The 288,358-nt window shown below is 40.8% G+C and overlaps 3 protein-coding genes across 4 annotated transcripts; all 3 read left to right on the top strand.

Moving 5' to 3' along the window:
• The first annotated feature begins 52,931 nt into the window (after positions 1-52,931).
• Positions 52,932-82,594, top strand: LOC131827113 (myosin-IIIb-like). The gene is made up of 4 exons (XM_059167071.1): positions 52,932-52,979; positions 72,289-72,368; positions 79,517-79,594; positions 82,167-82,594. The coding sequence occupies exons 3-4, from the start codon at positions 79,562-79,564 to the stop codon at positions 82,476-82,478; spliced, it is 345 nt and encodes a 114-aa protein (XP_059023054.1). The 5' UTR covers positions 52,932-52,979; positions 72,289-72,368; positions 79,517-79,561; the 3' UTR covers positions 82,479-82,594.
• A 7,773-nt stretch (positions 82,595-90,367) lies between these two features.
• LOC131827937 (myosin-IIIb-like) lies at positions 90,368-239,428 on the top strand. Its single transcript, XM_059168873.1, has 11 exons — positions 90,368-90,478; positions 99,269-99,431; positions 100,982-101,062; positions 115,134-115,235; positions 126,691-126,775; positions 152,564-152,624; positions 153,527-153,626; positions 233,978-234,078; positions 234,453-234,499; positions 235,291-235,464; positions 238,790-239,428. Exons 1-10 carry the CDS (start codon positions 90,368-90,370, stop codon positions 235,427-235,429), a joined length of 990 nt encoding a protein of 329 aa, XP_059024856.1. The 3' UTR covers positions 235,430-235,464; positions 238,790-239,428.
• Positions 239,429-282,167: 42,739 nt separating this feature from the next.
• Positions 282,168-285,471, top strand: SP5 (Sp5 transcription factor). 2 transcript variants are annotated; one of them, XM_059167069.1, is made up of 2 exons: positions 282,168-283,005; positions 283,718-285,471. In XM_059167069.1, exons 1-2 carry the CDS (start codon positions 282,955-282,957, stop codon positions 284,858-284,860), a joined length of 1,194 nt encoding a protein of 397 aa, XP_059023052.1. In that variant the 5' UTR covers positions 282,168-282,954; the 3' UTR covers positions 284,861-285,471. The 2 variants fall into 2 exon arrangements, with proteins under 2 accessions (XP_059023052.1, XP_059023051.1); XM_059167068.1 differs by lacking the exon at positions 282,168-283,005 and adding an exon at positions 283,015-283,524.
• Positions 285,472-288,358: the final 2,887 nt, after the last annotated feature.

The raw sequence follows: 288,358 nt of genomic DNA, 5'->3' as shown, positions 1-288,358 counted from the left end.
TATTTTTTCTGTATGAGTGAGTATATTCACCATGCTTGAGAGAATCATGGGTTTGGAGATTAAGGACATCATTATTTAAATAAATCAACATACTATTTTAAATATTTAAGACTGGTAAAATTTAATATATAACTATATCATATGCTACATGAATGTATATTATGATAATAATTAACTTAAAGATTACTATCTTTTTAAATGGACTTGCCAACACCTAGATTATTTTGCCCTGACATGTTCCATGTCATGTTCCATGACCACTTCCTCTAAATTAAGCCCTCACTTCCCTCTTGGATTACTCCTCATCATCCTGGAGTGCTTCAGGCAAATATTTCTTTAATTTTTACCTGAAGCGGAGACCTTTCAAAGAAACGAAGGCCAGTGCCTGGTTTACTGGCTCAGTCTTGAGCTGACCTGCAGCCAACCTCAGCCCCTTATAGAGGCCCCAAAGGTAGTGGTGTGGCTGCTAGAGGGGAGACTCAGTAGCACTTGCAGGAGCATCGAAGACCCAAACCCTTGAGACTGGCAGCTCTGCAACCCGAGAATGGGAGCCATCCCAGGATTCCCATGACCCAGAGATGACTTTCCCAATGCTTTGAAGCAGAGGGTGGGATTTGAACAGCATGACCCAGAGATGACTTTCCCAATGCTTTGAAGCAGAGGGTGGGATTTGAACAGATTAACAGTCCAATAAGCAAGTCACTAAGCTGTGCAATGATGTAGCAGTTCATTTTTTTGGAGGCAACCTGACTGAACTATATGGCTAGATTTGCCTGGAAAAATATTTAATCGCAATGTGCTTTTCACAACCAAGGAAGAATGAAACAAAACCAAAACAAGAAGGTGGTGGCTTGGGGCCACTGGTTACAGTTATTAAGACTGCCTTGGTTGTAGGACACAAGTATCAGGACCTTTCTTGGCTATGGCATGTCCAGGGGAGGTCATACTCATCTTGGTTTTCTGCAGCTGCCATATGATTCTCTGGAAGCACAGATTGAATAGTAGGAATTTCAGTAATGACTATGATAAAACCAGCACTTCCCCTGTCACCTATTCCATTGACTTCTTATGGACAGACTTTGTGGGCCCCCAACTCCATCTAGACTTGATCTTTGCCTTTGACCTGGTTCCACTTGGCCTTTCTCCTCATTTCACCTCTTTGCTTGGCACTTTTACTCCTTTTTCCTCCTCTGCCATTATTTCTGCCCATTGTCCATAGTATATTTTGTCTCCCTCCATGCCTTCCAGCGGTGACTCCGAGCTAGTGCCCCAGACAAGCAGTACTTGAGGATTCTGTCTTTTGGCTTCCACCCATCCTGTGCTTTTTCTCTGGTTGCCTTCTTCACCTTTGAGCTTTCTCTGGGTGAGAAAAATTTTTTCTTCTCTGTCTCCAGCCTCAGGTTCCAGGAAATGCAGTGTTGGACATATGGTGCTGCTCGCTTTGCTGGAAGCTTGGGCTGACTTACTGACTTTCTAAGCCTACATCTGGGTTCTCCTTGCCCTGGTATCTCTAGCAAGGTGGCAGCTGCCCTGTTGTCCTATAGCCTGTTGTCTCTCTCTGACTTTGCCACACAAAATCTGCACCTGTTAGCCCATCTCAAAAGCAGACTTAGCTTCCTGTTCTAAAACCCTCTGTCCTACCTTCTCAGGGCTTTTTTCCTTTTAGTGAATACTGTTTCTCTCTGATTAATAACTACAGGCCTCCCTCACTGACTAAAGTGAAGGCAATTCTGGTTCCCACCTATCTGTTTCAGGTTAGGAGCCCACTTTCTCACCCCAGGTGTGAAGTTAACATGCCATTCCAGTATTTCCAGCACGACTTGAAAACACAACACGTGTCGTATTTGTCAACTTCATGAAAATTGAAATGCAGTTAAATAGTCCACCAAATGGAGAGGTGATGTTTCACTAAAATAACATATGCATTGTGAAGTTTCTTAGCCTGCCTTCTTTGGAGGCATTAGTCATCTTGGGAGAATGCCTGTGTTTGTCATAGTCCTGTCTTCCAGAATGGAAATTTCCTTCCAAGACAGAGCACCACAGGCTCCAATATTTAACCTATAATTAGTATATCCCCTAGAGGATTTTCTCCTTTTGATGCAGAGGCCTCTTTGTCACTCAGGCTTCTGTCTGAGGATGATAGGAACTGCAGGGCAGCAAGATGTGTCACGGGGCAGGCAAACGTTTGCTCAGATCAAAAATGTTTAGATATTCTGTACCAAAGCAAACATTTCACAATCGAAAACTGCAAGAAAACAGCAGAAAGCATAACAGAATATTAAAAAAGAAATGCGAAGAGACTTAAATCCCAAGTTCTGATCTAGTTTTGCATGGAATAAGATTGCTTTATGCTTCTCCTTTTCTCAACCAGTTCACCAGTATTTTTAGTTTTTGACTTTTCAGCTGCTCTTTATCAAGTATGTTTTACTCATTTAAACATCTGCCTGGGACTCTTGATAAATAGCTTCCTCTTGCAGGCATCTGATTTTTTGGTTATGAAATGACAGTTTGCAGCAACAAGGCAGCTGTGTCTTGACAGTGTTATCGTTCGGGAATGGAAAGAACACTGGCTGCGTGGGCTCTGGAGTGCAATGCATGAGCCCGACCTTGTTTCTTGCTAGGAAACGTCTTCTTTTGGCCTGTCTCTGGCAGAGGCTGGGCTGGGAGATCCCAGCAAATGGCTGCAGCAACCTGTGTTTAATGTGGTGACACTAATGAATTCTGAGAATTAATCTTCAGCTGAGAAAGTATGATGGAAGGTACTAGAATTTCAAATTAGGTAATGGATTGGTTTCCTTCAAGACTGGAATTTGCTTCCTTTTCCCTCTGGTGGACTTTTCCTTCCTATTCAGACCACCCACTATGGCTTTATAAATGCAAGAAATATATCTTATGGTAGTTAAATTTTTTTTTTAAAGATTTTATTTATTTATTTGACAGAGAGAGACCACAAGTAGGCAGAGAGGCAGGCAGAGAGGGGGAGGGGAAGCAGGCTCCCTGCTGAGCAGAGAGAGCCCGATGTGGTGCTCGATCCCAGGACCCTAAGATGATGACCTGAGCTGAAGGCAGAGGCTTTAACCCACTGAGCCACCCAGGCACCCCGGTAGTTTAAAATTTTTAATTTATTTGTTTTGTTCTGTCTTTTAACACAGAGATAACTACACCTAAATCCAGATTTTTAAAAATGATTAAAAACCATCTAGGAGTGAAAGAATTATTTAAGACTTTGGAAAAAAGTAGTATCCCTAAATCTAGTCCTTGTTTAGTTTTTTTCCCAGGGTTAAGGACTCTGGAAAGAACTGAACTTGGGAAATGTATTTCCTTTGCTTGAGATACTGACTTCTACAGGAACAGCAGCATATAGGTGTCTCAAATGTGCTGTTGACAATCAGGACTTTGTGTGTTTCCTCTCTGTCAACTGAGATGAGGACTCTGCCACCCATTGTGAGGGTCTAGTACTGATTTCTCACAACAGCTTTTCAAAGGATGTCATTTGGAGGGCTCTGCATTGATGCAAAAAAGAGTTAGTGGACAAGTCAGTTTGAAAAGATCAAGTTATTTTCTTTACCCCAGAAGTTCTAAGAACATTTAATATGTACATGTACATTATAAAACTCCAGACTTAACTTGTTTAGACAATCACTGATGTTTCTCAGACCTTTTTGACCAGAACACTAGTTTCATTTTTCAGTGGAATGTGTTATATGTCTAGTGTTTCATCCAATTCACCTCACACTGGCTGGACCCTCTTTCCCATTCAGAGATCAACATTCTGTGCATTTGTTTATAAAAACTGCTCAGTCCCTGGCTGGGAGAAAATATTCTGCATCTGAAATTTGCAGTTCCTGGTTTAAAAAGCAATCCTGAAATGAATAAGCATATTATAACTCCTTAGTTTTCAATATTTGTTCTCCAAGTCAAGTTGGAGGATTCTACCATGTTTTCATGAAGGACATGGAGGCTGTCAGGTTTTCTTATGGACCCCAGTAGTTGGTTCTATCTTAATCCACTAAATCCCTGCCTGGATGGGGAATAAGACAAAAATGACAAGCTGAAAAATGTAAACAGTATGGATTTGGAGTCTTAAGCAATAAAGAATATACTCTAGTTAGATTTGGAAAAGGGACTAAAGCAAAGAATTCTTGTTAGGCTTTTAAAGGAGTCAGCTTAGGGGGTACAGGGAGATGTTCTGGTGGCCTTCTGTGTTCCTGGCTACACAGCTTGCCCAGTCTGGCTTCTTGCCTCGCCCATCCAGTTTATCAACTTTGAAATGTCTTCTACCTCTTCAACAACTGAGTTCCGTTTAGTCCCAAAAACATCCTCTTGAGTCAGCTTCACTTCTCACCTCCCCCACTAAGGCCTCCCTGACTGACACTCCCTGCCCCACCTACTGTTCTGTGCTGTTGCATCTGTGCCATTTTAAACAGTATAGTGCAGAGGAGGAAAGGTTCTCCCATGGGAATCGAAGTGGCCTCATCTCTGTCAGGACTTGATCTGAACTTCCTCACCTCGTGACAAAGGGGGTTAGAATAGAAAATTTCAGCCCCTTAGCTCAAAACCCTATACTTTTGTGTTATTATTTATTATTCTGAATATAGACGCAAACACTGGCTTTTTCTGTTTCCTGTGTTCCTCTTTTGCATCCATCTTTCCAGTTAGATTGTAGATCCTTGAGGAAAACGGTCTTGATTCTTTATGAATTAATGAATTTTGGCTAATTATGGCTGTGTAATAAATGTTTGCCGAACAAATGAAATGATATATGATTCCAGTGACCTAGTAATGTGTGACTTTCAGCCATATCTGTTCCTAAGGTAGTACTGTCCTCTATCAGTAAAACACTAGTTCCATTTCAGTCTGGCTGTTTGCTCCCCATGAGAGAAAAGTATGCAGAAGTGTTTTAGAATAAGGCTATACTCTCAAGGTCTTTATACCCTTCTCCTAAAAATCCTCCAGTGCAGCTGGATATGTCACAAGTCTGTTTAGCATTCTTCCCATATACACTCATTTTCAGTTTTGCTGATCCAATGATATGACATTCAGCCCACTCAGGTCTTACTGAGAGAACTAACAAATCCTTTTGAACATTACTTCCACAGAGTAGAATATCTACCATCTTCATTTTGGGGATCTTCAAGAGATAGTAGATTCACTTGTTAGTTTCTTTTCTGTCTGATTATCTCCCTTCATGATTTAGTTGCCATTTCTTACTCCCTCTGTGATATAGAGTGAGTTCCTCTTCAAAATACCAAATGACCCAGCAATCTTATTGGTAGCCTTTCTCCCCCCCAGCTGGATGCTGAAATTATGAAGCAAGATACAACACCTTTAATTACATCCCCAGACTCCAGTAGAGACCTATTTTCATAAAACTGCACTCTGGGTTTCTTGGCCTCTGTCAAACCTTATCCAAAGAGCTTGAGTTATTGAAGTACCAGAAGGACCTTATTTCTAGGTCTCATCTGGATTGTCTCCCAAGGCCTCTAATCTGTGGAGGAAAGTAAAGGAAGTTCCATCCCAATTTCTCATTCACGTGCTCTGAATTTTTATTAATGGACATGGCTCCCACACTCAGTATCGGACCTGACACTCATTTGAAGTGTTGTCAGTAGACAGCAGGCGGTTGAGGGCTGCTTTAGTTCTTCTTCTCAGGCAAGAAAGATGTAGTGTTACCTGCCCTAGATCACTGGGCAGGCTTGATTCCTGGACTTCCGCCCAATGCATGCCCTCCAGGGCTGTAGGGGGCACGTGAAGTCACCATGTGCATCTGTCTGCAGTAGGAACTCTCAGAGGACACAGACTGTTTTGCATTTTAGGAGTCTTCATCTACCATCCCTCCAGCTAGAAGGACAGGGCCACTACACCTGTACTACTTACTATACAACTACCAGGAGGTTCCTTATTTTCTAAGTGCTTAGGGAAACCACATTTATTTTCCTTTGGTAGTCACATACACATGTACAGATGAATATACATGGAATCCAGAGAAGACTGCTAATATAAAGACATGAAAATAGTATTTTTTTAAAGATTTTATATACTTATTTGACAGAGAGGGAACACAAGCAGGGGGAGTGGGAGAGGGAGAAGCAGACTCCCCTGTCAAGCAGAGAGCCCGACACACTGGACTTGATCCCAAGACTCTGGGATCATGACCCAAGCTGCAGGCAGATGCCCAACCGACTGAGCCACCCAGGCATGAACATAGTATTTTTTTTTAAGAATGTGCACTTATTTCTTTTATTTTTGGTGGGAAAATAATAGATTATACGAAAGTCCCCTGAACCCATAAAAGTCATATGATTGATTTCTTCCCATGGCAAGGCAGAGGTGGTATTTATAGTCATGCAGGCAGCAGAATGGAGATAATCTAGGTTCTTTTGCCTTTTCTAACTGAAAGCTCCAGTTCCAATAGATAGGAAATCCCTTGCATCCATTCTAAAACTGACTGACTGGGAAATTTACCTTCAGGACTAGGAGGTGTGGGATATGAAAGTGGTTTGAAATTTAAACTGCAAAGGTAAAGCCATTTTGTAAATCCAACAGTTAAGGATTGTTTTAAGAACTCTGCTTAAATGTTTGAGAAGATGTTCAAGGTGACGCTGATTTTTTTTAGACCATTTGTGAGTGCATTTCTTTATTTAAAATATGTTGTGTTTTAGATGTTGCTGGTATATCACTGTTGGGGAAACTGGAAACATTTGTTTCAGAGTGGGCAGAATGGCATTTAGCATTTATCCTAAGCTTCCAAAATGAACTAAAGGTTGATAGCTTAAAAGGGCAGTTGTTGAAATTTCTTTCTCCTATCAAGGGCAGCTACTCAGAATGGAAATGCAGTGGTAATTGGAGGGGTATTCATCAGATTCAATTTCACTAGAAATTTCCTTGTATCAGAATCATCATGGGTAACATCGGGCATACAGCAAAATATACTAAATCATTGTTTTCTTTGAAAAGGGCATTTGAATCTGAAACGGAAAGTGGTTACACCAGTGTGGTTTTAACCAATTAACAACAGAGGAATTTAAATGCAACCCAATTTTTACCATTTTCAATGGTCTTTTTGTTCCCTGTTTGCATAATTCCATTCCAGTTCATCTGAATTATATTGTAGTCACTTCCTGTTCTGAGGTTTTTCTGCTTCAGAAAACATTAGAAATCAAGGTGTTGGAGTTTCTCTGTGACGGTTTCTTTATGATTAGTTTCTTTCCTTGCAAACTCCTAAATGCATTTTCCCTACCATCAAGTAGTGGACATTTCATCTGTTAGGATTTTATTTGGGTGACAGCATATGTTTTTATATGTTTCTAAGGTATATAAACTTACCAACTTGACTCCACTGTAAACATTTTTCTGTAGTGAAAGTTCAGACAGAAAATTCAGTCTGATCAGTCTTTTTTTTTTTTTTTCAGTGATTTGAGTATTTCACATTCAGTTGATGGCAAAAATTTTACTATTTTCAACATGGATTTAACCCAAACTAAAATAGATTTCTGATGTAATTAATTCAACCAGCAGAGAATTATTATTTTTTTTTACCCTCTGATACATATGAATAAAGAAAGAGTTGTGTCAGGTTAGTGATCAGGTTTTATAAATGAGCTTTTTTGCCTCGTCTCTCTCATATTGACAGGGGGACCAGGTATCTAAAATTGTACTTTGGATTGTTTGTTGGTTTTCGCAAACAGGTGTCTTATTAAGGATTTTGAAAGGCGGCCTTCTGTCACACATCTCCTCGACCACCCATTTATTAAAGGAGCCCACGGGAAGGTTTTATTTCTGCAAAAACAACTGGCCAAGGTCCTCCAAGACCAGAAGCATCTAAACCCTGTTGTTAAAACCAGGTATGGTAGATGACATCTTCCTACTTGTTCTCTCTGGTTATTTGTAAAAATGGCATGTCATGTGTTTTGATTTGCTCAGCATTAGTGCTGGTAATTTTCACATCCCTGCATTTTTGAGAGTTTCATTTACATGACATTAAGTACTCCATACTCCGAGGATGAGATCAGAAGAGCTTTAGGAACAAGCTGTTCGTTTGTGCTCTTAGGCTAATATCTCTCAACTGTGGCTGAAATCCCACTCTGCCCTCATGTTCTAGTTAAAAACCAACACGCATCTATATTTATATTTAATAAATGTCGGAATTTTTTTCAAACCAATAACGGTAGCTGTATGAAAACAACCACGGCTGAGTTCGTGTGAGAAATCTTACTTAGCCGTTGCTGATTAAAAAGCAGAAATGTAAGCTGTAGCATGATTTTGGAAAGATTACAAGTTAAACATGGAGGATTTTTCGCTAATGTGCTCTGAGACCCTATTTAGTTAAAAATTCCTTAGAGGCAATTTAGTATTTTTAAATGGTCCCCTCCCACAACATAGGCCAATATCTGTGCCATCCAAATCAACTGTGTTTCTCCCTCCCTGCCCCGTTTTTCTAAAGGGTAGATTTAAAGAAATAAATGTTTTCAGTTTCTTTTTTTTTTTTTTTTTTTTTTTTTTTTTTTATTTTATGTTTTCAGTTTCTTAAAATGGTATTTTGTGGCAGTCTCTAAGAAATAGATCTTTGGTTTCTGTCCAGAGGGTGGCAGAATTTCTCTTTAAAAAAATTTTTTTTTTAAATGCAAATAAACTTGCTTCCCAGCTCAGCAATTATTCGGTTTTATAAAACTGGACAGGATGCAGATAAGCTCTAATCCATTATTATTAAAGGAACATTTGAAGGACTGGAGATAAAATATCACTAGTCACAAGGAAATATTCATGTATTCTGCAGAACACTGTTTACAAATCAAAAAAGCATGGGAACTCTTGGAGCTGAAGGCATAGTTTCAAGGTGACTATATCTTGCTGATTTTCTTTACCACATCAAGTTTCCTTTCGGATAGTTCAAAACAAGTTTTTTGCTACTCTTTCCCCCTTTCCCCTCTCACTTGTGTTTCTATGGCTTGCCCATAGGGTAGAGAAATTCTTGTAACTTGGTACCTTTCTGAAGAACACTCTTGAACTTGTGTTTAAGCCCCAGGGAACTAAAATCCCTTTTCTTCCCCTGTTTTTCTTCCTGTACACCAGCCACTGTCCCAAAACCACACACCACTCCCCCAGGACAGACAGCACTAGCACCACAAATGAAGATGAAATCAAATCAAACAGACCAAGCCAAAAAACAGACCCAGCATTTCAATGCTCTAAGTTGAATCAGTCTTCTCCTCCTTTCCTCTATGTTCTGAAATCTGCTGCTGAACAATTTCTAAGACTTAGGTTGCAAAGTTATCCATTTTTTCACATTTGCCTGATTTTGCCTGTCCAGACGTATATTCTCTTTTTAAAGATGTTCCTTCTTTTAGCATTAAAAATCAGACTCCAGTCTCTCTCACCCAGTTTCTCTCATTTCTTTTTATCTTTAAACTTCTTTGCTATCAGAAGCCTTATTTGGTTGCAAAGGCTTATTACAGGGGCTTTATAATCTTCAGTTTCACTCAGGAGTTTGTGTTTCTTTCAAAGTCATTAAACACACACACACATGCACACACACACACAACCATTGGTGCCTGGCTGGCTCAGTAAGTGGAGCATTGCACAACTCTTGATCTTGGGGTCATGAGTTAGAGACTACTTTGGGTGTACAGATTACTAAATGAGTAAATAAATAACAAACCCACAACCTCACAAATAAGAATCAAAACTTTAAACAGCCCTCTCCTTAATAGGTAGGAAAATTAATTCTAAAGGGAACACAGTACCTGTAACTGACTGTTAACCTGCCACCTGTCCCACGTTGTTACATCCTTGTAGCAACTGGCAAGGGGTTGGCTACATAGGTGTTTTTTAAGCCCACCCAGAAAAGCTCTGCAATATCTTTTGATGCTGGTGACTGAGTATATCTGAAGTTGTGAGGTTGCAAGAGAAGGTGGAGCAGAGAAAGAAGATTTGAGGCAAGTACATAGATAAGTGAGGCAAGAGAAGGTGGAGCAGAGAAAGAAGATTTGAGGCAAGTACATAGATAAGTGAGGCAGATGCCCACCTACCACTTTTTTGTACAGTTATCATCACCTGGCAGGCAGCGTGGTGTGGTGGTTGAAGCCACTGGCCTGCCAGGGTTAAACCCCAGCTTAGCTACTCAGGGACAGGTTGTTACATTGGTCTGTTCAGAGGTTTCATCATCTTTAACATGGCGGTTCTTTTGAGGGTGAGTCCATACATAAAAGTGAGTCCATACATAAAAAATAAGTAGAATAGCTCTTGATACAGAGTTAACCCTCACAGTGTTATCTGTGATAGAAGTAGCATACCAGGGTTTGTTTAATTCGGAGTCCTTCATTTCTGTTAAATACTACCTACCGCTTAGCCTTAATTTATATAAATTCATCTCTAATAATTCTCTATAAATTCATCATAAAAATAAACAGTACTGAGGTACTGAATGTTAAAAACATCAATTTATATCTCATTTAAAATATAATTTATTCATTTATTCATTCAAGAGACATTTGTATGTGTGCATGTGTCAGGCTGTCTGCTGAACAGAAGGACTATAAAGGCAAATCAGATACAGTTCCTGATAAAGAACTCATAGGCGAGTATGTGAAACGGACAAGAATCAGACGAGGACATTTCAACATGAAAAGTACCTGGATAAAGGGATCCTGGGATACTTCCCAGAACACCCAGGAGGATAAGACCCCTGGAACTGGTGGGAAGATGATCCTTGAAGCATCCTGAAGAACAAATAGAAGAGTTGAAGAGGGAGATTATTCTAGGTAGAAGGGAATAATGAGCAATGAGCAAAGGGCAAAGGCACGGAGGCTGGAGAGAGCTTAAGGAATTTGGTGAATACTTAGTGTTGGCTTTGCTGGAACTTGGCATGGAACAGGGGGTGGGAGAACCAAGGCAGACAGGGGCCAGGTCATGATGGGCCAGGGAGCTTGGATTTGTTTCTTAGGCACTCAGAAGCCACTGAAGGTTTTTAAGCAGGCGTGTGCTCTAGGAAGGTCATTCTGATTGCAATGTAGAGAATGGATTGAAGCTGGGCAAGGCAGGAGCCAGAGAGACAAGTGAGCAGATTATGGCAATTACAAATAACAGAAGATATTGAGAAGTGTTATCCCAACTGGGCAGCCTCTCTGCCATGATTAAGACTGCAATCAAACAGAAATTATAAGACACTAAGAGACAGAGATCAGTAAAGAGATTTTGCTTCCTCTTCTTAACCTACCAAATGCAATGCCAAGTACTTCCAGCTATTACATAAAGTTTCCAGCTTTCTGTAAGGGTTCTGCTGTATTCCAGACAGCCCTGGGTCCCCCAGCTGGAAAGACTTGTTTAGTTTTGAGAACTAAATACAGAGAAATGAGGCCTACAGACTATAGGGAAAACTGTCTTACTGTTCCTGAAAAGTCAGGGAATATTCTGTCAACTTTAGTATTTTCTCTATGGGAGAGGGACGTTAATGGTTTGAGGGGAAGAAGATAAGTTCTTAAAGGATGGGGCAAACTTGGACAGCTGAAGAGGAGGATCTTATATAGAGGAAGCAAGAGGAAGTGGGAACAAGGGCCTAAGAGGAGGGTTGACCTTAGGAAGAATGTCTAGGTTGATGAAGAACATCTAGGGTTAGATGAAGCTATCCAGAAAATGTGAGGGGTGAAGGTGGGGATAGGGAGAGGAGGGGTCCTATAAGGCACCTTATGGTGATGGCTTTTGTCTTTCAAAAAAAATTAAGGTGGTTCAAAGTTGGGAGTGGGCTGTGGACACCAGAAAAATGTTAACTCTTTAAGAGAGCCACCAAAAGGAATATTATAGAGGGTCCACTAAAGATGGACATGATGATTGCTCGGTAGCACAGAAAGCCCAGGAGGAACTTAACTGAATAGCATTCCATTGTAGTGAAGTTAGTCACTGTTTAACATAACGCATGTAGAGTATTCAAGAGAGCATTCAGCACCAGAACCTCTCAAAAAAGATTACCATCACCACCACTGCCTTTCCTGTCTATTATCTCTAGAAATTCTTAGCAACAAGGGGCAGGAGTAGAGAGAGCAGATATTCTGGTCTTCCGTCCGGAGACTAGTTTAACAGACATGATGGGTGGACAAGGGAGTAGGGGAATAAAGATGAGTAAGAGAGTATCCTTGGGGTCTTTTTGAAATTTGGAAGAAAGTGAAGTCAGAAGTGGCTTTCTAACTTTTGAGGCCTCATCTGGGTCAAGAGACTGGCAGTTGCAGTGCTGAAAAAGAACAGATTCCATGAGTGGATGATGAGAAAGGAATTGTAAAACTGAGATCTTGGGAACTTTTTCTTTTTTAAGATTTTTTTTATTTATTTGCTAAAGAGAGACACAGCAAGAGAGGAAACGCAAGCAAGGAGAGTGGGAGAGGGAGAAGCAGGCTTCTTGCAGAGCAGAGAGCCCCATGCAGGGTTCAATCCCAGAACCCTGGAATCATGACCTGAACTGAAGGCAGATGCTTAATGACTAAGCCACCCAGCCCCCCCCCCCCCCTTTTTAGGGAACTTTTCAGAAGTAACTGGGAACTAGTCATATCTGAACTTGTGGACAAATTCAGTGGCACTAGAAATCCAAGTTGTTAGAGAGTTCACAAGTTGATGAACCCTGAGATCAGCATGTGGAAAGAATTAACAAAGTGATTGGTGGGGGGTAGGGAAACCAAAAACTGACACCCGGGAAATGGATAGAGAGAAAGGAAAATGGGGGTCAAGTGCTGGAGGAGATGATATATAAGGATGATGTGACATTTTTAAAAGGGCAAGATTGGTTAGGGAGAAGCACGGCTGAGAAATGCAGAGGGGAGTAGGGAGGATGCCCCTTCCCCTACCTTTTCACCGTGAGTAGGTGGGAAATGAAACTGGGGCAAGAGTGTTACAGGGCAGGGGTCTACTTCAGTTCTGTAGAGGTAAGTGTTCAAGGGCCAGGCTAGGGATCACTGCAGCTTGTTCACTATAGAGTAGGAGCTGCAGTGTGCCTGAAGAAGGGCTTGAATGCTGAGGCCCCATCTCCCTTCTCTTGGATCTAAGCATTCTTCTGAGTGGTCTAGTTGTGTGAAAAGTGAGGCCATGATCCATTTCCCTTTCACATTATGTATGTGAGGCAGCTGTGGAGAGCACCATTGTGTTGAAATTTGATACTAATTTCCTAATGCTGATTAAGGTGTATGAGTATAACTGTTGGAATTTAAGTTTCTCCAGTAATTTATAATTTTGCCATAGCATACATTTGATTCAGGTATGGTAGAGAAATTATAAAACCAAGGCTAACTGTCTCAAAGGAAGTTAAAAAGCCCTGAAATCCTGTAAACAGTAGTTGGGGGCTCTCTTTTTTTACTTACTTGTCTGGGGTGCTTTTAAACAATTTGGCCATTTCCTTTACATCAGCTTCCATTCCTTGGTCTTCAACAGGAATTTCCCCCCAAACCAGTTTTATAAATCCCTGACTTCATCAGTATAAGCTAGTATCTTATATCATCATTAACGTTCAGAGAAGTAGACATGAAAATATGTTTTGTTTTAATTACCTCACAAGAATTAGTGGGGAAAGAGCAAAACTACTGTCTGGAATGTGAGTAGAGGTAGGGAAGGTGCTGGGTTGACTGTGCTGTGATTGCCTCCTACTTCCCAGTCTCCTGTTGTGGGCTCGGCAATCCTTAGTAAAATTACAAGATCCAGCATGTCTTTCCCCTGAGAGGGCTTGGGACTGACTGAAACCACAAATATTAAATCCTTAAATGCCAGGGGGCTATTCCAAGTATTACTTGGTAGAAGAATTAAGTTGCTCATTGTTTTCTGCTCTGTTTAATGGATTTTTATTCTACTCTTGCAATTTGCCTGAGGCTGATTAAAATGATGACCTCAGCTTTTTTGATTTTCTTTTCAACCTGCAGCAGTGACCTTTAAAAACAGATTCTCACTGTTTAACTGTCTAGCCTTCCCCAGTAAGCCTTGCTCACTCACTTCCTCTTTTACCTGCAAACATGAACACACATCCACGTCCACCATGTTACATACACTCATGAGCGTAAGTGAATGACTTCTAAATGATTACTTTATCAAGTGCTGAGAATGCTTGACATAGGAGGTGAAATATCTTTCTGTGGCCATGACAGAAAGATCTGTCCTCCTAACAGACACAAAATAAATCCACACCAATATAAGTAGTATCTGCTGTCTATCTATATGTCTGTAACTGAATGAATAGATTAATACTTAATTTTTTGATGTTGTCACTGATTCTTGCTGCCTAGAGAAGGCGAGTATATCCAATTCCGTTTAATATGATTGATGATAAGATGCTAATTAATTGGAATTCTGGCCCAAACTGTGCTTTGATGAACAGATAGGGAGATATTATAGTAATTTCTCCCCCCAACAATTTTGTTCTTTTAGTCTGTGTATTGTAATGTTTGTTGGATAGATACAAACTTACATTTTAGGTCAAGATAGAGCTCATGTAGTAGTTAAAGTTATCTAGGTGGTATCTCTATCTATACTTGATTCTTGGTAAAATGGTATCACACCTAGATGGTCTGCCATTGTTTTTCTCATTCTAGGTCCATGATTATATAGTTAGAGTCAAATAGAAATTTTTCTTTCATCAACTTTGTTATCAAAGGGTATATTAAAATGTTAATAATGATTTGGAAGAAATATAATAGTACTCTTTCTCTAGTTTTTAGTAATATTTTCTTCACTATATAGACTCCACTGAATTGGGTGATAAGGGAGTTCCTCTGATCTCTCACGTACCTCTGATCTATTCAGCTTGTCAGTTTGTTCCTGAGCTCTGTCCATGGCCACAGAAGCCTTTGTCTTAGAGTCTTGAGGACCACCACCTTTGAGCCTGGACCTTTTCTTACTCCTTCTCTTCTCTTCCCCCTTTTTTCTCCACCATCAACAGATTTTACTTCTTTTAGTGTCTGGAATCTGATGGGAGACTTAGTCATTCTCTACTCTTTCCAGTTCCACTCTTGGTTGGAGGGAGGGCTCTGAGCCTGAGTGTGGAGGAGCTGACAGGGAAGTATCCTTCACAATGGTCCTGTCACAGTGTGACTGTCCCCAAAATACCATCAGGCATTTCTCAGTGCAATGTTTAATTTCTCTTACTAGCACAGCTCCTGTAATTATTAGGCTAAAACATTTTTATTTCGTTCCCATCTTGAGTTATGCTTTAGAGTGCCTCCTTTTGCTTTGTTCTTCATCATAGTTGGAGATAAAGGAAAGAATGCACTACACCTATGTGAAGCCCTGTTTTCACCTACCTACATGGAAGTCACTGTTTCCACAGGCATAGTTGACAGATAGGAAGAGGCTAAGGGATGAAAGGATTACTTTCAGACAAAATATATAATATTTGTCAAAATCCTTCATAGGGCCAGCAGCTTGAACAAAGAAATCTGTAGCCCATTGATGAGATATTAAAGAGCATGCATGCACAAATGGTTTTAACTATAAGGCTGGCATAGAGATGAAACTGTAGTGAAGATAGCAGTACTTCAGGAATTTATTCCAAGAGAACAATCCCCCCAGTGTCTGAGCCAGTTTGGTACCCACTACGGCTTGTTTCTCATTCATGGGCTGGGCCTAAGACATTCCAAAGTCTCTCCCATGTTCTGTGATTGTGCCTACCTTTGTACCTTCGTCTTACCGAACTTTTAACCTCTGCTTGTCTCACCCACTCTTCAGATCTAGTTCTTACTCTCCACCCATTTCTTTGGGCTTGATGTTTCAGACTTGCCCTTGTTCCCAGCTCACCTAAGCCAAGGATTCTGACACCAGTTCCCTCTTTTCCTGATCCCTGAAACCTAAGGTCAGTCCTACTCACTATCCTGCATCCCCCACGAACTGACACTCCAGGAACCAGCCCAAGCCAGGACTTTGAGTTTCTTCCATTCTAAGCTTTAACTCCACAAACTCCATTTGTCAAGGAGGCCAGACTTGACAGCCAACATACTTAGAGCCTCATAAAAAACAAGTAAGAATCTAGCCAAAAGCAGTACAGACTTTCCTGGGATTTGAAAATGACTTTTGAGTCATTAAAACTTATCCTCTTGATTTAATAGAATGCCTTTCACTATTCATCCATCCACTTATCTATCTATCCATTTCTCTGAGCTTTGAAACATTCAATTCAAGTACCTTGTAGTTGGAAGTTCATAATTTTCACATTAAGGAATTCTTCAGCAAAGATTGATAATATATGCTATTCTCAAGTAAGGCACTAGATGGAGCATGTGAATTTAAAGGAAATGTAAACTGGTAATTGCCAGTGACAACAAATAATTTAATGAAAGAAAACTAAAAAAATTAAACCAAGTTAATTTTATTAATTTCAACTAAAAATAAACAAATGTTACATACACTCATGAGTGTAAGTAAATATTTTTTAGTAATATTTTTTATGAGTGTATGTAAGGTCTAGGATAATTTTTAAAAGAACAGATAAAAGCTGGAATAAGTAATTTTTTATTTATTTATTTTTTTTGTCTTCAGTAGACTCTACAAACCCCATAGCCAGAGGAAAATGAAGTAGGTGAGAGCACTAGTTGGGAAAGATAAAGATGGGGCTAAGAGATTTTTTTTTTTTTTTTTTTTTTTTTTTTTTGCTGGTAGAGAAAATGAAGTGATTTTGATAGAGTGGAAATACCTTGCATCAACATCAGCTTCTAGATTGCCAGCTTCAATTTTGGAAGCAAACAAGTCTAAGCAATTTGATTGCCAACAAGCATGGAGAGAGGTGATACATGGCTAATCACAGCGGGTAAAATCTTTCAAAAGTTGTTTATAAAATATTATAAGGGGAAGGTTCTTATGAGAATCAAGCTCAGATTTGCAGATAGCATATGCATGATTCCTGGAGATTAAATCTGTGTTGGCAGATAGACAATCTTCTGCAGGGTTCAAAAGATGACAGTTTCGATCCTGGTGGTATATTGCATTGTACATGTTCACCTTGAAAGTCACAGCTTTCTCTAGAGTTTATTTATTTTTGATATTGCAAGTGAGGTTTTGTCAGTATTTCCATTTTTGGTTGGCTGTAAAAATGTCATCCAGAATGAAGCCTGACATCCCTGTATGTCGTTTGTACTGCCTTTAAGTTCAGGTCAGGAGTTACTGGAGGAAAAAAATAATCCATGACAAATTTGCCATTGATTCAGTAGTATTTCAGACTTTTATTTCCCCAGTCTTCCTGTTACTGTTTACTTCTCAAAGTCCCATGCATTCTCTCTAAGGCATTTAGTTGCATTCAGTAGGGAGGCAGACTGGAGAGAGTTTACTCCATCTTGACTGGAACCAGATCTGTGGATGATTTTTGAATTCCTCATTTTCATTGTTGAAGATGTATAGAATAAACTCCAACTTACCTATTTCATACAATTGCAGGGTAGGGGTTTAGAAAGGGGATAAGGTAACCATATTTAATATGAGAATTTAATTATTTTTTTAAATGTATATTTCATTTCATGTTGAGCTTCAAGGGAAAGTATGCTTAAGTTTTACATGAAGAGGATTTGGCCAGAAATAGGCACCCTCCTGATGTTTTATTTAGCAAAGTGCCTAGCTAGAAGTAAGCAGCTCTGAGTTTTAGTAAAAATTTGTATTTCAGTTCAATCTGATTTCTCTTTGACATCACTAATATGTTAGGACACAGATGAACAAACCCTTCTGTTTAATAATTTTAAAAATTCTTAGGTTATAAATTTGATTTTATTAAGTAAAACTAAGCTTTCTCTATCTTGGATCTCTATATGGATTAGCAGCAAAACCAGCTCTAGCACTGGAAATGACTAATACTACACTTCAGATACCCCTTCTTCAAATCTGTCAGTGATGCGAATTAGGAAGTAAAATTTAATAGGCAGGAAGAGGGAAAAAATTCAGTGTTTTCTTTGGCCATTTCCTTCACATTATGAAGTCAAGATTCAATATGTAGAGTTGTTGAATTTACTTCTTCCTTTTTACCGCCTGTGAAACGCATGTAGCAAGGGACAGAGGGTACAGCGGGATGCTATGACGCCCACCCGGCACATATAGCAACACATTGGGTCAGACTAGCTTCTGGAACCTGGCAAAATAAAATTGTATCCTGTATCCTATGAGCATAGCAGGTGACAGCGAAGGACCATGCAGTGATGCTTCGGAACTGACTGCCTGGAAGGGATCTTACACATGATTTTGTTCAGTATTCTAAGTAATATGTAGAGTAGTGCAAATTGTTGATTCCAAGTTTTGACAATACTTGGTACATGTTTTCAACTCTTTTGCATTTTTATATCCATGACCATATTGCTTTCAGAGCCCCTGTGAGACAGACAGTTTTGAGAGGTTCTGTTTATAGATGAAGAAAACTGAGATGCAGGCTGATTGCTGAGTGGCCCACACATTCCTCAGAACCCTGAGATGAGGACCCAGAGCTTTTAACTTCTAAGCTGTTGCTTTCCCCCTACACCACACTGACTAGTGATACCTTTATGAAGGAATTACAGGAAGGCCTACTTTGACTTGAACTGATTTTATACCTTAAAGAACTATATTTTAGTATGCCAAAGGAGATTGGCGTTGTTTGCCAACCAAGTTTTTGTTTTTTATTTTTGCCAATCAGGTTTTTTAAATGCCTGTGGAGTAAAGCCCCCAAGAGAAAAATCTCACATACATAGACAAGGGGATACATATAAATATATTCAGTGTTGCTTTATTTAAATAGCAAAAATCGGAATCAATCTAAGTGTTGATAATCATAGGACTGAGTAAATAAATTGGTATATATTTATATAACGTAACATTACCCAGTGATTGAAGTGACCGAAATATGTATATGTATATAGTTTAAAAAATCATAATGTTGAGTGGGAGAAAACAATTTTGCAGAATGAAACAGTATATCGTTTTTATAAGCAACATACAGAATATGTATATGGCTCATGTGTATGATCAGTATTTAAAAAATAGACTGGAAGGACACCCACCAAATAGTCGTCATTCAGGAAAGGGGAGTGGGATGAAACGTGGGTAACAGAGATTTCAAATAAATAAGGTAAAATGTAAACATTTTTAATTTATTGATATTTGCTTGCTTATTCTCTCAGTTTTAAATATTTTTCAAAAAGTTGGGGTTGATGCTGGTGGATAGCACGAGGGGACCTCAAGGGCAGTACCTGGGTGAGGACTATATTCCTCCCAATGAGCAGAAAGAACATGAGATACTTATTTCTGGAAAAGCTGTGGTTGGCATTTAAGAAAAGCAAACAGAGGTATTAGATGGGCCCATTTGGCAATATTCCTCACTGTGGTAGAAAGGAGGCTTGAGGTTTGTAGGTCACCTTGCCCTGGATAGCTCTACAGCCACAGAGAGAGGGCTCTAGGGCTTGGGGACCTGGACTGCACTTGCTCTTTCTGTCCCCATCACTGAAGTCTCTGAACACATGTGGGAAGATTGTGAATGAAACATTCTCGTGGTCTACATTCTGCTACAATTTTTACTATATTAATGCTAATGTTCTCTGGATACATTTCTAGGCATGAAAGAATGCATACCAGACGACCCTATCATGTGGAAGATGCTGAAAAATACTGCCTTGAGGATGACTTGGTCAATTTAGAGGTTCTGGATGAGGTACTAAATATTTAGTAGGCAATTCTCACTGCTGACATTTGTTTCATGTGAATGATCTGACCTTTTTCTTGTAGACCATGTTCTCCTAAGGTCACATGAAAATTTAATTGTTTGTATAGCCTTGAGGTGAAGCTCACAGAGCATTTGGTTGCTGTGACTGTGATCCTGTGTTGTGTTCATTTATAGTCCCCCAAATGTCCTAAATGATGAAGAGGAAAGGATTTGAATTTTTTCCAATAAAGCCCTTTATATTATAAGCCTAAATGATTTATTATATCGCCAGGAATTGTTTTCTGTTTTAGAGGAAGTGCAGTTTAACTCTGAAGTCAAGATAGGTGTTTGTCAAAATCTTGCAATTTGCAAGGATGTGGATGGAACTACAGGGTATTATGCTAAGTGAAATAAGTCAGTCAGTGAAAGACAATTATCATATGATCTCTCTGATATGAGGAATTTGAGAGGCAGGGCCAGTGTGGGGAGTGGATCTTAGGGGAAAGGGAAGGAAAAAATGAAACCAGATAGGACCAGGGAGGGAGGCAAACCACAAGAGACTCAATCTCAGGAAACAAACTGAGAGTTGCTGGAGGCAGGGGGATGGGAGGCATGGGGTGATTGGGTGATGCACACTGGGGAGGGTATGTGCTATGGTGAGTGCTGTGAGTTGTGTAGGACTGATGATTCACAGACCTGTACCCCTGGGGCAAATAATACATTCTATGTTAATTAAAAAAAAAGATAGTTGTTTTTTCTTCATAAAGAGTAGCTTTATTTAGGGAAATAGTGGAGGATAATACAGCTTGAGTTCTAAATTTAAAAACTGTGATAATCTCCATCTAAAGTATGCATGTTTAATAGAGCTGTTAATTGCACTGGATCTGCTTTTGCTGATTCTAACTCCAGAGACCTTTAACTACAATGCATGAATCACTAAAGTGTAACATAGAAGTGTTCAATTCCATATTCCCACTACATAAATTTTAAGTGTAATGCTTTTAGAAAAGAAGTTACTATTTTTTCTATAAAATTTTTTTTCTATTAAACCAAATTCTAAGTAGAGCATTTTGATTCGATAAGACAGGTTCTTCGTAATAACAAATAAAACCCTGTTGGCTATCTCAATGTCCTTTAGCAAGTCCTAAGTAGGCCTTATTCTTTCAGCATATTTCTATTTTTTTTCTTCTTCCAAGCCAAATATCTTCATTGAGGATCCTTAGGGTCACTGTATAATTTAAATTGCTACTTTCCTCTTTTAGAAAAAAAAATTCTTATGAGACTAAATTTGTTATTTTGAGAATTCTTTCTTAGTTATAAATAGTGTTTACTCTCAGTACTATCTATCCTCTTCTTAGGATTCAATTATTCGTCAGTTGCAAAAGCGTTACATGGACTTGGTGATCTACACATATGTTGGAGACATCTTAATTGCCTTAAACCCCTTCCAGAATCTAAGCATATACTCTCCACAGGTAAGGGGTGCTGTAAGAGCATGTTACTCCTTAATAGGAAATTAAAAAACCACAAGGGAAAGTGAAAAGAAGGGAAAAACGAGAATAAACTGCTGCTGCTTTTGCAGTATATACCCCAACCTGCAGATGATAAAACAACACAGATGGCATTCTTCCATTTCGTGGGTAACTTTTCAGAGCAAGATATAATGGTAATAGCAAACATTCAGTTAGTGCTTTCCACATGCCAGAAACGGGCTTATCTCACTCACTCCTTGTAATCTTATGAAGCAGGCATGATGATTAAAGCTGTTTGGCAGATGAGGAAACTTAGCATGGTGAAGTTAACTCCCATGCAAAAGCTCATGAAACTTGTAAGTGAAGAGCTGGGATTTGAACTTATGCCTGCAGACTCCAGAGTCTGTGGCTCAATAGCCTTTCTGATGCTATAATTCCCCTAACAAGTAACAAAGCCTTGGTTTCATGGGCAACAGGTACTGGTGCATTAGATGTCATCTTTAAATTTATTTTTTTTTCCTTCAGTTTTCCAGACTTTATCATGGGGTGAAACGTGCCTCAAACCCCCCCCACATATTTGCAACAGCAGATGCTGCTTACCAATGTATGGTTACTTTTAGCAAAGACCAGGTAAGAACTCTCCTTCCTTCCCTACCAACTCATCCAGTTGGACGTGTACTGTCTTCCTCTGCAGCTCTTATGTCTTCCTGAAAACTCCATTCTGGTTGCTGGTGCTGATTCAAGGAAATAGAAAATGAAACAGTAGCTCAGTGATACAGGAATGGTGGTAAAGTTACAGCAGGCAGAGAACGTGAAAATTCTTTTGGAGTTACATGAAGCATTGGTGTCATAAGCACTCATTTTCCCTGATAAAATGTAGAAAGTGTTTCTACTATGATATGAAAGCATAGAGCCAACAAAAACCTGATTACATGACTACAACTGTAATAAAAACAGCATGTAGAATGACATAAATGAAATTCCTTCTTATTAAGGTCTTGGAATTTTCATGGTTTGATATTTTTTGTATGAAATATTGCGCACAGGTTGACTGATCAAGCCCCACACCATTTAGCTAGTGAGAAATTGTGGTGGATTTGGTAGAGACTGAACAGATTTTAAATTCAATGCTAGTTAACTACAAAGCTCACCCATAAAGCTTCCCTTTCTGGACCTTCAAGTCAAGGTGGTGATATATCCAACCTTAACCCTTCCTTTACTTTTACTATGCATATTTTCATTTGTGTCTTTAGTCTGTTTGAAATACAAGTAATAAAGTGGGTAAGAAATTTTTTTGAGAGAGTTACTGTGTGTAAATTTTCTGACATCTCTGAGGTCCCAGCTTTGGGTTTGTTAAGGAATAGATGAAACTATAACAGCGCGAGTTACAAAATAGAGTCTATGGATTCACTTTCAGGTTAGAAACTTGGCTTCTCTGCATTCCGACCTTTCCCAAAGACTTGTGAAGTGTTCATAGATTTCATAGAAAGGGAGTCAGTGGAGAGAGACACATGTATTTCTAAATTTGAGAAGTTTCCCCACTGAGTTTTTTCTGACACTGAAGGTTGTGTCTTTTCCAGCACCAACCAGTTCTTCGATTCTCCAACAGTAATTGGATGCCCAATTGTTTGATTCATTCAATTCCGATACTCATGTCCCAGAGTTAGCACAGATCCCACATGGTCAGGGCTCAGCCCCAAAGACTGCCCCCATCTCAGATGCCAGCCACAAAAGAGGTACCCAGGCTACCCACACTTTTCTGCCCAGCCTACAAATTCAGGGGTTTCCACAACCACCCTCAAGTCTGACAATTCACTAGAACAACTCACAGAACTCAGGAAAACACTTTACTTAAATTTTTTTTTTAATTTAATTTTTAAAATTTACGGTGGTTTCGCTGGATAGTAGGTAGGGACAGTGGGAATCTCGTTCATCCATTCATGCGCGTCACTAATTAGATGACGAGGCATTTGGCTACCTTAAGAGAGTCATAGTTACTCCCACCATTTACCCGCGCTTCATTGAATTTCTTCACTTACACTTTACTTAAATTTACTGGCTTAGTATAAAGGTTACAACCCAGGAACAGCCAAATGGAAGAGATTATCCAGGGTAAGATATAGGGGAGAAGGGTGGCGCAAAGCTTCCATGTCCCCTGTCAGCCTCTCAAAGTGTTCATACCAGAAGTTCTCTGAATCTTGTTGTTTTTGAATTTTTATGACTCAATCAATCTCTAGTCCTCCTCTCCCCCCTAGAAGTTGGGGTGATAGGGCTGAAAGTTTCTACTCTCTCATGATGTATTTGGTCTTTTTGGTGACCAGCACCCACTGGGAAGCTATCTTGGGCCCTACCTTGAACCACCTGATTAGCAGTTAGGTTTGGTTGAAGGGGACTTTTTTGTGACTAACAAAAGATGGTCCTACTGCTGCTATGATTCAGGAAGTTCCAAGGGTCTTAGGAGCTCTGTGCCAGGAACCAGAGACAAAGACCAATTACATGTTTTTTTATTATACCACACCCACTAATCTTCTTGATACATAAAGAGCCCCTAGGAGTGAACCAAACAAACAGGCAAAGGATATGGGCTGGTCACAAAAAAGAAAATATGAATAACTTTAAACATATGAAAATATCTCAGCCTCACTCATAATAAAATAAATGCAAGTTAAAACTACACTTGGTCTTGAAACCAAGACTGTTCTCGTGTGTTTCCAATTGGCAAAAACCCAACATACCCTATTAGTGAGGCAATAGGAGAACAGGCACTTTCAGGGATTGGTCCAGTCCTTAAGAAAGCAATTTTGTACTACCTATCCTATTTATAAATGTATTTATCCTTCACTTCAGCAATCCATTTCTAAAAATTTATTCTATAGAAGAGCCTGCATGTAAATAAAATGCCCTACATATAGGGTTATTCATTGTAGTATACTCCTTATGTATCCATCAATACGAGACTGGTTAAATTGACTCTGGTACATCTGTCCAATGGACCAAGCAGCGGTGAAAAGGTTGAAGAAGTTCTCAGTGTACGGAAATGGAAAGATTCCGTAGATAAATCATTCAATGAACAAAAGGAAGGTGTATAGTGGTGGATATTATATGAAAACCATCCCTGAACATACTGTGCTATGAATTCCTCACTCTCACTCCTTTTTCTGTGTCAGTGCATTGTCATCAGTGGAGAAAGTGGCTCTGGGAAGACAGAAAGTGCCCATCTGATTGTTCAGCATTTGACTTTCTTGGGAAAGGTATCGACCACCTGTTTTATGTGTCATGGCTAGAATCCTTGCCAGTGTAACTGCATATTTTATAAATGATGGAATGACTGGTTTTTATTAGTTGTTATGTAAAAGCCTTCCATCTTTATTATGTTTATTCCTGATAGCGAGGCCTCTTAAGATGTCAGCATGCCATCCCTCTCTCAATAGTGAGGAAAATAATGCCAGCACGAATTTACTAGATTATCAGCAATTAATTTTTTATGTTTTCAATGTAATAGAAACATTTAGCCATTAAGTAGCAAAAGTGGTTAAACACTAGGAACAGTCTCAAGGAAAGCCACTAAGGCGATTAAAGGATTGGAAAACAGAAATCTTTGAGCAAAACTTGAAGGGAATGGAAATTTTTAGCTTGGTAAAATGGACATTGAAGGAATGACTTAAAAATAGTGTAGCAGTTTCTTAGACTCAGAATTAGTGTATTATGAGACTAAGAATTTAAGGAATATTTTCTACAGATGAGGTTTATCGAATGTTATAATGGATGACTGAGAAAAGTTATGGGATCTCTCTATTTAAAACTCTTTCTAAACTGTGTAGGCATTTTATCTGTCAAGGATTTTAAGTGAAGTGTGACTGGATGTAAAAATTGAAAACCTAATCTAGCCCCATCTGATACCCGTGCACCTGGGGAGTTGCTCGTCTGAGAAAACAGTGCTGGTGGTTGATGCTAATTTCCCCAAGTGAAGTTCTTCCCAAAAGGATAATGTGAATTTGTGGGGGGCAGGGAGGGGTGCCTGGCAATTTTGCTAAGATCATATTTCTGGAAGCTCCTCTTGACTGTTGTCTGTTTGGCACAGGCCAGTAATCAGACCTTGAGAGAGAAAATTCTGCAAGTCAACTCCCTGGTGGAAGCCTTTGGAAATGCATGCACTGCCATCAATGACAATTCCAGCCGTTTTGGAAAATATCTGGAAATGATGTTTACACCAACCGGAGCTGTGATGGGGGCAAGAATGTCTGAGTATCTCCTTGAAAAATCCAGAGTTATAAAACAGGCAGTGTAAGTGCATGATTTTGCCACTCAATTTTTGCTCTGCAAGATAGACCGGGCAGCTTTGGTCATCTTAATGGCCCTGTTTCACCTTTTTCTTAGCATCCATGCCCCAAAACCCACCCCCAGCCTGTCCAAGAACAAGGAATTATTTAAGCAAAGGATAAGTGATCATTTTTAACCTTAAAGATATTTGCGGACTAAGTACAAGGGTTTGGGTGGGAGTACTTTGGAATTAGTATCCCATATTTTGGTTATGCCAGGGAGAATTTAAAACATTGTGAACACTTTTAAAAATCATTAGGTACCAGGGCACCTGGGTGGCACAGCTGGTTGAACATTCAGCTCAGGTCACGATCTCAGAGTTGTGAGATCAAGACCCACTTCAGGCTCCACACTTGGCATGGAATCTGCTTGAGAGTCTCTCTCTCTCTCTCCTTCTCCCCCTCCCCTGCCCCCATTCTCCCTCTCAAATAAGTAAATACGTCTTCAGAAAAAACTCACTAGATACCTTAAAATTGAACTATTAAAAAAAGCATTGGTCATATTCCACATACCACTTTTGTCCCTAGATTGAAAAGGAAAAAAAAAAAATGATTTTGTTTTAAGAAGAGCAGTCTAGCAACAGTGATCAATAGTATGGAATTTTCTGGATTCAAATGCTGGCGGCTCTGACATTTACTGCCCTTGGTTATGTCACTTAACCTCTCTGTGATTTACCTGTGAAATGGAGATGCCAGTAGTACCTACCTCATGGGTTTGCTGTGAAGATTAATGATTTCATGTATATAAAGTTAGTTTAAAAAGTGCCTTGTGCAGTACAGGTTATTAGAGGGCTATCCATGCTTTTTATTATTATTGCAGGATCCTAGACTTCCTTAGGAACATGGTCCATTCATGTATTTTCAGTAATTATCTACTGAATGCTTGTTGTTTGCTAGTGTTGTGCTCCTTGCTGGAGTTGCAGGAGTAAGCAAAATAGACAAGGCGGCAGTATTCATGGAGCTCAGAGTGGGTGGGGTTTGGGGAGGAGGGAGGATCACAGGCATTAAACAAATAAATAAACTTAAAGTCAGAAGGATTAGGATAAGTCCTAGGAAACAGTAAAAGGTGCTGTGAAGGTAAGAGAGGAGAAGGAAAGGCACATAAGCTAGACCAGGAAGAGAGGGGCTCCCTCTGTATGAGACAGTTAATCTGAGACTGAGGATCACTACGGATTGGCAAACAAGGTGGTGCTCCTCCCAATAAGGGAGACAGGTAAAGATGAGCCTGAGACCAGATCATCTGGTCTAGGCTTTGGAACCAGGCTGGGGATTTTGAACCTTATTCTAAAGGCAGTAGGGGTATGCCTGGGTGGCTCAGTCAGTTAAGTGTCTGCCTTTGGCTCAGGTCATGATCTCGGGGTCCTGGGATTGAGCCCTGCATCATCAGACTCCCTGCTTAGTGGGGAGCCTGCTTCTCCCTCTCTTTCTGCTGCTCCCCATGCTTATGTTCTCTCGCTCACTCTCTCTGTCAAATAAATAAATAAAATCTTCAAGAAAAATAAAGGCAGTAGGAAGCCATTTAATGTTTTCAAGCAGAGGAGTCACAAAACCCAAGTTACATTTCAAATGACTGCTCTGGCTTCAGTGGGGAGAATGGATTGGAGATGCAGTAGGGATCCTGTTGAGACCATTAGGAGGCTGTCTGTTGCCAGATCCCTGTGAGGCAGAATGTTGGCCTGGACTGAAAGCATAGCAGTGGAGAGAGGTGGAAAGAAGTCGATGAATCTGAGAGCTACTGTGCAAGGACAGTCCACAGCACTTGTTCCAGGGTCAGAGCTCAAGCGTCCTCCTCTGTCATACATTTGCAGTTTCCTCACAAAATAGGGGCTGGCGTGCAAATTAAACAAATGAACAAAAAGACAGAGTGAGAGTTATTTTAGCTTCCCTGTGGCTTCTTGATTAATTTTTATGATGTCCCTTGCTTCTTTCTCCCCAAATTAGGGTGATTTTAAAGTTTATGGAGCTACCTCTGACATAATGGAAAATACAGTTTTCTGGGTACAAAAGTAAAGTGGTCTTTTGCAAAGATAATATGAAGAGGGTTCCAATCACAGCTATGTCATTTGTTGTATATGTCACTTAATATAATATCCTCATACCTTACTTTCCTTATATGCAAAAAGGGCATAATAAAATCACCCATACAGGGCTATTATGAGAATCAAATGAGATATGTGATTTATATCAAACACAGAATCTGAAACATAATAGGTATCTAATATACCATAACATTATGATTATTAAATTTATTCAATACGACAGCAGTGCTGAGGTAAAATAGACTGAAGATATTGGATGAGGGAAGAAAATGGGGCTTGTGAAGGTCCTGTTCACCTAAGCTTTCTTGTCTGCTCCCTTCCAGCACATGAGGGATTTCCCTTTTAGGTATGCTGGGGTTAGATGTGGTCATATGGCCAGTTCTAGCAATTGAGCATTTAATGGCAAGACCCTCTGGCAAAGTGTGAGATGGTGGCTGCTTCATAAGCCTGGGCCCATGAGTGACTATGATGAGCACAGCCCCCTTCCCTTTGCTAGCCCTCAGTGGACATGTACTCTGAGCAAGAAGTGACCTTCTGCCACTGACATTTTTAGGATGTTTGTTATTGCAACCAAACCTAGCCAAACCAGATATATACAGGGAAGAAAACTAAATTGAATTTATGCTAGGGGTAGATATTGGTAGGCAATGTTCAGAAGAATTCAGAACTAGAAATATCTGCAAAAAAAAAAAAAAAAAACTATAAGAAGGCAAGACCAATTTGGGTCAGCCAAAGCCAGCATGTTGTTATCAGAGCTTAAAAAAAAATAAGTGGCATTTGTACCAGGCATACTGATTCATAAAGCCCTAAAAGGGCTTTACCATCTCTGTGAATAGATGTATAGTTACTAGAGGCTCAAGTTAGATACCTGGGAGGCAGAATCCAGATCCCTTTCCCTCACTGCCTTCATTCATTCTCTCAGGATGTTCTTTTACTTATTCCTCAAAATAGACCTTTAAGCTTACCCTTGTTCCCCATCATCACTAGCATTGCTACCTATCCAAGTCACTTGCTGTCTCACCTGGACCTCCTGATTGGTCTCCTTGTATCCATCCTGGCTTTTTATAGTCTAGTCTTCATCCTGCAGCTAGAAGGTACTTTTTTCAACATGGATCTCCTCATGCCATATACTTACAGTGCAATGTGGGTCCAGTTTAAAATGCTTCAAAGAATTCTGACTGCTGAATTAACAAGGTCCTCATTATGGCCTAACAAGGCTTGGTGTGGGCTGGCCCTGCTCACCTGCCCACCCCCTTCTCACTAGCTTTTTTTGTTGTTGTTGTTCTATGTGGGTATCATGCTCAGAGCCCTTGTGTATATGTTGCTCCCTGTCTTTGGAATGCTTTCTCCCTTCTTTCTGTAGCTCCTTCCAGGCCCTTCTCATGTTTCAGTGTTTGGCTTAAGTATTATTTCCTTAGAGAGTCCTTCTCCTGACTTGACAAAAGTAGGCCTCATCCCCCAACACTGTTCTTCGTGTCAGCCTTTTGTTTGTTTCAAAGCCCTCATCATAGGTTTCCTTGTTTCCTCAAACTCTGTCACTAGAAGGAAAGCTCCAGAAAGCATGAAATCTCCTAGTCTTGTATTCCTGGCACCATGGTGTCATCCAACCATGATTGGCATTTGGTAAACTTATTAGTTGAGGGAACAAATGAGTACGAAATGGCAAGCAGAGGCATCTAGAATATAGGACAGGAGTAAGAATACAGGGGAAGAGCTTTGATACAATAAATAACCAAAGGAAGACCAGAATACCTAGGAGAAACTGAAGGGAAGAGTGGGGCCCATGTCACAGAAGAGAACAAGGGAAAGAAACAAGATTTCTTTCCATAGAGCTAAGTTGGCCAAGGTGAGGATTTGCCAAATCTAGGGATATCAACAAAAGAGACTGTCCTCCAGAGGAAGGAAAGGGACCCAGAGCAGGGCTTTTTCAAACTGTCTGTGCCAAAGGACCAGTTAAAAATTTCTCAATCCATTATGAACTAATACCTTGTAAAACATAATGGAAATGAATTATCCAAAAAACTATCATACTCATGGATGTCATGGCAATGTCGCATGGTATAAAATATCTAGACATGTACACTGACAGCAATCCACAGACCACACTTAGAGTAACACAGATCTGAAAGGACCTTGGCCATGATGGATAAAAGAGGGTGGACAGCAGGAGACCAGGAAACTGGTGCATGCCACTTTGAAAGAATATAGGTTTGAAAGAGTGGAGACCTCAGCTGTGGGACCAGTTCTGCTCCTAACTTGCCATAGGACTGGAGACCCACTTCTTGTCTGGGGCCCCAATAAAATAGGGAGATTGGTTGATAGCTCTCTAAGCTGGATAACAGTTGTCTCTTAAACAATGTGGACTACAAATAGAAAGTAAGTGGCACAGAGGCATAGTCATTTGGGCTATACTAGAAAGATCTCTAAACATGTGTAACCTGAGCTGTTATGTGTGAATGTTCCATTCTCTGAAACCTCCTTCTGTGTAAAGATAAGTGTGTTTAATAATGTGACACTGTGACAATTACTAAACTAATCCTATCACTATTCCTATTCTATAATTGGGTTGTGGCCTATTTAATTTGCATATTTAAAAATGCAAATTTGCCACAGGATAATATTTTTCATAGAACAGAAATGGTATAAAATACTTGAAATGCAGAAGCAGAATATGTTATTAATAATATACCCTCTCCCCTTTTTCAGGGGAGAGAAAAATTTTCACATATTTTACTACATTTATGCTGGTCTTTATCACCAGAAGAAACTTTCTGAGTTCAGACTTCCTGAGGAAAAGCCTCCTAGGTAAGTGTCAGGGGTTTTAGTTGTTGATTTATAATGAATGTGTAACTAGCATTTGAGAAAACTTAGAAATAAATGGAACTGTTTTTCCTAACTGGATACTGATAGTCTCTTAAGTTGAAATACCCAGGATAAGATGGCGGGAACTATGTCTCACCATTTTCATTTTCAAGAAAGTTCGGAAACTTAACTGTAGCCATTTTACTCAGCTGTGTGTGCCATTATCCTACTTCACTATTAGACTGAAAGGGAATTGCCCTGGTGAAGAAGGAGCCCAGTGACGGCCTGGTATTCGGGGGCCATTTGCCAACACAATGCTCATTATATTTGGTCCTACCCCATTTAGGTATATAGCCGGTGAAACTGGAAGGGTGATACATGACATAACTAACAAGGAGTCTTACAGAAGAAAATTTGAAGCAATTCAGCATTGCTTCAGAATTATAGGGTTCACTGACAAGGTAAGTGATTGCCAAGAGAAAAAGAAACTCAAGTGTTCATATTCTTGGATCAATGTGAGTGAAGATGTGAATGTTCTCACTTGGAGGAGGATCCTTTCTTTTCCCCCGTCATCTGATTCTGTATAAGTTCTTGCTCCTCAGAATATGATTGGAGGCCAGAAATACTGTCTTCACCTGGGAGTTTGTTAGAAATGCAGACTCTCAGGGTACCTGGATGACTCAGTCAGTTAAGTGTGACTTTTGATTTCAGCTCTGGTCATGATCTTAGGTTCATGGCATCAAAACCCAAGTTGGACTCCACACTCAGCGGGGAGTTTGCTTGAGATTCTCTCTCTCTCCCTCTGCCCTTCTCTGTCCCGCATGCTCTCTCTTTCTCTCTCTCTCTCTCAAATACATAAATCTTAAAAAAAAAAAAAATCAGGCTCAAAAATATAAAAGGGGGGGCGGTGCCTGTATGACTCAGTTAGTTAAATGTCTGACTCTTGATTTTGGCTCAGGTCATGATTTCAGGGTCGTGGGATCAAATCCCATGTTGGACTCCATGTTGGGTGTGGAGTCTGCTTAAGATTTTCTCTCCCTCTGCCCCTCCCGGTCCTCCCTCTCTAAAAAGAAGGAATGCAGACTTGTAGACTCCCAAGCCCATCTAAGAATGGCTGAACCAGAATCTGATTTTAAACAAGATGCACAGGTGAATATTAAAGTAGAAATACTGTCGTAACAGCCTCATACCTGCAAATTGTTCCCATTGTCACCAGTTCACTACAGCTATGATAACAAACACCAAAGCAATACTGCCCTTTTCTTGAGTTGAGGTTGTTCCAGGCATTAAAGTGAATTGTGTAATAGAAGTATGGGGATATGTAAGTTACACCCAGCCACAGAAATACATTTATGCTAGTAGCTCCTTCTGCACCAAAACAAATTAATCTGAAGCTTTTCAACTTTCTTGCAGTCACTTCCTTCTCTGTGGTACACAGATGCACATGACTACCTCTAGCTCTAAGTATTGTACTATTCTAATCTTTCTAGATACAGGCTGTCTCTATTAAATATATGCCAGGGTGACAGAAGATATTTATAACCCTAGGTTCAAATATTATTCTGTGATACATTTATGCCATAGTTTCTGGGCTTCATGCCATCAATTTGGCAAAATACACAGATTCTTTTACTTTTCCAACAAAGGTGGTGAATGATTAGGAGGTAGGTGAGATTGTTAAATCTTAAGGGATTAGATTACAAGACACTCCAGTTACCCTGGGACAGCCACTCTGGGTAAAGGATTGCTTCTGTAATCTAATGAGTTTGGCCAGCCCTTCCCTCCCCAGCATGGCTGATTTTAGTCATAATAATACCTTCCTTTTTTCTAAGCAGCTGTTAATTTTCTCTTTTGGCCTCCCACTGACTTTAGACTGACAGACAGTGGAAAATCCCAAAGGACAGATAAAAACAGAACTGTATTTCCCTTGGCTCCTTAGAGGAGAGCAATTAAACAGGTTCAAGCCTTATTAAAGGGCCTTTATAGTTATTAATTTATGGAGCTGGTTATTATCAAGATGCATCACCAGAAGAGTCCAAGCGTGGTGGACATGGCAGTAGAGCAATTTAAAGTCACCTGGGTCATGCCAAAGTGTTCAGGGGCATACTGTTTTAAAAGGGTACAGGATAAAAGGATAGAGAGTTAGCTGTAAGGTTAATAATATTTGGCGTTCTGGGTGCCCTCGTGGCTCAGGTGGTTAAGTGTCAGACTCTTTATTTTGGTTCAGGTCATGATCTCAGGGTCGTGCTCCAGGTCAGGCTCCATGCTCAGTGTGGAGTCTGCTTGAGATTCTCTCCCTCTCTCTCTCTTCCCTCTGCCCCTCTTCCTGCCTGTGCGCATGCACATTCTCTTTCTCTGAAATAAATAAAAATCTTAAAAATATTTTGCTTTCAATGAGTGTAAAGATAGTTATAGAATACTGTGAAGAGATTGGTCCTAGCCCTAAAAGAGGGTTATAATGGCTCTTTTCTAATAATAGAAATATAGTGCAAATAGTAATCAAACAAATGCTATTTTAAGAAAACAAAATTAAAAACAAAAATTAAATATGCTACATATGTGTCCTTGAAGTAAGCTGTCTCTAACCCTTGTGGAAGAAAAGTGGAGTAGAAATGAATGAATGAATGAATAAATATGAAAAGAAAGAAATGTAAAAAGTGGTAAACATACTTGATTTCTGTTGGATCTGGACTGTAAAATGAATAACCAGAATGTAAGTGTATATATATGCATTAATGTTCACCATGTCCCATATTAATTCATATTGGAAATAAACTTACGTCAGTTAGCAACCTTGGAAACGGAAGGAAGAGGCTGGTTCATATCTCCCTGACCCTAAATTTTTTGGTTATATCTTTGTCTGTGTTTCTACAGACAACCTTTTTTTGCTGAATTCACTCAATTCACTTTATAAACTCAAAATAGTTTGGCTAAATTCAGAAAGACTCAGTAGAATGTAGTCAGGGAGCATATGCCAAATAGCTGATGTATCAGAACATTTTCTTAAGTTTATCTGAGGGACATTTCTAGACAGAGCTTAAATGAACTGGTCAATTTAATCAAAATTATGGTCACCCTTCTTTCTTATAATGTCATTAGTTCCCTGCAGAAATGTTTCTAGTATTACTCAGATTCTTCCAAACTCTTACAGCAAAATTATATTATGAGTAGCACACCTCAGTGTGGACTCGGGAGCATGAATTTTAATTCTGGGACACCAGCCAGTATCTTTCAGTGTATCTGAAAGAACACTTGACCCTGACTTTATTGTAAAGAAGCCTCCCTGGTAGAAGGAGACTTCCACTAACAATGATGGCTCTTTGCAGGGTATCGGGCAGGGGTGAGGGGTGGGGTGGGATTATACCTAAAACCCTATTATGAAGATCCAGACTTTTGGAGTCCTATTTTTTTGAGTCAACCATATTATTTTGCTTAATAATATGCTTGTCTTACTGGTATATGATTTATCATAACATATTTATATTTAATACTACATGAAAACATTTTTGGTAGATGATCTGCATGATGGTCAACACTGGATATTTACTACAGATGAAGAAATTAAGAAGGTTTTGAGATTAGGGCAGAATTTTCTCCCTTTCTTCAAGATAAATGATGAATTTGGGAGAGTATTGCTGAAGAGAGACTGAAGGGTTATATGTGAAAATATAAATTGGGGATATCCAATGTCTTAATGACAGAAAATAGGACTTAGCATTGACTTTTTTTTTTACACTACTTTATTGATGTATGATTGATACACACCCCACCCCCCAATTTTTTAAACCAGTCATTGGCTTTCAAGATACAAATATTGTGAGCCTTTGAAAAGGAACCTGAAGATAGATGTTGGGATAGAGCACATAAGGGAGAAAACCCTTTAATTGGATCTAATGTACTTAGGGCAGAATTGGTTAAAAAAAGGAGAGAGAGACCTATAAAATGGAAACAAGGTAAAAAAACACTGAGAGGGCAGGTCAGTTCCTAGGAAGGTATTGGGAAACAACTACCATGAAAGGGCTGTAAACCATGCTGGGAGCGATTTCTTTAATCAGCTCCAGGCTAACAGAAAACCAAGGTGCTTTTCAATTTTCTACTTAGCCTCAACTTTATTGAAAGAATACCTAAAACAGTGAAAGGAGTGTCTCCTGAGAAAAAGAAAAAAGGAGGGGCACCTGAGTGGCTCAGGTCATGATCCCAGGGTCTGGGATAGAGCCCTGCATCGGGCTCCCTACTCAACAGGGGGTCTGTTTCTCCCCCTCCTTCTGCCTGTCACGCCCCGTACTTATGCTCGCTCTCTCTCTCTCTCTCTCTCTCTCTGTGTGTGTGTGTGTGTCAAATGAATAAAATCTTTTTAAAAATCTTTAAAAAGAAGAAGAAGAAAAAAGCAGCAGCAGCAGCAAAGATCCCACTTCTACTGATTGCTGGTGAAAACCAATTCATACTCACCAGCAATGAATTGGGAAACCAGCTAGAGAAGTCATTAATCTTCTTGATAGTATTTCCTGTCCTGAATGACATTATTTTGGTTTATCATATAGTAAGTTGGAAGCCTAAGAAATAAAAAGATAAGAGCATCATAGCAAGATTTGGTAGCAAAGGCAGGGATGCCAGGAAAGGCTGCATAGCTGGAGACCAGGCAAGAGGAAGTAAGCAAAGTGAGGAAGGTGAAAAATCAGGCTAGTGTAGGAAGAAAAGAAGAGGCTTGATCAAGAAGTTCTGTGTGGGGGTGGCGGGGGAGGAGAGGTGTAATCCCTCAGATGAACATACTACTGATTATCTTCTACCATACAGCACATGGCTGATGTATTGATCAAGGTAACGAGGTCTGTCATGTTAAAACCAGACTAGTCCCAGAAAACCCATTTGGTAGATGTTCTTCTCCAGTCTTCAGTTGTGTGATTAAAACAGTGATTTTTGACACACAAAAAAATGACATCTTGCCTTTGATTTAGAAGGTTGAAGAACAGTATTTATCTGTAGTAGAAGCCTGGTTAAAATCCTTATTTGTCTTTGTAGCATTATCAGGTATCCAGCAGATGTCACTATTACAGTCTGTGTTCAGTGGAGGGCTCACTTTGGGAACAGTCCTTTATCAGTGGTCTAATGAGAGTTCCTATTAGTTTGCTGCTATGTATAGTACTAAATCAAGTTTCTCACTTGAGTGTATTTTGTGGAAGTACTTTTCTCCATCTATAAGAATAAGATGCAGAAATTACCTGGCTGCATATTTGTCTCACCTATAGGAAATGCATATGTTTAAATAAGTAAATACACTTTTTTTTTTTAAAACCAGTAATGCTACTTATGTATTTAACTTTCGATATAAAAATAGGACTTAGATAATCTACATTTACTCACAATACTTCTGACATAAAATGCATGGAGTTTTTTCCCCCCCTCACACCAATTCTCCTACAATTCAGTTCATTTCTGATACTGTCTACCTGGCGTTAACATCAGATCACACAAGTCAGGGGCTCCGTTCCACAAGATTGTCCCCACTTCTGACACTAATTGCAAGCCCTAGGGTTCACCTACTGACCAAGTGGCTACAAAATGAGAGGTTTAGAGTGCCAGGACCCCAAACTTGAGTTTAATAATTGGATAGAAGGACTCAAAAAATTTGGGAAAACAGTTTACTTAGTATTACTGGTTTATTATAAAGGATGCAGCTCAGGAATAGATAGCCAAATGGAAGAGATGCATAGGGCAAGGTCATGGGAAAGGGAGTACCACCTTCTCTCACCACTTCTCACAGCCTGAAAGTATTCTGGACCTCATCGATTAGAGATTTATTCCATTACATAGGAATAAATGATTAAGTTATTGTCAGTTGGTGATTAACTCATGGAAGTCCATGATTCAGCTAAAAATTCCAACCCACATGTGTGCTCTCTAGCAACCAGCCCCATTCCCCAAGAGTTACTTCATTGGCACAAACTCAGTTACGGTTGAGGGGCTTATTGTGAATAAGAGGATACTCCTTTAACACCTGTTACTCATAATTCCATGGGTTGTCTAGCTCTTGTGCAAGAAATCAGTACGAAGACCAAATGTATGTTTTTATTATATCACAATATCACAGATAATTTCTAGTGAGTCAGAGTATTTCTCGACCTCATTCATAAATCTGTACTCCATTATTTAACTTCAAATTTTCAGTGTCCCTGATAACTATTTCATAAAAGCTATATTCAAAAGTGGAAAAGGAAACTCCTCTCTTTCATTTTGAAGAAAGAACATACCTGAATTTAGAGCTGGTATTAGTTAGGGTAAATGGCTAAAAGTGGCTTAAAGAACAAAGAAGATCAGTGGTCCCTTATGGAAGCATTTCAAAGTGAGAGGTTCATGTTGCAGAACAACTTTGTTCCATGCAGTCATTGGTCTCAGGAATCCTAGACAACTGTGTGGGAGGCTGGGTTGTTGGGAGGTCCAGCCAGCAATAATGGGAAAGAAAGCATGGAGGAGGCATGTTTGCTTCTGTAAGGCTAGGCTCTGAATTCACCCACATCATCCTACTTGCTCCTTTGTTGGGAATTGAGTTCCACTGCCTAACTGCAAGGGAGCTCAGGAAAGAGGGGGTGTTGGACTTAGGTGGACAGCTAGCAGTGCTAGTGGTTTGTTGGTTGGATTGGCAGTGACCAAACACAGTTCTTGCTGTCCTTTTCAGGAGGTGCACTCGGTGTACAGAATTTTGGCTGGGATTTTAAATATTGGAAGCATTGAGTTTGCGGCTATTTCCTCTCAACATCAAACTGATAAAAGTGAGGTGCCCAATGTTGAAGCTTTGAAAAACGGTAATTGTTTGATATCTGTGCCCTGTGTAGCCAAATTGCATGTTTCTTTCACTTTGGTAGTTTTCATCTTGGTAGTTTCTTGAGATGCTGTGAAATATAGTGTGAGTGTTTTCACTAACTAGGATTTTCCAAAGGATGACTTGTGGAACATCAATATTCTTTCCATAAGCTCTGCCAAAAAGAATTCCATAGCAGGTCTAGCAGTGGTGTCAACATTGGCTACTTTTGAAAATCATCTACAATTTTTTGAAAAAATGCAAGTGGTGGACCCCTGTCTGAATCCACACTGTATCAGCAGCTGCAGGGGACAAGCAGGCACCTGTTTAAAGTTCTAAGGGTAATAATGATGACACAAGGAATGAGAATCCTGAATTAGAAAAAAAGTGATTTAAATAAACACCTGCAGCATCTTTCACTGCTTTTAATAAACTAAGATGCTTCATGACTCTTGAATACAGTCCCCAACTCTTTGACCAAAGATCATCTCCTCTCACTTTTTCTCATCAAACACCTGTGAAGAGCTTTCAGAACCACTTGGGAGATACTGTATCCACCCAGATACTTCTTGGGGTTAGGGACCTGGCTTCCTTGCTTTTGCATCTGAAGTGCCTAGGCAGAGCCTGGCACATTGTAGATGTTGAGTCAGTGCTGGCTGAACGGATGGGTGGATGGGTGGATGGATGAGTACATTCTCTGGTGTCATCATTACCCTTTATTGCAGCTGCCTCCGTTCTCTGCATCAGTCCTGAAGAACTCCAAGAGGCCCTTATCTCATACTGTGTGGTCACCCGTGGTGAGACCATCGTCCGAGCCAATACTGTCGATAGGGCTGCGGATGTCCGAGATGCTATGTCCAAAGCGCTGTATGGGAGGCTCTTCAGTTGGATTGTCAATCGCATCAATACACTCCTGCAGCCAGACAAAAGCATATGGCAAGTGCCCTCGGGAAGCAGAGGCCTTGGGAGAGCTGTCAGTGGCCCTGATGTCTCTCAGGATGTGCAAGAGGAAGTGTTAGGTCCTCTCCTGAGTTTCCTTTAGTGAAGCTCTCAGGTCTTTCCCTTTGAAAGGAGAAGGGGATCCAGGAGAATGGAAGAGGCACATGACTGACAGCTATCATAGTGTAGTGTTTAAGAGAACAGGCTTATCTGGGAGCTGGGCCAACTGGGTTTGCATTTTAGCTGTATAGTTTGATTGGCTCCCATGTTCTAAGTCACAGTTTTCTCCTCTGTAAAATGAGGGGCATAATATCCTCCTCATAGTGTTGTTTCATGAAAAGTTTTAGAGCTCCATGTCTTATAATATTACTGCTGCTGCTACTACTACCTTTTGTTTCCTAAGCATTAGTGGTTTCTATGTTGTGGAAGAATTAACAACATCAAATTCTAGAGTATTCTTCCAATTAAGTCCAATGGGTGGGAAGGTCGAAGAATGAGTGGGCAGCAGTTCTAGCCCCTTCCAACCGAGTGGTTCCTCCCTAATCTCTATAAGGAGCTTCTGAATGAGATTTTAAAGGACTCGACCGCTTAAAAAAAAAAAAAAAAAAAAAAGTTGGAAATACTGTTGAAAGACTGTAGGAAGGACTGGTGTAAGACAAACTGTTTCTTCCCTTAGAGTCAGCTGAATGCTGCTTTCCACAGGTGGTTCTGTAAGTTGGTAAGCGCATGGGCCCATACATTTTCATCATCTTGAGATGAATGTTTCCTCCCCTAAAAAGCGTTTTTCTTCTCTCTCATGCAGTAGTGCAGATGATGGTATTAATGTGGGGATCTTGGATATTTTTGGATTCGAGAACTTTCAGAGAAATTCATTTGAACAGCTCTGCATAAACATCGCCAATGAGCAAATCCAGTACTATTTCAACCAGCACGTTTTTGCTCTTGAGCAGGTAACAGTGAACTCTGAAAGTAATTAAACCTGATGGGGAAGGTGTCTCCAGGCTGCCCACAATTTGAAGCAGAAACCCTGTTAGGCTGACAGGTAAAAGATTCTAAGGAAAAAACACTGGTGAGACAGTCTGTCAAAATAAATAGCGGAAATTTGCCAGAGAAAAAGTCTTGATTTCTGTGGAAAGTCACATTTTCTCTCTTGAGTGGAGCTGGTGACAAGCCAGTTATTTAAATATTGCTTCCAAACTATTTCATGCACATTGTCCAAAATGCTACATTTTCTTCTACTTTATTTGACTAAAAGCATCTATGTTGTGTCCAGAATGACACAGGATGGACTTGAATTCAGGGCACAGATTCTTGTGTTTCCTAACTCCCAAAGAGGCCTTCTCCACCCCCCATCTCCTACACACCAGATCCCACAGTGACTTGGGAGGGGGAGTGGCTCCAGGGACTTGGGAGGGGGAGTGGCTCCAGGGAAGCGTAAGCTATGTTCTTGGTTTTCTCCAAATGAAAATCTTTCCCTTATGAGGTTAATGGTAAATAAAACAGAGTGTGAAGCTCATGTGCCCAAAGGCTAGGAGGACTTCCCCTCCACCCCAGTTTCTACCACAACCCAAAACTTTGTCCTGTATGGAGTAGTTCAACAATGAAATATTCTGACTGAACCCTTTGCTTTAGGAGCGAAGACACGCACACTGCACTGTGATTACATAAACACAAGACATAGAGTAAAAATATCAGTATTGGATTTATCAGTGGAACTGGATAGAGCTCTATCACTCTCCTCTCCATTCCTACCCTGCACAAAACTCAACCTCTTTTCACTCAGCTCCTTGTATTTATTCCCTGGGAAATCTGGAGTTTTCTAGTTTTTCAGTCCGAGATGATTCCATTATAGAATGCTTTACAGAAAATTAAAGTCTGCTTTCTTCCTGGTTTAAGCCATATTTATCACCAAAATAATTTTTTTTTCAGTTGCCCTTCTATTCCATGTCACTTTCTAAATTATGACTAACTGAGTTGGTGTTTGGGAGACAGCACTGTCCCTTCTTCTTTTGCTGCTTCAGCTGTCTGCCACAGGCTGCCTGTAGGCCAGACTTATACCCAAAGCTTCAACAGTGGGGTATGCAGAAGAGCCTTTTACTACAGTCCTAAGACCGCCTATTTCCCACATACAGTCAGCATTGCCAAACACAGAAGTGCACACCGAAGCAGCCTGGTGCTACATAGGCCAGTTTCAGGCTGGAGAGACTCACAATCTGTGTTCCTCCAGATGGAATATCAGAATGAAGGCATTGATGTTACACCTGTGGTGTATGAGGACAATCGCCCACTCCTGGACATGTTCCTCCAGAAACCCCTGGGACTGCTTGCGCTTTTGGATGAGGAAAGTCAATTTCCCCAAGCAACTGATCAGACCCTAGTTGGTAAGTGTCTGAAAAGGCATAATACACTCAGGAGAGAACTTGTTTCATTGGTATTTTGACTTGGTATTCTGGCCCTCCCACTAGGTTGTGCAAGTATAGAGCCTGTTTTTAATGAATTGATATCTTCAGCAGATGTCCTCATAGATTTGTGTTTTAAGGCAAACCCATCACCAAGCCCTCCTCACTGTCCTGTTGCTGCCAATATCATTTTTATACCTTCTTCTCCCTTATTTCCTATAATCAATACTTGCTTCTTGTCCTTTTCATACCCTTCTGTCATGTATCTGCTTGGACCCATCCTTGTCTAGTCCAGGTTTGTATAGAAGACTCTTCTGGTCTTTTGGCCTCTATATTCATACTTACCCACTCTACCCTAAACATCCCAGCTTATTTAGTCTTTCTAAAACCTCCTTTTCATTAAGTTACTGTTGTCTGTAGGATGCTGATAAGACACCTCCTCCTGACATTTAAAAGGCCCTCTACATTTTATCCCCGTTCCTCTAATCATTGGTGTTCCACACAGTCTCATCCCACACTGAGATTGTGAGATGTTTTGGGCAACAAAGCACCAGTCTTTGCATCCCTTCAGTACTTAGCACAGCTCCTCACACAGAGTAGACCCTGAGTTACAACAATAGCAAAAATTATATATTGAGGGAGGAACAGAAAGCTCCAAGCCTTTTTGCCAGATAGAAAATTGATTGGTGGGAGAGATTCCCTTCTAGGCATTGAAATTGTCACACTTGGTGGTTTTCTTTTACCTATAAAATCATCAGAAGTTGCCACAATAAGTTCATGCCAGGTTGGCTTGACTTCCATGGGATATCTTCATGGTTCTAAAGCTAATTGACCAGAGTTTTGGTGTCATCAGTGTCCATGCTAGGAGTTCTTAGAAGAAGAGGTCTTAGGGCATAACCTGACACTTAAGACAACATGAAACAACTAAGCAAAGACTTGACTGTAAGCCTGTGTCCTTTTTCTCCATCGTTGTACATACAGTGATAACCTCAGGTTGCCCTGAATATCCCTTATTCTGGGTCACTCCTGGCTCAAGGAGCACTTCTTTGTTTGAAGGAGCTGACAGTTCTCATTGTAACTTGTAAACATGATAATCCACACAGATAAATTTGAAGATAATCTACGAAGCCAGTACTTCTGGAGGCCTAAGGGAGTGGAGCTGTGCTTTGGCATTCTGCACTACGCTGGGAAGGTGAGGCCAGTGTGTGTCTGTGTCAGTAAACCTGAACTGGACATGGGGTAAGTGTCTATGCTGCTCACAAAATTGCTTGCCAACTTCCTTCTCCTTTCAGTTCTTTAAGAACACATAATCATAATTCCCAAACTTTCTCCATGGTTCTGCTTTCAAAAAGTCGCCCCTAGCCAAAAGCCATTTCTTGCTGGGCTGGCTGCGGCGCTGCCTTCTGCTTCTCACCTGAGCTTTGGCCTAGAAGTGACAGCTCTCCAGAGGGAAAATGTGGTGTCGCGTTCACAGTGCTTAGCCCTGAATGTGCACATTCTGAAGTCACTGGGAAGTGTGCAGGGAAAAGAGGAGGGTTAATATCACAGTGGGGCTTGGTTTTTAGCACTTTCTGTGTCTACAGGGCACCAAAAATGTCTAGACAGAAAGGAAGAAAATTCCCTTCATCATCCAGATGTTACGCTTTTTTAACACTAACCAAAATTTCCACCTTTCATTATTTATGCCTCAGTCTCATTTCAAGTTTCTGAAGCAGAGGAAGCATAAAGTGACTAATTTGGGAAATTCTCTGGTTCTGCAGCCAACAACTCATTGCTCAAGTTACTCTCAGAGGAGTCATTGGAATTATGGCTAATTTGTTCTCGTGGGGTGTGCTGAGGACCTGGGTCCAAAAAAAGGGTAGCAGTTCAACAAAAGATGCTTTGGATTATATTGTTGATTCAATAGTAAGATTTATTGAAATTATTTTTTATATTCATATAATGGTATTAAACTGAATTTTATCTGACTGGAGGTTGGCTGAAAGGCAGTTCTAATATAAGTAAAGAGAATTGTTTTTCTTTCCACATAGTGCATAGAGTATATTTTGGATCTTTGTTAGAAATTGCAACCCATTCACTGTAGCACTGATGTCTGACCATATATTAACGTCCTCCATGTCTGGGATACCCGAATCTATCCTGAGCCCTGCCCCCGTTCCTGTCCTCTTCCTCGCACCTGCCCGTCTGTCTCTGTGTCCTTTTACTCCAATTTCCTATTCACCCATCTTCCCCTTCTCTCTCTTCTTTCTTGATTTTAAGGGAGGATGGGAAAGGATTGTTTTCTTTCTGGGCTTCGTGTCCTTTCCTGAATTCATTATTTCTCTGGAGTGTTCCTTAAAATTTCTGTGACCTGGATCCCTTCTGTTGTAAGAGCTGAAAATGGCTCCGCATCCCTGAGCAGTCACTCACGTGCAGTGAGTACCTTGGGGAGCTACAACAGTCTGGTGATTATGAGCAGGGAGCCCAAACTGCCTGGGTTTGGAAGCCTGCCTGCCACTTGTGAGATGTGTGACCACAGTCTGTCATTCAGTTTCTCGCTGAGTCTCTGCCCACCAGTAAAATGGAGATAGGTGTTTTATGCACATAGGGCCCAATCTGTTTTCATAGTTATTCTCACAGGATATATCTTTGTTATGCCCCTTTTCTTCAAAGCACACCTGAATGAGAAGTTAAGATAAATTGGCTTGTCAGAAATTACAGTTTTTTCCTCCTTATCTCATGGTCTGGATTTACAAGCATGGCTGTGTCATGATAAAGTCAAGATAAAGTCTCTAAATGGGTGGATGAGTGACTGACCTCAGACAGCTTGCCGATGTCGCCGACAGTGCACGACACTGGCTAGTTTGCTATTTGCCGTTTCTGTTGCAGGTATTGTATGATGCTTCTGGGGTTCTGGAGAAAAACAGAGACACGCTCCCTGCTGATGTGGTTGTGGTCCTGAGAACGTCAGAAAACCAGCTTCTGCAGCAACTCTTCTCAATTCCTTTGACCAAAACAGGTACATGGAGCCCCCTGACCTCCCTGGGCCTGACGCTTCCATAGGCACTGCTGGCATTTCCTTGTCTGTGTTGAAATTCGGCCAGGGCTGCACTACTACCGTTTGGAACTTTAAGCAGGGGTAAAAGTCCATTTAACTAACTTCAAGAAAAGGAAAGTGATTGTTTCTTTTGCAGTGTAATCGCACAGCATCAGTGTATATGTGCTATGTACACACACACACACACACACACACTTTTTTAACGTTAACTCTTAGACTTCTCATTTTCTCTGCTTGCCTCTTTTCATTCTTCCATTTATAAAACCACATGTTATCATTCATTCATGCTAAGCACTCTAGGGTGGTCTCAGTTGACCTAGAATTTTTGGGAAGATTATTTCTGTTCATGTATGATTCTAAGTGAAGGGAATGTGGGGAATCCAAAGGTCACCCAGTTGTGGGCTCTCAGAGGTCACCTGGCCCAACTCACTCCCCAGTCAGTGACCCCACCCCCCACTCTCCTAACCAACCTAGCATAGGTCCATCACTGGCCTGCATGCCCGGCCACTCACAGCCACCTCCTGCTTAATGACTTCTGTTTAGCTTCTCATTCAGTTCTTATGATGGGAAGCAGGAAACTAGGGCCAAAGAACAGAACTTCCCTGTCTTTGCTGTTTTGCCAAATACTTTCCCATTTGGTCAAGTTCCTTTGATTTACCTGGGATCTGCTGCCTTTGGCTGGGCAGCCCACTAGGCCTTCTCACAGCTTTCCTCTCAAGGACATTATGTTCTGAGGGTCTGTCTGGAAACAGCTGTGGGTCTGGAAACAAAGTAGGAGGAGAAGCCTCTTTGTCATTGTTCATTATTTCCTTTTCTTTCTTCCCATGTCCCTCTTGAAGTCATTGGCACCATGTCTAGTTTGGGGCCTTTGTATGTTAAAAGGGAGTGGCTGCCAGGTCTGATTTTTAGCAACAAGCAGAGGAATGAAAAGCTTGGCTAAGAAAAAAGCCGCAGTCCACAACCTTTGCATCATCTTTACTTGGAAAGAAAGTTGAAAACAGTTCTTAACTTTCTTCAAACATGCTCCTTTAAACAAAAATAGTAGGGTGCCCATGAGAAAGCTGCCTCTGCCTTTCTTTCCATACCTCCCTTGGGCAGAGCCAGGACTTGATTCATTATCTCCTTATGAAGAACTTTACCCTCAAACCTTGGTTCTAAAGAGATGGTGCCGGGGCGCTTGGGGGCTCAGTGGGTTAAAGCCTCTGCCCTCGGGTCATGATCTCAGGGTCCTGGGATTGAGCCCCACATCGGGCTCTCTGCTCATCAGGGAGCCTGCTTCCCCCTCTCTCTCTGCCTGCCTCCCTGCCTACTTGTGATCTCTCTCTGTCAAATAAATAAATAAAATGTTTTTTTAAAAAATAAACCCTGGGTATAGAAATGTATTACATGTTTATAAAAAATAAAAAATTTTAAAAAAGAAAAAAAAAATAAAGAGATGGTGCATCCTACGTTAGAGTTCAGGGTGGTAATCAAGCTTCTAAATTGTAAAACACTTATTTTTGGTTTTAATGTATTACAGCCTTTGAAGGTGGGAGGATTTTATTGGACAGAAGTGGTTTCTTTTGTTTTTGCTGAAATTACAAATACTTGTTTCAGAGTGGGCCAGATGTGAGCAGGGCTCCCTCACCAGACACTTAGGTCTTATCAGGAAACTTACATGCAGGAGCAAAGATACAGCCATCACTAATACCCCTAATACGTATACTTTGAAGTGAAATCTATCCAAATGACTTGTCAGTTGGCATTTATACTCTCTCATAAATATGAGTAACGATCTGTCAAATCTGTTAACAACTCTGGAATTTCCAGTTTTTCAGCCATTGGCAAAATAAAAACAATTTCGCAGCCTGGGCCACTAGGTGGCGTGATGCAAGAAGTCAGGCTCTGCCAGCAAGCCTTATGTTTGCCCTTGATCGCCTAAGAAGAACCAAGAACAAAGAGATAGCCTCTGCTTTTTCTTTCTTCTTCTTCTTCTTCTTCTTCTTCTTTTTTTTCCTGAAAGAGCTTTCCTCCTATCTTGTAACTTTGTGAATCTTGCCTTCAAACTGCATTCCATACCTCCTGAAGGAAATAAAAGTAAAAAAGAAGACTGGAAAGAAATGTTTTCCTAATAAGCTTCCTTGTACTCCTGAGTCATGCATTGTGTATAATAATTTCCTTTTGAAATCCTAAGCTTTATTTTCTCCACATTTTGAGTACAATTTAGAAGCCACAAAACACATCAAAACTAATAAGCATAATTCTTTTTTCTTTTTCTGAAATTATTCATAAACAAATCCCTTCAATCAACATTTATAGAACAGCTTCTAATAATAAGACACCATCTAGGCAGCAAGGAGATAAAGATAAAATGGCTTTGCCCTAAAGCAACAGTAACTTTCCTTTCCTTCACTTTCTGTCTAGAATTTATGTCCTTATGATGATATTTGCCTCCAAAATCAGTTCTAAGGAGATTGTGTATCCAGTGTTGAAGGACAGAATATTAAGATTCTAAGTTTTAAAACATCCATATTCTATATTTTTTGGTTTTAGAATATTACAGCCTTTGAAGGTGTGAAAACCTTCCTGGACAGAAATAATTCGTGCTGTTTTTACTGAAATTGCAATTACTTGTTTCAGCACGTGTCTCTTGTGAAAGCAGATATGGGCTGTTCATCACAGTATTCTTGCTGGAAGCAAAGTCCCTCAAAACCTGAATATGCCAATATTTTCAGAGCATGAGAAACCATATTCCTTGCTGGTTTTATTTTTATTTTTACCCTGCTTCAAACCTTTAAATATTTGTTTTATTAAAATTAAATGGGTCACTAGTTCAAAGAGCGTTGATATGGGTAGTTACTTTTCAAACTTCTTTAGGAGATGAACTACAGAGAGGAATGGAAAAAAATCAAAGTCGGGATGCTTAGGAGGATGTTAGCCCCAGACTTTGAAAAGAGGTCCATTGCTGGACTCCTTAGCTTTGAGAGATGAGATGTTGGCCGTGCTCTGGCTCCTGCTCCTTGTGGTGGTCACATCTACCTTTGCTTTATAATATCTGTTATGTTGTACATTTGTTTTGCACACTTTTCTGTACATGCATTCTGTCTCACAATAGCACTTTTTTAAAAAAGGTTTTTATTTATTTATTTGACAGAGAGAGATCACAAGTAGGCAGAAAGGCAGGTGGAGGGAGAGGAGGAAGCAGGCTCCCCGCTGAGCAGAGAGCCCGATGTGGGTCTCAATCCCAGGACCCTGGGATCATGACCTGAGCTGAAGGCAGAGGCTTTAACCCACTGAGCCACCCAGGTGCCCCCACAATAGCACTTTTATTTTCCAGGAGATAGAGAGGAGAGCTTAAAATGCAAAGAAAAACTTCCATTGTCTAAGATTTCCCATTGTGTTAAATTGAGGTTTCCTGGTACCTAGACTATTGCCGCCCTTGTTTTCAGAAGCAGGCATCAAAGAACTCCTGGTTGACAGTCCTGTCTCTGGGCTGCTGGGCAGGTAACAAGCCCTTCGTTAGTGTTTATAAAACAGAATTATTGGTTCTCTTTGTCTAATCTCTTAACAAGGCTGAGAGGATTAACCTCTGTGTGTCTTGTGTGAAAAGGTAATATAAAAGCAGAGAGTAATCCAGTTGACCATTTCCTGTTTCCTGTACCCACATTCCTGTTCATCCCCAAATCCTAAAAAGGTTAAAAACAGACCTGTACCCCTGAAACAAATAATACATTATATGTTAGTAAAAACAACAAAAAAAACACATGAACATCAAAAAATATATAGATTCCATTGTCAATTATACCTCAACAAAAAAATTTTTTATAAGGAACAAACAAACAAAATGTGGGGTGTGAAGTCAGAAGGCAAAGGGCCACCAGGAAATAGGGCTCCTCCCAAATTTCTGTAGCGACCTTAGCAGCAGCCCCTTCCCCTGGCATGCAGCTGCGTGTGGTGAGAGAGAGATGCCTGTGCCTGACAGACACACTCCTATTCCAGGGAACTCACTGGCCATCAGGCACACGGAGGCAGCTACAGGCAGTATGGATTCAGAATTAATGGAAGTCTCTCTTGCCTCTAGATGGGCCACTTCAGACGTGGTGAAATTTTCTTTGTAATCCTTCCTATTGATAGGAAGTTCTCTGAAGGTTTCGTGGGTGAAAATTTGATGTGGCAGTAACATTGCTTTCTAACCCTTCAGCTGGGACTTTTCAAACTGCACGATCTAGGTAGAAAGACATTAAAAGGAAAGATGTTATAACAAGGTTTCATCACATATTTTCTTGTTTGGGGGATGTTCCTCTTGCTACTAATAAATGAGAGAAAAGTTCAAAAGGCTCAAGGAAAGAAAGAGAAGAGGATGTTTCAAAAGGAACTTAAAAAATCCATTTCTGTCTTTGAATTGTGAATTCTGACTTCCAAGTAGGGGTTTGGGTTTTTTTTTTTTTTTTTAAGATTTTATTTGTTTATTTGACAGAGAGAAATCACAAGTAGATGGAGAGGCAGGCAGAGAGAGAGAGAGGGAAGCAGGCTCTCCGCTGAGCAGAGAGCCCGATGCGGGACTCGATCCCAGGACTCTGAGATCATGACCTGAGCCGAAGGCAGCGGCTTAACCCACTGAGCCACCCAGGCGCCCCGGGGTTTGGGGTTTTAAAGGAGTTCGAAACTTGGAAGAAACTAGGGGAAAAAAAAAAAAGAAAGAAAGAATATTCCCTCTGGGAATATTCTCTTAGCCTCCAACTCTGATTTTGCTTTAGAATCTAGAACTGAATTTGGCTCTGTTTTCTCCTGTCCAGGCTTTCCCAGATAGTTCCCTTGGAATTTGATTTGAAGTGAAATCAGCAGTAAGTTCTCTTTATCTTGACTCCCATTGGTTCCTCTTTTTATTTGGATGAGGGGGCAAGGCAAGCCCCCATGTTATATCTGTAAAGGACTAACACCATCACTGCTGAAATACTTGATGATTAATATACTGAAATTCCTGATTCTGTCACTCCCCAAATTCAGCATTCAGCTCTGAAGAGGATGCCTTTTGGTCACTATCTCTGGAAGTTTTCATTTTCCACTTATGGCTTCTCCTCCCTGCTGGCAATTCAGAAAATGGTCTAGTAGGATGAGCTGACTCTAAATGACAAGGTTCCAGGGTCACTGACATGGACAGTGTTTGCTTCCTCCTGAAACAGCAGATCTAATGGGCCGACCCTATCAGGAAGCCCTGAGGGGTGAGTTCCTACTCACACAGAGGTCTGCTTCTTTCTATTTAATTTGAGAGTATCTCAGTCAGTAGATAATTATATATTTAGGGTCTGTCTAGATATGGTGTTGTGCATAGGTGCTTTCTAGAAGGAATAAAAGAAAATCCCAATTCGAATAGTCACCGAAAGATTGTGTGTCCTAAATGTATAAAGTATGCACAAAATAATGTAAATTCTGAATAGGCATATAAATCAATAAATGGAGACAATATAAGCATTGTGTCTATTGAAGTAAAAATAGAAGGAAAAGTCTTAGAAATGCATGTCAGGACGGGATAAAACTTCTTTTAATTACAAAGACTTCATGGAAGAGTTTTTTTGTTTTTTTAATTTTTCAATTCTTTTAAAAGATTTTATTTGAGAGCAGGAGAGAGAGGGAGAACATGGTGGGGAGGGGTAGAGGGAGAAAGTGAGAGAGAGAGAGAGAGGCGGGCTCCCAGCTGAGCAGGGAGCCCCATGTGGGGCTCAATCCTAGGACCCTGGGATTGTGACCTAAGCCAAAGGCAGACACTTAACCAACTGAGGCACCCTGGTGCCCTTGAAAAGTTTTTGTTTGTTTGTTTGTTTGTTTTTTGTTTGTTTGTTTGTTTCTCTCCTCTTTGTTTGTTTGTTTTAATGGAGAGGAGAGAAAATTGAGCAGTCTGGGAGTAATGAGGCATTGTAAGCCAGGGTCTACAGCACTGAAAAGGAGAGGTAGGCAGTGAGATAATTAAGTGAATAGTGCATGAGGGAAGGATTCAGGGCAGAGAGAAGGAAGCAAGATGGATAAATGATGGCAGTCTACTGAGTCAAGGATAGGCTTCTGATGCCAATCTGATACTCCGGGTGGTCAGAGCATGCTCTTGGAGAGAAGAGTTTCAGGATGAGAAAGGAAAACTTGTGCAGGGGTGTTATAAGACTGACTAGGGAGAACAGGGTATGCCCTACTTGTCTGTGCGAAGTGTGTAAGTAGATGCTCAATAAATATTTCTACATTTTATATTTAGATGTAGAATCCATTTTGAGTTAATATTTGATGAGGTATGAGGTTGAAGTTCATTTTTCTTTCCCATAAGTATGTTCAGATGCTCTAAAACTGTTGAAATGACTGTGTTTTCTTCATTGAATTGCTTTAGCATTTGTCAGAAATCAGTGGTTATATTGTGTGGGCCTGTTTCATTGATATTAGTATTTAATTCTTCATCAATACCACACTGTCTTTACTATTGTAGCTTTATAGTAAGTTAAAACAGGTAGTGCGATTCCTCCAACTTTATTCTTCTCTTTCAAAATTGTATTGGCTATTTCAGTTCCTTTGCCTATCCATGTAAATTTTAAAAGTAGTTTGTCTATATCTATACAAAATCGTGGTATGATTTTGTTTGGAATTGCATGAAACTTATGGACCAGTCTTGGAAGAATTGTCATCTTCATTATGTTGAGACTTTCATTCTACAAACACAGTATGTCTTCTTGTTTGAATCTTATTTAATCAGTACAGTTGGCCCTTGAACAACATAGGTTTGAACTGCATGGATCCACTTATATGCAGATTTTTTGATAAATATAATACAATTCCGCAAACATGATTTTCTTAGTAACATTTTCTCATTTTTAGCTTACTTGATTGTTAAGAATATAGTACATAATATATATAGCATACAAGATATGCGTTAATCAACTATTTATGTTATTCAGTAAGGCTTCCAGTCAACAGTGGGCTATTAGTAGGTAGGTTTTGGGGGAGTCAAAAGTTATTTGTCGATTTTTGATCATGTAGGAGTTTGGCACTTCAACTCCTGTTGTTCAAGAGTCATCTGTATTTTGTTTCACATACAGATCCCGTACCTGTTTTGTTAGATTTATACCTAAGTATTTCAACTTTTGGAGCTAGTTTACATTTTTTGTTTGTTTGTTTTCAGTTGTCCAGATAGTATACAGAAATACTGTTGATTTTTGTGGATTGACCTTATTTCTCTTTGCTAAACTCAGTAGTTTTTACTTTTTTAGATTTCTGATGGTTTTCTACATAGACAGGCATGTTGTCTATAAATAAGAACATTTCTTTTTCTTTCCATTCTTAGGCTTTTTATTTATTTGTCTTGCCTTATTTCACTGGCTAGGACAGTATAATGTTAAGTCGAAGCAGTTAGAGGAGAGACATCCTTGCTTTGTTCCTGATCTTGGGGGGAAAGCATTGAGTCTTTCACTGTTAAGTATGATGTTAACTACAGGTTTTATGTAGGTGTACTTGCCTTGTTATTCCCTCTATCTGGAATATTTTCCTCTAAAACATACCCATACCTAGCGCCTTCATTTTCTTTAGGTCTTTTAATCACAATCTGCTCTTCTTGCTAAAATTTTAACCTACTCAATATTTTATATTCCTATTTCCTGTTTTATTTTTCTCCGTAACACTTACCACTACTTTATATACAATATACACTTATTTATCTTGTTTATTGTCTGCCTTCCTCCACCATAATGTAAGTTCCAAGATGGCAGGGATTTTTGTCTGGTTTGTCCATCACTGTATCCTACCTGACATGTAATAGACATTCAGTTTATGTTTACTGAATAAATGATGGATGAACTAAATCTCTTTCTATTTCTGTCTTCCTTCCAAAGGACTGGACTATGCCTGCCCTTATTATAGGCCAGCTCTCCACTTGTCCTCTCTATTCCTTCCCCTTTCATTTTGATAAGGACTTTGATCATGCAGTTATTCCTCTTCTCTTCTGCATCATCTATTTACCCCTCTTTTTTTTTTTTTTTTAAGATTTTATTTATTTGACAGAGAGAGACACACACAACCAGAGAAGGAACACAAGCAGGGGGAGTAGGAGAGGGAGAAACAGGCTTCCTGCTGAGCAGGGAGCCTGATGCAGGGCTCGATCCTAGGACTCTGGGATCATGACCTGAGCTGAAGGCAGATTCTTAACAACTAAGGCACCCAAGAGCCCCTGTTTATCCCTCTTAATGTGATCATTCTCAACAACATAGTGTTTTCCATCTTTTTCACTCCTTGTTGTATATTAAATTGTGTGTCCCCCCCACACCACGTCCAAGCCCCAACACTTCAGAATGCAACTTTATTTAGAAATGAGGTCTTTACAGAAGTAATCATGGTAAAATGCAGTCATCAAGGTGGGTGCTAATCCAATACATTCGCTGCCATTACAGAAAAGAAACATTTGGACCTAGAGATGCACACAGGGAGAGTGCCATGGGAAGATGAAGGCAGAGAGCAGGGTGGTGCTTTGACAGCTTCTCTCACCTGAACCTCTCAACGAAATTCTGTTTCTACTCTTGCCTTTTACAGCCTAACAGCTAAACTATCTTTTCAAAAATATAACTCTGATCATCTCACTCTCCTGTTTAAAGCTTCCAGTGGCCCCTCATCACACCTAGAATAAAATCCAAACCTCTGGGGCACCTGGGTGGCTCAGTCGGTTAAGTGTCCAGCTCTTGGTTTCAGCTCAGGTTGTGATCTCAGGGTCCTAAGATTGAACCACCTGTGCGGGTCCCCACTTAGCAGAGAGTTTGCTTCCCCTCTCTCCCTCCCTCTGTCCCTCCTCCTGCTCATTCACTCTCTCTCTAAAATAAACAAATGTATCTTTAAAAAAAAAAGTACCGACTCCTTTCCTTTTCTATAAACTCTTCCATGATTTGTCCCTGCCCTTCTTTCTGTTCCTATCACTTGAACTTTACCCCTCACTTTCTGACTTCCTTCTGTTCCTCATATATTCCAAGCCTTTTCCTCACTCTGTAGGCAGCTGCTCATTCTGCCCGGAACATTCTTTCTCCAGATCTTTACAGCTCTGTCTCCATTCTGTGATCTAGGATCCTGCTCAGATGTCACCTCCAAAGGGAGGCCTTCTCTGTCCACCCAATGGAGAGTGACCCCACACTTCTTACTCTGTTATGTTACCCCTTTAACTATCTCCATTGGGATCTAACATTATTTTCTCTGTCTATATATCACCTCCTTCCCCCATCCCCTATGCCACACTGTGAACTCTTTGAGAACAGAGACCTTATCAACCTTTTTTTTTCTTTTTTTTAAACCATGGTATACCTAGGGCCCAGAGCAGTGCATAGTCAGTCCTCAATAAATGTGTGTTAAATAACTTGGTAACTCCTGCAAGGTAGAAACTAAAGCTAAAACCCAAATCGTGACTCCCACTTTAAGGCTATATATTAATTTACAAGGGCTGCCATAACAAGGCCACACAAATAAAAAGTGACCTTGAACAACAGAAATTTATTGTCTCAGAGTTCTGGAGTTTAGAATTCCAAGATTAAAGTGTTGGCAGGTTTGATTTCTTCTGATACCTCTCTCCTTGGCTTGCAGGTGGGTGCCTTTTCAGTACCCTCACATGGTCACCTTTGGTCTGTGTGTATATGATGTGTCCCAGTCTCCTCTTTTTACCAGGACACCAGTCAGATTGGATTAGGGCTTACCGATTTTACCTTAATCACATTTTTAGAGGTCCTATCTCTAAATGCAGTCATATTCTGAGGGAATGGGGGTTAGGTCTTGAACTTATGAATTTGGGTGAGGGGATATGATGCAACATGTAACAGATCACTAGAAGCTGAGGGAGCTGTTAGATATGAGCTCTTTCCCTGTGGGACATGTTGGGGCTACCACCTTTCCCCAAAGGACAGCTGTGACCTGCCAGAGAGTGTTTGTAGCCTCACCCAGTCAGGGAAGGAGAGCTCTGTTCTCTCCCTTTTCCTTTCACATAACATTCAGCCTAGAGCACAGGTGGAGGTGAAGACTTCTCCAGACTAGATACTCTGGAGAAGAGAGAACATTCCCCAAGCCATGAAGACCATCAATCCAGTCTGGAGGGAAAGGGAGAATGGGAAAAAGAGCTTTGAATTGGTATGATGGCAAAAGTTATAAACAAATAAGAATGAATCTTTAAAACCAAAAGTAATCTCAAATAACAGAAAACATCTGAAAATCTATGACCTGGGGCAGAAATATGGTTAAGGGAACTGCCATCCTCACAGAAAGGCAGGTCAGCGTGGGTGAGGGAAATAACAGGAAAAGGCAGATATGTTTCTTGTTTATCCCCAGTGAACTGAGATGCCTCTGTATGCTGATTTCATGCTCCAGGCACAGCAGAGAACCACAAAGCTTCCTGTACATGTGACCTTAGGAGGCTGGCAGTTTTCATCACTCACTGTGGATTCCTCCCAGCACCAGCCTAGAGCGGGTCAGAGTCAGAGTTTTGTCTCAGGAATAGGGCAAGTGTCATTGAATAGGGCAAGTCACTCATGAAGAACAGAAGCAGCAAATGTTAATTACATGGGTTCTTCATCTCCCAACCATCTGTCATCAGAATTGCAGTTCAGTACTTGGTCTACCCAGCTCTGCAGTTCTGTAACCATCTTGTCTATCTGAGAAGACAGCCAGTCCCATGAGAACAGAGAGTGTGTCTTCTGTTTTATGTATATAGAGACCATGTAGTTGGGATAGTTCATAGTATTTCACAGCTCCACGCTGTTGCCCACCTGTGTTCTGCTTTCTGGAGTTGCACCTGTCCCCTACCCCCAGTGCTCATCATCTCACCATCACACCTTCCATCCTTCCCCCTCTCCTGCCTCTGAATATATATATATTTTTTTAATCTCCAGAACTCAGCCCTAGCCTCACCTCCTCCAGGAAGTTTTGGGTTGTGTCCAATTCCTTGCACCACTAGAATGTAAATTCCACAAGGATAGGATATTGTCCGTTTAGTCAGCTCCTCTTTCCAACTCCCAGCGAAGGCCCTGGCCCGTAGGAGGTGCTCAGTGGACTCTGTCTGTTCTGGCTAGGCAGTGCCATTTAGGACCAGAGTTTCCTGGTGGTCCTGAAAGCCCTAGAAGCTGTCAGAAATATTGGACCATCCTGTGATTTATGGCATCAGTTGGAAGCCCATCATCAGACATCTGTGTTCACAAGTTGTGAAATTCAAAGAAGAACTCCACTTAGAATTGTCTAATCTGAATCTGGAACAGGTGTGGAGCCCTGTTTGGACTCAGGGACCACGGAAGTGCAGGTGAAATTGCAGTTACATTTGGCATCTGCAGTGGATTGCTAGCCCCCTTCGTCTGGAGGGTGATGGAGGGGGCTGTCCCAGAAGCAAACAGAAGCAAACAGCACACACAGGATTAATGGACAGATTGTGCTAGGAAGCATGAGATCCATGCACTTGCTCAGAAATGTGGCCATACCTTACCTTACTTACTTTACCTTACTTCTGCAATCTCTGTTGCTTCCCTTACCTTACTGCTGCAATCTCTGTTGCTTCTGTGAGGTTCCACGAGGGCAGCATCCTCCTCTGCCCTTTGACGGGCTGGAGGAGGAGGCAGAGTGTCCTGGCAACAGTTAGACAGCCCCGGGAGAAACTTCACACCTTCTCACCTTCCCCTTTGTCAGTGGTTTTCAGCCAAAGGCCTTGTTGAAGACAAAAATGCATGTGTAGGGCAGTGGTAGTGGGCAGAAAGCATCTCTTGTAATTCTAGTTTTTTTTCTCCTATCCCTGAATGCTTTTAGGTTTTGAGTTTGCATTCTCCAGGAGCTGTTTTCTTTGTGTTTAAGTGTAAGCAGCTTAAGTGTTTCTTTTTTAAAAGTCCACCTTCCGTTTCTTCTACCCCATTAGCCATGGTAGAGTGAGGAGCCCTGGACTGTAAATCAGGTGACTGAGATAGAGATTGCTCCTTTGTACCCCTCAGATTTAATTCTCTGCTTCCCATCTGCACATTCCAGCTTCCCATCTGCACATTGAGGGGTTTGTGTGAAGAGCGTCACCTGATTAGATGGAACCTTAAGGTCCAACAGACAAACCTCTAATAATCTCTAGCCCAGACCTTCGGTCTGGAGTTTGAAAGCGCTCACTGGGCCCTCTTCTGCGTGTTGGTCTGTAGAACCACACTGTCCAATGTAATGTAAAATGTTCTATTATCACATTTTAAAATGTGAAAAGAAGCAGTGTCTTAGTCTGTTCAGGCTGCCATACCAAAATACCCAACTGGGTGATTTATAAACAACAGGAAACTTTCTAAGAGTTCCGGTGGCTGGAAAATCCAATCTCAAGGTGCCAGCATGTTTAGTGTCTGATGAGAGCCCATTTCCTGATGCACAGAGCCTTTCTCCTGTGTCCTCATATGGTAGAAGGGTCAAGGGAGCTCTCTGGGGCCTCTCTTGGAAGGGCACTAATCCATTCCTGCCTTCATGAAGCCCCTGATCACCTCTCAAAGGCCCCACCTCCCTGCTCAGAAACTCCGTCTCCCTGGGGGCTGGGGGGTGCATGGCTCTCTCATCACAGTGGAGGTTAGGATTCAACATAAAAATGGAGAGGGACATAAACATTCAGTCTAGAGCACAGGTGGAGGTGAAGTAATTTTAATAATGTATCAGTGTATCCAAAATAATATCATCCAACATATGATCAGTATAAATCTTACTAATGTGATAAGTTTTACTTTTTTTGTTGTACTAAGTTTTCTACATCTGGTATGTATTTTATGCTTATGGCACATCTTACTTTGGACTGGCCACATTCCACGTGCTCTGGAGCTGCCATATTGAGTAGCTGTTGCTCTAAAGGATCGCTGTCCTGGCCACAGAAGTGCCTCCTTGTTCCTGCTTTCAAAGAGAAGTGCAGAGATGACAAAGAGCTCTTCTTGCTGGTCCTCCCAAGGAAAATGAAGTCTTGTTTCTTCATAAAACAATATTTTATTGTGTCCAGATTGGACGTTAGACTATTTTCCTGAGTATGAGAAAAATCAGTCTTCTGGATTTGCCAAGTTCTAGCACAAGCTTTTAAAAATTTCTCTTGACTCTGTTGGCAAAGACAGAAATATTCCCATATTATCAGTAGTGAGAGCAGTATTTCCCAAAATGTGTTTCATGAAGTACTGGATTTGTGGGATATAAAGAGGTGTGAGGTGAATAAGAGATTTCCTGGTCAGAAAGTATGGGAAATACTGATTGTGAAAATCCAATATATATCTTTATTGCAGAAATGCCAAGAGATGTTTCTCATGCACAGGGCTTCCAAAACCAAGAAACCGCTTTTTCTAGAAAGCATCTTGAGGGTCAGGAGTCAAGTGGGACCTGCTGAGGCGATGCTGATCAGAACATTTTCTCCCTGACTTCCTTTTCCAGGGCAACCTTGTTGTGTGGGTTTTAACTCCATTCCCAAAAGTTTCTTGTGCTTTCTTGGCTCTAGGGATCCTGTTGATGCTATGTTCTTAAGAAGGAAAAACTGAGCTCAATAATGAGTTGCGATAATGGCTCTAATATTGGGAACATTAGTATCTATTGTGAATCAGATCTACTATCTTTCCTCAACACATTTTAATAGTTCTTTCATAGCTCCTAAATGTGACAGTGAATGTACATTTTACTTTAAAGTGGCAGTTCAATTTAGAGACTTTCTGCTTTATTTCTTTAATGATCCTGTCAAGTATAACAAATGTGGCAGCTGTGATTTTTTTCAAAGGGTCAAAAATGCAAGAAAAGTAGGTTCTGCTGCTCTCAACCAGCATCCTTCTCATTCATAGAAAAGAAATATGTTCATATTTAAGATGAAAGGTTCTTTGGTTTTATTTCATAGCTCATATTGGAGAAAAAGTCTCAAGGCCATTTACAGTTTATTAATTTATCCTACTATAATATCTCTTTATAATAGGGCTTTCAGGTCATTTTAACCCTCCTCCTCACTTCTCTTACTAAAAGATAACTCCAGGCACTTCGAATCAAATGAATTAGAAACAAAGCCATTATAATTATAATTATAATCTCTCTACTTAGAGATGGATCACAATTTAACACTTTTTCCCCAGGAATTTGGGTCATATCAATAGAAACTGTATTTTTCTCTTTAGAATACAAGGCTAGCTTCTGACAGTCTGGTCCATATGTTAGAAGCATATAAAAGTTAATCATTTGGCTGTGGTGCCAGCTCGTGTGCTAAGAAAAACTGTAAACCACAGCTGTATGGAGTAACAATTGTGAACTTTACTGGTTTGCACATGTGAGACATCAGTAAACCAAATAAAATGTCACTGAACTGAACTTGGGAGTTGGAAGTGGGAGAGAGGACTGCTAAGATTTAAGGTTTGTACTTAGCAAAGTCGCTCCATTCTTTGTGTTTCATAAGGGTAGTTCAGGTTACCCAAAAACTGAATCAGCTGTTTCCCAGATGATTAGGTTTGGCTTAGCCACAGCAAAGGTGATTGCTTAGTAATCATTGGGATCACTGGAGGTTGACCTGGTTTGGTGTGTAAATGACCAAAAAAATCCAGACATCATCTAAAATCAGTTGGGTTCAATCAGTTTGGTCAGGCAGCAGTCCCATCAATTACTCGGTGGTCTGCCTTGGATACAATCAAAAACCCTGTAACTACTGCAAAATCTTCAGTTAGGCCATCTCAGATGATGGGCTTTCTTAAGTGTTCCTGCTCAGTGCTCTGCACTGCTGATATTCAACTCCAGGCAAGAAACTTGAATACTCTCTGCCTCAGTTTCCTTTCCTTATAGATTGGAGGTATTAATGTGACAAAATTGTCACATTAAATAGTTCATTTCATACACTTAGCACAGTAGCTACTGTCCTGTAAACATTCAGGGAATGTTAGTATTTAAGAATTGTTAACTCTTGGGGCACCTGGGTGGCTCAGTGGGTTGGGGCCTCTACCTTTGGCTCAGGTCATGGTCCCGGGGTCTTGGGATCAAGCCCTGCGTTGGGCTCTCTGTTCAGCGGGGAGCCTGCTTCCTCCTCTCTCTCTCTGCCTGCTTCTCTGCCTGCTTGTGATCTCTGTCTTTCAAATAAATAAATGAAAATCTTAAAAAAAAAAAAAAAAAGAATTGTTAACTCTTTTCTAATCTGTGGCTAAGTGACAAATATAGGGCCAGATAAGTGGATTTCTACATTTGTTTTCTTATCTCTGATGCATTTTTTTTAAAAAGAAGGATGTTATTACATAGTACTGTGGTCTATCTTTCTTTCTGTTGAGAGTTTGTGATTTCTGTGTTTTAAAAATAATAGCTTAAGAAAATAAACAGAAGAAAATAAACCCTTAGTCTTAACTCTTAAATCCTCAGTTTGTTTGCTTTCTTTTCTAGTCAAACAACCCTACATTTAATGAGGCTCTGGGCCATAGAAAATTGGATAGTTTATAAAACTGTGATTAACCAGAATCCCTAATTAATATTTTTGTAAATCTCAAAGGGTATGCTGAAGAGATTGTCACTGAGTCAAGTTATATGGCTTTAACTAAAACTCCTTGCCCACTAGGATTTCTAGGAGTTCCATGTGGCTCTAATCAAATCCCCTATACCAGCAACATCTGCATCTCTGCTCACCACTGAAACTCTGTTAACTATAAATTTAATAAGAACACTTTGTTCCCAGAGCTCAATAAACATTTGTCCAGCCCTCTGGATGATAAAACCCAGATACAAAGAAAGTAAGTAACCCATTCAAGCATGCCTAACCAGTAAGGGGCAGAACTGAGACAAACTCCAGGTAGTTTGACCCCAGAACTCAAAGTCTTTACTTCACCTCTGCCATAAGACCTCAAATAAGCAAATGAGCAAAGGTCTGAAATATGAAAGGAGCATGGCATGGACAAAGACCAGCAAAAAGGTCAGGATGCTTGGAGGGAAGTGAGATGAACTCTAGGGGCTGCTCTTAGAGAGTGTTAGAGGTAATGTTAAATAAAAATTTAATGCACAATTTATTCACTCTAATTCACGTGCATTTGAATGCTTACTCTCTGCTAAATAGACCACTAGGTATAGAGTGGTAAATAAAATACACCTAGTGTCCTCCCTCATGGAGCTTAGACTCCAATGAGAGATGCAGTGTTAATTAGATTCATGGGTAGCTTTCAGTGTAACATCAAGGAACACTTTTAGCTTTGGTGAGACATTCTCTAGAAACATTTAAACCATAAATCTGTTTCATTCAGATTCATTACTCATCTGTGGTGCTACATAACTCTGCAAAATGGTTCACAGTCAATTGCTTATCTCCTTAGGATAATGAGCCATGGCATTCTTGGATGAGTGAAGGAAGAATCGATGATACTGCAGTTTGACGGGAGGTAGTAGATCAGATCCATCTCCAGAAGGCAAGGGTAGAAATCACCTATATAGTTTTTCTTTAGTGTCTACTATGTGTAGGACACTTTGCCAATCTTTAGCAGGTGCAAAAGGAATACTTTTTGATGAGACATTCTCTAGAAACATTTAAACCTTCATTGAGAATAGAAATACTTGGTGTCTGGCTTCCAAGGGCTTATAATCTCTATAAAGAATCATTCCTAAACAAAAATACTCACATAAGGTAGAATATTTATTTTGACTTGAAAAGACTTAGACACAAGTACACTGACTAGCTGCAGCCTCTAGAATTAGCACAGATTATGATACTTGTAGGGTTACTTCATCAGAGAAAGAATCTTTTTTTTGCTGACCTTTATTCTTAATCGATTCTGTTCTTTTAAAAACAGTAATTATGGCATCTCTAGTATGTAGGATAAAACTTGAATTTACAAAGTTTTTGAAATAAAATTGTTATTTTTTATGCTATATCATAAGGTCAGGGTCTCAAAAAGGCTATGCCTGTACTTAAGAAATAAAAATAGATTAATTTTATCTTTCACCACCATGATGCATATGCGGTTCAGTAGAACTTTCTGGGCACTGTCATTTTATGAGTTGGTAACAATAACAACAACAAAATAAAAATCCTACATATAAGAGAGAAATGTGGAGTGTGGATGTTCAGAAAACACATGGCAGTGTAGCTTAGATATGAGTAATGCTGGCCGCTTAGGTGTGTTGTAAGTTTTGTTGCCTGCAGAATGCGGCCTTTCCCTGTATGCTTTTCCTTATCTTCTGGACTCTGTAGTTTTTCTCAAAGATGTGCACCTAGATGTTCAGACTAGGTCCTTTAAAAAAGGAGCTGGGTGATATGGAATAGTCATTCTTTGGAGTAAAGCAAAATAACTGGTAAATGTGAAAAACAGACTTGGGTAACTGCAGATTGAAAGTTAACCTCGGATGCTTGCAGAGACTCAATGGAAAAAAGATTTATGTAAGTGATGGTTGCATTCATATTAGTACCAGTTCTTCAAAATGGTGAGTATTTCCTAATGTCGAATCTAAAAGAAGGTGGATTTTTTTTTTTTTTAACTAGAAAGACTGTATATTATGAAGATGTTAAAGGTAAGCACGTTGAATTCCTTAATCTTAAATAATCTTAAATACATTGTGGAGAAGAACCTAAACTTCTGTCTCCTCTCTCATGTGCTAAGAAGAGTGGTATAAAAATTGGGGATCTGAATAAGATCACTGTAGCCATAATAGCAAAGTAAAGGAGGAAGAACTAAAGAGATCACAGAATCAGAACCATTGCTATTGCTCAGGGTGATCAGCTGTGAAGAGAGCATTGACAAATTATATACCTAAGTCTCAATAAATATCATTTATGCTTCCTCCATTTATCTAAGCAATGCTATCATCACCACCCCCTCTTCCTTCTGTTGCCTACCAAACTGCCAAGACACAATAATACATTGTGCAGATTTTATTTGTGTCTTTCTTATCTTGTTCTTTCTTATTTCCCCCACCTCAGGATTCTTTTAAGATTTTACAACTGTAGGTAGAATTTCAGAGCTGAATGGAAGCCCAACATTATTTGATCTCTTTTACTATAATTTGCATCCACAATTCCTACTCTTACTCATTTGCTTGTTGGTCATTATGATGTTTGTTTTTTTAAATAAAAAAACAAAACAAAAAAAAACTTTACTTTTTAAGAGCAGTTTTAGTTCATAGTGATATTGAAGGGAAGGAACAGAGATTTCCCATATAACCCATGCCCACACATGCATAGCTGCCTTCATTATCAGTGTCTTCCACAAGAGCCATACCTTTGTTACAATGGGTGAACTTATAATGACACATCATTATTACCCAAAGTCCATAGTTTACTTTAGGGTTCTCACTTGATGTTGTACATTCTGTGGGTTTAGACAAATGTATAATAACATGTATCCATCATCATGGTATCATACAGACTATTTTCACTGCCATCAAAGTCCTCTATGCTCTCCTATTCATCCCTTCCCCCATCTCCTGATCTTTTTATTATCCCCATAGTGTTGCCTTTTCCAGAGTGTCATGTAGTTGGAATCACACAATATGTAGCCTTTTCAGATTGGCTTATTTCACTTCGTAATGTGCATTTAAGGTTCTTCCAAGGTTTTTCATGACTTGATAGTTCCACTTCTTTTTAGTACTGAATAATATTCTGTTGTCTGGATGTACCTTAGTTAATTTATCTGTTCACCTCCTGAAATACATCTTGATTGCTTCCAGTTTTTGGCAACAGGAGTTTGTGTGGACATTAGTTTTCAATCCTTTGGGTAAATATTGAGGAGTGGGACTGCTGGATCACGTGCTAAGAGGATGTTTAGTTTTGTAAGAAACTTCTAAACTCTCTTCCAAAAATGGCTGTACTGGGGCATCTGGGTGGTTCAGACGGTTAAGTGTCCAACTCTTGGTTTCAGCTCAGGTCTTGATCTCAGGGTTTTGAGTTCAAGCTCCACACTGAGCATGGAGCCTACTTAAAAAAAAAAAAAGAAAGAAAAGAAACTTCACCAATAGAAGATATACAGATGATAAATAAGTATACATAAAGATGCTCCACATTACATGTCAAAAGGGAAATGTAAATTAGAATAACAACGAGATGCCACTTCACGCCTATGAGAATAGCCAAAATCAAGAACAACTGATAATATCAAAGGCTGGCAAGGATTTAGAGCAACAGGAATGCTCATTCATTGCCAGTTGGATGCAAAATGGTATAGCCATCTTCTTCTTCTTCTCCTCCTTCTTTTTAAGATCTTTGGTCCATTTTGGGGTGCTTGGCTGGCTTAGTCAGAAGAGCATGTGACTCTTGATCTCAGGGTTGTGAGTTCAAGCCCTACCTTGGGCATAGAGATCACTTAAAAAAATAAATAAATAAAGTTTAAAGAAAAAAAAATCTTTAGTTCATTTTTCAGCTGTGTTGCTTTCTTAGTGAATTTTAATAATTTTTAGTATATTTTGGGTAACAGCCTTTTGTCAGATCTATGATTTATAAACAATTTTCTCTGATGTTGCTTTTTGAACAATGTTGTTTATTGCCCTGACCAGCTCTCTGATTTATAGCCCAGGTAACTTTCTCATATATCCTGGCCACAGATGTCACATAATCTCTTTCTGGTACCAGGCTGACATTATGCAGTTCTTGTAGTTACCCCTCAAAAAGGTTCTACCCCTCTTAACACCACATTGCCTGGTATTGATCTAAAAGCTGCATAGCCACAAAGAATTTGCTTTGTGGGTGCTGTGGCAGAATGCTAGGGCATACAAGTAGAAGACCACTAATATACTTGGACTCCTCATTTGACATATAATAAAAGTGAGTCCCAGAGAGTAGAGTGATATAAAGTCAATGGCATGCTTGGGATAAAAATAAGGATTTCTCACTCTCAACTGTATCTAGAGTCCTTTTCATTGCTTCCATGCTGAAGAGGAAGAACCAAAGGAACATTTATAGTTTCAAGTACCCAGTTGTTATCCTGCACAATGGGAGTTAACAGCATCTTATTTCTCGAAGCCCTCTTTGGCTTTCTCTGTCTTCACTGAAAACACAAAGAAACCCAAGTATTGTGCTTCACACAAAGAAATCATGCAACAGACTCATCATCAATAGATAAGGTGTATTGAGCAGAACTTCTAAAGGGGATTTAAAAATCTACAGTGATCAGTTTATTCTCTCCTGCCTGGGTATTTTACTTAGGATTCTAGTCTTAGATATGGAACGTCACTTTTCTCTGCATCTACTGCATCCACATTGAGATTTTATTCAAGACTTTGGTCTCATTATTGCTTGTATCAACTAACTGATATGAGTCCCCTGCTGGTTTACATACAAACCATCCAACTTTGGCCATACAAATGGTTGGGGACTACCTGAAGGCCTGGAAGAGCAAAATAGCAAAGATTTTGTCCATGGTCTCAGTAACTTATGAAACCTTAAGAGAGCTTTCCTTTTCCATGTTTTCTTTCCCCAGAACTTGCCTTCATAGTATTTTCATTGGTAGGAGGGGTAACTTGTGTTTATGCTTATAAGGGAAAAAAATATTTTTTGCTATTATTATATGTCTAATATAAAAGTGAGGAGCCCCTTGGGAGTTTGATGAATAGGGTCTCTGAAAGTCTCTGTAATTTTTATTAATAAACTTATTTATCTTTAGTTTTTATTTATTTAAGTAATCTCTATACCCCACATGGGGCTTGAACTCATGACCCCAAGATCAAGAGTCACATGCTCTTCTGATTGAGCCAGCCAGATGCTTCAGTCTCTGGAATTTTTAAAGACCTCTCTTCTCACTAAGCGCCCGCATCTTCCAGGTAGAATCCTATCCCCTTTCTGTCAAACTACTGTTAGTCCCCAAGATCTAGCTCACTTATTGCCTACTCTTCAGCTTTTTTTCTCATTCTCACAAGAAAACGTAGTCTTCCATCCTCTCATGTCACTTCATTCAGGTTTATTGTAACACTTTCTGCTCAAATTGCAATGAATTGTTTATAAGTCTGTCTTTTCCCTTCCCCCCCGCAGCTTCTCTGGGCTAGCCTCTCCTTGAGACGAAGAACTGTGTTCTGCTCATCTTAGATGAACCACAGAGGGCCCTTACTATTTTATTTCAAAGCATAAGTAACTTGAGCACCGTTAACTGAAAGTGTCTTTACTTCCAAACTACCCTCTTGACCAGAGACTGGCTAGTCTATAGGTCCCTAACATTTTCATCAACAGAATCATTCTGAGAATGTTTTGTTCCTAAGAAGGCTTTCCATATCCTGCAAACATCTCACCTGAGTGAAGTAATACCATTCTCTATCCATGAACAAAGGAGATCTGCATTAATTGTCAGAGGAGAATAGTAACCTGAAGATTTGGAACATGAGGTTTGATGGAGGAAGTCTATACTGCCTGGTCAAGTTCAGGAGTGGGACAAGGAGTAGGGGATCTAGCTGCTGGAGTAGGGAGGAGATACAGCCTTAAAGCCATGTGGGCCTCCAGAAGTGGAAATGGGGGTGTGAAAAGGAATGTGTGGAACTTGAATACAACCTTTGCCTAAATTACAGTTTGTCCAGGACCAGCACTGGTTGGACTCAAACCTGTTCTGCTGCATAGGGATGTTGCTCTGAGGCTGGAATAAATGTCACATGTCAGCGATGCGTCGGTTCTGGCAGAGAGGTGTATGTGAATTTCATTTTTTTTTCCCCCTGGATGGATTAGGTCTTCTTTGATAGATATCAACAGTCTAGGTTCTAGTACTTTTGTGAACACATGTCATATCATTTACAAGCAAACTGCATCAGAAAACATGGAGAAGGCAGGAAATATGAAGAGCTTTTTCTTCTTTTTAAAGACTTTATTTATTTATTTGACAGAGAGAGACACAGAGAGAGAGGGAACACAAGCAGGGGGAGTGGAGAGGGAGAAGGAGGCTTCCCGCGGAGCAGGGAGACTGATATGGGGCTCGATCCCAGGACCCTGGGATCATGACCTGAGCCAAAGGCAGGCACTTAACCGACTGAGCCACCCAGGCACCCTGAGCTTTTTTTTTTTTTTTTTTTCTTTATATGGCTCTACTAGTGGGGAGATTCTTATCATGAGGATGGACTGAACTAACAGCTTCTGCCAATGTGGCAATAAAATGCAGAAAACAGAGGGCCTCTGCTCCACTATTGACCAAATTAGGAAAGGGAAGCCTGTTGTCTCCTTGAATTCTGATGATCCAGTACAGTTGTTTGGTGGGCTGATACCCTGTTCATGAGTTTTAAAGCTTAAAGGAGGAAAGAAGGAGTTGCTATTTTTCCTCAGCTCTACAAAATTTTGAAATCGCTGGGTCACCAATCTTTAAAGCTATAGTTCACATTCTAAATGAAAAAGAAAAAAAAGCCATCTCACAAAACAAACTGAGTGTTGCTAGGGGTGGGGGGGATGTGGAGAGGGTGTTTGGGTGATAGACATTGGGGAGGGTGTCTGCTATGGTGAGTGCTATGGAGTGTGTAAGCCTGATGATTCAAAGACCTGTACCCCTGGGGCAAATAATACATTATATGTTAATAAAAATAATTCTTTAAAAAGCAGCAAAAACATTGGTTTGGCTTCCTTCTAAGCAGATAGTCCAGAGGTGTTAATTATGCAGAACTTCCTAAGATGCCAGACAACTGCCAATTAAAAGTCAATACAGGAATGAGAGAGGGGTTTCTTTGGGCTTTGAATTACCCATGTGCATGTTAAAGGCTGTGCACTCAGAAAAGAGAGTGAATTTGTTATGTGTGTATCTTTCTTCTATAAAAGAGCTGGGAGGACAGGCTGGTGTTTTATTTACTCTTGTTGCCTTCCCTCCACAAAACTACAGCCTATTCGATATATTATCAATGTTCTTTGCTTGAGAGATTAATTACCCACCTCCCCACTGCCCATTTATTGATATTCACTCTCAAAGCCATAGATGAATGCCAGGGGAGAAAGTGAAAAACTTGCAGAACAAAATCTAACAACACCCTTTTTCTTTTGGCCTCCTCCAACTGTTTCTTTTTTTTCTTTTCTTTTTTTTTTTTTTTTTGTAGCTGTTTTAAGTTATCTCAGTGTATCAGATCTAAAACAAATCCTTATTATTTTTAGGATCGGTAGGTATATAAAAACAAGCTTTTTTGCATACAAAATACTATGGTGTGTTTTATACAACTACTGAATTTGACTCCGTGCATTTTTATGAGCTGCGGTGTTATGGCTGGAATTAGAACACTGCGAGCACAGCAGGCATCACACCAGCCCTGGTCTGTCCCACATTGGCTTTGTAAACATCATCCACACAACCTGTTGATAAGACAAAGTGGACTTCATTACTTAACACAGTAATGGAGACCACCACCTCTCAAAGTTTTGGCAGTGTCCTGGAGAAGGAAAAGCAGGATCAGAACATTCTTTTTTTTTTTTTTTTTAGACTTTATTTATTTATTTGACAGACAGAGATCACAAGTAGGCAGAGAGGCAGGCAGAGAGAGTGGGGGGGAGCAGGCTCCCTGCTGAGCAATCATGACCTGAGCTGAAGGCAAAGGCTTAACCCACTGAGCCACCCAGGCACCCCAGGACATTCTTTTTTAAGGTGGGTCTTTCAAAGCGAGGGGGCTTGATAAGGGTTGGGTAAGGATCACAAAACAAAAGTCTGCGATTGATGGGGAGAACAAGGTGAGGATTTTTGAGCCCAGGGATTCAAAGAATCCTAAAGGGTAAATTGCTGTTGATATTTTCCATTGCAGAGTTGATGGTCTAAGATCTTGGAGGGAGTTCCGGTATTGAATACTGGAAAAAGAAATCCATGCCAGTGGAGAGTCATTTCCCTGTAGACAGTATGGTGTGGTTTAGGTTCTCAGTATCCAGACAGACTTTTGGATCGATGGTTTCAGTTCTCAGATCTACTCAGATAACTTGCTCTGGTAATAGATGAACTGAAACTGATTTTTTTCATTTGCAGCTTCTTTCTTAGCAGCAATTTGGCGTGAGACTTTATATTTCAGCATTGCTTTGCAGTAATTTATTGGCTGAGCTTATACCTTGTTTTAGGGAAAATTTAAACAGGAAAATTTTCCAAATGCCCACTAGCAGTTACCACGGGAACCCTGCAACAAATTCTGTAAACCCAGAGAGGGCAGCAGAGGGAAGCCGAATTCTGTGCGTGATTATTTAAACAACAGCCATCATTTTGGACAATTTTTAAGAAGGAACTGAAGATGAAATCATGGGTCCTGGGTACTTTCCAAGAGAAGAAATCCTCTGAAGCAGGCAGGAAATTGCCATCGTTTAAAAGTTCCAGCTCTGTCTTCAGACCACTTGTCTCTTTCTCTTTAAGTTGGAAACAGAGAGATTGTGTGGGATCATTGTAAGCTCCATTTCAGATTCTTTCTTAACCCAGTTCCCACATAGGATATAAATTCCTTTAGATGGCTCTGACTTCCATTTTCTCTTCCCAACACACGTCAGTAGTCACAGTTTCGGGGGCTCTGGGGGCAGTGAGGCATCCTTAGCCAAAGAGGCTGTCGAGGGCTGAAGCTGGGAAGATGCTTTGAAACAAATGTGAACACTGTATTTACATTTAAATTAAAATGGGGAACTTCTAATAGGTTATGCTTCTGCAAGGTGTGTGCAGTGCATCTGCTGAGGTCTATTGTTTATTCATGCTGTAAATCCTTTGAAATGTGTTAAAATGCTTCCCACTCATTATAAAGCTCCTGCCACCCCTGGATTATGACTTTGATGTCACCAATCCTGCTTCAAAGGGTTCTTTCTGGGCTATTAATCACAGTTTAGCCTCTGAAGATATCGCCAGAGAAAACATTTGGACATCTTTGTGCTAGACTTGCTAAAAACTTTGAGATCTCAAGTGTCTTGCATAGGCACAAATTGCAGCATTTCCTTTCATTGACAACTTTTTATTTTGCTACAGAATCAAATGACATCGTCAGTAAAGTAGCAAACAAATCTTCAAGCACTGAGTTTGGGAGGCTAGGGATAGGAGAGGAGATTAAGAGTAGGTGGGTGGTGAGGGGAGAAGAGTGTCTGGACAGGCCACTGAGATCCGTTAAAGGTTAAAAAAAAACATTGGGAATCAGAGTGGCCAAGACATGGAGGTTCAAAGTAGAGGTTGCCTTATCATTAGTTTTTAGACTGACCAGTTCTCATAGTAGCAAATTAGTAAGATTCCTTAGTATTCTCTTGCCTTCTACTCTCTGTTTTGAGACCTGTGTGGATGGACTATTCACAGCAAGTAATGATAATAATAATATTAATAATAATCAGTGCTGGCTAACATGAAGTGAGCGCTTACCTTGAACAAACTCTGCATTCACAGTGCTTGTCGTGAATTACCCTCATGGAATGCCCATAACAACCGTCAGAATGAGGTAATACTGTCTTCATGTTATAGATAAGGAGACCAGGGCACTGAGATATTAGCTAACGTGTTCACACCCCAGGCAAATGCAAAAACCCATCAGTCCCCAAAACTCAGTGGCTGATGCCCATGCTCTCCGTGTCTTCTGGTCTACTGCATGGCAGGCTTTCTCCCCGTGTGCCAGGGGGCCCATTCTTCCAGATCTGCTGATCAGTGTCTATGTCTTAAAATTTTACAGTGGGGTTCTCAATTGCCCAGTTTCCTTTTTGGGAAAATTCCCAGCATCTTTTTTCTTGCTTACCCATCTCTTTCAAATTCTTAACAGTATCCTAGTTCGAAAATTTTTTTTTATTGTGATAAAAACACATAACATGAGACCTGCCCTCCTAACACATTTTTAAGTATATAGTACAGTATCATTCACTATGTGCACATTGTTGGAAAGCCGATCTCTAGAACTTTTTCATCTTGCATTACTGAAACTCTACCCACTGAGCAAAAAATTCCCCATTTCCCTGCTCTCGCAGGCCCTGGCAACCAACATTCTACTCTCTGTTTTTATGAGCTTATCTGTTTTAGATACATCATATAAGAGAAATCATGCAGTATTGTCTGCAGCATAATGTCCCAGGTTCGTCTGTGTTGTCTCAAATGGCAAGACATCCTTCTTTTATAAGGCTGAATAATATTCCATTGTACACATCTACCACATTTTTTTTGTATCCACTCATCCTTTGGTGAATATTTAATTTGTTTTCACAGCTTGGCTGTTGTAAACAATGCTGCAGTGAACATGGGAGGCACATACCTCTTCATGATTCTTTTTCCAGTTGTTTTGGATAAATACCCAGAGGTGGACTTATTGGATTACATGGTATTCTATTTTTAATTTTTTAAGAACCTCCACACTATTTTCCATATTGGCTGCACTACTTTATATTCCTACTAGCAATGAGTGCACCAAGGTTCTAGTTTCTCCATATCTTTACCAATACTTGTTATTTTTCTGTTGTTACTGTTATTGTTTTATACAATGACCATCCTAATAGTATAAAGTGATATCTCATTGTGGTTTTGATATGCATTTCCATGATTCTTGGTGATGCTGGGCATCTTTTATATAGCTGTTGGCCATTTTTATATCCTCTTTGGAGAAATGCCTATTCAAGTCCTTTGCCCATTTTTACTTTGTTATCCTTTTTATATTTTTTTTAAAGTTTCATTTATTTATTTTGTAGAGAGAGCATGCATGCACACACACACAGAGGGAGGGGCAGAGGGAGCAAGAGAATCCCAGGCAGACTCCCCACTGTTTGTGGAGCCCAAGGTAGGGCTCAATCCTACAGCCCAGAGATCATGATCTGAGCTGAAATCAAGAGTTAGATGCTTAAACAACTGAGCCACCCAGGTACCCCTCCTGTGTCCATTTTTAAATCAGATTATGTTATTTTATTTTTTGCTGTTGAGTTATAGGAGTTCCTTATAGATCTGGGAAATTAACCCCTTCTATGGTCTGGAAATATTTGGTCTGTAGGTTGCCTTTTCCCTCTGTTGATTGTTTCCTTTCCTGTGCAGAAGCTTTTGATTTGATGTAAATCTGCATGTGTATTTTTGCTTTTATTGCCTGTGCTTTTGATATCCTATCCAAGAAATCATTGCTAAGGTCAGTGTTATGAAGCTTTCCCCCGCCCTTCCCCCCCCCCCCCCAGGAGTTTTATAGCTTCAGGTCTTACATTTAAGTCTTTAATCCAGGAGGAATTGAATTTTGTGTAAGATAGGTGTGCAGTTTCTTTTCTTTCTTTCTTTCTTTTTTTTATTTTTATTTTTTTTGCACTTGGATATTGAGTTTTCCAAACACAATTTGTTGAAGAGACCACCCTTTCCCCATTGTATAATCTTGATATCCACCTTAAAGATGATTTGACCATATATACATAGATTTATTTCTGGGCTCTGTATTCTGGTCCATTGTCCTGTATGTTTTTCTTTATGCCAGTACCATTCTGTTTTGATTACTGTTACTTTATAAAATATTTTGAAATCAAGAAATATGAAGCTTTCAGCTTTTCTTTTCCTTCTCAAGGTCATTTGGAGTTTTGGATCTTTTGTGGTTCTAGAAGCTGAATTTTAGGGTTTTATTAATGTTTCTGTGAAAATGCCATTAAGATTTTGATGGGGATTACATTAAATCTATAGATCTTTTTGAGTATCATGGACATTTTAACAATATTAGATGTTTTAATCCATGAACACTTAAAATATGCCACAAAAAATGTGCCACCTTGGCATAAAGATTATTTGAGCCGAAGGTAATTGAGAAGATGTAGATATAAGAAAAGCTCCCTGCCTTCCCTGTTTACATAAAAGCAAGACATAAATTTTTAGAGATATCCCCCCACCCCTCTCTGCCAGGAAAGACAGAAGTTAATCACCAGAGACAATTCTAGACCTTTATCAGCCCAGAGACAGCACCAGAGGAATCTGTATAACAAAACTTTACTAACTTGACCTTACTTTCCATTAGCTTCCTCATATATTTACTTTCCCATAATTTATTGCCCCTAAAAACTCAAAGATCTTTGGTCACTTACCTAGAAATTTATTGTTATTTTGTTAAGATACTTTGTGAGCCCAATTCTTACTACCGCTTGAGTTACTTATCACCAAATACTCCTGTGTGTATGTGTGATACATGCATTAAGAAACCTCTGTTTATTTTTCTCTTGTTAATCTGTCTTCTGTCAGTCTATTTGCCCTAGGAAATTAACAAAAGATGGGTAACATAAGATGAGTAGAGGAAAAAGATTCTTTTCCTCCCCAAGAACAAGGTGTCTTTCTATTTATTTGTGTGTCTTCTTTAATTTCTTCCAGGAATGTTTTCAGAGTACAAGTCTTTTACCTCCTTGGTTAAGTTTATTTCTAAATATTTTATTCTTTTTGATGCCATTGTAAATAGGATTTTTTTAATTTTCTTTGCAAATTTTCATTGTTAGTGCATAGAAATACAACTGGGTTTTGATGCTGATTTTATATCTTATAAGATTGCTGAATTGATTTATTAGTTCTAACAGGATTTTTGGTAGGATCTTTAGGTTTTCTATATATAAGATCATGTCTTCTATGAGCAGAGATCGTTTTACTTCTTTCTTTACAATTTGGATGTCTTTTATTTCTTTTTCTTGCCTGATTGCTTAAACTTGAGTGCTAGTTGAATAGAAGTGGTGGAAATGAGCATTCTTGTCCTGTTCCTGATCTTAGAGGAAAATGCTTTTGATCTTTCACTGTTGAATATGTTAGCTGTCGGCTTTTCACATATGTCCTTTTTATGTTGTGGCAATTTCCTTCTATTGCTAGTTTATTGAGTGAATTGGGGAGTTTTTTATTATTTATTTTTTGCTTACAAGACTAATATAAATACAATTTCTATTATAAATCACAATTTATAAATTATTATAATTTATTTATAATTTATGTCATTCAAGTTTCAAAATTCAAATTCTTCTAAATTTTTCATATTCAGAGAAGATCATTTGGAAAATTAATAAAACTACCAGGACATAAAGGGAAAATATTACTCATGATTCTGTTCCTTAATTTTTCCTTCACTTTAGCTTTTTGTCTTTCTTGCTCAGGTAACTTGGCCCAGACAAGAGCCAGGATAACAGCAGCCTCAAGATCTTTGCCTCCACATTTCAGTGCTGGGAGAACCAAAGTGAGTAGCAGGTTTGGACTCAAAATAATGTGGACCCTGGGGTGCTCCTGCCTTGGGGATAATCCTAGAGTAGGCGACTTTAGTTTCTCTGGCCCATGGGAAGTCTGGTTAAGAAATGGAAGGCATTTAGGAAATAAGAGGTTAGGAAATTTGAAACAACAGCATGGAATCTTTAAAATCCTGTGTTACAAAAGAAAATGTCTCCTGTACCATTTTAACTTTAGTTCTTTGGGGACTGAATTAAACTCAACCTGAAAGAGTAACAGAAGAAAAAACAAATTTTAATTATATATACACACAGGAATTCAAAAAATTCACTTAAAGGGGTAGTTAGAATTTGAGGCTTATATACCCTCTTAATAGGGGATGAATGGGGGAGAGGGGCACTTGTGGGAGAACAAATGACTTTTGGGAAAAACAAATGGTCCCTTAGGAGAATAGATGGGAGATATGATAGTTTTGTGATAGTGTCTGTTTAGGCAATTTCTTGGAAATCCCAGTGCTCATTTCTCATCTCTGGTGATAGGAGTCAGTCTTCCATGGCAGGCTGTGAAACTGCCAGGGAGGAGATTTATGGCAGTTGGATGATCTTGAGAGGCCCTGTTTTTAGCCAGATAAGGGGAGTTCAGAAAAAGCCTCTTCTTGCAACTGTTGATTCTCAGATGTTCAACTCAAAATAATACCTATGCCACCATGGCATATTCTGGACCCCTTCATGTGATTCTCAGAAAGACCACTTAAGATACAGAACAATGACACTTGAAAGTAAAGTCTTTCTAGGAAGAGATGAAGTGCTCTTCCTTGAGGCTGTCACCAACCTACAGAGGAGGGTAACAGGGACCAAATAGAGTCAGCAGGGAGGAAAGAAATCAAACCATTTCCTGTCGTTCTGCTTTGCTCTCTGAAATATAAGGAATGTACTTGTCTGTGCAAACGGAATGTTAGAAGGGTTAATAAATATCCCACTGTAAAAATTTTTTAAAAATATTTTATTTATTTATTTGACAGAGATCACAAGTAAGCAGAGAGGCAGGCAGAGAGAGAGAGGGGGAAGCAGGCTCCCTCAGGGAGCCTGATGCGGGGCTCAATCTCAAGACTCTGAGATCATGACCTGAGCCAAATGTGGAGGCTTAAGCCACTGAGCCACTGAGCTACCCAGGTGACCCCACTGTAAAATATTTTTAACTATTAAATTCTTCCAGCTAATGTTTCACAAGGATCTCAAGGATTGGCTGGTTAATGATCATTGTACATACTAACACCAACACCCAAATATCTAAAAGGTGATAGAGTAATAAAATAAGTAGATCACATTTCTGAATTTTCATATATTTTTATTTACATTGAACATTGAATTATTTAATAAAAAATAACAACTTCAGCCACACAGAATACTGTTGAATAGTCTCAAAATTGATACAGACATAGATATTGATATTTAACTTTCTTTGAGAATGAAAAATTTAGCTCTACATAATAGGGACTCAGATCATTTTTGTTAACAATAATGTTTTTACCCACGTTGCTATTATAAACACATGTATTACTTTTTCAGTCTTGTGAGTTTGTAGCAAGATATTAGGACTATATAACATGGGTTATATGGACCCCTAGGAGAGATTTACATCAGAGTTTCATTGGTTCTAATAGCCTCTTGATATTATTACATGTAAAATTTGTAAACACAGTTGATTCTTATTCTTCATGAAATTATGTTCTGTCAAGTTGCTGTGAACACTGAATCAGCCAATACAGAAGAATTGCTCCTAGGGGATTTATGTGGTTAGGTTCCCAAAAGCCTCTGCTCACAATATTGTTGTCAACCAATTAGTATATAATCTTGTTTCATGTGTGTTTCTATTTAGAAGCACATTATTTAATATATATTTCTTGAAAATAATTATATGTAGTATTTTTTATATAAAATAATATTTTATTTTTTAAAAGATTTGTTTCTTTATTTTAGAGAGCGGAGAGAGAACTAGAGCAAGACCAAATGCAAGTGGGATGGGGGCTGAAGGATAGGGAGAAAATCTCAAGCAGATTCCCCATTGAGCATGGAGCCTGATGCAGGGTCCTGAGATCATGATTTAAGCTGAAACCAAGCTTAACCTACTAAGCCACCCAGGAGCCCTGAAAATAATATTTTAATTACAGTATTTGTGTCATTGAATAAAGGCCAACAGCACTATAACTCATGCCTGAATGAAGCTTATCTGATGCACATATGTTCTCCAAGAGGTATTTAATAGCCTTCTTGCACTTAGAAAGACAAGACATGCTTGGAGGCTATTTTATTTATTTATTTATTTTTTTAAGATTTTATTTATTTACTTGACAGAGAGAGATTACAAGTAGGCAGAGAGGCAGGCAGAGAGAGGAAGGGAAGCAGGCTCCCTGCCGGGGAGAGAGCCCGATGCGGGACTCAATCCCAGGACCCTGGGATCATGACCTGAGCCGAAGGCAGAGGTTTTAACCCACTGAGCCACCGAGGAGCCCCTTGGGGGTTATTTTATACATTGAAATCATTAGCCAAAAGCACAAAAATGCAGAACATTTGGCACTTCAATAACCCAGAAAAGGATACTTGCTTATAGCATGAGAGCTAAAACAGGAAGGCAGAGCATCACGTTGTTCAAACTGAGCTGGAAACACATGCATCAGGTGATCAAAGTTTTCTCCACTCCGTATGTCTATGAATGATCATGAAAGCATTGCAGGTACTGATTTGGGGGTTAAAAATAAATTTTAGAAAGTAGGCACATCCACAAATACAGGATCCACAAAGAATGAGGAGCAACTATATTTGTTTTTTTGGAAACACTGGCTCCCACTAGATTCTGAAAGAGACCATGACACAAAAAAATTAAAGACTCCCCTGTAATACTCTTTATCAGCCCACATTACTGTCCTTCCTTCAGTTTGATTTTGTGGCTATTGGATTCTGCTAGGACCCTGCTCCCTTGCCCTCCACACCCCGAATACCAGCGCACTTTACCTTTCTCTAAACTGCCTCCTGTTGTTCAGGCCTTGCCTGTGTGACAAGTGTGCCCTCTAGTATATGGCATATATTTACATCATTATAATAATAATGTATATCATTGAGATGAAAGTAACTCATGATTTGGTTTCATCTGGAAGAGGGATGAGTTGAAAGTTCTAGTTAAGGCACCAGAAAATACGTTTCACGATAGCAATAGTTTTTCTGTCTTGGCCAAGGTCCGATAACACAGGTGGTCTTTTTAGGAAGCTGGCCTCCAGCACATTCAGCAGCACCACACTGTGATGCACGGATAGTGTCAATGCCAGTCTTGCTTTTCCATTCAGGGCTGTGCAGGCTTTGAGAGGAGTGATGCTGTAGGACTTTTTTCCTTAAAGGGTGGTTGGATCACTTGATAGCAGTAAAAATTCTTGACAAAGATGCTGTCAGGAAGACAAATATAAGCCCCTGTGAGGTTTCAGGATGCAAATAGTGGGCACTTACTGAGATCAGGAAAAAAATCTTTCTGTTTTTTTCGGCAATAACTGAAATCTAGATGGTTTATGGGACTTCTTGGAATCTGTCTTTATCCTAGAGTAAATTTTGTTGACAGATGAGGCAAGTAATTTTAGTAATACCATGCTTTCAGACCCATGTTGTAAGTAATATCAAATCACATAGAAAGGCAGTATATAATGTTTAAAAGTAAGGTTTTGGAATCAGAACTGGGTTCATATGTAGGCATGGCCAACTACTAGTTGCAAGACTGGATAATTTCTCTAGAATCTCTGAGCCTTAACCTCCTATTAGGTACAATAGGAATAATAATAGTACTTACCTCGTAGGATCATTTTGAGACCTCATTGGCATAATATAGGCAAAGTGGTTACTGCGGTAATTTTTTTTTACCTTGGAACAATAGATGTTTTATTGCTCTTGTTTTGATACCCATCTAAAACTCCATGTGTGGAGTCCATACGTATACTGAAACTCGCTCATTTCCTGTGCACTTGGAGTCTGTGTTACAGTTTGTAAAGCTGACTCAGGACTACTTTAAACACTAACCAGTGCCTCTTACAAGGAATTGGGCAGGACATTTGTCATGTGGGCAGAAAGCAGGCTTGCTCATCTCTAGTTGACTTATATCGTTGTATAAATTGGCACTGGATGAGAAAGGATATTGGGTTAGACATACAATTGTTTGATCCCGAATATTGGTTCTGCTGATCATTTTGAAATTGGTTTCATTGGAAGTATTTTCTCTGCCAATAAGTGAAAAGATCTTTTTGCTGTGTTGCATGGGCGCTAGTACTTGCCATCTTGCCATTGAAGAAAACTGCATCTTTGACATTCATCACTAGACTAGAACTAAGTCAATCATGGTAATAATGGAAGGGAAACTGATACACTTCTTGCATGTGTGTGAGGTGGTAACATTTACTGAGCAGTTTTCCTAATAAGGAAAACAGAGGTTTTGAGAAGTTGAATAGCAAGTCCAAGTCCATACAAGAAATAAGTGGAGGAGCCAGGTTTTGAACCAGGATGTCCAGTTCCAAAACTCTGTGTTCCATGGCATATATCCTCTAAACCCAGGAAAGCTTTTCTAGGGTCTTTTCCCCCTATCTGAGGTAAAAGCTTATCAGATCCTCTGGGGAAGACTGTTTCTTGGGAATGCCCTATCTTTGAGAAGAACTATATGCTAGATGATGTCCCTAAAGAAATCTATTTTCTGGATTCTTTCTAAAAGATTTTTCTTTTTTAATTAAAGGAAGCTACTTTTAACTAAATTAGCTCAGGATGACAAACTTTTATGTCAGACCACAACCTTAACTTCTGTTTTGGTTTGGATTTTTTTGGCATTCTTTCGGGTTCATGATAGACCTGGTGCAGACAGAGGTGAGGTTTGTGCCGAGTCTCCTTGTTTGAAGTACCAAGAGACTCAACTTCTGCTATGTCCCTTGTCCAAAGTCCCTCTTTCAAATCCACTCCATGTTCAGGACAACCTCGTGACTATACTAGAAGTCCTTGACCAATGTAAGACCTTTCCACATTCTTAAATTAGCAAGTTATTTATTCATTAAAATTCTTTAAAATACTAACTATGTAGGTGATAAACTGTGGACAAGCATTAGTACTTCCAAGCTGTACGTAATGCCAAACGGGTTTTTATTTCCTTCCCAAGAGTTACTCTGTATGTGAGTAGAAGGACAGCACTTGGTAATGCTGGGTAGTTAGGGGAGCCCAACAGACTTACAACTTTTGGAGTGCAAATTAGTGCTTCATTCTATATTTTTCCAGTTTGCTGCAGAGGACAAGTGCTGGTCTTGAAAACAGTTCTTAGTATACCTTTTAAATTATGTAACAGCACAATTAATATCCACCGAGGATTTTCTGACCACTAAACGGTTAAATTATCAAATGCCAAGGGCCCATTGTATGTTCTGAGGGAAGCTAACAGGTAAATCCTACTAATAGAGAAATATGGATGTGTTTTTAAGCTGCCTTTTTACTGTGCCCTAGGGCTGCCCTGAAGGGTTGGCACTCCCTGACTATTTTGAATAAAAAGAGAAGGAAATGAGGGAGGAAAAGCAAGGTTCAAAGTAAGACAGGGTTCTTCAGGGAGTGTCTCTGAATAAAAGGAAGTGGTAGAGAAATTCCCAAGTTTAGAATGTATGTGTGTGTGTTTCTGTGTGGGAGTGTGTGTGAAGGTCAGGTTGAGAGGAAAGAAATTAAAGAGAATAAAAGTTCAAGAAAACTTAGAATTTACAGTTTGGCAGAAGGCAGGCCCCAACCAACATCCTCTTCCCTTTAATCCTGATTTGTGACCCCAAACCTCACCAGCTCCGAACTCCATCCTCCAGAGAGGGATGGGATGGGCAAAGAAGACTTCCAGAATGCAGTATAGTCTCTGCACGTGGGGCAGCTGGTAGTGTCTAGTTTTCCCTTTTCTCTCTTAGAATAGCCTTCCTGCTCAACACCAAGCTTTCATTTCCTCCTTCCTCATTAAAAAAAATGAAAAAATCAAACCATAGGCGGCGGTACCATAGCTTCAGCTGCATGCATATGAGCTGATGGCTTTGGAAACGCATCCAACATGCAGCCTAGGAAAGGAAACCGCCCTGCCCCCCGTCATTGCCTCAGAAGTGATAGCCCCATATTCCTGCTCACTATGCAGGTTGCTCTTCTAGTTCTTAAAAACTTAGCTCCCCATTTATTCCTTTTCATAAACTTTTCTTGAAGCCAACTGAAGCATTTCCTTCCACTATGCACCATTTCCTAACTACCCCTCAAGGTAGGTCTCATTATTTGTCCCCACCCTCATGCCCTCAACCCTTCTAGCACCCTCTTCGCACTTTTGCTGACCGAGCTTGCAGACATCCTCACCCCATGGGGTGTTCCATCCAAGCAGAACACACTTGCTGACCGCGGCATCTCCAGTTCAGACATTCCTGCTTCGTCCCCTTGCCACCTGTTCTGAGCAGATGGGAGGCTGCCATGGCAGAGGCTGGCGCTAAAATGCCACTCGTGCACTTTGCAAACCAAATAGCTTATATGTGCAAGAGTGGGGGTTTTTATTGTTGAGGTACAATAACAAAACAGGCTGTTTCCTACAGTTGTTTTTATTCATAAATTTCTTCCAGTCAGCCTAGGTGGTTGGGATAGATGATTGGGAACAGGTGTATCTCAAGCTCCAGTCTCCAGTGAGCACGTGGGAGCTGTGTGATGTGGGAGGGTGGCAGGAAGGGGACTACAGCTCATCTAATTCCCTGCAGTCCAACCTGGGCTGTGAGCCCATGTCTTTGTAATCACCCAGCCTCATGGGTCGTTGCCCAGTTTTCTTTTAAGAAATAGTTTGGTCTCATGCATCCTTATTGGAGAGCTTAACAGGGGCCCATTAGAACATCAAGAAATACAGAAATAATAGTGACGGGAATTTATACCAAGACTTCACAGTATGGTACTTCACAGAATGGGGTCCATTCTTAAGCGAGTAGGATAGTGCAAATTTTGTTTTTCTTTTATAGGTCTTCAAACTTCTCCCATAGTTTTCACTATCGTGTTCTGAACGTCAAGGTCCCTTGGGTATTTAACCAAAAAACCTTTCAGATTTTGGAAGAACCAGAAAATGCCTATACCCTAAAACTACTTCCCTTTGCCTCTGCTCTAGGTGGACACTCTGGAGGTGATACGACATCCCGAAGAAACCACCAACATGAAGAGGCAGACCATGGCTTCTTACTTCCGGGTACGGAGTCCTTTTGATCTCTATTCTACCTGTTTCCAAAAAGGACTGCCATCCCTTCCTGTGAGAGGCCCAGAGATGATGGAATTAGTGAAATAAGAGCAAAGTACAAGAGTTAGTTAAGAAAGGTGGGAGTGTGGGGAGAGAAAAATTAAAGTGGAGAGCCCACCTCTACGTATACCTTTTCTGATTTCAGAAAGATAAAATGAAATCCCATGTGTCTACAGACGGGACACTCTCTGTCACTGGCACAGAGCCTGTCCATTCAGTGTGCTGATTCTGTTAGTATTTGAGCTGCTCCTTAGCCTTAAAGCTACTGGAATCCACCGCTTTTAAAGCTACTGGAATCCACCGCTTTTCCAGCATATTTACTGAAAAATAAAGTGAATAAAATTCCAGAAGGTGGCTTATTAAGTTCACATCCTGAGGGAATCTGTCTTTGTTTTAACTTTATTTTCCTAGTTCAAATTGACCCATTGCCAGACACAGTTATTTCCCATCTCTGCTGCCCCAATTCTTGATATTTCATCTAGTAAAATGACTCCTTTGAGTAAAATTGTGCCTAGAAGGGCTCTGTTAAATGCATATTATATAGGAAAGGTAAGACACAGACACTTTTTACCAATTCACACAGATTTGTTTATCTTCAAATTATAAAGCAGTAGGGTTGGAAGCCCCTTAGAGTTCATGTCCCACTGGGAACTAAGGTCTAGGCAGCTTTGTGGTGGAGATGCTATTGGACCAAAGACAGAATTACTGATCTCAGGTTGTAGGGTGGAGTTGGGATAGGAAGGGACTCAACAGGGATGGGAGTTGAGTGGTCGTGAGCTGGAGTTGCTGAAGCAGGCTGGAGGACAGGACCTGGGAGCCAGCACCATGGGGAAGTCTCCATGGAAAGCCAACAGGTTCATTTAGCATCCAAAGCCAAGAAATATGACCTCATCAGCTGTATACTTCAGAAGTAGACTGAAATTGGGCCCAGAGGGTGTGAAGTGGGCCCAGAGGCCTTTGAGTCCAGCACTCCACCTTCATGCTAATTCTTGCTACAGCTTCTCTGACAGGTAGATATTTAGATCCTATTTCATCACTCTAATGGCCGGACATTTCTAATTGCCATATATTTTTTACCTTGAGACCTACCCTAGTCCTGTCCACTTTAGTGGCTGTATCCTCCTAGTGTCTTGGGGGACAGGGTGTGTGTGTGTACGTGTGTGCATGTGTATGTCCCTGTTCTGGGAGATTTGGAGACTTTGAGCAGCCCTGTGGGATCAACTTCAAGATCCTAGAGGCCCTCTCTCAGATGAAGCCACCTTTGCCTTATGATTTTTCAGAAATATATCCATGACAATCAGTTTGGTGTCCCCCAAAAGTTAATTCCAAGAAAGAGAATACAGTGGCAAGCTAGGTAATACCATTTTGGATCAGTGAAGATGTGATTATGAAATAAAGGGACTGATTTCCTGTGTAGCTGCAATTGCCCCTGAAGGTGTGTCCACAGAGAAGCTCCAAAAGCGGCTGCCTCTTATGAGAAGCTGAGACAGTCCCACACAGCAGTGCTTCTCCATGCGCCCTCTTTCTGTGGGAGCCCCCTGCCAGCCACTTGATGGATGTTAGGTGACCTTCACAATAGTCTCCTTTTCTTCAATTTTTCTTGTTTTCTTTGTCCTTTTTCTCTCTTGTTTCTCTTCTGCTTTATTACCAGTGGTATCCGTAGGATTTGCTTAGACTTTCTGGTGGTTCTTAGGCTGAAGAAGAAACTGACCCCTTTCCTAAAAGCTAGACCTTTTACATTACAGATACAGTTTATGGAATACTGTGTTAGCATACCACATGAGCTGGTTCTGCGATGGCATTACAGGGTAACCTAAGCATGTTCTTCGACAGCTAAGCTTCTGCCACATAGGGATATTGCTTGGCACTTGGTGATATTTATTTATATTTTAAAGATTTATCTATTTGTTTTCTTTATTTTTAAAAAATTTATTTATTTGTTAGAGAAAAAGCATGAGCTGGGGGGAGGGACAGAGGGAGAGAGAGAGAATCTCAAGCAGAGTGAGGATCCTGCTGCAGGGCTCAGTCCTATGACCCAGAGTTCATGGCCTGAGTCGACATCAACAGTTGGATGCTTAACTGATGGAGCTACCTAAATGCCCCTCATCTGTTCATTTTCAGAGAGAGAGAGTGTGAGTGTGAGCATGCGAGCAAGGGGGAGGGTCAGAGGTAGAGAATCTCGGGTGCCTGGCTGAGCAGGGAGCCTGACACAGGGCTCAGTCCCACCACCCCAAAATCATGACCTGAGCTGAAATCAAGAGTCAGACGCTCAATCAACTAAGCCACCCAGGTGCCCTGGCCCTAGGTGATGTTTCAAGAATGCTTTTGAATTCACAGACAGCTATAAGTACTTCACAGAACCTATATTATCACCCCCTATAGCTGGTTTCTTTTTCTGCCTTATAAAGGCCTGTGAGTTGTTTACAAGCCCACAAACTGCTCTAGAGGGCCCCGTGGGCCTGTGCCGTAATTATCCATTATGTTTGTGGTAACCTCATTTCCTGTGTATTTTTCCCCCTGGTAGTATTCTCTGATGGATCTGCTCTCCAAAATGGTGATCGGACAGCCCCACTTTGTGCGCTGCATTAAACCCAATGATGACCGAGAGGCCCTGAAGTTCTCCCGAGAGAGTGTGCTGGCCCAGCTCCGCTCCACAGGGATCCTGGAGACAGTCAGCATCCGCAGGCAGGGCTATTCCCATCGCATCCTCTTTGCAGAGTTTGTGAAAAGGTCAGGCCAGCATCTTGGGAAATGCATTCTGTTAAATATAGCTGTCCTGTGGCTATCCCTATCCCCTGGGACTGCTCCTCCTGCTTGTTTGCCTCCTAACATGTAACCGGCTAGTTACCAGCTACCATTTACTTGCTGAAATGTTGCATTTTTATTGTGCTCCATCTAAATTGTTGTGCTCTGGAAGACAGGGTACGCACACTTCTGACCACTTTTTAAAAAATAAAAACATTCATAGATATTTATATATTACATATATCCTTAGGTTTCAGAGCCTCCAGATATTTAACTGACATGTTGAAAGGGTTCCTTCTTAAGTGGGTCAAGTTTCTAGTGGATGTGAAATACACCCAAGCAGCCGATCCTCTCTTAGGCTAAAACAATGTTATTGGTGTCATAGGATAGTTAACATTTATATAGCACCTAGAATGTCCTAGATGTATAATCTCATTTGATCCATAGAAAAATGCTGTAAGCTATGATCTGTTATTATTCCCATTTTACAGATGAGGAAATTTTGAGGCACAGAAAGAAATGTAAGTGACTTTTCCAAGCTAGTAGGTGGTAGAGCAGAAATTTGAACCTGGGCGGTCTTCAGCATCCACATTTAATCTCCTCGGTCCATTGCATTCATGCAATGTTTATTGAAATGTTTTGGAGTTTTTTAGACCCAGAAATTGACTTTATCTATTAGTGAAAACCTGTTCTTGTCTATACAAGGCCATAGGGATGGATTCTGTGTCATGTGATTACGAGTAGGAGTTTTACAAAACTTTCTGTGAGGAAATAGAGGGCAACAATAACAAAAAGCCACCAGTGAGATACACTGCTGTCTGAAGACACCAGAGAGGAAAATTAAAACCCATTTTAAAATTTGCACCCCATTAGCCATCTCTCGTTTCTTTTTACCTCTTTTGTGAAACTTGTGCCCAAGGTCATTTTTCCAACTTTTTCTCCAGGAAGAATGGATTCTAATAGGTATCTTGCTTCATCGAGGCTTCAAAATACCACTACATTCCATGGAGAAGAAAGGGCAAAGAAATTTCCTTGCAGTTAGAGTTTTCCAATTAAAAATAACAAAATGGCTTTTTAAAAAAGAAGTGTCTTTGAGCTCCTTTTTCCTCTTAAACTTGGAGGTAGAAGGAGAAAAAAAGAGACTGTTTTAGCACATGAATGTGACTAGTCAAGTATTTTTAGCCACTAAGTGTGGAATACATAAAAATATTTAAGAAAACAGGTCAAATGCTAAACAGATTGGCACTTCTTTGTTCGTAATCAGAAAGCCATTAGGCAAGTATGAACAAGAATTTCAAAATGTCAGTAAATCTGAAGGAATCAAAGATTTCTGAGCCAGGAAGTTAATTGGTATTTTGATCCTTTTGAGCAATTTCACAACAAAATATATGAGTTAGCAGTTTTCTTCCTTGATGTTTATTCAACAAATAGGTGCGCCTCTTATCTTCCTGTTTGGGAATGCTGTTTTGTAAACTCTTAGCGGAAATAAGCAGACAAAACAATCAAAGGCAGGGAACAGAGTCATTTAGGTTTATTGGGTAGAGGTAAATAAAAGGTAAAGCCTTTTACGTTATTCTTTACCTTTTTGTACTTTCTGGCATTTGGGACAGAATCCAGAAAGACAGTGTTTAGGGGATTATGTTATTGGGTTCCAGAATGAGGAAGTATTGCCCAGGTTACCCAAATCTGCCACTTGGCCAAACCTAAAATACTTTCTCACCCCATCGTCTTTGAATTTTTTGGCAAAATCACTTGGAAGTGCCCTTTCTGTTTTCTATTCATGGAGCCTTGGGGGAGAGAGGTTGTTCCCAACACCTTCTCATCAGTGGGACCAGGTGGGTTGGAAGTTTTTATTTATTCTCATACAGGTATGGAAGAAGTCACCTGGCAGCACTGGGCAGGTAGCTGAAGCCTCCTGAAGTTGTACTGTTCAGGGACATCACAGAAAATGACTGAATGTTCATTGGCTTCATGGTCACTGGTCAGAAGCATGGTCAACAGAAGGTCTTTGCTGGGGCAAACACATAGAATAGCATGTGTTGGGATGTGTTCTGGCAAATGTCTGTAAGTTAGGACTGCACTTTCAGTTCAGAGTCTTACCATTTGTTTATTAAACTATTGCAGTGAAGAGTGCAACTTAGTAATGAGATCAGGGTTCTAATCTACTTTTGGATGTAGTGTTTGGCACATTACTTGACATTCTGTAAAAAATATTTCCTTGTCTGCATGAGAAGGCAGGATTACAAAGAACCCATATTCTGAAGAGTTTCAGGGATCACATGTAGATTCCTTGGCCTAACTTGGTTTCTGAGTCCTCCAAAAAGACCACTCACCCCCAGTCAAGCTCACAGGCAGGAGAACAATATGTCCCAGGTCCCAATTCATAACAGTTGCTAAATCAATGTGTTAAACAGAATGACCTTTACTTCCCTGACCCAGGACATCACAGTTTTGTACCGCATGATAAAGGGAATTTCCACCTTAGAAAGATTACTTGTCTTACATTTGAAATTTTTTATACTGTGATCATAGGACTATTTGAGATCTCCCTAATGTACACAACACCTTAAATTTTCTTTAAGATCTTCCCTTTCAATAGTTTACTATTTCTCATTATTCTCTTCCTGTGTTTTCCCTTTGTAATTAAAATGAAATCACTAAAGTATTGTAAACTTGTAGAATTTCCTGGCAGTGGCAGAAAACGTATACAATTACATAGTAGAGTTTGGGTCTAAATGTGTGGCTTAATGGAATAGATACTGGTTTTTCATAATCATTGAGGGTGGGGGGTGATCCTCTCAGCAGCTGCATAAACAAACCTACATTATTTCCAACAAGTCATGCTGTTATTCAAAGTATTTATTTGGACTTTCCTTCAGAAAAAAGCACACAATTATTTTATTTGACTTCTGCGAACACCCAGTTTGACCACCTTTTTTATTAGACTTGATTCTGAATTAATCTTAGCTCTTTTTGAAAATTAACACATGTACATGACAAAAATTTACCAACTTGGAGGCTTTTATTTATTTTTTTAGGATTTTATTATTTGAGAGAGGGCACATCCACGTGTGTAAGAGAAAGAGAGCACAGAGGGAGAAGTAGACTCAGAGAGCCTGACATGGGACTAGATCCCAGGACCCTGGGATCATGTCCTGAGCCGAAGGCAGATGCTTAACTGACTGAGCCACCCAGATGCCCCAACTTTGAGGCTTTTAAGTGGAAGTTCAGATATAGATTCTATAAATGAGTCCTAAATATTTATGGCAAAGAGAGCATGTAATGTCCCAAGGAGCTGGAGAATGAGTGATTTTTAAAAGGAACCACAATTATTAGGACTTTTTTGTTGGTTTGGGTATGACCTTTTTGTGAATGAGTTACCTGATTTTATAACCACCTTCCAAGTAGTAGCAGAATTTCTAGCAGCTACAGAGAAGACTTATGAATGCCAAGGATTATGGACACAAGAGTTACCTCTGAACATTTGTGAAGAATCAAAGTGCCCTTGTGAGAACTGTCTCATAAAGTCATTTATACACCTCTGCCTTTACGTGTGTATCCATATCTTGAATAGAATGCCTGGCACAGAGTAGGTGCTCAAAAAATGTGGATCGAATGATTCTAAACCCAATGATGCTGAAGGCAAGAATGTGCCTAATCTGTGTTCTTAGCACCTTGTATGGAACTTGCCATATAGGTAGGTTCTCATTAGACGTTTTCTCTTGATAACATGGAGGCTGTATTCACGGCCAGGAGCTAAGAAGTCCTGTAGGTGACATGTATGTCTACCTCTTGGTTTCATCCTGGGACCACTCTGGAAAAACCCTGAAGGAGTGCAAAGTTAAGGGTCAAAGTCCAAATATGAAAGACTTGAAAATCAAGGTCAACTTTAAAAATGTCTGGTTGGGGGGGTACCTGGGTGGCTCAGTAGGTTAAAGCCCCTGCCTTCAGCTCAGGTCATGATCTCAGGGTCCGGGGATTGAGCCCCACATTGGGCTCTCTGCTCCGCAAGGAGCCTGCTTCCTCTTCTCTCTCTGCCTTCCTCTCTGCCTCCTTGTGATCTCTCTGTCAAATAAATAAAATACTGAAAAAAAAAAAAAAAGTCTGGATGTCTAGACACACTCCAGAACTTCCACCAGCAAGAATACCTGGGTCTCAAAGGATTGCTCTAGAATCCAAGAAAGTGAATTCTTCAGCTCTGGAGATGCCCTCAGTAAGGAGTCTTGTGTGTCCTTTTCCTTATAGTATAAATAAATAAAAGCGGTAAAGAAAAAAAATGACAAGAATAAAGTACCTTTATGGAGGGCATGAATTACAAAAGAGCATATGACACAGAACATCCTAAACATTTATTCTCTCCTTTTTACTACTCCCTGCTATACCTTTCAGAATACTAAGGGTAGTCTCCTAACTGAATTTGGGAGAGCCTCCAAATATGTCTTTCTAACTCCAATCTGTTTTTTTTTTTTTTTTAAGATTTTATTTATTTATTTGGCAGATCACAAGTAGGCAGAGAGGCAGGCAGAGAGTGAGAGAGGAGGAAGCAGGCTCCCCGCTAAGCAGAGAGCCCCATGTGGGGCTCTATCCCAGGACCCTGGGATCATGACCTGAGCCGAAGGCAGAGGCTTTAACCCACTGAGCCACCCAGGCGCCCCCTAACTCCAATCTGTTTACTAGCCATTCCTTACACTGCCACTAGTTATGTTTCTAAAAATGTAATCCTGTCATTCTTGTGAATGAAATTCTGTGCCTGCTCCTCACTGCCTACAGGATAACATCCAAAGCCTTCAGCTCAGTAGGTAAGGCAGGCGTTTCTCAGTAGGTAAGCTCCAGCCAACCATTCTCATTTTTCCCCACTGTTCTCTCTCTCACACCCTAGAATGCTGTCAGTCTAACCTTGGACCCTCCAGGCCATGCACAGTGTTGGCCTTTATACCTCTTTACGCCTTCTCCCCACCTCTCAATCTCTAGCCCAGTCCTCTTCCCTCTGAAGCTGGCCCAGGCTCCACAGAGCTGGCAGGTCCTGCATCCTCTGGCCCACATCTGGATGTTGATGTCTCTGTATTAGAACATGTACTTTCATTTTTATCCAAACATGTCTGTCTAGCCCACTAGACTTTAAACTTCTGTGGGCATGGAGTGGACTTCACTCATTTTTTTTTTTTTTTTTGCTTCTCGCATCTTGCCTGGTATAATGTGTGCTCCATGGTGTATGTTTTGCGTTTCCCAAATGAGGGAATGTATCAGTCAGGAATGCATCTGATTGTGAATAACAAACATTTTTAGTGCTTGAACCAGGGTTTCTCATTCTCAACATGCTGACATTTTGGACCAGATAATTCTTTGTTGTGGAAGGCTATGCCTATGCCTAGAAGAATGTATAATGTACCAGTAACATCTCTGGCTCCTACCTATTAAGATGCCAGTCACCTCTTCACCACCCCCAAGTCATGACAATAAAAAACTGTCTCCAGATATTGCCAAACGTCCCCCAGGAACCTAATTTCTCAAATTTAAAACCAGTAGCAAATAGGTTTATTTGTTAGTTTCCCACAAAAAAAAAAAAAAAAAAAAAAACCAACAAAAAAAGAGGTAAGCTATTTTTCATATTAGTTCAGCTGTTCACTGATGTCACCAGGAACCTGAATATACCTTCTGACCTTCATTCATTCCTTTTTACCATCTTTATTATGTGGGTTGGCTTATAGTCTCATGGTCACAATGGGGCTGCTGTCTCTCCAGTCATCATATCTATAGTCAAAGAAAGAAAGGGGCAAGAGGAATGACTAAGCCAGCTATATTTGTCCCACCCTTTATTAGGAAAGAAAACATTTTCCCAGAAGCCATTTCATATCTCACTGGCCTGAACAGAGTCACGTAATCATTCCTAGCTACAGAGAAGGGCTTAGAAAGTAGGACAGAGGCCTGGGGCTGGGAACATTGTCACCCAAAAGATAGAAACTACTATTCTTTTAGCCAGGAAGAAGTGGGAATAGAAATGAGAGACACATTAATTATGCTTATCACAGAAAAGAAATCCCATGTTTATTAATTGAATGAGGGAATAAGTAAATAAGAGGCTGAATGAATTTGAATAAATACTTTCTGTTCCCCGTGACCCACTCATTTTTCATTCTTTGCTCCCTAGCTTCTTGCTCAACATGGTAGCTTAAGAACTAGCAATAGGTTCAGAAGTGCCTAAGTAAAAATAGGCAAGAGACTAAGAACCCCTTGATTCCATTGCTATAGAAAGGTGTGTTTGCAATTTTAAGCCTGCAACAAATTCTTTTACCTCTTGCAAAATGAACTGAATATCATCAGTTATCACTGTGAAAACTCCACCTGAAGACAGGGTCGCTGAAATTCCCTTACAGAGAGCCAAGGTTAGCACTGGCTCATAGGACAGGAAATGGAGGAAAAATCAACGCACAAAAGAATCCAGACATCTCAAGAAGGGCTGAAATTCTGAAATCCCAAGTTTCAATTTTCAACTAACAAAGCTTCTACTTTTTTCTCTGAGTATTAAGCAGTGATTAGAAAGGCACAAATCCTCCAAGAGCTAGGATGGTGATACCATGCCTTGTTTCTTACAGGATATTCCTGGATTTCTTTTGTTTTTACCTGTAGCTACACAGGTGAGAGCCTGACATCAAATAGATCTTAGTGTGCCATTCAGATAAACTAGTAGATTTGCAGCAAAGTGGAAAGAATCCTTGTAATTCCTTGCAAATTGATTTGCATCGTAGTGAAGGACACATTATGAGAATATGTAAGGAAGATAATGGACAGCTTCAACATTGCGAGTAAGCATGTCGCATAGTCATGTGAACGGTCACTGCATTTATCTTCTAAGGGTAGCAGTGGAGTGGTGGCATTCTCTGGGAGGGGTCTCTAACAGCTGCTGCCCTTGTATACTGTCTTTCCTGCCCATTATTCTGTGTTTGAGAGAATGAGTCAGCCACCCCGCCCCAACTACAGGTGAGACCTTGGATGACTTCTCTCTCTTAATTCTTACATTTACCATTTTTATAATCTTGGTTAGTGTACTAAATTTAAAAAAAATCAAATGAAGAAAACTTTAAAAGCTCCTTTTACAATATCACTGATAGACTCTAACAAGTAGCCCAGTCCAATTTTCCATTTCAGAGATGAGGAGGCTGAGGTCGGAGAGGAGAAGCAGCTTTCCCAAGGTCCCACCTCTAAGAGGTTGGCAGTATCAGTCTCTGTGACCACCTCTCTCTATTCTTAGGGGACAGAATGAGCTCTTATTGGTCTTGCCTGGGCTGTGGGTTCTTCCCACCTTGCCTAAGGCTGTGGATGATTCAAAATCCCAAAACCCATTCTTTTAAGGTCCTGTCTTTCTCATGGAGCCCACATTGTTGACAGCTGTCTTTCACTATTCGAGTAGCGGAAAAATCATTTCTGTAGTTGATAGCTCTGCAAATTCAGCCTGAAATTTGTAGTGGTGACTTGAGAAGTTGAGACAAGAGGTAATATCAGTCAGACTCTTCTCCAGAGGCTCTGTGAAGAGGCTGTAATGATAATAACAAGCTGTCTTTCCTTATTTTTCTAATGCCTGCACTGTGGGCAGACTCATGAAATAATCCATTCATAGGAAACAACCCAGGAGGACGTAGAAACACAGCAGGCAATGGCTCTGCTGTGGCAGCAGTGCAGGAAGAAATAGCAAAGGAAGCAAAGAAGAAAGATGTTATGGAGTGTTAGTATCCATGTTGTTGAGAAGACCACCACTCTGGACCTTTGGATTGGCTGCCTGGCTTACTCTGTGAAAATCAGTGGCTGAATTAAAACTCTATGTCCCTACTTGGAGGTTTCTTTAAAAAATCGAGTGGGACTGAGTTATGTTAAGTAGTGATAATGATGAAGCAGCAAAAACAAATAAGAATAAGGAAAATAATGAGTGGAAAGGAGAGAAGGTGGAAGAGGAGAAAGGAGAATGTGAGGAAACCTCACACGGAGATGGCAGATGAGCAGGACATCTCTCTCCAGCCCCAGCTACAGACCTGGCTCCTCAACCAAGGCAATGGCCTTCACAGCCTAGAATTCCTGGCCCTGGAATTCCCCAACACGGTGCCCTAGGAAACCATTGCCCAGTCCATCAGCTGACCCACGGTTGAACTTGTGCTCATTTGAACAAGTTCTGTTCAGTTGACAGTAAATATCTGTCCACCCCTGAGTACCATGGTTTAGGGATGACTCAAAGGAAAGATTGCTAGCCACTCTTTTATATACATTTGGGAAAACATCTTTGCCAAAGAAAGGGATGAAGATAGGAGAGAGGGGTATTTATGAACTACCTACTGATGGTAGGCTTCATGTTAGTGCTTTCAGACATCATCTCACTTAGGGGCACCTGGATGGCACAGTCAGTTAAGTGCCCGACCTTGATTTCGGCTCATGTCATGATCTTCGAGTCCTGAGATCACACCCTGCATCAGAATCCATGCTCGGCAGGGAGTCTGCTTGGGATTCTCCCTCTCCCTCTGTCCTTCACCCCTCTCTTACTCACTCACTCTCTAAAATAAATAAAACTTGCTTATAAAAAAAAATACTGATAATATCCCCCCAAATACATGAAATTATTTCAGTTTCACAGATGAGGAAAATGGCTCAAAATCACACATAATGTGTTGTATAGTCAGGATATGAAATAAGAGTCTACCTGATTCCAAAGCCCATCTTCAAAATATTTAAATGAGACCATTGAACATAACCCAAATATTCACTGTGAAATCAGTCTATAGAATTCAATTGCAAAAATAGTAATGGGGGCACCTGGGTGGCTCAGTGGGTTGAGCCGCTGCCTTCGGCTTGGGTCATGATCTCACGTACCGGGATCGAGTCCCGCATCGGGCTCTCTGCTCAGCGGGGAGCCTGCTTCCTCCTCTCTCTCTCTCTGCATGCCTCTCTGCCTACTTGTGATCTCTCTCTGTCAAATAAATAAATAAAATCTTTAAAAAAAATAGTAATGTAAATATGTAATGTAAATATGTAAAATAGACTGATCGGTTTAAAGTTTAACTTTCTATTACAAATTTGTGAATAAACTCAGCCTCAGTCTTGAATTCCCACTTTATTTTATTTTATTTTTTTTCCTTTAGAAAGCCTCCCATTTAAAGCTTATGTGGAGGCAGCAACAGCATCAGAAACATTTATTAAGCACCTATTGTGTGTGCTAAGTGCTGCAGTAATACTGAATTAGAAGGAATTTACAGTCTCAGGGCTTCCACAATCTAAGAGCACAGATCAACGTGGCTTCTTATCCCAAGGCCTAAATTTAAGAGTCTTCCTAAGAATATAATGGCTTTTTTTTTTCTTTTTGTAGCAGATGGTGGCCAGCTGTTCTGTCTTTACTGAAGGCCAAACATGAAGGGAAAAAATTAAAATAAAGGGGCTTATGGTAAATATAAGAAAGAACTTAAAAACTAAATCTGGATTTTCATACACACTAAAGGGAAATGGGCAATTGGGGGTAATTATCAAATTATCCAAGCCAGAATAGCTCAGTTTCCTCCATTATCGACCTAAGAGAAAATTATTTATATGGGTTGAATTGTTCAGATAATTGTCCTGTATTTTGGATATCTGAGTAGACAGTCTGGGTGGTCACTAATGTTGATTGAGGGTCCCTCAAGGATTATTTTTAAATAGGAAAAGGGTTGATACTTTTGCTGCCTGATTGGGGATGTATCCACTTAGATGCAAGTGATAGTAACCAAATTAATAGATAGATGATTCTTTGACCAGGATAGAGGCATATTGTCTTTTAAAATTTTAAAAATCTACTTAATGTTTGAAACTAACTTTTAATTACAAAAATAACGTGTGACTACCTTTTCCTGTAAAATTTTTAAATATTACATGTAAGACTAACATCTTTCTTTGTGCATCACAAATTGTATTTCCCAGGATCCTACTTGCATGATGGCGCTTCCCTATGTAGTTAACTGTTACTCTTTTGGTAGTGTTAGCCTTTCAGAATACACACATACATGCATACACACACATAGGGGGAAGAAAGAGATCAAGCAAGGGAAAAAATACGCTACATGTTTAGTTTAACTCAAATCACGTATTTTATACCATTTGGTAACTTCCTTTTCTATTTAGCAATACGTATTAGAGATAAAACTATGTTGTTCTATAGCTCCAATGCATTCCTTTTTAACTCTGTCTTTAAAGTTGGTAATATTCATGTAGCCATTCTTCTGTTAGAGGAAATTGACATTGTGTCCAGTTTTTTGCCATCAATGCTCAAACAATCTTACATATTGAACACCTGTGAGAATTTCTTTAGGGTAGATTTTGCAACTAATTGACCTTTCAGGGGAAATTGATGTGCTCCAGAAAGTCATTTGGTCCTGACAAAGAAAAGATCATGAAGAGACTTGGGAGCCAGTTTCTTTCCTCAGATGGATTGTGTCATTTTAGGCAAGTCACTCTGTACCTCGGGGTTCTGTTTGTCTAATAAGTCAGTGGTTCTTCAGCCTTCCCATACATGAGAATCTCCTGAGGCCTTCTTAAAACACAGACTGCTGAGCCCTACCTGCAGAATTTTTTGTATAATTTTTATCTAACATAGGTAACTCTCAGTTCTTGCTCTTCTCTCTCTCTCCTCTTCTCTTCTAGGAGTATGGGTAGTCATTAGGAGAACATAGAGAAAGGAAATTCATTGTATGTATTGTCTATTGTCGGAGGACTTCTATGAAAACAAAAGGAAAATTCAACCTCACTAATAATTAAGGAAATGCACATTAAAACCACACTTAAATTTATCATTTGATACTTACTTTGGCAATAACCAGTAAGACAGATAATTCCTTGGATTGGCATGGTATAGAGAGCAACAAGACTTTGAGGCTCTTCTGGTGAGGTATTTATGTCTGATCACTTTGGAAGCAGCTTGGCTTTTTTAGTAAGCTCCGACATGAACATTATACTAACCAGTGTTTCCACTTTAGAGGTTATTAAGTAGAAAAGTGGCCATGTTTCTGAACCTCTGGATCTTTTAAGATTGCTTGGTAGCAGTGGGTCTACCTAAGTGTGATGACTTCCTGCCTCAACCTGCCCCTGGGTTTGTGCTCCTTTGGGTCAAATGTCTACAGTCTAGATTTTTGTACTTCTTTATTCCTCTTGTTAAAAGATAATTTCCAGAAGGGTAGCATCATGAGTCACATATGGACGTAAAGATGGATGTGTTTAAAGAATATATTTTATTTATATGATATGAGGGAATCAAGCAGATATTATCATTGGTTCAAAGGAAAATTTAAAACTGCATAAGCAGTTAATTAAATTTAATTTAAGAGAATGTTGAGGTGAATTGGAAATGGAGATGAAACTGGATTTTCCAAAGAGGGAAGTAAAAATCATCACTGGACTAGATAGGGTGTACATAGCTATCAATTACCTACAATTTACAGAGTTGCAAATTAGCTCAAAGAAGATGAACAGGGCTAGAATCTGATTACCCAGAAGGGTGTGCTAAAGATGGTGTATGCAGTTTTCCACCTAAGTACCAATGCCTTACTGACACACTAGTTAAAATAGAATATTGTTTGGATCCCCACACGTGTCAAGGAGCACTTGACAGCTGGTGTTCAGATGTAGGAAATCAATACTTCACCAAAGTCAGAAGCCCAATATTCCAGATTGCTATAGACACAAGTTCTAATGAGCTGAAAAGTGCTCGAGTATCAAAGGTCCTTGTTAGAAAGTCAAAGACATGACCAAGGATATAGTAAGAGATAAGAGTGGACGCAGGTTAGATGAATGTAAAGAAGCCTGAATGTGGAGTTAAAAGACATGGGCAAACCTCAGGCCTCCACTTACTAATTTGTGATCTTGAGCCAATTCCTCCTCTCTGGCTTTCTCTTTTTTACAAAACAAGAATTTTGTTGGTGACTCTTTAAGTTCCTTTCAGGATCTGAATGTTTTTTTGAGGAGCAAGCCAGTCCCTTCCACAGATGGCCCTGTGGGAATGCCTAGGCATGAGGAGCTTTGACAGAGGGCAGGGCACATCTGTTTGTGAACATGAGGAAGAACAGCTTGATGGGGCAGGGGTGTCCTAGATTCCCAGTGTGCAGGGAAGAAACCCCAGCATCTATGGGAAACTTGAAAAGTACAGTGACAAAGCGAGAAGAAATGTTAGAGAGGAAGGAGGTTACTAAAGAACAGCCTATACCATTATAGGAAATGTATTACCAAGGTTGGCTCTATCTCCACTCAGTGGGGGAACCAGTACTGCATTAGTCAGGGTTCTCCAGAGAAATACAATCAATAGGGTGTGTGTGTGTGTGTGTGTGTGTGTATGTGTGTGTGTGTGTGTATACACTGAGAGAAATTATAAATGATAATTATTTTTAAAATTTAAGTTCCCAATTTGTTGTTTTTATATATAGAAATACAGTAATTTCTGTATATTGATTTTTATCCTACAACTTTGCTAAACTCACTTACTAGAACTTATTAGTTCCCATATGGGTTGTTTTTTGTTTTGTTTTGTCTTGTAGATACCATTGAATTTTCTACATAGACAATTGTGTCATCTTTGATTTAAGACAATTCTATTCATTTTTAATACAGACACCTTTTCTTTCTTTCTGTAGTCCCCTTGCAGTGCTAGCACAATGTGGTACAATGCAGAAGTTGCAAGTATGGACATCCTTGCCTTTTTTCCTAATCATTGGGGAATAAGTGTTCAGTCATTCACCATTAACTCTTTTAGTTTTTCATAGACTTGTTAACATTAGGTTGAGGAGGTTCTCTTGTATCAATCTGTTTTTTTTTTTTTTTAAGATTTTATTTATTATCTGACAGAGACACAGAAAGAGGGAACACAAGCAGGGAGAGTGGTGGGAGAGGGAGAAGGAGGCTTCCCGCTGAGCAGAGAACCCGATGCTGGGCTTGATTTCAGGTCCCTGGGATCATGACCTGAGCTGAAGGCAGATGCTTAATGATTGAGCTGCCCAGACACCCTCAACGAACTGCTTTTAGTTTAATTCATCAAACTGCTTCAGGAAATAGATGTGGAATAGATCTTACCAAAAAGACCCCTCTTGCTGAGAGATCTTTTTTTCTTGGTTCCTGTCAGTTTTGCCCTTATATTGATGCACATAGGAGCTCAACCAAAGTGCTTCTTTAACCATGGTACCTGTTGGGACGCCTGGGTGGCTCAGTTGGTTAGACGACTGCCTTCAGCTCAGGTCATGATCCTGGAGTCCCGGGATCGAGTCCCGCATCAGACTCCCAGCTCCATGGGGAGTCTGCTTCACTCTCTGACCTTCTCCTCGTTCATGCTCTCTCTCACTGTCTCTCTCTCAAGTAAATAAATAAAATCTTAAAAAAAAAAAAAAAAAAAAAAAAAACCATGGTACCTGCCAGAATTCAGAACTACTCCATGGAGGGAATCCATTAGACTTATCTGACATGATTACTACAGACATTTCACTTACATGTTTCTTCAGTACTTTTTGAAACCTTCATTTCTTTGCAATATTGTTACCCATCTCTTTCTGAACTAAGCCAAATGTGAATATTATCATCATAATAAATTAAGAGATTTGGGTTAAGGGATCAGAAATCAAAGTTAAGCTCTAATATTTATGTTAGTTCAGAATTCATTCTTGCCTACTTAGAAATTAAAAATTGCTGGGAGCCATCTAGAGATGCCTGATAAACAAGTAGAAATCCGTGATTGGAGAGCTGGAACATATCTTGCGTTCCTCTTGTATCTTGCACAGGACGGGTCATTCATTAGATTCTCTTTAAATACTTCATTGTCAATAGTATCGAGCCTGGGCTAATTAAAGCTAGGGGAGCTCATGTTATAAATGTGCCTAACAGAAAGAATATAGGAATTCCTGGTTTTACCTCTGACTTTTATACTTTAAGCTATCTGTACTTCAGCTTTCCCAAAACATTCACACATAGAGATTTGCCATCCATTCCCACCATCCCGGTGTGCTCCAGAACACAGTCTTTTTACTTCAGCAGGAGTCAGGTCAGAGAAGGCCTGACTGAAACAACAGTCCTGGAGAAACTGAGGCTGAAGAATCTGTGCCAATGCCATGAACAGCCCAGATAGGCCTAAGCCGGACTTGCAGTTGTCCCTCCACCCCCTACCTCCAGTAGGCATCTTCTGTGAACAGGTTCCTGGGCTTGGTCAAATGTTCTAGCATGGTCCTGGCTGCCATTCAGGGGATCTGTGAGAGCACTATCCCTTCTCCCTGACCAATGGAAACAGACTCCAAGCCTTGAAAACATTCCCAGGATCTCCGAATGCAAACATTTCTGGCAAACTCAGCATTATATCCTAACCTATAAAACAGTCTTATGGCACAAAGATAAAGTGAAATGACTGAAGTGCTAATCAAGTATGTTCAGTTTTCCAGAAACTGAAAGATAGGGAATATTTGGCAAGAAGAGGAGTCATATTTTGTATTTAGGTGATTTTTTTGAAAAGTAAAAGCAGCTCTACATTTAAAAGTACAATAATTCTAAAATAACAGATCAGCCTTGTCTGAGGAATGGCAGGAAAAGCCTTTGACACGGAAATTAGGTTTATTTTTAAACTTCCAAGGGGTTGAATTTAATTATAGATGGCAGCAAAGAGCAGAGAATAGATCCTTGAAAGTTTTTTAAAGGAAAACTAAGGTAAGGTGTTTGTTCTATAAGGGTAATCTATTCCACTGTGTGTGTGTGTGTGCGTGTGTGTGTGTGTGTGTGTGTGTGTGTGTGTATGTATGTATTTTAACAGGGAGAATAAAGAATTAAAAAAAAAAAGGGGGGGGACCCTTTTTGCGGTGGTTTTTCAATCTATACAGAAAGTATGGAAATTCATTAAAATGAGTAATTTAGGAAAACAGATGTGGTTTTGGTGATTGTATCAAAAAACATACCTACTCCTGGGGTGCCTGGGTGGCTCAGTCAGTTAAGCATTTGACTCTTGGTTTCAGCTCTGGTCAAGATCTCAGGGTCCTGAGATTGAGCTCCACATTGGGCTCCATGCTCAGTGTGGAGTCTGCTTGTCCCTCTCCCTCTACTCCCCATCCTCTGTCCCCCACTGTCCCCCCACCTCTGGAATAAATAAAATCTTTATGAAAAAATATACCAGGCACCTGGGTGGCTCAGTCAGTTAAGCATCTGCCTTCAGCTTGGGTCATGATCCCAGGGTTTTGGGATGGAGTCCCCCATTGGGCTCCCTGCTCACAGTGGGGTAGAGGGGGGATCTCCTCCCTACTTGTGTTCTCTTTCTCTTCTCAAATAAATAAATAAAATCTTAAAAAAAAATACAAAACAAGACAAAAAACCCATACCTACTCTATACCTTGAAATCGACATGTATATCAGCATACTGATTCAGTGGTATTAGACTATGATCACTTTTGCTATCTATAGATTCCTCTAGAGGGGACTTTTCAGAGCAGAGTCAAAATTTATACAATGGGATTACAAATTATTTTATAACAATGCTAACACATAAAATGGTAACTTTCACTAGAAGGGCTGTCTAAATTTAAGTTTTCTTAAAGGATTTTGATACTTTGATTTTGCATGAGATACCAAATATTCATTGAACATGAATTATAAAGCAATATTAAAAGGGAAATACCCATAACAGAAAATATAAAAGTAAGAGCCAAGTTAATAAGCATAAATTGTATACCTTTCACTACCTAGTATGCTAATATTGGTGCTCAAGAAATATTTGCTATTATAAAAACAAGGCATGACAGTGGGTCCAGAGAATATCTACTATACAGAATCAAATGATAACTAAAAATGTTTTATTTTACTCTTTTATTTCGTAGGTATTATTACTTGGCATTCAAAGCACATGAAATGCCTCTTGCTAGCAAAGAGAGCTGTGTTTCTATCTTGGAAAAATCCAGATTAGATCACTGGGTGCTGGGAAAAACAAAGGTAGTTCTTTCTTTTTTATTCAAATTGTCACCTGTGATGCTCTACAGTGTACCTTTGTCTCTTGTCAGTGATATGAATGGCTTTGTAAATTGTGTGGCTTAGCAGACAACACCCCAACCTGACGCTGATCTTTGCTGGTCTTGGGTCAGGAGTCCTCGGACCTCTGGACAAGAGAAGGAGGGTTTGTTTCCTGTTCTGCATGTAGTTTGAGAGAACCACTTAGCATTTCTAGAATGAGAACTTGGATTCTTTTAAAAATGTCCTTTTTAAATGTTGCTTATTCCAGCAACTCATGGAAATACACAAATCTCACTAATGACAATAATGAGTATCTTTTACAGTTTTGTCCATTTTTCATTAGACTCATGTTGTGTTTTTTACTGTGCACCCTGGTTAGTTGTCTCATCGTGTGTAGCTTTTCATTTGGGGAACATCCCATCCGTGTCCCAGATTTTTACAATCTGTTCTGAATTGCCGTACAAAGCCAATCTTAACCTGTGTGTGGATAGCAACACGGTTGTTCCTCAGCAGGAATTACATCACTGTGGGTCATTTAGGTCGTTCTCCTTCTGAACGTCCATTGTTGGCCACGGATCAGTTCTATTGGTTAGTGCCTCCATCAAAGGCTGTGGAGATAGTAGAAATCAAACTGAGAAAACAGAACTCCTGGCAGATATAAGCAGACTTGGAGAGTATTTGGGATCTCCTCAATCCCATTAACCTCATCATCTATTTATATCAATAATCAAGAATTGGCTGAACCTTAGAAGGGGTATTGTGTTTGCTCCCAAGAAGTCAGTAATGGTAGCACAAAAGAAATCGCTGTAAACTTTATGTAGATAATGGTTTTAAGATTTTTACTAAGAATACTCTGCAGTAGACTAAATTTCTGTTTGGGAGCCCATATATAATGCTAAAACTAATATCTCATTTCAGGTTTTTCTCAAATACTATCATGTCGAGCAGTTAAATTTGCTGCTGCGAGAAGTCATAGGCAGAGTGGTTGTGCTGCAGGCGTATGCCAAGGGGTGGCTTGGAGCCAGGAGATACAAAAGAATCAGAGAGAAGAGAGAGAAGGGGGCCATTGCCATCCAGTCAGGTAAATAGTCCTGAATCTTGGCATTTCATCAACCACTATGGCCACTCACATGTTGCTTTTCTCAGTGGCTTCTTCTCTTTTTTCTACCCTTCCTTCCCTTCTTCCTTCCTTTCTTCCTTGCTCTAGCAAATATTTATTGAGTGCCTATCACAGGCCCTATGGTAGATGCTGGGAATATAGCCATGAGCAAGAAAACCTCAGTCCCTCTGACCTCCACATGAGCAAACAAGCCATCACAACACACTGTGGTCAGTGGCTCGGTAGAAGTAGCGTGAAGTGAGCAGAGGGAAAACCCAAAGCACACAGACCTGTGCCCCTTCTCCCAGATGACTGATGTAATATACATTTCAGGCCCATCACCAAGTTCTCAGCATCAAAATTATTATAATGCCCTTTACCAATGGCTTTCTAGTACAGACAGAGCTTATAAACCAAGGGAATAAATTACCAGGCTCTCTCATATGCGCAGCCCATTCAGTGTTTCTCTGTTCATGTGTGTGTCATTTGTGTTACAAACAGCATCTGAGCTTCTGTGCTATTGATGAATGGTTAGGAAAGCGTCAAATCTTGAACATAGTGGACAATTTCCTTCATACTCTCATAACCCAGTCTCCCGTTGTCCACTCTGGACTTCATGACCGCACTCAGCAATTGGAAAGCTGTGATGCTAATGGGAGGGACAGAAAGATAAGGTGGTCATGCCCCTGGTGGACAGCTTAAGGCCCCAGTCCTCTGTGTATAGGACTCAGCACACCCCCAGAGATTTCTTCTCTCCTCCTCATCCATTTTCCTTGCCTTATGCCTTACTGTTGCATAGTTTCTTCTCCCGAAGCACAGTTCTTGGGCCATGGTTCAACTTCCCAAATGCAGGTGTTGTGCTACTAATTATTCCCTTTGACCCCCTTCTTATTTATTTGCTTATTTATTTATTTATCTAACAGCACAAGCAGGAGGAGTGGGAGGGAGAGGGAGAAGCAGACTGTCTGCTAAGCAGGGAGTCCAATGCGGGGCTTAATCCCAGGATACTGGGATCATGACCTAAGCCAAAGGCACATAGTTTACCTACTGAGCCACCCCAGGCTCTGACTCTGTTCTTCATTTTTCACTTCTTCAAATTTCATGTTCATACCTTCCTTCCAAACAAGAACAATCGAACTGGTCAGGATATTCCATTCTTTCCTACCATCCCAACAAACCACCCTTCTCCCAAGTCCTGAACACAGAGCTTTCTCCAGGGATTAGAATGACAGGGAACTGCCTCACCTGGGATAGAGGTCCCCAGTGATTCGTAAGTTGCATCCAGAGTGTTCTGGAAACTCACTGCCAGAACAAAAATAACTCCTTCTCAGAAGCATCTTGGAGGTCCAGCCAAGAGTACAGAGAGGCCCCTTTTCTCCATCATTGCTCACGTTTCGCTGCTGATTTTGTTCAGTGAGAAAGCAAGAGGGAGTACAAGAGGGGTAATAGATTGGAGGGAAAACAGCTTATATCAATTCACTGGCACATTCTTAAATTAATGTCATTCCTAGCACATGGTTTTATATTTTTAGCCTGGAGAGGATATGATGCTCGGAAGAAATTTAAGAAAATAAGCAACAGAAGGAGTGAGTCTGTGGTTCCTATTCAAGCAGGTAATTAAAACATCATTTTCATAGCATCCACTTGAAAATATTCTGTGATTGAGTTCATACAATTTTAGAAAGCTGAGAGGTGAATAATTCAGGAGCCCTGGAATTGGAGTTGTGAGTTCTAGTGGGGGTTCTGGGGCTTGTTCTAATACACCCCGGGTGTGATGTTGATAAGGCTGACAGTGTGCATTTGCTGCTTGCCATCCTTGTGTAAGGAGCCTCTCAGTAAGTGCTCTAATATCCCTGAGTTTATAGAGAGGGCAACTGCGGCACAGAGAAGCATAGTAGCTTGTCCACAGTCACACAGCTGGTCAGTAGCAGACTCAGCATCTGAACACAGGCAAGTCAGATAAAGTCAACTTCGTATCCTGCCAACGGAAAAAAGCCCTTTCCTTTTTGTCACACCTCCGTTATAGCTGTGAAATGGAGAGCGCAGGCCCAAGTCTGGTTAAGTCTAGAAGGTTGGAATTCTCCGATTATGCGCAGCACTCATCGTTCAGCATCAGAGAGATAAGAATTGCTCTGGGACTTTCCATGCAAATGGGATTCCCCACACACCAACCTGTATGTGGCTAAGGTGGTCCTCTGGGCCCCATGGAGTTGAGCTGGGCTCAGCTTGGGCCTGGCTGCCTGAGTGCTTCAAGGTCTGGTCCTGCCTCACCCGACCTGTTCCTGGTTCCTCGGTGACTCTGCTCTTCTGTAAATGGCAGTATCTCTGGTGCCTGCCAGCCTGGGTTCCTGTCATCATTGGAAGCTGGATATGCCCAAGTGAGGCCCTGGGAAGAAGTGGTCCCCAGAGCATGCCTGGAGCTCAGAGAGTCCAGAGTGCAGAAACAGAGTGAAAGAGCATTTGCCAGTCCATTGACTCTGCAAGCCTGAAGACGGGTAGGGTTCCAGAAACTGCTGCTTTGAAGCAAACTCTCAAATAAAACAGCTGCAGCCTCTTTGAGGCAGTCCCTGCCCAGAACCTGGCTCCAGGAATACTTCTCAAAACTCTCTTCCGGCCACTGTAGAGACCTGACATCTTCATTCAGGACCAAAATATTTGGAAGGAAGGGATGTCATTGAGATGCAAATGTGTACGTTTTAACACCATCTCCTAGGAATTCTAAGCTCTACAACTTCAAAGAGTTCAATGGAAGAAGGATCCACTTCTGGTTGCAGCTTAAGAAAGAGTACTCAAGGTGCATTTGATCCTTCCTTGCCCACCTCCACACATCACACCACAAGGCGCACGCACACGCATGCACACACCCCTCTCCCCACAGTCTCCTGGACTGATTTCTGATCTTGCATTTTGGCCCAAAGCCCAACATATGTTTTAAAACATAAACTTTGGGTTATATATTGTTGATCCACTGAGTCCAGTATATAGGATTATAAATCACCTTTTCCCTCTCTGGAAATGATCTTTAAAGGATTCCTTGTTTGCACTCTGTTGTTGCCAAGTGAGAGCTGCATGAAAACAGAGACAGGTTTCCTTCGTCATCAGCCGTGATGGCATCTTTTTGGTAGAGCACCTTTGCGGTAGGTACCATGGAAAGATAATCTTGCTTTGTGAAACTGGAGAGAACACATGTCTTCAAGGAGCTTCTTTTTTTTTTTTTTTTTAAGCTTTGCAAGTACCTCCTCCCTCCCTCTTCTTTTTAGTCCAGCAGCTTGTGTTCCCACTTATCAAGTGGCATAGGGAACTTCCATTAACCGAGTCCACAGGGGCTTGGGCCGAGAGGAGGACATTGAGGGTGGGACTAATGCCACCCCTCCCTCTTGGAAGTAGTGTGGCAGCCAGAGCAAAAGCAGACAGTCTCTTTGCTCTTCAGCCCAACACCACAGATGTGAGTTGAGGTGCTGGTATTGTGCTAGCAGAAAAGATGCCTGGATAGGGTAACAGCATTTGCAATTTTATGGGCAGTTTACTTTCTCGTGAGAATGTTTTCCTTATCTTTATATTGGAAAGCATGGTTCTGTTGATCTAAAAAGCAAAGCAGTTCATTCCAACTTCTCTGTTTGGGTGGGGGTGTTGGGGGGTTTTCTTCCCAGAGCATAATCTTCTCATTACAAGCTCTTCTTCCCACTACTAGGATGTTTCTGAGTAGAACAAGCCCCAGACCTAGCAGTTCCCTTACTTGGGAACCCTACAGGAAGTGGCTTAAGGAGGTTATCCTAGTAGGACTGTTTCTGATTGTTTTCAAAACTTACTCTTTCATTTATTTATTATTTTTTTCCAACAAATCATTTCACTTGAAATTTAGATTCTATGGAATGCATTTCTTTGTATTTCAAGTTCTGGCCCATTGCCTTTCTTTTTCTTTAGTGGTGTTGCTAAGATATGTTATATATTTTTAAAAGAGCGGCCCTTGAAATTTAGGAAGCATTTGGCCTACATGTTGCTACAGAGCAGTGCATATGGAAATTTGTTTTCCTTTCATCTCCTTCCCAATAAAAGCAGCCGCACAGCTTATCCCTTTAGCTTCCTCAGAACTTCCTTTCAGAATTCCCGATCTATTACAGCACGTTCACATACCAGAAACAAGATGCCTTTTCATGCTGTCAACCTTTTTCATCTGAAATGTAAATTAATTCTTGCTGGTTTGCCTTGACAGAGATCAAAGTCAGGGTATTAACCTTCCTGGGCTTTCTCCGGGAATCTGTCCCCAGGACTGGGCTGTGGCTGTTAAGAGGCCAGTGTCCCTGTTATAGGGCCCTCCTCCAGGCAGCCCTCCATGGAGATCCACCATTTCAAAGGTGCAGAGTCCTTTAGTAACTGATCTCATCATTACTTTAAACTAGGTGAGAAATGATCTGCCTGGTTAATTCCTGAAATAGAGAGGGAAGGAGTTACACACATACACATACACACACACACACACACAGGCCTGTTCATTTTAATTGTGGGCCCTTCACTCAGATTCCTGGAGCTTGTTTAAGTTGTTTTGACAGCGAGTGATCTCGGTTTGATAGAGGGAGGGACAGGGCTCCAGATTGGAAACCTCTCCCCTTGCTCAGTGGGTCATTTCTTGCCTGTCAGTCTTTGAGGTAGGCCACATTTGCATTTTCAAAATAAACAGATGCCTTTCAAATACATGAGCTGGTGGTCTAGAGATCTCTGTGGGCCCAAACAGTTCACCAGCCAGTGATCAAATGCTGGAAGAGAAAACAAATGAAAAAAAATACCCTAGGTAACTACGCATCCATTTCCTATGTGTATAACATTGTACCAGCAATAAAGGGCCTCTGAGATGTGAGGAATCTCCGGGAGAGAAAGCTAGGGATCCCAAGCAAAAGCCTAGTTTATCGGCAAAAAACTTTTTTTTTCTTTGCCAGGGGAACAGCTTTGAATGTCATTTGGGTGAGAAATGACATGTTTTGTATGTTTTTATTATTTGTTAATGCTAAAAATAGGCTCTTGCCAAAGGAAAACATACTCTTTTAAACACCAAAGAATTTTAAATTTCATATCTTTTTAATTAGAAAGATAAGATGACACATACTAGTTTTCAGATAGATGGGATATTCTAAGTAAAAAGTAAGTTATATGTCATTCCCTTTTAATGAACTCTTTGCTATCACAAACTGGATATAACTAGATTTATTCAAATAAAAGTGCATCTATTCCTTAATAAATACTATCAAAACACATAACCTGCAGGGAATTTTTAAAAGGTCTACAGTATCTCATTCTTTAAGTTTTTGAAAGCACTGTCTTGAAAACTGCTCCCCTAATTCAAGATCTGTTCTTTAAATGAGAGCAAAGTGGTAGGCTTCCCCATCTCAGAGGGAAAATGCCTCAAGTAGGTGACAGTGGAGCCTTAGGGGCTGGGACCAGAATTTCAGAGTGTCTCCAGGAAGGAGTAGCCTCTTCCAGTCCCCCTTTCCCATTCTCTCCAGATGCCTGGGTGCAGGAAGAGCCCATTGGTTTACAGCACATTGTCATCTAATTGCTTCAGTGCAGTGGAAAATGTTTCCCCTCTCTGTCCTCCATCAACGTCCCACTTACCCCCCCTCCTTGGCCTTTCTAACAACCCAGATAAGCGATGGCCATTTCTCTTTCCAATGCCTTTTGAGGAGAGTGCTTTCTGGAGCCTCAGCCATGACTGTGCTAAGACTTGGGCTTCCTTGAGCCTGTGAACAGGCATTTAAACCAGATTCAGCTGGAACTGCCAGGCACGTCATGTGACACTGGGCAATGAGAGTTATTTTAAATGCTGGTTCCAGAGGGGAAAGCAAGCATCATGCCCAGAGAGGTTCCAGCACACTCGGATACAATTTCAGATGGGAACCTATCAGAGGCTATTTAAACTTCTTTTAGAAACTTGACCCTACTTCATAACAAAACCAGATTTTTGTGTTTAAAACTGCCTGAGCTTGGGGCACCTGGGTGGCTCAGTCAGTTAAGCATCTGCCTTCAGCTAGGTTATGATCCCAGGGCCCATGGATTGAGCCCCGCATTTGGCTCCCTGCTGAGCAGGAAGCCTGTCTCCCCAGTCCTCCCCAGTCATGCTAGGTTTTCTCGCTCATGCTCTCTGTCGCTATCTTTGTCTCTCTCTCTCACTCAAATAAATAAATCTTTTTTTGTTTTGTTTTTTTAAACTGCCTGAACTTTTAAATCTGTTTTAGGTAAAGCCTCATTCGGGTCTTTTCTAACTTCAAAAGGTTGGTTCCTTTAGCACTGTTAGTGAGTTGGCACTGAATGGGTGGTTGCAGTCATTTCCTGGAACTAGATTTCCAGAAGTATCTCTAGGTTTGCAGGACAGCTATATTTTAAATTTGGAAATGTCTCTCTTCATTCAATATGTTTTTAGTATCTACTGTATGCTGAAGTGACCATGGTGAGGATGGGATTTAATTTGGGGCATCAGATTTCCCATCTCCAATACAGAGGGCGATGAAGCATGCTCTTCCTCAGAGAGATGCTGTTTGTATAAATCAGGTACTCTGTGTAATGTCAACACATACTGGGAGGGAGTTCTAGAAAATTCTAGTATAATACAAAGAGTCAAAATCATTCTAAAATATGGCTGAGGATATACAGTGAAATAACCCATGTTTCTTGAAGATGAAGATGATTGCAGAAGATAGTTTTCATTCTGACAAAGCTGTGCATAAGCAGATTGTTGATTGTAAGCCAAACAGTAGAGGAAGGTCAAGTGAATGTACCATTGAAGGCAAAGGTCCACTTTGAATTAATAGAAGGAAATCAAGTATACTTTTGATCACTCCTCTCCTTTTATCTCTATTTGCCATTCTGCCTTTATTCTCTTGTTTCTTCACTCACTCCACTTCTGCCTCTTAGAAAGATTCCTGGTCGCTTCACACAAAAGCTTACCTCCTCAAAATGTGAGAGAAGACATGTTCCACTATTCTTGGCCATTGGCCAGGAACCAGCTTCCTCTCTTTCTTATTGTTTTAAGTTGTATCATATAAGAGTAAAGTAACATCTAGGTGAAAGCGTTAGCTGGTGTATGGACGCTTGAGATGAACTATGAGATACACAAGAGCTCCACTGCCTTCTATATCTTTGTTTAATAGAAGACAGAGTACCTTCAGTTTCGTGCAAGGAGTCCGGCCCAGTCTACCTGCACACTGCCTGGATTTCTCTAGCTCTCTGTAAGTGAAAAGTTGGGGCTGATTTCTGACAGCTATAGACTTAACATTTTGGAGAGAGGAAATGTTAGTAGGGACAAGTCTTGTCCTTTACTTTGGGAAAATGTGCCCTGTTTGTGACAGGATACATGCAGACACATGTAAGACATACAGAGCTCCTGAAGCTTGGTTTAAAGGAAATGGTGTATAACAGCGAGAAGGCCTGGCCTGTGCTTCAGGGTTTCTTCAAGAAATGGGCCCTGCTAAACCTCACTTAGGCACAAACAATGGAATTCTTGCCATGAAAAACTTGGAATGCAAAGGAATGTCCTTTGCTATGAAATCAAATTATTTTCCATGTTAGAATGAAATGCCCAGAGTGCTATTCACCTAATTCACAGAGAGGAAGTTGTGAAGAGCCAACATGGGCTTGAAGATTGTGACTGATATATTAACGGCATATATTGTGCTTAAGATGAAACTTTGGTGCAGCAGTCTGCACCCCCAAGACCCAAGATTAAATTTTCAGAGGAAGTCCAGGAGTACTTCAACTTTGAATCTGCTTCTCCCTTCTGGACCTCGTACAGAGCTCCAGAATCTGGCTATAAAGAGGTGCTGCCCAAAGTGGCATCTTTACCACCTCAACCTGTCAACTATACTCAACCTGACTGTGCACTCAAGTTGACTTTATTCTAGATCTTGAGATTTTTTTCACGTTTCTTTTTTTTCATATGGAATCATGGTTATTTAGGCTATATCCACATAATAATAAAGAAACATTTAGGGACAAAATTAACTGCTCTGGCAAGAGTGATTGGACTTCTTTTCCTCGAAAGACTCCTGTGTGTGGAAAGACAGATTTTGTTTTCCCCCTTAACAGATGAAACAGAAGCACAGAGAATTTAAGTAAGTTGTCTCTTGTTATGTGTTATGTGAGCTTAAGAATTGGCTGGGCTCCTCAGTGGCTCAGTTGGGTGAGTGTCTGACTCTGTTTCAGCTGAGGTCATGATCTCATGGGTTGTGGGATCGAGCCTCATGCTCAGTGGGGAGCTGGCTTGAAGATTCTCTCCTTCTTTCCCTCCTCCTATGTGTGCTCACTCTGGTGCTCTCTCTCTTTCTCTCTATAATAAATCCTTAAAAAAAAAAAAAAGAAGAAGAAGAAGAATTGGTGTCAAAGCCCTCTTCTCAGTCTTCACCCAGTGCTCGTTCCTGTAGACCACAATCTGTCATTTGTTTCTGTCTTGGATATGGCACATGGATATAGGGTACCAGCCAAAGCTTTGGAAAGAGTTTCATATACCAACCTAAGCAAGTGGACTTTGGAATCAAAAAATTTTACTTTAACCAAAAAACTCTGACCAAAAAATGGGCAGAGGACTTGACATACTAATAGCCAACAAACACATGAAAAGATGCTCAGCATCACTCATCAGGGAAATAGAAATCAAAACCACAATGAGATGTCACTATACATCTGTCAGAATGGCTAAAATCAAGAAGATAAAAAATAAAAAGTATTGGTGAAATACATGGAGAAAAGGGGACCCAGGTCCAGTGCTGGTGGGAATATAATTATTGCAGCCACCATTGTAAACAGTAGGGAACTTTCTCAAAAAATTAAAAATAGAAATACAATATGATCCATTAACTCCACTATTGGATATTTTCCTGAAGAAAATGTTTTCATTTTCTTCAAACTCAAAAAGATATATGCACCCCTGTGTTTACTGCAACATTATTTTCAGTAGTCAAGATATAGAAACAACCTAAGTGTCCCTTGATAGATGATCAGTTAAAGAAGAAGCAGTTCACATACACAATGGAATATCATACAGCCATAAAGAAGGATGAGATTTCTGCCATTTGCAACAACATGGATGGACCTAGAGGTCATTACGCTAAGTGAAACAAGCCAGACTGAGAAAGACAAAGACTATATAATTTCACATATATGGAATCTAAAAAAAACAAAACAAATGAATAAACAAAAAGTAGAATCAAATGTATAAATACAGAGAACAAACTGATGGTTGCCAGAGCAAAGCGGGGCAGGAAGATGGACAAAATGGCTGAAGGGGACTGGGGGATATAGGCTTCAGTTATGGAATTAATAAGTCATGAGAATAAAAGGTACAGCACAGGGCATATAGTCAGTGGTGTTGTAATAGCCTTGTATGATAACAAATGGCAGCTATACTTGTAGTGAGTATACCGTAATGTACAGAGATGTTGAATCACTGTGTTGTACACCTGAAACTTATGTAATGTGTGTCAACTATACTTAAATTTTAAGAAAAAGGAAAGAACAACAAACAAAAAGCAATCAACTTGAAATCTCTGCTGTGCCATAATTTGTCATATGGTTTGAGGGAAAATTACTTGACTTCTGAGTTTTAGATTCCTCACCTATAAAATGGAACTCCTAAAGGCCTAGTTTTCAGGACCATTGTAAAGGTGATTACAGATATTACGTGCAAAGCGTGGTACCTGTCCTGTGGTAGATAGTCAGTAATTATTAGTTTTCTCTCTACACCCCCTTCCTAAATATGAATTTCACAGGGAAATAAATCTGTCTGTATATTACTCTTCATGGATGAGCATAATAATAATATAACTTCAAACAGATGAAACCATTTCTCTTACTTTTGGAGAAAAAAAGTAGTACCTGTCAAATCTTAAATACAGTTACAGTATAGCCTTTATAAAAGAGAATTTTCTGAATCTTAAGTCTTGCTTATCTAACAGAGGAAAACTAAACTACAATAATATCATATGAAAGATTTAAAGTGGTTTTGTTTTTGTTTTTGTAAAAAAACTGTGCTCCATTGTGCCAAGAGCTTGATTCATTTATGTAGATAAATTTTTCACTGGCCTCAAATGTGTTAAGATTTAGGTGGTATACTAATGACATCATTTTTCCTGTCCACTGGTTTGAGGCCCTTCTGCAACTTGTAATGTAAAATTCCAAGTCCCCCCCTCACCCCCTTCCATAAAGTCAGAAATTCTAAAATCCAGGAGTTAAATATCACCCAGATTTGCTGCCTGCTGGTGTGAAAAACAAGTTGCCTTTCAGATGTCTAAGGAGTTGGAAGATCTCAGTGTGCATATCATGCTTAACCCACAGTGACGGGTGATTGGCAGCCTAACAGCTGAGCGACAGCCATTTGGCTAGAAGTTCAAACCCCAACACGAAGAGCCATAGCAGGATCATGGCTTGATTTGCTGTGGCCATGAAGTCTAAATCACCAAGCACAGAGGTGGAGGCAGAGGTGACAGCTGGTAGCCATTCTCATCAATAAAGTTGTGACGGTTGAGAGGTACAAGCAACCAGAGCCTGCTAATTTTGTAGACTTTGAGCCAAGTACTTAGTGTCAAAACCAGCTATGGTCAATGATACAAATGGCTGTGAAGGGTCCCTCATCAACAGCAAGGCTCTCCCCACCAGACACTTCCCTCCTCGTGGGTTAGAAATGATTGGATCCTGCTTTCTGGGAACAGTCAATTTGAGGAGACTTTATCTTTTAATTTTTTTATGTTCTGGTAATTTTTAAAAAGTCATATTTATTGAGGTATAATTTATATAAGTAAAACTCAAATGGTTTGATAAAATTGGTTGAACACAGTCAGGTAATCCCCTTCACAATCAAGAAAAAAGAAAATTTCCAAAAAGCTCTCTCCTGCCGTTCTGTGACCATCTCCCCACACTCTTAGCTCCCGGGGACCACTAATGGATTTTCTGTCCCTATAATTATGCCTTTCCCAAAATGTCATAGAAATGGAGTAATACAGTATGTAAACTGCATCTGGCTTCTTTCACTTGATATAATACTTTTATGATTCATCGGTATTGATGCATTTAAGAGTAATTTGTTCTTTTTTGTTGCTGAGCAGGTTTCTAGAGTATGGGTATACCACAATTTTGCCAATTACTTGCTGAATGAACTTTGTTTCTAGTTCTGGGTGACTATGAATAAAGCTGCTATATACATCTAGAACTTTATCTTTTTAGGAGAGATTTATAGGAAAGTAAATAACTTTGATTTATGGGAAACCAGAACTATATAGGCTGGAATGATCATAGAGGTGGGAATTATTTCCTTCTTAATTAACAAGCAGAAATACTTATTTTCCTAACATGCTATATTTCTGCATAGCAATTCCTAGTTTATACAAGGCAGTTTCACTCACCTTATTTTTGTAATTATCTCCGAAACCCTAAGAAGTAGATTGGGAATCTTACCCCTTTTTACAGATGGTGACTGAGAAACCTCCCTGCGGTACAGACTGCCTAACTCTTGATCTGGTGTCCTTCCCCCAAACATTCTCTGAACATCCTCTCTGTGCAGAACACACTGCTAAATGCTTTTGGGGTGGTCACAAAAGCAACATAAAATTTATTTTTTCCCCAGGAGGGGGACAGTCTGATGCTCTACATCATGTCAGCAGGCAAATGTAAATTAAAACAACAATATACTGTTACACACCTATTAGAAGGGCCAAAATCTGTAACACTGACAGCATCAAATGCCGGTGAGGTCATGGAACAGCAGGAACCTCATTCGTCACTGATGAGAATACCGAATGGTGGTGCTACTTTGGAAGACAGTGTGGCAGTTTCTTATAAAACTAAACATACTCTTACCATATGATCCAGTCTTCACGCTCTTTTGTATTTACCCAAAGGAGTTGAAAACTTACGTCCACACAAAAACCTGCACACAGATGTGTGAGGCATCTTTATTCGTGATTGCTAGAACTTGGAAGCGACCAGAATGTGCTTCAGTGGGTAAATGGATAAATAAACTGTAGTACATCCAGACGATGGAATAGTATTCAGTGCTAAAAAGAAATGAGCTCTCAAGCCATGAAGAGGCATGCAGGAAACATAAATGCATCTTACGAGGAGAGAGCCAGTCTGAAGAGACTACGAACTGCATGATTCCAACTATGTGACATTCTAGGAAAAGCAAAACTGTGGAGACTATACAAAGATCAGTGGTTGCCATGATGTGGGAGGGGGTTAATAGGCAGAGCCCAGAGGATTTTTTACAGCAGTGAAATTACTGTATGACACCAGGATGATGGATATATGTCATTATAATGTGTCCAGACCCATGTCATGTACGACATCAGGAGTGAACCATAATGTAAACTATGGGTTTTGGGTAATTAAGAAGTGTCAGTGTAGGTCCATCGATTGTAGCAAATATGCCGCTCTGGTGGGAGGTATTGGCAGTGTCTGCATATGCGGGAGCAGGGACTATATGGGAAACCTCTGCAACTCCCTCTCAGTTTTGCTGAGAATCTAAAACTGCACTTAAAAATAAAATCTTTTAGAAAGGAGGTGGGAGAAACAGTCTCAAATGGAACCAGGACAGACACATCTGCCCCAGGCTTAAGAGGAATGCTAAGCTAGAGACAACTAACACAAGCACAAGAAACAAACAATCTATGAGGCTTGCTCTGGTCCTTTTCGGAAGCAGACGGGGCATAAATTATAAGAAGTAAATCCCACCCAAGGCTGCTGGGAGTCAGAAGAGAACAGTGACAATCCCTGGGTGCTTGAAGGCAAGGGGAATTCCCCAAACAGTGATGTTCCAGAGAACACAAGAAACTGATCTTTAGGATAAGGGAAAACCTTCCTCCTTAGTTCCCAAGTTAGAGAAAACAATTACCAGGCAAGACTTTCTTTGAACTCCGCCAAAGTCTGACCAGGATAATGACTGGCATTAAGCACAGGAGAATCAAAGTGGAGAATGTTCTCGTAGGCCTGGAATTACCAGAACTGTTTTATGTTGAGACCAGGGTTTCTGATGTGGCTATTGAAAAAAAAAATCTGTCAATGAGATTCTGTTCTTTAGAAAAATAATTTTACTTTCTCATTGCTGCTTTTGGTGGCATTTGCCTGTCAGACCTCCCACAAGTTGGCCTCTTTCTGTTCTGATAAGATGGCTGTTGACCAGCTGTCACTCCAGCCAGAAATGACATGGGCTCCTGCTGCAATTGGCCAGCAGTGGTGAGGAGGGGAAGGTTGGGCTTTTGTGCCTCATCTGTATGCGCCTCCTCTGCCAGATACAGTAGGCACTGTTTGCCAGACCCATTATGAGGCCAGAAAAGCTTACCCAGCCTAGATCTCCAACCAAGAAATCTACCTAGACAGTGCCCTTGCTGGAAACCTTGCCTCTGGGTCTGTCCTCCAAGCAGGTCATCAAATGCCAGTCCAGCCCAGAGCCTCCTCCCATAGCACCTGATCTGTGGGACCTTAGAAGCCCAGGCACGTGAAAGAAAGAAAGTCTGAATTCTTACTGCCACTTATAAAGGAAGAAATAAGAGTAGAGTTTAATGATTTTTTAAATGTCTACATAAATGGGACTGTACCATGTAATATTTAGGAATTCAGGCTTTAGGGCAAAACTGCTAGGATTTGAAAACTGGTTCTGCCACTCTCCAGCTGTGAGTGACTCTTGGCAAGTCATTTAACTGCTCTGGGCCTCCGTTTCCTTAACCATAAAATGGGGAAAATAGTGGCCTCTACCTTTTAGAGTTACTATAAAGATTAATGAGTTAACATTTATAAAGGGCTTAGAACACTGCATGGAACATAATAACCTATACATCTTTGTTTGTTAAATGAAAATAACGGGACATTTCCCTAACTCCTGTTCTTAACATTCCCCCAACCCCCAACAAAATCAAGCTGAATACATGTACCTAATCTTTTTCTTCTGTTTCTTTTTTAACATCTGTCAGCTTTACCTCTTCATGTCAGTTTCCTAGGGCAGCCATAACAAATTACCCCAACTTTGTAGCATAAAACAACAGAAACTTATTCTCTCACAGTTCAGGAGGCTGGAAGTCCAAAATCAGCAAGTTTGGTTTGTGTTGGACACTCTGAGGGAGAATTCTTTCCATACCTCTCTCCTAGCTTTCTGTAGTTCCTGACAATGTTTGGCATTCCTTGGCTTGTAGACCCATCACTCCATTCTTAGCTTTCATTATCACTGCATTCTGCCTGTGTCTCTGTCTTCACATGGCCTTCTTATAAGGATACTAATCGTTGAACTTAAGACCCACCTTATTCCAGTGTGACCTCATCTTAAACTAATTACATCTACAAAGATCTTATTTCCAAGTAAGGTCACATTCTGAGGTTCTAGATAGATAGGAATATTGAGGGGACTCTAGTCTACCCAGCTCACCCTCTTAAAAGTTTTAGGGTGTTTTTACATCTGTTATCCCTTTTTATTCTTACTCTCTGTATTAGTATGAAAGCTCCATGAGAGTAGGGACAGTATCTTTTTAAGTATAGTCTGAGGCATTGCTTAATGGGTTTGCTGGGCCACCTCAAGGGACTGGAGAGACATGGTGCCATCAGGCTAGGTGTAGGAAGGTGATATTTGAGGTAGGAGAGTCACTCAGAAGGAGAGAGAAGGACAGGATGGAAAAAAAAAAATCCCATCCAAAGAAATAAAAACAGAAAAAGGTCAGAGATCCCAAATATTGTAATATGGTATATCTGGAAATACTACCAACATATTTGAAACAGCCAGAGTCAGAAAGAAGTTGCGGGATGAGAGAGAACAAAGTTTATATCTCAGGTCAGAGGAAAAGGAGATGGGGCTGCCTAAGGGCAAAGCCTGCAGCATATCTCCTCTGCAGGGATTAGGGGCCCTGCTACCAGTGTGGTTTCTTCTAGAGCCAAGGGATCCAACTGGAAAGAAGCAGCCCTCTTCAGATACCTGAGGTAGTCTGAGGTGGTAGAACATCTTCAACCCATCATGCCCTTGAGGGTCATGGAGAGTGGAAGAAGAGATGTGACCACCAGGACAGACCCTTCAGTATTTTTCCACTCAAGTCATGAGCTGTTTGGTAGAGAAGTATTTAGGTATTTATCAACATGAGCTAAACTGACTGGACAATGAAAAGCTGCAATTGTGAGTGTCCTCATCCTAGTGGAATATGTAGTCGATCTTTTTCATGACAGCATTATTGGTTGTCAACCCACAAACATCAGTGAACAGGACTACAGGATGAAAGGAAAGGACAGACATGAGTAAGGGGCAGAGATGTGGAAGAAAGGAGTAGACCTTATCCCTCCTTTTACTTTCCTGGTGGTACAACTGAAAAGGAAATAGGAAAACCATGCAGGTGTCCAACCAGAAGCCCTATCCTGGTACACTTAAGCTCCCTGTTTGACTAACACAATCATTGAGACAGAGCTTATCTGAATTATCAAGTCACAAAACTAGCAGGGAGTCCAGTCAGGACAGTTAACCACTTCCCTTATTTTCTACCATTAGGCCCTCTACAGCCACACTGTATTAAATCTTAAAAATAAGCCCCGGATCTATTGGTGAGGTTTATCATGTTGGTGCCTAGAACTGTGAGACAAGTGTGGGTTTCCCTAGCCACACTGTGTCACCCACTTGGGTAGTGAATCCAGGTGTGGGAGCACAAGTTTGATAAGTTCCTCCTTTGTTTCATTCCACAGGGCACCCTTCAGACCAAAGCAGTGATCTGCAGCCCACTGTCACAAGGGAAAGCAAGGGAGGTGTCCAGGATCAAGACCATGGTGAACCTAGTGACCACACAGGTGAGGTCATTAGAGTTTGGGGATGGGTGTCTTGTATTCAGAGACATTCCAGAGAAGGTTCTGGAGATGGAAATGACCACCTGATATGGACTCTCTGTTTTTCTATAGGAGACAGCTGGTTAAATTTAGGGGCAGCCTTACAGAGGATCCCAACCAGTGATTTCACAAAAGGGAAAGAGTAGACAGAAATACTCTCAGCTTCCCCCTCTGCCCACTGACCTGTTTACTGGGGAAACTGGTCTAGTTGTGGCTCTCCTTACCTATTGCCTCTCCTCAACTCCCCCTCTTAGAGTGGACATGGACACATTTCTGTCTGATCTACCTTGGTTTGGCTTCTTAAGGTCTTTCTATGACTGTCACATTGATACATGGATCTCAAACCATAAATGCAGAACATTTATGGTGGGGAGGAGCACCATGGACAAGAAATTAAAACTTGAGTACCTGGTCTAAGCCTCCCTCCATTAGTTAACACCATTATAAAATGAGAGCAGTTGATGGACTAAACCAATTTTTTTTTTTAAACATTTAAAAAATACCAGAATCTTTCCTTTTTGCAGTTTGAAGTTTTTGGACTTCTGCTGAAAGAAGCTGTGATTTTCGAAAATATGGCCTTTAATGCTAATGCCAGCATTTTCTGAAACATAAAGATGAGTTGCTCTGAATTTCACAGTAGACTTTGCAGTTTATCTGCCAGGCCCAGTGAAGAATTTCTGGGCACTTTCCACTGCTTTGGAACCTGCCACCCAGCCTCTGTTTAGGAAATATAGAACTGGGACTTTATCTTGGAGCAGGGAAGTTAGGGAGTGGTAAGATGGGGAGCCCAGGGAGCAGCAGGGTTTCCTGAATTTGAGGAGACCTGTGGTTGGAGACAATGACACACTTTCCATTTTCAGAAACAGGATGCCTAGCAGTTACTGACTCATGACCTTGACACTTTCTACTTAGCAGAAGTCACAAATAGGAGGTCTTCCAGTTGTAATCACCATGAAGGTGTGTTTTGTTTGGCCAGACACAGTTTACCAAAACTTTGAACCCAAAAGTCTCCATGTGAGGCATACATTCTCTGGTTCACACAAACCCCACCACTTCCCACCCTCTTTGCCTGACAGTGCACACATTTATGTTACCTGGGATGCCCCAGAGGCATTTGAGTTTACACTGCCTGCTCCCATGTTTTCAGCCAAATGCCTTTCCATCTTATTCCAAAATGGTCCAGTGGAGAATTGGCTTGACTTTCCTGGGAAATATGAATGACTCATTGAGTTCAATTCAACTTTGGAAGGATTCAACTCCTTCAGAGAAGTCCCTCCTCAAACTGATTCATTTCATTGAACCGAAGCACTTAGGGATGTTCCTCTAAGGAGAAGAGACCCCATCTGGAGAAGCCTCTGTTGCCCCACCTGTATGCACCTCAGGTCGGCTATGCAAGCTCATCATTGAATTTTTTTACCACCATCTCACTGCTCTTATTCCTTCACTTACTATCTTCACTTGGAGTGACCACCCTATTTTACCTTTCTGGTTCTCTCTGTATCTTTGTTTCTCCAATCTCCTTGTTCAGTAATTAATTTGCCAAAGAGATGCCAGATGATTCCAACTGTCACCAGGACATACTTAAAAATATTTCACAATTTTGGGTTGCTTTCAACTCAATAGTTTGGCCTCCTTCTTATTTAAGTTTATGTTTTTACTCTGACTCAAATCCTTCTCCCTGATCTTCAGGCAAAGCTGGGGGATGAAGGAACAGACTTCATCTAAGCTTTATTAAGAATATTCTGAAAGTTTTCTGTTTGATTTTTATACTTCAAATAACTCCTAAAAATCAATATTTTGATGACTGAAGTGTAAATGAATAAGAAACATGGAGTAAGTTTTCCCTTTAATTACATGAACAGAAATTCTGTGGGTTTTTATTGGAAACCCAGACAAAGTAACTGGGAACATTTGCTAAGTTCCAGGGAAAGATGGTGAAGCTTCTTCTCTGGAGGCGGACGTAGCACCTTTCTCTTGAGAGTCCCAAACCAAAAGGGGCTTGATGATCTTTTCTGGCATTGTTCTTTCCTCTCTGAATTACTGTTAAGCTGTTACTCCTTCTCTTTATTCCAAAGATCTCAGATAGGTGGAGACAACAGCAATCTCAGCTTTCCACCTGGGTGACACCATTTGGGCTTTGATCAGTCCGTGGTCGCTATTGGTTCTGCCAAATTGGGCCAGAGCACAGGGGTAAAGATTATTCCTGTCAACGTTCCTTCTTAATAAGGAAGCAGAGTTATTTGTGCCCTGAAGTAGGCTCCTCTTTCTCCTTTTAAAGTCAGTTCTTGCTTTTATGTTGCTTGTCATAGTATTACAAGTGAGATTAGGCCAAACAGTGTTTTAGAATCTCCAGGAGGGGGAACCTGCCTGATCCTCTCACTAGAGGAGTTGGTCAGTCAAGGGATGGCAGGGAAGGGAAGGAAGGGAATCAGTTAATGAAATTCTGGAAGGCTGCAGCTAATTTTCTTGATTTCTTTTGCTGCTTCTTTCAACGTTGTTGTTTCACTGTTTGGTCGTAATGTTTTTTTGTGTAATAATAAAAATATAATAATGTTCCACTTAAAATTTTATCTTTATTCTTTTGGTGTTTATAGCAATAATAATAACAATAACAGATGGTCTTATCTATCACTGATAGCTCGAAGAATTACATTTCTTTTACACATGAGATATTTATGTTTAAGGAACCAAACTAATAACACAGAATCAGAGCTTACCCTTCCCAGAATAGACAACATAAAACAATTGATTTATATATTTCTTTCTCTGTACTCTTTGTCATGCTATATGTTCAATCATCATAACGTCAACCTTATAAGTTTTTTAAAGATTTATTTATTAGAGAGAGAGAGAGAGAGAAAGAGCCCCAGGATGGGGGAGGGGAAGAGTGCAGGGAAAGGGAGAGAAGAGTCTTAAACAGACTCCCCACTGAGCACAGAGCTCGAGGTGGGGCTCCATCTACCAACCCTGAGATCATGACCTGAGCTGAAACCAAGAATTGAATGCTTAACCAACTGCACCACCCAGGCACCCCCAACCTTATACATTTTATGCATCTTCTGTAGTATGTCACAGTTGCCAATTTTACAGATATCTTCATATTTATATTTTGGTTTGGCTGCTTTTAGATGACCTGAAATAAGGATAGCAAATAGATGCACTCTCTCCCCTATCCCAACTGATTAGTAGTGACTATGTGAAACTAATTCTCAGCCCTGGCCAAACGGTAAAATCATCCGGAGAGCTTCTTAAAATTAACGCAATCCTACCCCAGGACAATTTCAGAATCTCTAGGAGCTGGGTTTAGGTATATTTAAAATCTTCCCAGGTGATTTGAATATACAGCCCAGATTAAGAATCATTGATCTGGAGCAGTGTCTGTCAAACTTCAGCATGGATCCAGATCACCTTGAGGGCCTATTAAAAACAGGTTGCCAGAGGAGGTTTGTGGTCAAGATGGCGGAGAAGTAGCAGACTGAGACTATATCAGGTAGCAGGAGATCAGCTAGATAGCTTATCAATCCATTGCGAATACCTACAAATCCAACAAGAGACCGAAGAGAAGAACAGCAACAATTCTTTCTAAAAGGTAGGACCAGTGGAGAAGTGAATCCAAAGTCACGGGAAGATAGACTGCAGGGGGAGGGTCCAGCTCCCAGCAAGCAGTGGAGCAATGGAGCACAAAATCAGGACTTTTAAAAGTCTGCTCCATTGAGGGATATCGCTCCAGAGGCTAAATTGGGGTGACGCCCATGCGGGGTCAGTGTGGCCCCAGGTCCCATGGGGTCACAGAAGGATTGGGGATGTCTGAGTGTCGCAGAGCTCGCAAGTATTACAGCAAGGAAGCCAGCTACAGAGACAGAGCCGAGGAGTGAGCTCTCAGCTCAGGGTCACCTTGAACTGGTCACAGGCTGGGTGAGCTCAGAGCGCAGCCAGAGGCCAGGAACACCAGAGTGATTGAACGCTTGTCTCTGAGGGCACACTGAGGATTGGGGCCCCGAGCTCTCCACTCATGTGGGTTGGAGACTGGGAGGCCACCATTTTCATTCCCGTCCAACGGAATTTTATGGAAAGCGTTCAGGGAACAAGAGCTCCTGAAAGCGAACCAGAGTGGATTACTTAGCCCGGCCCCTGGTAAGGGCAGTGCAATTCCGCCTGGGGCAAAGACACTGGAGAATCACTACAACAGGCCCCTCTTCCAGAAGATCAACAAGAAATCCAGCCAAGAACAAGTTAACATACAAAGGAGAACAGCAGAATTTCAGAGGAGGAGAAAGCAAAGCATGGAATTCATGGCTTTCTCCCCATGATTCCTTAGTCTTGCAGTTAATTTAATTTTTTTTAACTATATATCTTTTCTTATTCTAAATTTTTTTTAACTTTTACCCTTTCCTCTTTTAACGTTTTTTAACTAGTTTATCTTAACAATACCTTTCATTAAAAAAAATAATCTTTTTTGAACCTTCATGATTGTAGTCATATTTTATCCTTCATTGTATCTAACTTTATTTTTTGTATACACATAGGGTTTTTTCTTCTAAAAAATCTGGGGTACAACTTCTTCTAATAGGTCAAAATATGCCCTAAATCTAGCTCTGGGCCTGTTCTAATCTCCAGCCTGAGAATAATCTCTCCGCTTTCTTTTTCTTTATTCTCCCAACCAACTTACTTTATCAGCTCCTTTTTTAGAAATTAAAAAAAAATCTTTTTTTCATCTTTATAGGCATATTCCATCCCTTCATTGTGTTTACCCTTATATATGTTTTTCATTCTTTAAAATTTTAGGAGGTAGTTTCTTCTAAGAGACCAAAATACTTCCAAAATTAAGTGGGTGACCCTGTTCTAGTCACTAGTCTAATATATATTTTTTCTTTTTTATATTTTTTAAATTTGTTTTCTTTTTTTTTTTTTTAATCTTTTTTTTCTGAACTTCTTTTTATCCCCTTTCTCCCCTGCCCCCAATGACTTGGGGTCTCTTCTGATTTGGCTAAAGTGCATTTTCTTGGGGTCTTTGCCACCCTTTTAGTATTTTATTTGCTCCTTCATATATTCTTATCTGGACAAAATGACAAGGTGGAAAAACTCACCACAAAAAAATGAACAAGAGGCAATACCAAAGGCTAGGGACCTAATCAATACGGACATTGGTAATATGTCAGATCTAGAGTTCAGAATGATGATTCTCAAAGTTCTAGCCGGGCTCGAAAAAGGCTTGGAAGATATTAGAGAAACCCTCTCTGGAGAGATAAAAGCCATTTATGGAGAAATGAAAGAACTTAAATCTAACCAAGTTGAAATAAAAAAGCTATTAATGAGGTGCAATTAAAAATGGAGGCTCTTACTGCTAGGATAAATGAGGCAGAAGAAAGAATTAGTGATACAGAAGACCAAATGACAGAGAATAAAGAAGCCGAGTAAAAGAGAGACAAACAAATACTGGACCACGAGGGGAGAATTCAAGAGAGAAGTGACACCATAAGACGAAACAACATTAGAATAATTGGGATTCCAGAAGAAGAAGAAAGAGACAGGGGAGCAGAATGTATATTGGAGAGAATTAATGTAGAGAATTTCCATAATATGGCAAAGGGAACAAGCATCAAAATCCAGGAGGTGCAGAAAACCCCCCTCAAAATCAATAAGAATAGGTCCACACTGCCTCACCTAATAGTAAAATTTATAAGTCTTAGCAACAAAGAGAAAATCCTGAAAGCAGCCCGGGAAAAGAAGTCTGTAACATACAATGGTAAAAATATTAGATTGGCAGCAGACTTATCCACAGAGACCTGGCAGGCCAGAGAGAACTGGCATGATATATTCAGAGCACTAAACGAGAAAACCAAGAATACTATATCCAGCTAGGCTATCATTGAAAATAGAAGGAGAGACAAACAAAAACTGAAAGAATTTGCAAACACCAAACCAGCTCTATAGGAAATATTGAAAGGGGTCCTCTAAGCGAAGAGAGACCCTAAAAGTAGTAGATCAGAAAGGAACAGACAATATACAGTAACAGTCACCTTACAGGCAATACAATGGCACTAAACTCATATCTCTCTATAGTTACCCTGAATGTAAATGGGCTAAATGCCCCAATCAAAAGACACACAGGGTATCAGAATGGATAAAAAAATAAAACCCATCAATATGCTGCCTACAAGAAACTCATTTTAGACCTGAAGACACCTCCAGATTTAAAGTGAGGAAGTGGAAAACAATTTACCATGCTAATGGACATCAGAAGAAGGCTGGGGTGGCAATCCTTATATCAGATCAATTAGACTTTAAGTCAAAGACTATAAAAAGAGATGCGGAAGGACACTATATCATATTCAAAGGGTCTGTACAACAAGAAGATCTAACAATTTTAAATATCTATGCCCATAATATGGGAGCAGCCAACTATATAAACCAATTAATAACAAAATCAAAGAAACACATCAACAATAATACAATAATAGCAGGGGACTTTAACACTCCCCTCACTGAAATGGACAGATCATCCAAGCAAAAGATCAACAAGGAAATAAAGGCCTTAAATGACACACTGGACCAGAGGGACATCACAGATATATTCAGAAATTTCATCCCAGAGCAGCATAATACACATTCTTCTCTAGTGCACATGGAACATTCTCCAGAATAGATCACATCCTGGGTCATAAATCAGGTCTCAACCAGTATCAAAAGATTGGGATCATTCCCTGCATATTTTCAGACCATAATGCTCTGAAGCTAGAACTCAATCACAAGAGGAAATTTGGAACAAACCCAAATACATGGAGATTAAACAGCATCCTTCTAAAGAATGATGGGTCAACCAGGAAATTAAGGAAGAATTGAAAAAAAATCATGGAAACAGATGATAATGAAAACACAACTGTTCAAAATCCGTGGGACACAGCAAAGGCAATTCTGAGAGGAAAATATATAGCGGTACAAGCCTTTCTCAAGAAACAAGAAAGGTCTCAAATACACAACCTAACCCTAGACCTAAAGGAGCTGGAGAAAGAACAACAAAGAAAGCCTAAACCCAGCAGGAGAAGAGAAATCATAAAGATCAGAGCAGAAATCAATGAAATAGAAACCAAAAAAATACAATAGAACAAATCAACGAAACTAGGAGCTGGTTCTTTGAAAGAATTAATAAGATTGATAAACCCCTGGCCAGACTTATCAAAAAGAAAAGAGAAAGGACCCAAATAAATAAAATCATGAATGAAAGAGGAGAGATCACAACCAACACCAAAGAAATACAAATAATTATAAGAACATATCATGAACAACTCTATGGCAACAAATTTGACAATCTGGAAGAAATGGATGCATTCCTGGAGACATATAAACTACCACAACTGAACCAGGAAGAAATAGAAAACCTGAACAGACCTATAACCAGTAAGGAGATTGAGACAGTCATCAAAAATCTCCAAACAAAAAAAGCCCAGGGCCAGACGGCTTCCCAAGGGTATTCTACCAAACATTTAAAGAGGAATTAATATCTGTTCTCCTGAAACTGTTCCAAAAAATAGAAATAGAAGGAAAACTTCCAAACTCATTTTATGAGGCCAGCATCACCTTGATCCCAAAAGCAGACAAGGATCCCATCAAAAAAGAGAATTACAGACCAATATCCTTGATGAACACAGATGCAAAAATTCTCACCAAAATACTAGACAATGGGATCCAACAGTACATTAAAAAGATTATTCACCACGACCAAGTGGGATTTATTCCAGGGCTGCAAGGTTGGTTCAACATCTGCAAATCAATCAATGTGATACAATACATTAATAAAAGAAAGAACAAGAACCATATGATATTCTCAATAGATGCTGAAAAAGCATTTGACAAAGTACAGCATCCCTTCCTGATCAAAACTCTTCAAAGTGTAGGGATAGAGGGCACATACCTCAATATCATCAAAGCCATCTATGAAAAACCCACCACAAATAACATTCTCAATGGAGAAAAACTGAAAGCTTTTTCACTAAGGTCAGGAACACGGCAGGGATGTCCATTATCACCACTTCTATTCAATGTGGTCCTAGAAGTCCTAGCCTCAGCAATCAGACAACAAATCGGCAAAGAAGAAGTCAAACTATCACTCTTTGCAGATGATATGATACTATATGTGGAAAACACAAAAGACTCCACTCCAAAGCTGCTAGAACTTGTACAGGAATTCAGTAAAGTGTCAGGATATAAAATCAATGCACAGAAATCAGTGGCATTTCTCTACAACAACAAGACAGAGGAAAGAGAAATTAAGGAGTCAATCCCATTTACAGTTGCACCCAAAACCATAAGATACCTAGGAATAAACCTAACCAAAGAGGCAACGAATCTATACTCAGAAAACTATAAAGTACTCATGAAAGAAATTGAGGAAGACACAAAGAAATGGAAAAATGTTCCATGCTTCTGGATTGGAAGAATAAATATTGTGAAAGTGTCTATGCTACCTAAAGCAATCTACACATTTAATGCAATCCCTATCAAAATCCTATCCATTTTTTTCAAAGAAATGGAACAAATAATCCTAAAATTTATACAGAACCAGAAAAGAGCTCGAATAGCCAAAAGAATATTGAAAAAGAAAGCCAAAGTTAGTGGCATCACAATTCCAGACTTCAAGCTCTATTACAAAGCTGTCACCATCAAGACAGTATGGTAGTGGCACAAAAACAGATACATAGATCAATGGAACAGAATAGAGAGCCCAGAAATAGACCCTCAACTCTATGGTTAACTAATCTTCCACAAAGCAGGAAAGAATGTCCAATGGAAAAAAGATAGTCTGTTCAACAAATGGTGTTGGGAAAATTGGACAGCCACATGCAGAAAAATGAAATTGGACCATTTCCTTATACCACACACGAAAATAGACTCAAAATGGATGAAGGACCTCAATGTGCGAAAGGAATCCATCAAAATCCTTGAGGAGAACACAGGCAGCAACCTCTTTGACCTCAGCCGCAGCAACTTCTTCCTGGGAACATCGCCAAAGGCAAGGGAAGCAAGGGAAAAAATGAACTATTGGGATTTCATCAAGATCAAAAACTTTTGCACAGCAAAGGAAACGGTTAACAAAACCGAAAGACAACTGACAGAATGGGAGAAGATATTTGCAAACGACATATCAGTTAAAGGGCTAGTGTCCAGAATCTATAAAGAGCTTAGCAAACTCAATACCCAAAGAACAAATAATCCAATCAAGAAAAGGGCAGAGGACATAAACAGACATTTCTGCAAAGAAAACATCCAGATGGCCAACAGACACATGAAAAAGTGCTCCACATTACTCAGCATCAGGGAAGTACAAATCAAAACCACAATGAGATACCACCTCACACCAGTCAGAATGGCCAAAATTAACAAGTTAGGAAATGACAGATGCTGGCGAGGATGTGGAGAAAGGGGAACCCTCCTATACTATTGGTGGGAATGCAAGCTGGTGCAGCCACTCTGGAAAACAGCATGGAGGTTCCTCAAAAAGTTGAAAATAGAGCTACCCTATAACCCAGCAATTACACTACTGGGTATTTACCGTAAAGATACAAATGTAGTGATCCGAAGGGGCACATGCACCTGAATGTTTATAGCAGCAATGTCCACAATAGCCAAACTATGGAAAGAACGTAGATGTCCATCAACAGATGAATGGATAAAGAAGATGTGGTATATATACACAATGGAATACTATGCAGCCATCAAAAGAAATGAAATCTTGCCATTTGCGACGACTTGGATGGAACTAGAGGGTATTATGCTTAGCGAAGTAAGTCAGTCGGAGAAAGACAACTATCATATGATCTCCCTGATATGAGGAAGTCGAGATGCAATATGGGGGTTTTAGGGGGTAGGAAAAGAATAAATGAAACAAGATGGGATTGGGAGGGAGACAAACTGTAAGTGACTCCTAATCTCACAAAAAAAACTGAGGGTTGCTGGGGGAAAGGGGGCTGGGAGAGGGGGGTGGGGTTATGGACATTGGGGAGGTTATGTGCTATGGTGAGCAGTGTGAAGTGTATAAACCTGGCAATTCACAGACCTGTACCCCTGGGGATAAAAATACATTATATGTTATAAAAAAATTAAAAATTTTAATAAAATTAAAAAAAAAAAAAACAACAGGAGGTTGCCAGCTACCACCACTGGACATTCTAATTCACTAGGTCTTGGGTGGGGCCCAAGAATGTGCATTTCTAACAAGTTTCTAAGTGATGTTGATGCTTCCTTTGTTGTCCTCATGAAGTCATGACCATGTGGCACCTGCACCAGGGGAACCTCTGATGTAAAACATGTTAAAAAGGAACTTGAGGGGCACCCAGGTGGCTCAGTCAGTTAAGTGTCTGTCTTCAGCTAAGGTCATGATTGGGGTCCTGATCCAGGTCTCTGTTCAGCAGGGATCCTGATTTTCCCTCCCCTCTGCCTGCCATTCCCCCTACTTATGTGTGCGTGCTCTCTCTCTCTCTTTGTCAAATAAGTAAATAAAATATTTAAAACAAAACAAAATAGAAGAAGAAGAAGGAGAAGAGATTTGAAGCTGGAGAGCCTGGGTGGCTCAGTTATTTGAGTATCCAACTCGGGATTTTGGCTCTGATCATGATCTCATGGGTTGTGAGATCAAGCCGCATGTCAAACCCATCCCCTCCCATGGGCTCTGCACTCAGTGGGGAGGCTGCCTGGGACTCTCTCTCTCTTTCTCTCTCCCTGTCTTTCCCCCTACTCAAGTAAGCTTACACTCACTCAAATAAATAAATAAATAAATCTTTTTCAAAAAAAAAAGGAACTTGAACCTGAATTAAGATTTAGTGGAAAAGAGGGGCATGATTGATTAGGTAGGGCTAGGCACCCATGGTCACAGAAAGGAGAAACTGTATTTGTTACTCCCACTCTTGAGAAATTTATCAGTGAATTGCCCTCCTTCACAGTGTAGAAATGGATGACTCCAGAAGTGATTCCCTAGTTAGTGTCCGTCCTATCCACATTGGGACAGTCCATTCCCTGATGAACATTCTGCATCAGCACCAGCCCCACCCTGCCTAGCTGGAACTGGAAACTGGCCTGCTGTCTAGCCCACTGCCATTCCAACTCCTGCATACCACTGTGGCAGTTGAGCTCTCCCGGGGGCTTCTAATCTCTGCCCACCATCTCTATCTCTTGGAGAAAGGTAGCTTGTTTTCCCGTACCTGTGAATTATTTTACCGAGTTTGCTGGCTGGGATCACAGAGCAGGTTAGTCTTGATGATGTGTGTAGACAAAGGCTGTAGAACAGCAAGAGGGCAGGGAGAGGGGTGCTGTGGAGTATGGATAGGCACTAAAGCCTAACCCTGCCTCTGAACCTAGCCATAGATCTCTAAGTTTTTTGTCTGTTTTTTGTTTGTTTTCCGCCCATTCTGAGGGGCTCCCATAGATCATAAAAGAAGTCCACAAACAGAATTCAACAGTGGCCATGCAGAGACTTCAAGCAACTCTCCTGTTGTCACTGAGAAAAATCGGTGAGTCATTTCCATACTGTTCTTAGTCTTACACTTAGGTGCTCTGTGCCCAAGGACACTGAACAGAAGTATTTCTGACAATGTGTTATATTGAAGAGTTGGAGAAAGTAGAGCCAAAAAGTGTTTTTTATCAGATTCTCCCAGGTCAGAGGTCATTCCTCTGTGGGCAAAAAGTCTTCACTCTGCAGGGCAACCTGGACACAATCCTGCTTTTTGGGTTCTCTTCATAGTAAAGCAGGTGCTTGGCCTCATTCAGTTAAAGTGATTTTTCTCAACTGGGGACAGTTTTGCCCCTCTTTCCTCTGGGACATTTGGCAGTGTCTGGAGATATTTTTGTTGTCACAGCCTCAGGGGGAGGAGTTGTGCTGATGTCATCTGGTGAGCAGAGGCCAGGGGTACTGCTGAACATCCCACCCTGCACACCACAGCCCCCTCACAACTAAGAATTGTCTAGCCCAAAGTAGTCCAAGGTGGGAAAACCTTGGGTTAAGATAAAGCAAAAAGGGAGTATAATTGCCCGTTTACCCACAATTTCTAGTTAAATATAACTCAAAATAAGTAGAGCATTATAGCTCATCTTCATGGTACACAGGACCTGCTCGGGGCTGCAGAGGACAATATCCGTGGCTCACTGTAGGCTCAGGTCACTTTAAGTCAGCCCAGACCAGGCCAGGACATCAAGCACGGGAGACTCAAGGAACACCCAGGCTTCCAGTTCTTCAGGGATATCTCCATAACCTACCTTTTCCCAGAAAATGTTTTTAGGTTCTGTCATATCTGTCACCAGGAGAGGATGCAAGTACAGGAAAGAGCAGACTGTGGCAAAGGGAAGGTCTAACTAGCATGAAGCTTGCCTTTCATATTTTCCTCTAAATCAGTTGTAGGGACTTTCTCATTAAAAATTTACGCCAGGATTTGGAGAAAGAAGCAGATCATTAGAAACTTCTGTGCATCTTTTCACTTGGAAAAAGAAGTGGTTTTGATATGTAATTTTAAAAAATATTTATTAGTTTTTTGAGATTTCTTATTAATATTTTTGAGACTTGACGAATTACATTATCAATACTTCTCTAGTGGTCTCAAGCTGTTGTTGGACTGCTCATAAAGTAGACTAGTTTCCCAATAAAACAGCTCACTCAAGGGCACTTGAGGAAATATTATAGGCCTCTCACCTCATACTAGAATAACAAAGTTTAGAATTTCTGATGCAGCAGGAAGACCACTGACCTTTGCAGATGGAAGACTCGGGTTCTGGTCCTAGTGCCATTTTCCAGCGCTTTGACCTTGGATGACTCAGTGACCCTGTTTGGTAAATGGCTCTGGCTCCAGCCCAAGCCTGACCCCGCTCAACCTCAGCTGGTGGCTGACTTTGTACAGTATCATGGTAGTGCTGTGAGCAACTTCAACTTGGTTTCCTGAATCTCAGAATCTCTCTCTTCAGCTGCTCTTCTTTCCTTTGCTGTTATCAAAAGAGTACAGGTCTTTTCCTTGAACAGGCTAACTAATGCCTTCATTTGTGGTCCTTTCCTCCAGGCCCTGGAGGACACACTCACTTCCACAGCTTTCATTCTCTCCTATCTCTTTTCCCTTTGCTTATACCTTTCCACATCCTACAAAAGAGGCTACTCTTAGCCCTGGCCTCCCTCTTACTTTTACTATCAGACTTTCTTAGACTGATATCCAAGTCATCTACTTCATTCCCTCACCTACCCCTCCCTTTTTGATCCTAAAATCTGATCTGTGCCCTCCCCATGTTTCTACAACTGCTCTTGGGAATTTCAGCTCCCAGTGGCTAGAACCTCATCTTCATCAGACTCAACAGCATCCATTCCATGGGCCATGCTGGCTTCAGGTTGCCCTCTTCCTTGGGTGTCTGTGGACCTGGGGACTTCAAGCTCTTCCTCTAGGATACCCTGGTCTCTGTCTTCTCTGGCTCCATTCTCCTCCTCCACCCACCATTAAATGAGGCAGTTCTCCAGGTCCTTGACTGGAGCACTGATGAGCATTGAGGTCATCATGGAGGAAAGGGCTATGACAACGTATCTTGATGAGATTGGTAAGAGCTGAACAGAAAGACATGAGCAGAGAGAACAGAGGTAGATGCATTGGTCAAATAGTAAGTCTGACCGCACAGGGTGCATATTGGGACAAGGTGGAGGTGAGTCTGGAAGACAAAGTCCAGCAAGACAGAGAGAGGCTGGATATGGCACACTGAGAAGTCTGAACCTCTTTTGGTCTAAAATGGGAAGCCATTAAAGTTCTTTGAAAAGTCAGAATATGCTTAAGGACAATTGATCAGGTGTCAGAAATAAAAGCTGCTCTATAAAGACAAGAAACAAGAGACAGAGGGGATGAGATAATGGCAGGCCCAGACCAGGGAAGGACTCTAAGAAAATGACTGGAGGTGGAGATGCATGAGAGGCAGGGATCAAAAATGACTGCCAGAAAGAAAAACTGACTGCTCGAGACAAAATAGTGAACTTTTATCAGAATGTAAATCAACCCATAGCTTTCCTCATCAAGAAAGTTTGCTGTGTAAAAAATATCAGTTCAGCTAAATAATGTACTTGGTGATAAGTTGATTTACATTCTGCCAAAAACTCCTTAGGATGTTGTGAGCAGTAATAGCTCACAGTCAGGGCTCTGGTGATAAACAGACCATGCTTTGGTTTATTGATCTCTGTCGCTTTTCATGTATTGCCTGGTGTTGTGGTTGACTGTATGCTAGCAGGTCAACTTCTCAAAGGTGAGGACTGAATCTTACTTCTCCCTGTTTCCAGTACGTGCAGTAGGTACTCAGTAAGTCTCTTGACTGGACTTCCAATACCCCTCCTAAGGCTCAGATTTTTATGAAAGAAGTGTTCTTCTTGCTCCATCATTGGGTGGTGGCAGCAACAATAGGATACTGAATAACTCATCAGCTAGGACATGCCTGCCCCAGGGAGCTAGAAGTCTCATTTTGCCCTCTGTGTTTGCTGATCACCTGAATGCCCTGTGAATCAACCCAATGGTTGACAGGAAGGAAGCCAAGGGGAAGGAGATGCCAGGGGAAGGAATGGGCAGAGTAAGAAGAAAGCTAAATCATGCCAATGTTGATGTTCTTAGCAGCAAATTAACAGACCCTCCAACCAGTATACTTAAGAATCCCTCAGGATAGAGTTCTAAACACAAAACTTCCAGTGCTGGTTCAGCTGCTTGGGGATGTCATTTAAGACATGGGCCCTCTTCATCTCTCAGCTACTTTCAGTGCATCAGCAGTGCTCCCACTTAGGGTCACAAGGTGGCTGAAGCAGCACTAAGCATTACCTCCTCACCAGGCAATGTCCAAAGAGGAAGGAAGGGCTGGATGGGAAGGAGGCGCTCTTCAGGAGTCTGTCTCTGTTTCCCAGAAGTCCCTAGGACACACTTGCATCTCACTGGCCAGCAATTGGCAGTTTGCCGGGGTGGCCCTGCCAGGGAGCTGCAGGGCAAGCTGAGAATGTGAGGATGGGCGTTTGCAGCTTTGTAAGAGAACATGCCAGAAGAGTCCTGGAGGGGTAGTGTAGGGAGCAGATAGGTACCAGGGAAAGATAAAGGGCAGGCAGAATCAGAGGGAGGAGTTCATAAGGAAGACCCAAACAAGACAAGAAATATTGCCAGGAATAAAAACAACATAATCATTCAGATTCACTCAACATTTTTTGTGAGTCCAGATCTTTTCCCACAGTGATCTCACGTGTTTCTCATTCTTGCCTTTCTGGTGGTATCACTGACTCCATGTTACTGATAAGTAAACCAAACAGGGAGGGCTAAGATGAGTAGGTCCCACATGCTGGTCCAGAGACCAGTGCTGAGTTGTACGTATCAGATTTACCTACTCCTGCCCCTAATCAGCTCGTCGGGAGGGTCACCCAGTGTCACACAGAGAATAAATGCAGGTCTGGGTTTGAAATCAGAACTTCTCTCTCCATCACTAAAAACAACTAACATTTGACACTTACTAACAAATTCCTGGGCACTGTACTAAGTGTTCTACATATATTACCCTATTTAATCCTCATGTAACTACCAGATGAAAGAGGTCCACTTTTTATAATTTCTAACATCAAGTTATTATGAGTCATTTGCTCTCTGGTGGCAGAGTCTGGAGAAGCCCTGCAGAAATGGCCCCTTGAAGGGGAAAGAAAAGAAGGAAGAACAGATCCTCAGCCTTGGACCTCAGGTAGCTAACAGAGAAAATGAGTGTGGTATCTGCCACATCTTTGTGTCCTTCAGTGACACTTCTGTCCATGTTACCGATCTTTCTGACAAGGAAACCATCTGCCATGTAACTGGTGGGATGAAGGTGAAGGCTAACCCAGATGAGTCCTCTCCCTAGGCTGCCATGTTGGCTGCCCAGGGTGTAATCCAGAGGGTCACATCTCTGGGCATCACTGCCCTCCACATCAAACTCCAGGTCACAGGAGGAAACAGAACCCAAACCCCAGGACCCAAGGCCCAGTCAGCCCTCAGAGCCCTTGCTTGTTCAGGAGTGAAGGTCAGGTGGGTTGAGAATGTCAATCTCACGGCCCCACCCCATCCCTCCACAACACTTACAGGAAGCGGGGTTGCCGTGGTCGCTGTCTATGAACAGGATTCCTCAAATTAATGTTTTCTGTTAATCAGTTGCCTTTGTGGAAGCTTAAAAAAAAAAAACCAAACAAACAAGTAATTTGTCAGCGTGGCTTAATCATGTGACAGAGTCAGGATTTGGATGCAGGCCTTCTGACTCCAGAGCTGACCCTTTTGAGATACTGTTACATTCTGCTGTCAATCTAGGTTCCAGGCTCCAGATGCTTAGCCCATGGCTTTTTCCTGCTCTGTGTTCTTTGTCACTGTCATTGTAACAAATTGTAAATCACAGCCAGCTAAGGAATAAACCCTGACTGGCATAAAACTGTCATCCTGTGATGGGTGGAAAAAATGTCAGCACTGAAGTCTGGGGACAAAGCCTCGTGGAGAAGATAGGTGCTTCCTTCTGTGTCCAGTGGGGTGGGAGCTAATATGGCTAAGGAGAAGGCAACTCCAGGTTGAAAGTAGAAATCGGTGGCTAGGGTGTCACTCCTCCACCCCACTTCCTCCGTGAGCCTGTAATTGTGTACAGCAAATGACAGAAAGGAAATAGTCTTTTATGTCCTGGGGCTTTGTTCCCCTGATGGTGATCCTCTATTTTAATGCTGATAAGTACAATAGTGAGGATTATGCTCCTTAATTTAATTTGGCCCACATATGGCAAAGCTCTCCCTAGGCTTTTATTTGACATTTTTTAGCACAGCCGGCCTGTTGTAGTATAAAAAGAAGCCCCTATCCTATAAGGGAGGCAGAAGATTTCTGCCCAGCAGCTTGTAACACACCTCCGGAGAAGCTGCTTCGTGGGGGCTGCCTGAGTGAGGATTCAGACTCAGAGTGATGGGAATCGTCACGACTCAGGCAGCTCGAGCAGAGCTGGCACCTCGCGAGGGGAAAACAAGCACATATTTCTCCCGTGTGTCATCCTTGCAGCTCTGGGGCTTGGAGCCAATTGGGCTGACCTCAGAATCGATGAGCCAGAGGAACAGCCTCCCAGTCAGGGCCGACTGTGGGCCAGATTTTCATGTGGGCTGTGAAAGTACAGATTGCCACATCTCTTGACACACAGTCTGCGTGGGGGGTCATTGCAGAAATATGTGGCATCGCGAAGAAGATGAAACGAAACAACTTTTCTTACGTATCAGGAGGACCTTTCCTCTCCCACCCTTCAGTCCCCATGCTCGGTTTTCCTTCCACTTCCATTTCACCCCCTCAGGAGGCTAGTGCCCTCCAGCGAACTTTCTACTGCTGTGGCCAAGTCAATGCACTAAGGCATTAGAGGACCTTATGAGGACCCTGAAGGAGATAGGCAGTAGGCATGGGAGCAGTGGTGGAGGCGGCGGCCTTCTTCAATGAAGCTCTGGTGATGTGAAAGATAGTCTGTGTGTTATCTCATCTGGGTGGAAAGCAGATGGGCCTTGGGGACAGTCCTGGTTTTAAACCTTAGTTCAATGCCTTATAAGCTGTGAGTCACTGGGCACATTCTTTCATCTTTCTGAACTTCAATATGCTGGGCTGCAAAACGGCAATGAGTGTGGATTAGAGATGATCTATGTAAGAGAACTAGTGTAGTTCTAGACATACAATGAATGCTCAAGGGATGAAGACTAGCTGCTGTTGCTTGTGGTGGTGGAAGTGGTAGCAATAATGGCAGTAATGGTATTTAAAAGGTTACTGTAGGGGCACCTGGGTGCCTCAGTCGGTTAAGCATCCACCTTTGGGTCAGGTCATGACCCCGGGGTCCTGGGATGGAGCCCCGTGTTGGACTCCCTGCTCAGCAGAAAGCCTGCTTCTCTCTCTCTCCCACTCGCCCTTCTTATGTCCCCTCTCTAATATAAATAAACAAAATCTTCCAAAAATAAATAAAGGGTCACTGTAAAGCTAACCTGATATGAAGGGTCAAAACCCCTCTGGCTTTGGTCTAGGGCTTTAGATTAAAATAAACATTGAGGATTCCAACACTTTAGAAACTTTGAACAATGCTTACTCTCTGCTTTAACTTGAGAGCCAAATTTTATTTTTTTGTATTCCTGGCTGTTATCTCAGGGATAAAACTGAGGTTGACTTTGGGCCTGACTCACCCTTGCCAGTATGACCAGGATTCCACTGGCACACCCTTAAATGATAACTTTCAGAGCTTACTCAATTATTAGGTTCTTCTCTGAGTTTCTTGATTTTTAAAATATTAATTGGTCACATTCATTTTCAAAACCTTTTTGAAGCCAGAAACCTTATCACTAGCTAAAGAAGCTGCAGGGAAAAAATCTGTTTTGAGTTATATTTTTCCTTGTGGATTTGCCTATGGCTGTACATAAATATTTATCTGAACTATTTCAACAAACCTTAAATCATCAGTGATCCTTATGCAAAGGAGACTTTTAGAAGGATTATGGATGTCAAGAATGTCAGCAGTCCAAGTTCTCTTTATAGGACCAGATTCCAAAGATTGGAGGCCTCCTTTAAAATATTTGGAGCTGTTTGGTGGTTTTCAATATGTCTTTTGTTTTCCTGTTTCTGTATATCTGTTCATGCTGTTCCCTCTGAACAGAATTTCCTTGATAGTTCCTTCTTTACCTGTTGCTATATTACCCATGTAGGTAGCACCTCCTGGAAGGCCTTGAAACAGATTAGAGCTAGGAGAAGAGCATTCCAGGAGGGAAAAAGTGGTCCAGAGGCAGGATGTCGGGATGCTCTGGGGGGGTGAGGGGTCCAGCGGGATGAAGGCTGAAGGGGACAGGGTGGGGGTGCAGTAATGCAGAGAATACTGTAACAGGCAGTAAGGCAGATGGGAGCCAAGACGTGGGAGGCTTAAAAGATGCACAGAATATCAAATTTGGACCGTGTTCTATAAGCTGAAAGATATATACATACAGCCATTGGATAGAATGTGGTCTGCAGACATATTTTGTTTGGCCCAAACAATGTTTTTGAAAGTCTTAATTAGTTTCTAACATATAAAAATAGATTTCCTGGAACAATTCAGATTTCTGATGGCTTTTGAAAAATTGGGGTATCTAGCAGCAGCCTACCAGAACCGTGTAGAAGCTGTCTTTCATTGATACCTACTCATGGTCTGCTTAATTCATGGCCTGGCCCCATGAGCATCTAAGTCTGATTCCTGCCCAGTGTGTGCAGAGGCACCTTGCAGTCAGAGGAAGCAGTTTATGTCACAGACTCTGCAGCCAAATTGCTTCTGTCTAGGCTCAGGTCTGTGTGTCCAGCTAGCTCCATGACCTTGAACAAGCTAGAGTGGATGTCTAGTCATGGCACCCGTCTCCTATGGCTGTTGTGAGAATAAAATATACGGAATGTTTAGAAGATTACCTAGTATGTAGTAAATGCACAAAAACGTTAACTGCTATTACTACATTCTACATGAGATAATAAACTCCAGGGTTGAAACGGTCACTCATTTCTGAGTGATTCCACTAAATCTGGATCTAGAATCATGGGCTATCATAAGCATAAAGGTAATGGATGAATGAATATGTCCTCTTTGAGTTTTTATTTCTGTCGGAACCAGAGGTAAACTTAATTAGTTTGACCTCAAGAAAAGCTTCTTGTTTATGTTGTTTGACTTGAATATAATAATTGATTTTTGATAAATTAGGGATCTGTCTTTCTCAGAAACCTAACAAAGCTAACAAAATAAGTGAAAGGAAAGTTAATATTGTCTCATTTTCTATGATGGATCTAACTGCCTAACTCAAAATAAAATCCAGGTCTGGGAAGATGCTTAATTATGTGTTTTCTTTCTTTTTTTTTTTTTTTTTAAAGATTTTATTTATTTATTTGACAGAGAGAAATCACAAGTAGATGGAGAGGCAGGCAGAGAGAGAGAGAGGGAAGCAGGCTCCCTGCTGAGCAGAGAGCCCGATGTGGGACTCGATCCCAGGACCCCGAGATCATGACCTGAGCCGAAGGCAGCGGCTTAACCCACTGAGCCACCCAGGCGTCCCAATTATGTGTTTTCTTTATGAAGCTCATTTATTGGCAGGTAACTGTCTATGGTTAATATGTTAATTTAGGGTTGATACAGGGGCAGCTGGTTCACTCAGTTGGTTAAGCGTCTGCCTTCAACTCAGGTCATGATCCCAGGGTCCTGGGATTGAGTCCCAAGTTGGGCTCTCTGCTCAGCAGGGAGCCTATTTCTCCTTCTTCCCACTCCCCCACTGGTGCTCTTTCTCAAATAAGTAAAAAAATAATCTTTTTTAAAAAATTAGGGTGGGTTGCTAGAAACCAGATGTAGTAAACTTAAGCAGAAATGATATTAGAACACATTTTTGACATAGGTTCTCTGACCACCCTCCCCACATACATGAGATCCACACTTCAAGGCAGTGTTTTGCACCTGATATCTTAGACAAACATAAAGCATCTTCAGAAATGATTTGCGCAGTTTGGCATGAAAACCAGTGTTTGGTATGTTTACCATATCCTACGTATAGCTGAAGTTAAAACACGAACACATTTGCCATCAGCAAATGATGCTGTCAGCAAATGATGGCATGAGCTCTGCAGAGCTGACCTGCAAAGTTGGATTCACTTTTTCTTTGGAAAACTTGAACATTTATAGAGAGCTTTGGTCCAATGACATGTAATTTTATTTGGATAAGTATCATTTAAAACTGAATCATGTATTAAGGTTCTAAAATGTTACTCTTTAACTTTGTACTTTAAATGTCAAATAGGTCTTTATAAAAAATCAATTTCTCTCTCTCTCTCTCTCAAAATCTCTCTCTCCTTATACAGTTGATACCTACACCTCTAAAGTCCTGGCTTCTCACCTAAAGGACAATTTCAAGTAATGACAAAATCAGGCAGATTCTTCTGACCATTTCATTACCCCTTGTTCCCATTCTACATTACCCATTTGTGAGTGTAGGAATTTCTAGAAATTCAGTATATCTCTGATATTTACTTTGCTTATATCCTAAACCATACCCTTATAATTCAGGCTCAGAATGAGTTTTTGGCAAAAACACCTTTTCATGTTGAACTTACTTTGAAATAAAGAAAAAAAACTTGAGAAAAGAAAACTTGCTCAAGTTGAAAATACTGTAGGAAACAAAATTTGTGTAAAAATGAATTCTGCATAAAAGTGTTTTATCAACAGTTAAGGAAACCTAGACCATAATCCTGCAGGTAGAAGGATTAACATTGTACATTTCCATAACCTTATTAATTTTATTTCATTTTCTTTTTCGGGTTGAAAGGAAAAAATAATCAGCGTTTCTGCTTCAAGTGTGTTTTGTGAATTCAGTGGCAGTTGGCTTCTACCTGTAGGGTGCAAATATTCCACTCTATTTCCCGTTAGCATTGCCCCAGTCACTTTAAACTAAGAAGAAACCTAAGCAAGTGTTCAACACAGAAGCTGTTGACAGTAGTAATGCCACACTTTTTCTGTGTGTATCTCAGTGACTTCTCAGACTTGTCTCCTCGATGAGTAGACAAAACAGAAGGAGGGATGAATTTTCTTCTTTTCATCTGAATGGTGTAGGTCAGGAAGACAGGAATAGAGAGAGCTTTGGTGAAACAGGGCTCTAGCGACTGCTGTGATTGGGAAATTAGATAATAAACAGACCCTGTTACCAAGATTCTAATGGCCTAAAATCAACACAGTCTGGAGACACAGGCAGGAATGGCCTTCCTCGCTCTGGCCCAGACCTTCCCCAGAGAGCTCTTTGTGTCAACAAGAACAGCCAGCGCTCCTGGCTGTCTCCCAGCACTCAGAGTGGGGCTATCATTTTTGTTTGCTTTGCAAATATCTTAATGGGAAGTGGTTCAACACCACCTATGGGTTAATCTGAGGGGTTCTGCTTGGCAGCTGTTAGCTCTGAGAACCACATGGCTGCTCTTGGGTGGAGGGAGTCAGGCTGACGGGTAACTACCCAGCGCCAGGTTGAGGCATCTCCTTTGCTTATTGGATTTACAGACTGGCAGGAAGCACCTTGTTGTCTTTTATTTTTAGTTTGTTCCTCCTGGGAGCATAAGGATGTTATTCTCAGATCCAATTGTGTTTTTCCATCTCGGGCACGGCCATTGTCTCCATTCGTTTCACTCGCATGCTGCGTACTTCTTTCACCTAAGTGCGTTTTCATAGGATGTGGAATTTAATATTAAAAGTGGTGGTGTGGTGGCGGTGGAGGGGATGGTATTGTTGTAGGAAGAAGAATCTGGTATGTTAGCCTGCCAGGAGGGCAACACTACGGCCCTGTCTTCATGTGGGATCTAAAGACTGGAATGAACACAGCTTTCTTAAGAATCCCTGCTCTGCTGGTCCCTTCGCTTTCTCCTCTCTTCCTAAATTTGGCTTTCACTTGTCTTGACCCATGGGAATGCTTGCCTGGGTGACTAGGCCAACTCATGTTTTTCTGGATCTGTGTCAGTTGACATTGGCACAAATGAACTCTTTCTTTATGCTTTCCTCACTGGATTGCAGGCAGGGTTGGACGGTTGCCACAGGGCAGGTTAGGGAAGTTCCTAGACTGATGACAGACTTGTAGACAGGTTCCAAATGCCCCATTTGTAAAAATGCAGAAAGTTTAGATGACTTATAAATGCTGGAACAAATGTCCAGCTACCCACAGTAACAGTGCAGACTTGCTTCTAAGACTATGTCCTTTCCTGAAGATTTCCACGCTTTGTAGGGCTGCCTGGCACTTGAGAGGAAGGGCTCTCTACAGTCTACTAGACCTGCTTCTACTAAGGGAAAGATCTTGATGAACTTATTTTCTCCACTTCCTCATCTTTAAATAGAAGACAAAATGGTACAATGTCTACCTAACCAGGTCGAGAAAGTTCAATGAGATGACATATATAAAGTATGTGGCGTCTCATCTGACACATAAAAAGCACTCAAATAGTAAAGAGGGAGTTATTATCACTCTCTCTGAAGCACTCACCTTTCTCTGTGTACTTTTTAGTGTTCTACATTCTTTTCTGGGCATTCATTTTGAAGCCTGTGATTCTTAACCCTTTAAAAATAAGCCAGTGCCAGGGTGTTTGGGTGTCTCAGTTGGTTAAGCGTCTGAATCTTGGTTTCAGTTTATGTCATGATGTCAGGGTTACGAGATCGAGCACCATGTCTGGCTCCATGCTCTGCATGGAGTGTGCATAAGATTCTCTTTCTGATCCTTCCTACCTCGCTCTCTCCTGCTCTAAAAAATAAATTAATTCATTAAGCCAATGCCAAATTGAGGACACTTTCAGTATCAAAGTAAATAATGATAATAAAAGACTATAATCTATTGAATAAATTAAGAATCCATTAATCCACACTGATAGAAAAAAAGGAAGGAAGGAAGGGAGAGAAAGGAGGAGGATGAAAGAGAGTAACAGTGTAAGCTTTTCTTTGCAATAAAATGTGAAACAAGAAATGTAAAAGGAATGATGAAAACAGAAAATCATTGTTTGGCAACTACCAAAATAATGATTGTTTCAGACAAGAATCACCAGTGGGTGCTAAAACCTGTAGATGAAAGTTTAAGGAATAACAAGCTTTTCACATACTCCCTGAGGAAATTTCCATGAGATACTTAGCAATTACAGTAGGGTGGGGGGTGATCTGGGAGACAGTGCTTTAGCCGAATGGTGAAAGTTAGCATCGCCTATAACTGGACAAATTAACAGCATGTGCCTCCTGATACAATGCACTGAGGAGAACACAACCTCACTCCTGTGGATTTCCTGACAAATGTACATAACCTGAATCTCATGGAGAAACAGCAGACAAACAAACAGACCTCTTCCAAAATTACTAACCTGTAGGCTTCCAAATGAAAGACAAAGGACGATGAGGAACCTGTTCCACATGAAAGGAGACTAGAGAAACATGACAACTGATTATAGTGTATGGTCCAGAATTTTTCTTTTCTGTAGAGGAAGATGTTGGGACAGATGGCAAAGTCTGAATGTTCTATACACTGGATGATAGAATGTATTAATGTTAATTTCTTGATTTTTTGGCTACTGTACTATGGTCATATGTGAGAGTGCCCTTGCTTTTAAGAAGCATGCACTGAAGTATTTAGGGATAAAAGAACATCAGATCCAACTGACTCTGAAATAGTTCAGAAAAAAATATGTATTTTTTTGTGTATATGAGATATCAGTATACATGTACCAAGAGAAAAGAGAGGAGAGAGGATATGGCAAATGTGTACATTGCTAATATTTGGAGAATCTGCTCGGGAATATACAGAATCACTTCTGTTGTTCTTTCATCTTTACTATAAATATGAAATTAAGTCAAAATAAAAAGTTAAAATTTAAAAAAATCAAGTCAAGGCTGCTTCCTGCTCTTTGGCTGGGCACTTCATCAGCCACTTTCTCTTTAGATCCCACTTTCTCTCAATCCAGACCGAAATGTGTCTTCACGACAGCATTGCCCTGCATGCTGTCTGTCCTTGAGCTTCCCCACTGTGACACTGCTGACTGCCACACTCTTATTGAGGCTTTTTCACCTGTTTTTTATTTTAATTCCCTGAACTGTTCCTCCCCACCCCCTGCCCCCTCCCTCATCTGTCTTTGGGCCTATCATTAAGACCATGCTCATCATGCACTTAATTTCAGGATTTTTTGCTTCTCATTCTCTGAGCCGAGCCTTGCTTCCAGAATTCAAAGAGGAAAACTGGGTTAAATATTCTCTTTGGGGAGTGTACTGGTGACGAGAGCATCAAGCAAAGGATGTGGATGTTAGACTTGTCTCTTCCTCTTCTTGAATTGAATAAGTCACGTCAGCCTTTCAGGCCTCAGTTATGCCACGTACAGAAAACGTGTGAAGTTTCCTTTGTTTCCATGAGTCTGTGCCCTGGCCTAATTCAGTCTTCAAAGTGCTAGAACTGTAACTCAAAATTAACTCAACCCACAAGTCACCTTGTGACCCCACCCAAAGTAGAGACAGAGGTTCCAGAAAGGAAGCCACCCCAGATACCTGTCATTATCCTTCTCCCTTCTGTCAAGCCTGAAGTTTCCCCATTGAGGGACTTGTCTCTCCAAAGTACAGAATTATAAAGACTAATATAACACCTTACTATGTGTGTGTTTCTAAATTCTGACCATACATATATCTCCCGATTCTTCTAAAATCCTTTTGTCTTATATTTACATTTCATTCTGCCTAAAAACACCTTCAGTTTGGCAAGAATTTTTATTCATATTTTCCTGATGAAGAAGGTACTGATTTGCCTGAGGTACTGATTTGCCTGAGTTAGAGTTGCCATATTTAGCAAATAAAAATGCAGGATGTTCACTTAAATCTGAATTTTATATAAAATTTTTTTTAGTGTATGCCCCATGAAATATTTGAAAAAACTTATACCAAAAAAATTATTTGTTATATACTTAAAATTCAAAATAGACCATTAGGTGGGTGTGTTTTAGCACCAGCCCAAGTGCTCTGGAACTAATATGTCATGAATATGTACATGTATATTATAAATATATATCATAAAGTGTGTTGCTAAATATTACCAGTGTTTACAGTAGCCTTCTGGCCTCTACATGCTGTAACATGTAATTTTTTTAACCTATAGGAGCTTTCTCTTGAAAACATATCCAAAGACATCAATTCCTATTTATTTATTAAGGGCTTTATTCAGATATCATCTACTATAGCCATTCAATCTAAAATTGCAGACCTGCCTCCAACGCTTCTTATGCCCCTTTCTTGCTTCAATTTTCTTTGGCATTTCTGTTTAATGTGCTGGCATATTTACTTCTTTCTTTCTTTCATTGTCTGCTTCCCCCACTTGAATGTAGGTTCTTAAGAGGGTAGGAATCTTAGATTTCCTTGTTATTGCAGTAGCCCCAATAATAGCAAGAGACAAAGGTACTCAATAAATATTTGTGGAACGAATGAATGATGTCTGGGAGGTCATTGACGACCTCTTATTGCCCTTGTAATGTATGTTGTATTTATAACTATACAGAATCTTAAGAAGTCTTTCCACCAAATTAGAATCTTGACTGTGATACAGTGTACATTATCTTAACGTTAATCCATGGATACAAGGTAAATAAAAGATCAGCAGGTCAGGGATCAAGTTGTATCTCTAGATGGAGTTGGACTTAATTTAATCTACTCCCTGGAAAGTTTTCTAGAATTAAATATTAGTCACTCTAAGCAACATTTGATATCCTAAATATGATTGTGGGACTATCTGAAAGAGTCCAATTAAAAAAAAAAAAAAATAGGTCCTGGAGGCTGCTGATTTGAGTTTGGAACAGGATGTCTGGATGCCACCTGTGCAGATTATTCAATCAACCCAAGCTTCATCTGTGAAGAGGGGACCCTAGTAGGACCTAGGCTGCTGGCCCTGACACGAGGATTAAACAAGATGATCCGGTCAGAGTCTCAGCACGGTAAAGTGTGTTCAGCCCATGGCTGCATTTCTTCAGGTCACAGTGTTCCTCCTCACTACAGCATCTGAATCCCATCCCTGGGTCTGAGGCCGGTTTTCTCTTAGCTCCCTTGGTTGCTGACAAAGAACTGAAGTAAGTTTTATGGGTTACTTTAAGTATGGGTTATTTTAAGGGCTCTTAGTTCAATGTCCTTTTTTCCAATAAGGGAAGCATTCTCAGCAGAATGAAAAAAGGCATGACAGCTGCCTGCCATAAAGTAGTAAAGGAGAAAAAAAAGAAATAAGAATACAAGAACTGGCAAATTAAGGCTGTCTGGGCTTATGGTTGGGGCAAAGCAATGAGGCAAACATATCAAATTTAAAGGACTCAGTGTGACTTGAGAAATTAGCATAAGTACATACATCTAACTAGTAGTGCTAACTTCGAGCAGTGGCATTATGAAACATGTATCAGGTTTTTTTAGTCCTTTTGATGAATTTGTCCTTGAGCCATATTCTAAAACTTAACATAATTATGTGTCTAAGAACAAACAAATACCGATCTATTTAAGTAACTTACATATTCAACTTATTCAGCGGTGATACCGGTTGGGATACTGAGATACAGGGCATGCCTTCAAAATCTTTATGAAAGCTACCAAGTAGCCAAACCTAATGAAAAACAATACAAAAGCTGTGATCATTCTTTTTTGTTTCCCTTCTTCCCTGCAATACTGGTGATCTTATTTTTGTATGATTGTTCTTTGTTTTCACTTCTTCTGTATTCTTTGTGTTTCCTTCATGTTATATACCAAAGCCCAAGAATAATGTTTTCCTTCTTTAAGAATCAACAAATTCCTAAAGTATCCCAGTTAAACTAATAATGAGGTACACCTCCCGATTTTTTTGGCTAAAGAGGTAAGCAAAGATTAAAAAGACTGATAATCCCCAGTATTGATGATATATGGGAAGTGGGTCCTTTCATAGTTTTCAAGTATGAATGTTAGCTATTGTTGCCTTTTAGAGAAGATTTTGGTCATATAATTCAAAAGTTTTAAAACAGGTAAAGAAGGGGTGCCTGGGTGGCTCAGTGGGTTAGAGCCTCTGCCTTCGGCTCAGGTCATGATCCCCGGGTCCTGGGATCGAGCCCTACATTGATTGGGCTCTCTGCTCTGTGGAGAGTCTGCTTCCTTCTCTCTCTCTCTCTGCCTGCTTCTCTGCCTACTTATGATCCCTGTCTGTCCAATAAATAAATAAAATCTTTTAAAAAAACAAACAGGTAAAGAATTTATTTACCCTTTGACCCAACTGCATCAATTAAGATTCATCCAAGAAAATAATTACATGAGTATTCATAATTATATGCACAGAATAATTCACGATCCATTATTGATAATATCATAAATTAGAAGCAAATTTCTAAAAATAAGAGATTAATTGAATCATTTATGATAATTGCCCAATATAATACTATAAAGCCATAAATATGACTTACATGCATATTTACATATGTGCATATTACACAAAAGACATCAAAAGATGCTTGTAACTACCAAATGGAAGTTAAAATGGCAAACATATCATAAGCCTTTGTTTTTTAAAATGTATATTATATGCATAGAAAAACAATTGAAAAGATACATAGCAAGATATTAACAGGAGTTATACCTGTATATGGGAAACATCCCTGAGCTTAATTTTCTTCTCCTTGAGTATCTATTTTAGATAGTACAACAATAAATACATGACTTTTTTTATCAGAAAAAAAACCTTTTTAAATCAGAGAAAGAAAAAGGAAACATTTTGCCACCCGTTCTTTTAGTCGTTTACTTTGGGGAGAAAGTCAAAGATTACTCCACTTTCATTGATTAGTGATGGGTGAATATTCAGACCTTTTGGGAATTTGGAGCATTTTCAGTACTAAAATATAAAGAAGAAAAGACAAAACTGATGAACACAGCAATAGGAACACCTCTGCTATCTCAAAAACCAAGTGCTTGTTCTTTGCTCTCCCTCCCTTAATCAGAATGTGATAAAGCTGACAGTCAGTAGTTGATCTGCAGACCCTTTTCATTGGTCAGGATGTGGCAGCAGATGAGTTAGTTACTGCACCAAGTTTTCAGTGTGGTTGTGCTCAGTAGATTGTGGAATGTACCGGGAGGCTCCAACTCGGCCCAGAGTGGAAGAGGTGGCCAGGGTGGGCAGAAAAGGCTCTTCTCAGGAGTGGACATCCAAGCTAAAGTGTGAAGGTGCAATGGCCAGACAGGAGACATGATTCCAGGAAAAAGCACAGAAGTATGACTACAGCCCTGAGGAGGTTCAGTGGGGGCTTGGCAAATGCTGATGTGTTGTGATGGTGGTGAAGAGCAAACAAAAGCATTGTAGGGGCTCCTGGGTTGCTCAGTCTGTTAAGCATCTGACTCTGGGTTTCAGCTCAGGTTGTTATCTCAGGGTTGTGGGATGGAGCCCCACATCAGGCTCTGCATTCAGCACAGAGTCTGCTAATGTTTCTCTCTCCTTCTGCCCCTTCCCTCCTCTATCTCTCTCAACTAGGTAAATAAATCTTAAACAAACAACACAAAAGCATTCTAGAAATCCTAGCTTTTTAAGTTTTATAATACAATATGCATTATCTTACACATTCTGGGTACCTTTAAACTTAATGTGATAATTTGTGTTCTTTGTAAAACATTTTGTCTTCCAATCCTCTGTGTCTTCAGAGCTGTTTAAATAAATACAAGCAGTAAGGAGAATATACAGTGAATATCTAGCTGACGCAGATTTGGGAGGAGTAGATGCACGGTGACAATACGGGGAGATTTGGATCTAGTACACCCACAACCCTCACAATGTTCAGGTGCCATGTAAGAACTAAATAAGAATGCTAGAGTGGCCAGTTGAGGTTCGATCTGTGGCCACTTTGTATCGAAGTCCTGTTAACACTCAGGTCAGCACAGGATCTTTTACAAAGGACAGTGTCCTTCGCTCTGATGTCATGTTTTAAATGTCTTTATTTACCTTACCTTGAACTTAATTGAAACCATTTGCAAAGATGTTTATGTTTTCTATTATCCTTCATGGTAATTTCCACGACTTATTTGTCTGAAATGTGCCTCCCTCAAGATTCATGCGGATCTTACAATATTAAAATATCTTGGTCTGAGCATATATTCTGGAGGGTGGATTGGCTGCTGCTGCTTGGGAACAAAAAATTGGCCTCTTCTTATTAAGAGCTCCATATACAACAGATTCTTTTTTCAGGGCTATCAAAGAAGCAGGAACAAATTTGCTTGGTTATGCTGATTAGCCTTTCTCCCAGGGCTGTCATGGATGACACGAATTTACGATGAGAACTACTCCCAAATCTAGAGACAGCAGGAAGCTAACAGAAATCAACCCACAATGAATTAGCAGCGACCTATCCTGTTTTGAAATTAGAATGTGCTTTCAAGTATGAACGACTAATGGATTTTTTCATTTGTCTACCAGCCATTCTAAATTATAATTGATAAAAGTAAGACATAATCTTGCAGATTTCACCAACGTTAATAAAAATTGCAAAAAGAAATGTAAATGAAGTTTATAAAATAGAGGGTCAGAGTGTGACTAGTGTGTCTCTACTCCCACCCAGGAAAAAAGTTACTGATTCTAACCCAAAAGTAGAAAAAAGGTCAGTTACAAGACTAGATTAATTGATCAGTGCTCAAAGAGTACTCTGCTTCCTTTTTTTTAATTCTAATGCATAAATCTGTCTCCAGATTATTTCAGCCAACTAGTGAAGGGGAGAGTATGGTCCAGATTATACCACACACTGTAAAATCACACGCTGGCATTCTACTTTCCAAACATGACTCTTCTGAGTTTGGTTAATACAACTCATACAACTCCACTCTAAAAAAATCATCACCTCTCAGAGAACTGGCAGACTGAATTTTGGAGCCTATGAAAGCAGAGACCCAGTTTGGGAGCGTGGTGACTTCACTGAATGCTGCCAGCCCAGCATGACAAAGCCAGCTGGCCTCATGCATCCTTGCTGTAGAAGAGAAATGGTAGGGCATTCTCAGCAGCCCCACTCCCTTGAGCCAGCCGGCGCCTGACTTCTCATCCAGTCACATTCTTTAAGAAAGAATTCTATGTGAGTTTTGTTTGGGGGGACTTTTCCAGGGAAGATGCCCAGCAGAAGCACTGTCATTGAGGAGTGAGATTTTTTCTGTCTCCCCAAGAACACACAGCTGAGTGAACTGATGGCAGCAAAGCAGCAGAGGGGCTAAGCCCTGGAGGCAATCTGCTTAAGACGTTAGTCATGGATTCTGAGAGGCTAGAGGAGCCCTTGGAATATGCAGAGCATCATATGTAGGTAGATATATGTCTATCTACATATAAATAGATAGATAGACATAGTCACTAATTCTGCTGTTTAGCATGTGATTCCTAATGGAGGCTGAGGATAGTATTGTATTTTTTAGTTTTCCTACAGATTCAAAATAATCTCACACTTTAAAAATGATTAAGTCCTGGGGCACCTGACTGGCTCAGTCAGTAGAACACGCAACTCTTGTTCGTGGGGGTTGTGAATTCAAGTCCCACATTGGGCATGGAGCCTCCTTAAAAAAATGAAATAAATAAAAATGAATAATTCCTTAATATCATCTAATGCCCATTCATTGTCAAATTTCCAGCTGTCCTGAAAATGTCCCCTACACCTCTTTGTCCAGGCCAGGATCCTGTTCAGGTCATTACCTTGCATTGAGTTGTTATGTCCCTAAATCTCATTTAATAGAGAATACTCACTTTCTCATCACATTGACTTTTTAAGAGACTGAGCTAATTATAGCTCACCTTCTCTATTTGTTTGATTCTTTGTGGTCTTAGCGTATCCCTAGATACCCTGTGTTCTAGGTAAACTGGAAGATTGAAAGCTTTGATTACATTCAAGTTAAATGTTTTTGACTGAAACAAAAAATATAATTGTCAAATACTTCACATTGCCTCACACCACAAGACAATGTTGTCTAGGCATTAGTGGTGCTAAAACTAGTGCTGGATTAAGATGTACCCTTACCTTGCTCTCCTGACCAATTAATCTTCGGACTCAGTGTGGAGGTGCTTTGGCAGCATAGGACTGTCCCATTAACTATCAAGCATTTCTCAGAAGGTCTAATGAGCTCTTGATAATCCTTGCCTAATTCAATAATTTCCCTTTGGAATCTCTTTTTCTATGTCAGCAGGTTTTATGCTGTGCTGTTTTTTAACGTTTTTAGTTTAATTCTGGTTAGTTAAAATACAGTGTTGTTTTAGTTTCAGGCGTACAATATTTTAATTCAACAATTCCATACATCACCTGTGCTCATTAGGACAAGTGCCCTCCTTAATCCCATCACCTCTTTAACCCATCCCCCCACCCACCTCCCCTCTGGTAACTATCAGTTTGTTCTCTATAGTTAAGAGTCTGTTTCTTCTCTCTCTCCCTCTTTTTTTTTTCCTTTGCTCATTTATTTTATTTCTTAAATTCTTCATGTGACTGAAATCATATGGTATTTCTTTCTCTGACTTAGGTTGCTTAGTATATACTCTTTAGTTCCATCCACGTCCTTGCAAATGGCAAAGTTTCATTCTTCTTTATAGCTGAGTAATAGCCCATTATGTATAGACACCAAATTGTCTTTATCCATTTATGTGTTGATGAACAAGTGCATCCATAATTTCACTATTATAAATAAAGTTGCGATAAAGATAGGGATGCATGTATCCCTTTGAATTGTTGTTTATGTATTTTGGGGGCAAATACCCAGTAGTGTAATTGCTAGATTGTAGAGTAGTTCTATTTTTAACTTTCTGAGGAGCCTTCATACTGTTTTCCACTGTGGCTGTACCAGGTTGCATTCCCACCAATAGTACAGGAGAGATCCTCTTTCTCCACATCCTTGCCAACACTTGCTATTTCTTGTTTTTGATTTTAGCCATTCTGACAGGTGTGAGATGATATCTCATTGTAGTTTTGATTTGCATTTCCCTGATGTTAAATGATAATGAACATCTTTCCATGTGTCTGCTGGCTACCTGGATGTCTTCTTTGGAGAAATGTCAGTTCATGTCTTTTGCCCATTTTTAATTGGATTATTTGTTTTTTGAGTGTTGAGTTGTATAACTTCTTTGTATATTTTGGATACTAATCTTTTATTGGACATGTCATTTGTAGATATAGTCTCCCATTCTGTAAGTTGCCTTTTAGTTTTATTGATTGTTTCCTTTGCTGGGCAGAAGAATTTTATTTTGATGTAGTCACAGTAGTTTATTTTTTATTTCATTTCTTTTGCCTTAGGAGACATATCTAGAAAAAAGTTGCTATGCCCAGTGTCAAAAAAGGTTACTGCCTGTGTTCTCTTCCAGGACTTTTATGGTTTCAAGTCTTACAATTAGGTCTTTAACCCACTTTGAATTTATTTTTGTTTATGGTGTAAGAAAGTGGTCCAGTTTCTTTTCCACATGTTACTGTCCAGTTTTCTCAACACCATTTGTTGAAGAAATTGTCCTTTTTCTGTTGGATACTCTTTCCTTCTTTGTCAAAGATTAATTGATCAGATAGTTATGGGTTCATTTCTGGGTTTTCTACTCTGTTCCATTGGTCTCCATGTCTGTTTTTATTCCTGTATCATACTGTTTCAATCACTATAGCTTTGTAATATAACTTGAAATCCAGAATTGTGATGTCTCCACCTTCGCTTTTCTTGTTCAAGATTGCTTTGGCTATTCAGGGTCTTTTGGGGTTCCATATAAATTTTAGATTATTTGGTCTAGTTGTGTGGAAAATGTTGTTGGCATTTTGATAGGAATTGAATTAAATGTATAGTTTCTTTGTGTAGTATAGAGACTTTAACAATATTTGCTCTTCCAATCCATGGGCATAGAAATGTCTTTCCATTTCTTTTGTCATCTTCACTTTCTTTCATCAGTGTTTTATAGTTTTCAGAGTATAGGTCTTTTACCTCTTTCGTTAAGTTTATTCCTAGGTATCATTATTTTTGGTACAATTGTAAATGGGATTGGTTTCTTAATTTCTCTTTCTGCTGCTTCATTAGTGGTGTATAGAGGTGTCACAGATTTCTGAACATTGATTTTGTATCCTGTGACTTTACTGAGTTTATCAGTGCTAGCAGGTGTTTTGTTTTTTTTTTGTTTTGTTTTGTTTTTAAGAATCTTTCAGGCTTTCTATATATAGTATCATGTAATCTGCAAATAATGAAAAGTTTTACTTCTTCCTTTCCAATTTGGATACCTTTTATTTCTTTGTTGACTGATTGCAATGGCTAGGATTTCTAGTAGTATGTTGAATTCAAGTGGTGAGAGTGAACATCCATGTCTTGTTCATGACCTTAGGTGAAAGCTCTCAGTTTTTCGCCCATTGAGGATGGTACTAGCTGTGGGTTCTTCATATGTATAACCTGTATTATGTTGATGTATGTTCCCTCTCAACCTAATTTGTTGAGGTTTTTGTTATGAATGGATGTTGTACTTTGTCAAATTGTGGTGCACTATTTATGCACTAGTTATGATATGAACCAAGTCATTAGTTTCTTGATCCTTGATTCCCTCACCTGTAAAATGGGTATAAAAATATAACCAATTCACATGGCTGTTAGAAGTGTTATATGAAATGACCATGTATCCATTCTTTGACCGATGCCTGGTGAGATATATGCATACAATAAGCATTGGTTATTTTTTATTATTGTGATTTTCCTTATTATTGTGCTTGTTACTTATTTCATTAAGTGACAGCTTATGGAGCATTATCATTGACTGCCAGTCTCAAGTCCTTGAAGCAGATGACAAAATATCAGATAAATTGCTGCAAAGGAGTTGAGGCAGTTAGACTTTTGAAGAAAACTATACCATTTTTTATTTTATTTTTTAAAAAGATTTTATTTATTTGAGAGAGAGAGTACATGCACGAGCAGGGGGAGGTTCAGAGGGAGAGGGAGAAATAGACTCCCTCTGAGCAGGGAGCCTGATGAGGGGCTCAATCCCAGGATCCTAGGATCACAACCTGAGCCAAGGCAGACACAACAGGCTTAACTACCTAGGTGGCCCATAATAGCAGATTGGGATTTGTTTCAAATAAGGGCTGCTCAGATTAGAATTTCCTAAGGCATGTTATAGGAACCAGTAGGCCCCCAACATATTCCCTGGGAGAAGGGTGCCACTCTAAGATTACATCTGGGAAATGCTGTGTGTTGTTTTCTACTGGTGGAGTTTCACTGTGCATGGCATTAAGCTAAAGGTTCTGGAAAGCCTCTTGAGAAAGAAATCTGCTTTAGTTTGGGCATCTGGGTGGCTCAATGGGTTGGGGCCTCTGCCTTCGGCTCGGGTCGTGATCCCGGCATCCTGGCATCAGGCCCCGTGTTGGGCTCTCTGCTCAGCAGGGAGCCTGCTTCCACCTCTCTCTCTCTCTGCCTGCCTCTCTGCCTACTTGTGATCTATGCCTGTCGAATAAATAAATAAATAAATCTTAAAAAAAAAAAAAAGAAATCTGCTTTAGTCAAGTATTTGCTTAAATCAGGTGTTTTCTAATCTGTTTGCCTATCATTACTACCCATCCCATCCTTGCTTTTATAAAACCAAAGTAATACATATAAACGTTGTATTGAGCTGCCTTAGATTCTCCCAAGGGCTTGAACGAGGAGGGGCTCAGACTGCTGAGCTGACCCTCAGCGGAGAGTTGGAAGATGTCTGCCCCTGGCTTTTGGATCCTACAAAGCCATACAAGTGAGCAGAGTTCTTAAGAGGTTTCATTTCCATGTTAGGGCTTGTAGGGTAGAAATTAGAAAGCCCATAGTAATGTGACAGCTAACCTCTCTTCCTTCGATTGTCTTCAAACCTTTCCAGGACTCACTCCTCGAGGACCTCAGAGTCCATCTGTCATTTAGGTGTCCCAGAACCATTGGGACTTGCCTAGGCTGACAGGAATGAGTTCCTTGGTCTGATGCACAGAAACCAAAAGGTATAGAGGGTGTCAAGTTTCAGAGGAGGACAAAGGATTTGAAGTCAGACCAAAAGGGGTCAGTGTTTTAGCTCTGCCAGGTAGTAACCCGGTCCCTAGCCAAGTTCCTTACTCTCTCTGAACTACAGTTTCTTCATCTATATAATAGGAACAATTAAAGCACTTAGCTCAAATGGTTGTGAAATTCTCATTAGATTATAAAAGCATTTTTTAAAATATGAAGTGTTATTTAAAAGCTCATTATGTGCTATGGTGAGTGTTGTGAATTGTGTAAGACTGATGATTCACAGACCTATACCCCTGAAACAATACGTTATATGTCAATTTAAAAAGGGAGGGGGATAAATACAAAAATAAATAAAAGCTCATTTATTTAATGTTAAGGGTATTCTTGCTGATCTTCATATTTGAGGATCTACTAATCATTCTTTTATTCATTCAACTTCAAATATTTATTGAGCACTTTGCAACATACCAGCTCCTAGGGTTAGGTGCTGATGGAGAGTATAGAATAAAGCAGCTCCGATCCCTGCCTTCTTGGAATGTACATTCCATAGTGGGAGACATATGATAAACAAATATGTACACAAATAAGTGCATCATTATAGTCTCCTGTTTCCAGGTACTGATGTGATATATTTTTTTTAAAGATTTATTTATTTATTTGTCAGAGAGAGAGAGAGGGAGAGAGAGCGAACACAGGCAGACAGAATGGCAGGCAGAGGCAGAGGGAGAAGCAGACTCCCTGCCGAGCAAGGAGCCCGATGCGGGACTCGATCCCAGGATGCTGGGATCATGACCCGAGCCGAAAGCAGCTGCTTAACCAACTGAGCCACCCAGGCGTCCCATGATGTGATATTTTTTAAATGATATATTGCTTATACTCTCCATATGGATGTATTTTGAAGGTATTATCCATGAACTGTTCATAGAAAATACAGAAAATGAATTTATCAGTTTCAATAGAGAATACAATTTTTAATATAGAACTAGAAGATACCTTAGGAATGGTTTATCTCAATCCCTTCATTTTACAGATGATGAAAATTAGAAACCAGAATACTGTAGAAATATCCCCAGTCTGTGTGTGTGTGTGTGTGTGAGAGAGAGAGAGAGAGAGAGAGAGATACCAGGGATCTTGACACAGGAATTAGAACCCAGATTTCTTTTCCCCTAGTCAGTGCTTTGCACTCTGCTGGGTTCTATCTGAAAGGGCCAGCTCATATTTTAACAGTGAGTAATAATTACCACACTTTTATACAGTACAATTGATTTTTCCAAACTTTATTCCATAAAACATTAGTATTTTAATAGGTGTTTGTAGATTATCATTTTTTAAGTTGCTTGATCAAATTAGTTTGAGAAACTACACCCACCCTCCAACCCTGCCTTTAGGAATCCATAAATGAATGTCGTGATAGTAAAAGATTATTCCTGAACTGAGAAAGCCTCTTAACTGTACAACTCAGTATTTCCCATACTTATTTGACTACAGAATTTATTTTGAATTATCTAACAATTTGATTACAGTGTGCTGGCTGGGAAGTACAAACTTAGCATCAGTTTTGTTGACTTCTTGGTAAAGTCTGTGAAAGCCCAATAGTGAACTAAATTGTATCATACAACTTTAAAAAGGGCAGCTACTACAGTCTTAGAACCTCAGGCTGACTAGGACTATAGCAGTAATACTTAGTAGGATGCATTTTCTTCAGTTGACCATGTCCTTTTAATTGAGGACCAGAATGGAAAATAATGGGAACATAGTATGTTCTGATACCTCTTTGGAGGAAAGCAATCCTCTTTAAGTTCTTAAAACATGATTTCAGGTCATTTAAAAATGATTATTTTTCTTTTTAGGCATCCACAAACCCAGTGTTCTCCAAAAGGGTGTGATGTCTCCGCAGGACATTCAAATAAGGTAGCTGGACACCTTGATTCCAAAATGACCGTGTATCTTTATTTCAGACTTGTCCAAGTCGATGGTTGTGAAGCCTGTCTGTGGCTGCTTGGTCAGGTCATCCAAACATGAAACTGTTAGTCATATTTTGAAGTCTTTGAGACAAAAGCCCAGCTTGCTAAAGAACTTTGGTTCAGCAGAGAGACAGGGAGGTACAGTGAAGAGAGAATCAAAAGCCTGGAAATTTGCTGCTGAGAATAAATGCTAGCTGCTCCCTGAGGTGATTTGTCTGTGCACTCCACTCTCTACAGATGTTAGAGCCTCTTTTTGAGTAAGGACCCGAGGTTCTTTGGTAGCACTTTGATATCCTGCTCGAATTCAATATGTGAAATGGAGGCGTCTCTCTGTGACTTGGAGCCCACAGCAGGCTTTGAAGTCTGATCCAATTTTTGCTGCCTACTATTTGATGTTGAAAGGATGAAATGAAGAAAATGTACAGTTTTTGCCAGTAACTCTGCTGAGCATATGTAAGATTAAAAAAACAAAATCCTTTGGATGATGTACTTAGAAATGTTAAGTAGATTAATACCTTCCTATAGGTTTTCTTTTTTCTTTCTTAGGGATAAAAATTAAGTATAGGAGAAAATCAGCACATAGCTGTTTTTTATATTCTGGACTATAATTAATTTAAGAGAGGGCTAAGTTGACTTGTTCAGGGGAAGAAATAAATGAATTAAGCAAAAGGTGCTGAGACTCTGCTACTAATTGTCCCAAGGAGAGGACCTCCACTCAATTCTCATGCAAGACAGGGGCAACTCACATGACCCAAATATACTTAGCTTTTTCCACATATCATCAGGGTTAAAGGTCCCTTAGTTAAATGGAAGCTATGTCCTTGATGCTGCTTCTTCTTCTTTGCGAAGCACTCCATTTCTGGGACTGATCTGCTATCTTCACGGACATGCCATGCTGCCCCAGGTTGCCCAGGACCAAGTCCCTCAAAAGGAGCCCCTACAAAGCTTGGTAAGAACATTTTGAATTGCATGCTGCTTCTCCCTTTTGCATACTTGTGTATTTTTTGATGAGTTGGTTAGGCAGGACTATCTAAAAAGTAGGACTCAGTAATATGACTTAATGTTAGCGAAAAATTCAGGTTTGTGCAGCCTTTAAGGCTGGAAGCAAAACATGTATTAAAAGTAGCCATGGGACACCTGGGTGGCTCAGTGGGTTGGACCTCTGCCTTCAGCTCAGGTCATGATCTCATGATCTCATGACCTGGGGTTGAGCCCCGCAGCAGGCTCTCTGCTCAGGGGGGAGCCTGTTCCCCCCTGCCTCCCCCCACCCGCCTAACTCTCTGCCTACTCGTGATTTCTCTCTCTCTGTCAAATAAATAAATAAAATCTATTAAAAAAAATAGCCATAGAGAGCCTGGATGGCTTGGTTGGGAGATTGCCTTTGGCCTAGGTCATGGACCCAGAGTTCTGGGATCAAGCCCTGCATCAGGATCCCTGCCGAGTGAGCAGGGAATCTTCTTCTGCTTCTGCCTTCCACCCCATCTGCTTGTGCTCTCCTTCTCTCTGTCAAATAAATAAATAAAATCTTAAAAAAATAAAAATAAAAATAAAGGTACCCATTTACTGCCTCCTCATGCCACTCAAGTTTACTTCTCTGAGGGAAGAAAGAGAATATCAAAGACCATTATTTCCCTTAACCTGTTAAGAGCCTCAAATTAGGAAACTGCCTCGCAATTTCATTTTGTCAAAGGAAACACAGACAACTGGTCAGCGTCCAGTGGAACAGATCATTTTGGGTCAAAATCTAGGGCTTGTAAAGAATATGGATTTAGAGAGTAGTTCTGCTCTTTTGGCAATACATTTGGCAATTCTTTCAGCAAGAGTACACACATCTTGCCACACTCCTTTGGGAAATAGCAATTTATGGCCCCCTTTCTAAATTTTTTGCTTCAGAATATGGTGAAAGTTAGTTTGGGGTTTATGTGTGGCTATAATGTGTGGTTTATGTGTACTTCTGGAAGATAAAATAGAAGCATTATTGTAAGAAATACTTAAGAACCAGAAGATACTAAGAGCAATGTGGATCTTCCAAAGAAAGAAACTTTTTCAGCTTAAAATACTGACATTACACTCAGTATTGACTTCACCTATTTTTCTGGAATATCCAATAAATTCTCAGGTCTCTCCAAATTTCTTCTTAGCTTGTTTTTTAGTAACAAAGTAGTACAATATGAAGTGAAGAATGTACAATAAGTGTGTTAGGACTTCAGTCTATATGGAACTTAGGCTCTTGGAGAGAGACAAGAGAGGATGAGTGTACTATAGCAGAGCCTTTTAAATGGGTATGCAGAAAATGATAAATCTATCAAAGGGAATATTAGCCCCACGGTGTTCAGTGTTCCCACACAGCCAGATGGTGTTCAGGAATAAGGCCACAATGAGGTAGGGATAGGAGTAGTACAAAAAAAGAGGGAAATTTAGGGAAAAGACAGTGTGGTAGAGCAGAATCCATTATGCAAGAATTTGGTTGGCATTTGTCTCTATCCAAACAGACAATCTCTACCTTTTAATTGTATTGTTTAGACCATTTATATTTAATGTGATTATTGATGTATTTTTGCCTTAAATCTTACCATCTTGCTGTTTGTTTTCGATTTCTCCCATCCAATCTTAGTTCACTTTTGACATTCTATTTTAAAATATATGTAAAAAGAAAAATTTTAAGTATGATTGAGTAGCCAAAGGCACAGATTCTAGAATGAGACCTGCCTGCATTCAAATCTCTTGTCTCCTGTGTAGTATTAACTGAGTTATGAAACAAATCCCTATCTCAGTACTTACACATATCAAATGAGGAAATGGTAATTCATAGCTGAGGGGTTATCCTCAGGATCCAATGAGCTGGTAGTACAAGCAAAGAGCACAGCATGGTGTCTGGTTCATGACAAGGTACATTATTTCAGCTGTTGCTGTTGTACTCATTGCTATTGATATTATATAAATGCAAATTTAATCTATAAGTATGAAAAACAGAGAAATACAGTTCTTATTGTAAGGCACTAAATTTTGGTAGGAGTCTATAGGAAGTAAAAATATATTGTATTTTGAGTTAACTATTAAAGAGATTTGTTGGATTATAATCATCTTTCTTGGTCTTTAGGGAAGTATTTCCAAAGTCAAGCTCACTAAAAAGCTACACATCTGACTTACTATAAGTGGCTCAGATGCACTTTCCTGTCACACTTGTTTTTTCCCTCCAATCTGGATGGTTTTCTCTTGGGTTTGCCACTATCACCATTACTTCTCCTTACACTCTTGTAAATAGCATCCAAAGTAGTCTTCCTGCTTCCATTCTTTTCCTCCTTCAACTTATCTTCTGCACAGATATCTGAGGAGATTTTTTTCTTTTTTTTTTTCTTTTATTTATTTGACAAACAGAAAACACAAGTAGGCAGAGAGGCAGGCAGAGAGAGAGGAGGAAGCAGGTTCCCCACTGTGCAGAAAGCCAGATTGGGGGCTCAATCCCAGGACCCTGAGACTGTGACCTGAGCTGAAGGCAGAGGCTTAACCCACTGAGCCACCCAGGCACCCCCTGAGGAGATTTTCTAAAGCATACTCTGATACTAACATTCCCTTCCTCCATATTCCTCCATGGCTCCCCATTGCTTCAGCATCAGCTCTAAATTTCTCGGTGTGACATTCAAGGCTATCTCTGGTATGGTCTTAAACTTCCTTTCTAGCTCTATCTTCCACTGATCTTTCTTCCTCATTCTTTGCTTCAGAATATCCAAACTGTTCTCTGTTCTCCAAGCATACCTAGTATGTCCTTCCTCTCCTCTGTGACATGGCTCACACAGTGCCCTCTGCCTCATCTATCCTTCTTCCTGTTCACTTTCAGTCCTTCCCATTCTTTTTTTTTTTTTTTAAAGAACATGAGTTGAGAGGAAGAGGGAGAGAGAGACAGAGGAAGAGGGAAAGAGAGAATCTTAAGCATGCTCCATGCCTGGCACACAGCCCAATGCAGAGCTCAATCTCACGACCCTGAGATCATGACCTGAGCCAAAATCAAGAGTTAGATTAGGATGCTTAACTGACTGAGCCACTCATTCTCCCTGGTCCTCTCCATTCTTGATTCCCCATAGTTCAAGGGAGTCAAGACTCCCTTGACTCTTCTTTTAGTACTTATCACATCCTGCCTTACATTATATTTTCATTCATCTACTAGATTTTAAACTCTCTGGGATTTTATCTTTTCAATTCTGTATTCTCTCCTCACAGCCTAGCCTACATCTTTTTTTTTTTTTTTTTTAAGATTTTATTTATTTATTTGACAGACAGAGATCACAAGTAGGCAAAGAGGCAGGCAGAGAGAGGAGGAAGCAGGCTCCCTGCTGAGCAGAGAGCCCGATGCAGGGCTTGATCCCAGGACCCTGGGATCATGACCTAAGCTGAAGGCAGAGGCTTAACCCACTGAGCCACCCAGGTGCCCCTAGCCTACATCTTCTAACTGAATTCTTGAGCATCCAAAGCCATGATGAAATATAATGGAAGCAAGAATGTAATGAAGCTCTTGAATGAGGCAGAGAAAAATTTTAAAATGTGTTTCTAATAATCCTGGAATAAAATTAATGTCTCTAAGTCACCCCCATATAGGATAGTATACCACTAGATCAGGTTAAAGTTATCCAACCTGTTTTATTTTGTTGCTGTTGTTTTGAGTGGGGGAAAGAAAAAGGTTTAGGCAGGAAAATGCATTATGTAGAAAGTAGCAAAGATGGATCAAAGAGCAGAAGCTCTCCAATTATATGTTTTCAAGGTTATCAGCTGCAGAAACAAGAGTATATTCTGTAAGAAACATTTCAGCAAGTTATACTTTTGCGTTTAATTTTTTGCCTTGAATTACCCATTGTTTCAACCTATATTTCTATGAAAGACTGAACGAGAATATTGTGATCTTTCAGTATAAAAAAACCCCACTAACATCCAACAAGTTAGCCTTGTAACTTCCAATGACTGATAATAACTTCACTGTTGTATGGCGTGGTCTGGTGGGGTGGGGGATGGAGGAAGGTGGGGAATAAATCTAAAGCTCCTGTCAGGCCAGCTCTGTTCAGGGCAGGCATGCAAAGAAGTGTACCGATGTGGGGCTTGTACAAAGGCTGTCTTCAGCACCTTAGTCAGAGAGTCTCAGAAGTAGTCCTTAATTTGCCCATCTGAGCCTGACTCATCTTCACATAGAAGAGGAAAGCACAGTATACCTAGGAAGTACATAATAAGAATCACTTTGCAACTAATTCAAGCAGTGAAATTATTTAATTAGACCAGATAGGCATATAGACAGGCTTGGTCTGATTTTACTGTTTAAAATGTATTCTTTAGATATTTGTCCTTATATTTATTATTCATCTATTTACTCAGCAATTACTAATACTTACTAAGTGCCAGGAACTGTCCTGTTCTCGGACTTCTTATACTGTTTTAAAAGATCAGTTTTGGGTTGGTTGTTTTAATTTCCAATTTGCACAGATACTTTTGTGAATAAAATAAAAAAGAATTATAGCTGACCCTTCAACAACACAGGGGTTAGGAGTGCTGACCACTACGCAGTCAAAAATCCATGTCTAACTTTTGGTGCATCAAAAATTTAACTACTCATAATGTACTGTTCCCCTTACTGATAACATAAGTAGTTGATTAATGCTTTAATGTGTGTTATATGTATTATATACTGTACTCTTATAGTAATACCTTTTTCTTAATTTTTTTCAGTATTTCTAAACTGTGCAGTTCATCTAAGAGCTTTTCCAAATTGTTGCAAATCTAAAAAAAATTTCCAATTATCTTTTGGGAAAAAACCCTGTATAAGTGAACCTATACAATTCAAACCTGTGTTTTTCAAAGGTTACCTACTAGTTACATAATTGCATACTTAGATGTATCGATATCAAAATGATCTAAACTTTTCTAAATTTCTTACTCTAAATTATTCTAAATTTCTTTACTAATCTCATTGGGACAAGTAGCAAGAGTCAGCCCACACACCACATACAGCACTAACACTGTTCTAGGCATATGTGATAAATCAGGGAAAAACAGTAAAAAATTTCTGTCCTCACAGTGCTACGTTCCAGCAGAGGGAGATGACAATAAATAGTAAGCATAGTACTAAAGTCAGTGGTATGGGATGTTAGAAGGGTCAAGTGTTATGAGGGAGAAAATACTGCGAGGGAGACTTTCAGAGTAGCCAAAGTATGGAAGAGGGGGTTGGGAATGACAGCACTTTTAAGTGGGGTGGATAGGGTTGGTTTCACTGAGAAGGCTTGAAAGTGGTGAGCAAATTAGCCATGCAGTATTTGGGAGAAGAGCGTTCCAGGCAAAGGGAATACCATGGCAAAGGCCGTGAGGGAAGAGCCTGCATGAACAGGGGAGTGGTGGAAAGAAGCCCTGTGGTGGGAGCTGGGAAAACCAGAGGAAATGGTAGGAGGTGAGGAGCCAGATGATACAGGTGAGGAACAACATCAGCACCTGTTCTTCTCCTCCTCCCCCTCCTTCCTCCCTCTCCCCCTCCTCCTCCTTCCTCCCGCTCCTCCTCCCCCTCCCCTCTCCATCCCCCTCTTCCCCCCCCTCTTCCTTTCCCTCCTTCTCTTCCCCCTATTCCTCCTCCTTCTCCTTCTTCTTCTACTTTTACTTCTTCTACTTCTTTTAACTTTTATTTATTTATGTTGGGCTCTGTGCTAGGCATGGGGCACGCTTAAAAGAAATAAAAAATAAAAAAAATAAAAAGAGTTGCATGCTCTACCAACCAAAGCAGTCTGGTGCCTCAGGTCAGTACTACTTTTTTTTTTTTTTTTTTTTAATATTTTATTTATTTATCAGAGGGAGAGAGGGGGAGAGAGTGAGCACAGGCAGACAAAATGGCAGGCAGAGGCAGAGGGAGAAGCAGACTCCCTGCTGAGCAAGGAGCCCGATGTGGGACTCCATCCCAGGACGCTGGGATCATGACCTGAGCCGAAGGCAGCTGCTTAACCAACTGAGCCACCCAGGCGTCCCAGGTCAGTACTTCTTAATGACTTAATAAGCACTCCAGGGATCTAGTCTAAATGAAGATTCTGATTCAGTAGGTCTGGGTGGCTCCAAAGATTCTGCAATACTTATAAGCTTCCAGGTGGTTGCCAGTATTGTTACACTGAGGCCCACAACAGTGAGGGTATAAAGTCTGTGAAATGCAGAATGCTGAGCGTTTTCAGCCCAGGAGTGACTTGACCTGAGTTGTGTTCTAAAATGATTACTCTAGCCCCTTGGTTAAGAATAGGCTACAGACCTCATCAGTGAAATGAGATATTCTGGGTAAGTTTCATTTTCCAGACAGCTGAAACTTTCTAAAACCTATCACTCCCTTTCATTCTAAGTGCAATGAATACAATTCTGTAGTGTCTCAGAACATGATCATTAACAACAGTTATCACACGGGGCCATAATGCAGAGAGGTGTCCTAGAGATCACTGTGAAATGGGACCACCTACCCTTTCCTGTGATACCTCACCTAAGTGAGGTAGTTCTGCATAGAACTGAGAGGTTTTCCTCGATGTAAGATTTTCAGTGCGAACACCAGGACAACTCCAGGCACATAGAGACAAGTTGGTCAGCCTATTACGATACTAGAAGTTGAACTTGATTTGGAGAGGAACTATTTTTTTTTTTTAATTAGATCACTCTTCCAGGCAAGACAAAGCCTTAGATCCATGGGACAGAATTGCCTCGAACTGCCTGCTTATGTTTGGAAGGGGTTACAAGCAGCTTACCAAACAGCAAGTACTGTGACCATGAAAAGCTCAGATGTCACCCATTTGACCAAAAGAGCATGTTCCTGCAGTGGAATCTCAAAGGCAATATAATCCCTATTGGGAAAGCACATGGAAACCAAACCCTATGTGGAGGGAAGGCTGCTGGGCCTCTGTGGCCTGCATCCAATGCCATTATGGAATGTCACACATGAGATTTCAAGGCCTCTCTTATGCCCTCATATATGGGTAGTCTTCAGTACTCTAAATGCCTCCTCCTTTGGCTTCATTGACCTGAGACATCTTTTCTTCTTGCCCAGATGCCACAGAATTCACCGTAAACCCTCATCAGGACTTTTCTGTCTCAGGACTTTTCTCAGTGAGATAGTAAAGGAATTAGAGGCATAGAATTCTTACTCTGTTAGCATGGGAAGTGGGAAAAAAACACCTCCTTGTTAAAGGATCTTTTTTGATGAGTGGTGCTTAAACTTCAAGGTGCATCAAAATCACTGGGCCCACTCTACAATCTCTGGGTTGGGATGGGAGAGGGATTTGTGTTTTTATCAGATTCCTAGGAGACATCATAGCGCTAGTCTGGGGACTACTGTTTGAGAACCACTGCTCTTGATAACCCCTATCTCTGCAATACCACACTGAATGAGAAAAAGTGAACCATATATGTATGATTTTCTGTTCATTCAACAAACACTTATTGAACACTCACTGTATTCAGCCACGGGCCCAGAAGTGAAATAAGATATTTAGAGAGTGTAATGTATTTCTAATATATTGGTCTTTACAGCTGTTATTTTCCAAACCAGGTTTGGGAATACACAAGTGTCCTTATTTATCTCAAGTGGTCTCATTAAATTCTCAGGAAGTTGTGAAGAACAAAGTTACTTGTAAAATTTACAAGTAATTTACAAGTAAACAAATTTACTTGTAACTTTGCTGTAGAGGAGGAGGAGAGGAGTGTTCCAGATTTTTATAGTGTCTCAATTTCTAAAATTATTAGGAATTATTGCTTTTAAAGGATATTTCTGTTTTGTAAACTCTGCCAGGCTTTGCCAGCCTCCCTTAAGGCAGAATTGCTCTAAACCCCACCAGATCTGAATATTTGCACAGATCTCTTATATGTATGTCATCACCAGAATGTTTGTGTTCTGTTTTTTTGCAAAACAATTGAGGCAAGGCCAGCATAAGGATTGCACGGTTTGAGGTTTGTGGGCATGAAGGTAAAGGATGGAAGAAGAGAGAAAAGAGATTATAGCTCTCCTAATCCCAAACTTCATTTCTAATTTAGCCTGATTTATGTTAATCATATACTTTTCTTCTTTTGCTTCAAAGACTTCCCCCCCACCCCCAGATCTGGATTTGGGGTTGTTTTGCTTTTGTTTGGCTTTATTTTGTAATTTTGGAGAATGCAAACGGAGTGCTGGCTGGCCGTTTACCCCAAATGAGGCTTCTGTCCAAAACTATGACTTTTAGGAGGAATTTGTAGGTTGACTACCAACAAGAGAACATTCATTTTGGCACACAATTTTCTCCCTGAAATTTGGGGATCTGGATGATAAGGAGAATGGATGCAGTCCACAGAGGTCAGCATCACCGCCAGCTGAGGCGGCAAGATCCCAACCTTGCCTGAGGAGTTGAAGCTGGAGGGGAGGTGGCCACAGTCCAGGAGGTCATTGATCAGCCACCATTCCCAAGGCTGCATGGCTCAGGGAAGGCCTTGTGACAGTCTGTTCTCATTTCTGCAACTCATTAAAGCACATTATGAAGTTGCATAGTTTGGGGTCATTATTTCTGCTTAGATTGTGACTGCAAATGTATCTGAGGCAAGTTCAGCAGGAACTTTTCCGGTGCTTTCCTGAGCGTGTCAGGTCAGGATGCACTTTCTGCGGATGCCAAGTGAAGTTCTGGCGTTGACCCAGGACATCAGGAGCGCAGCTGCCAGACAATGCAAGGCGGGGTGAGTGAGGTGAGTTAGGGTACTTCGCTTCCAGAATGGGAGGCTGATGGCATGGCCATAAAACGTGCTGATAGGAATTTTATTTTTAAATTCTTTTCTTACTTGATATATTTAAAACAGCACATACTCTCTAGACTACCCTGTTAACCTTGGCTGCCTAGTTTGTTTTATTTTAAAGGATTCTTTTCAACTTTAAAATTAAACATACAGTTGTGTAATGGTAGGAATGAGGAGTGGAGAGGTTTTTCTTTTTACTTTTGCTTGTTTTCCAAGATTAGGAGTAATACATTTTTTTTTAATTAATGACTTTTTTTTCCTAGTAGTTTGGGATTTTCAGAAAATTGAACAAAGTGCAGAATTCTCATATAAACCCTTATGTCTTCCCCTCCCCCAAGTTTTCCCTGTTGTTAACATCTGGCATTATTGTGGCTCAGTTGTTATAATGATGAGCCAATATTGATATGTTATTTACTAAGGTCGAGAATTCACAGTAGGGCTTACTCTTTGTGTTGTACACTCCGGGTTTTGACAAATGGGTTTTGACAAATGGGTTTTGACATGTATCCACCACTGTAGGATCATAGAGAGTAGTTTCACTTGCCTAAAAATCCCTTATGGCTCCACCTCTTTATCCCTCCATCCCTCCCCCTAAGCTCAGGGCAATATCTATTTCAGGAGTAAGGGTGGGGGGTGGTGTTTTTTGCTTGTTTGATTTTGTTCTTTTACTGTTTACAAATCTCACTTTTTCCAGAATGTAAATATACTTGGAATTACATACATAGCTTCTTCAAATTGCCTTCTTTCAGTTACCAGTATGCATTTGAGCTCTTCTGTGTCTTTGCACAGCTTGATAGTCCATTTCTTTTTATTGCTGAAAGTACTCTGTTGTGTGGCTGTTTATCCATTGTGTGGATCGTTTATCCATTCACCTCTTAAAGACATTTGGTTGCTTCCAAGTTTTGGCAATTATGAATAAAGTTGCTGTAAACATTTTTGTTCAGGTTTTTGTGTGAATATACGTTTTCAACTCTTTGGGGTAAATACCAAAGAGTGTGATTGCTAGATTATATGGTAAGGGTATGTTCAGCTTTTTAAGAAGCGGCCAAACTGTCTTCCAAAATAGCTGTACTATTTTGCATTCCCACCAGCCGCAAATAAGAGTTCCTATTTCTCCAAATCCTCGTCAGCATTTGGTGTTGTCAGTGTTTTGGATTTAGGCCATTTTAGTAGGTGTGTAGTATTATCTCATTGTTGTTTTAATTTCTGTTTCCCTGATGACATATGACTTGAAGCAACTTTTCATATGCTTATTTGCCACTTGTTTGTCTTCTTTGGTGAAGGATGTGTTTAGATCTTTTCCCCATTTTTAAATTGTTGTTTGTTTTCTTATTGTTAAGTTTTAAGAGTTCTGTATATATTTTGGATACCAGTCCTTTGCCAGATATGTTTTACAAATGTTTCTCTCAGTCTGTGGCTTGTCTTTTCATTTTTTAAGTAGTGTCTTTAGTAGAGCAGGAAGTAATTTTTTATATGTATGTAACCAGGAAAAAAAAATGTTTTCAAATCAAACTGACTCCCATCTTGGCTTTGCACCCATTCCCCACCCAAGAAAGTTAGTAGTCTGAAAGGAACAAGATAATCAGACATTTAGATGTTAAACATATGAGAACCTGACACAAATGTGTTTCCCAAATTAAATATGATCAATTTTAAGTGCTATAGGGAGGCAAGACAGACCCAGTCCAAAGTTAATAAGAAAAAAAGTATGACTATATGCAGAACTATGCTAAGATTTTTTTCCAGTTTTCATTTATCTTTGAGTTTCCTGTTTCCTTGCTACTTGTACTGATAAACTCACTAGAATTCCTAAAATGACCAAGAAAACTCCAGTTGTTAGCTTCCAGTAAAAACTGTAATTAGCAGAGGAAAAATTATTGGCTTAAATCAGAGCGGGCTGGAAGAGTGAAATGAATCCTTATTACTCATTCATTTAGATATTCAGCAGATATTCGTTCAGCACCTACTAAGTGGCAGACACCAAATTGGATGCTGGTGTTGTACAAGGCAGCAAGATCTAGGATTGTCCTTGTGAAGTTTACATTCCAAGAGGGAAATGGACAAGTAACTCCAAAATCAAGTCTCCTTTGACTGAGGTGTCAATAAGAATGAGCACTGATCTGAGCTCCAACAAGGGTACCAGGTCTCAGAGAGTGGAGAAGGGCCAGGTAGGTTTAAGCCAAAACTGAGAACTGAAAGGTGGGGGGCTAAGAATCTTCCAGGCAAAGAGGAGAGAAAGGTGTCTCCAGTCCTCTAACTGTTCCCTTTCCACACCTGGAAAAGCTCACATGGGAAAGAGAAGAGATTTTCGTTGTTCTTGTTTTTAATATATTTTTTTTAATTCTAAATGTAACATGCCTAAAGAAAAAAAAAAAAAACTTAAAACAGAGATGGGCACTGTAAGGAAATATTATAAAGGAAGTACACACATAACTACAACTGAGATTGCAGAAGAACTTACCACACCTCAGAAATGTCCTGCACACCCTTTCCTGATTTGACTCTTTTTCTTCCTAAGAATGCATCCTAAATACCATAGTTCCACTTGCCTATTTTTAAACTGCATAACTAGAATCACACAGCATATATTCTTTGGTTTCTAGCTTTTTCTTCTTTTTTCCCCTTAAGATTACATTTTTTTAAATGTTTTATTTATTTAGTTGACACAGAGAGAGAGATCACAAGTAGGTAGAGAGACAGGCAGAGAGGGAGGGGGGAAGCAGACTCCCTGCTGAGCAGAAAGCCCAATGCAGGCCTCAATCTCAGGACCCTGAGACCATGACTTGAGCCAAAGGCAGAGACTTAACCCACTGAGCCACCCAGGGCACCCTTTAACATTACATTTTTTAAGATTAACTTGTTTATTTTCATTGCTACAGAGTATCCTACTTTATGAATCCAGTTTTCTGTCACTGGGCATCTGAGTTGCTCCCAGTTTAGACCTCTTACAAAAAAAAAAAAGAGAGAGAGAGAGAGATGCCCATGGATGATGGTCCCACACCCTCAGTAGTATGGCACAGTGGGGAGACTTAAATGGACATCTCAGCCCTGCCACTCTAACAGCTTTGTGACTTTGGGCAAGTTACTTAACCTCTCTGTGCCTCTTTCTTCTCATCTATAAAATGGGAATAAAAATACCTATAACCTGGGATATGCATATAAAGTACTTCCCACATTACTTGGCATATAGTAAGCATTCAACAGAAGTTTGCTCCTGCGTGGGGTTCTGTTTCTTATTCATGGGAATAGCTCATTTTCCTTTGGGTAAGTTCTTATCTGGATCTGGAATTAGAGAAGGCTTTGAGATAATTCTCCTCAACCCTCTTATTCTAGAGATGAGGAAACAGAGTCCCAGGAGGTCAACACAGACCTGGGTTCTAGAGAGAAATCAAGGAAATGGTGCCTCTAGACCACTCTCATGGCCCAGACTGCTCTTGATGGTTCTTTGGACAGCCACTTTAGCTTCTTACATGTATTTTCCTCTTTGTTCTACAAAGAAAGGGAAAAACAGAAAGTCCAAAGGGTTGATCAGTTAGCTTTATGGGCAGCAGTAGACTGTGAAATCTGTTACGTTATGCCCAAGCTATTTGATTGTGTGTTGGCCAGAGTTTACGATTTGATGGGCTCCACCCTGGTTAGGTTCAGAGGCAAGCAGGCAAAATAAGGGACATAAAACTATGCCTCAGGGATTACTGACATTAGGTATAGGTGTTCTGTTTAACTTAGACTGCTGTCAGATTTGCATTAAAATTACTTGTTATTTTTTTTTAAGGAATATATTTCTTTTTGAACTATAAAGTTGAAGTTGGGGTAATGACAGGAAGGAGCAATTCAAGGTAAACAACTGACATTAAATGAATGCACAGTTTACTTCCAAGGAAGAACAATTCACAGTGACTTTCTCTTCCCCTGCTTCAACTCTGCATTTGTTCCTAAACCAGACTTTTCTGAGCAGTGCCCACCGCCAGCCCCAAAACTTTCTAGTCCCATATTTTGCTTGCCTTTCCAGGACCTCGCTGGTATTTAACCCTTTGATCAGCCTGAACTTCTTTGGTCTCTGTTCCACATTCGTAAGAATGTGGGTACGTGTGTGTGTGTGTGTGTGTGTGTGTGTGTGTGTGTGTGTTTATATGTGTGTGATGCTCTGGCAGCTTTGAGGGAACTCCAGGTAAGGACTTGTCCTTCAAAAATAAGACTCCAGGGGAGCCTGGGTGGCTCAGTGGGTTAAGCGTCTGCCTTTGGCTCAGCTTATGATCCCAGGGTCCTAGGATGGAGCCTCATGTCAGGCTCCTTGCTCAGCAGGGGCCTCCTTCTCCCTCTCCCTCTGACTGCTGCTCCCCCCATTTGTGCTCTCTCTGTCAAATAAATAAAAGTCTAAAATAACAACAACAACAAAACCACAACAACAAAAATAAGACTCCAGATTATCAGTTCACTGCATGAGAATAGAGCCTGGCACAAGGTAAGCACTTAATAAACATTTAGCTGCTGCTGCGGTTTCTTAACCCTCAAGGGAGAATCACTTCTGAAAGGAGCAGTTTCCAAGTTAACAGTTCCTCCTTTCCTTTCAAATTGTCAAGATTTGTGGAGTATGCTAAGATTTTTATAAACTGCTCTTGGTTTTTCCTCGATGTCACCACAAGTCTCAAGAGTTTATCACCATGAACCTTTACTGCATTTAAGAACAGTGGGACTAATTTGTTGGTATTTTCTGGGTCTGGCAATTTGTGTAATGGGAGGAGTTCTGTTTCATTAATCCACGTAAATGGTATAAGGACTATACCCCTCCCAGCAACTCTGATCTCCATTTCCTTTCTTCACTATCCAAAAGGGTCTGTTCAGCTGCTTAGCAGTGAGCAATTACAACAGCCAGTCTACCTAGACATTAGGCTGGCTTTGTCTGACATATACATGAAGACTCAGTGTTCCCAAAGGGACCCTTCCTTTTTAAAGGAAGAAATTAATGATATCCCTTTTCATTAAATCGGTGCCAGGTATTTTTCTCTAAGCAGCCTATTTAAAAGAACAAATTCAAACAGGTCCAAGAAACAAATGCAAGAGATCCACAAAGCTCTTAAGGGATGAGTTTACATACTATCCTAATTTCAAAGGAGAAGTTTTAATGCCTGAACACAATGGCGGAGCTCTCCCAGTGGGCACACGCCAACTTTAAATGTCAAACTCTGTATTTGTGCGGAAATCAGATAAGTGCCAAGAGCTCTAGGTTTGTTTCTGTCCTTAACTGATTTGTCCTCCAAAGGACAGTTCATATGCTAACTCATTACACAAGGTCCTGAATGTCTGGGGTGTGGGTGGGGGATGGAACATCCAAGGATTCACTCCAAATCTCCAAGGATCAAATTACAAAGTGTCCATTCCATTTGTCCTTCACTGCCCTATTTACCCATGCTCAGAGCAGTTCAGCTCACAGCATCATGCTTGTACTCTGCCTTCTGATTTTCAACTTGGGTTGCCGCCTGGAGCCCAGAGCTCTTCTCATCTGTGGTAGGCTGGTCATTCCTTGCTCTAGACTACATCCTCTTAATCAGTCCACTAATGGAACCCACACTTCATGTAGCAATTTCTATTTCTTCTTCACCGGAAAAAAGTACATCCCTGGTCTCTCTCCTTAGGGAGTTAGAATAGGTGCTCCCTTTAACCTACCACTCTGAGCAAATCAACCCAAATGAGCATAGGGGTCGCCTATAAATAGCTGCTGAGAGATTAGAAGATGGAACACACACTGTGTAAAGGCTTTGTTTACATTATCTGTAACCAGCAAATTATAAACATTGACCCTAGAGTGATTATCTTCTCTTCAGTACTTCAGACAAATGGTCAACCAGGATGATTTCATACACTCTTTTGCAGACCTTTTTCATCATGAGCCTCTTGGAGAAGCCAATGGAATCCATGTACTCTGAACCTAGAAATCTGGTGCATATAATTTCAAGGATTCTTTGAATACCTTCATGTTCCTATCAGTGTCTTCATCCCAGGTTAAGAATCTATTCTCGTGAGAGGAATTGGCTAATTTTGAAGACTCTATTGGCTAATTTTGAAGACTCTATTCTCGTGAGAGGAGTTGGCTAATTTTGAAGACTATCAGTTTCATGATTAGAAAGCTTAATAGAAGGGCTTCTTTTTTCTTCCCAAAAACTGAATAGCAAGGCTACTTCTTTTAATATATGGTAGTACTTCAAATATTTGTAGATTGCTATAGCTTTCTTAGTTAGACTTCTCTTTGAGTTCTTTGGCTTTGCAATTCATCAAATGACCCTTAAAACCTATGACTTCATTCAGTAAAGTTTTATGCCAGAATCTAAGGCCTTAGGACTAGACTAGAAGATGTATTTGCATCTAAAAAGGATGGAGCTTTGGCTTCTCAGAAATGCCAAGGCAGGTTACTATATAGTCTTTTACCTCTTCATTAATAAGGGGGAAAAAATGAGCTTGAGAAGAAGAGAGATGAGTTTCGGCAAAGGACGCCTTAAACACAAGACAACACCACAGAGAGGGACCTGGAGAATAAGAGAGTATTTTCTTTCTTTATTCACTCTGTTTCTTCCCTCTGATTTCTTGCTAGGACTCTCTAGTGGTCAGATCATTGGGAAGCCACAGTAGTCCATACAGGTCAGCTTCTGGGGCAGAGAAGATGGTAGAAATGGATGGAAAATGGATCTGTAAGGAAGGAATGCTACATCACTTAAAAGGACCCAATATAAGGGTATCTGGATGGTTCAGTCAGTTAAGTATTAACTCATGATTTGGGGTCGGGTCATGATCTCAGGGTTGTGAGATCCAGCCCTGCCTCAGGCTCCACGTGCTGGACATGGAGCCTACTTAAGATTCTCTCTCTCTCTCTCCCATCTGCTCCTCTGCATCCCCACTCAAAAACATAAAAAATTTAAAAAGGACACAGTATAACTTCAATCCTAATATAAAATTCATAGCAACTCCCATAGAAATGAAAACTACTTATCTGGAAGATTTTTTTTTTTTTTAACATTAGGAATGTTAGGAATCACTCCCTGCTTTAATAAACAGACACTGAAATACAGTGACTTTGATAGACAAATGTTTACTTTCTTTATGTCACTAGAAATCCAGGGAGGGTACAGTTTCTGGCATTGGTTCAGGAAATCAAGAATGTTAGGCAAAGCCAAGCCTATGCAACTCTCCTGGCTTTCTTTCATGATCCTAAGAAGACTGCTGAAGATCCGGCCATCATGGCTACTTTCTTTGCAGGAGAGCAAAAAGGCTTTTCCTGGAAGCCCTACCTAATGACTTCTCTTTACATCTCATGGGCCTCCTTTATCTACAGAAGAAGCTAGAAAACATAGCTGGTCACATTGTGCCCTATATTATGTAAGGGTTCTATTGGAAAAGAGACAAGAAAGAATGGAAGTTGAATAGACAACTTGTAATATCTATCCCTGGTAGAATTTAATCATATATTAAATTCTACACATATGCCCAGGACTTTGTTTCATGCTCATTTCTGAACTTGGGAATTCTCAAGTCTTATGAATCAGATATTCCCTCCTGAATGATGAGATTTAGTCTCAGCTGCTTCATGGAAAATCAAGGCCTTCAGGTAAGAAAAAGGCCATTTACAAGAGATGGCTATCAAATTCCAAGGCACATATTCAAGTGTCTTGTGGAGAAAGTTTGTGCAAATGAAATGAACCTGTTTCTTATAGAGTCCAAAAGTAAGAGAAATGGAAAAGACACATTTTGTTAGCATGCTGGTGAAAGTATAAAAGAAGAGTTTTTGTGCAAAAGTATTTTGCAATGTGTATTAAGATCCTTTTAAAAAATTGTTCAGATACTTTATGCCAATAATTCACTCAGAATTTGCCCTTTTAAAACATCCAGAAAAAGTTAGGAGGACAATTGAGTAAATTTGATATAATTCTATTGTGAAATAATACATGATGATTAAAAACTACATTTACAAAGTATGTAAGATAGTAAACATGAATTGGTTTTATTGTCAAAACAGCCTAAGGTTCTGCTGTGGTTTTGCCTGAGTATTCCAATCCTCTACATCTCCCTTTCTTTTAATATCCAACTGGAATGGCTGTAGCCCCCATCCTAGTAGGACTTAAATGTTCCACTCCATTGCTGCCTGTCACCGCCTTGAACTTCAGAAAAAAAAAAAAAACAACAACAACAACACAAAAAACAAATACTCCTTTCTTTTAAGATTTTATTTTTGGGGTGCCTAACTCAGTTGGTTAAGCATCTTCCTTTGGCTCAGGTCATGATCCCAAGGTCTTGGGATCAAGCCCCTCATCAGGCTCCCTGCTCAGTGGGGAGCCTCCTTCTTCCTCTGTGCCTGCTTCTGCACACGTGCTCACTCTCTGACTCCCTATATCTCTCTCTCAAATAAATAAATAAAATCTTTAAAAAAATTTTTTTAAAGATGTAATTTTTAAGTAATCTCTACACCCAACATGGAGCCTGAACTCACAACCCTAAGATCAAGAATCACCTGTTCCAGCCAGTTGCCCCCAAACATTCCTTTAGAGAGAAATTGACAACTTAAAAGGCAATTCATAAAAGGAGAAAATGTGAATGACTCATGACTATATGCAAAATTTTCAACCTCAAAATTTAATATGAGAAATGAAAATTTATTTTTTGCCTCTGAAACAGGTTAGACTAGAAGAAAAAGATGATGCATAGGCTGTCAGTAATATAAGGAAACAAGCATTCATAACGTTATTTGTGTCAGGGCCAACAACCTCTTCAGAGGGCAGTTTGCTCATGATCCAGCAAAACCTGTTCTATAATCTTATTGTCTCTTCATGATTGAGTAAGAATATTGGAAGCTGTGCATTCTATTCTGTTACTGGTTGTATTGACATATAAACACAACTCAGTGATGTTAATTCTCAGTTGCTCAGAGAATGATAGTAGATGAAAAGAGAAACACGATGTGCTTGACATGGGACATGGTATGTAGCACATAGGAAGCACTTAATAAATGTTAATCGAGTGACAAATTATTTCAGAAAGGAGTCTCTTTGTAGGAAATTAGCTTTGTTTCAAAAAGCATCTTGGATCTTGCACTTTCGTTGCATATTGTAAATATTTCTGGCCAATAGTTGTAACCGTGGAACTAGAGCTTAGGAGATGGGGCACAGCCATCTGTCTAGAATGTGGGAGACTTTAAGAAATGGGATTTCTTTCTTTCTGTGTGTGTGTGTTTTAATACAATCAAATTCATTATGAAAATGAATGCAGTCTCTAAATAAGACTAGATTAGTAGTGAGATTAGTAGTGGGCCTTGGAAAAGTTTGTAGGGGGGAATAGACTGAAGCAGGTGGCTCTGTGGTTTATATCGCTGTATCCAATGCTTTGAATGTCAGGAAACTAAACTGGGTCATCGGATTGGTCATCATTTTAGATAAATTAGCGTGGTCTGGAGAGATGGTCTGAGGCCCTACTAAAAGGAGGATGTAGTTTCCTTCAATATCTTTTCTTCTCCTCTGATCAAATATTTTCCCCACAACACACCTGAAAAATCCCCAAACCTTTGTTGCAAAAGAATTCGGCTGAAACAATCAGTGAGGACAACTTGGAATATTGGTCTTTATATCAGCACATTAGAATATGCTTGGATTTTAATGATGAAAATATGTTGAATTAGAAACTTGTGCAAGTTTCAGTGTTTATTTTCTTAGAAATTCCTAACAGAATGTGTTCAAATCACTTAATACAAGAAAGCATCTAAAATAGAGGTTAAGAGACTTAACTGTTTCTCTTACAAAGGGAAGGATGAAGTAATGTTTTTCAGTTAGAAAGACTCTGGATAGAAAATGCCATTTAGGTACATAACATGGTAACTGAGAAAAAAAAATGAGTTTTATTTATTTAATCATTTTCTTTTCTTTTTTTTTTTTTTTTTTTTTTTTGAGAGAACACACATGTTGGGGGAAGGGGCAGGGCAGAGGGAAGAGGGAGAGAAAGTATCTTAAAACAGGTTCCACGCCCATCCTGGAACCGGACATGGGGCTCAGTTTCCTGACTCTGAGATCATAACCCAAGCTGAAATCAAGAGTGAGATACTTAACTGACTGACCCCCCAGCACCCCAAAAAATGAATTTTAAAATATGGCTAGGGCCTTATTATTTTGTTGACTGTAACACCTGAGAATTTTTACCATGTGAATTGTATAAGCAATAATGTTAAAGCTTACATTTTAGTCTCCTTTTAAATATGCATTACAGCTAGAATTTTGTCGCTTGAGTTTTTCAAAGCTCTGCTTATCCCGTTAACTAAATATTATTATCCATCTTATGGAGGGAGTTCTAAGTGGCCAGTAAGAAAAATTGTATTTCTTTGACAACATTTTCCACTAATTTATTACCGTTATCTGCACTAAACTTACTAAAACATTGAAATCGATGGAGTTATTAAATCATGGTAGTGAAAGAAAGCTCAATTTTTAAAAAATTATGCACCAAGTGTGAATGGGTTTGGCATTTTGAAAAGGGTCTCACTCTCAGTAAGTAAATCTTCTTTGTATAATTCTGAAGTTCAAATGTTTCTGATTAGTGTCCTGCTGTCTTATTGGTACCTCCTGGAAGGCAATAAGATTAGTAGTGTGCGTGATTTCCTCATATCTCAGCATGATTGAGTCCAGGTTTGGGAGCAAGGCAGTAACCCAGCTGAAGAACTGCAGCAGTCTATACATGAGTCAGACTCAGAGCCTTAGGACTTAAACTTGGGTGTTTGTCAACCATCTAACCTTTGATAGTGACAGTTTTAAATAAGACACCTAGCCCATGGCATATGGGAAACAGGTTGTACACTTTTTGTAAGCAGCCTTCAGTTAAAACAATTTGAACTGTGTTTCTTGAATTTATTGGCATGAAAAGGATGTCTTCTTGTCATTCAGAGTCTGTTTCCTAAGAGCAAAAATAAAATGATGCAACAGAGGAAAGAGAGGGAGTGATTCCGGTTATAAGCTTGATGTTACGTAAGTCTGATTATCATGCTATAATAATACTGTATTTGTAATAAGTGTAGGGCAACCCAATCAGGTGGAGGCCAGCAGCACGGGCAATGAGGGAATTCACTAGAGGCCGAATAAAGGAGACAGAAACTTATTGAATACACTGCAAGGGAGCAGTGGGCAGGACAGCAAAGGAGAGGCTATCTGCCAGGAGGCAGTGGTGAGGGGCTGCGAAGGAGGAAATGAGGAGGTATGGGAACATAAGGAATTTTCCGTTTTTGGTGCCTGTGTCTGGTTATAAAGTAGCCCATTGGTCAGCTAGGGCTTTTGGTTTTTCGGGGTGGATCACCTAAAGGGCCTGTTTGCATTTAGCCTGGTGGTAACTGTGGGCCATTTTACCTTACTCAGCTTTACATTGCTCACGCCTAAAAGCAGCCTCTACAATAATTATAATATATGGTGGTGGGTATTAAGGAGGGCACGTATTGCCTGGAGCACTGGGTGTGGTGCATGAACAATGAATTCTGGTACACTGAAAAGAAATTTTTTAAAATAAATAAATAAATAATTATAATATATTCTACTGAAACTGTCATTCTAATACCAAAATCATAGCTAGATGATTGTTCATGAAATTAACAAGAATTTCAATAAGATCTTTGTGAATTTGAATTTTTCAACTGAAAATGTAACTTTTCTCCCCTAATATCTCCTACAAAGTGGGTCTTAGGTGATTCTAGTGAAGAATGTAGGAGATTCAAAGAGGACTTAGAGAAATGTTTGAAGCTCTCTTTGGACCTGCAAGTATAACATTCCTTTGTGTATGTAAAAAGTCAAATAATGGAATGGTTAAGACCGTTAACAGAGACCGGAGCAACAAAGAGCAAGTCACTGAGCTTGGCTTCTGATCAGCCTAGGCTGTTTTGTTTGTGGCTGAGATTGCGAGGGAATGATCTGCTAAATGGCTCCACTCTCATGCTGAAAGATCTCCAAGCAGAAAGCTCAGTGAAAAAAATAACACACAGCCAGAGTCACAAACAGAATGCCACTGTAGAAAAGCCACCTTTCATTGTTTCTTATAGGGAACAGAAACAACTTCAGGTGTTTGGAAATGGGGCCTTAAGCAGTCTTCACACAGCCAAGTTGTAAAAAACTTGATGAGATTTAGAAATGGGATGAAGAGTTGCATACATTTTTATGTGCCTTTAAATTAAAATTTCAGGGGCGCCTGGGTGGCTCAGCGGGTTAAAGCCTCTGCTTTCAGCTCGGGTCATGAACCCAGGGTCCTGGGATCAAGTCCCATGTCAGGCTCTCTGAGTCTACTTCTCCCTCTGTGCTCTCTCTCTCTGCTCAGCAGGGAACCTGCTTCCCTTCCTCTCTCTCAGCTTGCCTGTTGGCCTGCTTGTGATCTCCGTCTGTCAAATAAATAGAAAAAAATTTTAAAATTTCATATTCCATAAGCAACTTTTTAAAGAAGTAGTAGCATTAATGTTTCCTGGAAACAAATACATTTTACAGCAGATCTTCAAGTGAGGCACTCTGGCGTTCTGCTGGGCCCTGGATAAATTGTGGTCCTACCAAGATATTGCAGCAGTCAGGCGGGACTGGGCCTTCGGGGTGCCCCTGTCGGTCAGGCTGTGCTGTACAGATAGTCTGACTTGCTATGTGTGTCGTGATATGGCAAAGGCTAAAAAACCTGCTTTACGAATATACTTTGTAAAATCCCTGAATTCTAAAAAAAAGAAGCATGTTAAATTATTTGGGTAATAAATACACAGAGGCAGAAAGAGGGTAGTGTAGCATCCCCAGGTAAAATGCACAGGGTGTGTGGTGATAACGGGGCAGAGAGTAAGGGCAGGCCAGTGCAGGAAAGCCAAGGACTTCCCAAAGGGCTTTTTTGCTTCCTTTGCTTGACCACACTGACTTTCTAACAATAAATACTCAGAAATGTTCTAGCAAATGTTCGAGAGTGAAGACATATGGAGCATTTGATTTTGTTTATGTTTAAAATATGGTTTCCACACAGATGGCATTGGTTTAGCTGTTGTGTGACTTTGTTTGGATCTTCTTTTGCTCAGAAAAAGAGATGAGAACCATAGCTCTTTGAAATGTCCAGCTTCCAGGTTTGTCTTCTATAGTTTGCTTCTCCATATTTGCAGAGGTATGGGCTTTTGTCCCTAAAATACCTTCATTTGTGAAATTACAGAGACTTTCAACAGTGGTTTCAGCTGGATCTTGAATATTAGGGGTAAGGCATAAAAGGAGGCCATGAAATTCTATGGATTCTATAGATTCTATAGATTCGAGAGGGCAGTTGCTATAGCAGGAATCTAGCCATGATACTAGAGCTGAGGAAGCCAACTATTTCTTTGAAAGGTTGGATGTCCAGGGACAAGGTCTACAAAAATGAATTCAGTGACATATGTGTCCTATTATATAAGTTGGTGTTTAATATCCAAAGATATTTTTAGACATCCTCTCTTTCATTTTTCCCTTTTAACCTTGGGGACGACAAATGGGAGGAGAGAAAAAACAACAACAACAACAACAAAAAAGAGAAACAAAATCTTACAATACTAGAAATACATAAAATTGTGAATGTTACCTTTTTTGTCTGTTAATCATTATGCCTCACTTTTGGATGACTTGGGGCCTGAATATTATTGCAGGAAACAGTGGAGTGCTAGGTTTCTTTCCTCTTCTCTGTATATTGCTTTCTTTTTGTCTGTATTCAGCTTTTCCTAATGGCTCTTCACCCATCTTTCCAAGAGTGAGCTAAAGTCAGTGTTTCACTTTTGCATCACCCCCCCCCCCGGGGTGGGGGGTGGAATGCAGTTTCCAGTAATATTCAAATATGTTTTTCTCTTCACACTAGTGTGGTATCTTGAGTTAGAACAGTCGTATAATAAGTTACCCCCTTACATCAACACATTACATCAAGAGCCAGCCACTGAAGGATTTTGCAACAGAATCCATGAAGCTGGACTTGAATTGTGTGTTAACCCATAAGCCAAAGAGTCATTTCCTTCCCAGGACCTTATGAAAGAAAGACTCTGTAAAACCGATTATCTTCTCAAGATTTAAGTTTTGAACGGTGATCCATAGAAAACTGGGAGCTGTGGAAATGTTTGCTTTTATTTCCTAAATCCTAGAATTCAGGCGACTTTGCCAGTTGTTTTGTTGTTGTTGTTGTTGTTGTTGTTGTTTCCTGCAAGATATGGTTCTTTTAACAGTGTCCTCATTATAGGGAGATGTGGATTATTTGAACATGAGAGTGTTTACTAAATGCTTTATCCACCTAAGCCTAATTTAACTAACCTGGAAGAGGATTAAGGAGACTCAGACACTGGTATGATTGTGGGGCAAGAGCCAAAATTAATCTACTGAGCTACACAACTATTGTTTCAAATGTTGGAGAATCAGATTTAGACCTCATATGTGATCTCGGGTAAAGACAAAGCGTTTTCCCATTTGTAAAGAGAACAAACTTCTCCCAGCTGCTGTAATAGGAGCTGTGTTGTTTAAAGGAAAAGTATCTATCAGTTTGAAGGGTTGAAGTTGAGTTGGTTTGTTGGTATTTTTATCTAGCTTCTTCTCTTATGCGAGAAAACCATATTTTACTAGAGATAAAATTAATCTTTTTTATATTAGGTCTTTGTGAACAAAATAACCAAATGCCCCCATTTTACAGATAAGGAAACTCCTGTTTCTTTGGTCGTTTTTTTTTTTTTTAAAGATTTTTTTTTTCTTTTAATTTATTTGACAGAGAGCGTAAGTAGACAGAGTGGCAGGCTGAGAGAGGGAGAAGCAGGCCTCCCACTGAGCAGGGAGCCTGATGCAGGACTCGATCCCAGGACTCTGAGATCATGACCTGAGCTGAAGGCAGTCACTTAACCAACTGAGAAACCCAGGCGCCCAGAAACTCCTGTTTCTAAAGGTTAAGTGCCTTGTCCACACTCACATAGACAGAAAGTGTCAGAGCCGAAATTCCACACAGACTTTTCTCACTGCCAAGCTGGGCTCTGGGCCACCATGCTCTGTTCTCTTCCCTGGCAGAAGTATTTTATTCTAATCAAGGTCGTGAGATATATCTTAGGTCATTTGGGCTGCTATGACAAAAATACCACAGACTGCATGGCTTAAACAACAAACATTTATTTCTAACAGTTCTGGAGGCTGAGAAGTCCATGATCAAGGTGCCGGCACATTCAGTGTCTGGTAAGAGCCTGTTTCCTGGTGCACAGACAAAGGTCCTTCTGCTGTGATCTCACATGGCAGAAGTGGTAAGGAAGCTCTCCTGCATCTCTTTTCTAAGGCTACTAATCCCATTCCTAATCACCTCCCAAAGGTCCATCTCCAAATATCATCACACTGGGGATTACAATTTCAACATACAAAGTTTGGGAGCTGAGGGACAAAAACTTTTGGTCTATAGGAGACCCTAACCCTGCTTTGGGGTAGTTTTTCTTAATCATTGTATGGCTGACTATGCTGATTTTATTCAGCAAGTGACCAATCTGGTTATTTGTCCTTAAAGAGACAATCACTGATATTTTATTCTCGCTTAGATTTTGGATTCTTTATTTGCAATTTTTCTTAATTGTTTTGCAGATCTCTACAGCTCTCAAATGTTACATAGATATCAGTATAAATATTTATTCTACAAATTAGCAGCACCCAGCAACCCACCTGTAAATGATAGGGGGGAATTTGCGGTTCCCTTACCCTTATCTGTAAACCTATTGCTTTTTCCATAATGTGCTGCTAGTTGAAAGGCAGTCCTTTTGACATAAATGTTTATCCCGTCATCCTGAAAGGCTTCCCAGTAACATCTCCCTTACTGACTTAGAATTACCTCCTTAAAAGCCTGCTGTTAAAACTACCTTGTGTTTCTCAAGACAGGTAACACTTAGATAGAGTTCATTTATCAGACTAGTTAGCTGGCTTTCACCTAGCAATGTGGACTTTCTGAAGGAACTAGAGATGTTGGTGGAGATGTTTTTGAGCAAGAACAAATAAAAGACTTGTTCATTTCTTGAATATACATTTGTCATTTGTGATCCAGGCCACAGAAGAAGAAAGATGAATATGATTGTACCTGCTTTCATGTGGGATAATTCTTATTATGTTATTATACACAGAATGAAATCGGAGCCCAGTGTTAGGGCATTTCACATAGACTTGGAAGTTAGGGAAGAGGTCAGAAGTAGATGAGCCTGAACTGGTTCTTACAGGGCGAGCAGATGGAGTTGTTGTATTGGAGCGGAGACTGAGCTCGAAGGAACAGTTGGAGATGAGCCGGAAAGGTAAGTTAGGTATTAGATCAGGAAAGGCCATGTGTGCTGAACTGAAGAATGCCATCTTTGTTCTGAAAGCTATGGGGAAACATCGAAGATACTATGCAAAGAATGACATGCTCGTTTAGAAAATTGCCTCTGGCTACCATGTGGAAGATAGACAGGATGGGGCAAAACCAGACATGAGACTAGGAGAGAGGCCGTCGCTGTGGTCCAGACGAGAGTTGTTAAGGTGTGAATTAAAGCAGTGAGATAGATGGAATGATTCTCCCAGCGGGGGAAAAAAGTGGAGCGTGCAAGGCCTGGTGACTGATGTACAGTGGGACTAGGAGAGGGAAGGGTCTGGAATGAAATGCCTTTGTTTCTGGATTGTGCTCTTCCTGAACACATTATAGAAAAGTGGTGCCTTTTCAGCAATTTCTTTAAGGCACTGAGTCTCAAAGGCAGCTGTAGATTATGATAAAATGATGCTAGAGAGAGAAGTGTGAAAATAAGGGTCGTTTTTTTGGTACGGAAATCAAACAGTGCTGGTCAGGTTGGCATTTCCTCTTCCCACCAGCAGCACAGGTCCTGCCCTCATGGCCAAGATTGACACCTTCTCACACATAAGCTCCTCTGGACAACATGGCAGATTTTCCACTGGGTGATGCACTTGCTTTAAAAAAAAAAAAAAAAAAAAAAAGATTTATTTATGTATTTGAGCGAGCAAGAGAGAGCATGAACGCGAGCCAGGGGAGGTGCAGAGGGAGAGGGAGGAGGAGAGAAGCAGACCCCCTCTGAGTGGGGAGTCCGATGAGGGGGCTGAATTCCCAAATCCTGATATAACGACCTGAGCTGAAATCAAGAGTCAGTGCTTCACAGACTGAGCCACCCAGGCTCCCCTGGGTAATGCACTTCTTGAAAGAATTTCAACAAACACAAATATCTAGAAACATATGGCTTAATTGAAGAAACAAACAATGTAATATGTGTTGTGAATCTATGCCTGGTTCTCATTTTTCTAGGCCAGTCTATTACAAGAAATAATTCATGTCACGTCTAGTTTTCCTTTAGATATTCCTGGCCCTTTTATCCCTTAGTAATTTGCCATATAATTTCCGGTCTTTCATATTTGATATCCCAGCTGTGCCTTGCACAGTTGGTCTCTATGTGTCGTCCTAGTCAGGGATATGGCTCAAGTGGAAGCTTTATATTTTCTAAGCTAGATTGTAAACTCTCTAAATCAGAGCCACTCTCAGTAGAAGATAGCTGTTATCCTGGACATTGGACTGCTTCTAGGAAATACTTTACGTACATAGACTAAGTTATACTGGGCAAAGTTTGCCTGAATTGTGAAACTGCATTATCTAGTAACTGGTGGGATGCAGGATACTTGTCAAAGTACAGAAACTATAGAGTGGCAACTGAAGTGATTAATTCAAAGTGAATACATGATTGCATTCTTCCAGAAAGAGCTACACCTGGGCTCAAGAACATAAGCCTTCCATAGTCCAAGAAGGCTATCACTTCCATTATGAGTCTGGGAATCTGTTTATTTTTTAAAGTAAAATGAACAGCTGAAAAAAAAAGCAATTAACCTTGTAAATAAGTAGGAATAATTTCTGACATTTAGTGGCATACAGCTGATAAACCTTTGACACAAAATTCTCCTAAAAGTATTTTATTTTAATTGAATACGTTCTAAGGGGAGGGAATGCTTGTGCTAGCATAAGCTAGAAAAGTATTTCAAGTCAGGAGGTGAGAAAATAATGCTAATATATTTTTCACAATATATTTTAAGAAAAGGGAAAACACATCTGGGTGACTAAGTGTGCCTGTCAGTAGGTATATAAATGGTCCTGTTTAAGATTAATTTCCGTCAATCAGCGATAGTTGTCCTTTCCCCTCTCCATTTTTTCTTGAGCTAATTTAGTAACTATAGTCCCAGTTAAGTTTAGAGTTCTTTAAAATGTGTTCAATAACTGCCTTATAATTATTTCTTGTTAATGCTTAGAGGGGAATATGTCTTTCACCCCATTTTATGGTGGGAGAAACTAATGACCAAGAAAGGAATATGACTCACTATAGCTCAAAACAAATAAAAAGACTTCCGGAATACAAAAGCACTTCGGATAGCATGCATATATTTGTTAAACAGAAAAGCTTTCTTGTGTTCTGTTTGCTGAAGTTCAGTAAATTATAAAGCCTTGAACTAGTTTTGTTCTGAAATGTGACCACCTTGATGATATGCACGCATGGTGGGCTCACATTAACCTTTGTCAGGTTTAAGCAATACTTAATTGTAATTGGCTTCATTTTTAGTTGGCCATTATCTAATTTATTGAGATTGACCAGTGTAATATACGTTTTTTAGGATTTCAACACAATTTGGGGATTTTCAATGCAGATATTTTCCTTTTGCCCAAGGCAATAATAGACAGTGATGCAAACACTGCTTTAAAGACGGTGTCTGCTGATTTACATATTTTAAAAGTATTAAGATCAAAGGTAATGAGAATTTAATCCATATGGCGTGCAGAAGATAAATAAGAATATTAATACTATATCAAGTACTAATTAAAAGAAACACATGGATCTAATTTTAAGAATGTAACACAGGGATGAAATAGTCTTTGTAAAGTTAAGACCTGATTCTTTTGTAAAAAGGACAGTTATGGTGAGTTGGGTTTTTTCCCCTCAGGGTGAACAACTGGCTGGTTCGTGTATATATAGCTTTCATAGACTCATGATAATAGTTATGAGACAATTATTGTGCTTTAACAGTTTACAAAGTGCCCTTACATCTTTTTTCCTCAAAGAAAAACTTTTAGTTCCTAGAACTCTTACCCCCATTTCAGTGAAGTGAAAATACGCTCATAGAGGCACATGACCCTGGACCTAATATCAATTTTGATCTTAATCTTAATCTTCTTCTCTCCCTCTCCTCCCAGCCCCCCTCTGCTTTAATGATGCTTACTAAGAAAGGTACAAGAAAATAAGCACTTTTGGGCACCTGGGTGGCTCAGTGGTTAAAGCCTCTGCCTTTGGCTCAGGTCATGATCCCAGGGTCCTGGGATCGAGCATTGGGCTCTCTGCTCAGCAGGGAGCCTGCCTCCTCCTCTCTTTCTCTCTCTGCCTGCCTCTCTGCCTACTTGTGATCTGTCAAATAAACAAATAAAAATCTTAAAAAAAGAAAAAGAAAAGAAGCACTTTCGGTCACCTAGAGTAATGGGTGTTTACACAGTACATTTTTAGATTATCTGTACAACTGTTTGTATACTTTATGCTAGTCATCTCACTTTTAGGAAGCTAATTTTAGGAACTATTCAGAGATATGGTCACATGTTTATGCTTAAGGATGTTTGTGGCAATTTTAAGTGAAAATTTTTAATAAACCAAGTGTCCAACAAAAGAAGAGTTTTAATTATAGTACCTCTTACATGATATATTAGGGAGTTGTTAAAACCATGTTTACAACGACTGTTTACAGTTACTAGTAAGTGTTTGTTTTTAAATGTTAAAAGAAAAAAATAGAATGTAAGATATTTGGTATAATTTTTCATATGTATTTCTATACACCTATATATTTATATTTATTTTATCTGTATCAGAAGCCAGCAATTCTATAAAGAACCAGATAGTAAATATTTTAGACTTTGTGGGTCACAGGGTCTCCTGCTTAGCTCTGCTGTTATAGAGTAAAAACCACATAGACAGTACATAGTCAAATAATCATGGCTGTGTTCCAATAAAACTTTATTTAGGGACACTGAAATTTTAATTTCACATAATTTTCATGAGCCACAAAGTATTATTATTCTTTTGAATTTTTTCAGCCTTTTAAAAATGTGAAAACCATTCTTAGCTCATGAGCCATACAAAAACAACAGGTTTGGCCCAAGGGTTGTTACAGTTTATGTTATGGAAAGAAATAACTTTTCTATTTTAATGACTTAAAATAGTCAGTTACCTCTGAGTAACAAAATTGTAAGAGGTCCTTATTTTCTACCTTAATATTATTAATTATTATTATTTATGTGTTCTACATTTTCCTTTTTCTTTTCTTTTTTTTTAGAGGGGACAGAGGAACAGAGGGTGAGGGAGAAAGAGAATCTTAAGCAGGCTCCATGCCCAGCACAGAGCCTGACATGGGTCTTGATCTCACAACCCTGAGATCACAACCTGAGCCAAAATCAAGAGTTGAATGCTTAACCGACTGAGCCACCCAGGGGCCCAGGTGTCCCTCTACACTTTCTATAATGCATATATAACACTTTAATTAATAGGAAGCAAAGAATATACATAATTTTTTAAACACTTATTATCATTTCATGAACCTCTCTGCATCTGGCTTCATGCTACCAGGACACAGTCCCCCCACAACACACACACACACAAATATACACTAATCTTTTCTTCAGCTTTCTCCTGAAGAATTTGGCCTTCACCATTTCAGGCTGTTTGGGGAGCTTTCCCTTCCCCAAAACTTTTTAGTAGCCCAGTCACACCACAGCAATGATGGGAGCAAGCTTCAGGCTTGTTTTTGGCAGCGTTTGCCCATGTCTACTCACAGACCAAGGCTCATAGTTTATGAAGGTTGACAGTTGGGCAGAAGCTCTTGTTCCTGTTAAAGTGGTAATGCCTTGTACCAACTTTTCCCAAGTAACTTGGGAAGTATGTGTCAAAGCTGATTCTGTGAGATGCAAGCCACCAGCATTCCCCGAGCCAATGATGCTATGGCTCATGTAATCATGGAGTTTCCTGGTCTTCCTCTGTCTACACGGCATGTTGGCAGCCCAGACAAAAGAGCCACATTATTTTTTAAAAGAAAGAAAAGAAAGAATTTGTCCAGGTTTAACAAATAGTAAGTGATAAGGGCAAGGTTTGAATAGAAAACCCCTCTCTACTATGCCCATTGACTCCTATACTCTCGTGGCTAGAAAGATCTTTAGAGATCTACAAATAGTTCAACCCTTTAATTCACAAAAGGAAGTGAAGATTCCAAAAATTTAACAGCTTGCTCTAGATGCAAGGCAATCAGTGTGAGAATCCCAGCTGACCCCATGCTTCCAGACTCCTTGTACACTGTTCTTTTGACTTCCTCCATAGGCACCATTGGATGTAGGCAAGATCAGTGGGCAGGTGGGTTTGTGGGTTGGTTGGTTGGTTTTAATCTCCAAATCATTTTATTTTGTGTGTACCCTTCGTCCCTTTGTGGTTCCTTTTTTAAAAATAGCCACAATCAATTCTGTAGGCTAATATGTGAAAACACCAGAAGCTTGGTGCCCTTTTATAAAAGCACCCCATATGTAGAACAATTTAGCTACAAGAGGAAACATTCGTGTAGTTATGAAAGAAGAGTCAATTTACGAAGGTTTGGTGGGGTGGATAACTGTGAGCCCTCGTCTGTGAGAACATGTCCCTGACCAACCCCTCTCCACAGGAGCTTCTCTGCTGCCCTAGGTTCCTTCCAGGTCTTTAGACCTTCTTCTTGTAGTTGGCCTACTCTCTGACTACAGCCTTATCTAGAAAAAGGGCAGAAAACTAGAGCCGGAGGTCCTGGGTTCTGGTCCTAGTTCTACCTCCTCACTCTACAATCCCAGGAATGTTTTATGGAAAAAAGCTGAGCTGAAACTCTCTTGTCTTTCATTTTCACTCACTAGCCAACATTTCTTGATCACCTGGAATTATATGGAGGTCACTTTGCTAGGCTGGCAGGGGGCAGAAGGAGAAGTCAGTCACAGCTCTGGTTCTCAGTGTCAGCAGAGTGGCAGTAACTCCCCTGTCCACTTCCCAGAGAGCTGGGTATCCAAATTAAATTATCTATATGAAATATTTTGAAAACTCAAACACTATGCAAATGTAAGAGGCCATTTTTATTATGCATCTTTGTTTCTTGCTAAAGAGTCAAAGGCGAGAGGCTAAGGCTTTCACAATGTTTCACCAAAGAAGGAGGGTAGAGGGAGGCCCTGATAGAGTTTCAAGATCTTGGGTTTCTAAAAATAGCAATAAGCTGTCCTCGGGTCTTTTCCTCCTACTGGCCTACCAATATGCTAACATAAAGAGCTGAAGGCAAAGCTGATGGAAGTTAAGTCACTTCTAGGTTATGATTAATTTAGACCTGTATGTGTTCTAATGGCTCTAAATTCATATCCTTAGGATATTAGAAATAGCAACCCCAAAATTAAAAAACAAACAGGTTCCTATGCCTTTACAACCAAAAGAACAAATTTAGAAAATTTTTTCCTATTCAAGTAAAGGTTTATGGTTTTTTAGGGTGTAGAGGGGAGACAGGTTATAAAGTACAATTCTAGCTGAAGTCAAACAAAGGTCAAGGATTTAACCATTCTTTATATTTTACCATATTCACTTATACTGGTTATATACCTGTGAGGGGCTAATACACATATATTAAACTGCATTTTAAAGAAGACTGCATTGTCCTTTATGATCACACATATTTTTAATTACAAGATGACTTCATTGTAAGGCTTTTGCTGGCAAGTAATCACACACCTAACTCAAACTAGCTGAAACAATAAAGAGGATTTATTGGCTCACTTAACTGAAATGTCCTGAGTACATGAGGTATAACTTGGTCAGGACCTCAGGCTCTGTTCCTTGCAATTCCCTTAACTCTACCATCCTACATAGATAAACTTTATCCTCAGTTTGGTTCCTCTTAAGATGGCAAAAAGGCTGGCAGCAGTTGTTGTCTTTACATTTAAACAAAATCATGGCCCAGAATTTGACCAGACTACCCTTCACCAATCCAGAAGAGTGGCTGGTGCCTGGGTTCTATGCACCATTTATGGTAAGGAAGGGAATGGTGTTACCCTGATGTAGACCTATTAGGGCCCATCCCTGGATCCGGGAGTGGGCTCAGTGCCTCCCAAATGATGACTGCTGTGCATTTTGGAAGGTGTGGAGTAGACTTGGAAGATACAACAGTGTTCATTATATCTGTCATGGACCAGTCAGGAGACAGGAACCACACCAATTATTTTTTTTTACACTGTTTTTTTTAATGATTTTTTTTATTTTTTTTATTTTTTATAAACATATAATATATTTTTATCCCCAGGGGTACAGGTCTGTGAATCGCCAGGTTTACACACTTCACAGCACTCACCATAGCACATACCCTTCCCAATGTCCATAACCCCACCCCCCTTCGCCCAACCCCCCTCCCCCCAGCAACTCTCAGTTTGTTTTGTGAGATTAAGAGTTACTTATGGTTTATCTCCCTCCCAATCCCATCTTGTTTCATTTATTCTTCTCCTACTCCCTTAACCCTCCCATGTTGCATCTCCACTTCCTCATATCAGGGAGATCATATGATAGTTAGTTGTCTTTCTCCGCTTGACTTATTTCACTAAGCATGATACCCTCTAGTTCCATCCACATCATCGCAAATGGCAAGAATGTCGACACAACAATTATTTTAATGGAACTTAACAACTCTTCAGTTGTCAACCAACATTAAAGAACTGAAAAGGCCAAAGAGGGACACTGCAGTATCCCAGAGATTAAAAAAAAAAAAAAAAACGTTAAGTCTACCACTCTTAAAGCTTCAGGAGCAAAGAGAAGATGTTGTGACTATGAGAACTTGGGCTTAGAGGAGGAGCCTCATGGAGCTGAAACCTAGACCTCTGAGCAGGGTCATGTCCAGCTGGTGCTGGTGTCTGAGGGAATGCAGTGAGGCTGCTGCTGGTAGCAGGAGAAATGGCAAAATGGAGCCAACTGCAACTGTTGGAACCAACCCTCACTGCCAGGGTGAAAATCTCTCACTGTGGTGATGATGACAGGAACCAAGAAAAGCAAGAAGGAAATGTGTATAGCTGCTGTCATCCTTGTTACTGTAAATGAAATGCTCATTAACAGATGGTAGATGCTTATCATTTCTTTATTTCTTACTCTAACATCCCTCAGTCAAGATCTCACCTTGTTGAGATTCTTTACCTGGCAAGGTAGCCCACGCTTCATTCCTGAGGGGTCTGAATTTTCAGGGGTTCTTCATATTTCTACTTACTGTTTTTTGCCATGAACTTTTACTGTTAGACCTGGAAGTAGTGAGAGGTACCCCCAAAATATCCTGGGTTCCAGAGAGAATCCCATTTCCCTTCATTGTGTAGCTGCAATTCCCTGATCATCAGGATCAGTCCATCCCGCGGAGTAGTCTCTTTCTTTGCCTGATGGTGCAGTGGCATAAGGAGTCCAGAATGCCAGGCAGTGGGCGGTCTCATCTTCTGATTCAGTGGGACCATTGTGGCATGCCCTGGTAGAAGCATGCCTTTCTTGGATACATAGACCTTTGAACCAGGAAAACTCGAAGTTGTGGGGACAAGAGCAAAAATTCTATATAAAACTGTTTTAATTATTTAGAAGGTAATAAAAAATTCCAGAGTAGACCCATTATCTCTCATTTATTGCTACCTTGAAAATATATTTTTATCTCAAACTTTAATCTCCTGGAGGGCAAAGTCTGTGACTGGTTCGTGTAGGTATGTCAGGGGATCCTCTTCTAACACCTGTATCCTGATAGCAGTCAGTAAATGCTGGTTGAATGTGTAGGTCGATAGATAGCCAGAGATGGCCTAACTGGTTAGTATCAAAGGACTAAAAATCTTTTCGTTTTCATTTTAATATTGCTAGCTCACACATGAAAGCTCAGAGTCTTCAGTCTCTGGATTCATGAATAAATTCTAGTAATCTGACTCAGCAGCCCCCTTTATTGGTATTGGGTTGAAGATTACAAGTACATGAGTTCCTCAGAGGAGAGAGGTCTCTATTCCCCTCAGAGTGTCATGGCTTTGGGGTAGTGTTTAATATTACTGTGCACTTTTAAATGGAATATCTTACATTTTAGAAGATTCATTTTCTTGCACGTGAATTTAAACAGGGAAACATTTCATTAGCTCTTCTTCCCAATTCCTGAGGACCTCCTGAAATGTGAACCAAAGCAGTCTTCCACCGCCCGGAGCTCCTCCACAACATCAAACGCTTAATGAAAATGTTTTCCTTAAACCTCAAGCATTTCCAAATATTAAATGTGAAGAGGAAAGACTTTGCTCTAACTGCAAATTGTTCTACAACTGCAGGGTATGTGAAAGTGTGTGTGTGCACACGTGTGAACATATGCACGTGTGTTTTTCCTGTTTAATACTTCTGACATAAATTTAATATTATGCCCAAACACTCTCTAAACACCTAAATATGAACAATACCTGTCTGAGGTATTATCAAGGGTTCATTAGGAAGAAGTAGGAGGAGTATACAGCCTCCCCAGAGCACAGCCAAGCTGTCAGCCTGAGGAAATGTAGATTCTCATACACCCAAGGTCACGATGCCCTCTTGGGACTGTAATGCCTAGAGACCAAACATGGGTTGTTTGGGGGGAGGAGCCATGCGTGGACACAAGGGGTGACCAAGCAGATTAATTTTAATTAGCTCGATTTTACTAAAGCACAGTTTTAAGGTCTGGTCTGGACTTTAAAACAGAACAGCTGTTCTGCATTTGAAATTTCACCCTCTCCTGAGCTGCTGTGAAGTAGTTGTGTTTTAAATAAGTAATATCGAAAGTAGTTCCCTGTGAGGAGGTATTGGAAACTTAATGAACATTTTCTGTTAAAGGATTTCAAAAGCATCCAGAGGTAAATACAGTGAACACTGTTAATTACTGCTAAAATGTGCATTTTGTGTAATTTATACTTTGTTAAAAATGTATTAAATATCCTAAGCTGTTAATATATTCACTGCATTATCCACAAATTGCCTCATTTATCTGAAGTAACTGAAAATATTCACCGTGTTCACTTGTAAATCTTGCTGTAAAGAGTAGATGTTATGGTCTCAGTAAACAGCCCCCCTCCACCCCCCAGGAATTGTGCTGTTGCCCGCTGGTGGTGGCATTACTGAAGGAGGCCCAGACAGCTTACTGAAGGCTTGGATCTTTAGTAGTAGGCTCCAAAGAGTTTAGCATTTTCTTAGAAAAATGACCTCGTTGCAGAAATTCTATATAGTATAAGGAACAAGTTATTGTTTTTATGAAATTCATATCCTAATGAGTCCATAAATCCCGGGCAAACTAAAAGTTTATGGTTTGAATGCAATTACTCAGCATATTTATAGAGCTTATCACTATAGAAGTTATTCATATAAAGGCAATAAGATACACTTCTTGGTTGTGTAGTAAGATGGAGAAACTATGACCAGCAAAGAACTGGAGAATCAGCATCACCAGATTTAAAGATTTGTAATTTACAAACAATACACTTTTCGGACAAGACCTTTTCAAGTTGTTTGAGCACAGCGGGGGCATTGCCATTGCTTCCTCCCAAGGCCCAGAAGTTGTCAGGGCCATTGTCACAGAAGCAGCCCCAACAAGGGGCTGGAAGTCAGGAGTAACACCCATCCCTGGAATGCATGACTCTGGGGCTGCCAGGACTACCTCCACAGTCTCACAACTCCCAGCAGCCCGAGATGCTCTGCCCTCATCATATTCAACCCTGAGGGAAGTATCTGCTTCCGGCTGAGGGGCCGTGATCCAGGCTGCTCTGGAAGCCCTGCCTGCCTAGAGAATTCATTTCACTCTGCTATCCCGGAAGAACAGAAGTGACAGAATTGTGATGTTCAAAGAATCTTTGCTAAGCTATCTCTTTTCTTAAATTTGTTGACCAGCCATGCTAAGGAAAAGATAGAATTATCTTGTTACATTTAAAAAAAAAATGTATTAAAAAATTGGAGCCAAAGAGAATGGTATTATAAAGAGGCGTCCTATAGTTAATAACGTTACATTGATTTTTTTTTATTTTTCTTGTATTTGTCAGCTTTTAAAGATTTATAGTTGTGATTTTTTTCTTATTCAAAATTAATACTCAAAATTAATATTAGATCGAGTTTACATTTATAATTTTACATTCTTTTTCTAAAGACACACAATTATTTAAGCTTCAGGCCCCAACAAAGTTTACATTTACATTTATTTACACATAAATAATATGTGTTTTTAAGTTTTATGTAAATACAGAATATATTTATCATTCTGCAAGTTTATTTTTCCCTTTTTTTAGTTTTTTTTTTAAGATTTTATTTATTTGACAGAGAGATTGCAATCACAAGTCTGTAGAGAGGCAGGCAGAGAGAGAGGGGGAAGCAGGCTCCCTGCTGAGCAGAGAGCCCAATGTGGGGCTGGATCCCAGGACCCTGAGATCATGGCTTGAGCCAAAGGCAGAGGCTTAACCCACTGAGCCACCCAGGCGCCCCTATTTTTCCCTTTAAATGTTTCCATTATTTATCCATGACATATAGGTTGTTCATGAGTTTCAGTATTACAGATGACACTGTGACAGATGTGTAGGTCTCCTTATGTACAAGCATAAGCATATGTTTCCTGGGTTATCTCTTTCTCTAGAAACAAATCACTGAGTCACACAAAATATGCATCTTCTATAGTTCAGAATATTGCCAAATTGCTCTTCAAAACTAAAATACAAATTTGTACTCATACCAGAAGACTGTGAGCCTTCCTTTTCTCCATACCCTCACCAACCCATAGGATTTTCAGATTTTAAAAATTTTTTTCCAGTCAGAAACACACAATGTATCCCTTTCTTTGCTTGTTTCAAACTAATAATAAAGATAAGCACTTTCTCGTATGTTAATGGACATTAGGGGGGCGCCTGGGTGGCTCAGTGGGTTAAGCCGCTGCCTTCGGTTCAGGTCATGATCTCAGAGTCCTGGGATCGAGTCCCGCATCGGGCTCTCTGCTCAGCAGAGAGCCTGCTTCCCTCTCTCTCTCTGCCTGCCTCTCCATCTACTTGTGATTTCTCTCTGCCAAATAAATAAATAAAATCTTTAAAAAAAAAAAAATGGACATTAGAATTTCTTCTTATGAATTGCCTAAAAAACCTGCCCTTTGTCCATTTTTCTTTTGGGTTGTCTTTCTTTCGTTGATTTATCACAATTATTTCTATACTGTGGATATTAATTTTTATGAGTTAGATGCACTGCAGATATATTCTCTTGGTCTGTGTCCTGTCTTCTGTATTTATATATAGTAACTTTTATTGAACAGATTAATTTAATTTTAACGTAGTTTTATCAGTTTCTTTTCTTTATAGCTCGTGCTTTTTTCTGTGCCTTAAGAATTCTCTCCCCAAGCTCATAAAGATATTAAACATTTTATTTTTATTTTAATACTTTCTTTTTTACACGTTAGGTACTCACCCTACCTCAGGTTTATCTTTACATATGACATGAGAGAGGGATCTAGTTTCCTTTCTTTGTATATGGATAACTAGTTGGGACAGCCACATTTGTTGAATAGTACATCACTTCCTCAGTGATTTGTAAGGTAGATCATATTCCTTTCCTATTGCTCTCATAACAAATTACTGCCAATTTGGTAGCTTAAAACAACATAAATTTATTATCCTACAGCTCTTGAGGTCAGAGGTCCAAAACGGACCCTGCTGGGCTAAAATCAAGGTGTTGGCTAGGCTGTACTCCAGGCAGAGGCTGCACTCCCTGCACTCCTAGGGAGTATATGTTTTCTGGGTTTTTTCTAGCTTCTGGATGGTTTCTGAATTCCTTGGCTCATGGCCCCATTTCTCCATCTTCGAAACTCACAGTTGCCAGACTAAGTCCTTCCCACAGTGCCATCTCTCTGACACTGACTCCTTCTGCTTCCCATTTCCACTTTTCAGGAGTCTTGAGAGATAGGTTGAAGCTAAATATCTTATGTGACCCAAGGCTGGAGATCACAGACTATTACTTCTGTGGTATCCTATTGACTAAACAGAATTCCAGGAAAGTGAGGGCAGAGACCCTCGAGCCCCTTGTAGAGGCAAGCTACCACACTTCTATTTTCTGTTGCTATTATAAATGGGATTTTTAAAAAATTATATTTTGAATTGGCCATTACTGGGATATGGAAAACACTATTGATTTTTTTATGCTGATTTTGAACATCATCTTGCTAAACTCTTACTAGTTTCAGTAGTCTGTGGATTATCTCAGTTTTCCTGTGTATCCATCATACTGTAACAAATAAGAAAATGTTATCTCTTCATTTCTGATTATACCCTCCTTTTTCCTTGCCTAATAACAATGTGTAGGAACTTCAGTACCACATTGGATATAAGCAGAGTTAATGAGCATGACTGCCTAGTTCTTGACTTTAGAAGGCCTCTAAGGTTTCACCACTGAGTGTGATTTTTGCTGTAAATGTTTAATATATTTGATGAAGTTAAGTACATTATTTTCTATTCATAGTTTGATAATACTTGAGTGTTACATTTCATTGAAAGCTATTTCTGTATCTACTTAAGTGAAGTTCTACTTTAGAGCCTATAGTATAGTCTACTTTATTTTAATTAAAGATTTTATTTACTTATTTATTTGAGAGAGAGAGAGAGCAAAGCCAGGCAAGGGGCAGAGGCAGAGGGAGAAGCAGACTCTCCACTGAGCAAGGAGCCCGCTGTGGGGCTCCATCCCAGGATCCTCGGGTGGTGATCTGACCGACTGAGCCACCCAGGTGCCCCTAGTTTAGTCTACTTTTTTTTTTTTTTTTAAGATTTTATTTATTTATTTGACAGAGAGAAATTACAAGTAAGCAGAGAGGCAGGCAGAGAGAGGAGGAAGCAGGCTCCCTGCTGAGCAGAGAGCCCGATGCGGGACTCGATCCCAGGACCCTGAGATCATGACCTGAGCCGAAGGCAGCGGCTTAACCCACTGAGCCACCCAGGCGCCCTAGTTTAGTCTACTTTAACTTTCTAATTAGTGTGGTATGTTGGTATTGTACGTTAATAGACTTTTTAAATCCGAAATTCGTGAAATCTTGGAATTCTACTTGCTCATAGTGTATTTTATATAGACTACTAAGTTTTACTTGCTAATGCCTACTAGCATGAGCTACAGTTGTATCGTTTCTCCTTGGAGCTTAGCACAGTTCTGTGGAATCAACGACTTAAGCAAATATTTTGCAGAGGTTTTTAAGCAGAGCCCTGCTTGACAGAGCTGCCAAGAGCTCTCTCACTGTGATGCTTTTGGGCGCCAGAGCACATGTATTCATCTCATTATTAGTCATTAAACTCCATACAACTTGCCTATGCGGGGAAAGCGAAGTCAAACTTGAACCCTTGTCCTTGGGGAAAAGAAAATATGTAAATTTGAGCTCTATAGGAGAATAAGATTCAGCTCAGAGACTGAGTTCTTTTTTAGGCATTCTCATAAACAGTAGATAAATATCTGCAACAGTAGAGCCGATCCATAGGATATTGCTCCATATTGGGAAAACCATAAATTGGCAAGTCTTGGTTTGGAGGGTTTTTTTCTTAGTTATTGCTGTCCGGATTTAATTTTTGGTACTTACATACACTCTGGCACTTATCTAATTTTTTTCACCTTTCCTATCATAGGAGCACTTGTAGGCAGGGATCATTCTATTTATTTAAATAACTCAGTAAACAGGAAGCAACTATTAATGTGCTAGGCATGTAGTATTAGGCTAATGGGACATAGTTATAAACAAGACAAAGGTAGTCCCTGCCCTCATGAAATTTACAGAAAGGAAGAAAGATATTTAAAAATTATAAACGTGAAAGGAAAAGTCCAGGATTCAATGGTAGCATATAGCAAAGGAACATAGCCTAGTCCACGGACTCAGAGAAGACTATCCTAGGAAGGCTAAAACTCAACTGAGGCTTAAAGGAGGAGTAGAAATTGGGCTCATGCAGTATAGCAGGAACTGTGTTTCAGGCAGAGGGAATGATGCAGAAGCACAGAGGGAAAAAAGAGAGAGAGAGAATAAAGAAGAAACTGGAAGGACTGGGAAAAGTCCAGTGCACCTGGTACATAATGTACCATTAATGTGAGGGATAGACAAGGGACGGGCTTGAAATCAGACTAAGGACTTGGGATCTTACACTACAGGCATTTTCTGTGACCCCTTAATAGGGCTCCTTGCTTGCTGGTAGGTATTAATTTTTGTTAAAAGATTAAATATGAAGGTCAGTTAGATTTCCTTCTCTCTGTATATCTCCTTGGTAAACGGACAATTCCAAGCACTGTTTCTCAAATAGCTATAGCCATTGGGGCTCCAGAATCCCCACATGGGCAGACGGTAGAGACTGCAGGGTGGTTAGAGAGCTGTGTTACGTTGTAGGTCCACTGCTTCTATGAAGATTGTGTATCTACTAAGATGGTTGTGGAAGGGATGCGGGGGCTGATTATGGGGGGTGGGGGTGGGCAGGGGTGCTAAAGCTGTGCCAAACTATCATTTGGCTCTGTGACTGGCTGCAGCCTTCTCTGCAAATTTGGATCTTGCTCAACCATCACACTTTTAGTGAAGCAACTTAACCTCTATCTGATTCATTACAAAAGCTAATACTTTATGTATAATAATAACATTGTACTTTTGATGGTGGCAGTATATGTAAATGAACTATCTTTTCAGGCAAGATCTTTTGTGACAATTTTAACAAAGCTATAAAAATACATATATGCAGTGGAAAGGAGCCAACCAACATGTGTCCTTATAACAAGTAAAAACAACCCAAAGAATCGAGGCTCATATTAAACTAATCTAAGAGATACCCCAGGCTTAGGCAGATGGTCATTAAAGCAGACTGTTACCTTTTACCCACTTTTCAGGAAGAAAAAAAAAATCTTCATAGGGGCAAAGGCTGTTTCACACAACATAACTTTGTGGAGTTCGAGGACTGTGATCAGGTTCACGGACACTAACAGTAGGTCTGGAAGATTGCCAGTAAGCAAAGGGACAGGAAGGGAGCTACTGGGGTTTGATGTCACTCGGAGAAGCAGTTTGGGAAAAGTTGAGGGTGAGGATGTGAAGTTTGGTATATTATCTACTGCTTGCTTTCTTCGAAAAACAGAACACTATAGGCTTTAAGACAACTGTGTGCGGGATGGAGTCAAGCCTTGGAAGAACATTGTTTTTAAAGGAAGACAACCTCACTGCCCTTTTCTCCAGTCCTTTGGCCACAGCCGGGGGTCACTGTGCTCAGCCACACATCCCTCGTTTGGCCTGCTCTGACCCATGCCAGGGTGGAGCCCAGCCGGAGTGCCCGACTACCTACAGGTGCCCAGTGACAACTCTAGAGTTTCCCTTTGTGTTTCGCCTTTCCTCACAATTCCCCTTCTCTCATTTTGCCCCTGTTTTGTTCTTCTCCTCTTTTCTTCCTCCTCATCTTTTTCTATAAGAAATAAAAATCCAGGGGCACCTGGGTGGCTCAGTGGGTTAAAGCCTCTGCCTTCGGCTCAGGTCATGATCCCAGGATCCTGGGATCGAGCCCCGCATCGGGCTCTCTGCTCAGCGGGGAGCCTGCTTCCTCCTATCTCTCTGCCTGCCTCTCTGCCTACTTGTGATCTCAGTCTGTCAAATAAATAAAATCTTTAAAAAAAAAATATTAAAAAAAAAAATCCAGCAGGAGGTGTGACCTCTAGGTCCCCCAGAAAAGTGCAGTGAGTACCCTGCAATAGGCCTTCAATATTTAAACCTTCTATCAAGAAAAACAGTTGATGTTGTTCTCTCTCGGGGCCCAGGGGAGAGACACAGTAGGACGTTCTCTTTCGTGCTCCCATAGGATCCCTTCCTGAGCTTGCTCGCTGGAGGTGGACAGACCCTTTTCAGCAGCAGCTTGCTTCGGAGGGTATAAAAGTCAGCACTTGGTGAGGGCACAAGACCCCTCTCCGTGGCTGCAGAACTAGCCCCTGCCAGAGGATTGGGAGCCAGGCCCTCCCCCAAGACTGCACACTGCAGAGCCCGAACAGAATGCGGATGGGCTCCCATTTCAGTGTTTAAGCTTATCTGTGTGGGTGACTAACCTTTGTGTCCCCTACCAGACTGACAGATTCTTGAGAGTAGGGATGGTCTCATTCCACCTCTGGTCCCCATCGAGTCCAGAGAGGTCTCGGCCTCACCTGTGGTCATGCAGCAGCGACCCTCAGTGAGCCGTCTGCTCCTTTCTTGCAGACTCTTCTCCCTCACGGCCCTGGGACCGTCACATCACTTCTGAGTTTGCCTTCACCATTCCACTGGCCTCATTCAGGGTCTCTGTGAGAAACGGCAACGATAGGTCAAGCTTGGAACATCCCTTTTCTGAATCTTCAATTTAGAATCATGGGCTCTGTTCACCCCTGAATCCAGGTCTTTGCTTGAGAAATCCATTTTTGAAGAGTTGCTTTGCTCTCTGGGAAAGTGAAGATCATTACTAGGCTTATCTACACATAGTAAATGACAAAAACAGTAACCGCTATTTCATGAGGATTTTACTCTATGCCCTCACCTGGGCATATAATGTTTTTCCACATTATGTCTTAAATAAGAAAACATCTTTATAAGACCCAAAGTCCCACAGCTGGCGAACAGGGTCTCATGGTGAGGAGGGAAAAATTTCTCTCTAAAGATGTTATTTTTTATAGAGAGCAATAGAGTTTGAAAAAATTAAACCTCAAAAAGCAAGCTGACTTCGGAGGCACCTGTTTTATATTCAGCGTAGTCTAATATGGGCCCGTCTTCCCTCCTTGTCCTCCACCTACAGTCACGGTCACACAACAGCACACAACTGGACTAGTACTTAAAAGGTGGCAGCACCCAGATTTAGGGTGTCTTCTGTGCCTGCCACCAGGCAGCTGACAAACGAAATGAAACTGGGTTTTTAAATTTGATTTTAAACTTCTCATCTAGGACGTGGTCTCCCTGTGGAGTTCTATTTTTATGGTATATCTCCCTCATAAAACATGAAAAAATTACAAAATTGAAGTGGAGGAGGTGTGGACAACTCTATCAGAGCTAGAGATGAAGCTTTTTTTTTTTTCTGGTTTGTTTTTTCTCGGACTCTGTACACCCATCAACCATTTTCATGAAGTATTTATTTACCAATTAGTCAGCACTATGAACTGGTTGATTTAATGATCTCTCCTATGATTTATGCATAGCTTTTATTAATTGAGCCTGTGGAGACGAAGGGCAGATATAAATTAGTGTGGAAAATGTATCACTTGTCATTCCTTTAAGCAAATACAGTTCTCTTCAGCTATCTTTGCTGTCTTTTCCCCTTTAAGTCTCTTGAATTTTAGGTAAAGGGGTACATAAGTACAGGGGCCTACTCAGGGACTGGGTGTTGATTTGGACCTTTCACACTTGTTAACATGGTTAACAAGACCTTTTATTGATCTGTAACTTGATTCTTAATAGTTAAAGGATTTCAAAGGGAAAAGGCAATAAGCTGAAGTTAAAAGGCAACTTAGAATTTCCAGCATTGCCATCAGCCAAACAGGCTGCTTGATGAGTTATTTTTAGGCTGTCTGCCTTTGATTCTGACCCTTAGGAGGAAAACTGAAATCAGTTTTCAGTAGACATTAGGTAGTTACCCTGGCAATCTGGGATGCTTTCAGCAAGTCAGCCTGAGAACACTTCCACCCTTCGCAGACCCATGCCCCTGACTGTTCCTCCTCTAATACAGTACTTCTCAACCTTGGCTGCACATCGGAATTGCCAGGGAAACTTGAAAAAATGTCCACCTGCCTGGGCCCCACCTCCTGAGATTCTGATAGAATTGTTCTGGGTGTGGCTGGTCATTGGAATTGTTTCAGATTTCTCCAGATGACTCTATTGTGCAGCCAAGGCTGAAAATTATAGCTCTAGGGATGTGCACAGAGAAGAAGTCTGATAATAAGTAAGTCTTACACGTACATTCCAGCATGTCCTCGGGTTGCAAATGTTTCTGTGAGCCTCAATAATACATCCCAGGTGAACAGCCAAGAGGGCTTTCAGGAATCACTTGAGCATGTCTTGCTTTTATGGAGGAGCAAAAAGTATCTGTTCTTATACCTGGCTCACCTCTGGAGAGCTCGGGACAGGAAGGAGCAGCCAGTATGAACAGTCTGCTCATCCGTACCACCTCCCAGCATTTGAGTCTTGACTCTGACAGAACCGCTCTCTCTTGCATACCCTTCCATGGTTTCCCAGGAGCGAACACTGTACATTGGTACAGCCAGGCTCACAGGCTTACCTCCTTGTGACATTTGTGAGATGACCAGCCAGCATTAGGGGTACCATTTGTAGGCAGTAAAACAGACCCAAGGGATCCAAACTTTACTAAACAGTGGAATGAAAACTAGAAAATAAAAAGAGGTCTTCTTCTGTTATAACCCACTTATAGATCTCTGCATGTTTTTGGCCTTTGACTTTCTGGTATGCAGCCATTTGTTATGTTCCCTTTAGTTCATGACCTAAGGTTCTTGGGCCCAGTCGATTTTCAGTTCCTCTGCACTAGACCCAACTGAAAAAATGGGCTGAGAGCAGTACTTTTCACAGCAGACTGGGCCTCACCAAAGTGATTTATGTGTTTTTACTTGGAGACTATATTTTAATGCCGAGATTTTTCTGATTATCTCTTTGTGTGCACCCGCTCACCACATGGGCTCTTAATTTAGAAAATATTCAGCAATTACATGTGGAATTGATACTTTACATAAAAGCAAAAATGGTGCCTGTTATGTATGTTACTGAAAAATTTTATGTCTTTTATTTTTCTGGCAATAGAGATATGTGACCCAAAGAAATTGCTCATTATTTTCCATTTTCTGTAAGAGGAAAAGTTCTTAATTTAAAAGCAGAGCTGCCCCTGAATAAAGGTCACATGGTGGAAATTTTGGTCTCAGTTGCCCTGAAGACTTTGTCAGGCACCAGAGATACTGCTGTGTTCTCATAAAATTTAATTACTTATGACCCTGAATCAAATCTAAATTTGATTTAAACTAAATCTAAAATTTTTGAAATTAATTTTTATGTCAAAATCAGATACTTCAGGGGATGCCGGGCTGGCTTAGTGGGTAGAGTGTGTGACTCTTGATCTCAGGTTGTGAGTTTGAGCCCCACGTTGGGTGTAGAGATTACTTAAAAATAAAATCTTAAATAATAACAATAATAATAATAATCTTTTTTTAAAATGAGATGCTTTAACTTCGTGGAACATGATTCTTCCAGGAACTGCCACTCTGACACTTGATTATCCAAATATTTAACAGTTTGTGTAAGCATCACTTAAGTAAAAGTTTTGGAACTCAATTTGGATTTTTTAAAATGAATCAGCATATTGGTTCTCTGTCTTGCCAAGTCTGGTCAGTGCCAAACAAGCTGAATGTCAGCATGTTAGCTGTAGGTACACTTTGTGATGTACAAAAGTAATGTCAACTAACAGTAATAGAACACATTTAGATAGCATTTTGTAACTACCTTTGCGAAACAACAGTGCATGACATGGGTCTTTAAAGTGGTTTTGTTGAATTCACACTTACACAGGTAATGGAAAGAAACAACTACTCCCAAACACAGAAACTTAAAGGATTTATGTCTTTATTAGCTTGGTCAAAATATGACTCAAATCTTTCACTTTCTGTAGTTAATATTCTATCACAATCACTGTCCAAATTAAATCAGAGGCAAAAGGTGTATATACACATATCTGTGTTTGTATGTATAATACATTATTTCCTTTTGCGTATATTTATATGTGCATATATATATATATATATATATATATATATATATGAAATAGGACGTTCCCGTCCAGAACAAAATCTTTATAGAGTTACTTTCTTTGAAAACAGCCAAAATAAATAGGAGAAGAATGAATGTTTCTTATGAATAAAAGGACAAAGATTCAAAATTCAGGTTTTTTCCTCAAAAGTTCCATCTTAATTTTTCTCTTTTGAGTATAAGAGTTGTTACCCAAGCTGTTTGGAAACAACTGGAAATAGTTTTCTGCATTTTGTTTTGCATCAAATGAAATTTTTCATTATGCCCACAACCCCACATTATTTCATTTTGAAGCTACTTGTATTGAGAGAGACAGGCACAAAGCAGACCACAACCAACCGAACGCTCTTCTTCTGTCCATACACCAGCTAAAGCTACTTTCTTTAAACTTTGTTCCAAACATTTCCATTTCTATTACCAGAAGTAATGTACTCTTTTTTTTTGGGGGGGGGGGGCTCTGAACTCTCTTAATCAGCAAAATCCAATCATTTAAGAGAACTTTTTTTCTTTATCTGTACATTTTCCTCCATGAAGGACAGGTCATGGAGCTAAGAAAATCTAGCTTAAAGGGTGAAAGAAAAAAGGAGGGGATTAAAAAAAAAAAAAAAGTCTGCTGCTCTCTTTTAAACCCAGGCAGGGAGGGTGGACGGGGTATTACACTTTTGATACCAAATTTAGAATTTTCTGGAATATGGGCTGTAGTATTCCAAGTGGATTCTTTCCTTTAGGACCAGGATGGTGCTGGGGAAAACCCTTGGCCAAACCGCTCTCGTCACACTCACAGTCCCTCAAGACTTTCTCTTCACACTCACAGTCCCTCAAGACTTTTGACTTTGCCAGGGTGCCCTGGAGAGAATATGTCTAGTATTCAGAGGCCGCAGATTCCTGCTACAACAGGCTGGTGGAGGAAAAAGGTCATATTACCACCTTTGCTCTTAACAGTAAAAAGTGTGAACAGCATCAAACTGGGCCTTTGGATGCTTTATTATTTCTTCCTCCCTGCTTAGAACTTTTACTTTTTCCCAATAGCCTCAGGCATGATAATTTTTTCTTTCCTGAGTGAAATCTATTGATACAATTATTTAATTTAGGTTTTTGATTGCTCTCCTTGGAGCACCAGCGGATTCCTGTGGATTTAAGAGCTTGAATAGTGTCAATATGTGCCTGCAATTTTAGACCTTCAGAAATGCTAATCTCATTCCCAGAAGGCCTAAAACTCTTGGGTCTCTCTGTTAAAGGTACATAGGGCCTCTGTTATTTCCCATGATGATGCTAAATGAGTTCAAACCCCATTCTCTGAGATCAAAAATAAAAAATCAAAGAGGTGTTGGGTTGTAAACCACACCTTTTCACATTTCAGTGGACAAAAGAGATTTTCTATGAAAACGTGAGGTTAATGACAACAGAGGTTGGTGATGCAAGGGATGGCTAACAGTCATGAGTTGGCAGGTCTAGTGTGGGAAGAGAGAGGGAAGCAGAGCAGGACAAAAGACTTTTTTTTCTTTTTTGACAAATTTTCCCACAGATTTTCAACAAAGCCTGGAATCATAGAGCTTTAGAATTAAAAAGGATCTTAGAGGAGATCTAGTACAGGCCTCTTGATTTACAGGTGAGCACCATACTTTCTAAATGTCTCTTCCTCTAGTTTTTGGCTAAAAAAATAATGTATATGCAGAATATACAAATATTCTGTATTAAACTCATTAAAAATGCACTAAGCTTGATAGCATAAATTTAGAGCTTTACTTGTTTCTTACAAATAAAGTCTCTTGCAAGACTAACAAGAAGTCTCTTACCCCTACCATATTGCAATAAACATGCACTCCCTTCTCAACCCAGGAGAGTATACTCCATTTTCTAATGCTTACTCCACACCAGGCACCACACCCTCCACACACATACATTATTGTATTCAATCCTTACAGTAACCCTGCTGAAATAGATTTTTTTATTCCCATCTATACAGGTGGAAACTGATGCATGAAGAGGTTAAATCCAAAATCCTATAGCTAAGTGCTGAGATTTCAGCCAAGCCTATCTGACCCAAAGCCCTATCATAACCACACTGCCTCCTACGTGCATTTTAAAATCACTCTCACATGAGCCTCTCTGTTGATACAGGTACTTTTTGAGGACTTTTTAGGTGGGATGGGGTGGAAATATTCCTAATAAGCTTTAAACTGGGTTCAAGATGATGGTTCATAGGCAGCTTTGCAACAATAAGGAAGCTGCTCTTCAAAGACAGGATTTAGGTGGTAGTCCCCAGTGAGATTCCTGTTCTCTGTACTCTGGATGAAGAGGAAAGGGAACCAAAGAGTTGCAGAAGTTTTAGAACAAGTGGAAACATCAGAAGGTCTTTCCACCCCTTTAATAAACCCAAAAGAAAACTGAGACTTTCAGAAATTAAGGACTTGATACCATTTTTAGGTTAGGATGAGATGAGTGATTGAATTGGCAGGGAAAGGGTAGAGAAGACAACTCATATTTACTGAGCACTTTTTGTGTACCAGGCTCCCATGCCAGGTGCTTTTTGAATATCATTTCCTTTCCTGTCTCCCTCATTGAGGGCAGGGATGCTATTTGTCCTCTTTAGTGATTTAACCTTGGTGCCCCTCACATCGCCATAGTGGATGCTCAATAAATATCACTCACTGTTTGAATACATTAATGAATGAATTCTCCCCAGTTTTAGGGAAAGACTTACCATCTCCATTTTACAAATAAGAAAACTGAGGTTCAGTGACTCACATTCACAGAATTTACCCACTGACTCCAGAGCCAACAACTCCTTGCACACATCAGTGTAGAAAACATAAATCTCCAAGCAGATACACAAATGTAAGTATCACATTTCACTGCCTCTCTCCCAAGTCTTAGCAAGAGCTGGAGAACAAGAGATCTGAGAGAGGTTTTTTAGTCCTATGATGTCATTATTCTCACAAAATATACTGGGATCCACTTACAGTATGCTGTGAAGTATCATAAATAATTAAAAGAGAACTGCACATCTTAAAATAAATGCTCCATACACTTGAACATGATGCAGCCTTAGATGTCCACTGTCTTGTTTCCGGCTCTCTCTGCTGTGCACCCTGGTAGTCATTAGTCAGGAGCATCTGTAAGATTTTCCTATGTCATGGGACAGCTAACCATTTTTCACGGAAAATCCATATTATTTCATGGAGCTCACTGATTTTGCACATTGTGATATTCATAATAACACTGTAGCCAACAAGTGTTAGTGTCATTAGCCCAGCATTCCTTCTCCTTCACTTCCTCTGATATCACCTACTTCTTCTGGGAAATTGTCCCCAAGCACACATACTTCATGTGGTTCTGATGAGGCTCTCCGGCGAATTATGCTAACTTCTGGTCAAAATGCCGGGTATCTGCCCCGGGGCTGGTCTATCGGAATTGCCTATCCCCACCCTCTCACCCTTCTCCCCCCACTGCCACCTCCACTGTCAAGTAGAGAAATCTGTATAAAGTAAAAGAGAGCATTGTCGATACATAGAAAGGAGCAGAGCTAAGAGATGGAGGGAAGGGAGCTGCAGACATGCAAGGGACAGAAAAACAGAGAAAACCCAGGTGACGTGATTTAAAGCCCGGGAATCCTGGAAGCCAGTTCTTCTCCCAGACTCTTCCATCAAATGTTCCGTGTGTCTCCTAAACTAATTTAAGATGGTTTCTATCACTTGAGCCAAACAGACATCCAATACACTTTCTAATAGCAAATGGGAATTTTACCCTGTGTATTTGGGAAATGAACATAGCAGCTAACTTTGTGCTATGAAATCATTACCCTGAGGAGGATGGTGTGTCCCAAGGAGGCCCCTGCCGTCCCGTCCGCTAAGACCTGCGCCTCCTGCACCAACCCCAGTCCCACCTGTGTTTCTGTCCCACCTCCTCCTTGCAGCCTTTCTTACTCGCCTTTCTCTGTGGCTCATGGCCGCTCCAAGCACACACTCTCTCCCAGCACATCCACACCCATCATTGCTGAGCTGGATTGACACACTGTCACTTTTCTATTTTACTAAAAGGCGCCCAGTACCGGGCACAGAAGGTGTGATTGTTAAATCCCCATCCGCTACTTCTCAGCTAAGAGGGTGGTGTGGAGAAGCCTGAGGGCAGAGTTATGCCCCGGGCTCCAGAATGCCTGTGCAGGAGTTACAGGGGCTCTGACGCCTCCAATCCCAGCCACCTCGGCGTTCACTAGCTGCGAGTTCAGACACGTTTCATCTAAAATGGGAGCAAGAACCACCGTCTTGCAAGGTTGTGGTGCAGGGAAAAGAGAATTTATGCCAACCACGCAGTCCAGCCCCTCGCATGCAGGTGTTCAAAATATGAAGCACTGCTGTCTTACCTGAAGATGGCCGGATGGTCGGTGGGAGTAGCATGGCCGCTGGGAAGGTAAGCTGTCCAGCACAGCTTTAGACAGGCAAGACTACATTCTGAGACCATTCTTCACCCTCTATCTCTGCAAACCCTCTTGTGTTGCCCCCTTCTTGTTTACTGTTACTCTCTAAGGACATTCCTGGGTCTCCTAGTTCCAGAGAATGTGCCGTCTGCCCCTTCATAGGTCTTCCTTCTCACTTTGACCCTAACTAACCCCTACCCCTTTCTCGGCTTGTCTGATGAATGATCGAGGTTCCTGTGGTCACTATTGCTAATGAACCCGCTCTTCCCAAATATGGTTGCATTTTAGTGGAGATCCTTTGTGGTAAAATTGCCTGAATCCAGGCAACATTTTTGCCATTTATAACACCTGTTATTCTGTTGTGCTATATTTTGAATTTCTATCTTCTCCTAATGGTGTAATTTATTTACTAAAATTAATTTTCTCACTTTATTAATCATGGGAATGGTTGCCGTTAGGGATTAACTCACCAGCATGATACAGTCAATGCTGCTACACTGAGTAAGTTCATTTCAGGTCCAAAGGAAAGAAATTTAGAATTCTGATTCGCCTATGATTTTGGCTGGGTTTGTTGTAATACTGAAAATAATCTCAAAAGCCCCAATGCAACCATGCTGAGCAGCGCCTCTATTTTAACCATCCCCACCTTGGCCACCCCTGCCCAGAAAGCTGTCATTTCTGGTACCAGGCTTGGAAGAGGACTGGTCCTTGAGCCCCTCACGTCTCTCCTCCTAGGTGGTCCCTCTGTGGATCATTACCAGCCCCTGGGGCTCCCTCTGCCTTCTCTTCATTTAGCTCACTTTTACCTAAATTCAGCTGGGCCTCAGAACTCAACGTAAATCGTGCAGAACACTGTTTCTAGCTGTTCCACATACCTAAGCATTACCGCCCATTCCTAATTGGACTTGATTTGGCCATGAAATTCCTTAATTCTGACTTTACGTTTTCTCCCACCCAAAAGATTCATAGGAGGAAGAATGGCTTATTTTAAATGAGTATCTCTTCCTCTGTTCTCTTTTTTCTCTCCTCTGCCCCACCTCACACCTCACACACCCGGACTGCATAGCTAATCTGCCCTCCAGGGCAGAGCAGGCCCTTGAAGGGGATAAGAAACAATGCCTTATGGGGTGCCTGGGTGGTTCAGCCAATTAATTGTTTGCCTTCAGCTCAGGTCAAGTTCCTGGGGTCCTGGGATCAAGTCCCACATCCAGCTCCCTGCTCAGCAGGGGGTCTGCTTCTCCCTCTACCTCTACCTCTCCCCCCCCCACTTGTGCCCTTGCTCACTCTCTCCCAAATAAATAGAATCTGAAAAGAAAAGAAAGGAAAGGAAAAACAATGACTTTTGTAGAAGGCCATCTCCTAACTGAGGTGGGCCCAGGAAGCCATTGTTCTTTTTTTGTTTGTTTGTTTAAAGATTTTATTTATTTATTTGACAGACAGAGATCACAAGTTGGCAGAGAGGCAGGCAGACAGAGAGGGGGAAGCAGGCTCCCCATTGAGCAGAGAGCCCAACGCAGAGGGTGGGGCTCGATCCCAGGATCCCGAGACCACGACCAGAGCCAAAGGCGGAGGCCCCACCCCACTGAGCCAACCAGGCACCCCGGAAGCCATTGTTCTTAACATACATTAAAGAAGTTTGAATTTCTTTAGAAATAGGTCTCTTCCCCTTGCCAGCCCCTGCTCATTAGGTAATATGATCTACCTTTGCCTCCGAGTGATCCTCATGCCTTTGGTTTTCTGGCCACACATTTTTCTGCTTAGGAGGAAAACATGACTGGAAAATGAAAATTGGTCTCCATCTTAGGAATGTGGTACCAGAACTTTTGGTTGTCTGGTGTTGACCTTGCCTTGCCCTCAGCATTCTCATCTTCATTGGGGAATCTCCTCACTGTCTCAATGGAAGTAGGGAACACCATTCTCTCTTCCACTACAGAATGGCCATAGAATGGATTTTAAAAGAAACCCTGGCAGGCTGGTGCTCCCCATACTTTAGAGTCAACCACGCAAGGACGTGGCAAGGCCAAATCACCAGCACGGCGATAGCCATGCCTCTTTCCATTCTCTGACTCTCCAGAGTGTCCCTTGAACCTGCCTCTTGTCCAGCCTGGGCTCTTTCTCTGCCTCCCCATCAACTTCCTGAATCCCTGACTTCCTCCCAGTAATTCCCTTTTCACTTAAGATGGTCTCAATTGATTTCTAATGACTATATATCCAAGATCCCTGACTTATTCTGATACCTACCTCATGGTGAGTGAATTTTCTGGTAGAGTAGATACAATAGTCCCTATTTGTGGTGCTTCTGCTGCCCACATTTCTGGCTTTGCGGCTCTGGTGTTTATTGCTCATTGCAACTAAAAAGCTTTGCTTCTGATATAATCAAATGTAATAAGATGGCTAGAGAAAGAGCAGAGCAATATTGGAGTAGAGAACAAACAACCTGACAAGGATCTAGTTGTGCAACTTATTTCTCAACATAGCATCTAAACATCATAATCTTAGCATTTAGGACAGCAAAAATGATTGATTTTGCAGAAAATATTTGTCGTTTAATTACAGGATCATGTGGGTCTTTTGGCAACCAGCAGATGCCAAAGCGGACTTTAAGAACCATCTTGAGAAACTTGTGATTTGCTTAGTGTGCTTTTAATTTAAAGCATATGGCTTCACATTCAACTGCAGTGTCCAAAATGAAGACATTAGTAATGAATCACTCTATTGGAGAAAACACAGTGCTCCCAGATCAGGGTCTTTCGGTATGTGTACTCAAATGGTTCTGTTTAGAGGCGTAAACACGAAGCAGCTCTCTGCTTTAGCTGGCTGTTCCTGGGATGCATGTGACATCAAAGGCCCTCACAAATTCTCCTGTAACGTGTGCAGTGCTTAGCACCAGGGCCCACCTCCATCTGAACAAACAAAGTACAGTTTGGTCCCTAGAAAGAATGCCCAAAAGACTGTTTATTTTTTGGCAACTCTTCCTGTTTCAGTCTCCCAGGCTACTAGCTTAACCTGAATCTTCCTGGGCTTGGGGAATTCAGCGATCCTGTATGGAAATTCAGAACTGCAGCATTCTAAGAATCACATTTGTAACTGCAGACCAAGGACACCGGTCCATTGGACCACATGTGGTCAACCTAATGGTGAGGGACGGCCAGTGAGGAAGTGTAGAGCGTAGTGGTAAAAACGTGGGTCGGTAGTCAAACTTGAATCACCTGGCCTTTTTCTCGTCATGTGAATTTGAGCACAGCATTTCAGTTTCTAGATCTATAAAATGGTGATACTGGTATTAATCTTACAGTGTTATTGTGGGATTTAAATAAAGTAATCCATGTCTAGATCTAAGGTAAAGATCAGGTACCTAGTAAGCTATAATAACATAATGAGCTGCTATTGTCATTGTTATTAAAGGCAGGATCTATTGTCTCTGCCTCTTTGCTTCTAGTCATGTCATGCCTTTGCTTAATTAAATTCAAAACATATAAATTTACTAAAGTCTACTGCAATCTGGGTCCTATGTTTTAGATGCTTTTACAGCCTTCGTGGTGTACTGTGTCGCTTGAAAAATAGAGTTAGTATACTACTCATTTTCTTCAGTGTTTCCACCCATCCTGTCTTTACCTGACTTTATTTCACCCTGCAAGACCTTCCCCCCGACCTCTATGGCACATTCCTTAGTCACCCTCTATCCCCTTACTACCCAGTAGAAAGGACTATATCAAGTAAAGGCATAATTCTCTTAGTGCTGGGGGTACCCATTTGTCCACACTCTGGGCCGTTATGGCTGGTTGCCTTTACATCAGAGAAAAGGCGTATATCCAGTCTGCTTTATTTTCCAAAGGGAGCTCGAGATAGGAAACCAATGGCTCACAAAGATTTATAATAGCTCTTTATCTATTAGACGTAGTTACATGTTGCTAAATACAGATGTTACAAATATTTTTCTACTTTATTTTTTGCCTTTCAGTTTTGTTTGGGTTTAGTTTTTATTTGTTTTGGGGTTTTAGCTATTTTTTATTGTTTTGCTGTTTCTTGCTTCTTTTTCTCATTTTAATGTAGTCAATTAATATTTTCTTTTAGATTATCTGCTTTTGGTCTTACTTATGCCTAGAGAAATCTTTTCCACCGTTGTGATTATATATTCACACATATCTTCTTTTATCATTTTAAGCACTGTTTTTAATATTTAGATTTAATATAAATATCCTTGAAATGTTTACCTTTGAGCTATCAGAATTTATCTAGCACAGATGATTTACTTCATAAATCAATCGTCATTGTTGACTATTTTCCCTTCTTGGAAGTCCTGCCTTGCTACTTTATGACAGTGATGGCTCATGGAAGGCACCAGTGACAGGAGGTAAAAGCTAAAAGCATCCTACTCAGCATACACAATAGAAAACTCTGAAGACAATCACTTCCTCATTTATTTATAATTTAATGATTTGTTGTGACACACTTTAATGGCTTAGCCTTATAATTGGGTTTTCTGCTGCATTTATAACAAAATTTTGAATACAGAGTGAATAACTGTTAATTAATGGGATTTGTCTTACTTTACTACGGTGGTGGAGCAAAGAAAGAGGGTTAAGAGTCACTCTTGGGTCCTTTTCACTTTTGTTTCTGCTGTTCTCACTCCAGCCAAGGTTTTCATTACCTTAGCTCAGACTGCAATGCCCTTTTTTATTCTTCCTTTTGTCCCTCCTCCAATCCAAACACTGCTAGTACTATATGATACTCTCCTGATCAGAAGCCTCAGCATCTCCCTAGGGCCCACGAGATAAAAGACAGAATCTTTAAAACTGACTTCCAAACCTTCACAACCAAACTTCATGTATTTCCAAAATAAAGTCTCCACTTCCCTGCCCCTGAAACACACCTTCATAATTAGTGGTGATTCTAGGGGTAGGCCTACAAGCACTTTGCCTCCATACTACATTAATTAGGTCCATGAAAAACTCCCTCAAATAAAAGTAGTAGTATTGTTTGAAATTGCAAATACTAATCGTCCATGTACTATAAAGTGTGAAAGAAAACATTTTTAGAAAACTGCTATTTGGAAGAAAAATCTAATAGCATTTATCCAAGAAAAAACAAAACACCAAGCACTTACTGAGTAAGCAATTTGATAATGCATACTTCTTTATTCTAAAGGATTACTTTTCTGAATGTCTTAAAACTTTCATATTCATTCTCTCCTATGACTTATGCATATTATTCCTAGAGGTTATGGATGCCGATACTCAAATTTCATAGATGAGTCATAAAAACACCAGCCATCTTTCCTTATCACAAACTATATAAAAATTGCATTTATTCCCAACCTAACTTGCTTTGGGATTAGGGCTAATAATTGTTTAATTAATATTGGATAGAGGTTTTGTGTAATCACTTAAGAACATTTATGGTTTTATAATGCAACAAAAAACTTCCAGGCACCTGGCGGGCTCAGTTGATAGAGCATGTGACTCTTGATCTCGGGATCATGAATTCAAGCCCCACATTGGGTGTGGAGAGTACTTAAAAATAAATCTTTAAAAAGATTAAAAATAAATAAATAATAAATAAATAAATAAAAATAAAGTGCCATGAAAAACCTAAGGGGTCATCTGTGGAAACCTTGTTAAACGGTGGTAAAGCCATAAACATGGAGCCATGGAAAGGAGTGAGGTATATTTCTATATATTCTCAAGTAGCCTCCATTTACATCAAAATGTGAGAAAAGCAAGGCAGGGAAGCCTGCGTGACTCAGTTGGTTACGCGTTTGCTTTCAGCTCAGATCATGATCCCAGAGGCCTAGGTTGGAGCCCTGCATTAGGCTCCCTGCTCAGCTGAGAACTTGCTTCTCTCCCTCTGCCTATGGCATCCCCTTCTTGTGCTCTCTCTCTCTCTCTGACAAATAAGTAAATAAAATCTTGAAAAATAAAAAAAGAAAAGGAAAGCAAGGCACAGAGTATAGAAGTATGCTCACATTTGAAATTTTATCAGTTGTGGTTTTGTTTTGGGGACAAGCACTATAGAGCCTTAGGAATATGTCCGCATAGACTGTGTCACACAATACAGCAATGGCAGTGGTTGCCTCTAAAGCAGAATCTAGGGTTCTAGAAAGGACTTATTTTCCATTCAACAGTATTTTGTGCTATTTGACTTTTTCCCTATACCTAAAATGTGTGGATTTTTTATTAGAAATATTAATTAAACATTTTTGACTAAAATTTGTAATGAAATTTTATTCTCATTTAACAACACTTAAGCTAAGAGGGAAGTGAACTGTACCAAGAGATACAGAAACCAACTAGGTCAGCATTTGTGGAGTTAGAGGGAAAAAAATAAAGCCCTCTTAAACAGAAGAGCATTCTTCAACGACAGCATATTTTTCAGAGCTTAAAAGACAAAATAAGATCAAGCAAGGTTAGAAAAAGCTATATTAATTACAGTGACCCAAACAGATGCCTTCCAGAAATATTAGGAAAAGAAAGTGGAGGAGATGACACTTGAAGAACATGGTTTTGCAGAAAGAGGCTACATAAAACAGATGTGCAAGATTATAACTAGTTAGCTAGTTCTCAAGCCAACATTTTTGCTGATAGTGGAAAATAGTCTGGTAGCTTCCAGGTAAACTCAATCACTTCCAGGATTTGTTGTAATATCTCTTTATTAAATACTGTTAATTCTGGGCTCTCCTCCCTCACCTTTCTTTCTTATCTTCTTCTCAGCCAAATTTTAAAACATTTTTGACTAGATGTATTGCCTGTATTCCCTCCCCTACAGAATCCCCTGGGCCTATCACTCTCCTGACACACTTGTCAGGGTGGCTGACCACCTCCAGGTCACCAGATTCAGAGAACCTTCTCTGTCCTTTTCTTACTCTAACTCTCAGCAGCTCTGATAAAACTGACCACCTCACCCTTTGTAAAACACTCTCTTTTCTCAGTTACTGACTCACCCCTAGAGCAGTCCCCGAGCCTCATGTCTGCTCTTTGTTTCCTACTAAAGCCTCGAAATGCTAGAGTTCCTTGGGCCTCCAAGAACCCTTTTTCTTCTCCCTCTACATTTATTCCCCAAACCTGACATTCCATTGATGGGTTGATGACTCTGCAGTACCTATGCCCTGCCCAGATTGTTTCTCTGGATTCTAGAAATGCTTCCCACTTGATCTCTCCACTCAGATGTTTCTCAGGCATCCCACACTTAACATGTCCAAAATCGAACTCTTGATTTCCTCATGACCTCAGAACCTTAATCTTCCCTTGCTCTTCCCTAGTTCAGTGGATGGTGTGCTGTCCAATCAATGACCCACACCAGAAGTCTGGAAGCCATCAGTAACTGTTCCCTTTCCTTCACCCTCCACATCCAATCCATCAGCAAATTCTGACTTCCTGCACATCTCTTCTGTCTCCTTCTCTCCCTCTTCAGCACAACAGTCTAGACAAGCATTGCCTCTGACCCACCATAGCCTCCTCAATGGTCTCCTTGTTTCCATTCTTCTGCTCTACTTATATGGAACTCCCACTAGAGACAGTGGGTTTTGCTAAGAAATAAATTCTCTCTTTTTTTTCTTCCCATTCTCTTTCAGTACTTCCCATTGACTTAAAATTCAAATTCTTCCATAGCCATCAAAGCCCTGCGTGACCTGTCCACAGCACATTTTTCCAGCTTTATCACATATTATTATCCCTTTTCTCACTACAGTCCATCCCCACTGGTCAGATCTGATCTCCCTCAGGGTCATGAGTATGGTGTTTGCCTATGCTGTTCCTCAGCCTGGAATGCTCTCTGACCCCCACTTATACCACTTTTCACATGGCTAGCTTCTGTCATTCTGTCATTCCTGAGGGGCTTTCTCCCTCTTTAGTCCCCTTTCCTACATAAATCCAACTGAAAACACCAAGATTTGTAGTAACTGACCTGTTCAGAATTGAACACCATCATTAGAAAGAACAAAATCTCCATAAAGGCAGAATCATGTCTATTTGCTCACCAGTGCATCCCTAGGAACTATCACCTGGAAGATGACCTGTCCATTGATTATTGCTAATACTATGATTTTAGGAATGTATATTTTTTTGCAACCCTTTTTCTAGCTCTGATATGATCTTTTTAATAAAAAGAATCAAAGTAATAAATATGCCCTTCTCTTACTAAGTACTTATGGTTGTATGTAAGTACAACTTACAAGTGGTATTTATACTAAGGACATACTCTAAGTACGTAGAGTTTCATGAGTAGAAATTCATATTCCAGTTTTTCTCAGTTATAATAAATTGAATCATATGAGATTGCTGCTATTAGATCATGTTTTTACTTCCAAATGGTAATGTCATAAGGATCAAACTAATAAATCAATAGAGTATACATATTTAATTTAAGCTCTTGGTCAGAATAGCTTAGTTTATGCTGCAGAAACAAATACCCCCCACATCTTAGGGGCTTGTCACCACAAAGGCCTATTCCTCACTCATGATTCCCCTCTGTAGCCGTGGCTCTGCTTTATGGCATCTTCACTTCTGGACCCAGTCTGCTGGAGTGATTTCTATCTAAATCATTACTGGTAGTTGTGGCAGAGACTTGGCCAATCATATCCTAACTTCTATATAGAAACACACACATCCTTTTGACATATGTATATTTCACTGGCCAAGAGAAGCCATCTGATCACTCCTGAGTTTAGCAGGGTGGGGACGTAAATCTTCCTGCTGGGAGATGCACTTGAGTGGTAGCAAGAGGAATATTTGGTATAAAAGTTACATAGTCTACTACAGTCATTCCAAGCCACTCTTGCTTTTATCTGATAGTAGGTACCTGAATTTCAGGCATATATCCTAGCACATGGTTTATGCCATTTAACCTATTTGTAAAAGTAATATTACATAATAAAAATATCTACATTAGCATTCTGACTTGTATTTAGCACTTTATAAGTAATAATGTATGTTTGTTGTATTTAGTGAGAAGCTCTAGGTCAAGGCACAAAGCATGTAGAATTCAGGAATTCTAAGAGTGACAGAAATCTCTCTAGTTGGCTTGCTAACTAGAAAGATTTTGTTTGTGGGGGTGCCTGGGTGGCTCAGCCGCTAAGCATCTGCCTTCAACTCAGGTCGTGATCCTGGGGTCCTGGAATCAAGCTCCACATTGGCCTCCTAGCTCAGCAGAAAGCCTGCTTCTTCTTCTCCCCTACTTGTGTTTCCTCTCTTAGCTATGTCTCTCTCTGTCAATTAAATAAATAAAATATCTTTTAAAAAAATGATATAGTTCAAGATAGTTTAAAAAAAAAAAGGCAGTGCCTGGGTGGCTCAGTTGGTTGGGCAACTGACTGCCTTTGGCTCGGGTCATGGTCCTGAAGTCCCGAGATCAAGTCCCACATTGGGCTCCCTGCTCGGCGGGGAGTCTGCTTCTCCCTCTGACCGCTCCCCTTTCATGCTCTCTCTCTCAATTAAATAAATAAAATCTTTTAAAAGAGAGAGAGATTTTGTTTGTGAAAGGGAAATATAATTAGGAGTCACTCACTTCTGATGTGCTGCTTTATTTTTTTTTTTTAAGATTTTATTTTTAAGTAATCTCTATACCCTGTATGGGGTTCAGACCCACAACCTCAAGATCAAGAGTTGCCTGCTCCACCAACTGAGCCAGCCATGTGCCCCATCATGTACTGCTTTAAACTTGCAGACCTTTAAAACTAAAATCCAAGACTGTTTAAGGAGTTGCCTGAATTTTGAGAACAGGTGCAATTCTGGAGACTTTCTGTTCCACTTCATCTAATGATACAGATAGTTAAAAGCATTAGGTTGTTTGGGAACATATAGGTTCTCAGCTAATTTCATTTCTTACTTGCTATGTACTTTCTCTTTCTGCAAGATATAGATATATATATATATATAGATATATCTATAGATACAGAACTTACGCTATATGGTGCGTAAGTTCCACAGACTTCTCAGGACAATTCACGAGCTACAAAAGAACTGAGAATCAAGGAATAGACATTAAAAGGAAAGCACTTTATGAGCATTGCTTTGAGTTTCCAGTGGGACTAGACAAGACCAAAGGTTCCAAAACTCACCAAGAGAAGTTTCCATAAATGATAAACAGTATTTCTCATACTTTGGATTCTTATGACTGTCTGAATGTCCTTTACATAGAAGTTCTTGGAAGGATATCACCCCATAGGGAAAGACTCATAACTTTTTTCTTGGCCTCAATGTGATCTGACTGGTTCATTCAAGCCTAAAGTGTAATTCTTTTTTTCAGTGCTTCCAGCCCCTTTCTCATGAAATCAACCATTGATCTGAAAGTCAGAGATGCAAATCCAGAGAAAACTGGAAGCATTCCAGGGCCCACAAATAAAAGTTAATTACCTAAGGAAAAGTACAAGAAAGACTTTTGTTTTCCACCAAAATCTCCTCCCCAGGCTATTAGCTATGTCGTACATGGGCCCGATCAATATATTAGCGCTTGAGAACCAAAGTCCCTTGGAATAAATTAATCTGTCAGGGAGAGAAATAAACAAAGAACAAATTAACATGTTTTAAGACATTGCTTAAATTTTCATAAATATAGACCTTGAGATGGGATGATGAGTTCCCAGGAGCCAGAGCTAATATTTGGTTGTAATTAAGAGTTGCTCTTTCATGTTTCGTCTGGTGTAGGTGGGAAATCGCCCACGTGCTTGCTGAGTTCCTTGCTCATGCTTCCTCACAAATGCCTCTGTTTACTTCATTAATAAGAAATGGATGTCTCACAAATTACACTGGCATGCTGAGCTTGTTTTACCTCTAGCTAATATTAAAGTAATGAAATGCCATACACACAGACACACACACAAACACACATACACACACACACACACCAAGCGGGTTTTCCTTCAGGGACATCCACATATTAAATTTTAGTGGCTCAAAAAGACCTAATGACCTAATCCGTGATGCATTAGAGCTGTCCAAGAGGCTAAGGGAAAGGACCCTAGGGTGCTCCTCACTGTGGAGTGCAGAGTGTCAAAGCTAATGATTATCAGGAAGGGCAATACTATGTAAGTTATGTGTTCATAAAAACTATGAAAGGACTCATTTAGATATGAGAACCAGAAACCCGTCTCAAACTAACTTAGTTCAAAATGTAATTTATTGGGATTTAAACAATGGCTTTAGGCCTCTCCCTCTCTCCTGCGTCTCCCTTTCTCAGTGCTGCTTATCCCTTTTGGGCTGTCATTTTTCAATGTTGGTAAAATGACCACTGATCCTGTCTCAAGATCCCGAAGGACAAAGGCACTCTCTCTTCCAGTGCCCTATCTCAGGTCTCTTAGAGGAACTTTAGCCCTGCCTGGCTTTCGTGCCCAACCCCCGAACAGGCCACTGTGCATGGGAAAGGAAAACTCTGCTGGGCTAGGCCTGGGCTACAGGTTCAACCTGAACCTGGGGAAGAGGGAGAGGAGGGGGGATCAGTCACATGCAAATACGTCAAATATGGTCCCCACAGTAAAGAGGAGGCTCTCAAACCGAATCAGAGGGCAAAACAATGTCCGCCTGGAGAGTTTTATTTCCATTATATTCAAACTGCTCAGTTCCTCAGTGTAGCTGATTCTCAGAAGAGAGACCAAGGCAGAGATCTCTAGGAACTTATAGGAAGTCTGACTTTTGTTGGAAAAGTTATTACCCTCTATCAGGTGGTCAGTAATTTTCCACTGAGTTCTAAACAGAAACTTCTGGGGGTCTTGAATATAGAAATGAGATACCTATATACATTTCTTCTTCCAGATATGGTAGCTCTGTCAAATAAAATAATGTTCTTTTTGCTTGCTGCTACATCCTGAAGTATTGTTCTGCTTCATGGGTTGTGTTGGCTCTAAATATCCAGTACTTGCTAAGTTACACATGGGGAAAAGTATCAGAGAACAGTACTTTTCTATCAGCTGAGAACTTTTTAAAATGCTAATTTCTGTGTTTGAATAATTTCATAACTCAACACCCTTGAGAATTTTGCATTTGGGTAGTAGATAAAATATGAATTGCATATTTTGATGTGAGATGCCTGCTCCAATTATTGAACAATTTATATATTGTGAAGCTAGTTTATCTAATTCTCAGTACGAGGACACAGAGGTGAAAATATACTCTTCAAAGATGTGTTATCGGGTGCCTGGGTGGCTCAGTAGGTTAAGCCGCTGCCTTCGGCTCAGGTCATGATCCCAGGGGCCTGGAATTGAGCCCCGAGTTGGGCTCTCCGCTGGGCAGGGAGCCTGCTTCCCTTCCTCTCTCTCTGCCTGCCTCTCTGCCTACTTGTGATCTCTCTCTGTCAAGTAAATAAATAAAATCTTAAAAAAAAAAAAAAAAAAGATGTGTTATCACAGGAAAGAGACTGAAGTCTCCAAAGCAAGCCGTTGCAGATCTGGGGGGTCAGAAAGCGTCGAAGAGTCTATCTGCCTTCTAGGTGGAGGATAAGCCTAGCTCGCAGCATCCTAACCTTCATGTAGGAATCGCAGATTAACCCCAGCTAACAGCATGGCAAATCCATCGAAACTACAAACAACCATGTTCTGGAATGGAGAGAATTAGCAGGTCGACCCTGTTGGCAACGAGATGAGGCACCACCTAGGTCCTTATGAAGCAGAAATTTGGCTGATTAAAGACATTCTGCCTCAAAATTACTTACATAGCTCCACACAGACATTTAACCCACATTTGAGGAATCTTACTTCAGGGAAGCTTCTATCAACAAGTGGTATGTCTTAGTGATTATGCTTTTTTGTTTGTTTATTTGTTTTTTGTTTTTTGTTTTTTTTAAGGAGAAGGGCCAGAGTCATTTAGCAAAATGGGATCTCCAACAACCAGCTCTGGGGCTAACATTTATTGGAGCGGAACTGTATTTGCACAAAATGGGAGTGTCAAGGACGTTGAAACGTATGAGAATACTACAGATTAGAAATGGAATCAGGAGTAGTTCAGGGATGCCTGGGTGGCTCAGTTGGTTAAGTGTCTGCCTTTTGCTCAGGTCATGATCCCAGGGTCCTGAAATCTCCCAGGATAAAGCCCTGCATTGGGATCCTTGCTCAGAAGGGAGGCTGCTTCTCCCTTTACCTCTGTTGCTCCCCTTGCTTGTTCTCTCTCTCCCTCTCTCTCTCTCTGTGTCAAATAAATGGATAAATAAAATCTTTTAAAAAATAATAATGAATTTAAAAAGAGTAGTTCATATTTCCTCTCTGAGGCTCAGCTCCATTCCTAGGGGATGGTGTAGGAGGAGGCAGAATTCAAAAGCCTCCTACTATTGCATCCAATAAAATAAATAGAAAAAGGCACACTAAAGAGAACAGCAATAATATCTTATAAATCTTTGAAAACAGTAACCTTGGGTATAGCACGATTAACTTCTACATACCTTCCCTTGTTTGTAGGAAATGTCAGATTCTCCTTCCCTGTAGCTTCAGTGAGGGGCTTATGTATTTTCTTTGCTTCCTCTGTGGACCTCCATCAAAATGTACACATTTCAAATCTCATGAATTGATTTTTGTGAACCTCATTTCCTCGTTGGCTCAAGAGACATTGAAGAACAGAAAAACACCATGTCGTTAGCAACCTAGTGGATCCCCAGGCTGGTCTCATGGACACTGAGTCCCACCCATGGAGCAGCAGTGGGTTCCTGGGTGAAACCTTCCCTGGACACTTGGACAGGAAAAAGAGCCTGTACTGAGCCACCCCTTCCCTACAAAGCTCCACTTCTACCAGGTAGCCCAGATGCCAAGGCATCTCTTCTCTGTCACCTGGTCCACAGATTTGGTCCATCCCCCCACGAACCAAAAATTTTACAAGGAGGAACATATGACTGGCCAGGTGAAGCCTGGTGGAGAAAGAGTCACCTGTGGTGTGTATTTGCATCTGAGGGTTTGTGGGGGTGTCATCAGACCTTGGGGAAGGAAGCCCAGCAGCACCAGTGCTCAGGACCTTAAGGACAATGGGCTAGTCATTGTGCCCTGCCCTATTATCTTATTGTTATTGTTCTTGTTAATAATCTTCATAACTTTATAGCATATACCATACAATTCACTACTCTTATTCATTTTTTTAAAAGATTTTATTTATTTATTTGACACAGAGAGGGAGATCTCAAGTAGGCAGAGAGGCAGACAGAGAGAGAGCAGGAAGCAGGCTCCCCGCTGAGCAGAAAGCCCCATGCGGGGCTCGATCCCAGGACCTGAGATCATGACCTGAGCCAAAGGCAAAGGATTAACCCACTGAGCTGCCCAGGCACCCCTATGCTTATTCTTTATTGTGTTTCTCCCCTACCAACTGGTGAGTTCTTTGAGGGCAGAGATCTTTGTTCACTGCCCCATCCCCAGGGCCTGGCACAGAATAGACCCTGAATAAAATTGAGTAAGCAATAAGGGACAGATTTCACCTTCAGGGAGAAAAAGACATGTTTACCCTCACCAGCGGTGCCAGGGGTTAGCAGGGAGTCACGGTTCTGATGTAGCGTGACCATTGGTATTTGGGTTCATCCCACTGTGCCAAGGCTTGCGGCAGGCCTGCTGACAAGGAAGACACTGTGTTTATGAAATGAGCAAGAGGTCTTGTTCAATTCCATAATGCTTAAGGACAACCCTTTCTCAACAGAGCATGACATGAGCCCCTGATGTCTTCCTTCTCACTTTACAAAAAAAAGGTCCTGCAGAGCAGTTGGGACCAGGGGCCCACCTCACACCAGGGGCCAGAGATTAATCTGGTAATGGGAAAGAGAGGGCCATTGTCCAGCCCCTTTCTCCATCCACCTGGACTTTGGTGCGTCTCCTCTCTTTTTCTTCTGCCCTCATCCCCATTTTTTTTTTCAAACTCCCACAAACTGGCCTACCAATAATAAATTAATCATTATTAATCTCTCTTCCATATTCAGGATTTGCCTTTCAGGAGCATGAAAATAACCTTTCACCAATCAGTGGTTTGGAGTCCTGAACCATTCAGCCTGCTGGCGCTTAGCTTCCATGATTACCAGTTCCCGCTGGCACTGATGGAACTTCCCAACAAAGGTTATTCCATTTGAGACCTTAAGCTGACTTTCTCCAGCCTGCCTTGAATGCTGGTCACCACTGGCTACTCCTCAAAACTCAAGGCACTCTAGTCGCCCCATGGTGTCATTGCTTATCCACCGTTTTCTGGGTTTCCTCTCCTCTGACTTACTGCTTCTACTGGCCACCATTTCCCATGAAATCTTGAGTGGAGCCCCATCAGCAGGACCTTGGGGTGGGGGAGGGGTCAGGGATAAAATTCACATCCTGCTAACTTGCCATTGCTATCTATATCTCCTTTGATCACCCTCTGTTCCTGTTGTTTGCTGATCTTATCCTGGTCACTTCACATTCAGTGAGCATTTGGGTATTTAATTTATCATCTTCTCTATTCCCAAATCTCACCACCAACTAGAGAGATTTTTTCACAGCCATACAATCTGTCCAACTCCTAAACTTTACTGCTTCCTACTCTTTCACACCAGTGACCTTCATCTCTTTTCCACCCAGGCATCTACCTCAATGGCCAATGGCTACATTGACCTGACCCATCAAGGGCTGCTCCCCATAGGAACACAGCCTCTCTTTCCAGCTCTCTCACCCGTGTCTCAGCTGTTCTCCCATTGCCTTCCAAGCTCTGTTGGCTTGCCTTCTACCTGCCTTCAGCCTAGACTAGAATTCAGTTACTCTGACAAACTTTAGGTCCTTCCCTCCACCATGTGGAATATCCAAGCTCCAGATTAATCCTTCCTCCCCTGCATTTCACTTGTACTCCTAAGAATTATTGCTGAAAATCCTACCTGGGCAGTTTTGTGCCCTTCACAAAATAATCATCTCCAATCCTGGCTGGACCTATAATGCTCCCCAAATACTAGTCCCATACCAGGACCCACTCCCATTCCATTCTGCATCTATTTCAAGCTTTCCCCACTCTCTTCAATCCCCTTGCCATTCCCCCTCTCTCACCAGTGAAGTGTAGGGGAGCAATAGGCCATAACAAAAAGGATGTGGGCTTTGTTGCCAATTGAATCCTGGGTTCTATTCTCTGCTTCTCAGAGATAAGTGAACTTGAGTAAGTTAGTACTAACAATCTTCCATACCAAACCAAGGTACAAGTCTTTTATGAAGTTTTAGTGTGAGATTGGGCAGTAGACATCAAGTCTGGGTACTTTTACCTACTTAAAAGAAACCCTTCATATCCATTCCTAGAGACCCATAACTCTAATCAGTACTGGGTTTCCATGATTTAAAAGTCACATTCACATTGTCACCCTTATATACCTAAAAAAAAAAACAAAAAACTAAAAGCTTTCAGGAGAACTGTCAAAATTAACATGAGCCCAACTACAGAACCTTAAGAATAGGATTTGTCCATGTCTTATGACCACAGTGTTCTCCCTCTGGGGATCTATATGTCTCCTTTAAACTCTGTTCTTTGTGACTAGAGCTTTAAGTAAAACACTGTCTCTGATAGGCTGGCCAATAATGAATGTAAATTTATCCAAAGTTAAGGACAAAAAATGATTGAGATTTGATGCTCAGAACTGCACATTTCTGCTGGTCTATAACCACCTTGATTTCTTCTCTACATGATGTCTACTCCCTGAGTCAGCAGCCAGTGTCATCTGAGCCCCCCCATCACGTGACCCTAAATCTGAGATAGTATGATGTCCTAGATTGTTCCCATTACTTTTTCCCTAGCCCAGGCATCTAGAACCTTACCAAAAGCTTCATGAGGATAATTTTAGCTACTATTCATTCTTAACAGTATCAGGAAAGTATATTCACCATCTAAAAACAGATACAAGTCTGAGTTCTTTTCCTTGCACTGGCTGCTTTGTAATCAGAACTAAAGGTATTCTGAAGATTAATGTTAGAACCACACAGTAATGAGCTGGAATGCAAATTCCTCTCTTGAATTCAACTATAATATTATATTAGTGATTCTTACTGTGAGAATAACAGCTCATTCTAAATTAGTATTGTAATACATCTTAAGGATCACATTGTAAGTTTTCTTTGTTCTGTAAGTCTAACAATCTATGATCAAAAGAAATAAAATTCCGTACTTTAAACATATTTTCTTTCTTATGTATTTACAATTAAGGAGGAGGGACATCCAAAAGTCTAAACGGCAAAAAAGAGAGAGGCAACTTAATAATGTCAGCCAAAGTTAGTGATCATGTATATGCCCTTTGTGACATCTATGACTGCCACCTCTTTATACAGATTATTTTAGAATGACCTTAGAAAGTGAGTCCCAGCTTGTTTTTAAGTTTTCATTGTGTTGGGGCACCTGGGTGGCTCAGTGGGTTAAAGCCTCTGCCTGTGGCTCAGATCATGATCTCAGGGTCCTGGGATCGAGCCCCGCATTGGACTCTCTGCTCAGAGGAGAGTCTGCTTCCTCCTCTCTCTCTGCCTGCCTCCCTGCCTGCTTGTGATCTCTGTCTGTCAAATAAATAAAAATAAAATCTTTAAAAAAACATGTTCATTGTGTGAAAAATTAACAGTTTAAATTATCAATTTGGGCACATCCAAAGTAAAGCTCTCTGCTTTTCTCCTCTTAATCACAGATCATACTATAGGGTATAGAGTACAGCTAAATGTGTTATTTGGTATGAGCCCTGCCCCCCATACTTCAGGCTTCACACATTATCCAGCATGGATGTTCTGATTACTAGCCATTATCAAACCATTAGACAGAGTTTCCTGGGCTGGTCCCAACCCAGGCACCAGTAAATTGTCATTATCGCCAGAGATTGACCTGGAAATGTGGCTACCTGGCCCAACTCTCAAAAATGAAGGACCCCCTTTGAAAATAACATCACTGTTTATATTTGAATCTCCAAGAAGGGATCTCCATGAAGTTCTTCTTCTTCTTCTTCTTCTTCCTTTTTTTTTTTTTTTTTTTTTTAAATCCAGCTTCTACAGCCTCTTTCTTTCCAGATGGTGCGTGGAGCCAAGCCTGTCAGAGACCCTTAGTCTCCTGCTGCCTTTTAATGCTGGTCCTTGATTGCTAATGACCCCCAGCTGGACTGGCTCCCCAACCCATTTAACCCCACTCTGCTGGGTCCCCATCTCATGCAGGGTGAGAGGCAGTGAGAGCTGGAAGTGGGAAGGTGCCAAGTCAGCCTGGACCTCTCGCTCTTTCAGAGGTAGTGGCGCGTTTCCCGGCGCCATCACGGATGTCCAAGATCGCTCCAGTGGAGAGCTCCTGTTAATATGATTTTCTTTATTGTCAGATAAATGCTACCAGGTTTCTGATTGTTAATATTTTATTTGACTAAGCCAAGATACCAGAGTCCCTGAAAGAGTGTTTCCTTTAGGGTCCAAGAGTGGAGAACGGCTGATACAGATTCCCTAAAATATGTTAGTTTTAAACTTAAAATTAAATGCACTGAACCTGTCGTTTAGCCTGGTCAGACCGAGTGGTCAGAGCACAGTGTGTCAGTATACAAAGTCACTGCACAGAAGCCTGAGTAAAAGTGGTAATTAATTTCCTTTTCAAGGCCTAAATAACTGTATAATGCAGGAGATACCCATTTTCAGATATGCTGCTAACAACTAAGTTTTTACTTTGTTAAGCTTGGCTTGTTTTTTTTTTTTTTGACATGCTGGAATGGGCTTATAGCTATACTGATCAAGTGATTCAGAGAAGTGCAATTTAAATGGGAAAAAAGTGTTGATGACGTTAATTTGTTGAGAGATCCTGAGTCCTGTGGAGAGACTCAGATCTCTTATGACCTCCTCATGACAAGATAACCTCCCATGAGAATAAAGGGAAAGGGAGGGTATGAGAGGCTCTTAGTCTGTATATTGTTTCCATTATGGATTAAGCTCATATCAGATTGTAAGAAAACAGGGCCAAGAAGTTTAGTAGTTCTGTATGACCTGGAAGAACTAGAGTCTAAACTCTTGATTGGAGCAGAGAACTGAAACCTCTGTGTCTCAATATTTTTATAAATCTTAAAGATGTACTAGATAGTTGGGCAAAATTTAATTTACAGTGTACCAAGGAAATTTTTTCCAACTTGCACAAAAATAGGATAATAACCCAAGTGTAGTTATTTTCTTTTTAACTTTATTTCCCCCAGATACTTCCTATTTATTGGCTTTTGGAGATTAAAACAGAAAGAACCAGAGTGATCTCATTTTTCACCATTAATACTGCATTGATTCCACTTTTGCATCTTATCAGTATAAAGAAAACAAAAATCACAACTGTGGTTTCATTTGGTCTATTATTCACATTCTTTACAATTTCACATATACACACAACACACACACATACAGAGTTCCGAATCATTTGTGCATATAATCTCCCCCAAACCAAGTCCATCATACTAACGACTGCTCTCTGTATGTAAAAATATTTTACAATTTGTGAACCTGGGTGGGTGTTTGTACAGCTGTACGGCATTAACCTGTGCATTGCAGTTTTTGCTCACAGCTGGGAAGGGTGGGTGAGATTCAAGTGTGGTCTTTTAGTCCATCAGTAACCAAATGACCAAGAAAGGGGTTTGGGTGAGCACCCCCTTGTGCAGCATTGCCCATGAAGTGAATGAATCATATTACAGTGACGTTCTGGTATAGTTACCAAGAACTTTCCATCCTGAAGCCTGATTGCAGTTTGATGGGTCTTCTTTAAATTCCAAGAAGGCCAATAGGGTCCATAGGATTTATGTCCATTTTGAAAATGAATGGCTGGAATTTGGCAACCATAACATCTTAAATTTGGAATGGACCTTAAAGAGTCTCTTGGCTGATGGTTCTCTCTCTTCCTGCTTTCACAAAACTAACTCTCATCAGGTACATCTCTCACTATGCACAGACACTCACAGGGAAGGAGCATGACTTCAGGGATAACAGCCTCAAATCTCCAGGCAAGAAAATGTGCACTACCACCCTTTGTCGAAAAATCATTCCATCGGTCCAACCCCTTGTTTCACAGATAAAACATGGCAGCCAGAAAAGTAAGCAGTTCACCTGGGTCACATACCAGAGAGTTCCAGAAATTGAACTATGCCCAGGCCTTCTGACCTCAAGTCCAGTGTTGGCTTCACTACAGCTGACCTGCCCTTTGCACACTAATAGCAAAAAGCAGAACCAGGTCCCAACTTAGAAAGCAAGGCAGAGCTGGGGATGAATGCCCCAGGATCCCCTGCCATGAGGAATCAAAGACCCAGTCACAATTAGTTTACTAAAACCAGCACTCTCTGGTGTCCCATATCCTCAAGCATTTAAAATGTCGTTCCAATCTTCAAAGACATTCTTTCGTTCCATTTTTATCTGCTTTTACCCAGGACATTGTTTCCCAGCTCCCGAGTAGTTCACTAGGTGATTTGCATCTCATTAGGAGTTCCAGAAATGACATCTTCCAGCCTGCTGCCTAGCATTGTGGGTCTGCTAAGCATCAGATCAGGTCTTGGATTTTTTTCACATTGACATTTTTGAAAAAGCTGAATTAGTGCTGCTTTTCACTGGGCAGAGATTGGGTGGCCATTTTGGCCTTAATTCCTGCCCCCACCCCCAGAACAGGGCCAAAGTTAGGGAATAGCCATTGTCAGGAACGGTAACAGATGAAGTCAGTCATCCCCACGGGAAGACGCGTGGCTGGAAGGGAACATTGCGAGAGCTCAGAATAAGCAGTTTAAAAACTCCTAAAAGCAGAGCGATGGGACATGATGCGAGCATTCTGAGTAGGCTGACCAGGAAACATAAAGCAGAAAGAAAGAAACCAACAGCAACCCATTGCTGAATCCATATTACCGATTCTAAGCTTGTGCCTTCTAAACATTTTTTACTTGTTTCAACCCTCCCGACACTCCAGCGCTTTTGCCCTACGTTATGTTTGACTTAAAAAGAGTTTAGTAGGGCAGAATGGCTTTTCAGCTTTGTCATTCATTCACACCAAAACCTGCCAGAGAGCACTGAGCAGCATCATACCCTCTGGACACCAGAGATAATGTTCCTGTGGTCGACAAAACTATTCTCTTGGGATATGAAAAATGATTTTCCCAGTGTCCATAGCTTTAAGCTCAAGCCATCTGACGTGGCTTCCGGCACAAAGTGAATACCTCACAGTGCTAGTAGTCCTCCGGGAGCTGCTGTCCCTTCCCCACAATTTCTCCAGCCCAACTGAAACTTCTCGACCACCCCCTCCCACCCCTGGCGCCCCACAGATGATGGCTAGCTGATCTGTGAAATCAATCTAAGCTTTTAGGAGAGGTTTAAGTCCTTAGTTTTTCCAAAGCTGGCTACAAGTTAAAATCTTCTGGAAAGGGATGGGGGAAGGGGTGGCGCTGTGTTTAAAAGCAGAGCTCTACCTTTGACTAACTGAATGACTAACTTGACTAACGTCCAGGGGTGAGTCTAAGGCATTTGTACTTTTTATAAAGTTCTTCAGAGGACTCTAACATGCAGCCAGGGTAGAGAACCACCCCCCATATAACCAGAATTGGGCAAACCCTTTAGGAGCACCTCCTCTGCCTTGGGTGCCAGGTTTTCTCTTTTCGTGTGTTATCTGTCATCTTCACCACAACCTTAATTGGGTGATCATCATCACCAAGTCAGACCTCTAGTAAGTGCTAGAGGTGGAATTCAGACTCCAGTTTTTCTAAACCTGCTGGATTTTTTTTCTTTCACAACACCGATAGTTCTCAAAGTGTGGGACACGGTCCTCTAGTGGTCTGCAAGTTGATTTTAGATGGTGTCTGAATGTGACCTTAAATAACACTGATTGTGTAAAAGAAAGTTACTCCTTTTTCAGTTCTGGTTTAAATTCTTCATATTAAGGAGAAAATCGTGACTGTATTAATAGGTTTTAAATTCCTCTTACACTTACCTCTCCTTTTATCAAACCTTTTAAAGAAGCCCAGAACGTTCTGTGGTAAATAGAATCTAGTTCAGGTGTGATAGTACTGTTTTTGTTTTCATTGTATTTACTTCATGATTTACTTCTGTTTATGGCAGATGGCACTGGCTTTCCACTTAGCACAGCAGTGAATAAGGATTCATTTTTTTTTAAATGTGTTTAAGTAAAAAAAAAAAAATGTAGTTGATTTTAAAAATACTACATGACGAATAGTACAGGTGTCTTGAATATAGCAAAAAATGTTTAAGTGGTGGATGATGACAGAAGGTTGAGATATGCTTTCCAACAACATGCTCATTTTCAAAAGGGGCGTCTCCACACCTGGTAGCCAGTGGGAAGTCTCTTCTATCATCCCATCGCAACAGGCAGGCAAAGCTCATTCCATCCAGGGTAGGTCCACCCGGAAACTTAGCTACTGCTTTCAGCTCACAAGCAATCCTGAAACACAAATGACTAATAAACAGGGAGGGGGGAAAAACAGACACTGTCCTCTCAAGTAATCAATGAAATGAAAATCAAAACACAAATGAGGTGCCATTTTTCACCTATTCAGTTATCAGATTTTATCTTAAGGATGCCGTCCCATCTGGTGAGGGCCTTCAGAAATGGATAAATCTCAGGTTCAGATGGTAGAAGGATATTTGCTACATACTTTCTGGATGGCAATTGGGATAAATCATGACTTTTAAAAATATGTATAATTTTTAGCCAATTGTTCAACCTCTAGGAATTTATCTTAAGAAACTAATAATGTGGATTATTATCAAAGATCATATCATGAGATGTTTCTCAAAGCACTACTTAGAGAAAAACACTGGACACAACTTTCATGCTGAATATAGGAGATTATTTTGGTTAATCATGCATCATCCATTAAATGAAATACCATACAACCATTTGAAATGATTCCATTGAGACCAATCTGGAAGACAAGTAACTTGTTCCAGGATTTACTGCTGTTTGGGGGGATGGAATCACAGAGGGGAGAAGAAAGATGGACTCTTGTGCTTAATTTATTTGAACATCATGTTCATTTATTACTTTAAAAATGTGGCTCTACGGACGCCTGGTTGGCTCTGTTGGTAGAGCATTCAACTCTTGATCTCAGTATTGTAAGTTTGAGCCCCATGTTGGCGTGTAGAGATTCCTTAAAAAATCAGATCTTTAAAAAAAAAAAAAATGTAACTCTCAAAGAAATACACTATTTTTCAAGTAGGTTAATATCATGGAAAATATGACTTTATTGTTAAGTAGAGGGGAAAGCAATAACAAGTAAATTTTTTGTTGTTAAGAAAAGTGAACGCAAGGACACCTGGATGGCTCAGTGGGTTAAATGTCTGCTTTTGGCTTAGTCAGGGTCTCAGGGTCCTGGGATTGAGCCCTGCCTTGGACTCCCTGCTCAGCACAGAGCCTGCTTCTCCCTCTGTTTCTGCCCCTCCCCCCTCCATCCCCCCTACTACTCTCTCTCCCCCAAATAAATAAACTAATTCTTTATAAGGGGGGGGGGGGGAGAAAAGAAGAAAAATGAATACATACTCCTAGAAAAATCTTGAAAGGGTATTAAGAAAAAAAATACAACAGTGACAATCAACTTTGTTTTTAAGAAGCTGACTTCATCTCCACCCTTGGTAGGCTAGTTTCCCCAGAGGGGTCCAAGGATAGGAGAGGGAGAGGCCCTTTTTCTATTGGAAGCCCTGACAGTAATATCCTGACTGACAGAACCAAAGAGTGAGCCACATACATGGAACAGATCTTAACAAGAATAGTGAACGGTCACCGTGTATTCATTCATTATTTGTTAAGTGTGTACCAAGCCCTGAGCTATAAAATAGTTTTAGGGGAAGTTATTACCACTTCCCTAACTAGTAAGGAGAAAATTCCATGTAGACAGTTTATAACTCCACCATCTTCCACAGGCACTAATTTAACTCAGGGATGTTTTCTTTGTAGCAATTTTGCAATTTTGAGGAAGATTGCTCATGACATAACACGGCAACTGGGAAAATTTGTAGCTTTCCTTTCATCTTCGAAAGGAAGATCTGAATTACATGCACCCCAGGAGAAAATCTCTATTTCTGGTTGTGTGTGTGTTTTACAAAAGCACACTGAATTCCTTAGTCCCTCCTGAAGTTAGACAGGGCGAGGTGAAAACTTCTAAGAATGTCTCTGTAAAAGAACAAGCATCATAGTAAAGGCCACGGCCTGGGCTTTGAGATTTTTGAATCAAAAGACCTGAGCTAGCCCTGGCTCTGAAGGGAGACCAGAGAGAGGCCCGTGCTCCCCGGACTTAGACCCCTTAGCTATAAAAGGAAGGGACCAAACCACAGAGATTTATCATCCTCCATGCCATGACTTAAATTGGAAAATCTGAACTCCCAGGGCATAATATCTTCCCTCCTGTTCCCTGTCAGGGCTCTGGGCATCCCCAAAACAGCCTGCACCTCAGGGTATATCAGGAGCAAGTGGTTTACAACACATCGAGAAGCTTCTTCCATAGACAGCATTTTTAAGGTAGTGCAGATTATCACAGACTCTACCGATGTGGCTCTTATCCGTAAGGAAAGATTTAATATGGGCTATACATTAGAACAATCCAAGGAGATTTTTTTTGGGGGGGAGGGGTACATCAGTGCCTAGGTCCTGACCTGGGTACAAGTATTTCTACTGGTATAACGTAAAGAAAATGATCTTTGGGACATTTGGAACCCCAAATTCTCCTTTGCTTCTAACTTGCTGTGTGATCTCTTGATCTCCCTATGCCTCTGTCATCTCTTTGGGGTTTGTCATCCTTCCCAAAAATGAGAATAAATGAAGGAAAAGCTACTTTGTAAAACAAGACTTGATCCATAAAAATGAAATGGTAAGTGGAAGAGACATAGGGCCAGAAAAGACAAGTCAAATCATTGGAGGCTAGTTCATTAAGTGTCCAGTGGAGTACCACACAGCATGGTCAGCAGTCATGGAGGAGAGAGATTATCCAGCTGACAGCTAGGCTGCTGTCACCCCCATCCGCCCTGAGAACTTTGGTCATAGAAATGATGTACCCCCTTTATGCACGGACTTGACAGAGCTCTGTAAGTTAATTGCATAACTCTAATTCTGTTTTGTGCCCCAGGGATATATCTAGTAACCCCATATGGGATTTGCCATTTGTAAATCTAGAACACTGAACACTGTTTGCTTCATGGGGATGTTTTACTTGGCAAGTAAAACCAAGGGAATGCCTCATCCACAAATGGCAATCAGATCAGCAGTCTTACCGCCCAGAACATATTCCTGCCTGAGGAGGGCCCACAGGGAGTGTGTGCGGGGCTATGGTTCTCCCAGTGTGCTCTCTCCCTTTCCTTGCAGGAACCCTGCCCACTCCCTGTCCATTCCTCAGGGGCCCAGAATCCATGCTGCCCCACTAAGAAGGGGAATAATTGGACTGTATGCCCCATCCTGCCCTCCCTTGTGGTGGTCCTTCCCTCATTATGATCCTGTTAGGAAATAGATCAAAATGAACCATCTGTAATGGGTGATAAAAAGTGAAACCCGGGGCACCTGGGTGGCTCAGTGGGTTAAAGCCTCTGCCTTTGGCTCAGGTTATGATCCCAGCATCCTGGGATCGAGCCCCGCATCAGGCTCTCTGCTCAGCATGGAGCCTGCTTCCCTTCCTCTCTCTGCATTTGTAATCTCTGTCTGTCAAATAAATAAATAAAATCTTAAAAAAAAAAAAAAAAAGTGAAACCCTAGGGGACAAACTGTTAGGGGACAGTCTAGAGCATTTGTAGCCAAAATACCTGTAACTCAGCAGGTCAGAGTGGGAAATAGTTTCCTTCTTCATCTCTGAGACCCTCTGAGGAAACAAAAGGCCTTATTTGTGACTTGAAATGGTGCTGGAATCAGGGCTGCACGGATTTAACAACAACAAAAAAATACAGAACACCCAGCTAGATTTGAATTTCAAATGAACAACTGATCACTTTTTAATACAAGTATGTCCTGAGTATTGCACAGGGTTTTATTAGATTAAAAAAAAAGTATTGGTTGTTTATCTGAAATTCAGATTTAATTGGGTGTTCTGTATTTGATCTGGCAACTCTAGTGTGGGGATACCTGCATGTTCAATAAAGAGAATTGAAATATGAAATTTCCAAATCAGCTGTTTGAAGTTTTGCGACGAAGCTGGCAACTGAACCATCAAGGGCTTAGCCCGTTGTGCAAACACAGTGTGATGATTTGGGGTTGGGGATCCAGAAGTATGCCTGACCCCGTGCTCCTGACTGAGATGCCATTTACAAGTCTTCCATTTTGCAATGAATTTATCTGCAGTTTATTATAAGGTTCTGGGACAGAACTCCTAAGAGAAAGATGTGCTCAGGTCTCAAATATGAAATCAGAAGACGCAAGGGGAAAAGAAGGTGCAGGGATTCTTGAAAGGGGAAAAGACGTGTGTCAAATGGTATCCATGACATCATGTACTTTCAAAAACTGTTAAGAGGAGGTAACCCCCAGAGGATTACAAACTGGAACATTTGCTTGGCTTACACACGTTTGCGTGAGCTAGACAGAAATAGGCCACTTTCAGATTATGAACATCATTGTCTTCAAATGACTCATAGACTAATGTTTATCTTCAAACTTGAATTACCCATTTACCTACATAAACAAGTCAAATGAACTAGGTAAATTGCCACATACCCTATTGTTTCATACCTCTTAGAAACGAACTTTTGCCTTGGAAGCCAAAAGACAGGGGTTCTAGCTTCCGCTTTGCCTCTTTGAGATTTAACTTTCTTAGCTATGCTTTCTTCATCTACAGAAAGAAAGAATAATTTTGCCCTACACGCCTCATTGATTTATTTTAATTTTTTTCTTTTAATTTTTAAAGGAAAAAATTCATGATAAACTTCTCAATGTGCACACCTATTTAGATTTAATCAATGTGATATATGCTGTTTTGTCTTTTTCTTCTTTTTCTGAATTTTGAATTTTCATCTTTCAACAGCATAAATTAATTGATCTTTGTTGATGCCTTCGTGGGAACATGGGAATATCATGTCCATATCCCAGAGTTATCTTCTCCCCAATTATTAAATATTTGTCATGTTTCTAGCTTTTTTCCACTACAAAAGTGTCATCATAATCCATCTTCGTATAAATTCTTTTTCTCTCCGTCTGGTCTCCTTCACTGGGACATGTTTCTTGGAACAAATTGCTTAGCCTGTGTTATTTGTTGTCAAGTTGTTATTTATTCTCTCAGGCAAAGTGGAGCCTATGGGCTCATCTGTGTATGTAGGGCCACTCCCATATTGTCTTTGGATCTTTAATTTATCCTAATTAATAGAAAAGCAGTAGTAGTTGTTTTAGTTGAAGCTGTTTGTCAGGATGGCTAAACAATTTCAGTATCTCATTTCATTTAATTGTATTTCAATATGTATGAATGTGTCTCCATATTTCTCTTGCCTTCCTCTCCACATTATGGTTGGTAGACTTCTGTGTGTATATATTTTTAAATTTGTTTATAATCTTTCTAATGTACTTCCTTTCATCTTAGTTTTGTTACTGTCCATCATATAGAATATTTTACTTTCTTGTTTATATTATAATTGAACCCATCGTTGTTATTAATATCTTCTTCCATAGTTAAGATAATCCATTTCATTCCCTTTAAGGTTTTTATAGGAATATTTAAAATGTTTAACTATATAACACATCTGGAATTTATTGTGGCCTGTGAGAATCAAAAAGCATATTGAGAAAAGTAAACAATTTAGAATTTTTTAAAACTAACTGGAGTCCAGCAGCACTAACTTATGACAAGTCACTCAACCTCTTAAGACCCTGTGCTCTCTACTAGACTGAAGATAGGGACCTTGTCTTATTTTCCTTTTTTCCCTCCACAATAAAAAATATTTATAATTTTGTAAATTATAAAATTTATATATTTATATTACATACAGGATAAATTTTATAAGGTCTATATTCAAGTTATACTTTTTGCATCTTACTATGAAATTGTTCCAACAGCATTTATTAAATAATGATTCATTTCCTAAATATTTATTTGGTTGCTTATTATTGATCACATATCAGTGGTACTCATATTTCTTCCAATGGCAAAATGCTTTGAAGTTATGGCATTCTGTAAAACATCATGAAACATGGAGATATTTAAGCTACAATAATGAAAATTAAAACTTGATGCTAAATCAGACACTAACTTACATTAGATTGTAGTATAGTATAGATGCCATCAGAAACCACCCGTCGGTTTTTTTTTTTTAATTTGTGGGAGAAATGTTAAAATTGAGAAGATTCTACCCAATAACTTAATTCCTTCTAAGAATATGAAAAAACACCCACCCATGGAACAGCAAGTTCATCGAGAGCAAAAGTTGAAAACCACATCTTATATCAAGCATACCCAATTGAGAACATAAATAAAAGCTTCTGATCAAATGTAAACACTACATGAAGTCCAGCTGAACTGGGCTGAACTCCAGCTGAACTCAGAAACTATTAAGATCAGCCTTTTGAGTTTCCAAGGTTGGAATTCCCATAATATTAGGAAGTCTAAGGGAAAATAGATGTCAGATCTCCAGTGTGTGTTCACCCCAACAACCTTACCTCCAGGCACTTCTCTTCATTAATCTATAAATCAGAGGAGGTGACACAAGGGACTTTGTGTCCTACCATATCACAGTTTATGGACTTCACAAAGCAAGCAGGAGGTAGGTATGTTGGAAATATCAGAAAGAACCGATTTCCATCCTGGATTCCTTCTACTCTGAGGACAACGACAGCATGAGAGCTGGAGTCCGGCCTTCTGCACAGACTTCCTGAAGATATGGACAGGGATACCTTTAAAGGCTACTGGAGCCCTCTGCAAGCAATGCGTCATTGTGCTATGCTAAATAATATGTTTTCATGGAGCTTACTTTTACTTACACCTTAGCTTACAAAAAAAGTTTCTTGTTAAGAAAAACAATATGCTGTAGTTTTAAAAAGAACACTTCTAGAACAGGAGATAAGAATCTAGGGTTGTGTCCTCATTCTACCACTTCATCTGGAATGAGTCATTCAACATTTGTGGGCCTCAGTTTTCTTTTAAAAAAAAAAAAAAGCGTGTTTAGAATAAATGGTTGCTAAAGTCCTGTATGGTTCTAATCACCTTGTTCAAGATAGATATGTTCCTGTTCGAGAAAAGTGCAAATGCAAAACTTCATACTTAGGAAACTGCTGATTTGCTCTTCATAATGCCCCTTGCTGAGTCAATCTTCACTTAGAAAATTCCCCCCAAATTTCCCTAAATAGTAGGAACCTCTAGTGAAGTCAAGCTATAGTTCCAAGTACAAATCTCCAACTCCACTTTATGAATATGATATACACTTTGTAGAAGAAAGTTATATCTCTTCTCTAGACTGTCACATTTGTGAACAATATCCTGTGGCAGCTCTGGGGCATGCGTGTGTGTGTGTGTGTGTGCGCGCGTGCGCAAGCTCGTATGTTGGCAATAAGAGCTGCTAAATCCTGATTCAGATATAGTGTGAAAAGGACAGCAGATTCCACGAAAATCATCTGCTTGGAAAGGAAATAAATCATGACTTCATTGGACACGTGGTTTGCTTTTTATTTTTTAAAGATTTTATTCATTTATCTGACAGAGAGAGAGAGATCACAAGTAGGCAGAGAGGCAGGCAGAGAGAGAGGGGGAAGCAGGCTCCCTGCTGAGCAGAGAGCCCAATGAGGGGCTCGATCCCAGGACCCTGAGATCATGACCCAAGCCAAAAGACAGAGGCTTAACCCACTGAGCCACCAAGGTGCCCCTGGACACTTAGTTCTTAATCTTCAGTTCACTCTTGGTCCAGGGTTCTGAAATCAGGGCTAACACAGAGAGACTTCTCTGTGAAGCCATGCAATTATCTTTTCCCCTTCTCCTTTCCACTGTATTTCCAGAGATTGCACGGATCAATGGTACTGTTCAAAGCATTTCAGTAAATACTGGTTCAAGCCATTTTCCCTCCAAAATGTATCCCACTGAAAGGTTTGCTTCTCATCTACCCAGGAGTGTGTGTGCTCCAGATGTCTTTGAACCCTCAATGTAGGATGTGGTACAAACTATCCCAGATTGCTTTCGTTGTCCTGAGTTATCGCACTAAGCTACCACTCCACACTCTACAAAGGCTGACCACCAACCTCTGCTTCACCAGCATGGACGAACCCAGTTTGCTTTCTGTCACTCTTGACGGCTGATTTGGATAAGAGCGACGAAGGCAAAGTTATAGTGGTCCTTGGTTAGCCTTAGCAGTTCCTGTGTGTGCATATGTGTCTTAGCATGACATTTCTGCCAATATTAGCATACCTGTTAAAACGGGACACGGTTTCCTCTAAGTGCATCTACGTGAAGAGCAGTTTTTTACCTGATTTTCCCAACACCTTGAATGGTTTACAGTGAAGTTTTGCTGTCTTGCTGCAATTTCAGAAAACGGTCTTATACAGAAGCAGCGAACACCTCGCCGAAGATGTCAGCAGCCCAAAATGTTGAGTAGCCCTGAGGACACCATGTACTATAACCAGTTAAATGTGAGTTCAAAGTGGTCATAAAGCTGTTTCACTGGCTTTGTTTCCAGTTAATAATTCTGTTATTAATACCTGTTCCAGCCCCTCCAGCCCCACCCCCACTCTCTTATGCTCTCTTCTTGAACATGTGCTTAGGCTCTTTATCTGTTGCTTTCATGTCAGGATGTCTGCCTTCACGGTGAATAATTGATGTGGTTTATCAAAGACGAGCAAGATGCATGCTTCATCAGGCTCACTTGAGCCCTTTGATCAAAAAAATTATGCTGTGACTTCTGATATTATCAGCATCTGCTTGCATTCAACACAAAATCACTTTGAATTAAAAATTAACGACTTGCTGCTTTGCTTTGACTGTGTGTTCTTGGCCCTCTCCACAGGGAACTCTAGAATATCAAGGGAGCAAGAGGAAGCCAAGAAAACTTGGGTAAATATCTGTCTTCTTAGTTCTAAGCAACTGTAAACAGAAGGGGTCCTTTGTGATATTACAGAAAATGCAAAACTTTTCAGAGAAGCTTCTAAAAATATGCAAATAGGGATATCACCCCTATTATTGACATTGGAAACTACTTTTCACAGTAGCAGCTTTATAAAACTTGAATCTATTCTGTCCGAAAAGGCTGAAATTGTCACCTAAAGGCAAATGTTATTTTTCACAATTATCCCAGGAAATTGGGGTTTCCCTCATAATTGCAGATGTAGCAGACTGTATAAGACTCTCCCACAAATAAGAGCATTCCATGCAATGCAAATATGCCAGTTCCCACATCACCCTACCCCTGGACCTTAAAGGTACACAAAGGGAAATCTCCCCCAGTGGTTAGAGGACTCTTCTGGTTTGTTAGTATGCCGATAGAGAATATAGTGACATAGGTAAGGTACCCGTTTGAGAACTGGAGGAGGACAGGAGGGAACTTTCTCCTCTAGAAGGAACCAAACAGGGACAGACAAGTCAATTCAGGCAAATTGTAATTTGATCACAACTTCCAGACCCCACTAAATTGGGCCCAATATCGGCCTGTGACCCTGAGGTGAAATGCTTTGTGGATCAGACCTCAGTTCCTGTGTTTTGGGAGAGCCTGAGCTACCTACCCTAAGCTGTCCTTCCTTCCCGCTGGGAGAACCCAATCCTGTTCTCATATGCAACTTCAGCTGCTGCAGTGATGACTGTACCCTTTTTCCTTTTTTTTCTGCTGAAAACTCTTTTCTTTGTTGCAGCCAAATCAAAGTGCTTGATGGAGAAGACGAATATTACAAATCTTTGTCACCTGTGGACTCTGTTCCTGAGGAAGATAACCCATCCTGCCCTTTCCTTTCTTCCTCACCCTCAAAAGGAGCATCTTTTGCTCAGCTCTGAGGTGTACTTTCTGCCCCCCACCCAGTCTGTTCAGGGTAAGAACAATCATGGTAATTGACTGACTATCATTTAATAAGAAAGAGGTGTGATGGGGCCAGCTTCTTTGGACACATAGTCTGGGTCTGAGCCTTGCCAAATAATTTTCAGATTCCTAACCATTTTCTCAAATCTCCACTGCCCTCTCCACATCTGCAGTGCAACCTGAACTGGGCAGTTTTTTCCTTTTCTCATCTCATGGGTACCTGTGGGACACTGAACATCCTTCTAGACTACAGCAATAAGCATCATTCGTGCCCTCAGCATCTAAGAGGATAATAAGCCAATCATGAATGCTGATGATATTCATTTTTCCTGCCACATCAGTCCATGCAAAATCTGCCCCTGTGAAAATCCAGGCCTCCCTTTTCACCTCACTTCTCCCCTGCACTCCCCACCTCCTCCGAGAGATGCTTCAGGCCTCTCTCCAGAGTCAGAATTCCACTGGAGCGTGTCCCCACTCAAGGTCTCCTAGGCCAGGATAATTTTTTGTGTTTAGGGGGAGAGGCCTAATCTTTATCTAAGGCTGATGAACCCCTCTCCTGCTAGTTATTATGCTGATAAAGACTTGACTCTTACTTCCATCATCTTCGCAGTAAAAACAAAGAAATTAGAGGGAAAGAAAATTTGGACCTGTTCAGTCTATGTCACATGGTTTAGTAAATTCCCATTCTCCGGTCAGTGGTGTCCATGAGGCTGTGAGTGATTTTTGGGAAAGGATCTTATCTTGTGCCTGTCTTTGTGGGCAGAGACTAGGACAGTGCCTGGCACAGAATGGACATCTAGTAAGTGGCCTTACATGAATGGTGAGACTTCACTTAGTTACATATGTGACAGGAAAGTAGCTGTCAATTGTGCCTTCCTCATGATTAATCACTTTTCTTACACTGTAAGCTCTGATTTTTCACTCCAGGTTGGGCTAGTTCTATTATAGTAATGTTATACCATATATTATAATACTCAATATGATTCAATAAAACAAACATCTCTTGAGCAACTACTCCATGCAAAACAATGTGTGAGATTGCTCTATGATGTAAAAGCAAAAACAAAAACAAAAAAACCTACAAGACCTTTTCTCTAGAACAGATGTTCTCGGATTTTTTTTTTCTTTTTTCTTTTTCTTTCTTTCTTTTTTTTTTTTTTTTTTTTTTTTTGCTTTAAAATATTTGGCAGATCATACATGTGGGAGTACCCAGGTTTGGGGGAAAAAAATAAGTGGAAAAAATAGAAAAAATTGTTAGCCAGAGTTACAGAGAGGACAATTTTAATACACATTTTACAAAGATAAAATACTGAAACGAGGCATCTAAAGATCTCAGAAATTATACTTTTAAAGAAAAAGAAATAGGAAAATCCAATTATCCAATAGTTAAACTTTACTTTTTAAAAAAGTGAGCCTTGATTTTTTTCCTCACATATTCACCCCAAAGGTAATGTTTATTAAGGTATACAAGTACAGCAGAAGAAACATAAATGAACTTCATTGTTTAAAAAATATGTAGTCTATGTAGCTTTTTAACATTATTTTAAGGTAAGTATTTTTGTTTTGGAGTATAGCATAGGTGTACAAAATAGTGATTCGACAGTTCTGTGCCTCGTGCAGTGCTCACCACTCTAAGTGTAGTTCCCATCTCTCACCATACCACATACTTGACAGTATTCCTTGTGCTTCGCTTTTCATCTCTGTGACTTAGTATTTAAAACAGGAAGTCTGCCCCCCCCAGCCCCGGGCAGCTCAGTCAGTTCAGTGTCTGATCCTTGATTTTGGCTCAGGTTACAATCTCAGGGTTGTGAGACACTGGGCGTGGAGTCTGCTTAAAATTCTCTCCCTCTCCCTCTCCTCTCCTCCATCCATCAATCAACCAGCCAACCTATCAATCCATCTAGAGGTTTGTTATCTCCTAATCCTCTTCACCTATTTCACCTGTCCTGCCACCCCTCCCCTCTGGCAACTACCGTTTTTTCCCTATATTTTTTAGTCTGTTTCTGGTTTTTGTTTTTATGTTTGTTTGTCCATTTGTTCATCTATTTGTTTCTTAGATTCCATATGTAAATGAAATTATACAATATCTGTATTTCTCTGACTTACTTTACATAGCATAATACCCCTATAGGTCCATCCATGCTGTCACAAAATGCCAAGATCTCATTCTTTTTTATGGGTGAGTAATATTCCATTACATATATATATAATACACACACACATACATATACACAGTACTTCTTCTTTACCCATTCATCTATCAGTGGATTTATAGGTTGCTTCCATAGCCTGGCTATTATAAATAATGCTGCAATAGACATAGGGTTGCATAGATATTTTTGAATTGGTGTTTTCATTTTCTTTGAGTAAATACCCAGTAGTGGAATTACTGGATCTTAGGATATTTCTATTTTTAATTTTTTGAGGAACCTCCCTACTTCTTTCCACAGTGTTTGCACCAATTTGTATGCTTAGCAACAGTGCACAAGGGTTCCGTTTGCTCCACATCCTTGCCAACTCTTGCTATTTCTTATCACACCATTATGACTGGTATGAGGTGATATTCCTTGTTTTGGAAGTTTTACTTTTATCACTGACTTTTCTACTTTTGATTTGCTAATATTAGCTGTTTTTCAAACTGTTGAGTAAAAATGTTCCTAACTTCCCATTTGTCTGTGTACAATATAATAGTTATCTGCCTTGTTTCTAATTAAATATTTCCATAAATAAATTAAAAGGAAACAAATAATTATAAAATTATAATTTAGAAGATCTGTAATAAATAGTCTTTGCCACAGCTCTTACTCCTAACAGTACTTTAGAAATGGGATTCACTACCAGCTACACCATCAACAGATTGTAGATGTTACTCTTGGACTAGTCATAATGCCACGAACTCAAGAAGCAGTTCTTAGATCAAGTATATGAGAATGATGCAACTTGGAATCTCAGAAATGTCCTATGAGTTTATTAAAGTAATATGCATATGGCAAAAACAAAACAAAAATCAAAGAGTCCAGAGGGTTTATAATGGAAATCAATCTTCTTCTCCCTGTCCCTACCTTAGTCCCTCCCCACTGAAACAACCATGTCTTATTATTTCTAATTCTAATTCTTTGAATGGTTTCCATCACGTCTGTGAATAATTTACTTCCATCTTCTTGGTTTATCATTTTCAATAATATTTACTCTCCCCCTCTGTGAAAGGTGTGCATTTATTTCAATTCTCCCTGCCCTTCTTCCAGTGCTTATAATTTGATGCTTAAATTTGTGTTGATTACCTTTTAAACTTTAAATTATATAATTAAACACCTATTTTTGTATGTCATTGACTTTAGATAGTATCTCTGCAAGAATACCTGACATGAAGAAAACCAACAAGGTGAAAAATGCTGTCAAGACAAAATAACTGACCCTGGACGAAACAGAAATCATCCCGGGAATACCACAGTTTTTAAAAGCTTCATTGCAAAACCATTGGTGTTCATGCTGTGAGCTGCTGATTTTTCTTCCATTTTGGTACATCTGCAGACATGCCTCCACCCACTTTAACTTACTTTATTTTTAAATGTCATGCAAATACAGAAAAAGGCACAAATCAGAAGACTCAACTCAATAAGTTATCAGAAAATCGGTATCTACATAACTGCCCCTACAGTCAAGTTATCTGTGTAACCACTCCTACAGGCTGAAGGTTATTAGAAAGTATATATATAAACTATCTGTGGGTCCATTAGAACATTGTCAGCATACTAGAAGTCTCCCTTTATCCATTCCCAATCACCCACCTCTCCAAAGGCAAGCATTCCCATGACTCAGGTATAAATACTTCCTTGGTTTTCTTTATAATTTTGCCATTTACACACATCCCTAAACACTATAGTTAAATTTGGCTTCTTATCTTAGGTTCTAGGAGCTTTCTATAAATGGAATCACGTAGTATATAATCTTTTGGGTTTTGTTTCTTTTATTTGGTGTTTTATTTGTGAGATTCATCTATGTTGTGGAATATAAATGTAGCTCATTTATTTTCAAAACTATGTAGCATTCCAGTATATGAATACGGAGCAACTGACTTAGCCATTCTGCTTTTGATAGACAAATATGAATTATTTCCAATTTGGGGTTATTCTGGACATTGCTACTATTATTGTTGTATGTCTCTTGGTGTCTGCTTTCATGCATATCTGTTGGCTGTGTACCTAGGATTAAGATGGCAGAATTCTAAGGTACCCATATCTGCACTTCAGTAGGTAATACCAAACTGTTTTCCAGAGTGATTTTACCAATTCACAGTCACACCCGTGACATAAAAGAGCTTCCATTATTCTGTATTCTCCCCGATTCTTGTTATTTTCAGTCCTCATACGGATACTCCAATGAATATATATTAGAATTTCACTGTTGATTTCTAGCTTACATATCTCTGATTAATAATGATATTGAGCACATTTTCATACTTCAGTGGCCATTTTAGATACCTTCTTTTGTGATATGCCTAGTTTAATTTGGGTTAACTATGTTTTTTCTTTTAATTTGAAGAAATTTATTATATGTTGTTAGTTATATATGTTGCAAATATTTTCTCCACTAGGTGGTTTGTCCTTTCATTCCCTTAAGGTATCTTGTGCTAAAAAAAAGTGTTGTAATGTTAACATAATACAACTTAATCAGTCTTTTCCTGTTTGATTACTACTTTCTTATAGCCTATTAAGAAATCTTGTCCAGCCCCAAGGTCATAGAAGTATTTACCTTTAGGATTTTCTGGAGGCATTATTGTCTTGCCTTTCACATTTAGATCTTCAGCTCACCCAGAATCAATTTTGTGAATACTGTGTGGTAAGGACAAATTTTCATGTTTTCTAATAATGGATATTCAGCTGTCAAAGGCCCATTTAATGAAAAGTACATCTCTTTTCTACTGCTCTAAAATAGTATCATTTACATAAATCAAGTAATCATGGATCTGTTCTCAGATTCTCTATTCTGTTCTGTTGACCTTTTATCCTTGCTGTAAATCCTATACTTTCAAAATAGGCTTTGGTATAAGACAGAGCAAGTCTTCTAACATGGTTTTTCTTTTATAGGAGAACCTTGATTAGTTTGGGCTCTTTGCATATTTTAGATTCAAATAGTCAACTTACGGAAAAAAAGAACTATTGGTATTTCTTTGGAATTATCTTGAGTCTGTAAGTCAATTTGGAAGGAATTGTCATGTCTACAAGATTGAATTTTCCAAAGCATGGTATATCCTTCTATTTATGTAGTTATTCCTTCTCTTCCCTTAATAATGACAAATAATTTTATCTGTGAAATCTTACACATAGTTTGTTAGTTTTATCCGTATGTACCATATATAATTTTATAGTATTTAGAAGTGTTTTTTAAGTTTTTTAACTGTTGGTTGCCTGCTCTAGATTAAATGTCTATGTCCCCCCAAAATTCATATGCTTAAATCTAATTTCCAATGTGATGGTATTTGTTGGTGGGGTCTTTGGGACGTAAGTAAGCCATGAGAGTACAGCTTTCATGAATGGGATCAGTATCCTTTTAAAGAGACCCCAGAGACCAGGCTTGCCTCCACCACATGAGGACACAGCGAAAAGATGCCTATCTATGAACCAGCAAGCAGATGCTCACAAGACACCAAATCTACTGGTACCTTGATCTTGGACTTCCCAGACCTCCAGAACTGTAAGAGATAAATTTCTGTTGTTTAAGCCACCCAGTCTATAGTATTCTGTTATGACGGCCCAAATAGACTAAGACATTGCCATTATGTGAAAGTGTAATGGATATTTTGTATTTGAGATCCACCAACTTTGCTAAGTCATTAATTCCAATAATGTAGCTAGATATTTTTGGATTTTCTACATAGTTTTACCCCCTGCAAATAACTATAGACATTTTCTTCCTTTTTCATACTTCATACTTCCTTTTATACCTTGGTTGTTGTTTTTTTTTCCTTGACCTACTGTCTGTTTTATAATGTTTTTGCTGCATTATAAACCACCCCAAATTATTTCTTACAAGTCTGTGGTTGGATGACTATATCTGCTGATTTGAACTAGTCTTGCCAGGATCCATTTGTGCATCTGTGGTTAGCTGCAGTTCAACTAAGCACCTTTGCTGATGTTGGCTGGGTTTCTTACATATCTAGGGCCACAGCAAGGACAGCTTGGCCACCTTAGTTCTATTCAACATGATTTCATCCTCCAGTTTGTTATTATCCCCAGGGGCAGTGCCAGAGTCTCTGAAAAACAAAGGGAGGAGAGGGAGAGTGAGAAAAATATCTCTTGAGGCTCAGAAATGGCACATTGTCAATTTAGCCATATTCTTTTAACCAAAGCAAAATACAAAGCCAGCTCAGATTCAAGAAGGGCTTCAGAGTCCCATTACATTGCAAAGGGTGTGGATACAAGGAAAAGTAGAGAATTGGAGTCTTTTTTTTTTTTTTTCCTTATTCAAAATACCAGACTGATCTGGCTAAGTTTTTCAGTACAAGGTTGGTTAGGAGAGCTAATAGTAAGTACTCTTGTCTTTTTTGCAATCTCAAAGAGGGAAAGCATTCAGTATTTTATCATTAATTATAGTATTTGCTGTCCCTTTCTATTCTCAAGAGGAATTCCCCCTTATAAGTGGATGTTCTATTTTATCACATGCTTATTTTTTGTTTTTAAATAATTCTGTGATTTTACTCCTATATTTTGTTAATGTTATGGTTGATAGGTTCATATGGTTCTTAATGTTAAGGTTATGCTGATTTTCTACTTCTTCCTATGTCAGTTTTGTTAGGTTTTCATTTTCTAGAAAATTGTCTGGTTTTCTACATTGTCAAATTTGGTTAGAATTATTCAAAAAAAGTCTATAGATATTTTTAATATTGTAGAATCTATAGTCAGGTCCCCTTCCTTCTTTTGTAATGGTGATGATTTGCGATTTCTTTTTCCTTAATTATTCTTACCAGATCTGCCAATTTTATTAGTGTTTTAACGAAAATAACTTTTGATTTTACTTATTTTTTTTTTATTACCAATTTGTTTCCTACTTCACTAACTTTTGTTCTTAGGCTTATTATATTTCTGCTTTGGTAAAAATGGCTGTTATTTTTTCTGGTTTTTTGGAATCTTAACTTTTCTAATATATTTATTTAGGCTATAATTTTCCCTCTAAGTAAATGGAAGCATTTTATTATCATTTAGTTATGATTTCTTTTTTAACTCATAAGATTTTCAGAAGTTTATTAATTTCTAAACATACAAGGATTTTCTCCTATACTTTTCTTAATTGGTTTCTAGCTTAATAATTCTTAATGGCCAGAGAACAAATTCAGTATTACTTCAAGACTTTGACATTTATTGAGATTTTATGACTCAGCATATGATTTTTTTGGTAAAACTTTCACAAATATTCCACATATACTAGAAATAAGGTATATTCTGCAGTCTTCTATATATGCACAATAGGTCCAGTTTGTTAACTCTCATCTTTTCAATGCTCACTTATTTTTCTTTTACTGCTTTTTCTATCAGTTAAGAGATGTATGTTAAAATATCCCACTATGATTATGAATTTGTCTATTTCTCCACTTAGGTGTTTTTATTTTGTTTGTTTGTTTCTTTGGTGGTTTTTTTTTGTTTGTTTGTTTGTTTTGTTTTGTTTTGTTTTTTTACTTATGACTTTATGACAGAGAGAGATAGTTCCCCAACACAAATACAAGGGTGGTGGAGCGGGACAAGCAGGCTCCCTGCTGAGCAGAGAGCCCAATATGGGGCTCAATCCCAGGATTTCGGGATCATGACCTGAGCAGAAGGCAGATGCTTAATGACTGAGCCACCCAGCTGCCCCTCTCCATTTAGTTTTGGCAATTTTTTTCTCTATGTATTTTAAATCTTTATTATTAGGTACATATACATACTTTTACCTTTTTTTTTTTTTGACTACCCAAGAAATTACAGTATGCATGCATCCTTGACTTAACCAAAATCTAATATTACTTGTACATTTTTACCCTCTTCTTGGACAATTCAAGAATTCAAGGACTTTAAAACACTACCAAAATCTCTATCTATGTTACATATTCCTCCTTGATTATATTGCCCCTATTGTGGTATATTTTTTTTAAGTAGGCCCTACGGTCAACATGGGACTCAAACTCACTACTCCAAAATCAAGAGTTACATGCTCTACCAACTGAGCTGTCCAGGTGCCCCTATTGTGGTATGTTTTAATTTTATATATATTTTAAATCCTGCAAGATCTTATTATTGTTTTCATTGCTCTTCATTTCTTCCATATCCACATCTCAGACCTTTATTCTGAGGTCCATTTCATTCTGCCTAAAGAGCACCATTAGTGTTTCCCTTACTGTGAGTTGGCTGCTATAAGTTTTTGTTTAACTAAGAAATGTTTTAATTGCATCTTAATTCTTGAAGAATATTTTTTTAAAGATTTTATTTATTTATTTGACAGAGAGAGATCACAAGTAAGCAGAGAGGCAGGTAGGGAGAGAAGAGGGAGGAAGCAGGCTCCCCTGCCGAGCAGAGAGCCCGATGTGGGGCTCGATCTCAGGACCCTGAGATCATGACCTGAGCCGAAGGCTGAGGCTTTAACCCACTGAGCCACCCAGGCACCCCGGGAACATAGGTTTTTAAGACTTTTGTTCCCTTGGCTTCCCCCTGCTGCTCAGCCTCACAGCTTCTTAGTTGTCTCTTTAGAATTGGCAAATGCCTCCAAGAAAAGTTCCCCCCAATGTCAAGCTCTTCTCTCAGAACTTCTGTTTTTTTCTCGACCTTAATTCGATATTTTTTCATTCTCTTGCTAGCTTTTCAGTGCCTTAAATCCTAGTGTATTTTAAATTTTGTCCTAATTTACTATTTGGCTCAAGGAGAGTACAGTTTGAACTACCTAGTCCTTTATTACGGCAACCAGGTGACTTCTTCTACCTATTTTTCATCTTCCAGAAATATATTGAAATCTCTCTTCCCTTGATCATTCTCTTTTCTATTCTCATCATTATTGTGAGTTTATTCTTCTTAGTTCTACCTTACTGCCATTTAAATGAGATCTCAGGAAATAGGAGATATAAATGTGTGCACGCTATATCTGCCTTGCTGTCACCTATCCTATTTAATAATAATTAAAATTATTATTAATTGAGTCATATACAAATATTAGTATTTGAACTATTATTCTTATAATCAATTATTGAGAAATAATTCACATACCATAAAACTCACCCTTTTAAAGTATACAATTCAGTATATTTGAACTATTATTAATAATGAATTATTAGTTTCACATAATTAAATTCCAGACAGTACTGTTTTTTTTTTGTTTTGTTTTGTTTTGTTTTTTAAGATTTTATTTATTTATTTGACAGACAGAGATCACAAGTAGGCAGAGAGGCAGGCAGAGAGAGGAGGAAGCAGGCTCCCTGCTGAGCAAAGAGCCCGATGTGGGGCTCTCTCCCAGGACCCTGAGATCATGACCTGAGCCAAAAGCAGAGGCTTAACCCACTGAGCCACCCAGGCACCCCCCAGATAGTACTGTTTTAAGACACTATTGTTGAGCTGATGTAGGAGTTTATAATATAGAAGAGGAGATATGACACATATACAGATATTTACAGTAGGAAATGGCAGAGTAAGAGCAGAGAGGAAGCATAAAGAAATGTTTCATAAAGGAATCAGCATTTAACCCAAATCTTGAATTGATTTGGTAGAGCAGAGATGGGCAAAGGCAGAATTAAACTGGCATCCCATAAAGTAAAACACAAGGGTAGCTGCTAGCCCTTGATGCAAATTAGCAAAAAAAAAAAAAAAAAAAAGTCCCTCTCCACCCCCATTCTAAGCGTCTTTATAGAAATAGAACAACCAAGTGTCCTGGAAGAGCCTAGTCAGCCTGAGGCATCAAGAAAATTCAGGTCCTGTTCTGGTTTGACGGAGCATAGAAAGTAAATAAGAGGTAAAACTGTGGAAGTTGTTTATGGAGGAATTTGAATACTGTGCTAAGGAGTTTGTACTCTATTTACTGGGCAACAAGAAACCACTGGGAACTGTGTTCCAAGGAATGCCACGAACAGCTGGAATTTGGAAGGAGCTTGTTGGCAGTATTGCAAAGGAGCATGACGTGAGAGGCGAGGAGATCAGTTGGAAGACTTATGGGGTGGCAGTTCAGCCAAAGGTATTAAAGACCAAAGCTAGAATGACGGAAGGAGAATAAAAGAAGTGTGAAACCAGTACAACCTATAAAAATATCATTTGCAGATTGGGTAGTAAGGACTGGGGAAGTAATGGGTGGAGGAAAGATAAAGATGATTCCTTGCAGAAGAAATAAGTTGAAATCTGAAACTTATCTGCAATTTATCAGCTGGGTGACTGGGACAGTCACTTTAGTTTCCTGTGGCAGCTGGCTAATTTTCCAGAAGCTCAGTGGTTAAAAAGGAGGAAAGAGGAAGAAAGGTGATTCAAGGAGGGGGTTACAGGATTGGTCAGATTTGTAGGATGCAAACAGGCTGAAGAAAAGGGTAAGGATTAAGCTCTGGTATTTACTGTTCTCCACACCAGCCCCTTGATCGATGATAGCAAAGAATGCTAATCTTCTGAGTCACACTGAAGATGGGTAATAGTAATTTTTTTATGTTACTAGAGTAGCTGAGATTCAAAGTTAAATAAATCGTGTAATAACTGGATTCAGGTACATGTTAATCATTAAAAGAGTTTGAAAGGTGGTTTTCTCAGAGCTGTGTTTGTTGGTTTTTCACACTGCCAATGTTGATTCCTGAGACTTTTGTAATGTATTTATTGTCAGTTCCCGATGACAGTTAAAATAACCTTCAAGAGAAAGGGACTGTTACATCATACATATTAACTTACATATATTTCAAAGTTCAGAGAGTATTCCTAAAAGAAATGTTTGGGGATTCCTTTTTTTTTTTTTAAACATATCATGCTCTTTTTCTATGTAGGTGTTATTTAATTACATTAATGTTCATCCTAAGACAAATTTTTGTGAAGTAGAAGTTTTAGAGAGATGCTGAGATGTTTCCTCTTAAATATTTGCTTTGTATCCATGACTCATTCACAAGACCACATTTAATCACACCCAGTGGTTTGAATCATTTGATCCATTGGTGATCTCTCTGTAAGGTCATGGACTGGTTATTGATCAGGTTAATTGGTTGAATGACTAACCCAGTTATCAGTTCAGACTGCATCTATGCATAAACACCAGTTTGGCAATTTAACTGAAGTGCCCAGCCAAATCTTATTTTTGGTATACTCAGCTTCTGATAAAGGAAGAGAAGGATTTTGTGCATTTATACATGTCATCAAGGAACCAGTGACAACTTATGAATAAAATGAGAAGTTGGGAAGAGCCTATGCTTATTAGTTAGTTGGGTAATGTTTCCCACTTAAGTGAAGCTCTGGTATTTACTGTTCTCCACACCAGCCCCTTGATCGATGATAGCAAAGAATGCTAATCTTCTGAGTCACACAGAATTTTTTAAGTAGGCCCCATGCCCAGTGTGGAGCCCAGTGTAGGACTTGAACTCATGACCCTGAGATCAAGACCTGAGCTGAGATGAGGAGTCGTATACTCAGCCAACTGAGCCATCCAGGTGCCCCCAGAATGTTTTCTTCATTCACGCTCTCTTGTAGCTTTACTGGGCCATGTGTCTGTCATTCAAAATAAAAGGAGAGGAACAAAACCAAAGCAAAGAACAAAAGGCTTGTTGCCACTCCCATTACAATGCTAAAAGCAAAGAAAATGTTTCTACCAATTAACCTTCCCTTGTTAACACTGGATGGTTGGCAGTCACTTGCCACATCAGTCCCATAAAAATGACCTGTCACTGCTCTGTACACCTGAACATTCTACTTTAGAACAATAAGAAGACTTAGAAAATACTAGGCCAACATCACTCTTTTTACAGATGACAGAGCAGACAGCCAGTGACTTACCCAGGGGTCCCACTGTGAGTCAGTAACAGAGTAAAGACAAAAATCTAGGTTAGTTTATTCTACATTCTGGAGTCTCTGTACCAAACTATCCAGCTTCCCAGTGATGTCATATAATCTAGGACCAGCCCCATTTATACACAGGTTAATTGGTTCTAAGCAGATAATTTGCTTAGAAAAGAGATTTTGATTTTCTTGCCAAAAATATTTCCCTAATTCTCCCAATGGAAGACGCTTGATGCCAGCCCTTTATTTCAATAATAAAGCCATTATTGAAATAAAAAAAAAATTGACACATTTATTTATTTATTATCTCCTTTTTTTTTTTTTTTTTTTAAAGAGTGGTGGGCCAAGGAGCAAAGGGAGATGGAAAGAGAGATTCCATGCCCAGTGCAGAGCCCAATGGGGGGCTCGATCTCACAATCCTGAGATGATGACCTGAGCCAAAATCGAGTCAGACACTTAACCAACTGAGCCACTCAGGCCCCTCTTAATGCATTTATTTAATGCAGTTTCACTGGCATTCTCTCCTATAGTCTTCACACCAGCTATGCTAAGTAGGTAAAAGGCATAAATGGGAAGCTCAGGAAGGTTATGTTACCTGACATGGTCAGAGAGCCTGTAGGGGGGAGCAATACGCAAACCCAGCCGTGTCAGAGTCCTAAACCAGACTCCTTCCAGGAGCCAAGCATCCTGTGTTTTTCACTGTCCTTCAAGGAATGCTATCAGTTCAATGACAGTCTGCCCAGGGTGACAATAACCAAAATGCAGTTCAATATAGAATAATGCCGAGGATTCCATCGGATTTTTATCTGAGAACAATATAACGGACACACTTGAGTAGTTATTATACGTCAAGTCCTGTGTCGATTCCTCTCGCTCCATTCAACCTTCACATTAACCTATTAGATAGATATATGCTGTCATTGTCATTATGCCATTTTGACAGGAAAGTTTCAGTGACATGCCCAAGACCCTGCAGTGTGGTGTCACTGGGATGTGAGCCCAGACATTGTGACTTCGGAGTATCCCTTAATCCTTACTCCATGCTGCCATGTAAAACCCGCAACCTCAGGAAGAGTCCTGCAGAGAGGGTCAAGTGGCGGCTCCGTCAAGAACATTGACTAGATTACCAAAGGCTCTATGAAAACCAAGTTGAGAAGAAACTTGAACCAACTGTTGGATTATAAAACAGGAAATTATTGAAGTTCTTGAGGCAATGCAGAATAGCCTTGCCGGGGATTTCCAGAGAAATTCCTGATTTCTTGGTGACAGTTAACAAGACAGTGACAAAAATGGTGGTGAGCTTTCTATGTGGAAACCAACCTGCACCGTCTTCTATCCCAAAGAATGCAAAAAACTATTGTTGCAATTTACACTTTTGTGTAAGGGGTTTCTCAAATGAGTTCGCTTCTGAGAGCTGACCCTGAAGCAGTGCACTAGGAAAAATAAGTTTGCTGGGGACCGATGGGCAGTAAGAAGTCAGGGGCAAGTTGTGCAGAGGCAGCTATAGGCATGGAGCTTCAACAGTGCCCACAGGCAACGTGAAGCTAAAAGGAAAACTGGGAAACTCTGGAGAAAACTCCACTGGCTCTCAATTCTGTCGTTCCAACTGTAAAAACCTAAACTAAAAGACCCAGTCCAATATCCAACTGACATAGTAATATAGCTCTAAACACATACTGTCTCTCTTTTTAAGTCTTTCATTGAAAATAGCATGTTATTCCTATGTCACATTAATTTTCAGTTAAGTCAATTCTGCTTTCATTCACAGAACATTCAGACTGAAAAAAATCAATACACCTCATCAGCCTTTCTCCTCAGCTATTGAGGGTTTAATTCCAGGGAGAAAAATAAATAACACCAAATTTCTCAACTACTGAAGTGCAGAAATTTTTCCTAATCTTGGCCATCCAGGGAAATGGTATTTCTCAAGGCTAAATTTTGATAGGCTGTAGCCTATGGATCACTTCTGGCCCACAACCTCCTTTTATGGATAAAGTTTTATTGGAGCACACACACACCCATTTGTTTACATATTGTCCATGGCTGCTTTCACACCACAATGGCAGGTCCCCAAAGCCTAAACTCTTCACTATCTAGCCCTTTACAGAAGTTTGCCAATGCCTGCTCTAGACTGTTACCTAGAGAACTGGGGGGAAAACTTTTTTCTAGCCACTTTCCAACCATTCTGAGAGTTACTGAAAAGGTTTGGCCTCATGAAAAATCCTTGGACAAGAAGCCTAGTAATACGGTTCTATTGCCTTTTTCTTTTTTTCTTAAGTTGCATGATTAATACTATACTATACAAATAGGCCTATGGGGTATGAGTTCATGATGTAATCCTATCTAAGGAACCACGTATTATCAATAACTGTGAGCAGAAGGAAGGCTGTATGGAATGCTTAACAGATCACCAACAACCCTTCAGAAAAAAAGGGGGGGGTAGGGAGAAACAAGGTTGAAGGGGCTGGAAAGAGAAAGAGCAGAGAGATTCCTTTCAAAGCTGTAGTTCCTCACCTGTCGAATTAGGACATTAGGCTTTTCTCTAGAGCCTACACCTGGGTTTCCAAGGACCCTCAGTCATTAACGTCCTTGGCTTTTCCTGAACCATCACAAAATCCCAAGACATCATGTCCTGAAACCCAGCACCCTGCATTCACTCCCAGATTTGGATATGTTATTGAACGGCACTGTCAACAATCATCAAACCACTGAAGTGTCCATTCAGGATGCTAGATCTCTCCAGTCACTTATGTGTAATATGTCTGAGTGATTTTAATTGCTAGCAAATCTACATCTCTTCACCAATACTAATACATAAGCTTAATGTGACAAGATACTGTTCTTAACAACTAACTGCAAGCTAACCTATCCATTTGGGGTCAAGTTAAGAGCATCACATAATTGGGCATGCAACTGGGTAGTTATAGATTTTTGACAATCGTGGTAATGATATGACCAAAGAGCTCAATTGAGATTGAAAATTTGTCATAGGTCTCTGAAGAAGTGTAGTGGGAATTATCTGTGTATCTCTTATGTCTAGTATTATGTAGCTGGAAACAAGGCTTGAGTTTATCTTAAAATATATTCATTTATTCAGCAAATGTGTGTTAAATGACTACTCTAGGGACGCCGGGGTGGCCTACTTGGTTGAGCATTGAATTCTTGATTTTGGATTGGGTGTGATCTTGGGATTGTGGGATCGAGCCCATCATTAGGCTCCACACTCAGCACAGAATCTGCTTGTCCCTCTCCCTCCACTCCTCGCCCTGCACACACACATACATACTCTCGCTCTCAAATAAATACATAAATCTTTCAAAAATATTACAAAATAAATAACTACTCTATGCCAGGAATTGAACTCACACCTCCAACTATGCAACTACACTCTATGTGAAACCCTTATATTATTCTGAGTTTCTCTTGTTTCCATGTTCTTGTTAAAATAAGCCACACTAAGCAAGTTCTGTGATTTTTCTGCTAAATACAGAGCTGTCCTCTTGAGATTTTCACATAAAGATCACAGGGGGGAAATCACTTCCTACAAGGACATCAGTGGCATTATTCATTTTCATCTAATAGGCTTAGCTTCAGGGGCTCAGAATGTCACAACATATTTAAACAATACTTCAGTGATAGTGCCCCCTTTTCCCATCCCATTGATACCTGGAAAGGAAGGCTGCTTGTTTAGCTTCAGGATATGTTTGAAACATCCATGAGAATAAAAGAAAGGGATGAGGTTGGGGTCACAGGAACTTAGTTGTTTCCTTTACCTCCAGAGAGCAGAGAGAAGTGAGAGCCACTTTTCCTTCTTCAGAAATAAAAGAGAGGTCAGAGGAGGTTCTTGGGGCCTAACCCAATCCAGGCGAAGTAGGAATAATGAGTGCAAACCCAGTGCTTCTCCAAGTGTCTCTGGCTCAGAATATCAGAGCCACAAGGGGGAGATTGCTAAAGACAGCCTTTTCCTGGGCCCACCCAGACCTACGTGAGCAGAACTTCTGGAGGTCACAGGAGGGATCTCTACCCCACGTGACTCCTGTGCACAAAAAAGTATGAGAAACCCTGCTGCACATCTTTATAGCTTGAGTTAAATTACAAGTCCTTAACTTTGAATGAACTGAAACATTGATTTAAACCGGTGTAGAAGATATTAGAGTGGAGTTTATTAAAACTCAAGTCCTTAAAGCATCATCTTGAACAACAAAAATTAACCTTGGACTGGGTGTCCGACTTTCTCCCTTCCCGCACTCTTCTTTCCAAATCCCTCTGTCTCTCTCCCTACTCCCCGATCCTTCTGTTCTTCTTTTCTTCCTATAGGAAGAGGCCTTAGAGCTAACAACAAAGCAACTGTAGCAGCAACTGCACAAAGACTAAAGGTGAGATGCAGAGCAGGCGCAAACATTTCCAGCTCAAGGCTAACAAAATGTCCGCAAAAGGAGAACAGCAGAGAGAACAAAGCATTTGCATTTCTGTTGTAAACATTTCCTAACTATTTAAATATATATTACTTTCTATCTGTAAAAATTAACAAGACTGGAAAGTTTATGCCTGAAATAGGAACTTCCTTCCAAATTATCTCAGAAGCTCAACTTCTTAATAATTATTACGACAATGTGTGCTATCCCCACCAAGAGAACAGGATTGTTCCCCAGTCCCTCTTTCTGACATATTCTTGTGTTGTCTAATCAGACTGACAACCAGTGGTCTCTTCCATACTCAGCCTGCTGCTCTCAGAAGCCTTTTGCTCCATTGGCAATTCTTCCACCGACGGCCGGGTCCTCCCTCTACCTTTCTAACTTACCTATTGTTCCTACTCTCCTTTACACACTGCACCTGGTTTTAGAAAGAGAGATGCCTCCAATTTCATGCCATCTATAGGAGACAGCAATCAAAGACACCCCAATCAGATGTTCAACTATAAACACAGCTCTTTGGGGTCATGCCTTCTCTTGTTCCTCTCTCTGACCTGCCTTACGTGTACAGTTTTTCTCCTAGGCCCCTTACTTTTCTCTAAACACTGTCCTTTCCATACATTATTGAAAACATTTCCCAAATGAGACAAAGGGCTTCCTTTGGGAACATTAGGTTAAACAAAAGGCATTTAATGATAAAGTCATTTTAAATCATTTTTTAAAGTAAGTCCAAGTGCCACCTGGACTTTGAAGAAAGAGAATAACAGTCGTCCTCATAATATTGTCTTGTGGGGTAACCCAGACAAGTTTTAAATCACACCAAAATAAGGGAGAGGGTTGAATAAAAGCAATATAAGAATAAATGTTTAATCCTGAAGAACAGTCTTTCTGGTGTTCCTCCTGACCATATGAAAAACACACGTGGGTGTTAAGGTAGATATTGTATAAATACATTGTAGTGGTAAAATGAGAAAAGGAAATGGAAACTACGCAGGAACTAATTTAGCATGAGTTATTGATTCATACCTGAGAGAAGAAAAACACTAGGGAGAACCTGAAATCAGACCATATGAGAAGGCCCTCTGTAAATTCATATTTTAATCCATGCCCCCCCAAATAAAACATATATGAAAAAATAATAAAATGTAAATAGAAAACTTTTCCTACTGGAAGATGAAATTGCTCTCCAAGTTAAGTCATTCATCATTTATCTGTACTAATAAAATGTTAAACAAAAAAAAAAAAAAAAGAAAGGAAAGAAAGAAAAAGACAAGCCCAAAATAGAGTCACTTGCACTAAGCCCCACGCCAGCAAACAAAGACTTGATACCTAACATAAGAGCAGTTTCAGTCTTCCCCAGAAATATAGTCTTAACCAGTCAATCTGGAATTCCTGAGTCATAACTAGTGAGGAAATCTGCCTGAGAGACCCCTACCTTCCTCCAATGAAAGGTGACCCTGCCTGAAATAACCCACTTTGCTAGAATAACACTCTTGCCTGCCTCCTTCTGCCTGTAAATGTCTTCCATTTTATATAGCTCCTTTTGGAGCTCCTTTCTGTCTGCTAGAAGGGATACTGCCTGGCTCGTGAATTGTTGCATAAACCCATCTAGATCTTCAAATTTACTCAGTTGAGTTTTGTTTTTTAACAGAAGGAAAATAGCACATCAGCCCATTGTTCCATGAAAATAGCATCACGGTTTGATTTTGGAACAAATTTTGAGTTAGTCATTTTAATAGGAATGGGTGTTCTGAGAATTCACTGAATTCCAGACTAAATAGTCACTGAATCAGGAAACATTCATTCAGCATATTCTTGCTATGTGTAGAACACTCACCAAAGTGTCATGGATGTGGCAAAGATTCAGAGCCTTATGACTTTGCTTAGAACACTTTCACATTTATACACCATTTTTTTTCCCCAAAATGAGTTTCCTATTTTCATTCATTCAGTGTATTTATCCATTTATTGTTGTATTCCTCCATTCAGTGAATCTTTATTAAACACTTACTGTGTGCCAAGCACTGCTCTAGGCCTTGGGATACACCAGTAAGCATATAGATAAAAACAGACAAAAAGCTTTGCCTGTTTGCTGCCATGGAGCTTCAATCCGGGTTGAGGGGCGGCTGCCAATAAGCAATAAACATAATAAACAAACCAACTATATAGTGTATCTCAAGTAATCAAACATTCTGCTTTGCTCAAAATAGTCTCAGATTATGTACATTATTCTGGCCCCCTTCAATTCCAGTTAATGCTCCCTCTCACTTGCAAAAACGTTCCCTTTGATCAGCAAGTTGCATGGTCACCCTTCATGTTTGAAGATGCTAAGGACCATGGAGAACAGGGAGAGCAGAGAGTGGATTGCAGTTTAACAGGGTGGCCAGGATGGATCTGACTGAACCAGAGACATTTGAGTAAGATTTGAACAAGTGTGGGAGTTGGTCAAGAGCATATGACTTTAAAAGCCTATATAGCCTTATTATAAAACATTGAAATAATATACATATTCTCATGCTTTTCTTTAGCACATAGAAGCTTTTATTTATTTAAAGATTTTATTTATTTATTTGACAGACAGAGATCACAAGTAGGCAGAGAGGCAGGCAGAGAGAGAGGAGGAAGCAGGTTCCCTGCTGAGCAGAGTCCGATGTGGGACTCGATCCCAGACCCTGAGATCATGATCTGAGCCGAAGGCAGCGGCTTAACCCACTGAGCCACCCAGGCGCCCTCACATAGAAGCTTTTAAAACATGAATCGTATCATATTGCACATACCATGTGGTGTTTTTGAATCAGTAAATTTTATGGACAGTTTCACGTCAGGGTATACACAGTAGTCCACTACGTAGTCATACTCCTTTCCCACTTGGACACATCTCTCCATCTAAATGGATTCTGCTCTAATAAAAGAAGGGAGCCACGGCTTTGGAGTTCAGATGGAGAGAAGGGGGCCAGGGGTTAAACCTTTCTTGGTAATTGAATCTATGCTAAGTCTCCATGCAAGAATTCTTGCCGGAGACAGAAAGTTTCTAGAGTACAAATATACAGAGATAACAAGGGTGCCACAGAGTAAGCAAAGCAGATTAGGAATACTTGATGAATAATATTTCTCCAAAATGTAAAAATTCATCATCTCAACAGAAATGAAATCAGTGGGTGAGGAAGTGTTTGAGAGATTTCACTGGACTAATATGAAAGTACTTGGTTCGGTTTCCATCTTCACTGGGGTCCATTCCTTTCCCCCTACACATAGGAAAGAGGCTTGGTCGGTGTCACTGACAAGAAGGGTTGATTCCTATTTTGTTTTTCCTCCTTCCTGACCCTTCTTCCACCCCCATCTGAAGACTGGGGCCATCCTGATGGCACACCAAGCTAAGGATATGTTTGCTTAGGAACAAAAGGTGAGAACAAGGTCGTGATTTATGACAGAAACACTTGTCCCTGACCAGCATACTGTAAGCTCCAGCTGATCAAGTTATGTCTTTATGAGTTAAGCATACAATTAATTTCTTTGAGGGATGCTAGTTTGATGATAACAGTATATTTTATCTTCAGTCTGCTACCAGGCATGAGTTCGGTAGAGAGGCCATATCATTAAGGCATATGTAGACCCAGATTCAGAATATTGTAGCAATTGATTCTTTCTTTGATGATTTATATTATTATAAAGGCATACAGGCTGGCACTTGGTGCTCAGGACTTTAAAGCTATCAGACTGAAAAGTGAAAAAAAATCCGTCACCTGGACATTGTAGTCTGTTATGCACCAGTCATTATCTGGCTTTTTCCAAATAGTATCAGTGTGTTCCCCAAGTCTCAGGAGGATGAGGTCTGAGACTAGAACCTCTACTTCTCAGTCTTGTGTTTGGGGCATGTGGACATAGCCCAATATATAATTCCTAGATGGAGGAGAGGAAAGCGTTTAACAAATAGAATAAATCCTCGTTAAGTTGTTCTAATTTAGAACGTAGTCTGTGGGACCCTCAGTGGTTCAAATAAAATTCCTTCTGAATCATCAGGATCTTATCTATGACTAGGAGAATCTGATTAACTTTAGTAGCTTTCCAAAATCAGGAGTTCAGGGAAGTAAGACCAGCCCTCGGAGCACGAGTACAGCGAGCAGTTCATTCTCAGAAAGCAGTGTGTTTACTAGTCTGTAATGTTAGTCTGCCATGAAATACGCTGCCTTCGTTCTCCTTCCTAGAGTCTATTTTATATCAGATGGTATTTTGTGTAGAATAAAGTATGCTTTTCTTGAAAATTTACCTAATTTAGGCCTTATACAAAGCCCGACTGTCTACAGTGCACACACACACCCCGTTCGAAACTACTGAAACCTTCCTGCACTAGCAGCATTACACCAAACCATGTAAAATAGCACCAATGTTTTAGCATGCAGCTCATAAACTAAAACAACTTGGGGAATTTGGGGAAAAAACCAAAATGTCTGTCCCTAATTCCTCCTAGTAAATGTCCTTCCTTCCCTTTGGACCTTTCTCTGTTCTTAGACAAGAAGAGAGCGATCAAGGTGAAAATAACGAGGAATAAGAACAGACGAAGCTAAGATTAAAAAAAAGTTTGTTAACCACCTGCTAGATGGGAAAATCCTTCCAGTTCATGAGCATCTGAATTGCCCAAGATTTTTTACAGAGAAACATAAGTTCTACACAAAGATAAATTGCCTGAGTTTCAGATTCACAAAATCTCCAAGACCACCTAATGCTATAAAAAGAAGTATGAATACATGATCTCCATTTTTACTTCATAATCTGAGCTAGAGAAAATTTACTGCTACATGATTACCCAGGCCTCATTACCTTGCGGTTAATTAGCTAACATTTGTAAAGTGCTTTGAAGATGAAAAGCGTCATATAAATGCTAAGAATTATTAAATAATATGAGAGGAAAATCATAAAATAGATACATTGTTAACATTAATTTGTATTTTATCTTTTCTTATTATCTGCCCCCTAGCATTTGACATTTGGGGCAGAACTAGGTATATAAAGGCTGAGGGAGTTGCCTGGTTTACTACAACCCCGAACTACAGTATTAAACTAGCTCCAAATTAATACTTGCCAAAACATGAGCTCTCAAGTAAAAATAAATCAACTGTCCAGAGAGGTTCCCCACTTGCACTCAAGAGTTATCTAGTTAAACATTCGCATCCCCGCCAACAGTTAAAAGGAAAGGTGTTTTAATTCAGAAGCAATTAATAAACGTTTCTGCTTTATTCAAAACAATGCAAAAATAGATTAATGAATAGTAAGATCAGCCAAACCATTTCGTGGGAAACATATGATTCTACTTTGCACCCATGCTCCGAGTCCCAGAGCCTGCCCCTGAATAGCTTAGGACGGTATATTATGTAGTGTTGACTGTTCCCTACATGTTGCTGTCATCAAAGTGAGTTAAACTTTTCTCAAAGCTGCAGTTCCACTCCCTGTCATCTCACCTCCTCCTTCCCCAATCCTCCATGGACAGAAGGACAGACAGAGGCAAACCTGCCTGCAAAAGTCTTTGGCAGCCTGCCAGGGACTCATCCACAAAGAAGAAAAAGCTCTAGTCAAATATTCTTAAAATATGCTATATCATGAAAGCTTTCAAAGAAACAGGAAATAATAGATCAAGTACATTCAAAGTATTTGCAAACTGTTTAATTGGGTAAAGGCAAGTCAAACTCTTCTCATCACGGCAACGTTAGCGTAAAGCCCACTTCAGTGATACTAAAGTTAATCCCAAATCCTGTTACAGGAAACTCATCCTTATTAAAGTAACATTAAGTGCTCCTTTTTTATTGATCTTCCCCTTCAGCTTAATGATAGAAACTTACTGATGTTTTAATAATAACCTCACAAGCTTTATCTCATTTTACTTTGCCTTGGTACTAAAAGATGCGGTGGAAACTAACTTAGCATAAACATTTTGCAGATGTCTTTAAAGGCCAGGGGGAGGTTAAAAAAAAAAAAAAAAAAGATTCAATTGAGCTGAGTGTTAACAAAGATGGCTGAAAAACTAAAAGATAAAAGGGAGGCTCCAGTGTGAACATCAAAGAATTGTTAATGACAAGAAATACCATTAGGGTTAGCATCTCTTTTGTTTCAACCCTTTCACACCTGCAGTGTGTCGTGAGCTAAGCCTTTGTTCCAAAATCTGAATTACCTCCATTAGCATTTATAGAAAAATGGTTGCAAAACAACGGAAACATACTTTTGGCTCTCCCCTTTTGCTTGAAAAGTCAGAAATTAGTTAGTTATCTGTGGGTTTCCTTCTTGTTGCTGGGTGTAACTATACAGACTCTGGAGGTGTAAGGCAATGGGTTGCAAATAAGCTTGGTTGAAATGTGAGAATAGCTTTGTACCGAAAAAAGAGAGGTAATAGAAACAACATGGAGAAGCTACATATGCAGCTCAGGCATTAGCAATAGCAAAATCAGAGCGTGAAATTCAGATTAGCCCTCCCCAGGCTGTGAGAGGAAGGGGGTATTGCAAGACTTGGCATGGCTAAAGGTGTAACCTGTTTTATTTGGCCCCTGAAAAATTTTAACAGATGGTGGGACCAGCTGTCTTTTTCAGCCATTTAATAAACTCTTCGGTGGTAACAGTTTGGAAAGTGGGGGTTTTTCGTTTTAGGCCAGAGGAGAAAATAAAGAAATCTGTCCCAAGTTGTCTTTGCCAAGTAGTAAAGCCCGGAAACGTTATGAAAAAAGTTAAAAGGGGGAAAAAAAAATCTAATCAACTATATTATTGTCATTGTATCTTCTAAGGGAACAGCAACAAAAACAAATTCCTCTCTGCCAAATTAGATGACTAACTACTGGCAAAATGTATTTTGTATTGGTGCCTTGTCTGTGATTGTATCCTTATCCAGGATTTTAATTTCGATCTTTCAAAAAGAGATGCCTGGTTATCACGGACAAATTAAGAGCACTTAAAGGCAACTAGCCACAGCTACAAAAAGGAGCAAACTGAACGTTTATTAAAGTTAGTACACATAAACAGTAAATACTTTGCCATAATGAGTGAAGGAGTAAATTCCTTCCAATTTACATAAATAGTCTAAAATGGCATATAACCGTCTTCATCGTGTCATGTAAATTACAGAGCCCAGCTCCAGACCTTCGGAATGGGCGAAAAAAATGTTCATGTCAAGTTATTTTCAGGACAAGATTTAAGAGATTTTGCTTTTGTGCCTCCAAAATTTTGTAAAATTGGCATTTCCCTACCAGTTAAACTGCAACTCTCAATTAGGAGAGAGACTGTTTATTTACAAAACTTCTCCCCTGATTGGCCGCAGACACAACTCTTTGCAAACATGGGTGAATGCTGGCTAAGCAACAGCCCCTTCTATTTGACAAAGCTTTATTCTATCAACAGGCCTATTACAGATCTGAGAGTGTTTGCATTAAATAAATTAATTAAACTACAAAACATAAACTCTTTTTAAATTAGGAGACATTAGACACACCTTTTTAGATGCCTAAAGCATGTGAAATTTTCATTATATTTAGTAACCTTTGCTTAGCTTTCAGCTTGCTAATTTGGGGACTGCTAATGTGTGTCTTCTAAATGGTAAGAAAGGTATAGATGACAGAGAAAGGAATAATGAAGAATTCCACCTCTCATGAGTTAGCTCAGTCATCTGGAATAAGTCAGTTCAGTTATCCATCTAGTCTCCAAAATTAACAGAATGCCATTTCTAATTCTCAATTGCCATAATTTGTGAAGTGCATAGGACAAGTTACAGTTCTTCCTTGGGGGGTACTTTCTCCAGTCCATAACGCCACATGACCATTCATTCAACTTATGTTTAATGAGCACCTACCACAGGCCAGGCACTGTGCCAGGAACGGAAGATACGGAGGTGAACATGAGAGACCAGGCTCCAGAGCTCTGAGAGCTGGCATGACCTCTTTTTCACTGTGTCAAGAGTGAGAAAAATGCTGTAGACATGAAACCCTCCACCCCCAGAATGTTTTAGGCTTGGTCTATCCAACTTAAAAAAAAAAAAAAAAAGATGCAGATGAGTCTGACAATTAAATGTAGGGGAGAAGGAACTTGCCCTCCCTTTTTAGGGGAAAGCCACGAAGGAAGAGAGCTGAAGCAATTACATGTTCTTTCCAGCAACACTTAGTAAACCTCTGGCTTGGCTTTGCATCGTTTTTGTTGTTTTCCAGTCACTGGTTTCACACAGATACTGTTAGCCGCCCACTAAAGTGTGATCTTCCCAGAAATCCTATGTATTAGCCATATACATTAGGGCGCTTTTCTAAACCATTAGGAATAAACAGTTTCAAGTAGGAAAAAAAATAAAGAAATGGAGCTTTAGCTTTTAGAAATGGAAGCATTAACACTGTCTGAAAACTAGGTTGGTCTCATGGCTAGAATGTGGATCTTGTCCACTAATTCCAGTCCCTCCCTCCAAAACTCCAACACCTTTATTTCAGTCCTATAAGCCACCTACAGGTACCACAGTCCATTTAAATACTGTCACCAGTTTATCAGATTCTCCAGAACTTAGAAATGTAGTTGGCCGTGAGCAAGAGAAAAGAATGAACCACTCCAAAACTGCTAGAACTTATACAGGAATTCAGTAAAGTGTCAGAATTCGTGGATTTTACAGGTACCGCAAAATTCACCTCTTTCTCTATAGGGAATTATACTTTTATTTTTCTTTCAATAGGATCAGATCAACAGGTGATCTGGCATTAGTGAACAGCATGGGATTTGGGACTCGTGGCCCTTTCCAATGTCTTCAGGTTAACAACATGAGGCTCCCTGTCTGTCAGTGAGATAAGCACCCAGAGCTTGCCGCCTTGGCCACGGTCTTAGACACCCACTGCCGGGGCTGGACCATGTCCCCTCCTGGCTGCCAGCAGAGCCCCAGCAGTGATCCTTGGAGTAGCCCATGGAAAAGGGAGCACCCAGAGCAGCAACCCTAGGACTCATCTCAGTGCCACTCCACTAGCTGTTGTAATAAATCAAGTCCTTGGATTTATGCTGCTTCCTTCAAATGTTCTCTCATAAATAAATGCTATATTTGACATCATTTTTCCTACCACCGCATCTCTCTGGAGATAGTGAACTGTAACATGCCTAGCAAAGACAAAAGCAAAAGTTGATTCTAATGAAAAACCAGGAATGATGAGCTAATGAAGCCCATTAAAAGGTAATAAATAAATAGTGACCTATACATTTTCTTAGGATTGTCAAGAAATGTCATCAATTTCAGAATTCTCCAAATACCTAGAAAACTCTGGAATTAAAAACAAACAAACAAAAAGCAGTGCCAGAACCCTTTATGTTTGTACAAGGCATTTTTTAATAGGAAAAATTCTTTTCTTAAATTGTATAATCAGTAATAGTTAAATTCTTAACATTTAAAGGAATAATTTGACAAATTAATGAACAAATTAGCAGTACATGCAAAAACTAAATTGTTTCTAGTTTAATTGCTACAATTAACATAATTACAAACATTCAAAAGGGATGGGCTACTTGATTCAATGGTTTTCAGAATGTTTTCTGTCAAGAGCTTGCCTTCTCGTGAAGTCAAAAAAGTCTGTGAAACACCAAGGGAGGGCCTTTGCTCCCCCTCTTCCCGCTCTCAACCCCAAATACCTAGGCACCTCTGAACACCACTGAACACCTAGGCCTGTAGGCAAGTTGAAACTTCCGTCTCACTAATCTTGCAGAAGACAGATTTATGAAACAGGATACCAATTTGTTGTCAGTGGAGACTCTAAAAGATCAAGATGACAGGGGAGGATGAAGTCAACAAGTTAGAGGGGCAGTGTGCACATTTCTCAAAGTTCCAGCTGAGAACCACCGGTCTTACAAACAAGGCAGGCTAGACAAGGTGTGGGCAGAGCGCCCCCTCTCCCCCCCACCCCGCCAACCCCCATGCTCGCTGATCTGAGTCTCCACCGCCTCCAGCAGCGGGCCCCCGCCTGGTGACAGGTTCTCATAGAAGGCCACTTGTGTCCACTGGCAGAGCACCATCTTCATGCTTCAAAATTGTTTCCAATATTCTAACTTGATCCTCTGACCTTACAGCACTGTCCCGGGGCAGGCAAAACACCAGTCATCACGATATTGCTCAGCCTGTGCTAGTCATACGTTCACATGAGAGTTGGAAACAATGTTATGCAGCCATATACGTGAATAATTTCTTGGTTGTTTGAGAGATTTCCAGAGATGCAACAATGTCATCCATGTACATGTGATCTCAATTTCAGAGGGAGGTGTTTTCTTCCTGTTGCTGATTTTGGCTCTACACCCCACTCGGGTTCTGAAAATCTCCATGTAACAAAATCAATACTCTAAACTTGTAGAAAACCTAGTAGGAAACGAGAGCAAGATAACTCAAAACTCCTTTCCTCCTGGCATTCTTTGCTTTGACTTTAAGAAAAACTTCTGAAGAAAAGGTACTGTCCAGGGCACTGCTTTTTTTATTTCATTTCTGACAGCAGAATTCAGAGCCTAACACTTTGCATTAATTATATTATTCTTTTGATAATAAAAGGGATGCCTCTAATTCTTTGAAACAGTTGTGGCCAGATGGAAGTATAATGTGCATATGACAGTATGTGTGAAAGTTGCTGGATTGACTGCTCTGGGGACCAGAACTCGTGATTCCTCTGCGACGCAGGGCACAGAGCACAGTGGCGGCTTTCACGCTGGTCTTTCTGTCAGTCAGCCTCAGCCCTGCCCTGCTGGGGCCACCGGCTCCGAGTGGAAGAGCAATGCCATCTCCCCTCGATTTAATCCTTGCCTGTCTGCGGAGGCCTCACCAAGGGTGCCAACTGTAAGGATGGCTTTGGGTTTCCAACACCTGTCCACCAGGAACTGGACTTATACCCCCAACTCCTTTCATGCGGCCACAAGACAGACATCAGATGGTGGCAACTTCTGGTCCCTCCTGAGCGGATGGGTCGCGTGGTGTCCAGCACTCCCTGCTCGAGCCTCACCGGTTTCCAGATATTTATCACAGTGTGGCATAGTGAAGGCAGACGGAGACAGCAAACGGAGTCTTTTTCAGGAAGCCTTGCTAGCATCAACACGGCTGTGATTTTGATTGTCTCCACAATCCTTCGTTCCCATTGTATTTATGTGTTTTTAAATTTTTAATAATGATTTCACACCTGTTCGAAGCCTTTAGAGTTTTAAAGCCAGAAACTCATGTGACCTAAATTCACTTCCTAGCAATGGTAAGTGCTAATAACACTTATTGAGCTCTTAATATGTTCTAAGCTTCTTCATGAATTATACTTGATTTTATTTCTTAGTCAGCTCTGGCTGTTAGAATACACAGACTGAATGAAATTTATTTCTCACAGCTCTGGAGACTGAGCAAGTCCAAGATCAAGGTGCCGACCAATTCTGTTCCTGGTGAAAACTCTCTTCTGGCGGAGGGTTGCTGTCTTTCTGTAATCTCACATTGCAGAGAGAAGGGGAGAGCAAGTTCTCTGGTTTCCTCTTCCAGGAGCATGAATCCCATCATGCGGGCTCCATTTCACAACCTCAGCTAAAGTAGTAACCCCTTAAAGGTCTCCCTCCAAATACTGTCACCTTGGGGATTAGGCCTTCAACACATGAACTGGGGGGTGCACGAACATTCGGGCCGTAGCAATACTCATTCATGCTAACAACCCTACTCTGAGGTTGGTGTTACTGTCCCATTTTACAGATGCACTAGTGAGACAGAGACCAAGCCCTAAAGTTGTAGAGCCAGAGTATGAACCCAGGCAGGGCGACACCCACATCCACGCTCTTATTTACTCTTCTAGACTCCCTGCCGCTTAGCACAATGTCACATGGAGCATTTAGGAAATGTCTGAGACATCTGGTAGCCACTTTTTCACTTTCCCTGGTCTGAGAGTTCCTAGCCCTGCTCCCTCTTGAAATGGCCTGAGAAGTGAATGGAAAAATTTGCTCTAAAGAAATGAAAACTATGTCTTCACAAAACCCAATACATGAATTTTATAGCAACCTTATTGGAAATAACCAAATCTGGAAACAACCAACATGTCATTCAAGAAGTAAATGGGTAAATTCAGCCATATCCGTGTGACGGACACGACTCAGAGATAAACAGGAGGCGACTGCTGATTCATGCAACGACTTGAACAGCTCTGGAGGGCGTTATGCAGAGTGACAAAAGTCAGCATCAGAAGGTCACACACCATACAGTTCCATTTGTATGATATTCTCAAAGGGATGAAATTAGGACAGTGAAGGGCAGATCCTAAGGGTTGGGGATGGCCGGGCATGTGGCCAGGCAGGACTCTACGGGTGGCAAGAAGGAGGTGTGCGATGATGAAATGGGTCTGCATCTTAATCATTGTGACGGTCACACTAATCTCACGTGACACAGGGACATAGAACTACTCTCACATACTGTACCAGCGTCGATTTCCTGGGTGTATGTACCATAGCTATATAATCATTGGGAACATTGGATGAAGGCTAATGGGACATCTTGGCACTCTTTTTGCAACTTCCTATTCACCTGTAATTATTTCAAAATAAAGGTTTTTTTGAAATGCCAATGGCCAGGCCTCACAGATTCTGATTTAATTAGTCCGGGTAGGGCCTGGGTTCCATACCTTTTGAGAAGCTCCTCAAATGATTCTCACCTGCAGCCGGAGGCGAGCTCCTGTGAGCTAGTGCCCAGAATCCTACAGCTGGAGGTATTCTCTTTTGAGTTCAGAAAATGGTCTTCGAGAGCCCCGAGTAGAACATAAGAGGAAGCTTATGAGTTCCCCTCACTGTTACCCAAGAGAAGACATGTCCTTGGGAGACCAGGACAGCAGACAGGCCCTCATTAATTATGTCGTGGAGCAGAGAGAGTGAACAGTGAGCAGCAGCATAAATCCCCATTTGGTTCGCCTTGCTGATGTGACCCCTGGAAGTCTGAGCCCAGATGTCCAGTCGGATTGCTGGTCCTGCCTTAAGACTTCTTCCCCTCCTGGAGGGCCCCTTTAGCAGTGCCTGTTTCAAGGGCTTGTCTATCGACTCTTTGACCATGCCTCATGGGAAGGGTCGCTGAGTCCCAGCTGGCTAACACTGATTTACCATGTGATAAACTGTCTCTGGGACAGGCCTCATACAGAAAGGTGCCAAGCGTCTTTTCACCACCTTGCAACACAATGCACATGAATGTTTTCAAAAGGGTTATTAAATTGGTATTGATTAAGTGCAGGTCAAGAAATCAAGCATTTATGCTTGGCAGCTGGCAGATTAGGTTTCCGCTGAAAGTCTCCAAAATGTCCGAAAGAGTTTCAATTCAAGAGGAAATAGATATTGGGCATCTGAAGCTCCCCAGTTTCCCTGGGACCGCTAGCAAGATGGGAGCCACGTGTGCCCCCACATTAACACAGTGGCCACCCATGGAGCCTTCTGGGCAGCTGCAGGAATGAGCCCTGGAATGCATTTTCTGGTAGCTGCATCTGGGTAAGTGGCAGACTTCCTGGCTGCCTCTTTTTCTTTTTTATAGCCTCTTGGCTGTCTGTGCTCAGAGAGATGTTCTGGCAGCTGGGGACCCACCATGGGGCAGATTTGGGGTCGAAGTCCTAAAGAGTAGCTTTGTTCTCTTAAACACTATTGTCATCCAACTCACCTATTACTGTGAATAATTTGCTAATTTTGGCCATAAAAACAAGTTCTTAGACAATCTCCAGTAATGTGCCTTTTTATGTCGATCAGGGGAGTATTTTCCTGCCTCCTCTTTGTTTGATATGGAAATGAGTCTGATAGCTTTATAGCCAGCCAGGAGTTAGAGCATGGGAGAGGAAGAAAATTGTGTCCACCGTAAAGGTGGCTTCTGCTCTCTTCTGCAAGTCTTTGAAGATTTAGTTCTTGGAAAACAAAGACTCTCAAACTAAATGAACATCAGATCACAGTTCTCAGGGCTATGCACAAATACATTCTGGGTGTCTATAAAACACATATTATATAACATTTATTGCCTGATCCCGCTATTTATGAAGCACCTGGGACAAAGCTTTCTTGTGCAAGGAATTAACTGGGGTTGAAAAGTAAAATCTTCATAAATTGTGTGAAATTCTGGGCCCACAATCATCTTGTTCTGGTCAAGGCAGATCTGCCTCGAAATCCCCAAGCCTGTAGCAACTACAAGCAAACAAGGCCGACTCCAGGCACAAGAACACAGGGGTCCCAACTTGGGGCTTCCCCTTTCTGGTCATTCCACAATTAATACTGCCCTTTCTAGAAATCCCAGCAACTCCCAATTCTGCTCCACAATCCCAAACAAGAAAGCCTGACAAAAATCACATGCAGTTGTTGAAGTCTTAGTTGATTGTACTTTAATGGGCAGAGTGTCAATCAATGTGTTACCTAACTAGGCATTTGCAATCTAAGACGGAAAGCCTTGATTCTGTTTTCAAGTATTTTGAGCACAAGGACAGGTGTTGGGGCCTGGAGGAACAATAGCAAACTCCATGATTTTTCACTAAACTTAGCTGATTGGAGGAGGTAGGCCTAAGGTAAACCTATTTTAGCTACTCTAGGGCAGAAGTATTTGTATTTATTCACTAGCTTCTTTTAAAGTCTGGGTCTTTTTTTTTTTTTTTTTATCAGAGAGAGAGAGGGCGAGAGAGCGAGCACAGGCAGACAGAGTGGCAGCAGAGGCAGAGGGAGAAGCAGGCTCCCTGCTGAGCAAGGAGCCCGATGTGGGACTCGATCCCAGGACGCTGGGATCATGACCTGAGCCGAAGGCAGCTGCTTAACCAACTGAGCCACCCAGGTGTCCCAAGTCTGGGTCTTTCTTGTCTCTAGGTTCCAATCTGGCTCTTCCCCCTTTCCCCCCACAAGCTCTGTTCTCCCTGCCCCCACTCTTTCCTTCCCCCCATTTCACGCCCCCCTCCCCAGATCAGTGTTCCCTCTCCTTCTCCTCTGCCATCCCTTCCTCCTGCCCCAACCTCTTCCCACAGCTCTGCCCCACATTCCCAAGGGCATGCTTTGTTTTCCAGCATAATCAATGCTATTTTCCCTTCTACCTAATGCTATTTTAAACCTCTTCACCTTCTTTTAGAATGTCCCGAAATGCAGCCCCCCATATCCTGCGGTGGAAGGAGTACTTTAGGGGCAAATCTCCAGAGCCTGAGTTCTGGCCAGGTCTGCTCTGCTAACCTGCTGGGTGACCTTGCAGGAGTCACTTCTCTAGGCCTCTGCTTTCACATTCATAAAATAATAGATCGGACCTCAAGGCCAGTCTCTCTCTTAAAATCTAATGATCTTATGTACCTTCAGACACAAGTTTTCCTTAAAAAGAAAAAAGTATAATTACTTCAGACTTTAAAAAGCAGGAAATTCTGACACATGCTACAACATAGATGAATCTTAGGAACATGGAGCTACGTGAAAGAAGCCAGTCACGAGAAGACAAATATTGTACAACTCCACTTACATGAAATATCTAGAGGAGGCAAACCCATAGAAGTAGAATGGTGGTTGCCAAGGGCTAGAGATGTGGGGAGTTGTTTAAGGGCTACAAAATGTCAGTGTTGCAAGATGAAAAAGTTCTAGTAGTGCATTGCACAACAATGGGAATATACTTAACACTACTGAACTTAGACTTAGAAATGATTGAGATGGTAAATTTTTTGTGTTTTTGCCACAATTGAAATTTTTTTTAAACTTCTCAAATTTAATGTATCAGTAATCCCCAACACATTATCACCAGGTGTTAGAAACAGAGAAGTAGAAGCAAACAAAAAAACAAAACAAAACAAACCAAAAAAAATCCTTTAATTCAGTGTTGAAAATGAGGCCCAGGATAAGTCAAGACCCTCTGCCTAGGGGCCCAGAGCTATGACGGTGTGCATGCCAGGGGGCTGGACTTACTATTTTGTAATCTTTTTTTTTTTTTTAAGATTTTATTTATTTTATTTGACAGACAGAGATTACAAGTAGGCTGAGAGGCAGGCAGAGAAAGAGAGGAAGAAGCAGGCTCCCTGCTGAGCAAAGAGCCCGATGCGGGGCTCGATCCCAGGACCCTGGGATCATGACCTGAGCCGAAGGCTTTAACCCACTGAGCCACCCAGGCGCCCCACTATTTTGTAATCTTAAAAACCTACACTGGTTTTAGAAGAAAATGATATTAATAAAATGGTATTAATGCTTCATATTATGCCAAGAGAGGAGAGAAATAATATTTTTGTCAATTATTAGTTATATTAATAGAGAACAAAATATAGCAGTATTTTATATAGCTCTTCATTTTAGATTTAAGTTTAAGCCAGCATATTCTTAATTTGTTGAGGTTTGAAGAGTGATATTGCCATTATGAGAAATGACACAGCAAGTTATTAAAACCCTCTCCAGCTGCTAGACTGGGAGTCCTGGGTACCACCTGCTGGGCAGAGGAAAAAACCAGGACACAGCCCTTCCCCAGCAGGAGAGCAGGATGGGCGGTGATGCACCTACACAGGGCCACACTGAGATGCCCCAGGCCGGGTTTTACTTTGCCTGTGCCCCAAGGGCATCAACCTACATTGCTTCATAATAATGCTGAGACCCAAGGGCACCGTTCTAAAATATCAAGAGAAGTTAATACTTTCTGCATCTTAAAAACCCATCCTAACTAACCAAGCCTAAAATATTGCCATTTGGGGCTAACTAATAATTATTCTAAAGGGAGAGCTAAGTGAGAGTGCCCCAAAGGTATTGGAAAGTCACTGTATCCAAAACCAGGCAGCAATATCCTAATCTTCAGCATCCATCCCAAAAACAGTTTTAAAAATTCCCATTTATTGCTGTCCAATGAAAGTAAGGTTATTGAGTAACTGAAGAAGTGTTTCCAGTACAGAGTCCAGGTTTTCTATTTTAAATAGAATGTTTCGATTAAGTAAATATTAACATCAAAAATGTCCCAAGTTTAGTAGGAGCTTCATTCTGTGGTTATAAGCGAAGGGAAATAATAAAACACCGTTGACATGAGCACATAGTGTCACACATAAACATCATCAAAGCTCATCTCTTTTACAGGCTTTGGAGAAGGCTGTGCTCTTGAGCCCAGGGAATCTACCACATGCCTAATGACCTTTCTTTATTGGACCGGTAAAGAATTTAGATAGTGAAGTTGAAAATTTCTCTTTCTCTCTTTCCCCCTGGGGCACTTCGCTAGCTCAGTTGGTAGAGCACTGGACTCTTGATCTTGGGATTGTGAGTTTTTGGAGCCCCATGTTGGATGTAGAGATTACTTAAAAAAAAAAAAAAAATCTCTCTATTTCCACACACAAACACACACACGTATGATGAAGTAGTCTTACTAATCACATAGTATATAATTTTAGAGTTTTGCTTTATGTATTTTATTTATAGGAACAGAATGGTATAGGGACTAGCCATAACGTTTCTTTAAACTGAATGGAATGTCATCATCTGGTAGCAGATTATTCCCATGTCCTTCCTGCTCAAAGAAAGAACAGTGAGAAGGAAATCCCTCACTGGATTGACGGTATGTAGAGTTGACATATAGATTAAGATGCCATGAGGACTGGGCAAAGATTGGCCTAATCTGAGACAAAAGACACACACACACACACACACACACACTCATGCACACTACACACTCCAAAACAGTTAGATCCCTAGAAGCATTAGCTGCTGGAAAAGGTAGAGAAGGCAGAAAAGGCTACACTGGGATACCCCTCCCCAGAGACCCTCCTGCTGCCAAACCATTTATGATTTGAAAAATAGCTTTCCAGGGAGACTATATATGGGTGAAAATATGTGATTTGTATTGTTGATTGAATATTTTACTGGAAAAGGACCTAAGAGATCATTTGACCCAAGCCTCTTCGCTAGAGATTCACTGCTGCTTCCTTGTAACTCAGGAAGTGTTTGAGCTGCCCACCGTGTTCAGAGCAGCACACTAGAATGGTAGAAAACCAAGATGCAGTGAGATTTTATGGTAGTGGATTACATGATTTTTCAAGATATTCAAGTCAACATTGCCAAAGTTGTGATTTAAGATTCTGTGGGGGAAAGAGAGATTAATTGGAAAAGAAAATGCTGAGAAGGTTTTCAGAGCAGTGCTCTCCTGTAGGAAGTGGCTGCTGAGCACTAGAATGTGGCCATTGAGACTGAGGAACTGAAACCTTAATTTAATTGGTTTAACTTGAAATATGAGGGATGCCTGGGTGGCTCAGTGGGTTAAGCGTCTGCCTTTGGCTCAGGTCATGATCCCAGGGTCCTGGGTTTGAGCCCTACATCAGGCTCTCTGCTCAGCAGGGAGTCTGCTTCTCCCTCTGCCTTCTCTGCCAACTGCTCTCCCTGTTTGTGTTCTCTTTCTCTCTAACAAATGAATAGAATCTTTTAAAAAATTAAAATTAATTTGAAATATGAATAGCCCTGTGTGGCTATTGGCTACCCTATTGGATAACACAGTCTTAGGGGATGTGAGGTCGAAGCTGGACTTCAGGGAAGGATAGGTGGGAATTTGATAGATACAGAAAATAAAGATTCCAAGTAAAAGCCAAGGCTTGTGAATGTTCATGGAGGAAGGAAAGCTTTAGGCCTGGCCAAGCGAAGATTTAATGCGTGGTAAAAACGGAATGAAGGCTAAAGTGGAAGCTAAGGCAGGAAGATTAAAACTTATGCTGCATCTTGAATGCAAGCTTGGGAAACATTCAGTTAATTCCCTATTCAGTGGGGAGACATTTAAGGTTTTTGAACCCAGCAAAAATATAAGCTGCTCAATGTTTAAGAAAAGTAATCATCAGGTTACATTACAATGCAATATAGATTTGAAGGCTCTTTTGATTACCTATTGCTTTAGAGCAAACCACCCTACGGTTAACGGAATAAAACAACAGTCATTTCATCGTGCTCGTGGACATTCCAGGTCAGGAATTTGGACAGAGCACAGAGAGGATGGTTCATCTCTGCTCCACGATGTCTGGCACCTCAGCTGGGGTAATTCAAACGGCTGAAGGATGGAATTACCCACAGGCTTCTTCACTCCCATGTCAGCTTCTGGGCTAGTGTGATTAGAAAGCTGGCTTCAGCTGGGACTGTTGACCAGAGCACCTAGAGTTTGCCTCTTACATGGCTCAGGCTTCTCACAGCTGGGTGGTTCCAAGAAGGGGAATATCAAGGCAGGGAGAGGGGCAACCAGAGAGTGAACATTCCAAGAGAACCAAGTAGAAGCCACTTGGCTTTTACTGACCTAGCCTTAATGGCTACTTCTGCTGCATCCCATTGACTCTAAGCAAGTCATTAAGGCCGGCCAGTTTGTACAAGAGATTTAGTTGGGATCATCTCTTGCAAATAGTCTGCCATGAAAATACAGTCTACAGTCACAAGGGCCTTCTAAAGGGAGTTAAAGATAATGAAAGCTTCAACCAGGAAAATGGAAGCTGGAAAAGAAAAGTAAGAATTGATTAATAGTATGGAAACAGAATTAGTAATGATGAAGTAGGGAGTGAGGAAGGAGAAAGGCCAAGTGACTCTCGACCTGAACCAATTTAAAAATCACAAATCAGATATCTTGGTAAGATGTGTTGGTTTAAAAATTGGGAAGAGGTGTTGTTTCCTGGGATATATTCATTTTGGAGATCTGATGGGACATTCTTGTGGAGGAGACATCAAGGAGGACAGTTAGTAATCCAGGGCTGGAGCTCTAGAGAACGGCCAAAGTCAATGCTGGAGACACACTTAGGAGTCATGAGAGGGGGAGATGATCAGAGAGTGCATATGGTAGGAATCCAATAAATACTGATTGAATGACATCACCCCACTGTGACTGGGACCAGAGTATCTGGGCCAAGTCAGTGTTTGAAATGAGAAGAAAGAGCATATCCATACTTCAGCCATTCCCTACTGGAGAAGTAAGGGTCTAGGAAAGGAGACCAGGAATTCAAGTGAGGCAACTTCATAGTCCGCAAATGTAGCACAGCTTGGATTGGTTCATTCAGTAGCTGTCCCAATCTCTTACAAGGCCAGAAAGTTAAAAATTATATTCCCTGGACTCTCTTGCAGCTAGATTTCTGTGGTGTATGATTTAGACTGGACCAGTCAGATGCAGCATCCCAAAACTGGGAGACAGAAGCACACAGCCGAGGTAGGAACTGCACTCCTGTTGTCCCTGCTGGTAAGCGCGGGTGCAGCACATTCGTTGTTTTCTTGTGGCAGCTGTAACAGAGGTCCTGATGTCACAGCCTTACCTACGGTAGTTGTCACAGAGGCAAGGTCCACGGTAGGGGTGGCAGGATTCTGTGGCTTTCCAGAAGGCAGGCAGCTTTCTGATTCCACAGCAGCCTGATCCCAGCAGGGGCAGTGGCTCCCTTGTAAACCCAGGTCTGTGGTGTGGTTCTGGGAGGCGTTCCTAAAAGCTCATCTGAGACTCTGTTTCTTTAGATCGCCACTCGGTCCCTAAGACATTTGAATATGTTGCTTACCAATACGGTGAGCAAGAGATCCTGATGTAGGGCTTGGAGACTCTTGTTGCAGCCACTTAGGAGAATCTTAGAGAAATAACGAATTAGGACTATTCCAGGGAGCAGCCATTAAAAGGTTAGAGAGGGAAGTAGAGCAAACAGAGAGGGAGATCAGCGCGGAAACCCTGAAAGGGAGCATCTGAGTAAAAAGAACAGTTCCAACTTGAAACTAAACTGAGATCCTAGAACCCCAATAATAAGGGCACTGTTTCTCAAAACCAAAAGACCCATAGGTTAAGACTCTTGCCAGAGCTATAAGAAGTAGAGGTGACCTTTTAAATGGAACTGGGGACATGCAGAGACCTGACATTTGTGTTAGTCTGTCCTCAGCTGGACCCATAAAGATACCATCTAATATTTACCTGTATCCTTAAAACTGGAGCCTTAAAACTTCTAAAATAGAGAGCTGATTCTGTGTGCCCCCTGGTGGCTTGGGGTAAAGGTAAATAAAGGGCACGGGAGAGAAAAGAAAATTCTAGAAGTTAAAGGACAGTCTTGATCTGAACTGTAACCCTGAAAATTCACATTTCCGGTGCACCTGGGTGGCTCAGTGGGTTAAGCCTCTGCCTTCGCCTCAGGTCATGGTGTCAGGGTCCTGGGATGGAGCCCCTCATCGCATCGGGCTCTCTGCTCAGCAGGGAGCCTGCTTCCCACCTCTCTCTGCCTGCCTCTGCCTACTTATGATCTCAATCTCTCTGTCAAATAAATAAATAAAAATCTTTTTAAAAAGGAAAAAAGAAAATCCACATTTCTCCTTGGGTAACACAGATTAAAACATCACATGTGAGACTGACATTCTTATCACAAAGCAAATAGCACCTTGTAATGTGGCTAAGAAATTATCCCTGACTTCTTATTTAATAATATCACTCCAGGGGGCTCCTGGATTGAGTATCTGACTCTTGGTTTCAGCTCAGATCATGATCTCCTGAGTACTGGGATCAAGTCCCAGGTTGGTCTCTATACCCAGCAGAGAGTCTGCTTTAGGCTTTCTCTTCCTTTCCCTCTGCCCCTACCCTGCTCTAAAATAAATAAGTAAATCTTGTAAAATAATAATATCACTGCGGACCCACACACTCATTTGCTTTTCCAATGATAGAAATTTGCACTCACTTAGGGAGACACTCTAATCTGATGATTAAAAGCAGTAGCCGGATTCAACACCAATAACAAGATGTAGGATCTTAGGCATGCTATTTAACTCCTCTATGCTACAATTTCCCCATCCATAAAATCAGGTGAGTAAGAGAGCTGATGAGATTTCTTAGAGTTGTAGTTGGCCACAGAATCATGGTCCTCCAGCCACATGGTTACATAAGCACACTTACGAGTGAAAGTGTCTGTGTTCACAGACAGGGCTACCCCAAAGACCACCACCAGCAAACCAGAGCAGACCCATGATGCAAACCCATGACCTCACCAGCACTCCTTTCTCCAACTAAATTAGCCAACTCTTCCTTCTATTCAGGAGTGCTGGACTTGAAGGGTTGGAAATGAAGGGTCCAGATGTTATTATCATTTCTTGATATGCACACAGGATCTTTATTGGGCTTGCACCCAAAGAGATTTTCCTGTATAATAACGCATGTTTTTATTTTATTGCTGTATCCATTTTATTGCTCTATTTGTCACTTTTGTCTCTTTTAAGGGAATAAATGACCCCACAAATGAGTATTAAATCATGGAGAATCTTTCCCTCGGTACTCCCGTTCCCCATCAGCATAGAAAAATAATGTATAACTCAATTCTTTCACTGTGTTGTGTGATCTCAGGAAACCACCTCACTTCTTTGGGCCTCATCACATTTATCAGCCCTTCTCACCATCTTAAGATGCTGGGACCCAACTGTGCCTGCCCTCTGATTGCTCTTCCTCGGCTCTGGATTCCAGATAGTCCAAAGGGCAGAGTTCGTCTTCTATCTTGGGAGTCCTCCACAATGCCTGAGCTCTCCTGATCAGATGTCCTTTGTAATCCACAGAGATTCAGTTCCTTGTACCTAGAAAGAAAGATGGCAGACAGAGCCACAAAATGGTATCTTGTGCTCCTGCAGTCTCCTGCCATGACCTTCGTCCTTGGGCTTCTTTATTCTTTTATTTCTCTTAACATCCAGTGGCTCATGTGATGAATCAAAACATAGGGTTGAAACATGGATATTCATGGATAAAATGAGAAGGAAAAGATATGCTTAGGAAACAAATTTTGGTGCTATCTTTTCCTAAGATGGATTTTTGGCATGGGGACATTTTTGGGGCCTAAAGATGGCTCAGAGCAATGCTGTTGACAGCAATTTTTTATAAAGATTTTATTTATTTATTTATTTGAGAGAGAGAGAAAGTAAGTGAGTGGGAGAGAGAGGGAGAGAGTATCTGAAGCCCACTCCAGGCTGAACACAGAGCTCTAGGCGGGTTCGATCCCACCACCACAAGATCATGACCTGAGCCGAAACCAACGGTGGTATGTTTAACCAAGTAAGCCACCCAGGTTCCCCAAGAGCAATTTTATATGCCAAAAAAAGCATGTTTATTTGTGGACCTCCCCACCATGGGAGGCACCCCAACCCTTCTCTCTGCCCTGCTCAAAAGCCGCACTGGAGGACATTAGCAATATTCTTCTCTTTGCAAATCAAGGAAGTAAGGAGAAGGTCCCTGTTCTTGTCTGAGGAATCCAAATGACATCAGAGTGAATGAGAAGAAAAGGTTTAAGTGTGTGAAGCTTGGATGTGGTCAAGTAAAACAGGTAAGACAAGGTTTGGCACAAGCCAATGTAAGCATCCTGATCCGTAACCAGTTTCCAACTGCACTTTTAACGTGGGAACCCCTCACCCCAAACACTCTTAGCAATAACTTCCACCTTTTCCTTTCAGATTAACAAAAGAGAAGCTTCTCCTGGGAGTTTTGTTTGGCAACAGCCCGGTCAGAAGTTTCCTATAGTTCGACTTGCTAGCTGTTCTCTGCCTGGGAAGGATAGGTTCCTCTCCTCATTAGAGGGAACTCTCAGACTTCTGCTGCAAACCTCCAGATTCTAAGCTTCCCACCTACAGCTCCCCACTTTCTACTGTTTCCTTTTTCCACATCCTAAAGCACAAACACTTTTGCCCTGACCCTGCTGGTTGTTTTAGCTGCTTCTTAATCTCATAATCTGCTTCCTGTGCCCACTTCAGTTCTGAAGGTAGAGACTCAAAGTTTCCTCCTGAAACCAACAGACCCTGTTTTAACCACGCTTTTTTCTACCCCTCCACCCCACTGTGGCCTTGGACATGTCCAGTGGTCTTGCTCATTTTCCCACCTCTGCTTTCTTTCCTCTTGCCTCTCTTTTTCCTTTGGCTACATTGATGGCTCTTCTCCCTTTGTCCCTCCTCTAATGGTGGTTTCCCCTAAAATTCTATTGTAGCTTTCCTCTATCTGCTTGATCTCCACTCACTCCAGTGAGCTCACTCACTCAGCCATCACTACTCAGAGTTCCCAAGTCCTTATCCTTGACTCCTGCCCTGCCGCCTTCCCATTATTTCCAACTTTTCACAAACATTTCCCTGTGAATATCCAGCCAAAATCTTCAAATCAACAGCCCCAAACTGAATTCAGTGCTTCTACTCAACTACAAACTTCTCCTGCCTTACTTTCCCACTTTTATCAACAACTGGACCATTTTTGCTGCCTCACAGGCTAAAACCCTGGGGTCTTTCTGATCTTTTATTTATTTATTTATTTATTTATTTATTTATTTCAGAGAGAGGAAACAAGAGTGCATGGGAGCTGGGGGGGAGGGGCAGTGGGAAAGGAAGAGAAAGACTCCCCAGCAGAGTCCACGCTGAGCACAAAGCCCAACCCAAGTCTTGATCTCAGGACCTGAGAGATCATGACCTAAGCTGAAATCAAGAGAACCACGCTTAACAGACTGAGCCACACAGGCACCCCTCTTTTTGATACTTTTGGAACAACTTTATTGAACTATAATTATGTATCATACAACTCCTCGATTTAAAGTGCATTATTCAATGAGTTTTAGTCTAGTCACAGAGTTGTACAACCAGCACAATCAATTTTAGAATATTTTTACTCTCTGCAAAAAAGAAACGCAATCCAAAAGCAATCATTCCAAAATTCTCCACTCCTCCACCCTCCCTCCCACTCCCCACCCCCAACCCCTGGCAACTCCTAATCTACTTTCTGTCTCTGGATTTGTCTAGTCTAGACACTTCATATAATTGTAAACATATTATATGTGGTACTTGTGACTACTTTCTTTCACTTAGCATAATATTTTCAAAGTTCACCCACGTCGTGGGGCATCTTGGTTTCCGCTCAGGTCATGATCTCAGAGTGGTAAGATCAAGGATGGAGTGAAGCTCTGCACTCAGCACAGAGTTGCTTTGAGATTATTTCCCCCCTCCTCTTCCTCCCTCTCTGCTCCTCCCCTCATTCTCGCCACCCCCCCCAAAAAATAAACACATAATTAAAATCTCAAAGCTCATCCGCCTAGTAACATGTACCAACATTTCATTCATGTTTATAGCTGGGTAATATTTCATTGCATAAAAGCAACACATTTTGTTATCCATTCAGCAGGTGATGGGCTGAACTGGATTGTTTCTATCTTGTGGCTATTATGAGTGTGCTGCTGGGACATTGATGCCCAGGTTTCCTGTGCACATATGTTTTCAATTATCTTTGATATATATTTAGGAATAGAATTATAACTCCATGCTTAACATTTTGAGAACTGCCAAATGGTTTTCCAAAGTGGCTGCACCAGTTTACATCCCTACCAGCAGTGTGTGAGGGTTCCAGTTTCACCACGTTCAACACTAGCTTTCCTGTCTGAGACATCCTAGTAGACGTAAACTGGTATCACGTTTGTTTTTATTTGTGTTTCAACGATGGCTAATGATGTCGAGCATATTTTCGTGTGCCTATCTGCTTTTTGTATGTGGAAAATATCAATTCAAAATCTTTGCCTATGTTAAAATTGGGTTAGTTGTCTTTTTATTGTTGAGTTACAAGAGTTTTTTTCCACATTACAGATACAGATCTCTTAGGAGATAACATAATTTGCAAATGCTTTCTCCCATTCTGTGGGGTGTCTCCATTTTCCTGACCGTATTTTTGGAAGTGCAGGGGTCTAAATTTTGATGAGGTCCAGCTTATGTATTTTTTCTCTTGCCACTGTGTTTTTGGAGCATCTAAGAAATTGCTGCCTCATCTGATGTCGTGAAGACTCACTCCTATGTTTTCTTCTACAGGTGTTATAGTTTAACTCTTACATGTAGGTCTATGATCCAATTAGAGTTAATTTTTATGTACGCCATAAGGAAAATGCCCAACATCAATCTTTCACATGTGGCTATCCAGTTGTTTCAGCATCATTTGTCAAAAGTGAGATCTTTCTTATTTTTCCTTTTGTCTCTTATTCCGAATTGTCATCAAATTTTCCTCTTTTTCTCTTTAAAATGTCTGTCCCCCTTTGACTACCACACAAGTTTCCAGTCCAGGTCTTCACCATCTCACACCAAGATAACTGCGTCTGCATCTTTCCTTCCAAGCTCTCAGCAAGCCAACCCTCCTAGGGAAGGACAGTGAAGAGCTGGAATTGAATTCACCTACTCAGGAGGCTACACTGAATTTGCACTACGTCTAGAGGGACAGTCTTCTCTCCCTATTTCTCTAATCTAGCCCCATCCTGTCCATATACCAGATCAAAGATGGAAAATGTCCTCTTCCCTGGTTATTCGGCTCCTCACTGAAAAGGGAATTCTCTTCCCTTCCTGTCCTTTCCCTACTCCATTGTCTTCCTTTCTATGCACTCATTAAAATTCCCTAGGTACTTAAAGCTCCTCCAAACCCCAGCTCCTTAATAAGCCTCCCTTAACTGCTCTAGCCCTCACCATTGTCCTCCTCTGAGTCCCTACTGTATTTGTGAGCTCTGTGACACCAAACACTATGCAAATGACATTGGTACACACAATTCCATTCTACCACCCAACACCAGTGCGCCTTTTTTGAAAAGCTACTGAAGTTCACAGCACTGTGGCAGGAAGGATACATGATGTAAACGCAGTTTACTGGAGGAGGTCAAGGACCTTTCCTAGAAGTCCACTCCTTCATCTATTACATACTGATCCAATTTTGAAGTTTAAGCTTAAAGTTAACACAAGATTTCCAGTTGAGGAAACTTTCCCAAACCAAGACAGTGTTTTCCAAAGTTTCCCAGCATTATAATTTCTTGCGACTGAACGCTCTCCGCTGGGTTAGTGATCGAGCTGCTGTTTCAGACGCAGGCTTTAGAGCGCCGGTGGTTTGGTCTGCAGCTTAAACTGTGAGACCAATCCAAATCCTCAAAGTTAACTTAAAAGATATCAGATTGCAACCCCTTCCCCCACCATCATTAAAACAAAACAACAACAACAAAAACTTCCAAATTGAAGAGGCAAAGTTTGATCCCTTCCATGTTGAGAGCTGGAAACAATAGCAGCTTTCTGCTCTAGCAAGACTTCAAAAGGCGGCCGAGTGACTGCTCTAAGAATACTTGCTTGTAGAAGACTGAGGAAATGCACAAGACATCCTCCTGCGTCTTGGTGCCCCATTAGCACGAGGGAAACTCTGACCTCTCCCCTCTCAGCACCTTTAATAGAGCAACGACTGGTACTACTTTTAACTAGGTAGATACGGGCAATTGGAAGGTTGAGCCTTTAGCGAGGAACAGGGAGGTCCGGGAGGGGGTGGGAAAAGGAGGGAGGGATCTGGGCGGTTAAGCAACACCTTGCTGTGAAGAACCAATGAATTCTGAATTTGTTTAAATGACCTAAGTAATGCACAGATATTTTTAAAAAATCAACTGGAGATGGGTGACCGATTGGGTTGATTTCAGAGGCGTGAGTCCCCGATTGTTAGAAAAAAATGCCCAAGGCGAGGAGGTACCAAGCTCGGGCGTGAAGTAGTAACCCAGAGTTCTCAGCACACTTCTTTCTGGAATGGATCTGAAGCGCGCTGAGCGGATCCGCATACCGTGCGAGTACCTGTGCGGGTTTACCTACCCGCCTCTTCCCTCTGGTGGCACCTGGTCGGCGCTCGTAGCCTGCCCGGTTAGAAATTGTGCTGCAAACTTCCCAGCCTCAGAGCCCTGCAGCTTGGAGAGCCGCACTGCCGCGCTAGCCGCGGCGGGGAGGCTGGTATTCAACCTCCCCGCCCCCCGCCGCGCTAAAAGTTTGCTCCCTATTCGCCGCTCCCCGCCCCTCCACCTCCGCCCTCGGGCTGGAGGACCACAGAGGAGTTCTTGGGTCCTCTGTGCACAAACACACCCACCAACAAAAGAAAGCCCATTAAATCTTCCCTCCTGTGAACTCGCGCCCCAGCGGATACCTCTTTGAACTGACCCCCGCCCCCGCAGCCCCCGCGCTGTCTGGGGCGCGCCCGGCCCTCCCGGGCTCACTACTTCCCTCCCGGCTGCGCACTTTGCTGCGCGCTTGGTCTTTGATGTTTCTTTACATTATGGCGGAGCAGCCACACTCTCTTCCCGGGCGCGGGGCTTTGTGTAACGGAACTGACATTTGGCCTTGATACCTGTATCTCTTGGTGATTGCAACAAATTTCTAAAATAAATATTGTACTTTGATCTCCCGGCATTGCATTTTTAATGGACGCTCCGAACATTACTTCATTAAGAGTAAGTTTTTCAGGAGCCCGACTGCAAAGGGAGGGAAGCTAAACAGCAGCTCGTAAAAGTCTCTCTGCAAACTTCAGCTCGTGCTTGGGAGGGCTACAATCCTGGTGGGTTTTCACAAATGGAGGTGAGGCCGACAGCAAGAAAGGGCCTACTGTGCGCCCCACGGTCCTAAAGACTTTGCTTATATTACCTCTTTGAAGCCTACAAACACTCCACAAGATGAGCACTACTATCACCCCTATTTTACCAACTGGGAAACTGAGGCATAAAGAGGTTGAGTAACTTGTTTGCCAAGGTCACCAACTAAAAAGCGTCAACTAGAAAATCTGGGTTCAGATCTTCTGAACCCAACCTTTTAACCACGAAGCAGTTCTCTCTTTCGTCTCCTGGCCCCTGGTGGTGTGGTTTAACTGCCTAATGGGGGCATCTTGGAGGAAAAGTTCTCTCCTATAACAACTACGCAGATGTGAACCGGCTTTTCTTGCGTTTGTGTTAAGACAGAGAACATATTCGGCAAATGAGACTGCTTTCCAGTCTGCTTGGCCCATCCTGGCCCGACCCCTCGGGGAGAGCGGGGTTTGAAGAGCTCCAAGGAGAGGCAAAGGAAGCACGCCAAGGTCCCAGACCTGCTTGGGCAGTTCGGCGGCGTGCGTGCGCGGGTGTGCGCCACGGAACTCCCTGGCCTCCGACTAGCATCCGGGAAAGGGCGCCGTGGGGTCCCGGGCTTCACCCGCACTCGCCCCACGGATGGGATGTGGAAGGAGTAGGACTGCCAGGCCTCGGAGCCAAACACGAAATCCCCTCCCTTCCCCGCTTCCAGAGCAACGGGACCTCATCCTCAGGAGCCTTGGCCCAGCGAGCTGTGTGGTCAAGGCGCATCGTTCCTGGAGTTACACCTTCGGGTGGGGTATGCTGGGAACGCCTCATAGTGTTTGGTCCCCGTGCGGCCCACTCTTCTTCGGCAAGATGTTTCTATTTCTGTGGCAGATCCCGGGCGTGTGGAAATGTGGGTCTGGTGGCCTAGCCTCCCGACCCCTGGTGGGAATGCAGAGGGCACCAAGATACAGCGCAGTCTCCGAATCAAAAACGGGTTGGGGTTATGTTAGCCGCAGGCGCCACACGGCGCGTTGGGCCACCCGGCCCCTCCTCTCAAGTCAGTCCCGGCCGCGGCGCGGTCTTTCCAGAAGGCGGGACGCAACACCGCTAGAAGAGCCCCGCACAGCAGGCGGCCTTCGAGAGAGGAGACCCTGTCCGCGGGGAGGCCCGGCGGGAAGCGGGGTCCACCAAGCCCGGGCGACCCACTCCTTTGCTCAGCCCCGTGAGCCGCGGCCGCCGGCTGGAGGCCTCAGCGGCCCTTCCGGCTCCTAATCCCCTTCAGTGCCGCGAGGATCCCGCTGCGCCCAGCCCCCTCATCTTCCTCCCCCCGCCCGGCGCTCCCGGGTGAGGAGATTCCTGCGTTCGCACCCACCCAGCGAAACGCGCCCGGCGCCCCGGCCGGACCGAGGCAGGTGGCCCACCGTCCCTCCGCGGTCAGGCATGCGGGCCAGGAAGGATTCGGGGTGAGAGTTTCCCGAGCCCGGGGCGCACGCTATGCGCCTGAACTTTCTTTTCTTTGCAAAGGTGACAGGAACAACAGTTTTATTGACTTTTCTTTACGGTTAAAGGGCCTCCCTCGCACTGTTTGTGGTTTGTTCAAAACAAAAGGTTTCCTTGACCGCGCCTTACTTTTTCCAAGTAGTTCCCTGGTAGGTGTGTGCGGCTCCCAAAGAGCACGCACTCGCTGGACCGGGTTAGGGGGAGAAATTGCTAGCACTGACGGGGACTTCGGGGGCCTAATAGCAGTCAGCCGCCTGACCGACCCTCCACGGCGTCCAGGGCTGCCAGCCTGAAGGGAGAAGAACGACGTCACGTTTTTTTTTCCCTCGGGTGTATATTATGGTTTGCTCTGGGTGTCCTGCCAAGCTTAGCTTTGCTGGTAGGCGCGGCACGGGTGTTTTTCCCAGGCTCACTATTTGCAAAAGTTGCGGCCAGAGAAAACTTCCAGGTCGCCAGCAGGAATGTCACAAGCGAGCCACAGTGGCTTGTCAGGCAGGCGGCCCTGGAGCGTGCGCGCCACCCACCGCCGCCTTGGGCGGCCGCCTGGCCCCGCCCCGGGTCACAGCCCTGCCCGCAGCTTCACCGCGGCAGGCGGGGAGAGCGGGCACGCGGCCGGCTGGGCAAGGTGCGTCCCACGCCCCGCCCCGGGAATTCCCTCAGGTCCGCCGTGTGCGCGGGCCGCTGCGTGTGCTGGTCCCGTGTGGGGTGTGTAAGTGCGGGGGGAGGGGAGAATTACCCTCATCTCAGTCTCAAAGTCCCGCTCCTGGAAGCCAAAGGCAGATTTCTCTGGAGATAACAAAGACACTTTGTCACTTTGGGCGCTGCCTCGGTGCAAATCTTTAATTGCAAGGGAGTTGAGGGGGAGGGTGGGGGGAGGATCGAGTGTCTCCAGCAACCGAAGCGCGGGTCTCCAGGCGGCAAGGCCCCCTTTGATCAGGAAAATCCAATTATTTGTGTATATACATTTCCCACATAGTGATTACTTCATTAATTGTCCCGCCTTTATCTCCTCCCTTCCCATCCCCCCTAATAATCAGTTCTTTTATCCCGACCAACAAACACACCATAGGAGCTTTGTGGATTCAAAGGATTTGCTTTCGCTTCTGAAAGAGCCGCTATTCTTTGATGATTGGGTAGCGGCAAACTTCAAAGCCATAAATCTTCCCTCTGACTGGCTGGCGGCCCAGCAAAGTCCTTATCAAATTCTTGGAGGTGATCCTGAAGCGCTCAGACCGCGCGCGGGGCGAGCGAGCGGGGTGCGGCGAGGGGCGCTGGCGGGGAGGGCCCCCGAGCGCAGAGCGAGCGCCCGGGAGGGACGCTGGGCCGCGGTTCGTCCTCGCCTTCGGGTCTCCATGCCTCGGCAGCGCCCTGCTCCGCCGCCAGCGGCCCCCAAGCTGTAGCTATGGCTGCCGTGGCCGTCCTCCGGAACGACTCTCTGCAGGCCTTCCTCCAGGTCAGGTCTGGGCTCGGAGGGAGCGAGGGAAAGGTGGGAAGGGTGGCGTCCGGATCAATCCTGGTACTGTGGGCACCCCGAATCTCAAAGGGACCCCTGCCTGCTCGGTGGATGCCGCTAGAGTTAGACTGAGGGGTGCCCACGTCAACTTCGCACCTAACCTTGGTGTCTAGAGTGTGGCCTTTGGGGGAGGGCCGCGGGGATCCGGGGGTTACTCGGACTTGGGCGTCTGGCAGAGAACAGGGTCGGCGCTCACCCTGTTGGGCCCTCCCGCTGAATTTCAGCCTGGGGTGGGCGGAGTAGGAGCGCGAGAGTAGCGTGGAAAGAGCTTAAAAGATGGGAGGGCGGGCGGATGGGCCGCTGGGCTGTGGGTGTTTCCACACCCTTTCTGACCGCGGAGCCGGGAGCGGCCCGTCGGATCCCTCTCCCCCCAACCCTGTGCCTGCCTTCTCTGAGTCTGGATGGCGTCTCCTTGCACCAAGTAGTTTCACGGGAAGAGCAGGAGCGCTCCGCGTTCAGGTAGCGCAGGCACCAAAAGTTAACCGTACTGGTGGGTGCGTGCGTGGGGTGCAGTGGCGGGGGAGGGACACCGGGACGGGGGAGGGGCGGCGCTATAATAGCTGGCGTGGGGGTGGCGGGCGGGCCCGGAGACCGCGCTTGGAGCGCTAACCTTTTGTATCTTCTCCGCCCTCCCCCGCTGCCGCCCATGCAGGACCGCACCCCCAGCGCCTCCCCGGACCTGGGCAAGCACTCGCCCCTGGCGCTGCTAGCCGCCACCTGTAGCCGCATCGGCCAGCCCGGAGCCGCTGCGCCCCCGGACTTCCTGCAGGTGCCCTACGACCCCGCGCTGGGCTCGCCCTCCCGGCTTTTTCACCCTTGGACTGCAGACATGCCGGCGCACTCCCCTGGAGCGCTGCCGCCCCCGCACCCGAGCCTGGGCCTGACGCCGCAGAAAACGCACCTGCAGCCGTCCTTCGGGGCGGCGCACGAGCTGCCGCTCACACCCCCTGCCGACCCCTCGTATCCCTACGAGTTCTCACCCGTCAAGATGCTGCCCTCGAGCATGGCGGCCCTCCCCGCCAGCTGCGCGCCTGCCTACGTGCCCTACCCCGCACAGGCCGCGCTGCCTCCCGGCTACTCCAACTTGCTGCCCCCGCCGCCCCCGCCGCCGCCCACGTGCCGCCAGCTGTCCCCCAACCCGGCCCCCGACGACCTCCCTTGGTGGAGTATCCCGCAGGCGGGCACCGGCCCGGGGACCTCCGGAGTTCCGGGGGGCAGCCTCTCCGGCGCCTGTGCCGGAGGCCCTCACGCACCCCGCTTCCCTGCCTCGGCGGCCGCAGCGGCCGCCGCAGCCGCCGCGGCTCTGCAGCGGGGGCTGGTGTTGGGCCCGTCGGACTTTGCGCAGTACCAGAGCCAGATCGCCGCGCTGTTGCAGACCAAGGCCCCCCTGGCGGCCACGGCCAGGAGGTGCCGTCGCTGCCGCTGCCCCAACTGCCAGGCGGCGGGCGGCGCCCCGGAGGCAGAGCCGGGCAAGAAGAAGCAGCACGTGTGCCACGTGCCGGGCTGCGGCAAGGTGTACGGCAAGACGTCGCACCTGAAGGCGCACCTGCGCTGGCACACGGGCGAGCGGCCCTTCGTGTGCAACTGGCTCTTCTGCGGCAAGAGCTTCACGCGCTCGGACGAGCTGCAGCGGCACCTGCGGACTCACACCGGCGAGAAGCGCTTCGCCTGCCCGGAGTGCGGCAAGCGCTTCATGCGCAGCGACCACCTTGCTAAGCATGTCAAGACGCACCAGAATAAGAAGCTTAAAGTTGCTGAGGCCGGGGTCAAACGGGAAGACCCGCGGGACCTGTGAGCCTACCCCGGGGCGATTCGAGGCCTCTTCCGCCTCGGATTCCCGTCCCAGCACCTCTTCGGGGAGTTTCCGGGGTTCTGTGGGCACCTGGCTGAGGGAGGACCCAACAGGCACTGGCGCCTTCCTGCTGCCCATCTCCCAAAACGACGCCAGACTTCCAGCTTCCCTGGCCCGGCTGCGGACAGGGACCCAGTGCCCAGGAGAAGCAGGGGAGGTAGGGTTGGGAGCTCTGCGTCACGCAAGGGTGGTTTCAAGCTCTGAACCATTCCCACCGTCTGGGAGAGCTACATTTTGGGGGAACCACACTGGGCCGGCCTTGTATATAGGAAACACTGCTGAATTAAAGCAGAAGGACCTTGGGAGATTTTAAATAGTGCTCGGTTTTTGTTTTTTGGTTTCTTGTTTTTTTCCCTAGGATCGGCCGGGCTTTGTACAGGTTATTTAAATAGCTTTGTTAAAGAATAATTATTATAATTATAACATTAATAAAAATGTTACTTTTGTCCTCAGCTCCATTCAGAGCTACAGCATGAAATGTCTCTCTGTAAAACAATCAGCAGTTGCAGCGTGAAAATAAATACGTTAACTCCGGGGTCACCTGGAGATCCGGATGAGGCAGTCTCATTTGATCTTTTCGTCTTTCGGGCGGCTTTATAAAGCGGTCAGGTTTCACTGCGAAGACGGTTCCTGTAGGCTGCCTGTATGGAGGTTTCTTGGTTTGAAAGGGTCTGGGCAAGTGTGTTGGGTGCGTGGACAGAGAAAGTAGGGCAGGGTCAGATTTGTGGTAAAGAGGATAGATCTCGCGGTCTTAGGACTTGACCAGAGACTGTCGGGCTTCTCTTAAAAGTTTGATACTTGCTGCACCTACAATGCACGTTCTTCTATCTGGCAAGTTCCCTGTGTCTTTCCATTTGGTGGTTCTGTGGGTACAGAAGTCATACTAGAGCTTTGCTTCTTCCTGGCAGCGGGTTATGCTGGTGTCTGGAGAGGAACTGGAAACCCAAGGATCTGTTCATAAATGAGACTTGGGAGAGGTACAAAGAAACTAGGGACCTTCCTTCAAGGTTGGTCTTCGCCCAGGGAAGAAGCTGACACCTCAGCCCCCTTGTCTGGCTTGTTTTCTTCTTAATCATTGTGCTGTGAAAATCCTAACAGTCTTGCTTCACAATGGCCACTTAGGAATTTCTGGCTGGGCCTGGAAGTTTAGTTTCATTTTGTATCTTGGGATTTTATTTTATTTTTTTATCATTGAAATAGACCAAGATTTGCTCAGGGAGGAGCCGGGAATACTCATATCTAGGTTTCTTGCCTGTCTCTAAAAAAAGTTTACAGCTGTTTTTTTCAAGTGTCTCAACTCAATTGGCTCCTTGATGTTTGCTAACATTTGCATTTTTAAACCTGAAACTGAAATCTTAATCTTCTGATTTAGAATTATCAAAGAGCATTTGCCAATATGTCAAGGTAGCATCATTAATGGCAGATTTCAGTGGAACTGAATAGTTTTTTCATGGTAGCAGAAGTGTTTATACATTGATAGGACTTCACAAACTGTTATCTTTCCTTTTGTTTGAAGTCAACAGGAATGGTAAGTTCTTAAGAGCTAGGAGGATTTTACTTGAGACTTACAGAATTAAGTAAAACACAAACATCAACATAACAGAGGAAATTACTTTTATATTCCTAAGAAATAGCATTTTACTTTAACTTGAACAAGGTAGCAAAAGAGTGTTAGAATCATTTGGAGTTTTGCCTTAGAACCAGTTGTTCTCATTAGAGACTTTGGAACTATTTGGAACAGATTGGAATGGGAGTCTTCAGAAGTCTTTACCTGGGAAGCACATTTTGGTTTGCTCAGTTTTCAAGGGTTTGACAGTTTTGCAAGCAACATTAATAGGAAAGTTGCTGCTTTACACTAATATACATCTAAGTGTGTAATCTTAATCTAAATCAAGATTCTTGAGAATCATTTCTACGAAGAGTTATAGAAACTCACATCTGAGCCATGCCCTGGGATAGACTTCAGAGCCAGGGCCAAGACTCCTATCCTGGCAGATAGTGGGGAAAGAGAAATCCTGGTAGAGTGCAAAGACCCAAGGAAGGGCTTCTACTCAGAAAAGTTGAAGTGATTCATTCAAAAGAGAATGCCCTTGGTGGAAAAAGAAAAGTGGCCAGTTTGTAATGAGTCTGCTAGCTGTCATTGACAGCCATGATCATCCAGTATCTAAACAGATACAGTGTTGAAGATAAAGTTTCCCTGTACGTCTATCTTTATGATTCTTAAGAGAACTAGATAACATATATAGAATTTATCTAAATATACAATATATATGATGTTTAAAAGCAGAACAGTCATTTGATGACAAAGTAACTTTCTTATGTTTTTACTTAGTTAATCCTGCAAACTTAAAAAGCACAGTAAAAGTACAATTTCTTGACTAATTTGGTATAGCTGGAAGACTGTTTCTTGTGCCACTGCAAATTACTTTAGAACAGATTATCCAAGTGGAAGCCAGAAAGCCACAATGATATGATATTATTATCCAAGTGTAGGAAACCATTTCATGTTTATACTGAAAAATAAGCTAACAAATCAGAAAAAGAAGTTTGACAGGGCAGAAATGTATGAGATTTTATAAGCTGTCAACATTGGAACTGCTGCCACATGCTTTGTTTCATAAAACTACAACCAATACCATTTAGATTTTTAAAAAATTTTAAAATAAATCAATATACCAAAATAATATACATAAGTGATATATAATTGAGCACACTTAGCAGAAAATTTAATAAAATTTGAGAAAAATTCAGAAACATTGCCATTAAATGTAAACTAAAATTTATTTTTTATTTAGAGTTTTGTTAACACTAAAAAAAGGAAGTTTAATCTACCAACTATATTTAAGGCTTTATTTAAAGACCTGAGCACCCAAGTCAATGAAGTTTTAAAAACTGATTGAAGAAAACATGTTCATGATGGTCTCAAGAACATTTTTAAAGCAACTGTTTTAGTATCATGCAAAAATATAACAAAGTATAATATTTTAGAAAATTCTAAGATTAGTGTGATATGATTATTTTAAATTTAACTCTCAATTGATAGAAGAACCATTTTGATCAAGAACTTAGAAACATGGGGAAATTGAGTTAGTAATTATTTAGGTAATTTGGAATTGTTTGTTCCTGAACTTGTTAACAATGCTCCATAGTTTTCTCAAGGGAAAATTGTGCAAATTTACCTTTAACTGAATAGTTATAATTTTGTAATGGTTCTGGTAATGAATGGAAGTAAATTGTGTTACAGAAAATATAACTGTATCATTTACTGTGTTAGTGTAGTTTCAGTTAGAATTTAAATCTTATACCCATATTGTGTATATTGTTTTAAGTTATTTTGCTGTAAGTCAATCAAACAAGATATACCAATCTAAAACCTAATTTTGATGAGCATGCTTCTTGCAGAAACACTTGGAACAATGATATTGTAAGAAAGGCGGTTTC

Source organism: Mustela lutreola, chromosome 3 (genome assembly GCF_030435805.1).
Source record: "Mustela lutreola isolate mMusLut2 chromosome 3, mMusLut2.pri, whole genome shotgun sequence".
Taxonomy (NCBI): domain Eukaryota; kingdom Metazoa; phylum Chordata; class Mammalia; order Carnivora; family Mustelidae; genus Mustela; species Mustela lutreola.
Note: the sequence above shows the minus strand (reverse complement) of the source record. Positions and strands in the feature narration are given on the sequence as shown.

Coding starts and splice junctions, on each gene's coding strand:
- LOC131827113 (XM_059167071.1), top strand. CDS start 79,562: ATGAAGAGGCAGACCATGGCTTCTTACTTCCGG. Junction 79,595..82,166: donor CCATGGCTTCTTACTTCCGG/GTACGGAGTCCT, acceptor TCCCCCTGGTAG/TATTCTCTGATGGATCTGCT.
- LOC131827937 (XM_059168873.1), top strand. CDS start 90,368: ATGGCAGATGAGCAGGACATCTCTCTCCAGCCCCAGCTACAGACCTGG. Junction 115,236..126,690: donor TGAACCTAGTGACCACACAG/GTGAGGTCATTA, acceptor GGGCTCCCATAG/ATCATAAAAGAAGTCCACAA. Junction 234,500..235,290: donor AGGAAGCCAAGAAAACTTGG/GTAAATATCTGT, acceptor TCTTTGTTGCAG/CCAAATCAAAGTGCTTGATG.
- SP5 (XM_059167068.1), top strand. CDS start 283,342: ATGGGAGGGCGGGCGGATGGGCCGCTGGGCTGTGGGTGTTTCCACACC. Junction 283,525..283,717: donor CAGGAGCGCTCCGCGTTCAG/GTAGCGCAGGCA, acceptor CCGCCCATGCAG/GACCGCACCCCCAGCGCCTC.